This window comes from Ictidomys tridecemlineatus, chromosome 4 (assembly GCF_052094955.1).
Source record: "Ictidomys tridecemlineatus isolate mIctTri1 chromosome 4, mIctTri1.hap1, whole genome shotgun sequence".
NCBI classification, from domain to species: Eukaryota; Metazoa; Chordata; class Mammalia; order Rodentia; family Sciuridae; genus Ictidomys; species Ictidomys tridecemlineatus.
In genome coordinates this window covers 1,031,589-1,309,932 of record NC_135480.1, presented here as the reverse complement: position 1 = coordinate 1,309,932, position 278,344 = coordinate 1,031,589, and the positions used below count along the sequence as shown (strand labels likewise).

The window sequence follows — 278,344 nt, the reverse complement described above, 5'->3', positions numbered from 1 at the left end:
GTGTGTGTGTGTGTGTGTGTGTGTGTGTGCACGCAGCCTCCTGCCCGTTTGACGCCTCTATAGGCTCACCCTGTGAGAAAACACAACACCATGGGCACTACGTGGCCCACAGGGCCCAGGGCTGTCACTCGCCCTCTGCCTCTTGTGGCCCCTGTGCTCCATGGCAGCTGCCTCGCCACTGTGCGCTCAGGGAAGGGGCCACGGCAGGGCCTTCCAGGATGCCGGGCCTCTCACTGCCTCTCACGGGGGAACAGAGAGGGTGAGGCTGAGCAGCTCACCCCACAGTCCCCTCTCAATGGTCTGTAGGCCCACCTCGAGAGCACATCAGGGAAGTTCCCGTGTCTCGACCTCATGGACTGAGGTCCACCACCAACTTCTGGGCAACCCACAAATGCTAAAAACCACCACCAAGCACCTGGGTTGATCTGAGACGCAGATTCTCGATTGACTACTCGGCCTTATTAAGCTCTGTCTGTCTTCTTGGTTTAACATCCTCAGAGTCTACACCAATTTGTGCCTTGAATCTTGCCGGTAGGAATCAAGACCCTCCCAATCTTGGACAGGCTTTGACTTGTGCATTGCTGCAGGACTTATGTTGTGCTGCAGGCCTGGTGTTCAAAGGGGCTTGGTGGCAGGGCCTGTTGTAGCCCCCAGAGGAGAATCAACATGTCCACGTGTGTCAATAAGATCCCTCTGCAGATGATTGATTCCACAGAAGGGAGGGGCTGCTTCCACAAAAAGAAGCTGCAGAAGAGCTGGGGTCTTCCCTGAGTCCCCTCCTGTGTGGGAAGACCTTGCCTCCCCCTGTCCAGTACCTCACCAAGTGCAACAGACCTGGCAGCAGGAACTGCACTTGGAGGCCCCCACTGGCTGCCATCAGGACTCTGGCTTTGCACTGACCTCAGATACTCATGGCCAGTCTCCTCCTTACAAGCTCCCTAGGGTCCTAGACAGTGCATCTGACACTGCCACCTTTAGCCACGATCGTCCCCACAGCGACCACCCCACCACTCAGCCTCCAGCCGCTTTCCACTATAATCCAGCCTACTCGGCTGCCATGGGGCCTCAGATGTCTGGTCACTTCAGGTGGCCAGAGCCAGCTCACTCTCCCTCCCCCTTGCAGCTGTTGTCCCTGAGCTTGTGCCACATGCACATCAAGCCCAGGCCTCGGGACGTCATGGAGGACGTTACTGGTTCCAGTCGCTGTGGCGTTAGCAGCCAGGGAGAAGCTGTATGGATTCTGTTGAGGTTTGTATCTGGGAACGTCCACCCTAAAGCTCATGGGGTAGACAGTGTGGCCAAGGAGTGGCCCTGAGTGTTAGAGATCATCCCAGTGACCATGTCCTGGTGTCCCGTCCACGCACGGGTGGACTTGGAGGTGGGGCACGCTTCCCTCTGGTAAGACGACCGGCTGGCCTGGGCCTTGGGGTTTGAGCATGAGATGGTGTGAGTCATTCTTCTTCAATTGTCAGTTTGATTTTTGTTTGTTCTACTTATTCTAAGAAACCGGGACAGGCAAACCCATTATGCACATCTGTCCCGTTTCTCTCCTGTAAATGCCCTAAAGTCATATCAAAATGTGTATAGAGACCCTGCTTTGGAATGAGGACTCCTGTCCCTAGCTAGGGGCACCTGCTCCTGCCAAGTTCCCCTAATGGCCTCTGCCCTGGGGGCCGTCACCCCCCTTCAAGACGCAGCTCTGGAGCAGGAGTGACGCAGAGTGGGTAAGACCAGCCGCCTGGGTATCCACAAGCCTTGGCCCCAGGACCCCCAGAGACACCCCACCCACAGCGGGCACAGCCTGCGCAGGCCCCTCACAGCCTGCTTGACCCCTGGCTCCTGCTGGTTGAACGCCGACTGCAGTAAGTGCCATGCAGATGGCAGTTGTGCTGGGCTGTCCAGGAGCGATGACAGCAAAGGGCCTGCACTCCTTCGGTACTGACTGGTTTGGGACGTTCTCAGGATGTGGAACCTGAGGACAGAGGCCACTGTCCTGCTGCAAGCACCCCGAGATGTGATCACTGGGGCAGCTCTGGCTCCGTAACATGGAGCCCAAAACCTTGTAGAGTGTTTGTTTTTGATTTTTAAGCTTTATGCTAAACCTCTGCCACACCTTTGTGGGAGGCACCCCATCCTCTGTGCCCTCTGCTAATCCAGCTGTCAGAGCCGCTGTCCCTGAGACAGCAGGAAAAGCAAATGTCATCCTGCAGGATGGGGCCAGTACTGATAGGGACAGAGGCCGGCACCTAAGTCTCCCTTTTGTTTTGTTTGGTCTCACTTTGTGGCCTCAAGCCATCCTGCTGCCTCAGACTGCCAAGTAGCTGAGACCACAGGCACGTGCCACCACACCTGGCCAAGATCTTTAGATAATTGAAGAAAAGTATCAAGTCCATGCCTCATGTAAAAATCCAGCAAAAAATCCAAATGCATCCGATATCTACATTATGTTTAAAATGAAGCTATTTAATGCTTTTATAAAGTAATGCGGATTTATTTATCTAGTGTTCTACAGAAGTAAGACTCGCAGAGCTGTAACTCAAAAACATATAAGCTGTAAAAGATTGTCAAAGTCTGTCTTATTAAAATGTTGTGCATTGCAATGATCAGTCCTTAAAAATTCTGCAACCAAAGCCAAAGGGCAGGTGAAAATATTGGAAACTTGTTCACAACTCAGACAGCAGAGAAAGAGGTGAAATCCTTCGTGGCAAAGAGCTAAGAGATGTGGAAGACCACTGCTCAGGAATCACGCTGAGGACCCTGCCTTCACACTGTCACTGGGTGCCCGTCACTCTCCTGGACACCAGCGTCAGGAAGTGGGTGAGAGGTGCCCTGGACCCTCACCTAGGACTCAGGCCAGCCTTCTCTGCTGAGCACACTTACACATGACTGAATATGCACACAAAGGAACGTACAAAATCAGAAGCTGTCTGACCAAGCACACCTTAAGAGGAGCCGGCAGGTCATCCCAGTGTCATGGAGGATGAGGCTAATATGGCGCCAGCGTGGCAGATCTCAAGGCAAGCACACAGTAGCACGACTACAGCATTTTCTTGATTGTCTTATTGGCCCACAGTGAAATAAAACATGCAAGTGACGCTCCTGCAGAAAGCCACCCCTAGGTGAGTCCCAGAAAAGCCCTGCACAGAGGCCGGGAGTGTGGCCGACCCTTCCTCCCACTGGACAGCAGCAGGCCCTTCACAGACGCCCTGAATAAAGTGTTTCCCTGCTACCAGCCTGAGGTATAGACAGGTGTCACTTCCAAACTTCACGGCACTACCACCCACCAGGAGCCTCTGCAGGTTGGGGAGACCCCGCCTCTCCTCACACTCCTGGAGGGCCACCCTGGGCCTGCACCTCAGGCCCAGGCACAGATAGAGGCTGCCCCGGGGGAGATTCCAGGAGGTGAGACACCTGGGGGAGTCCTGGGCAGGAGGAAGGGGCTGAGCTTGCTCCCTAGGAGAAGTAGATCTGGGAAGGCCATGAACCGCTGATGGCATTCAGCTCTGCCAATGCCACCTGCCTGGTCCTTCTGGGCCCCAAGGCATTGGTGTCCCTGAGACAGAAACAGAATGGCCTGTGCACCACCCTTGGCGATTTCGCCCACCTGACATTCCTGAGGCTGACTCTGCATCAGCCTTTTCTTGGCCCAGTTCCTCACGTTTCCAGCCTCCGGCTGTGATGCTGCAGCCTTGGGAAATGGACTCCTCCTTAATCCAGTCCAGGAACCCCCAAGATAGCCCACCGGAAGGGCCGCTCTGGGGGTGAGCACTCTGGGAGGAAGGGCCACTCTGGGGGTCATCACTCTGAGGGTGGCGGTGGACAGGTTCCCAGACAACTTGTTCTCCTCTCAATTCCAGTTTAACCCTGAAGACGGAAAGGAGACCAGGCAGGGAGGAGGAGCGCAGAGCGGCACACCAGGCCCTGGGCGGGGCACACCCGCGGAGGGGTCCCTCTGCAGCTCCCGTGCGCGCTGAGGCCATGTTGCAGGGCGCTGGGCGGCTGCTCCAAGAGCCTGTGCCCTGCGGGGAGAGCGCGGGTCCCAGGCAAAGGGAGATGGCTGCTGTCCTGAATTCACCTGTCCGGTTCCCTCTCTGGCGGCGGGCGAGGTGCAGGTGGCGCCATCGACACCCCCTGGCTTGCGCCCTACGGGTCCCTCTGCGCTCTCCCCCAAGCCTCGCAGGCTCCTGCGAAGCAGTGGGAATTGAGGTCAGTGCCCAGCAGGAGGCTCCGCACCAGGTGGTCAGAGCTTCAGCAAGGGATGGAGGGGAGAGGAGCCATGTCATGTGGGCAGCGAACCGCACTCCATGCCCTCTGCGGTGGCACAGGTGCCCTGGCCACAGGGCCACCGCAGGAAGCGCAGTCTCATGGCGCCCGGCGGCTGCTTCTTCCTCTGTCTCTTTTTTCCCAGGACCTGGGGACGATGTCCTGGAGATGGCGGGGAGAGGCGCAGTAAAGCACCCGGTGCCAGGTCTCCCACCCTGGTGGGTAGACTCCACAAGCGAGTTGTGGTCACCCCACAAGGCATGGCCCGTGGGCTGATGGCCCAGGTTCCGGCAGAGGAGCCGCAGTGGTGGAGACAGGGTGGGTACCCAGCACTGGTCCCTACGAAGTCACATTAACAACTTCACTCTGAAGCTGACCAGCGCCACCCGACCTGTGCTGGCCAGGAGTGAGAACAGAACTGGTGGCCACAGGCCTGACCAATATTTTTCTTAAGTGGGTGATTATTGACATAATAAACTACATTCTTAGGATGTTTTGCTGCATCCGGTGATTTTGGTGAGTTGTGTTTCCAGTGCCTCCCAGGCTTCCAGCTCCCCTGCAGCCCCCCCTGGCCGCAGAGCTCAGGACCCCCACCCCTGCTACGACCCTGCACAGGGTCTGCCCTTGACCTGAGCCCTGAGGTGGGAGTCGGGGGAGGGTCTGTCTAAGCCCCTGAGGTTCTGTCATCAGGCCCCATCTGCCCGTCCACCTCCTGAGGACAGCGGTGAGTCCAGCCAGGGCCTGGCTGGGAACCCCTCATCTCCCCAAGCTAAGGGTGCTCAGTGGGTGCCAGGTGGGGCGGGGAAAGCCCTGGGCCCCTGGGCACACCTGCCTTGCAACCCTCCAGCAGCACACTCCAGCCCTGGGAGCAGGCTGCGTGTTGGGGTCTGGGGGCTTCAGGGTTCGACCTTCAGGGCTTCGGCCCCTGCTGAGAAATCATCAGCGCATGGAAGGAGAGGGTCCTAAAGCTGAAGCAGCACCTGAGTGCACAGGCCCCGCACCTCCTCCCGGCCCTGGGCCCCGTGGGGCGGGGGGGAGGGAGGCCAGGCCTCTCTGGGGCTGATGAGGAGCCAGTCCCAGCCAGGGCCTCTCCTGGGGCCTCAGTCTGTGGGGACACAGGAGTTTGGTTCCCCTCTCCCACACCTGGAAGGGACTGAGGCGTGGGGACCAGGGCCATGACCCTATGGGGGGCGTCTACAGAGGGACCCAAATGGGGGGTTTTCAGGCCAACCCAGGGGGGTTGTCAGGACAAGGAGGGGTGCCCCCTGGGGTCCTTCCGTGCTTCAGCAACTGGTAAGGATGGGCAGGGACCCAGGCTGGGGACCCTACCCCAGGAGCCGTGGGGGTCTGTGCTGGGCAGATGGGCCAGGCCTCCAGGAGGGAACTCGGCCCAGCACTGGACAGTGGTCTGAACAGAGAAGTGAGAAAACATCCAGAAAATACTTGTGGCGTTTTCAGAAACTGGACAGGGAAGGGATTCTGCAGCCAGCGGGCTGCACACAGTAAAGGGCTCCGGCAGGGCAACAGCAGCCTGGGGAGCTGAGGAGAGACGGCAGCGTCCAGTGAGCACCCCATGTGCGCGGGAGGTCAGCCGGCTCCACCTGCAGGCAGCAGCATCAGGGCCAGGGCCTTTTCTCCAGTTTTTTGTTGTTCCTGGTAAGACCACAGACAACTTCTGAAACCTAAGAAAGAATGTGAAGTGAATGTTGTCCCGGGGAAATCATCAGCACAGGGAAGAACACTGAGCAGGAACTTTCTGTCACCCTGTAGTCACATGTCATCAGCAGGTGACCTGCTGGACTCCTGACAGCACACCTGATAGCCCTGAGCTGAAGCAGCCATCAGAGAGCCCCACATAAATAAGGAAGACAAATCAAGAAACCAGAAGGTAGAGCCAGTAGGAATGTCCTCGCAAAAATAAAAGGAGAGGAGACCTGGAAAATCAGAAATAGCCACAAGGAAATGACCATGTGTCCAGTGAGGCCACCAGACAGGGGTATATAGACCCTGGCTCAGGAGGCCCCTCATCTCACTCCTCCCTCTCCACCTGCTGCTCTCACCTCCTCCACCCTCCACCTCCAGAACCATGACCTGCTGTGGCTGCTCCGGGGGCTGTGGCTCCAGCTGTGGGGGCTGTGGCTCCAGCTGTGGGGGCTGTGGCTCCAGCTGCTGCAAGCCCGTGTGCTGCTGCAAGCCCGTGTGCTGCTGTGTGCCAGCCTGTTCCTGCTCCAGCTGTGGCTCCTGTGGGGGCTGCAAGGGGGGCTGTAGCTCCTGTGGAGGCTGCAAGTCCAGCTGCTGTCAATCCAGCTGCTGCAAGCCCTGCTGCTGCCAGGAAAGCTGCTGCAAGTCCAGCTGCAAGCCCTGCTGCTGCCAGTCCAGCTGCTGCAAGCCCTGCTGCTGCCAGTCCAGCTGCTGCAAGCCCTGCTGCTGCCAGGACAGCTGCTGCAAGTCCAGCTGCTGCAAGCCCTGCTGCTGCCAGTCCAGCTGCTGCAAGTCCAGCTGCTGCAAGCCCTGTTGCTGCCAGGATAGCTGCTGCAAGTCCAGCTGCTGCAAGCCCTGTTGCTGCCAGGATAGCTGCTGCAAGTCCAGCTGCTGCAAGCCCTGCTGCTGCCAGGACAGCTGCTGCAAGTCCAGCTGCTGCAAGCCCTGTTGCTGCCAGGATAGCTGCTGCAAGTCCAGCTGCTGCAAGCCCTGCTGCTGCCAGGACAGCTGCTGCAAGTCCAGCTGCTGCAAGCCCTGCTGCTGCCAGTCCAGCTGCTGCAAGCCCTGCTGCTGCCAGGACAACTGCTGCAAGCCCTGCTGCTGTGCCCCTATTTGCTGTCAGTGCAAGATCTGAGGTTCTGGCTGCAGGTGGCAAGGGGTTGAATGTGACGAGCACCTCACACCCAAGCCATTCCTCACCATTCTGAGCCCCTCCTTTCAGAAGATGCAGTTCCAGTGATGTGGTTTCCAGATTCTGTAGGAGCAGGAGCTCTTTGTGCTGGCTCCTGCTACACTGGAATCTCCAAGCTCACTCACTTCAGGTGCAAATCATGTCCCTCCAGTGCTCCCTCAGCCAACACAGTCCCAGAGCCCATCACTGCTTTTCACCAGCAGAACTTGGATGAGCCAAGTTTCTGAGTCAACCTGGGTCACTTTCTGAGTCCACTGCCTGTGCACATCCCACGATCGGCACATCACCAGCCCTCACACACGGCCCCTGCTACCAGCCCTGGAACCTGCCTGCACAGCAGCCACCTGCCAAGGGGTGCACTGCAGCTGCAACCACTCTAAGGAAACTTACTGCTAAAGAATTCATGAATCAATACAGGGGCTGGGATGGTGGCTCAGCGGTAGGGCGGGACCTGGGTTCCATCCTCAGCACCACCTAAAAATAAAGGCATTGTGTTGTGTCCATCTACACCTAAAAATAAATGTTAAAGCAATCAATCAATCAATAAACAAACAAACACACACACCCTACTGGACTCCTGACTCCACAGTGCTTTAACACTCAGTCCATTGGGGGAGCAAAACCATCTGGGCCTGCGCAGAGGGAGCCTCCTCTGATGGGGGTGGGTCTGGGCCACTTACTGCAATCTCAGCAGGGCCACTGCTACCTGCTTTGCCGCCGTGGTCCAGTGCAGTTAGGAAAGAGCATGGAACAACTGGTAATGGTTAGAAGGAGAGAGCAATCTCCTGTGAACAGATGGAATGGGGGGAGGCAACCCAACACAGTAGGAGCAAGTGCAGGGAGAGGGTCTGACCAACCAGCAGGCACCACTCCCTGAGCAGCAACTGTGTGGAAAGCACTTCTCAAATCTAAGGGCCAGGGACTGCCCTGGGAGGAAGAGCACTTACCTAGCATGTTCCAAGCCTGGGCTCCTCCCCAGCACAGCAAAAGTTCTTGAAGACTGGGGAAATACAGGCTTTTGGATTGAACCTATGATACAACTATTTTTTTTCTCAAGCACAGATTGAGGCCAGGGACACTTAATTATGCAGCCATATCCGCCGTCCCCACCCCATCACGTCATCCCCGCCCCACCAAAACCCTTTTTTTTTTTTTTTTCATTTTTATTTTGAGGTAGCAGCTACCTAACTTGCCCAGGCTGGTCTTGAACTTGTGATCCTCAGGCCTCAGCCTCCTTGTAGCAGTAATTCACTTGCAGGTCAGCATGGGAAAAGAAAGAAAAAGAAGAAGCAGAGCAACCAAAGCAGCAGCAGAAAAAAAGTCCTTCATTGTGTACAAGCAATCTTTTTGTAGTATTTTGCACAAAGAAGGCAGCCTTCCAACATCAATAAATCAGGTCTTTCAGCTAATTAAACATAGCATACAGAAGTTTTACTTTCTAATCAGAAGTGACCCGCTTCTCATGGCTAATCTATTCTCAGCTTGGAGTATGTTGAGCTCTGCTCTTTGTTAAGAACAGATAATAAAATTTTTCTCAGTGCCCTCCTAGCCCACATGGCAGAACATCCCGTTTGCAGGCAAGTCCTCCCAAGGACAGCAGACACCTGTTTTCAAGCATGTCCGTTGTTATCTATCTATACCTTGACAGAGTATCCCGTTTGCAGGCAGACTCCATCAAGAACAGTAATAGTAACGCAGTTACATCTGATTCTCTACATCTCCCTCCTTTTGTTTTTGTAAATGAGCCTTAGCAGAAGCGATAAGAGAGGTTTCATGTTTCAGTTGCCTTTGCTTTTTCCAGCATTGGATGACTATATACAAAACAAAAATTATTACAGTGTTACCTAAAGAAGTTGACAACAAGGTAGAGAAATGACTTAAAGGATTTAAATTAGCAATACTTGAAGACAATTTTTGTAAAATGTCAGATCCTGTTAGTTCAGGTAATGTCTTACTAAAGGTGTCCATTTAACCGTCTTTTAACAGTTTCCGAGAAATCACTGGTATTATACGGCATAGGAGTCACACAAATATGAGAAGAATTCCAGTCACACTTCAGAACACTTCTGGTAGCCAAGATAGTCACTTGATCGCCAGCCAGGAAACAGTATGTTGTAAATTGATCACATCTGTAGCCAATTGAGAGTTTAAGTCCTTTTGTTGTTACCATAATAAATGAGCATCTTGATGCCATGTTCTCACGAAATTCGCAGTTTTAATATCTTGATGCAAAGCAACATTAGCTATCGCAGCAGTGGCAATTACAGAAGCAACTGCAAGGAATGAAGCTATAGCTATTCCTATTAATCGTTGAGAGCGATGTAACAAAACTTGAACAGCATTGTACAAATGAGTAACAGACAATGAATCAGAGCAAGAATGAGTCAAATTAACAGGCACCCACAATTCTGTGCGAGCTTTAACAATAACTAAAGAATAATTATTAATTTCTATTAATTCCCAATTAGTTCTATATCCACATTGAGTAAGATAACAGTCTATACATGATATTGTTCCCCAAGTTACATTCCATTCCCAGTTTCCAATCATAAGAGAATAAGGGAATTTAACACATGTAGAAAAATAAGTCAGATTATTATGTAGATGTACTTCAAAAGGAGAGGAATGGGATACATCTAACTTGAAATTTCCAGTCCATACAGTGAGTTTCCCAGATACTGTCCATAATTTCTATATATCCCCTTGAATATAGGAAAACCTTATATGCTATAACATTGGAGGGACCAAAGCATAATGTTGCATTTTAATTGTCTCATTACCCCAAGCATTTATTGTTCCATTATGTCGATGTCATCTTAAAGTACGATTTGACCAACTTACTATAAATTCAGAATGATCAGGACTCCACCCAACTATAGTGATATTTTGATATTTGACTACTGTTTTAGGGTGATGATCATGACATTTTTCCCACTTTAAATGAGTTAAAAATGTTTCAAAATATTTAGCTGAACATAAAGGAAGATGAGTTCTGACAAAACATTCTTCAGATGATAGCCATGATTGATTAACATACATACTAGAGGTATTAAATCCTCGGGAAGATATCATGACAGTAAAAACAGCACTAGGGTAACTATGATAATTAACTCCCCAACTATTATAAGAAAGAGAGTTGTTATGTGCTATAAGAGGCAAACAGAAAGAACGAGCCCCTATACACAATGGGACTCCGTCAACAGCTACAGTTATATTAGAAATATTATACACATTTTTATGGAATGGAATATCTTCAATTCCCCCACATACAGGAGGGGGGAAAATTAGTATTATTAGTACACACATGAACCTCAGGTTCTCCCCAGGAAACAATGCACACCAAAGGAGGGTTAGGAACATAGGCCCAATAAGCAAAAGAATGAGCAGAAACTATACTTACCTGGCAATTAATAACTGCAAGCATAGCTAATAAAGATTAACAGGATTTAAAGACTGATTTACCTTTTGAAGGTTTTTTTTTAGCTTCTTGAGTCAACTTTTTTATCTGTCCCCATGTTGGGGGGTTCACTGTTCTCGTTGCCATTGTAGAAGTTCTCTGCATTGCCAGCTCCTGAAATTGTCTGACAAATGGGTCACTTATTCTGCAATTTGATAAGTCTTGAAGGTACCCAGAAAGGTGTTTTACCTGTAGAAATAAGAGCAAACCCCCTTCCATGTGGTGCAACATCCTAGAAATCCATTCTTTATTTTCATCCCTGTTCCACATAGGTATTTCCAATTTGTAGAAATAATGGCTGAGATTTAAATGTAGAGAAATGTTGCTGGGCTGCAGGAACCTTGGAAGTTGACCAGACATTTAAAAAATTTAAAGTTAGTAAAGTTTTATGAAGTGTATTTTGAGGTATATAAGCCATAGCCATATCCCCCCTTTTTATTTTTAGTATATATTTTCTTAACGTATGATTTGTCCTTTCTATAATAGCTTGACCCTGACTATTACAAGGTATGCCAAATATATGTGTAATGTCATACTTTTGTAAAAATGAATGTAATTTGTGTGAGGCATATGCAGGTGCATTGTCAGTTTAAGTTCTAAAGGAATTCCCATGATAGCAAAACAAGATAATAAATGAGAAATGATTGCATCAGCTTTTTTTTTTTAAGATAAACTGTGGCCCAAGAAAATGAGTATTAGTGTCAGTAGTATGATGTACATATCTTAGTTGTCCAAATGACTGAATTATAACAACATCCATTTGTTAAAGGGCATTAGGATGGGGTCCCCTTGGATTAACACCAGGAGGACAGTAAGGAATATTAAAAGGAGCACATGATGAACAGTTATTTTGTATTTTTTATAAAGTCCTTTAGTGTTTGTATGATGTAAAGCATGTTTTAGATGAGCCTTTTGTAAGGGGAACAATAGTTAATCAATATTTTGATTTTTTTTAGTTAATGGTCCTGGCAGCGTAGAATGTGCTCTAATATGAGTAAAATATACTGAAATTTGGCCTAGTATTTTTGTTATTATTTTTACATGTAGTCAGATAGGACATAGAGTCCTATCTTAGGTAAGTAGGGCTCTTTATAAATTTAAGTAAAGTGTTGTAGTTTTAAAGTATATTATTATTTTTTTAAATATTATATTATAAATTTTATATAAATAATTGTTTAAGTTTATTTGAGTAAAAACTAACACAATATGATAACACATCTAAAACATGAAATAAAGAAAGGCTGAAAGCTTTTAGCCTTTTTTAGAAAAATAGAAAAATGTTCTTGTGTTTTATAATATTAATCTTTATGTAGATAAGGCTCTCATTAACTTAAAAAATACATTTAAATTGTACCTCAGTGTAAAAAGTAACATAAAACTTTATATATCTTATTGATAATAGGCCCAGTTATAGAACATTAAAGGATATAAATAAATCTTCAATATGTTATTTTTATAAACCTAAAATTACCATGCAACCTTTTGGAGAACACCAGCTTGATATAATTTTTTTAAAGCTTTTATCTTAATGACTTATATACCTGGAAAATATGAACACATTTAATATACAAAGAAGAGTAATAGTACCATAATTACTACTGATGTTTTTATATCAATTAAGTTTAGCTTTATAGAATATTGCAAAATAAAAGTTGTTATTTAACCATATTTGTATAATCCTTAATTTTTTCAAGATTATTTGTTCAAAAATTTACATATATAGCCAACGTACACAGACCTTCTTTATCACTTACTTAAAACTATATAGCCAACATACATAGACCTTCTTTATCATTTGCTTAAATTCTTTTATTTACTCACTTCCAGAAACATATTTTTTTAATTAAATCCATACCTAGAACCTTTTAATTTTTTTTAACCCCTTCTTTATTTACACTTTGAAGTAATCCTTGTAAATTTTTGAATTTAGGCAAATTATTCCATTTTAATAAGAGAGATTTTGTTATTTGTAGTACACAATTAATCACATTTGTTTACCATATTATGAAAATATACTGTCTAAATATTAGGGATGATAAAGAACCATTTATTTATTTATTTATATTATTTACCAACTTAAAAATTATTAATAATGTTATCTAATGTAATTTAAGGAGTTAAAAGCATTTAGTGGTATATTTAACATTTAGCATATTAACCTTGTAAATCAATCAGATATTTAACAAATATTAATAAACCAATAATCTTATGTCTAATTAATTTACTTATTTTATCAAAACATTAGGCAAGTATAATGAACCATGTTAGCCATTTTTTTTTGTTGTTGTTGTTGAAGAAAAGTCCTAGAACCAAAGCACAACAGTCATTAACATGTTAAAGACATCTTATTTTTTATCTGTTTACCCAATTTAAATTGAACCATTTAAATCAGTGAATTAAAAATATTTGGATCCATTTTTTAAAATTTTTATGAGCGCTCTTTACATATATATCAATCTTTATATCATGTACATGACATATGGACATACGCACAAACAGACATACAACATATAATACAAATGTGCACACATAACACAATAAAGGCCTTGTAGCTATTTTAAGTGAAATTTCCATTGTAATATTTAAATATTCCACAGTCGATCAAAAATAGAACTGATCAGAAAAACATTAACTTAGGTCTGTAGGGTCAAAATTATGAGCTCAAAAAATACAGAATCTAGGAAAAAGCAAGAGTCCTAGAAAAAATGACCGGCCAGTAATTAGAAAGTATCATAAAATTTATTTATATATTTTATTTCATTTTTTACAATCCCTTTTAAAATGACCTGCTTTTCCACAATTGAAACAAGTTCCTGATTTATTGGGTTTAAGGGCTCCAGCCATGGCTGCAGCAAAAACAGAAGCTTTGATGTTCAGTTCCTCCCACTCCAGCACAAGCTCTCACATATTTACTCAATGGGGCGTTTTGCCCTTTTAATGGCCCCCAAATATGCTTACGTTTAGGATTTGCATTTTCAAATGCTAATGTTTCCAATAGTACCTTTGCTATTTGATCTTGACCCATTGCCCTCATAACAAAAGTAAGCGGTCTTGCAAGAAAATCAGTGTAAGTTTCAGTAGCCCCTGGTACAGTTTTAGTAAAGGAAGGTTGTGCCTGACCAGTGGGTATCACACGTCTCTAAGCTCTTAAGAAACCTGTCGAACTTGTTGAAGATCTGGATCTGTATATAGAGCCTGTCTCTAAACTTGTTGAAGATCTGGATCTGTATATTGAGCCTGTCTCTAAACTTGTTGAAGATCTGGATCTGTATATTGAGCCTGTCTCTAAAGGCACGGTAATTACCCTCCCCCATTAACTTATCCTCCTTGGGTCCCGGGGGATTTTGAACCTCACTCTCTCCAGCTTGTTTTTGTGCCTCATCTTCCCATCAACTTCTCAATTGTAACCACTGAGATCCCTCAAAAACTGTTTTGGCTAATGCCTCCCAATCCAAAGGAATAAGTAATTTAGAAGTTCCCAAATTTTCTAACATATCTAACACAAAAGGAGACTGAGGGCCATATTGAAAGGCTGTAGCTTTTAAATCCTTTATAAACTTATATTCCATTGCAGTATAGTGAACATCAATCATAGGGAATTTTGAAGGTTTTGTTGTCTAGTTATAGGAAATAAATGTGGTGGATCAACAAAACAACCAGGAGGGGCTGCAAGATCATCATCATCATCATCATCATGTATCATAGTAAGAGGAAATGAAAAACGTTGTTGTTCTCTACCCACATCAACTCTATACTCTGTCATTGGAAAGAGAGAAACATTAGAAGGAGCAGTAGGTTTAAGAGAGGACCTTTGTTTTTTAAATTTCATATTATCCACTAAGGCCCTTTATAATTTCTTTTATATTAGAGTCACTATCTGAACTTTTTGAATCTTCCTCATCGCCCAGTTCTGATTTAGGAGAGTCATCTATAGTATCACAAATATTTTCTTTGGGCTTTGTTTTGTTAACCTTATTATCAGATTCTGATGTATTAACTTGTCTTTCACAAAGAGAGCCCTTTTTATTATTGCTGTCTAATAATTGTAATGCTTGAGTAATGGCGCTACACAATGTCCAAATCTTCAAAGAAATAACATTCCCAGCCTGATGCTGCTTATGGAGCTCTTTATGAACCAATTTCCATTCCCCTAAATTTAACTGGACCTTGGTTTGATACTGGAACCACTGACAATGACATTCTATAATTTTAAATAACTCCTTGAGTCTCTTATGAGATGTTTTCACACCTATGGAATATAATAATCCTTGTAGTAACTCCACATATTGTTCCTTTAAGGACTGGGAGTTTCCCATGTTAGTTCTGAAAGTCCCCCTAAAGTCTCTTTCAACCCAGGGTGATACCTTTCCATATTTGTTAGTTCTGAAAGTCCCCCTAAAGTTCCTTTCAACCCGGGGCGATGCCTTTCGATATTTTGTTAATCCCGAAAGTCCCCCTTTCGTTTTCTTAACCCGGGGTGCTTACCCTTTCGGTGCTGGATCCTGCCAACTACGCCAAATGTTGCAGTAATTCACTTGCAGGTCAGCATGGGAAAAGAAAGAAAAAGAAGAAGCAGAGCAACCAAAGCAGCAGCAGAAAAAAAAGTCCTTCATTGTGTACAAGCAATCTTTTTATAGTATTTTGCACAAAGAAGGCAGCCTTCCAACATCAATAAATCAGGTCTTTCAGCTAATTAAACATAGCACACAGAAGTTTTACTTTCTAATCAGAAGTGACCCGCTTCTCATGGCTAATCTATTCTCAGCTTGGAGTATGTTGAGCTCTGCTCTTTGTTAAGAACAGATAATAAAATTTTTCTCAGTGCCCTCCTAGCCCACATGGCAGAACATCCCGTTTGCAGGCAAGTCCTCCCAAGGACAGCAGACACCTGTTTTCAAGCATGTCCGCTGTTACTTATCTATACCTTGACAGAATATCCCTTTTGCAGGCAGACTCCATCAAGAACAGTAATAGTAACGCAGTTACATCTGATTCTCTACACTCCTGAGTCACTGGGATCACAGGCTTGCGCCATGGCACTCAGCTCTTCTTTTATCTCCTAGAGTTAGGATCAAAAAAAGTCAAATTCACAACAGCTCAAGTGGGATGTTGGGTACCAGGGATGGGGTGGGGGAGTTTAGGGAGATATCAGTCCAAAGAAACAAGATTTCCATGAGGAGGAAACTGGCCAAGTGCTCCATTTACCACTCAGAGTGAAGATGGTTGGTAACAATGTATCCTATGCTTGAAAATGACTGAGTCACTTCCCAGGGTTCTCACCAGGGAACTCAAAGTGAAGAACCATCCATTCAATGGCTCAAGTCCTAGGGACCTACTCAGAAGCAGGAACACCAAGCACCCTGCACACCAAGTCCTGGTCCATCCCAGCTACACACACACACACACACACACACACACACACACACACACCCCTAAGGAGCTCAGCTTGGCCACTCCACAGTGCATACATCTATGAGAACATCCTGTTATACATCACAAATGTGTCATTGTCATATGTCAGTACAAGTCACTGCAGCATGAAATGAAGAATTAAAAGGCACATCTCATAAGAAGAATAGAGGAGGACTGAGCAGGAGAAAATGAGAGGAAATTCCAGGCCATCATTCTGACATGGCACCTGCGGCACCAGTTGGGACTGTCCCAGTAGTAAAACTCCTAAGGAGGGAGAAACCTGAAACAGGGCCCCCCGCCCCTGAGCTGTCCGTTAATCCTGTCCATGTGTAATGGCGCCTCCTCGACACCATGGGGATGTGTAGGTGCGCATTGGTGAGCTGAGGTCAAACACCTCACAGGCAGAGGCGTGTCCCACAGGGTCGGCCTGGACAGGAGACACACGGGTGGCCAGCGCAGGGCACGTGAGGAGAGACGCTGGACAGAAAGAAACGGGTGTCTCAGCCTTTAAGTGAACACTGGAAAGTTTCCCAGATGTGACCCAAAAGCCTAGAATTTGAGGTGGCCATACCTGAGCTAAAAGAATCGTTCAGAACTGCGCCCGCCGGGAGGGGGGCACGTGAAGCAGCCCAGTAGGGCCAGAACTCGACCAGCCGTCTGTTTCCGCCATGAAAACGGACGTATAGAATTGTCATCCCATCAAGAAGGAACCCAAGAGTCTGTGTGCACAGTCCAGCAGAAAACCCCACTCAGGGCCCAGGGTTCAGGCCAATGAATAGAGGCATGTCATTTTCTAGGTCAGAGCCTGCTGATGGCATCAGTCCACCTCTTCCAGTTTCTGATCTGTTGTGAGGTCTGCTGTCCTAAGTACCAACTGCAGTGCATATACCCCCCTCTTGAGATGGAAGGTCATCTTGAGGTCAGAGGGGTCAGCAGGGGCTGCGGGGAGCAGAGTCTGGTTACATAGAACTCAGCTCAGAGCGACCACGGCACAGCGCCCCCTGGCAGCCCTCCTGAGAAACCCACACGGAGCAGCACCTGGGCCTTGGGAAGGTCTGCAGGGAAGGGTGCGGGCATGGCCTGCCACCTGGGGCGCTGCCAGCAGACCCTGGCCCCCTGCCGGATAAACAGGGCTCCCAGATGTCCTCCAAGTGGAGGTTCACAGCGGTTTCCTTCCTGTGAAAACAGCCTGGACCTGGGTGAGTGGAGAAAGGCAGCCTGGAGTGTCCAGCAGGGAGCCCTGGGCAGGAGGCAGAGTACGCCCTGCGGTGCCGAGGGGAAGGCCCAGCTGGGGAGCATGCCTGCACCCTGTGCACACAACCACCTGAAATACCACGAGGGCCCAGGAACCCACCTTGACAGAGGCCGCCAGCAGAGCCACTTAGAGGGGCAAGGAGCTGAGCAGAAGCCCAGGTGACCAGCTGCCTGCTGCGGGCAGTCCACATCCTGCCCAGGAGGCGGTTCCACAGGAACAGACACCTGTGCAGATCCCCAAACCCCGCACTTCCCACAGGGAGTCAGTCTCCTGTGTGCCCATCCTACCTTAGAGCTGATGAAGGGAAGACAGGTAGGGAGGGCGATGGTTGAGAGAGAATGCATCAATGATGGATTAAGAGATGACAGGTGATTGGTAGATAGGGAGGAAGGGAGGGAGGGAGGAGGCAGACAGGCCTAGGAATGTGGCTCACACTCATTCACCTAGAGTGTGTGAGGCCCTAGGTTCCATTCCCAGCAAAACAAATACGTACATCTCTAAGGACACAGTGAGAAGAGCCAAATCACCAGAGTGAATAGAAAGTCAATGCACTGACAAATTGGGTAAATTTAAATGAGTATTGGCTAAGTCACAAAATAATGTCTTGTAGGTTTTAATGATAAATACAGATGACTAAAAAACTTAAAACACGACTTTGAAATCCTGTTGGACGAAGGGTAAACAGAGATCAAGTTCTGAGCTCCCTGTGCTGTACATTTCTCTGGCAGAAAGATGTGCTTTCCTAGAAGGTCCCGGGCACTGGTTTTGGCCCTGGGGTCTAACATCTGTGGGTGCCATTAATCCTCCCACTATAGACCATCTGGTGGCCTCCAAATGCCCACACATCTGTCCCACAAGCAGAATGCACTCACTCCACCGAAGTTCCCCTGAAGTCTTCCCCCACTACAGCATTAACCCAAGGCCCCAAACTCACAGAAACAGAATTCATTAGAAAGACCCAATTTCATCTAAATGAGGTGTGGTGGGTCTCAGGACATGACCCCTCACAGGAGTCCTCTGCACCTCGGGCTTGGGGAACGACCACGCAAACCACAAATCACAGGCGGGTCAGGCATGAGACAAGGCCGACACAAACCGCTCTTCCAGCAGGAACACAAGGGCTTTCCCAGACCAAGAAACCACGGAACCCAGCAGAGCTCCCTCTGGGATTGAGCTGCAGGTGCCCCTGTGGCCCGCATCCCGGGTGCTGCCTCCACAGCCTGCCGCACTCTGGGCCTGCCTCTCTGCCCACGCAGCCCCTCTCTTTTCTTGACGGTGCCAACTGCTGCCCCCAGATCACTCGATCACCCTGTCCACTGTAGAAGTTTGGAAGTCCAACAGCGTTTCTTCCTTCTGCCTGTCTCCATCCCTTTTGTCCCAAGTTGGCAGAGATTTTGCTGATAGAACTCTCAAAAGCCACGCGGGTCTTCCATGGTATGGAGGGACCTCACCCCAGACAAGAACCCCCAGATTGCTCCTGGGCCATATCATGCCCCACCTGCTTCTGGGACGTGGTTGTGTGGGTTCGGGAGACGCTGGACTCATCTCCTCAGCAACATGGTTGGCCAGACACCCCAGGTCTGTCCCAAGCTTTCCCAGCTGTTCCAATCCCCATCTAAGTCTCTGCAGTCTAGACGGGCTGAGACCCTCCCAGATCATCAGGTGCTGGCTCCTGGGCTGGGCAGTCCTTTCCCGGAGCATCCCGCTGCTCTCACATCCCAAGGACCAGGGGAACACCAGGGTGTGCCCTGGGTTCGAGGTGTCCTCGGTCAGGTGCCCAACCCCTCACAGTTCTGCCTCCTGCACGCCCTGCAACCTGACTAAGCTGAGTGTGCTGCAAGCAGGTGACCAGGACAGCCTTGCCTGTCATCTCCAGGAGCTGCTCCCCGTTTCCTGCTGAGTCCTCCGCTATGGCACCTCGAACCTCCAGACGTCTGCCCAAAGCTTGTTCCATACAACCCAGGCTTTCTCTAGCTTGCACCTCAAAATCCCTGCGGCCCCTACCCAGCACCCAATCTCCAAACCATGCCCACATTTCTAGATCCTCCTCACAGCCAAGCTCCAAACACCAAAGCCAGCACCATCTCCTGTGGCTGCAGCTTCCCATCACAGAACCCACACAGGCCACTGTGTGCCACAAGTCCCACCTGGGTCTCAGGAGCAGAATGAGCTCAGCACGCTCCCCCTGCAGGCCCCGGGGAGGACCACTTGTGCGTGTGCGGCTGCTGGAGGGGACCGGGAATCAGCAACCCCTTGGTGAGGGATCAAGTCTCTCTGATCTTGGCATCTCCCATTCATCTCTCTCTTCTCTTTGCAGCCAGTCTCCCTCTGTCTCCCCATAAGGACACACTGAGGGGAGAGCCACAGCCAAAGGGGCCCCAGCAAACTTCCAGCTGCCAGCAAACTTCCAGCTTCCGGCTGATGATTGGCTCACAGTGGCCCCAGCAACATCTAGCTGATTGACTCCTCCACGGAGCTGCTCATTGGGCTGTTTCCCTGCCCTTTCAGACCACAGAGCTGCTTATTGGGGGACTTCTTTGGTTCCGCCCACGCAACCCAGCCAATCGGCCTCAAGGGCAGGAGAAATGGGGGAGGTGGAGAGGCTTGTGGAAGCCGGTGGTGGCAGTTGGGCTCTGAGGGTTTTCCCTGAGGAGCTGTTTTGTTTGGCGTTTGTAGTTCTAAAAATAAAGTTAGTTTCTTTTGACAAGTGGCTCCTGAATTGTGCCCAGCCAGACTGCGGCATTTGGTGGCCGCACGGGGAGCGACTGAGGGTAAGTAAACTGCCCGCCCCTGAGGGCAGGGCGAGAGGATGGGGAGCCATTCTAAGTCTCCTCTTTTGTTTTGCTTCATTTTTGTTTTAAGTTGCCTGTCCCTGGAGATGGGTGAGAGGGAAGAAAAACCGCTCACATCTGAGGAAAAACTATTTGTGTCTGAGGAACAGATAGGGAGAAATGACGGATGGACACGTCAGGAGGATGGAAAGGCTGATATAATGATTTTGTGTGGTTCCATTTTTATTGCATTCTGTCTCGGTTTGGTTTGGCATCATCTTGTTGGGTTGTATTATAGTAGAAATACAGGATCAGAAATTAGTAAAAAACAAACCGAAAGACTGTTAAGTAAACTGTTAGAGGAAGGAGGCTTCCCAGTAAAATCGAGAGCAGTCAGGGCATACGTTGATACAATACAAAAATGTAGCCCATGGCTTTTTAAGGAGGAGTTGTTAAATATATCACAATGGAACCATCATGGTGAAGATTTAAAAAGAATAGAAAAGAACAGCCCAGGGACTCTGCCAGTTGGCACATTGCCATTGTGGATGAACGTATCTGGTTTGCTTAGTCCAAAGCCTTCAATTCAGACAAAGGTAGAGGAAGGAGAAGACATATTGATTCAAGTAAAAGAGAAGGTCTCTCAAGTTAGTCAGACAGAGGAAAAGATTCAAGTAAAAGAGAAGGTCTTTCGAACTAGTCAGACAGAGGAAGAAAGTGTAAGCAGAAAAAGCCATCAGGGGAAAAGTTACAACAGGAGACTGCTAATAACACCTTTCTATCAGAGAGCGAAAGTGTCCAACCAACAGCGCCACCTCTACTGGAGACTGCTACTAACAGCACTCTATCACCAGAGGGCATAAATGTACAATCAACAGCACCACCTCCATATGCTAGGAGGCTCCCAACCCCCGCAGTTGATAGTTGGGATCCTGAGACAGGACCTCAAGTATTAACATGCCCTGTATTTGAGGTAGGAGGGCAGCAAATTTACCAGGGTTTAAATTTCAAAACAGTGAAGGAGCTAAAAGAGGCTGTAACAACCTATGGTCCTCAAACACCCTTCACTGTAAACTTGGTCGAATCCATTAACAACTTGAACATGACGCCAGCAGATTGGGCTAAAATGTGTAAAGCTGTGCTAAATGGAGGTCAATACCTGTTATGCAAGGTTGCCAATGAGGAATTTTGCAAGGAGACGGCTAAGCGAAATGCAGCAGCTGGTTATCCTCAGAGAAATCTAGATATGTTGTTAGGAAAGGACCTTATGAGGATCAGCAGCAACAAATTGCATATGATCCTGGTGAATACTCACAAATTGCTGTAGAGGCAATTAGGGCATGGAAGACTTTACAAGGACATGGAGGTTTACAAGGTCAATTATCTAAGATAATACAAGGAGCTAATGAACCTTACGCTGAATTTGTAGATAGGCTTATTCACACAGCTACCAGAATTTTTGGGAATACAGAACAAGCAATGCCATTAATAAAACAACTGGCTTATGAGCAAGCGAATCATTGGTGCAGAGATATCATTAGACGATGGAAACAGGAAGATTTAAACACCATATATTAAATTATGTAGAGACATTAATGAACAAGAGCAAGTCATGGCAGCTGCAGTACAACAGGCTTTAGATGCCAGAGACATTAATGAACAAGGGCAAATTGTGGCAGCTGCAGTAAAACAGGCTTTATATGCCAGGCCAAGAACATGCTACAATTGTCAACAAATAGGACATTTTAAAAGGAATTGCCCCATAGGAGGAGGGTTTAACAAAACTAGGTATCAAAGGAGTAGAATACCGGGTATTTGCCCACGATGCCGTAGAGGGAGACATTGGGCTAATGAATGCCGTTCTCAAACCACCATAGAGGGTACTCCATTATCAAAAAACGAACAAGGACAAGGTGTTTATCCACAATATCGGGCTCCATTGCCAAAAAATGGACAGGGGGCTCCAATGCTCCGGGGCCCCAAACCACAAATATACGGAGCACTGGAGGAACCCAGCAACCCCATCAGGGTAGTGCCCAGGACACATTGTCCATCAGATCCCTCATCAGACATACCAGAGGGAGTGCAGGGTTGGACATCTGTGCCTCCGCCAGATCAGTACTAACTCCAGAGATGGGAGTTCAAATCATTCCCACAGGGGTGAAAGGACCTCTTCCCAAAGGAACAGTAGGCTTATTATTGGGATGCAGCTCTTCTACTCTAAAAGGACTTATGATAAGTCCTGGAGTAATTGATCCCGATTATGAAGGTGAAATAAAAATTATAGCCAGTTCTCCAAAGGGTATATCAGTAATTTCACCAGGAGATAGAATGGCACAGTTATTAATAATACCAAGCCTGCATGATAAATTTTCCAGTCATGCTGTAGAAAGAGGTTCTAAGGGATTAGGCTCCACAAGTGTAGATTGGGCTATGCTTTCTTTAAATTTAGATTCTCGCCCCATGCTAAAACTAAATATTCAAGGACATGAATTTAATGGGCTACTGGATACAGGTGCAGACCTTAGCATCATCTCTCGTCAAGAATGGCCAAAACATTGGCCATTACAACAGGCCACTCAAACGTTTCGAGGCCTAGGAGTGGCAACTAATCCCCATAGAAGTGCAATGGTATTAGATTGGAAGGATCCTGAAGGATGTGAAGGAACTATACAGCCGTGTGTATTGGATCATCTTCCCGTAAATTTATGGGGACGAGATGTCTTAGATCAATTAGGTTTGACATTACAAATAATATCAATCAAAATGCACCCACTATTATGGCTAGACAAGGTTTTAGGAAAGGAAAAAGATTAGAAAAACAAGAACAAGGTATATCAGCACCAATACAAATAGATCAAGGAACAGACAGACATGGGTTGGATTTTCACAAAGGGCCACTGAGACAATAAAAATTACTTGGAAATCAGAAAGACCAGTGTGGGTTCCTCAGTGGCCCCTGACTAAAGAAAAGATACAAGCAGCCCATGACCTGGTCAAACAACAATTAGCGGAGGGACATATACAACCTTCTGTATCTCCCCATAATACTCCCATTTTTGTCATCAAAAAGAAATCTGGTAAATGGAGATTATTGCAAGATTTAAGAGCCATTAATAATGAAATGGTCATTATGGGACCTGCTCAATCGGGGATTCCTCAATTGTCTGCTTTGACAAAAACTTGGTATGTTTTAGTTATAGATATTAAAGATTGTTTTTTCTCAATTCCAATTCATCCTGAGGATAGTCCACGTTTTGTATTTACTATCCCTGCACTAAATCATGAAGGTCCTGATCAGAGATATGAATGGAAAGTACTCCCTCAAGGGATGGCTAACAGCCCAACTATGTGTCAAATTTATTTTAACAAAGTAATCCAGCCACATAGAAATCAAAATCCTGAACTACAAATATTACACTATATGGATGATGTATTGTTAGCACACAAAGCTAAAAACACATTGCTAGAATGTTATGCCACACTTACAAACTTATTAAAAAATTATAATCTAGAGATAGCAATAGATAAAGTACAATTAAATTTTCCAATTAATTATTTAGGAGTTCTATTATCCTCAACCATGGTCCGTCCACCAAAAATTCAAATACGAGTAGATCAATTCAAATCACTTAATGACTTTCAAAAGTTATTAGGAGACATAAATTGGATAAGGCCTTATCTAGGTATTCCAACAGGAGAATTGGGACCTTTATTTGATATCCTAAAAGGTCCATCAGATCCAAATTCACCCCGAATGTTAACACCTGAAGCAAGAAAGGCATTAAAAATCATTGAAACATATATGGAAAATATGCATTTAGATAGAATTGATATAAGTTTGCCTTTATTATTTATTGTACTACCAACAAAAAAATATTCCTACAGGAGTATATTGGCAAGAAGGTCCATTATTATGGATACATTTATCTTATTCTCCTAACACTATTCTTACTAGGTATCCTGAGGCTGTAGGACAATTAATACTCAAAGGAATAAAAACAACAAAGGGAGTATTTGGAATTTCTCCCAATAAAATTATTACTCCATATACTATGAATCAAATTGATGAATTAGCTAATGAGTTAAATACTTGGGCAATAATCATGTGCAAATCTAATGTTTCATTTGATAACCACTTACCATCTAATCCTTTATTGTCTTTTTGGTCATTGCATCCTGTAATTTTTCCCAAAATGACAAGAAAAACACCTATCATGAATGCTCCAAATATATTCACTAATGGGTCAAATAATGGTACAGCAACAATAGTTAACCTGATCAAACTTTTACATTTTTAGTACCCAAACAATCAGCTCAAAAGGTAGAGCTTAATGCAGTTCTACAAGCTTTTGTGATGTTCAAAGATTCTGTATTTAATTTATTTTCTGATAGTCAGTATGTAGTTAATGCTATAATATCCCTTGAAGATGCTGGTAGGATTTCCCCTTCCTCTACTGTTTTCTCTTTGTTTTCCACTATACAAAGTTTAATCTGGGACAGAAAAGATCCATTCTTTATAGGACATATCAGGGCACATACAGGATTGCCTGGAGCCCTTAGTTTGGGCAATGATTTAGCACATAAAACTACACATGACATACATATTTTCTCTAAACTAGAAGAAGCTATAAATTTTCATAAAAGGTTCCATGTCAATGCTAATACTTTACAAAAGCATTTTTAAATAACTAAGGAACAAGCTAGACAAATAATAAAACAATGTCAAAATTGTGTGACCTTTTTACCACAAGTTAATCTTGGAGTCAATCCTAGAGGATTGATACCTAACCATATTTGGCAGATAGATGTCACACACTTGCCAGAATTTGGGAAATTGAAATATTTGCATGTTACAGTTGATACTTCTTCTGGATTTTTGATGGGTTCCCTTCATGCCGGAGAAAAAACTAAAGATGTTATAGCTCTTTGCTTACAAAATTTTGCCACTGTGGGCGTTCCAAAACAGTTAAAAACAGATAATGCCCCCTGGTTATACTTCTACCTCTTTTAAACAATTTTGCTCATCATTTGGCATTACTCATATAACAGGAATCCCATACAATCCACAGGGACAAGGCATAGTTGAAAGAGCTCATCAAACTATTAAAATGTACTTATTAAAGCAAAAAGAAGGTATTGGGAAGGGGTATATATTCCCCAAAGATAAACTTAAAATAACTCTTTTTACTCTAAACTTTTTAAATTTGGATTCATCAGGATTTAGTGCTGCAGAAAGGCATATGTGTCCAAAAAATGTACATAAGCCCAAGGTACTTTGGAAAGATGTTCTAACAGGACAATGGAAAGGTCCTGACCCAGTAATTGTCTGGAGTCGGGGGTCTGTTTGTGTGTTTCCACAGGAAGAACAGCAGCCGATTTGGATTCCGGAGAGATTAACTAAAGCGATTTCTACAGACCAAAAAGAAAATGATTTGGCTCAAATCCATAACAGCTGATATCCAAAACTCCAATTTGGCTATCCTTACATCTGCGACAGAACCAGGATGCTTTTTTCAATATCTATTTTATTATTGCCCTTTCCCATATCATGAAGTTCTATTTTGTTTTTTGAGCTCATACAGACCTAGGTTAATGTTTTGCTGATCAGTTTTATTTTATTTTTTTTTACTATAGAGTTTTTAAACATTACAATGGAGATTTCACCTGTAAAAAGTTATAAGGCGTTTACTATTATGTTATGTGTTGTATGTATTATATTATGTGTGCACACTTGTGTTTTGTGTTATATGTTTGAATGTACGTATGTCCATATATCATATATGATGAGCGCTCATGAAAAAATGGAACCAAATATTTTTTTTCACGTGATTTAAATGGTTTAATTTAAATTGGGTAAATAACTGTTAAGAACTGTTTTAATATGTAAACATAAAAGGAGGTTACATGAGATAAGGTCCCCAATCATATCTGCAGGGATTCTCCCAATAAGAGCATTCCCCGGTCACATGGACTAGGGCATCTTATCCTCGGTAAGGGCAGGATCATCCTAATGTAGCACGTGAACCCCAAATAGAAAAGAGTGGAAGTCCAGACACATGTGCGGGACACTGGACATGCTGCCACCACCCACGGGCCACGGCAGGCAGCACGGGAGGCAGGTGGCCAGCACCCAGGAAGCCCAGTTAGTCAGCCTGAAATGGCATGGACAAGGAAAAGGCCAAATTTAGAAACCTACGGACATGGCTAGTACATGCAGTCAATGGGAAAGCAGGAAAAGAATACAGCAGGAGAGAACGCGCCCTGAGGAAATACCTTGCACACAGGAGGAAGTGACCAGGTGCCTGACCACCAGCAGGTACATAAAGCCCTGGCTCCGGAGACCCCACACCTCACTCCTCCCTCTCCATCCTAACCTCTCACCTCCTCCACCCTCCACCTCCAGAACCATGACCTGCTGTGGCTGCTCAGGGGGCTGTGGCTCCAGCTGTGAGGGCTGTGGCTCCAGCTGCTGCAAGCCCCTGTGCTGCTGCAAGCCCGTGTGCTGCTGTGTGCCAGCCTGTTCCTGCTCCAGCTGTGGCTCCTGTGGGGGCTGCAAGGGGGGCTGTAGCTCCTGTGGAGGCTGCAAGTCCAGCTGCCATCAGTCCAGCTGCTGCAAGCCCTGCTGCTGCCAGGACAGCTGCTGCAAGTCCAGCTGCTGCAAGCCCTGCTGCTGCCAGGACAGTTGCTGCAAGTCCAGCTGCTGCAAGCCCTGCTGCTGCAAGGACAGCTGCTGCAAGTCCAGCTGCTGCAAGCCCTGCTGCTGCCAGGACAGTTGCTGCAAGTCCAGCTGCTGCAAGCCCTGCTGCTGCCAGGATAGCTGCTGCAAGTCCAGCTGCTGCAAGCCCTGCTGCTGCCAGGACAGTTGCTGCAAGTCCAGCTGCTGCAGGCCCTGCTGCTGCCAGGACAGTTGCTGCAAGTCCAGCTGCTGCAAGCCCTGCTGCTGCCAGGACAGCTGCTGCAAGCCCTGCTGCTGCAAGTCCAGCTGCTGCAAGCCCTGCTGCTGCAAGGACAGTTGCTGCAAGTCGAGCTGCTGCAAGCCCTGCTGCTGCCAGGAGAGCTGCTGCAAGCCCTGCTGCTGCAAGTCCAGCTGCTGCAAGCCCTGCTGCTGCCAGGAAAGCTGCTGCAAGTCCAGCTGCTGCAAGCCCTGCTGCTGCCAGGACAGCTGCTGCCAGTCCAGCTGCTGCAAGCCCTGTTGCTGCCAGGACAGCTGCTGCAAGTCCAGCTGCTGCAAGCCCTGCTGCTGCCAGTCCAGCTGCTGCAAGCCCTGCTGCTGCCAGGACAGCTGCTGCAAGCCCTGCTGCTGTGCCCCTATTTGCTGTCAGTGCAAGATCTGAGGTTCTGGCTGCAAGTGGCAAGGGGTTGAATGTGACGAGCACCTCACACCAAAGCCATTCCTCACCATTCTGAGCCCCTCCTTTCAGAAGATGCAGTTCCAGTGATGTGGTTTCCAGATTCTGTAGGAGCAGGAGCTCTTTGTGCTGGCTCCTGCTACCCTGGAATCTCCAAGCTCACTCACTTCAGGTGCAAATCATGTCCCTCCAGTGCTCCCTCAGCCAACACAGTCCCAGAGCCCATCACTGCTTTTCACCAGCAGAACTTGGATGAGCCAAGTTTCTGAGTCAACCTGGGTCACTTTCTGAGTCCACTGCCTGTGCACATCCCACGATCGGCACATCACCAGCCCTCACACACGGCCCCTGCTACCAGCCCTGGAACCTGCCTGCACAGCAGCCACCTGCCAAGGGGTGCACTGCAGCTGCAACCACTCTAAGGAAACTTACTGCTAAAGAATTCATGAATCAATACAGGGGCTGGGATGGTGGCTCAGCGGTAGGGCGGGACCTGGGTTCCATCCTCAGCACCACCTAAAAATAAAGGCATTGTGTTGTGTCCATCTACACCTAAAAATAAATGTTAAAGCAATCAATCAATCAATAAACAAACAAACACACACCCCCTACTGGACTCCTGACTCCACAGTGCTTTAACACTCAGTCCATTGGGGGAGCAAAACCATCTGGGCCTGCGCGGAGGGAGCCTCCTCTGATGGGGTGGGTCTGGGCCACTTACTGCAATCTCAGCAGGGCCGTTGCTACCTGCTTTGCCGCCGTGGTCCAGTGCAGTTAGGAAAGAGCATGGAACAACTGGTAATGGTTAGAAGGAGAGAGCAATCTCCTGTGAACAGATGGAATGGGGGGAGGCAACCCAACACAGTAGGAGCAAGTGCAGGGAGAGGGTCTGACCAACCAGCAGGCACCACTCCCTGAGCAGCAACTGTGTGGAAAGCACTTCTCAAATCTAAGGGCCAGGGACTGCCCTGGGAGGAAGAGGGCTTGCCTAGCATGTTCCAAGCCTGGGCTCCTCCCCAGCACAGCAAAAGTTCTTGAAGACTGGGGAAATACAGGCTTTTGGATTGAACCTATGATACAACTATTTTTTTCTTAAGCACAGATTGAGGCCAGGGACACTTAATGATGAAGCCATATCCGCTGTCCCCACCCCATCACATCATCCCCCACGCACACCAAAACCCTTTTTTTCCTTTTTGTTTTTTGGGGTTTTTGTTTTTTTGTTTTTTTGTTTTTTCATTCTTATTTTGAGGTAGCAGCTACCTAACTTGCCCAGGCTGGTCTTGAGCTTCTGATCCTCAGGCCTCAGCCTCCTGAGTCACTGGGATCACAGGTTTGCACCATGGCACTCAGCTCTTCTTTTATCTCCTATAGTTAGGATCAAAAAAAGTCAAATTCACAACAGCTCAAGTGGGATGCTGGGTACCAGGGATGGGGTGGGGGCGTTTAGGGAGATATCAGTCCAAAGATACAAGATTTCCATGAGGAGGAAACTGGCCAAGTGCTCCATTTACCACTCAGAGTGAAGATGGTTGGTAACAATGTATCCTATGCTTGAAAATGACTGAGTCACTTCCCAGGGTTCTCACCAGGGAACTCAAAGTGAAGAACCATCCATTCAATGGCTCAAGTCCTAGGGACCTACTCAGAAGCAGGAACACCAAGCACCCTGCACACCAAGTCCTGGTCCATCCCAGCTACACACACACACACACACACACACACACACACACACCCCTAAGGAGCTCAGCTTGGCCACTCCACAGTGCATACATCTATGAGAACATCCTGTTATACATCACAAATGTGTCATTGTCATATGTCAGTACGAGTCACTGCAGCATGAAATGAAGAATTAAAAGGCACATCTCATAAGAAGAATAGAGGAGGACTGAGCAGGAGAAAATGAGAGGAAATTCCAGGCCATCATTCTGACATGGCACCTGTGGCACCAGTTGGGACTGTCCCAGTAGTAAAACTCCTAAGGAGGGAGAAACCTGAAACAGGGCCCCCCGCCCCTGAGCTGTCCGTTAATCCTGTCCATGTGTAATGGCGCCTCCTCGACACCATGGGGATGTGTAGGTGCGCATTGGTGAGCTGAGGTCAAACACCTCACAGGCAGAGGCGTGTCCCACAGGGTCGGCCTGGACAGGAGACTCACGGGTGGCCAGCGCAGGGCACGTGAGGAGAGACGCTGGACAGAAAGAAACGGGTGTCTCAGCCTTTAAGAGAACACTGGAAAGTTTCCCAGATGTGACCCAAAAGCCTAGAATTTGAGGTGGCCATACCTGAGCTAAAAGAATCGTTCAGAACTGCGCCCGCCGGGAGGGGGGCACGTGAAGCAGCCCAGTAGGGCCAGAACTCGACCAGCCGTCTGTTTCCGCCATGAAAACGGACGTATAGAATTGTCATCCCATCAAGAAGGAACCCAAGAGTCTGTGTGCACAGTCCAGCAGAAAACCCCACTCAGGGCCCAGGGTTCAGGCCAATGAATAGAGGCATGTCATTTTCTAGGTCAGAGACTGCTGATGGCATCAGTCCACCTCTTCCAGTTTCTGATCTGTTGTGAGGTCTGCTGTCCTAAGTACCAACTGCAGTGCATACACCCCCCTCTTGAGATGGAAGGTCATCTTGAGGTCAGAGGGGTCAGCAGGGGCTGCGGGGAGCAGAGTCTGGTTACATAGAACTCAGCTCAGAGCGACCACGGCACAGCGCCCCCTGGCAGCCCTCCTGAGAAACCCACACGGAGCAGCACCTGGGCCTTGGGAAGGTCTGCAGGGAAGGGTGCGGGCATGGCCTGCCACCTGGGGCGCTGCCAGCAGATCCTGGCCCCCTGCCGGATAAACAGGGCTCCCAGATGTCCTCCAAGTGGAGGTTCACAGCGGTTTCCTTCCTGTGAAAACAGCCTGGACCTGGGTGAGTGGAGAAAGGCAGCCTGGAGTGTCCAGCAGGGAGCCCTGGGCAGGAGGCAGAGTACGCCCTGCGGTGCCGAGGGGGAAGGCCCAGCTGGGGAGCATGCCTGCACCCTGTGCACACAACCACCTGAAATACCACGAGGGCCCAGGAACCCACCTTGACAGAGGCCGCCAGCAGAGCCACTTAGAGGGGCAAGGAGCTGAGCAGAAGCCCAGGTGACCAGCTGCCTGCTGTGGGCGGTCCACATCCTGCCCAGGAGGCGGTTCCACAGGTACAGACACCTGTGCAGATCCCCAAACCCTGCACTTCCCACAGGGAGTCAGTCTCCTGTGTGCCCATCCTACCTTAGAGCTGATGAAGGGAAGACAGGTAGGGAGGGCGATGGTTGAGAGAGAATGCATCAATGATGGATTAAGAGATGACAGGTGATTGGTAGATAGGGAGGAAGGGAGGGAGGGAGGAGGCAGACAGGCCTAGGAATGTGGCTCACACTCATTCACCTAGAGTGTGTGAGGCCCTAGGTTCCATTCCCAGCAAAACAAATACGTACATCTCTAAGGACACAGTGAGAAGAGCCAAATCACCAGAGTGAATAGAAAGTCAATGCAGTGACAAATTGGGTAAATTTAAATGAGTATTGGCTAAGTCACAAAATAATGTCTTGTAGGTTTTAATGATAAATACAGATGACTAAAAAACTTAAAACACGACTTTGAAATCCTGTTGGACGAAGGGTAAACAGAGATCAAGTTCTGAGCTCCCTGTGCTGTACATTTCTCTGGCAGAAAGATGTGCTTTCCTAGAAGGTCCCGGGCACTGGTTTTGGCCCTGGGGTCTAACATCTGTGGGTGCCATTAATCCTCCCACTATAGACCATCTGGTGGCCTCCAAATGCCCACACATCTGTCCCACAAGCAGAATGCACTCACTCCACCGAAGTTCCCCTGAAGTCTTCCCCCACTACAGCATTAACCCAAGGCCCCAAACTCACAGAAACAGACTCCATTAGAAAGACCCAATTTCATCTAAATGAGGTGTGGTGGGTCTCAGGACATGACCCCTCACAGGAGTCCTCTGCACCTCGGGCTTGGGGAACGACCACGCAAACCACAAATCACAGGCGGGTCAGGCATGAGACAAGGCCGACAGAAACCGCTCTTCCAGCAGGAACACAAGGGCTTTCCCAGACCAAGAAACCACGGAACCCAGCAGAGCTCCCTCTGGGATTGAGCTGCAGGTGCCCCTGTGGCCCGCATCCCGGGCGCTGCCTCCACAGCCTGCCGCACTCTGGGCCTGCCTCTCTGCCCACGCAGCCCCTCTCTTTTCTTGACGGTGCCAACTGCTGCCCCCAGATCACTCGATCACCCTGTCCACTGTAGAAGTTTGGAAGTCCAACAGCATTTCTTCCTTCTGCCTGTCTCCATCCCTTTTGTCCCAAGTTGGCAGAGATTTTGCTGATAGAACTCTCAAAAGCCACGAGGGTCTTCCATGGTATGGAGGGACCTCACCCCAGACAAGAACCCCCAGATTGCTCCTGGGCCATATAATGCCCCACCTGCTTCTGGGACGTGTTGTGTGGGTTCGGGAGACGCTGGACTCATCTCCTCAGCAACATGGTTGGCCAGACACCCCAGGTCTGTCCCAAGCTTTCCCAGCTGTTCCAATCCCCATCTAAGTCTCTGCAGTCTAGACGGGCTGAGACCCTCCCAGATCATCAGGTGCTGGCTCCTGGGCTGGGCAGTCCTTTCCCGGAGCATCCCGCTGCTCTCACATCCCAAGGACCAGGGGAACACCAGGGTGTGCCCTGGGTTTGAGGTGTCCTCGGTCAGGTGCCCAGCCCCTCACAGTTCTGCCTCCTGCACGCACTGCAACCTGACTAAGCTGAGTGTCCTGCAAGCAGGTGACCAGGACAGCCTTGCCTGTCGTCTCCAGGAGCTGCTCCCCGTTTCCTGCTGAGTCCTCCGCTATGGCACCTCGAACCTCCAGACGTCTGCCCAAAGCTTGTTCCATACAACCCAGGCTTTCTCTAGCTTGCACCTCAAAATCCCTGCAGCCCCTACCCAGCACCCAATCTCCAAACCATGCCCACATTTCTAGATCCTCCTCACAGCCAAGCTCCAAACACCAAAGCCAGCACCATCTCCTGTGGCTGCAGCTTCCCATCACAGAACCCACACAGGCCACTGTGTGCCACAAGTCCCACCTGGGTCTCAGGAGCAGAATGAGCTCAGCACGCTCCCCCTGCAGGCCCCGGGGAGGACCACTTGTGCGTGTGCGGCTGCTGGAGGGGACCGGGAATCAGCAACCCCTTGGTGAGGGATCAAGTTTCTCTGATCTTGGCATCTCCCATTCATCTCTCTCTTCTCTTTGCAGCCAATCTCCCTCTGTCTCCCCATAAGGACACACTGAGGGTCCATCTGTACTACACGAGATAAGGTCCCCAATCATATCTGCAGGGATTCTCCCAATAAGAGCTTTCCCAGGACACATGGACTAGGGCATCTTATCCTCGGTAAGGGCAGGATCATCCTAATGTAGCACGTGAACCCCAAATAGAAAAGAGTAGAAGTCCAGACACATGTGCGGGACACTGGGCATGCTGCCACCACCCACGGGCCACGGCAGGCAGCACGGGAGGCAGGTGGCCAGCACCCAGGAAGCCCAGTCAGTCAGCCTGAAATGGCATGGACAAGGAAAAGGCCAAATTTAGAAACCTACGGACATGGCTAGTACATGCAGTCAATGGGAAAGCAGGAAAAGAATACAGCAGGAGAGAACGCGCCCTGAGGAAACACCTTGCACACAGGAGGAAGTGACCAGGTGCCTGACCCCCGGCAGGTACATAAAGCCCTGGCTCAGGAGACCCCACACCTCACTCCTCCCTCTCCACCTGCTGCTCTCACCTCCTCCACCCTCCACCTCCAGAACCATGACCTGCTGTGGCTGCTCAGGGGGCTGTGGCTCCAGCTGTGGGGGCTGTGGCTCCAGCTGCTGCAAGCCCGTGTGCTGCTGCAAGCCCATGTGCTGCTGTGTGCCAGCCTGTTCCTGCTCCAGCTGTGGCTCCTGTGGGAGCTGCAAGGGGGGCTGTAGCTCCTGTGGAGGCTGCAAGTCCAGCTGCCATCAGTCCAGCTGCTGCAAGCCCTGCTGCTGCCAGGATAGCTGCTGCAAGTCCAGCTGCTGCAAGCCCTGCTGCTGCCAGGACAGCTGCTGCCAGTCCAGCTGCTGCAAGCCCTGCTGTTGCCAGTCCAGCTGTTGCAAGTCCAGCTGCTGCAAGCCCTGCTGCTGCCAGGACAGCTGCTGCAAGCCCTGTTGTTGCCAGTTCAGCTGCTGCAAGCCCTGCTGCTGCCAGGACAGCTGCTGCAAGCCCTGCTGCTCCTCAGGCTGTGGGTCCTCCTGCTGCCAGTCCAGCTGCTGCGTCCCCATTTGCTGTCAGTGCAAGATCTAAATCTCTGACTTCAGGCCTCCGGGTTTCTCAGTGTCTGGTGAAACCGTTTCTTGTCTCTGGTCAGCTCCTGTCCACTGGCCTCCCTGAGTTGACTACAACCTCTCCTGCCTTTCATCCCCTGCTCTCACCGCCCTCTCTGGTGGGCTCTGTCTCCACTTTTTCCCTCTAGAGAAGCATGTTTCTAGGTGCCGGAGAGAGGCCTTCCTCTGGGCACGTGCCTAGCTGACATGACAGCCACAGTGACCATCGCTGCCTCTTTCCGGGCTTCTCAGATGCAGGGTCCCACCCCACAGCCAGGCGAGGTTTCCGGTGCTCACTGAGGATTGTTTTAAACAACTTCTTGACCCTCAGCACCTGGGTCCTCCCAGGCCACTTCCTGCTCCTCTGACTCACTTACCTAAGAGATTTCCTTCCTTCCTGTTGCCTCCAACTTCTCCTGTTTTAAAAAAACAAAATAACAAACGAACTTCCTTTTAATAAAGCCGAAGCTGTGAAAACCAACCGTGTGCTTGGTGCAGTGCCTTCTTTCCCACCTCCTCCCTCAAGTGGCTAATCAGCAGCTCTAGGTGCGGGTAGGGGTCCATTCCAGGGGGCCTGGGGCTTTCACATAGAGTGACGCCCAGCACTTCCATCTTCCCGAGGCCCCATACACCTTCCCCGTCTCTGCTTGCAGGGTGCAGGCTCAGTGGGGCGGGTTGGCCTCCAGAACCAGCCAGGAAGGGTGCTGAACGCTGATCACTGACAGTCCATGGAGTGGGACTTTGTGTGCATGAATAACCAAGTAGCAACTTCCTCTTCCCACTCTCCTCTCTAGTCCCAGTACAGAAATGCTGGTCCTTGGAAAGACAGGGCCCTCGGAGGGTCCCAGAGCAGGCTAGGGTCAGGGGACAAGAGGAGAAAAGCCCCAGGCATGCCCACTCCCTCTGGCCACAGGTCCACATTTGGCAGATGCAAACTGAGTGTTTTAGGATGATAACAGACGAGGGCTCTCATCGGCAAAGGTCTGCAGACACTTAGGGGGTGCCCCTGGCCGCCAAAAGACTAACGTCCCGCAGGAGAGGGAAGCTGAGCACAGCACATTCTGGGGAGCCTCAGGAACGTAAAACTGCCCTGTGCCGCTGTGCCACCCAGCTGGCCTCCTTGCCACACAGCCAGCTGCTCTGGGCTGCAGCACACACTGGTCCAGAAGCAGCAGGTCACCTCTGGGTGGGCGGAGGTGGCTGAGGAGCCTGCCCGCCAGCAGAGCGAGGAGGGAGAGACTGGAAGCCCACCATAGGAGAGGCGTGGCCGGGCAGGGCTCCCAGCCACACTGGCATCCAACCCAAGTAATGCCGACCATGCAGGGACCTGGAACGCCACTCCAGAGCCAGGACTCCCAAGATGAGAGAGAGGAGCTGGGGGAGAAATAGGCGGGAACAGAGAGCAGAGGCTGGTGTCTCCACCACAGGGGGGCGGGGGCAAGCACCCTCCAGGTCCTCTGGGAGAACGTGGTGACTCCACTTGGCAGTGCCGGGAGGCTCAAGATGCCGGAAGGATCTCAGTGCCGGGGAGCACTGCTGTGCCCTGGACATGGCACCTGCCACCTCCCCACATAAAACAGGCTCGGGTGGCCCCTGCAGCAATGACGAGCGAGCCCCAGAGAGCCAGCAGCCGGGGACAGAGTTCCCCATGTCCTGCCCACTGTCAGTGTCTGCAGAGACAAAGGGACTTCCAACCCCCAATTCCAAGGAACCTCAGAAGAGGACCAGGGCTCCCCGGGAATGTTCAGGATGAACTGAGGCCCCTGGAGCAGGGAGCTTTCCACAGCGCCTCGCATCCCCCCAGAGACCTGCCTCCCAGGTCAGAACGTCGGCCTGCAGTGTCCACCAAGCTCCCGCCCAGGGACACGTGGTCCAACACTCAGAAGCAGGAGAACACCAAGTGAGGACACAGCACTCCAGGGAAGCTCAGAGAGAGGGGACAGGCCACCTGCAAAGAGTGCAAGAAGGCCGGGCGTGGGGCACACACTTGTAGTCCCAGCACCTAGGGAGGCTAAGGCAGGAGGATCGTGAGTTCAAAGCCAGCCTCAGGAACTCAGTGAGACCCTAAGCAACTTAGAGACACTCTGTCACAAAATAAAATATAATAAGAGCTGGGGATGGGGCTCAGTGGTTAAGACCCCTGCATTCAACCCTCAGTACCAAAAAATAAACAAACAAGTGGGAGAAACAGCAGAGCCAACACACCCAGTGAATCCTAGGAGCCGACAAGGTTAGGGATGCAGCAGAAAGCACCAACCAGGATGGCAGACTTAAACACACGCATTTCAGAAGTTATACCTAAAGTAAATGGGCAAAGTGCTCTGTTTTAAGAGAGCTAGATTAGGGGTGTTTTTTTTTTTAATTTATCTATATGCAAACTCAAAAGCTGCACCTAAAATATAAGGATACAAAAAGTTAAAAACAAACAGATGGAAAAATATATAACTTGCAAAAAAGCTGTATCAACAGTAGGCAAAATAGAAATGAAGGCCAAGCTGGGTATGGTGGCACTCACCTGAAATCCAGTGGCTCGGGAGGCTGAGGCAGGAGGATGGCAGCTCAAAGCCAGCCTCAGCAACTTAGCGAGGCCCTAAGCAACTTAATAAGACCCTGTTTCAAAATAAAAAATAAAATTGCTGGGGATGGGGCTCAGTGGTTAAATACCCCTGGATTCTATCCCCAGTACCCAAAACGTGGCCAAAAAAATTTTTTTTGAGAAACAAAGAGGATCACTTAAATAAGCCAGGAAGCTCTAGTTGTGTGGATTTTATGTACATAACAAAATAGCCTCAGAATACATAGAGCAAACCATGACAAACCACAGCAGGGAGAGAACAAGAATAGAACAGCGGAGTTTAATGTTCCCACCTCGGTGATTTGAATACCAACAGACAAAATAGCAGCGCAGGTCTCGAGATCTGAACTCAGAATCCACACGCAGATCCAAAATGACTTACAGAAAGTGTCCCGTCACAGCTCTGCAACACGCATTCTTTCTAAGCTCACAGAATATGCACAGAGGTTAATGGAGGCTAGCCAAGAAGACCCGGCCATGAGAAAGGCTGACACCAGGTGCAGCATGCTTGACCTCTGCACTGGAAACAAATACCACAAAGTGACCAAGTCGAGGAGCCCAAGGGCTTTGGTATGTACAGCGCCTTTCAATGATCAGCTGCTGAGAAGAAGGAGCCAAAGGTGTTGGGCGACATGCAGACTCCCATCTGCTCTTCCACACTGGACAAGGTGGGAAGGAAAGACTTCTGCTTGTTTTCTACATAGGTGTGTCGGTCAGCCGTCCCCTACTATGACAAAATGCCCGAGATGATCGACTTTCTTCTTTGCAGAGCTGGAGAGCACACTGAGGGAGACCAGGGCAAGATGGTGAGTGAGGAGGTCGGGGCAGGGCCCGAGCAAGGAGCATGGAGAGGGTCTCCTGAGGTCAACTTCCTGCTTGACAAAAGTGCCCATGGACATAAGCCAGGGACCCACTCAGACAGACACTCTGTCCTCGTGCCCCTAAGCAGGGATCCAATAGAAAAACTAGAGCACATACGGGGACAGAGAGGGCACCAATCGGTAACAGTGAGGAGACCAGGGACAGGGGAGGGGGTAAGGAAAGGAGGGAATTCCAGCCATCATAAAAAGATTAGGCAAAAACTCCCCTCCAGACTCGTGGCTCTGGGGACGCTCCCGGGTGGAGAAGTCTGTCTCTGTTGCTTTTTCAATAAACCAGCTGCTGGCTTGCTGCCTCTGTGTCCTGTTCTCCGATTCTTTGCTGAACAGAGACAATGAACTCCGTACCCGCAGACGTAACAAAACTCGATGCCTGGAGTGTTTTAGCAAGTGCTCTCCCTCCGGGTTACCTCCCAGCCCCTGGAGGCCATCAAGGGGCTTATGGGCCTGTGGCAGCACAGTACATGAGGGCGGGTGGGCATGGCCAAGGAGGCTCTTTACCTCCTGATCACCTAGAGCACAGAGCCGAGCAGGGTGGGTCCTAACAGTCCTTCAGTGCACACCACCAGTGACCCGGCCTCCTCCAGGAACCTCCTGGGGTCCCTCCACCCCCAGTGCACCACAGGCTGGCCCCATGCCTTCAGCTCAAGAGCCTTTGTGCAGGTTCAAGATCCAGATGAACCCTGAGCACAGGGTCTACCCAATACTTGCAAAAGGATCTGTCTTACTTGTGCCACACAACGCATGAACATCCAAACACGTGTGTGTGCTGAGAACTGGGGGACCTCGGTCCCCACGGAACAAATCCTGCCTAGACAGCACTTCTACTCACCTGCTTCGCAGGCACCATCATCCCCACCCACGGGCACAGACGGCCCACTTCCACAGTTACCTACACGTGTGCCCTAGTCAAGGCAAACATGGGTCTTCCCAGCACACACGCTCAGTCACCCTCACAGTGGGTACACGCCACGAGGGACTCCTTGTCCTTCACATCTGGGCGGGTGTTTCCCGAGGTCAAAACCCATGCACACGCTCAGCCTCAGCCCCGCCGTGTGGGTTCACCAAGCAGGCTACAGGGGTCGCTCTGTCTGGGACAGGGACAAACATCTTGTGCCCCTCCCTTGGCTCTCATGGGAGAGAAGGCGGAAGACCCCCCAGTGTCCTTGTTGCCGTTTCAGAGTAGCCTCTTCCCCTCCCTCATCCTCCGCTGGGTCGTCCTGTCTTCTCTGGTGGTTTGAAGGAGTTCCACACGGTCTAGACGTTGACCCATCCATGATTAGAAACAGAGCAAACACTTCCTCCTCCTTCACCGACAGCTCTTTATGTATTCACTTCATTTTTGGACTCAGATGGAACCCAGGGGTGCTTTTCATGATGTTACTGAGACAGGGTCTCACTAAGTTGCCCAGGCTGGCCTTGATCTTGTGATCCTGCTGCCTCAGCCTCCCAAGTTTTGGGTACTATTGGGTGTGGCCCGACACCTGGCTGTCCACCATGTTTTCATGTCTCTGGCTGGGGGTGCTGAAGCATATATCTGCAGCTTGCATGTGATTAAATCCAGGGGTTTTTTTTTCTAATTATTGTTTAGGCTCTGAGGATTGTGTTTAAGAATTTCTTTCCTAGCCCTCTTTTTTTAGATCTCTCACATTCGCTTTCAGATTTTAAATTCATCTGGATTTTAAAGGCTGTAAGGTAGGCAGCTAATTTTAATTTCATGCCTAGGATGAGCTATCTTCCTTATTTGTTAAAACATAAAGTTCCAAACCATGGGGCCTTCTTTGGGCTGCTCTTCCGTACTTTCATCTCTTTACCTGTTCATGTGCTAGTAGCAAGCTTTCTGATTGGCCAAGACTTTACTGCACCTTCACATCTGGCAGAGCACCCCTGTTGCTCACTAATCCTTCTTATCTCAGAAATTCACAAGTTTTTTTAAAATATTTTTTTAGTTGCCGATGGGCCTTTATTTTTATTTGTATGTGGTGCTGAGAATTGAACCCAGTGCCTTATGCAAGCTAGGCAAGCGCTCTACCACTGAGCCACAACCAGCCCAGAAATTCACAAATTTTACACATAAATTTCGATCTGTGGGAGAAATTCTAGAATCAAATCCCTCTGAAGTTTCAGTTATGATTAAAACCATTCAATACGTGGATCAATATAAAGAAACTAAACTTCTTATGATGTCAAGACTTCCCACCATGAACATGGTATTCTTTCCATTTAGCCAGTTCTCCCTTTAGGCTCCTTCTTTAAAAATCATTTTCACATTTTCTGCAGATGTCTCAGACATTCTTTATAGACCAACTCTTAGGTACAAGACTCTGTGGATCTTTTAAATAACCCTTATTTTCCATTAGGAATTCTACACTGGGTTCTTCTCTGGGGTCTGGGGCGTTAGAAATGGAACCCAGGGTCTCAAACATGCTGGGCAACTGCTCTGCCACAGAACCACCCCCAGGGTTCGTTATTTATGGTGAGGAGAAATGCTCTGTGCTATAAAAATGATTGCGCTCTCACCCCAGAATAAGCGGGAGACATGCCCAGGGGTCAAAGTCAAGAACAAAGCTGATGAGCAGTGTGAACTGATCCCACAGTCCTGCTGACAATGGCAAACCTGAGCTGAGCCAAACTCAGAGACTCACCCCAGGCCGGGCGCAGCGGTGCACACCCGTAACCCCAGCAGCTCAGGAGGCTGAGGCAGGAGGATCGCGAGTTCACAGCCAGCCTCAGCAAAAGCGAGGCAATAAGCAACCCAGTGAGACCCCGTCTCTAAATAAACTACAACATAGGGCTGGGGATGTGGCTCAGTGGTTGAGTGCCCCTGAGTTCAGTCCCCGGTACCAAAATAAAAAAGTCTTACCCCAGAGACCACAGAGTGAGGATCCATGGCCCCTGGTAAACCAGCACTTTTACCTGCAGGGAAAAGGTGAGCTGGAAAATGTCCAAAACCCAGCAAAGGAAACCTGGCTGCCTCTGCCTCTGCCTCTCTCCTGGGGGACATGTCCCCAGGAACTCATGCCTGACCTGCATCAGACGGAGTGACGTCCCTGCTGACATAGGGACACAGGACCCCCAGGAGTGGTCCCAGTCGGGAGGCTAGATGAGTCCCCTCGAGGACGGCTCCCCGCACCCAGACTTCATGGGACGGTTTCCAGGGTTCAAGCACTAAGGCACTTGAGGCCATAACCCCAAGTCAGACACCACAGGGAGCAGCAACCACCGGGGAGAGCAGCCAGCAAATGTCCACAGGGACAGAATGCACTCGAGGTGCGTGAGCCTCCCAACCTGGAACAGGTTCTCAATGCTTCATGTACCAGACCAGCGCATCGGGGAGAGGACAGAGCAGGACTGAAAATTGAAACCTCAATGCCGTCACCCAAGCAGCTTCAGCAGGAGCAAGACCAGGTGAGGGGGTGGGTAGACCCCAAGAAAAGGCCCAGGTGGCCCTGAGAGACCAAGGCGGCACTGAGAAGGTGCCTGCAGATGCAGCAGGCAGCCCTGCCTGAGGCTAAGAAGGCTAAACCAGACACTAGTGACCAGCCGCTCCGCGCTAGGCTCAGTCCCCAGAGAACCGAAGCTCTGTCCTCATGAACACCAGTGCACACGCCGGCAGCAGCCTTCTCCACACCAGCCAGCTGGAAGTGACCAACTGTCCATCAGCTGCCAAGCAGCCAGCGTGACAGAGGTCTAAACCAGGGAGGAGAGCACTGCCGGGCACTGTCACACGCGTGAACCTCATCATGGGCAGTGCAGGAGCCAGTCACAAGAGACCACATGTCACATGACCTGCTGACACAAAGGCTCAGAGATGAGCAGCCGGGTCAGGGCCGGGGTTCTAAGATTGACCGTGGGGACGGCTGCACAGTCTGATACACTAAAGCCACTCCACTGCACGCGTCAGACAGGCGGACTGTACAACCTGCGAGTTTATCTCAATAAATGTGTTTTTTTTTTTTTAAAGACACAGAATACACAGAAGCTATTCTAAAATAAGGGGAGGGGAATGAGGTGGGGGGCCTGGGGGTCCATCAAAATGAAAGAAAGATCGCAGGCCAGAGGGGGAGGGAGGAGGTGTGGGAGAAGGGAAGAACAGTGGACTGGAACTGACCTGTGTCCTCTGTGCACGTGAACACAGTACTGGGAGCCCCGCCACAGTGTGCATCCACAAGACACTGATTTTTAAAAAGTGTAAGTAAATAGCAAAAAGATCAGTAGAATAAAAGAAGGAAAGAGGGGGAAAAGGACGGAGGGGAACAGAAGAGACCTCTTAGATGGACTGAATTCAAGCCAATCATATTCCATGCACTTATGACTATGTCAGAATGAATCCTGATGTTGCGTGTAGCTAATACGAACCCATTAAAATGGGGGCAGACAGACCCAGGAACACAGAGTGGTAGCTTTGACACCTCAGAGCAGAGGGTGCTCAGGAGAGGTGAGCACAGCAAGACTCCCCCACAGCAGAGGGTTCCCGAGCCCCAGATTCAGTTGGCAGATGCAGCGGAAGAATCCAACACACACGAGCCCTCAGAGCGATCCAGGAGGGCACCGTGTCTCCAGGGGCCAGACCCACTGACCCACACGCAGAAGCACTGGAGCAGAATGAGCAGGGCACAGCTGCCAGCTCTGCAGCATGCCCTCTGAGCAGAGCCCCCTCCAGGGAAGGCCCGAGGGCTGCCTTCCTGCAGAACTGCAGGTGCCTCCTCAGAGCCAGGAGACTCGGAGGAAGGGAAGGGCCCTGGAGAAACAGGAGGATGCTTGGAGTGACTGGCCAGCACGTGGGTGAGCTTGCCAGCAGTGACCACGCAGATGGGCAGCAGTGAGCATGTGGGGTGGAAGAACAAGAGGAGGCCAAGCTGGAAAACCACCCCACCTAACGCAAGGGCTGGGCAGGTCCAGAGCAGCCTGGCCATGTGCTGCTCAGCAAGAGGACGCCAAGTTCCGGGCCACCTGGACAGCTTAGTGAGCCCTGCCTCAAAATGAAAATAAGAGGAAGAAATAGAGTTAGGGATGTACTCAGTGCTACAGTGTCCTGGGTTCAGTCCCCAGTACCAAAAAAAAAGCATATGAAATTCCAGGGGCTGTCGCTAAACAGGGAAACACAGGGATTAAGATGTAGCTCAGAGGAATGAGGCACCTGTTCATGTCCCCAGGGGTCCATCCCTCGCTCTGCAAAACAAAAAGGAGATTGGGAACATAGTCTGCAACCCTAAGTGAGTCAAAGGAAAACAGAAATGAATTTTGAAAGCTCCATGTAAGAGAAGGGAGAGGAAATGTAAAAATAGAAGAGTCAAATGGGAAGGGCAGTAAGAGCAAGTCACAAGGAAACTCAGAGGGTGGAGAACAGACACCCCAAGGATGGGCCACTCTAGAGCAGCGTCCACATGGACAGGGCTCAGGAAGAGCGGGAAGCTGGGGTTACACCACCAGCTCCTAGGGAGGGAGGCACCTGCACCCTGCAGAGTGTCCGGAGGAGCCAGCAGCACTACAGGCATCCACACAGGAGGACCGTCCAGCCAGGAGGCCTAAACGGAGGCTCCTCAAGTTCCACTAAGAAAAACCTGTAGGAATGACAAGGTTTAAATCCAGAACCACAGGAGCAGGGTTTGCTTTTGTGGTTGTTGTTTGGTTTAAATGTTTTTTATGTAGATGGACACATGCCTTTATTTTATTTTTATGTGGTGCTGAGGAGCAAACCCAGTGCCCAGGCAACTACTCTACCAACTAAGCTATGGCCCCAGCCCCAGGGGCAGTTTTAATACATTTACTATCTTTCCATTGATGAAAGCCAACAGCAGCTTGGCACTGCAGGCAGACACGGAGGGTCCCTGGAGACCTCGGCACACACACAGGGTATGGACCTCAGTGGGCCACCTGCAAACAGCCCCTGGGGCCAGCCACCTGGACAGCCGAATAATACTGAAAACAGTGCATGTCAAAACCAGGTTACCCCCTCGGCTCAGGAAGGTTCCTGCGAGTTGGCTGTACAGAAACAGACTAGAAGTTCCTGAGCCAAGTCTGTGTTGAGAACGTGGGGAAGGGACAACAGAAAAGAAGAGAAAAGGCATGGGTCGCTAAAGGTAGGAGCAGAATAGACAAAACAGTGTGTAAAACGCATAGTAGGGAGAACCAACAGAGAAAACCTGGTCTTGGAAAAGACTGGAAAAAGCAACTTCTGAAAAGCTGGTGAGCAATGGAGAAGGAGGCAACAAGGGCCTAAGATCTGAGCGGAAGGAAGAGGGACAAAAGGACCCGCAGCAGCCCTGAAGAGTGAGAGAGAGGCACAGTGAGGAGCACGGCCAACCCACCTGGGAGAGCAGGCAGGGAGACCGCGGCGACCCTGCGCGCCAGGGACCCAGCGCCTCTCAGCCGCACCGCCAGGGGGCGGTCACCAACGGCTCGGACCAGCCTCCCCAGGCCCAGGGCCGGGGGTGCCGCTCACCGTGCTGCAGCCGTGGGCCGAGCACACAGCCTGGCTGGTGGGGCCATGCAAAGCCAAAACGCGCCAAAGGATAACACATCCCACAAGCCGCAGTGGCGGAGTGCAAGGGCTCCTCACCCCTTAAAACTGTCCCCCAATTCACCACCTGACGAAAGGGAACACGGTCGGGCCATTCGAACGGCTGCAGAAACCATTCAGTCCAGTTCAACGCGGACTCCAGACACAGGAAAAGGGATCTGCACATTAGAAATGAAAGCGACCTCCCTTCGTCTAAGTGGCACTCTCAGCATGTACGACCGACCGGTCCATGTCACCCAACAGCAGAGTGTTAGAGGCATTACCTCCAAAACCAGGAGTCCAGTTGTCCACTACACCATGAAGCCCTGTCCTGATCAGAACAGTGAATCACGAAGACGAAAAGTGAACACATACTTCCAAATTTCACTAAAATGAGTGTCAGCACAGAAAATCTACAGGTGAATCATTGGAATTAAAAATAGAACTTGGCCTCGCTGGGAGGCTAAGGCAGGAGTACCTCGGGTTCAAAGCCAATCTTAGCAAAAGTGAGGCACTAAGCACCTCAGTGAGACCCCGTCTCTAAATAAAATACACAGTAGAGCTGGGATGTGGCTTAGTGGTTGAGTGCCTCTGAATTCAATCCTGAGTACCCCCCCCCCCGCAAAAATAGAACTTGGCAAGGTTGCTGAGAACAAGAAAAATACACAAAAACAATCAACAACAGTTAGAAAACACAATTTTAAAAGGTACCATTTCCAACAGCAACTGGAAAAAAACAACAAGGTGTGTGCGTAACAGTGACTCTAACCAGGAAAGCACTTAATGCAGGAAACATCAGAGTGTAAGTGTAAATACAGCCTGAAACTTTAAAATATGCTGATATGTTTAAAAAGAACATTTTTTTGTATGTATATGGACAACATGCCTTTATTTTACTTGTTTATCTTTATGTGGTGCTAAGGGTTGAACCCAGTGCCTCACACATGCTAGGCAAGTGCTCTGCACTGAGCCCCAGCCCCAGCCCATCATGTTATATGTTTCACATACATGTTCAGTATGTTTAAAATACATATGACATCCACAGATAAGAATTCAAAATCTTAAATATGACAATTCTCCCCAAATTAATCTGCAAGTTCAGCTCAGGTATAATAAACTCTGATAAAGATTCTTCCTGAAACCTGATAAGCTGAATCCACAGATACACCACCCAGGCTGTCCAGGTCACTACAGGCTGTCCTAGTTCAGGCAGCAGGATGCTAGAATAGGGACACTCTAAGAGACCTAGAGCAGACAGAAGCCAGGGGCTTGAAAAGATGGAAGAGGACAGGTCGTGGGAAAACCCACAGATGCGGCCAGATCTGTTATCCACATGGAGAAGATGAGAGATGGAAACCTTGCTTCAAAAAACAAACAAGATTCAATTCTAGGTGGTTTAAACTCCAAACTTACCAGGCAAAAGTGGTGCATGCCTATAATCCAGCTCGAGAGGCTGAAGCAACAGGGTCATAAGTTCAAGGCCAGCCACAGCAACTTAGAGAGACCCTATTTCAAAATGCAGATTGAAAAGGGCTGGGGGGCTGGGATGTGGCTCAAGCGGTAGCACGCTCGCCTAGCATGCGTGCGGCCCAGGTTCGATCCTCAGCACCACATACAAAGACGTTGTGTCTGCCAAAAACTAAAAAATAAATATTAAAATTCTCTCTCTCTCACTAAAAAAAAGAAAAAAAAGAAAAGAAAAAGAAAAGGGCTGGGGATGTGGCTTGGTGACAGAGCACCCTGGGTTCAATCCCCAGCACCACTAAATAAATAAATAAACTCCAAACTTTGAAAGCTTCACACACACACACACACACACACACACACACACACACACACGTCAATCAACTTTTTGTCACTGGGACAAAACACCTGAGAACACTAACGTGAAGGAGGAAAGCTGGCTCCGTTGTCCTGGGAGGTAAGGAACAAGAGGCAAGGAACAAGATCATGGCTGAAGGGTGTGCAGGAGGAGAGCTGCTCGGCTCTTGCAGCCAGGAAAGGGCCAAGAACAAGGCTGAGTTCCCAGAGTAGCACCCCCAGGACCCACTCCCTCCCCTGGGTCCCAGCCCCAGCTTCCCCCACCCCCAGGGGGATTAGGTGAGAGCCCCCATGAATGGACCCACGGATGAGGTCGAGCCTTCAGGATCCAGGCACTGCCCCAAGTCCCCCTCTGCACACCGCTGCCGTGGGGACCAAACCTTCACAGTGAGCCTCTGGGGGACACTTCACAGTCAACCCCCACACACACTTTATTACATTCAGATGAAAACCTGGTAAAAGGGGGAAGGAAGAGGGAGAGGGGTGGAGAAGGAGAAGGAGAGGAGGCCGAAGGCTAGGATGAGCCTGCCATCGTGCCTTATTGGTCAGAATGCAAACGTTCAAAGCACTCAGACCTCCATAGAGTCAGAGCCCAATTCTGTGTGGCCAGAGGATGTGAGGAGGAAACGAAAAGAAATGAAAAGGGACCTAGAAAATGAGATGGCAGCAGTGGCCATCCCCAGGGGTCCAGGTCAAGCCCAGGGTGAGGAGGGAGAGGACAGGCCTGGGGCCTCCTCAGCTCCTCAGCACCGGCTGGAACCCTCACCGTCACCATGGAAAGGCGCTGAGGGGCCAAGGCAGGCGCACCCACTCCAAACGCACTGGGAGCCTCCGCACAAGGCGGTGCTGCTAGAGACAGCGACAGCTCAACCAGAGATCACCTCTGTGAACAGCGCTACAGCCAGAGATCAAGATGGGCCCACAGGCACGTGGAGACCCTTCGCCAGCCATCTCAGGAGAAGCTGGCAGCAGGAGAAAGACCGCGTACCACCCATTACACAAAGGCTGAGCCTGCGAAGTGAATTGAAAGGCCATCCATGCTCAGTAGGAGCGTGAGGCCCTTGGAGTGGTAATTCCAAATCTGAATAAAAACAATCTGGTGTACAAAGGAGGCTTCATCTATGTTGTGATTATTTCCGAAAGTTGGATGTTTTCTATGGCTATATGATACATCATTCTCTGTACCCTTTGCAGATCTAAAACAGAGAAGTTTTTAATCAAATGTGACTCTTCAGGTAACAAAAATGGGCTGCACCCTGGGACCTTCCTTCTGTATGGACACAAAATTGACAAAAGAGCTGGCCCCACTGGGCACCTGACAAGCACTAAACATGGGCCATTCACAAGGGTTGCTGTTAAGAGGGACACGGGATAAAGAGGACCTAAAAATGGCACAAACAGGAACCAGGAAGTGACCAGGTGCCCAGCTTCACACCTGACCCAGGCAGGTACTTAAAGCCCAGGCTCAGGAGGCCCCACACCTCACTCCTCCCTCTCCACCTGCTGCTCTCACCTCCTCCACCCTCCACCTCCAGAACCATGACCTGCTGTGGCTGCTCAGGGGGCTGTGGCTCCAGCTGTGGGGGCTGTGGCTCCAGCTGCTGCAAGCCCGTGTGCTGCTGCAAGCCCATGTGCTGCTGCAAGCCTGTGTGCTGCTGTGTGCCAGCCTGTTCCTGCTCCAGCTGTGGCTCCTGTGGGGGCTGCAAGGGGGGCTGTGGCTCCTGTGGGGGCTGCCAGTCCAGCTGCTGCAAGCCCTGCTGCTGCCAGGACAGCTGCTGCAAGTCCAGCTGTTGCAAGCCCTGTTGCTGCCAGGACAGCTGCTGCAAGTCCAGCTGCTGCAAGCCCTGCTGCTGCCAGGACAGCTGCTGCAAGTCCAGCTGCTGCAAGCCCTGCTGCTGCCAGGACAGCTGCTGCAAGTCCAGCTGCTGCAAGTCCAGCTGCTGCAAGCCCTGCTGCTGCCAGGACAGCTGCTGCAAGTCCAGCTGCTGCAAGCCCTGCTGCTGCCAGGACAGCTGCTGCAAGTCCAGCTGCTGCAAGCCCTGTTGCTGCCAGGATAGCTGCTGCAAGTCCAGCTGCTGCAAGCCCTGCTGCTGCCAGGACAGCTGCTGCAAGCCCTGCTGCTGCCAGTCCAGCTGCTGCAAGCCCTGCTGCTGCCAGGACAGCTGCTGCAAGTCCAGCTGCTGCAAGCCCTGCTGCTGCCAGTCCAGCTGCTGCAAGCCCTGCTGCTGCCAGGACAGCTGCTGCAAGTCCAGCTGCTGCAAGCCCTGCTGCTGCCAGGACAGCTGCTGCAAGCCCTGCTGCTCTTCAGGCTGTGGGTCCTCCTGCTGCCAGTCCAGCTGCTGTGTCCCCGTGTGCTGCCAGTGCAAGATCTGATTTCTGATTTTCAACTTTGCAAGGTTCTTACCAGGTTGGTGCCATTCCTGGTCAGGAGTCAGGGATTCCCGCCCAGGCTTTCCCAGTTATTTCCTGGCACCCTCTGAGCCAGTCTTTTTCTCCACCCACAGTCCTCTCTCCTGTCCTCCCTTGCCAAACATGCACACTTCTCTCTGGACTCCTGCCGAGAAATGCCACAGGCCCTTGTCTCCAAGGAGAATGGCTTCCAGTGCCTCCTCCTCCAACCTCTGCTGACCCTCCTCACCCCTGCAGCCCGTGCCCATCCCCACCCTTCCCCATCACAGGCAGCCTGCAGCAGCAGGCGGTCCTCAGCTGCTTGCTCTACAATCTCTCCGAGTTCAGACCTCTGTCCTTAGACATCTAATAAACCCACTTACCCACACCCACTGTGTGCTCATGTCTATCTTCCCAAGGGCTGGGACATACGGGACCAAAACCTGTGACTGTACTGTGATCTCCACACGCCCTGAACCAGACCAGAGCCCTATAGGTACGGCGTGGCCCTCCATGCACTGTGGCTGTCACCGGCAGGAACACCAGTGACTGCCCAGCCCTGGCCCTCACTGCAGATCCTCCTTCGTGGGGTCGCTGTGGCCTCCTCCGCCAGGTCATCGTGGCCTCCTTCGCACTTCTGTCTTGGCCAGTTCAGGTGTGTCACACACACTAGGCACGGGGGTGGGGGGCTTATCAACAAGAGAAATGATTCCTGAGAGTCCAAGAGGGAGGTGGAGCTGAACCTGTGACTAGGGACGACGGAGGGTGTGCAGTCGGGGGGACAAATCACAGTAGTCCCCAGCTCCCCAGGGAAACTTCTGGTACCCTGTGCACCTCCCTCCTTGTCCTTGAAATTGGACCTCATTCTGCAGATTCTGGAAACCAGGCTCAGGGTGTTTGGTTATTTGAGGTGTGAGAGACGGAAGGTCAGAGAGAAGTGGGGAGGCCATGAGAAAGGCGGGTGGCCCGGAAACCAAGGGGTGCTTAGGGGCGGGCAGGGTCTTCCCCACGCCGTCCTGCCCACAGCCGTCCCCATGGCTCGGTGGACTCCAGGCCTCAGCATCCCCGCTGGTGCGAGTTCCTGCACAGGCGCACGTTCCTGCTCCCAAGGACCTCCCCAGCCACTCGCCCTCAGGCCCAGCCGCCTCAGGGCACATGAGCTTTGGCTCGGCCTGCTCCAGGTCCCAAAGGGGACAATAGGAACCTCAGGGAGGTCTCCAGAGGCAGCTGCCTGAGCATGGGCCTCATCCCCACCGGTGGTGGGGCCCACGCGCAGCAGGCCAGGGTGATCACACACTGGTGGAGGCCCTGCCGTCCAGGAGGAAGCGTCCAGTGTGTCAGACGAGGCCACAGCGCACAGACTCGTGCCCACTCTGAGAAGGTCCGGCTTTGACATGAGACTAATACGTAAGTTCAGCCACAGAGAGGAAGGTGGGAGGCCCAGCCCACACAGCTGGTGTGTTGCATGGACGACGGATGCGTCCGTGAAGGGCCTGCGGGGCTGGGCTGGGGCTACCTCTCCAGGCAGGTCTCAGCCTGTCACACAGGCCATTCCTGGCCTCACCAGGGGCCTCCTGCCTCCTGGGTCTCCTTCCCGTCTGCCCAGCACCATGAGGCTCATCTTCATGGACCACCAGCTACTACCAGCTGGACTTGTCCCAAAAGTCACAGCAGGGACATTCCCTCAAGGAGGCCCAGGTTTTCCTGATACGAGGCCAGTTAGGATTCCAAAGGAAGTAGCCAGCAGTAAAGGCCAAGGCACCCAGAGGGCTGCAGCCTCCTTGGGACAAGAGCAAGGGGAGGGGACACAGTGCCCAGCGACGTCTGCGGTGAGGCTGGGTGGTGCTCAGAAGGCGGAAGGGACCGGGCTTGGGTGGGTGAGTCTCTAGTGTTGAACTGCATGTTTGATCATCCCTTGTTTGGGGGCCACGGCCTGAATACCCTGCTCAGTGCCTGGGAATGTCCAAGGCCTGGCTGGTGCTCTAGCCTGCAGGGACCTGCAGTGACAGGCTGCAGTGACAGGCTGCAGTGAGGTCAGTCAAGGCAGAAAGGAAATAGCTGGCCTGGGGGACCCTACAGACACAGACCTGTCCAGACAGGGAGAGGAGGAAACCGGCCACCTGGGCCCGAACAGCTGGTGGTGGTGTGGGGGCTGGGGGCAGCAGAGGACTGCTCCTAAGGTGGGTGGCCACGACCAAGGGTCTCCTGTGCAGCCCCCAAACTGCCCTGCAGCCTTGCTGTCTGGGTTGGTTTCCATGGCCACGGTGCTTCCAAGCCAGTGAGATTTCCGTGATACTGACAAAACCTGGTAGACTCCCAGCACAGGGGCAGGCCCAGACCTCAGGGCTGTGGCTGCTCCCAGTGACCAGCGGTTGACGGGAAGACCCGGCCCCTGGAGCGCGATGACCAGTGTGCTATCAGGATCTGCCTCTGCAGTAGGAGCCTCCGTCCCCTTGTCAGTGCCAAGGCCCTGTGTGGAAGCCCCGTGGGGCCAGGAAGACAGATCCCGGCACCTAACAGCAGACAAAACCAGGACACAACAGATAACCCAGGCCACGTGTGGCTGTGGGAATCCCCAAGGCGCCAGTTGGTAGTTCTTGAGACCAAAATGGCCTCTAGGAAGTCAAGCACCCTCCAGTGGGGGAGGCAAGCCACCCCCACAGCCCAGCCTACACCCCAGCACCCCGATTCAACCCCCAGAAGAAGAAGCTTGGCATGGAGCTGGGCATGGCACCCTGGTGAGGCCAAGGGCCTAGACTGCTCCTCTGGATGGGACGCTCACGTGAGCACCGAGGCAGCCCAGGAAGCACCCGGAGAGCCAGCTGTGGGTGGACAGCAACTAGTATAGACTGGGGACTAAAGAATGTCCTTCCTGCAGGTACCATGGTGCAAAACTGTCATCCCAGAAACTCAAGAGGCTAGAGGACCACAAGTTTGGGGCCAGCCTCAATATTTTAGTGAGTCCGTGTCTCAAATTAAAAAATAAAAAGGGCTGAGGATGTGGCTCAGTGGTTAAGCACCCGTGGATTATATCTCCTGTACCACAGGAAGGAGGGGCAGTGGGAGAGGAAGAAGAGGGGGAGAGGGAGAAGGGAGAGAAGTGGGAGGGGGAGGGGGAGGAGGAGGAAGGGGAGGGGGAAGAGGAGGAAAGGGGAGGGGGAGAAGGGGGAGGGGGAAGGGAGAGGGAAGGGGGAAGAAGGGGAGGGGGAAGGGGGAGGAAGGGGAGGGGGAAGGGGGAGGGGGAGGAGGAGGAAGGGGGAGGGGGAGGAAGGAGAGGGGAGGGGAGGGGAGGAGGGGGGAGGGGAGGAGGGGGAGGGGGAGGAAGTGGGAGGCTATCCCTCACAGTCAGGACACAGGACAGATCTCCAGGTACAGGACCTGCTCAGCCTGCTGTCCTGGCCTCAGCTCTTGGCCCTGCTGCCTGGAGAGTCGACCTTGGACTTGGCCATCTCATTGCAGCAACAGAAGCCCCAGAAGCCGCTGCTCCTGGCCCATCTTAGATACTAGCCGCTGCCCAGAGGGACGAGGAGCATGACCCAAAGGAGCAGGGAAGTTGATTCCTAATGAGGGGGGCTTCCACCTGCGAGGACAGCAGACGCGGAGTGTGCGGGTGCACCGTCCTCCTCTAGACCATTCCCAGAGGCAGTCTCCTTGCAGATCCTGGAGGTGACCTAGACAAGCGACCAGCAGCTACTTCCAAACACCATGGCCAGACCAGCGGGGCGACTAACCTTCAAGCCTGCTTCCCCTCCCTTGTCGGGAGCAGTGACTGAACTACGGGTTTTGAACTGTCTTGCGACAGAGGCGACACCCTCTGGAGAACTCTCAGAGCAAGGTGCCAAAGAGATAGCCCCGATGCTATGGTGACACACTGTTCAACAGGTGGTTCTGTGCCAGCCACAGAGCTAGACAATTTACAACTGCTCGGGGGAGAGAGCCAGGGGTGCAAGCTTGTCATCACAATGGAGCTGGCCATACGCATGACCTTGGCTCCACTTACTTTGAGGAAACTTTCCCACAATAGCCCTTTTAATGACAGAACTTGTATAATCAACATGCTGAGCTTGCTATAGTCAGTCCTCCTCCACCAGAGGTCGGCTGAACCACCCAGCCCCACCTTTCCTCTCTTCATGTGTCATCGCCTCGTCTAGGATCTCCTTGGAATCCACTGTCCTGCAGGTCACAACACTCTCTGGCTCCAGGCCTCCCCACCTGCCTCCCCAGGGCTGTCACTTTCAAGGAGACACATGCACCAAGCCCCACTCTCTCTTTTAGGGACTGATGACTCCCGCCATTGCCATGAATGGCAATTGTAGCCCATGCAATATGACAAGGAAAAGGAATGAAAAGTTTACAAAGAAATGATAGTCAGGATTGACAGGCAGCACAACTGTCTACTGGAAAATCCAAGCAAATCTACAGGCACTCTGTCAGCACTAACAGGAGGGTCCATAGTGTCCAAATCAACAGCATTATACAGCAGGTGTCAGTAAGAATCTGTTTAATTCTTTTTTTAAAAAGCCTTTCAAAATAGGAAAAGAAATTACTAGATAAGTTTTAAAATACTTAATAAAATAAGACCTATCTAGTGAGAACCATAAAGCAATAGAAGGCCATTTTTAAAACTAAATAAATATGCCTATGTGAAAAGACTTCCTAGAGTTCTCCTCCAAACTAGTCAGTCAGTGAAGGCAACCACAAAAAGGTCCAAACGCAAAGTGCTAACAAGGGCGTTAAGAAACAGAGTCCTCATAACCCACTAGGGGTGTGTACATTAATTAGTAGCCACTTTGAGAGCAAAGCAGCAACATCTGGGGAAGCTCAGGAGGGCATATCCTGCCACCTGGCAACCCTCTTCCACGTGCATACCTCCAAGGAAGCTGGCCTGAGGCCACTTCCCAAAGGTTGATATATAAATGGCATGGCCACTCCGGAAGAGTGTGGTGGTTGCTTGCGTGTTTTGTTGTTGTTGTATTGTGCTGGGTTGTTTTGGTGTGTGGGTGAGTGTGTGTGGGTTGCTGTGCTGGGATGAACCCAGGGCCTCACAACTGGCAGTCAAGTGCTCTAGCACTGAGCTACATCCCGACTTGTTGTTTTTCATTTTGAGCCAGGGTCTTGCTAGGCTGCCCAGGCTGGCCTTGTGCTTGTGATCCTCCGGCCTCAGCCTCCAGAATTGCTGGAATTACAGGTGTGCATGGCTTTTTAAAAACTTTTTGACATTTTTTAGTAAGCCTGGATTTTTCCGGTGTTAACAGAAATATGTTAACATCTTTTTCTTTCCTTTTACTTTTAAGCTATATCTTTATATTTATCATGCTTTTTTCAAGATAGGGCCTCTACCTCTGGATCTGATGGCTATGGAGACCCTACACAAGCAAAGTCACATGGTATTATCCATTTGTGACCAGTTTATCTCACTGAGCACAAGGTGCTCAAGGCTCATCAATGTTGTGGCATGTGACAAATTGTCCTTCCTTCTTATATTAATGGACACTTGGCTTGCAAGTGGTCAGGGAGCAACGTTGCCCTTGAACTACAGAGCTCAAACGATCCTCCCTCTCGAGTAGATGGGGTCAAGAGCATGCACCACCATGCCCATCTTGGTATGCAACCCGACACCTGGCTGTTTATCCAAGAAACACAACCTGTGTTCACACAGAAACCTGCATGTGCAGGTCTAGAGTTACTTCACTCACAATAACCAAAAACTGAAGGGCACAAACGCCCTTCAGTAAGTGAACAGGGCAACTGTCCATCTGAGCCACAGACAGCATTCAGAGTGAAAGGGGAAGAGCCATAGACACCTGCAACCACCTGGGTGACCCTCGGGGCCCCAGATCTCAAAGCTCCCCTCACGACATTCTCAGGAAGGCTGCGCCACAGACTGGAGAACGGATGCACAGCTGCAGTGAAAGGGGGCAGGGGTCACAGATGCAAGGAGACGGTACCCGGGAGATGTGCCGGTGATGGAGCTGCCTGCATCTTGATTAGGATGCTGGTGCCCAGACCTGCACCTGCCTTAAAACTCACAGAACTGCACAGCTCAAAATGCCCGCCTGGTAAGGATGCCGGACTCAGAACCCTGGTGCAGCGCTACTCAGAGCGTAGGGTGCAGGGTGCTGATGTGGTGCAGCCACGTGGGAAAGCCTGGCACCTCCTGAAAAATGAAGCCTAGAATCACCACATGCTCCAGCAATTCCACTCCACATGCCAAGCCCAAGAGAAATGAAAGTGGGTATAAGAACAGATCCATGTTCACCCTGGTACACCAGACCTGCGCCAATAGGCCAACGGCGGGAACAACCCAGTGTCCAGCAATATAAAAAGGAAGGACACCACTACAGCACAAAGGAGCCTCCAGCAGGTGACGCTCAGTGAGAAGAAGTCCCTGCAGGGACACAGACACAGTTCTGCCTGTGTGAGGCCCTAGGGTCTTCAGATCACAGAGACAGAGAGAATGCGGGGTCAGGGGCTGAGGGCAGAAAGCTCATGTTGAACCGGGAAAGAGCTCCAATTCAGGAAGATGAGAAGGTTTTACAGGTGGACAGTGGTGATGGCTGTACAGCGGTGTGAACGTGCTTAATGTCCCCGAAATGCATGCTTAAAATAGCTAAGACGGTTCCTTTCATGCTGTGTGTATTTCACCACGATTTTTTAATGCCAATGAAATATCAACTTTACTATGTAATTTTTTTTTTTGGTTGACCTTGTACAGGGCCTTCTGCATGCTGGCCAAGGGCTGTACCACTGAGCAACACCTCCACATTATATAATAATGTTTTAAATTCAGGAAAAGTTTGCAAAAGTGAAAATCAAAAACCTGAATGTGCAAATTGGTCAACTTGTTAACATATGGGTTTGGACTTAGCAGGCTGTGGGGACTTGGATTCTGCAGTTTTAACAGAGCAGCTGGCCAGGGGGCTGGGAGGTATCCATCAGCCCTGCCTTGCAGCAGTGGTTTATGAGGCAAAACCTGTGCCCAAATGTTCATGAATGGCTCGACACCCAGACTACTCTCACAATAGAAAACTAGGTAGCAAGCTAACCTGAAAAAGCAAGGCTTGCTTCACCAACAAGGATGAACTGACAGATTTTTTTTTTTTTATACGAGGGATCGAACACAGGGGCACTAAACCAATGAACCATCTCCACAGCCTTTTTTATATTTTATTTTGAGACAGGCTCTCACAAGTTGCTCAGGGCCTCACTAAATGGCTGAGGTTGGCTTGAACTTACCATCCTCCTGCCTCAGCCTCCTGAGTTGCTAAGATTACAGGTGTGTGCCACCATGCCCAGTTGGAATAAATGTCAAAGCACACAAAATAAACCTACCTGCTACACGTGGAGACTTCTATATGCAATTAAACTATAAAGACATCCACAAGCCTGAGCAGTACCTGCCTCTGGAAAGGGGTGTGAGGGCAGGCTCACCTGCATCCTAACTGTTGTCTTTCTAATCTGAAAATAAAATGGAAAAATGTTGACCTTGTTCTCTATACATTTGTAAATTTCCCTGTGTCACAATAATAATGCTAGGAAAGGAAATAACCTGAAATTTGTGTATTAGATATTTGAAAGGACGCTGTGTTGTTAACAGCCAAAACATGGAAATAGTCTAATATGTGAAACAGAGAAGTGGTTCAGATGCCACTGGCCACTGTAAAGCATAACACCACACAGATGTTTGTGGTCAGGTGTGGGAAAGCAGCAATACAGAGATCTCGAAGGTGCTTTCTTGCAAGAAAGAAGCCAGACAGACAGACAGACACACAACACCATATTTCCAGTTCTGTGTACTTGGAGAACTGGCAACACTAGCCAGTGGGACAGGCCAGAGAGAGGGGGACTGATGGAAGGCCCGGGCTTGTCCTGGGAGTATTCATCTGTCAATGCCCACTCCTTGATTGCAGGTGCGGGGGGCTGGGCGGCTGTGGGGAGCTGGTGTCTAATGGAGACAGGTTCAGCTTCGCAGTACAAAGGGTAATGCAGACGGACGGTGGGGATGAGAGCCGGCTAGGCCAACGTTCTCAGTGCCACTGTGGGCTGGGAATACAGCACAGTGGCAGAGTGCCTGCCTAGCACGCACAAGTTCTGGGCTCATCCCCAGCACAACGATTTTTTAAAAACAAATGAGGTTGGGGTGCGCGGGGGAGGGGGGTGACAATCTGCTTTAACGCCTGAGATGAGCATTTCATTAATTCCTCCTTGACTTTAAAAAATATCAGGTTGGGCGACAGAACAGCCTGGATGGTTAATGTGCACGGTTACTGGAAACCATGAACCGCAAATCAGCGGAAACCCACCACTCTTCTCAGGAAAGAGATCCACCTCCTTCTCTCTCCTTCGGTGGCGGTGGCGGCCAGCCTGCACCGCGACCTGTGGGCTGCAGAGGGCGCGCGCGGGCCGCCCGGCCTCCCTGCTCCCCGCACCTGCCAGCCGGGTTCCAGCGTTGCGGCGCCGCTGCCCGCCTGACCTCCGCCCTAGCCTCGGCGCCTCCCCGGCCCACGCCAAGTACTGTCAGCCCCGCGGACTCGGAGGCAGCGACCTCAGTCCCAGTCCGGCTTGGCGCTCGCCCGCGGTAGGCACCTACAGTCGCAGTAGGCATCCCGCTCCTGGCCCAGCGGCCACAGCCTGGGCCCAGCGCAGATGCAAAGCGGTACTCCGCGAATGCTCAGCCCACCGCAGCCCCCTCCCCATCCACGCCTGCACGGAGAGGAGAAGCTGGCTGCTGTGGGCTGCTGTGGAGAGTCCCAGCTTCCCAGGCAAGGCCCTTGAGGGAGCAGTGCAAGAGGAGGGGAAAGGGACGCCCCCACACAGTGGGAACCACCTCCACCTTGCTGGTGGCAGAGTCCGAGGTTTTAACTGCTTGTTTACTCGAGAGTCCTCCATTGGGATTTTAAAAGAACCACAATCATATGGCCCTTTCCTCCTGGGGTGCCCAGGGTCTTAGGGGAAGCCGAGGTCCACATCTTTACCTTCCCAAATCTTACAGAAGGGACTCCTGGTCACCATCCACCCCTGCTTAGGCCTTGTGAGGAGTGCTGCACATGCCCGGAGGTCTTAGGAGCCAGTGGTCACTCCCAGGGCATCTGCAATTGGTGACTACATCAGCGCTGGGATGAAGAGGCTCATGCCCTATCCTGCAGCAGCCACATGGACACCTTGGAGGTGCAGTCCCCCACTAGGCTCATTCTGGCCTGGCATGGGGAGAAAGCTGGTCGGGCAGCCCCTAAGGTGAGTTCTTGACAGTGAGTACTCCACACCTGCAGATCCCAGATCCTTCAAGGCCTGCTGCTGCCCTCTCTGGAGCCTTGCAGGCACCTCCTACCATGTGGCCCCTCCAGTCTCAGCCTGAATTCCAAGGGCCCAGCTTCCCCACTTTTCAGACAAGGTCATATCTCCCACCCCCACTGATCTGGCCATGCATCCAGCTGACTTCCAGGCTCAGGGTCCACCTCCAGCCAGGGTCCAGCTTGGGGCAGGGAGAGAGGGAAGACCTGAACCTAGAGCCAAACCCAAATAGTCCAGGGGCTCCCAGGGATTCCTTCCAGGATTCTCCCTCCAGGTGTTTGTCCTGTGCTTCCTCTGAGCCAAGAACAATGCACTCCCCCCTCAGCCCCAAACACACAAAGCCTGGACTCTTCTCAGGCTGGGGAGGGAAGAGAGCCACCAGCAGGGCCTCAACACCTGCTGTGCACACAGGAGACAGGGGTGAAGGGGAAGGTCCTGCAGGCTCCTGCCCAGCACCCACCTTCTGCCCACAGGGTCCAGTTTTCATTTACCCTCTGAGCCTGTGGTCCCAGGAGGGGCTTGGCCTGTCAGTCAGCCTTCCTAAGACCCTTCACTCAACAAGCACTGGCTGAGGGCCGCCCTTCAGCTCTTCCCACCTCCCTCCAGTAAGGCACTGCCCTCCCAGCTCCAAACCCCAGGGAGACCCTAGAGGACAGGCCGGCTAGGGGCCCAGGTTGGAGAGTGATGGCCCCTATGCTCCATCCAACACCCCACTCAAGGGCAATTTTTAAATGTCTGAGGTGTCCTGTCACACTCCCCCTCCCCAAATCATTTCCTTCAAAGACTCCCAGGGCTCCTCAGCTCCCACCTACAGGGCTCTTTGTTCTAGGTCTGGGGCAGGGCACAAGGCCTGGCACAAAGAAGGTGCTCAGTAAATACTGGATGAACTTGAGTGAAGGACTCTGGGCCCACCAGGCCCCTCCTGAGCCACAGCTGTCCCTGGGGTGGCCACCTGAGACTTGCAGGTGCCTTGGAGTGGCCTCAGAACTGGCCCCCGTGTGCTTCCGGCCCAATAAGGTCCAAGGTGTCATTACCTATGTTTTGTTAGCGCTCTGGACGTGCTTATGTTCCCACAGTGGTGGGCTGGGGCTGACATTCCCCAGCCTGCCTGGGTGACATTAAGGTGGTCGTGGAGAGCTGTAGAGGGGTGAGTTTTCACTGGAAGGGTCAAAGGCTAGAGGTCATGAGTGGGGTTAGGATCAGTGCCGCCCCAAGAACGCTAGGGGGTTCTGGAAACGGCCCAACTCCAGCGTTGACGGGATTGTGACCTGAGACAAACCATGTCGCCTCTGGAGCTTCCGATTTCCACCCAAGCAAAGTGGAGATCCGGGCTCCCACCTCCAGGGGTCGCGTAGAGGGTAAACGTGCATGCTGCAGGTAAGACGCTTCGCCGGCTGGGCCGTCGTGCGCGCGCTCGCAGGCCGCACGGGGGCTGAAGAAGGCCCTCCGGTCTGCGGCTCTATGTGAACAAAAGCTGGGGACAGGAGAGAAGCCGGCTCCAGCTCCAGCCCAGGCGGGCAGGGAGAGGACTTTCGCGCCAAGGAAATGGACAGGAGGACCGCCCGCGGGTCTGTGCGCAGCAAGGCAGGGGGGTCCTGGGGCCACGCTGAGCCCTAGGCTGGAAAGGCTTCCTGGTGGTGGGGTCCCTAGTACCGCCGCCGGTCGCCCGGGCCAGGGACGGGGACGCCGCGTAGCTCCTTTAAGAGCCGGTGCCAGGTGAGCGCGGAGGGCGGTGGCGGCGAGCCCCGGCACCCCCGCCCCCGCGGCCGCCGCCTCTAATCTGCACTCGGGGCCGGGGCACGGCTGACGTCATCTGCCCTCGAGCTGCGCGTGCTGATTGGCTGCAGGTGACGTCAGGGGCTTTTTCGCTCGGCATGACCTCATCCCTGTTGGCGGCCCCGCCCTCCGCCCCGGGCCTGTCACTCGCTGCTCCCAAGGCTGCTGAGCCGGCTCCGCGGCCCCCGCCCCACCCGGACGCCGGAGCCCGAGCCCCGGCCGAGCTGAGCCGGAGCCGCCGGCCGCGCCCGCCGAGTCGCGGGCTGGGATGCGCGCCGCGAGCGCGCGTGCCCGCCCGCAGTGCGCGCTCTCCGGCTCGAGCGAGCGCTCCCCGCGGCGGCGGCGGCGGCGGCGAGGGCGGCGGCGACGCGGCCAGTGCGCCCCCCCGGCCCCTGCCCCGGCTGCGCGGCCCCCGGGCGGGCCCATGGGCGGCGCAGCCGAGCGAGCGCCCTGAGTGCGGCGCGGGTCCCGGTGCGTCCCGGCGGTGAGAGAGAACCAGGTGAGCAGGGCGCCGGGCCCGGCGGGGAGCGGGAGAACCGGTGGGGAGGGGTCGACCCAAGCGCCCGACACCCGCACAGCGTCGAGGTCTCTCGGCGGGCGCCCGGGAGGAGGCGGCCCCAGCCCGCGAGCGTAGGGCTAAGGCCCAGCCCCGGCCTCGGCTCGCCGGGTACGCTCTGCGGACCCCCGCCCGGCTCAACGCCCGGGGGCCGCTTTGCTTCTCCCCGAAATTCCTTCTTATTGGGGGGGGGACGTGAATTAAGGACCCAGATGGGTTATTTGATGCAAACGCAGAGCTGTCGGAGCCTCTACGCCGCATCCCCTTTGGGGGCCAGAATGGGAGAAGGTCGTCCTTTGCAGGTAGGAGATGTGGAGCCTGGGCCGGCCATAGGAAAAACGGTCTTTGGCTCGCAGGAAGCCTCAGGAAAGGGTTCAGTCCACATCTGCGCGGGGAGAACCTGCAGATCCTCCTCTTGGTCAGGCTGCTCCACACCGCACCTTGGGGTGCTCAGCCTATGCGGAATAAAGACCATCCTTGCCGCTGCAGAAGCAGACGCGGTGCTGGGGGAGGGGCCGGCTCAGCCAGCCTCCTAGGCCTTCTGCCCACCTGGGGAGGGGTGCAGGCCAGCTGCAGGGTGCCCACCAGCCTGGCCAGGAGAGGGAGGAGCCACAATAGACCCAGCCCCCACCAAGTCATTCCTGCTGGGAGAATTTGCTTTCTGACCTCCTGCTGCAAAGGTGCGCTGGATTTGCCTGGGAGTTGGGGGCCTTGGTGGTGCCGTGATGCGGTTGGAGGTATTCTGGGACGGAGGAAGCGGGTGGCACGCTCGGCTTAGCCCTGCGGTGCTCTGTTGTGCATTTTGGAATGGGGTGGGGTGTCACCAGGCAGGAGAGCAGCCCTCTGTGCTGCATGCCCCTGCCCGAGGGGTCTGTGTAGAAGCACAGAGGACCCCCACAGACCATGTCACACCTGCTTGCTCCCAGAGCAGCCTTTCGAATTAGGGTGGCCTGCAGTGCCTGGCTCTGCACAGGGAGGACAGAGTTCTGTGTATTTGCTCTTCAGTTGACAAGCACCTGCCCCATGGGCAGATCATGTGACCAGGAGGTAGAAGTTCATCCTTAGGTCTGACTGAAATACCTGCAGTGGGGCCTCAGGAGAGTTGCTGGGCAGTTCTCTTCCCTGCTGCCCTCAGCCTTTGGGGAGGCTACCCCTGGGAGCAGAGTTCTGTGAGCAGAGAGGCAGAGAGCCCTTCCAGTCCTCCTGGGTCAGGACTCCTCCAGGCATCTCTTCTCTTGGGCTCATGCTGATGTCTGGACCCAAAAGTTTCAACTGCATTGGAGACCCAGGAGAGAGTCTTGCTGGTCCGTGGCAGGTCTGGGGAGGCCTTGGTGGGCAGCTTAGAGAAAGCAGGGAAGGGTCCAAACTCACAGCAAGGGAGCGATGGCTCTGGTCACAAGACTTCAAGGACTGAGGCCGCCTCTGGGCTGCTTGGGACAGTGACTGAAGCCCTGCAGATCAGGGGGGCTGCAAGGGCCAGGTGGGAGTGGAGGGAAACTTCTGGCCTCCCTCTCAAAGGCCTACTTGCTGTGCCTCTCCCACCCCAGGCTGGGCCCCCTCCTGTTCCTAGGAACTGAGGTGGCTTCCATGCCACTCTCCAGTCCAGTGCTGGCTCTGCGTGGCCTTACCATTGTCCCAGCCAAAGCAGACTATGTCCCCACTTGCCCCAGGGAGCTGAGGGGAGGGAGGGGCAAGAGCACTGGACTGACCCTTGTGAGCACTGGAACCCCTGTCTCCTGGGTGACCCCTCCAATCTCCCTTCCTGGCCTTCAGAGGTGCCCCTGGTTGACAGTGAGCCAGCATCTCAGCAGCTCAGTTCTCCGTCATCAGTTCTTGTCTGAAGTTCTTGTCTGAGCAGGGGAAGGGAGACACCATCCCTGTCCTCCAGTGACTGATGGCTCTGGGAGCCATCTCTAGAGGTAGTGAGTTCCCTCTCACTAGGTGTAAGCAAGAGGTAGCTTGGTGAGTGTGCTATTAGTTGTGGCAGGCCCCAGCACTTGACTGTTGCTAGTCACTTATGCGCTCAGGCACAAGAATGCTGTGTGGAGGCCTGAGGTGTAGGAGTCAGTGTGTGAGGTCTCAGAGCTAGTACCTGGGGTACAGGTGTACTGAGATGCTCAGGGATTTTGGTATGCAGAGGGTGAGCACATGTGTGTGAATATGCACATGGGCGTGTGCACACTCTGGCACCTCATGTGTATGCACCTGCATCCCTGTGAGAGTAACTACACACGGGAAGAGTTAGATTGTAGGCCATCCAGGTTCAGCGGGTGTGCAAGGGATATGTGTCTTCCTGCATCTGCAGAGGGCAGTGTGGGGCCCAGGAGCCAGGCTGGGCTGTGAGGGAGCTGGAAGGTCATAGCCTGGGATATTGAACTTGGGGCCCCCTTTCCTCTGAGCCCTTCAGACTGTACCTGCAGGTCTTGCCCCACTAGGACTTCCTCTTGCCCACACCAGGCTCTGAAATAGCAGGGTGACGGCCGTTCTCCCACCCTGGTTCCCAGGTTCCTAGGTTCCCAGGAATGGGGTATGGGTCAGGCGTGGGGGGCTTGATGGGGTGCTGGCCTGCCTCAGTTTCCCCTGCTTGTCCTAACCCTGCTGACCTGCTCAGGGCTGACCCAACTTCTCCACTCCCCACCTACTCCTCCCAGCTCTGGACTCTGATCAGAGCATCTGGCGAAGGCCAAAGGGGAGAGCCTGTCCACCCCCCAGCATGCACCCTGGGGGCACCAGGGTGCAGAGATTTCTGCAGGAGGGTGTGCTCTGGCCAGACCTTCCCCATGCTGACAAGAAAGCCTTGGAGGAGGCAGGCGGGAGCCAGTGAACTGCAGTGCGAGGTGGATCCTGGGAATTAAGACTAGGTAGGGCAGGGTGGGGGACCGGCTTCCTCACTGGCTGGGGCCAATGCCGGCCCAGCTACAGGGCACCTGCTGTGAGGAGTGGGAGCCAGCGGGGAGGGGCGACCTGCGGCTCAGCAGAGCAGAGCAGCCTGCGCTGTGGCTGCTGTGGCAGGAGCAGCCGTTGCCTGGCACCTCTGCAGTTGCCATGGTGACGATGGAGGTGCTAAGTTGCTAATGAGTCCCCCTCGGCTGCAAATAACAATACTATAGTGGCTAACAGGGCCAAGCCTCAGCTCCCAGGGTTCCTGGGAGGCAGAGCAGGGACCAGGTACTAGGCCTTGAGCCCCCTGCCCACCTCTCCAGCTCCCACCCAGGGCCCTGCAGCCAGACTTGCCCTTGCCTGCCCTACCCCCTGGGTCAGGCCCACCACCACCCTCCTAGGCCTGCGCTGGTTGCCTGTCTTCTGAATGGGCAACTGCCCAGCCAGCTTCCTTCAGGGCTGCGTCAGGGCCAGGGCCTGTGAGTGTCCTTCTGTACTGGGCGTTCTCTGCTTCAGGTGAGAGCACTGCCCACTTGGCAGGTGAGGATGTTGAGGCTCTGGGGTGGCAAGCCTGGGGACCCCCAGCCCCCAGTGCCCTACCTCACTGTGGCCTGCTCTTGCTCTAGCCACCCAGGCCTGCACAAGCTGCTCTCTCTGGCCCAGAAGACCTGCTGGCCCTTCACCAACTTGTACAGGATTCAGGTTAGAATTGAGGAGAACTTCCCAAGACAGTTCATATAGGAATTAAATCTGTAGGCAGGGCCCCCTTCGGGAGGCAGCAATCCCCTCCGCAAGTCGGCAGGAAGCCCCTCACTCAGCAGCCAGGGACTGTCACTATTGAACTGGCCCCGGGGGACGGGGGGAGAGGCTCAGTCCTGGCCTTCCCCCAGTGGAGGAATGAGGAGAGATGGAGGCATGGGAATCAGCGAGTGGGACTCCCGGGCCCCATGCCCCTGTGCTGCCCCACTCCCACAGTTTTGTGGCTCAGCATACGGCTACCTACCTGGCCTAGTGAGGCCAGCTGCAGCAGGGCAGGAGGGGACAGGTCAGGGGCTGAGCTGCAAGTGCCCAAGGAAAGGGGTTCTGGGGGTGGCCAGGGGCAGCAGGGCTCTGTCCTGCCTCACTACATCTGTTGGTGGTGTGTCGAGGCTCCTCTGTACCCGCCTAGCTACTCTGCCCCCCTCTCTGGGATTCTGCCCACAGCCCTCACCCACTGGCCTAAGAGCTGACCCAGGGGATAGAGAGCCAGTGGCAGCTGTCACTGTGGTCCCCAGCTTTATGAAGCTGTTTGTGATGTTTTGAGGTCAGGTATGCCACTCCAGGGCCCCACGTGGCTGTGGGTTGAGGGCCCATTGAGGGGGTTGTGCCCACCTTGTCCCTCTGCTACAGGCTCTGGGGTACGCCCTGGGCTGGGACAGATAGGGTACAGTACAGACCTCCACTGAAAGGCTACCATGGCACTGGGGGGCCGGAGCCATGCGGGCCACCCAGGACCCTGGGTTCTGTCCAGCCTCCTTGTGTGTGACCTGGGTGGGTCTCACCCCCGCCCTGAGCCTCCTTTTCCCCCTCTGTAAAGCAGACTTGTCATCCCTGACACTGTGTCTGCTAAGGGGCTGTGAGGCTTGAGGGCACCTACAGAAAGGCCAGTGCTGGCCGGTGACAGGGGATATAGGACTTGACACCAAGCCTGCAGGAAGGGCTTCCGGTGTCCCCAGGTGCCCGCCACCTCTAAACACCCCTCAGCCCAAGGACATTTGGGGCCATGCTGAGGACCTCTGGTGTCTGACCTTCATGTGCAGGCTGCCTCTAAGGGGCCCTGAGACCCCAGGCCGCTGCTGCGCTGAGCACCGCCCCGCACACCCCACAGGGGCCAGGCACTCACCCCCACCCCTTTGTGCAGCAGGTAGCGTGGGCCAAACCTCAGCCTGCAGAACTGGGACAGTGCCGTCCCTGTCCTCACATCCAGGCTCCTCCTCCAGCACCCTGGCCTTCAGCATCCAGGAGCCAGAGCCAGCGAGGCAGTCCCAGCCCCTGCCCCCCACCAGGGTGGGGATTATCGGCTCAGAGAGCTGCCCTTGGAGATGAGCCTCTAGGGATTGGCCTGGTGGCACTGTGCCAGGGAAGGAGGGCAGGGGCAAGGGCAGCTAGCTGGGCAGAGGGCAGAGGGGCGAGGGCAAGCTCTGGACCCGTCTTGCTCGGGGAGGGTAGATAAGAAGAGGACACCGGGGCAGAGGTTCCAGAACAGAGGAGTGTAGCTGCAGGCCAGGGTGCAGAGGAAGGACCCTGGGGACAGTCTGGACCCTTTTTCTGGGTCCCTCTTACCCTCCTCTGCCTCCTTGTGCCTTGAGCAGCTGCTGATGCCAGGACTGGACAGTGCAGGGGCTGGACAGGGTCTCCTCTGTCCTCCACCCTGGGTGAGACTGGTGCGTCTGGGACAGAGTGCTCCAGGGTGCACGTCTGGGTTCCAGCCCCAGCCTGCCCAGGAGTCTCTGGCCACCCCCGGGGCCTGTGGCGCTGCTGACAGCCTGCCTCTCCCTCAGGTCCGGCACCATGCACTAGGGCAGTCTCCACGCCGCAAGGCCGTACCCTCCTCACTTCAGGGTCACCCTCCCCACCACACACTGCCCCACCATGGCCGGGGACCGGCTCCCGAGGAAAGTGATGGACGCCAAGAAGCTGGCCAGCCTGCTGCGAGGCGGGCCTGGGGGGCCTCTGGTCATTGACAGCCGCTCCTTTGTGGAGTACAACAGCTGGCACGTGCTGAGCTCCGTCAACATCTGCTGCTCCAAGCTGGTGAAGCGGCGGCTGCAGCAGGGCAAAGTGACCATCGCGGAGCTCATCCAGCCCGCTGTGCGCAGCCAGGTACCCTTCGCCCGTCCCCGAGAGTGTCCCCGTCACCTCTGAGTGCACAGCCTCCTCGGCCCCTGAACCCACACTGGGCTCCTCCAGCTCTCAGGCTCTCTTGCTCACCTGCCAGCCTCCTGCCTGTCTGCGTGCCCACTCAGATCACCAAGGCGGTGGGCTTGCCACACCGAGGGGTAGCCCCTCACGGGGTACAGAGAAGGACGAGAGTCACAGGGGCCTGGGGGCTGACACACACGCAGGCCCAGCCGGTGGCCACTCTGACTGCCATGAGGGCGGGAGGAGTGGTCTGGGGTCCATGCTGAGCAGTCCCTAAGGCTAGTACCCCAGTCCTTCCCTCACCCCCTGGGTCTTCAGTGAGCCAGAATTCTCTCTGTGGCCCCCCAGGAATGTCCTTGCAGGAAGGAACTGTTCATTTGGACAGTCCATTTCTCCTCAGAACCACTGAATCCAGCTACTAGGGAGGGACGCTGAGCCAGTGACCTGTGTGGGCAGCAGCAACCCCTCTACCACCTGAGGTCGGGGCAGCCTGGAGGCTGAGGGAGCATCCTGGTCACAGTTCTTCCCCACTGCGGCCGGGATGTGAGAGGAGCCGGGGGGATGGCTGCTTGACAGGAGTCCCCACTCAAGGCCAGCATGGCTCCCCCGCGGCTCCAGTGAAGGGAATCCTGTGATTAATCACCCCGTGAGGACTCCCGGCCAGAGTGCAATCCCATTGGCTGCCGATGACATCATCCAGCCAGGGTTGGTGGCTCAGCTGGCTTAAGGACTGAGTGTGCTTGGGGGGTGGGGACCTCAGCCTGTCTGAGCAACAACGCTCAACATCTGGCCCCAAGACTGGCCCGTGGGGTAGGGAGGAGGGCAGGGGTCCCCTGCAGCCTCAGTTCCTCCGTCTAGGGGCTGGAGGGGAGAGGAGTCAGGTGGACCAGCAGTCAGGGCACTCAGCCTGGACCCAGGGCACTGCACTGAAGTCCAAGAAACATGCTTCCAAGAGCCTGAGGATGGCTCAGCCACCCTGGAAGCCAGCTCAGACCTCATACGGGTGGCACAGGACTGTCACTCTCCTGTGTCTCCGACATGGGCCTGGCCACAGTGGACAGCCACTCCGTCTGTTTCCTTCATCAGGAGCCCCTCCGTCTTTCCCTGGTCTGATGCCTGTCTGCAAGGCCATGGGTGTTTGCACCTGCCCAGGTGGGGTGTGTGTGTGTGTGTCTGGGCAGGCGAAGGAGAATGTGTGAGGTTGTGGCGGCACCTGCCCACCCTCAGGGAGCCAGGTGACAGCATCCCCTCCTCTGGGCCTCTGACCCCTCACTCTTTCCCTGAACCAGAGGCAACAGGCAGTGGCAGGACACAGGGCACCTGATGGGTGCCCCTGGCGCCCTGACCTCTGCCCTCACGGCCCCCAGGTGGAGGCCACGGAACCCCAGGACGTGGTGGTCTATGACCAGAGCACACGGGACGCCAGTGTGCTGGCAGCAGACAGCTTCCTGTCCATCCTGCTCAGCAAGCTGGACGGCTGCTTCGACAGTGTGGCCATCCTCACAGGTGAGCTCGAAGGGGCCCCTGCCAGGACACCTTCTCCTCTTTCCCCCTGTCTCCTTGGCTGGGATGGGGTGTCCAAGGAGGCCAGTGTCTGCTGGGGCAGCGGGGAGGCTTCAGGACCTGTGTGACCTGGGCCTGCCACCATGGTCAGCAGGTAGAAAGGTAGACAGGAGGAAACCCCAAGGCTAGCTCTTTTAGAGCAGGGCCAGGGACCCAAGCTCTGGGTCACAGGGCAGAGGCAGAGGCCCCACCCTTGGGAATCTGTCTGAGCTAGAACTGGTCTGTACCCAGGGGGTCTCCCTGAAAGCCACAGCTGACCACAGATTGCTTAGCAACAGCCTGCTTAGCCCCCGGCACACACACACACACACGCACTCACACACATGCACACTCACAGGCAATGGTGAGAGAGATTCTGTGGGATCTCCTTCCTGGGGAGGTGGCCCAGGTCCCAGAGGAGCCAGATGGAGCTGGTGTGTCCCAGGAATGCCCACGCTCCCCCCCCGGGTCTGAGGTCTTCATCAGCATTCCTGCAACCCAACCTCTGTGCACCACAGGGTGTAGCAGGCAGGTGGAGAGTGGAGGCTCAAGACAGCACATACCCACCCTGAGGGGGACAGTGGGATGGCCAGCGAGCAACCAGGCTGGCCCTCTGGCTTTGGTACCTAGCAGGCACAGTGGCCCCCAACCCAGGCCTTGGGGACCTGCAGACCACATTAGTCAGGCTGCTGGGCAGGCCTCCTGAGGGGCATCTAGGAGGCTTGGGGTTCTGTACTGCATGCAAGGTACTTGCTATAGTCTCTCGTGTCTGAATGAGTTGACACCACCATGCAGTCACTGTGCTGGGCACCTGGCCATTGCAGCCATGTGTCCCACTTGTGATGTCTCGGGGCATCGGTGGTCTGCGCTGCCTGTGTGTGAACTGGGGACCCATAAGCACAGCACAGAGCTGCACACCCTGGAATCCAGTCCTCTTCCCCCAGGTTACCGTTGGGAGGCCAAGTCAGAGTGGAGGGAGGGAGGAGTCCTGGGCCTAACAGGAGCCCTTCTGGGTCCAGCTTGCCACCCTCGCCAGGAGTGGGAGCCATGAGGCTTTTCTGAGAGTCAGAAGTGGGTCGAGAACACACCTCCCTGACCTGCTTAGGGAGGGGGCCAGCGCTCAGAAGGGCCTGCCTCCCTGGGGGTACAGGGTGGGAGGCTGGGGTTTGCCTGGAGGGCATGGCTGATCTTGTCTGTCCCCTACCCCACTCAGCTCTCAGCTTCCACCTGCTCTTCCCATTCTGAATATCCATCCCTACAAGGTTTACGTCTGTCCCCAGTTCTCTAAGGGCCAAGCCAGGAAGGAGGCATGTCCCATCACATGAGGTGGGCTCATGGTGACACCAAGTCAGGACTCACAGGCCTTGCCCACCAGCCCTCCTCCCTAAGGTGGGCATAGCCCCTGCTCTGAGCCAGCCCTCCTCTGAGCAGAGAGAAGGAGGGGAGTGGGGAGTGGGGAGGGAGCTGCCTGCTGTGACCACCAGCAGGGGTGCCTGGTCCCTGCTCCTCTGTTGTTCACTCCGGACCCCTCCTGGGCCCCGAGGAGAGGAGTGCCAGGATGAGGAGGATGGCTCAACGGAGGGAAGGGGACGCCCTGGCAGGGCAGATCTGCAGCAAGCAGGAGCAGCACTGTTAATTCAGGGTCTGCTACTGTGACCCAGCCCCCACTCCACCGCTGCTGCAGGCTGTCCTGTCCAGCAGGGGCAGGGACAGGAGAGGGCCTAGCTCTTCAAAGCAGCGGTGTGCCCTCCCTGGAGCCAGTGCCTGCTGGAGTGTCGGTCCTACAGAAGGAGGGCAGGTAGTGTCACGATAGTGCCCCCAACCCAGCCCTTGCAGCCCAGTCCAGACACCCCAGAAGGCCCTGTACCCCCACAGGAGCTGCAGCAAGAGCCCTCCCTGAGTCCAGAGGGACTGGGAACCCTTCCGGGCTCTGTGCTCCCATGCAGGCAGCTGCGAGTCTGGGACCCTGTTCTCGGGACAGCAGGAAAGGTGAACGTGGGGTCTGTCTGGCGGCACACATGCCAGTACCTGCCCTTTGGCGTGTGTCTGAGAGTTCCTTGTGGCTAGCAGGTTGCCCTCCATGACCCCAGAGAACAGGCAGCCTTGGTGGGCTGTAGGAAGGTGTCCTTGGGAAATGGCTGGAGGCTAGGGAGGCTCCTAGGCCCCACAGAGACCCACTCACTGAAGTCTGGTGCCCCTCCCTTGCCAGAACATCCCCAAAGCCTGGACAGCTCTGAAATCCTGAAACCTGGAGACTCTTTAGAAACACCCAACTTGCCTGGCTCTGCCTGGGGGTCCTGGGAGGCTTCCCTGGGACATGGCTGAGAAGGCCACCAGGTGGCCACACCTGCCAGAACTTCCCTGCTTTGGGAGGAGACGGGGGTGGGAGGACTCTGATGGAATCCACACCCCATGCTGTGGCCTGCTCCTTCCTGTCCAGCCAGCAGTTCCTAAGGAAGGAACCACTTCTCCTCCAAAGCTAGGGCCTGAATGCTCCCAGGTCATCTCCATGCCCCCTCCAAGTCAAGCCTTCTTTGGGTGTCGAGGAAGCCCACACAGCACACATTCTGGGTGGATATTGTATCAGCTATCTGTGAGCTGGACGGGGGTGAGGCCAAAGTGCCAGACTTCTCTGTCCTCAAGAAGTGTGGAGGTCCCTGGCACCCACTCCTGAAGACCAGGGCAGGAAATAGCATGGGTATTCCCAGGCCCAAGACCCTGCCTCCACTTTCCTGCCCTTTCCCATGGGATGGGGTGGGTCTGAGCTGTTGTCTCATGTGCTAGATAATTGATTGAGGCCAGAAACAGGAACCCACTTGCTATGAAGGTTGTCTCCCAAGAAATGTGGACACCCCGGGGAATTCTAGACAGACAGGTCTCAGCTTGCCCTGTCAAGAACTGGTGGCCACTGGATGGGTGCTGCCCAGTGCCTGGTCAGACTCAGCAGTCACCCCAGCCAAGTCAGGTGTGGCCAGGTCCATTCTCCTGTCTCCCTAGTCATTCTTATCTTTGAGCTGCACAGCAATGCTGTGTGGCAGGCAGGATAAGGAAACTGAGGCCAGAGGCCTGCTCTGCCCCGTGTGGCTGAGTCAGACACACCAGGGACCCCGGCTTGAGTCTCTTCAGCCGTCAGTGAAGGGTTCCCTTCATAGTCTGGGGCCTGGGACTTGCCTGCACACGGAAGGTGGCAGGGCAGATGCTCCCTGTGCCCAGGTTTCTCCTATTGGTGGAACAGAGCTCCGACCAGAACACAGATATCCCTGCGGGCTATGCCAATCCTAGTGGGTGATGTCATGCCCGGGGCAGGGAAGGGCCCTCTAGAAGCCCTTACCTCGGAGGCCTGGCACCAGAGCCCAGGTGTGGGGCTGCCAGCCAAGTGGAGTCAGGGAGGGATGGCATCAGTGCAGCAGAGGAGACGGAAGGCCTGGCCTGGCCTGGGGCCAGCGGTGTGCTGGGACTGAGGAGGGTGCTTCTCCCCAAGCTGTGTGACCCTGGCCCTCAACAGGAGACCCTGTGGAGGTCTGAGCCAACCCTGGCCTGGACCATCGCATGCTGGGCTAGCTGGCCACCTCGACCCCACATTTATGGGCATCACAGCAGCGTCCACAGTGGGGCCCTCCCTTAATTAGTATGAGAAGGAATGTGGGCGTAGGTTCAGGCTGTAAGTGGGCGGCAGCACGCGCCCCCAGCGTGGCAGAGAGGCCGGCCAGCAGGAGACCAGGTACCTGGGCCAGAGGCTGGCTGGCTAGCTCTGTGCAGGGTCGGTGGGGTGTGGCTGAGCTGCGGCAGCGGATGCAGTGCCCAGGCTCTCTCTCCTGCCCCAGCTGGCCAGCCGGCCTGACGTGCCTCCTGTGCCTCCTCCTACAGGCGGGTTTGCCACCTTCTCCTCCTGCTTCCCTGGCCTCTGCGAGGGCAAGCCTGCCACCCTGCTGCCCATGAGCCTCTCCCAGCCCTGCCTGCCTGTGCCCAGTGTGGGCCTGACCCGCATCCTGCCTCACCTCTACCTGGGCTCTCAGAAAGACGTCCTGAATAAGGTGTGTGCACCGCTAGGGATTCTGGCTGACAAGGGAAAGAAGCAGGGGTTCTAGAGCTAACTCCTGGGGTAGCCTGGGGGAGGAAGAGGGAAGGGGCGATGGATGAATCAGGGTGGGAGAGCATGTGGTGGGGGCACGGGACAACAGAGGGCCCCAGCCCAACATAGCGGAGCAGGGCATGGGGGAGGTACCAGCAGGGCTGGGTGGAGAGGCAGGCTCCCAGCCCCTTCCATGGTGGAGCTGGAGCCCGCATGCCAAACTGCTGATGTCACTGGGCCCCTGCCAGCTCTGAAAGAATCCCGTGTTTTAAAAATGGTGACAAGGGAAAAGGGTAAAGCCACCGCCCAGGCAACCATGAAATTCCTGGGAGCCTACCGCAGACTGTGGGCGGAGCTGCAGGGAGGCCAGCGGTCCCCCAGCTCCAGCTCCAGGCCTTTGGGAGATGGGAGGGAGCTCCTAGGCCCAGCCCCTTCCACATGGCCAGAACCAGGACCAACTGGGGCTTGGGATCTAGGCTCAGGAGCACCCCAACACTCACGGCCTTCAGGCTGCAGAGAGGAAGAGCGTCTAACCCCACCAGGGGGCTCTCTTTTCTCTGCCACCTCTTCAACCCATCCTCCTTCCCCTCCAGGATCTGATGACCCAAAATGGAATAAGCTATGTCCTCAATGCCAGCAACTCCTGCCCCAAGCCAGACTTCATCTGCGAGAGCCACTTCCTGCGCATCCCCATCAATGACAACTACTGCGAGAAGCTGCTGCCCTGGCTGGACAAGTCCATCGAGTTCATTGGTGAGGCTGGGTGCTGCTGCTCCCCTCCCAGGAGGGCAAGCCGAGACAGAGGGGAGGCCAGGCACTGTGGCCACTCTGCTCAGGCAAGGGAGGGGTCCCTGAAAAGTAGCTGGGACTGTTGATACAGGTGTGGGGGGGTGCTACCAAAGGGAGGGAGGGGCCTAGCAATTTCAGCTTTCACTTGGTCCCCATGGTTCTGCTCCCAGATAAAGCCAAGCTGTCCAGCTGCCAAGTCATCGTCCACTGTCTGGCTGGCATCTCCCGCTCTGCCACCATCGCCATCGCCTATATCATGAAGACCATGGGCATGTCCTCTGATGATGCCTACAGGTATTGCACTCCTCCTGGGTTCCAGGTGCTTGAACTCAGCAACCTATGGCCCACAGCATCCCCTCCCTTCCCCTCTCCACCCACTGGCATCCGAATAGCCCAACCTCCTGCCCTGGCCAGGAAGAGGAAGTCGAAGTCCGTGGGCACACATCAGTTGATGTGTGGGACCTAGTGAGAGCCTCTCCCACTGACTACCTCTCCTTGCCCACTCCAGGTTTGTGAAGGACCGGCGCCCATCCATCTCGCCCAACTTCAACTTCCTGGGCCAGCTGCTGGAGTACGAGCGGAGCCTGAAGCTACTGGCTGCCCTGCAGGGTGATGCGACCCACCCTGGGACCCCTGAATCCCTCCCAGGCCCTGCGGCAGGGGTCCCACTGCCGCGGCTGCCACCACCTACCTCAGAGAGCGCTGCGACGGGGAACGCAGCGACTACCGCAGCCAGGGAGGGCAGCCCAAGCACCGGTGGGGAGGCCCCAGTGCCCATGGCACGGGCTACCAGCGCACTACAGCAGGGCCTCCATGGCCTACACCTCTCCTCCGACCGCCTCCAAGATACCAACCGCCTCAAGCGTTCCTTCTCGCTGGACATCAAGTCCGCCTACGCCCCCAGCCGGCGGCCAGAATGCCCGGGCCCGCCTGACCCTGGAGAGGCCCCTAAGCTCTGTAAGCTGGACAGCCCGTCGGGGGGTACGCTGGGTCTCCCCTCACCCAGCCCGGACAGCCCGGACCCAGCACCCGAGGCGCGCCCACGTCCCCGCAGGCGGCCCCGACCTCCCGCTGGCTCTCCTGCGCGCTCTCCAGCTCATGGCCTCGGCCTGAACTTTGGCGACGCGGCCAGGCAGACTCCGCGGCATGGCCTCTCAGCCCTGTCGGCTGGACTGCCCGGACCAGGCCAGCCGGCTGGCGCAGGAACCTGGGCGCCTCCCCTGGATTCCCCAGGCACTCCGTCCCCAGACGGGCCCTGGTGCTTCAGCCCCGAGGGCGCGCAGGGGGCGGGTGGCACGCGGTTCGCAGCCTTCGGCCGGGCAGGTATACCAGGACCAGGCAGTGACCTGCGGCGGCGGGAGGCCGCCCGGGCTGAGCCCCGGGAAGCGCGGACCGGCTGGCCCGATGAGCCGGCCCCCGACACGCAGTTCAAGCGGCGCAGCTGTCAGATGGAGTTCGAGGAGGGCATGGTGGAGGGGCGCGCGCGCGGCGAGGACCTGGCCGGTCTGGGCAAGCAGGCCAGCTTCTCCGGAAGCGTGGAGGTCATCGAGGTGTCTTGACCCCTCCGTGGGGTCTCCGCGCCCCTCTGCTGTCCTCAGCACTCCGGGCTCGGCCGCCAGTAGCCGGACCCAGTATAAATATATATTATATATAATGCAAAGAAAGGTAAATGGTTTTACTGCGATTTTTATCGAGAAGTAAATATTTCGATTTTTTTATTTATTTAAGCTGTTCATTCTGGCAATGATTTGGCAACAGTGCAGGGCGGGCCTCGGAGCTCTATTTTTACTGTCTGGTATTTAACTGAAACACAGTTTCTAAGCAATAGGAGGCCACCTTCAGTTGCGAGCTGGGTGCCAGGCTGGGGCCCCTTCCCGCTCCCTCCCCAGGAAACACTGCTGACCTTGCAAAGAGGCTGCCAGCTTTCATGCACTTTTTACTTAAGAAAAAGGGGAAAAAGGAGAAAAAAAAAAAAAACTTTGCCACAAACTGAGCCGCAGAACCTCCCTTTCCCCCCCTCCTGCCTCCTTTCTCCCATCTCCCTTCTCTTCTCCCTTCTTGGGCTCTGCACCAAAGCCATAAGTGGGGGAGGGGCCCTGGAAGCTGGGGCCCTCCCAGGAGGTGCCAACCCCCAGCTCCAGGTGCCAAGTCTTGCTTTGAGGAGCACCTTGCTGCCCACCACCCCATTGCTGTTCCCTGGCAGGTGTTGGTGAGCACTGGGTCCAATGGGGCTAGGGTTTTCAGAGGGGCTTAGCAAAGGGGACTCCAGGACAGGGACGGGGTTGGAAAGGGCTTCCCACTCCTGCCTGAGTCCCTCCATTCAGAGGAGGCTGCTCCCATCTCCTCTCCTTGGGGATGCCCCCTAAAGCCCCTGCCCATGGGGAACCCCAGTGAGAGACCTGGGCTCTCCGGGACTCCTGTGTCAGGCAGGAGGAGCCAGGCTAGCCAGGGCTCTGGGCCCACCTGTGAGGAGGGCATGGGTTTAGGATCTTGTTCTGGGCTCTTCTCCAACCCAACACCAGCCTCAGGCAGGTCTTGGAATTCAGGTGGACACCTGCAGGCTGAGTGGCCTTGGAAGACGGGCCTGCCTTGCACAGGGAGTTCCCACCTGCCAAACCTGCATGCTTCCAGGGGATGGGGCCTCTGACTCTGGGTGAGCCATCCCAAGGCAGAGGAAGGCCCCAGACAGGAGCAGATGCTGGAGAAATCCCCTCTTCTGCCCCCACCCCCACAGGGGCCTCTCAGGAGAGAGACCCCCAGTACACCCCTTTCCCAGGGCACTCTCCCTGTGTCTTCAAGGTGACATGCCAGCCCCACCCCCCAGGGGGCTTTTTGGCCCAGGAGGGCCAGCCTCGTGATAAAGGCAAAAGAGAAACCCCCATCACTGTCCCATACTCTCTAAGTCATAGGGACACAAGGCTTTGAGGGCAAGATACAGGTCCCTGCCCCTCAGGTGTCCTAGAGTCTAGGATTTGGCTGTCACCTTAGGAAGGGGCCAAGGGCTTGGCCAGAGGGAGGCTCACACAGGACTGGCTCCTGTAGCAGGCCTGGGTCCTGCAGCCTGCTGCCCCCAACACCCCCTCGGCCTTGTCTTTCTATTTGTTCTTCATTTGACCTACACCCTGTGTTCCTGTTGTTCCTCCTTTCAGCAAAAGTCCTGTTCCTACTCCCTCTGTCCCACCCACCCTGTCCCCCCCTAAATAAGCTATCATTGTTGTATTTGCAATCTATGGATTAGAGGTTTAAGTATTTATTATTATTGGTTAATATTATTATTATTGATTATGTAAATTTGCCTCCTGTCTGTCGTGTTGGGTTTCTGAGGTGACCCTGGGTGTGGAGGATGCACTGGCTCCCCCCTCCTCGCCCCACCCCTGCTGTCCCGGAGACAGTGGTCTGGGGCCACTGGTTGAGCCCCCAAACTCTCGGGCCGATCCCAAGGCCCCTCTCTTGCCCTCCCCAGGTGTGGCTTCTGTCCTGGGGTACATAGGGCTGGCAGCCTGTCTCTGCTCTCACTCTGTGACACTGGTCTTGGCTGCCACCTCCTGTATGCCAGGGAGGCTGGGCACGAGCTCTTCCCTGGTCCCTTTCCACCTACTGTCTGAGGTACGGAGGGGTCACTGGGTCCCATCCAAGCCTCTCCACCCATCCTACCCCACCCACCTGGCCACTGCCTGGCATTGAGATGGCCCAGAATGGACCTGGCCCCCTCCTATTATTTGCTGGAAAGTCCAGCGCAGGAGAAGCGGCCAGTCCCCCACCCAAGGCTCCTGGTCCCTGAGGACTAGGACGCCAGCCTGCTGCCCTTCAGACTCCTGCCTCCATGGGCTGCACTTTCCTGTCCCCCCTTTTGTATTTGGAAACAATGTGCTGTAATAAATCCTAAGACGGATGTTTTCCCAGAGCCTGGCTGCCTCTTTCTTCATGCAGGTGGTGGGTGGGGGTGGGGGTGGGGGTGGGGAGCAGTCTGGAAGCTCCCTGAGGCCAGGACCCTGGTGCATTGGGCCTGGAAAGGCTGCTTGCCTCTTGCTGTGTGAGCAAAGTGCTGGGGGAGGGGGCAGCTTGTCCCCTGTGGCCAGGATGGGGAGGGACTGGTCTCGGGTGCACTCTTGCCATGTATCCTTTTTTATTGTTACCTGCTAGTAAAAGTAGAAGGCTTAAAAACTCCCCTCACCCAAAGCCCCACTGTCAACATCCTGCAGAGGTCTGTACCTGTGTGTGCACATGTGTGCACAGGCTAGATAGTAGCTTTCCCATTAGAAATGGGATCTACTAAGTACCACTTGTGCATGGTACCAGGATCAAAAGGACACAGGATATCTGGTGGAAAGTGCTGCCGTGTGTCCTACCCTGTGCCCAGCCACTGGGTTCCTCTCCCTGGAGGTAGCCTGGCCTCGGCCTGCACACACGCACCCTGTCCAGAGCATCCCGGTGTGCACCAGCTGCACAGATTCCACATTGTGAGCGCAGCCCTTGGCTTGGGCTTATGGACTGTGCGGCATCACAGCCACATGGCCGTGAGCATCCTCCCATGCTCCTAAGGGTGGGCTTCCAGAGAATCTTTTCTAGGTCTCTTCACATTGGCTCAGGAGTCAGTCCAGCAGCAGCTGGAATGTAGCCAGCTCTCAGGATGCACCAACCACCACTCAAGGTGCTGTCTGGAGTTTCCAGGCGGTTCCTCAGCAGATCAGCAACTGTGAGAGGTTTGGCTGATCCGTCCAGGGACCCTTCCTTCCCACTTTGCAAGCAGATATGTACTTCAAAGCAGTGATGTGACACCGGGTCCAACACATGCAAGTGTGTCTGTATGCACATGTGTGTGAGTACATGTGTGTGTGAGTACACAGGTATGTGCAAAAGAGGAGGGGGAAGGGGTGCAGTTAGTCCTCTCCACAGGCTGCAGAAGACAGGTCCTCGAATCTTGCATCCTCAGGAGTCCTCAGAGAGGCTGAAAGCTGGGAGCATGGTCTGACTCCAGCAAGGCTATTTTTAGCTCAAGAACATCTATTTATAATCCTGACAGCCCCTAGGAGTCAATAAAACCAGGACTGGAAAAAGCTGCTGATGTCTTGGGCACACAGTGTGCCCCACCCCATGCTCTTGAGCACCTGCAGCAGCAGGGGGTGTAGTGCAGGGATCTTACAGGCTCTGGACTCTGGTGACAGTGTGAGACTCCACACAGGTGTCCGGTAGTTGCCATTTGCTGACTCAGCCAGGTTGAGGTCAACTTGACCAAGGGCAGCAGAAGAGATGGACATGCTAGGCTGGCTCCAGCTGCCCTTGACTACCATGTTGGGGATGCCCAAAGCTCCCCCAAAGCCATGACTCCTTGCTTCTACTCCTACACTTCTCTTAGTCACCTCGTGGCTTCTGGATGGGTGGGTAAAGGTAGAAGGCTGTGGGAGAGTGGGGATGAGCAGATAGGTGGATGGATGGCGGGTGGGTAGACAGGAAGCAGAGAGGATAAGTGCGTGAATGGATAGGAGGCAGGAGGATGGCTCTGGGGGATGGAGGGGAACAGCAGTGCCTTTCTGTGAGTCTGTGTGTATTGAAGCTGTGTGCTGACCCTCATTCTCCCACTGTGCTGCCAAGAGGCTCCTGGTCCTTGCACACAGATGGAACCCAGAAGATGTGCAATGAGTAAGCCACACACTAGCAGTCCTGAGGCTGGACCCACCACAGAGCCCAATTCAGCCCGCTCCAATGCCCAGAAAGAAGAGAAGGTTTGTCCCTCAGATGTCAGAGGCAAAATTGGGCTCCACTTGGTCCCTGTCCCACCGGTCCTGGGCCTGGCCTTGACCTGCTGGTCTCATTGACCCTCCAGCCCCTGCAGCCCTGCCGGAGCTTCTGTGGGTGTGTGCACCAGGCACTGCCCAGGCTCAGGACTGAAGGGTCTGGGCAGGAGAGTGTGGAGGCTGGTCCTCAGAAGGGTTTCCTGGCCTCCAACACACGTTGTGCCTGAAAAGGCTGAGAGTGCAGAGGGGGCGCTGCCGAGGACCACAGGGTGAAGAAAGGGCACAGGAAGCGCTGCACAGGGGAGGAGCCACACAGAGGCTGAGGGCCTCAGGCACAAAGCAGGGGGCTGCCAGGGAAGGCCTCAGCCAACACCCAGCAGGAGCCTAGTAAGTGTTCTTCATCCTTCCCAAACTGAATGAGAACTTGCCTGGCTTCAGAGCCTGCTGGTGTCCCCAGGTCGGCAGCAGCTGCCAAGGGGGTATTCTGAGAGGGCAGGGTCTGAATGAGCAGACTGGGAGGGGGAGCCTACTCTGGGGGAAGGGCTGAAGAAGAGGAACTCTGGAGTGGGAAGGGGCCAGAGCAAATCTCCATAAAGGACCACCATTGGGACCCCAGAGGAGGTGACAGAGCCCCGCTGGCTGCTCAGTCCAGAGACTCTCAGTGCCTTTGCAAACACCAAATGTGAAAGTCGAGTGCAGGAGGACTTTCCTGGGCAGCTCTTTGAGCAGAAGGGTTGGGAGCAGAGGGGAAGGCTTCTTCCCCTTTCCACGGGGAATCATGCAGCAATCCAGGGTCGGGCACCATTGGCATGGTAGGCAGAAGCCAGACTCAGGCTGATGCAATTGTCCGCCACAGCTATAAATAGCCAAGGAGAGCCTGAAATAGAAGTAGGGGAGAAAGATGGGAGGGGTGCTGGGGGACAGGGAGCCCCGGAGCCTGGTGGGAAGGAGATTCAGTCTGAGTGCCAGAGCCAGAGGAGGAAACAAAGCTGGGCCAAAAGCATCCTGCCCTGCCCCAGTCCATAGGGTGTTTGCACCCGGAAACTGGGAAGCAGGGCGAAGTTGGGAGCTCTGCACAGCCACACCAGAGCAGTGACTCAGAGCCCAGGCCTCCGAGCTGCTTCGTGGGTGGGGAGGGATGGGGAGCTGCACCCACCATAGCTCCCTGCCTTGGGCTCTGGGTCTCTATTGGACAGTAGCCCCTTCTCCTGATACCCACAGGACAAGCTGAAAGAGATTCCAGTGCCCCATCTCTCTCTGCCCCTTTCTAGTCAAACCCGTGCCTGGGAGACCCCCCAACATCCCTCACACTCCGTAGGGCTGGGATGGGTGGACCCTAAGTCTGCCCAGAACCCTGAAGGAAAGAGGATCTCAGATGGGGGCCTTTACCCCATCATTTGCCAGGAATCTCCCCCAGGTCAGAGGCAGAACATTGCCCACCTGTTCAAGAACACACTAAAGCTCATGGGGAACCAGCCGCACAGCAGTGCTCTGGGCCGGCATCTTTCTGATCCAGGTATTCTCTTCCCACCTTTTGCCCTCATACCTAGGGTTGAACACCTAGGTATAGGCCAGGCACCCACAGGCAGGCAATGCTGAGCACTCACAGGCAAGACCCCCATCCCAGCCAGGTAGTGCCTTCCAGAGACTTGGGAAGAACACACCCTCCCTGGGTTTCCCCACCAAGTGCCCTTCTCTGTTTTCTGCTGGTGGTCAGCCGCGAGAGGAAAGTAAGGCTTGTGGCTGGGGGGCTGATAAGAACAGGTGGATGTCCCTGATGCAGCCAATAACATCCTGTGAGCAAACCCTAACCGGACCTTCAGGGAGTAGCAGAACTTAGGGTAGGGGGACCGGGTGTGGGAGGGGGAGTTCGGGGCCCTCCCTTTCCTTGCTGGTAACTGGCAGCCCCGCCCCTTCCCGAGATCAAGGCCCAGCAGGGGAAGGGCTGTGTCAGTGGGTGGGGCTGCAGGACAGGAGGTGACATCAGCCCGGTAAGGGGTACTCAAGGCAGCGGTGGCTGGTGAGGAAGGAAAGCGCCCTGGGGTCTCCATCCCGAGAGGCCAGATCCCACCCCGCTTTTTAAAATTAATTAATTTATTCCTCTGGTCTAATCAGATATACATGACAGCAGCCCATTCCACTTCTTGTGGATAGCGGGCGCAGCCCAGGCTCACAGGGGCAGGAGGCCAGGCGCTGCAGGGCAGCGCTCACTCCGGGACAGTGCGGCGCCCTTCATCCTCAAAGTGGCTGCTCTGGCGCTTGCGCCCGGGATCCCCAGACCCAGCGAGAACAGAGCACAGGCGCGATGAGCCGCTGCGCTGCTGCAGCGGTCCTGGCTAGCGCGCCTCGGGGTCCGCGCCCCGGGAGAGCAAAACCTGCTCGGCAGGAGCTGGCGAGTGCCCCCTCCTTGCGCGCCGGGACCGCGTTCCTCCAGAAAAGGCGCGTCTCAGTCGCCGCACACAACGCCCTCGGAGCTGGCTGCGGCCGGGCACCTCGGCCACCCATACGCCGCGCTCCCTCAGTCTGGGGGCGGAGAGCAGCCCGCAGCGCCACCTGCTGCCGGAGTCCGCGCAGATCGGGGGACGGAAGGCTAGGAGGAAGACTCCGTCGGGCTTCAGATCTTCAAGTACCCCGCCGCGCGGCCCCTCCCACTCTCCTTCGGAGGCCCTCCCCTCGGCCCGCCCGCTGACTCCGATTTGCCCACACCCGCTCCTGCCCTAGCCTCCGAGTCCCTCGAAAAGGTCGGCCACACCCATGGCTTCAACTGTCAACTTTCCCACTTGTATCTGCAGCCACATTTCCTCCTTCCTAGGCCTTCGGGCTTGGAAATGCCAAGTTCATCTGGACGGCTTCACCAAGCTCCCGAGGCTGCACCTCCCACCCCTCTTCTGCAGCTGTTTACTAAAGACCTTCCTCCGTGAGAAGGTGCCCTCCCTGGCCTGCCAGCCTGGCCATGGTCCCTGCTGACCTTCCTGGCCTCAGACAGAGCCTTACTCAGAAGACCCCCAGGAAGAGCAGACACACACACCTGTCCCCTACCACGCCCCCATGCCCAGCAGAGCCTGGCATTAAGAGTTCCACCCCAGGGTACCGGTATCTCCTGGTCCCCTGGAACTGGTGGGTTAGTTAGTTTGCACAACTAACTTTTCTTTCAGAGTTCTGGAGGCCAGAAATGAGAACAAGGTGTCAGCAGGACTAATTCCCTCTAGGTTTTTGTTTGTTTTGGTTTGGGTACTGGGTTTTGATCCCAGGAGTGCTTTACCAGTAAGCTACATCCCCATTCCTTTTCATTTTTCAATTTTGAGACAGGATCTCACTAAGTTACTGAGCGTTTTGCTAAAATACAGAGGCTGTGCTTCAATTTACAATCCTTCAAGTCGCTGGGATTATAGGCGTGTGCCACTGCATCTGGCCAGGGTGGGTTCCTTCAGAGGGTTGTGAGGAAGTCTGTTCTGGACCTTGCTCCTAGCTGCTGTGGGTTACTGGTACCCTTCTTATAAGGTCACAAGTCACTTTGGATTAGGGGCCCACCCTAATTCTCCTTAGCTAGTTAAATCTTCAATAACATTAGTTCCAAATATGGTCACATTCTGAGATCCTCAGGGTAGGGTGGCACTCAGCTTTCTGTCACCACAACAAAACATCTGACAGGCTAGCTCTATAGTGTGAAGAGGGTTACTTGGCTCACAGTTCTGGGGGCTGGAAGTCCAGACAGCACAGTGCCCACCCTGGTGAGGGCCACCCCTGGGCTGCCTGTCCCCACGGCCAACAGCAAGAGCAAAGAGCACACAGGAGCTGGCGATGGATCCTGGCTACAAGTCAGAGGGCATGGGTGGGGCCAGGCTTGCCCTGTTTTTATTTTATTTATTTTTACTCTTTGTATAACAGCCCTGCCACAAGAGCAAATCAGAGAATTACCTTAATTCCTTTTGAGGTATTCCCCTGAAGATCCCCAACTCGTGCCAGATCTTAAAGGTGCACACAACCTTCTAGCCCAGCAACCCTGGGGACCAGGTTTCTAACAGCTGGGCCCTCAGGTGACACTGAAACATACCAACCAGTTAACAATTCCAAGGGCCTGAAGACACTGGTGACAGCCATTGGACCCATGGGGCCTGCCCCGTCCTGCCATGCCGGGCACAGCTTGGTGCTCCTGATCCTCTGAGCATGCTCAGGTGTCACTCCCTCCACTATGTAGATGTCCTGCTACAGGCCCTGGAACAGAGAACCTAGGAGATGCTAAAATAGCACACATGCTTGCTAAGGGGATATACCCTTGAATATTTAGGAACTTGCCACCCAGGTGACTTTGGAGGGCTCCAGTGGTCTGGGAACATGAAGACGCCTCCAAAGTGAAGGATGAGTTTTTGCACCTTGAGCATCTTAACATAAAGAAAAAGACAAGCATTTTTATGGGTGCATCAATTAGACAATTTCCTTTAACTCTGAGTGACAGAAATTGGAAAGAACAGTGATTTGACCAGATTTTTTTTCAATTAAAGTAAGTGTGGGTATGAAGTTCAGAATTGCTGTGGAAAATTCCAGAATTTCAGGGGGACCTCAAGTTCTTCCTATTTTTCTGCTCTGCTTTTGTTACCTGTCTTGTGCTCTATGATGGCTGCAAGAGCTCCAGCCATCATTTTCCTATTCTTGATAGGAAGCATGAGACTGGGCCATGGTTGGGGCTTGAGAAGAAGGATAAAAAGTATTTCCTGGAACTCATCCAATAACATCCATTTACACCTCATTGGCTACCATGACTACATGAATTGGTTGCTTAGCATGCCATTACCAAGGAAGATGAGGAGGATGTCAGAGGGGGAGAGGAAGAGATGGATAAGGCAGAAGAAAAGAGAGAAAGAAATGAATACGGGCGTTGGACAGGAATTTATGACTTTTGAGCAACGGCTGTTGAGTGTGCTGTTTATATATAATAAGCAAGACACCCAGAAATACAGGAGCTCTGAGTGTGCCCCAGACTGAAACGCTCAGCTGGAGCTGCTGTGTGAGCTGTTCTCTCCTGTGGCTCTTATGGCTGCACAGACTCAGTGGTGCCGCATGAAGATGATGGCCAACTCTAATGAGTGAGAAAGGAGGAACCCAGGGTTTTGGAGCAAAGCAGCAACCTCTTCAGAAATGAGTTAGGGTCACTGGGCTTTCAATCAGACCACCTATAAAACCATGGACTACCACATAATGCATGGTCTAAACTGCTAATGGAGGTAGGGTACTGTCCACTGTCACAGTGCATCATCCCTCAGGAAAAGATGGCCAAACTCAAGCCTGGGCACACTGCACAAGCAGGTGGGCCATGCTCCTCAATGCCCACCACACCTCACCACTGTCCACCTTCCACCTACACAAGTGACCTCATGCAGGATGATCCCTTTGGTTTGGTAATAGCCATGCACTGCATAAGGTCACCTCGCTCAGCCATAGACTGCATATTCAGTGGTTGTCCAAGATTGTAATGGAGGACTGGGGTGCAGCTCAGTGGTACAGTACTTGCCTAGCATGCAAGAGGCCCTGGGTTCCCTCCCAGCACTGGGGGGAGGGCAGTATAATGGAGCTGAAGAATTCCTAGAGCCTAGTCATGTCATAATGTCTTATATAAGGCATTACTGACGTGTTTGTGGTGATACCAGTGTGAACAAACTTGGTTAGATACCTAAGTGTTCTGTGCTACCACTGCCTGCAGTGTTCAGCAGAATAACATGCCTTACAGACTTGCAGCCCGGGAGCAAGAGCAGGTAGCCTAGTCCAAGCACACACTGATGTTCACACAAGATACACAGCCTAAGAAAGCAGTTCCCAGAACACACCCATCATTAAACTAAGCAGGACTGAATTATTATTCCCATTATATTGAAAAAGAAACTGAGGCAAGGGACATCAGACAGCTTGTCCAAGTTCCCCAATTAGTAACTGAAAGAGAGTAGCATGTCCTAGGATGACCAGTCCAGGGCAGCTGCTAAGGGAAACCAAGGCAGCCCAAAACAGGCAGAATTGTCAAAGGCTGAAACTTCTCAGGAATGATGGGCTGGGCTGCTGTGTTAGGTCAAGATGCCACTCACTGTGGCTGGATAGAAGAAGGTGGTCCTGGGGCAGGGACAGAGGAGATCTTAGCCATGGTCACATGGGCAGCTGGGAGAATGAGGTCAGCATGTATTTTGCTCTCTCACTTCCTGAGATGACCTGCATTTGATGGGTTTCCCTCCCTCACTACTCATCTCAGGTGGTAAAGGAGGAGTGGACACTTCTCAGCAACCTGGCAGTGGCCTTTAGGGAGAGTGAGCATTCTTTCAAGTATGTGTCACTTACATTATGGTGGGCAACTGGCCTGAAGTTGTCATTTGATGCCCAGTGGTTGTGTCACCCCATCACAGGACATCCCTCTGGATGAGGCTGCCAAGCTTCCTCTGTTTGGGTCTGTGCTCCTAGAAGCACTTCCCAGGGGGGAGGAGAATGGGGACTCCAGTCCTTTATAGGAGTCATTGAGCTTCTGAGGCTGGCCAGGCCCTGGGACCTGGGTGGACAGGGAAGCTTGGTTTAATGATGGGTGTGTTCTGGGAACTGAAGGTGGACAGGCAGCTGGTGGGACAGATGACCGGGCATATGAGGGACCCAGTGCTGGAGAGGAGGATCTGGGTTGATAGGGGACAGCCAAGAGCCAGGGGACAGCCAGGGGCACACTGGAAATCGATGCATACTAGGGGCCAGAGGCAAGGCAGCACAAGCCTGGCAGTCGCCCAAGAGTCTGGTGTCCGGGGCGCTAGAGGCTCAGGGTCTAGGGCTCTGGGGATTCGGGGCTCCCGCTCTCTGTCCATGGTGCTCAGGGCTATGGGCTCTCAGGGTCCAGCACAGGGTCTGGAGCACTCAGGGTCTGCGGTCAGGGTCCGGGATCTGGAGCGCCCAGGATCCGGGTCTGGGTCCGGGGTTCTCAGGGTCCGAGATCTAGGATCCCGGCGCTCGTGTCGGGGTCCGAGGCCCGGGTCCCCGGCGTCCCCGCGCGGCCGCAGGGGCAGCCGGGACTACGCGTCCCAGCAGGCCGCGCGCGTCACTTCCGGCGGAGGCGGGCGCGACGAGTGTTTACTTCCGGCCGCCGGCGGGGCTGAGGCCGAGCGAGGCGCGGGCCCCGCGCAGCCATGGACTGGCTCATGGGGTGAGTGGCGGGCTGGGCGCCGGCCTGCGGCGGGCGGGGGACGGCGGGTCGCCGGGCGGGTCCTCCGCTGCCCCGAGCCGCGTCCGCTGGCTGCGCCGGGATCCGCGGCGGGCCGGGGCCGGGGCGCGCGGCCTGGGCAGTCGTCCCGCCCCGAGGGCTCGCGGCGTCCTCTCGAGGGGCGCGGCGCCTCCGTGCGCTCCGGCGGCCCTTCCCGCGGCGGCTCTCTCCTGCGGGGCGCGCCGCGAACGGGGCTGTCGCTGTCCGAGGGCCTGGACCCTGGTGCCCAGAAGGTGGTCCAGGCCCTGGGTGGGAGGGCAGGGGCGTGCGGGCTGCCCACGGAGGGCCCAGGCCATGGAAGCGGCCCTCCCTTTCCGTGCTCATAGTCCAGTGAGGGGCAGACCGGGGGCCGAGTCGGAGTGCAGGACTCGGGGCAGCAGGCGCGGGAAGGCTTGGGGTCGGAGAGAGGCAGCCGCGCACCCCAGCCCTGCTGCCTGCTAGCAGTGCACACCTCTCTAGACCTGCTTGTCATAAGGAAATTGTGGAACTTGCAGTACAGGGTTGTGTAAAGGTGAACTGAGGCCAGCGCGCGTTTGGCATGTGGCAAAGGCTGGAAGCTGTCAGTGCAGAGAGAGGTCTTGTGCAGGCCTGTGCAGCCCACGGGCTCTGCGAGTGGAGGGCGCACTTCTGTGTTCACCCTATTCCGAATCACCCAGTTGCTTTCTGCATTTATGGGTGAGAGGCAGCCTGGCCTTTGAGCAAGTCCCTTTGGATTAGTTGAATTCACAGGGCTTGGTGGCACGAGGACAATTCCATCAGCTGGGTCACCGAGAAAGCTGCCTGTTGTAGTGTGTGATCCTTACCCTGCCTCTGCTGGTGGGTAGCAGGTGCTTTGTGCTGGAGACTCACCAGCAGACATCCTTTAGGCTGACCCTGGCTGTGCTTTGTAAACTTTGCTGTCATCATTGTGAATATCCAGACATGTCAGGTTTCTGAGGGTCTGGTTCTTGTGACTCTTCTCAAGACCTTCTGACAAGTAGCCCTCCGATAAAGGACAGCCGAGCACTCATCTCCTGCTCTGGAAAGGGGCTAGTCCAGATGCTGGAAGCAGGCTGGAAAGGCCCCTGGGAAGGGAAGGAACATTTGTTACTGCCTGGCTATAAAAATAGGGATGCAGCTCCGACAGGGCAATGTAAATTTTAAAAGAGGGATTTAGAAGGCATTGTGACTATCTTCTTTTTGTGTTTTAAATTTAGTGGATTGCAGATGGGATGTTGGGAACCATAAACTTTTTTCTTTTTTTTTTTTAACAGTCTCTGGAATAAGAAGCTCTTTTATAAGTGGTTGTGTTTCATGTCAAGTATGGTTCTTCCTTGGGAACTAGTTTTCACTTTGGTGTCCTAGGATGGTGGAGCTCAGATGGATGGCCCAAGCGTTCCTCCATTCCTTCTCCTGCTGCTCATTTCACACATTTACTGAACATCTATTATGAAAATAGGAAGATATGCAAGCTGCAGAGCAAGGGAGCCTCAGAGACCTCAGATCTTGCCACTTCTGTCTGTTGCTCACTTAATCAGGCTTCTCCCTGGATGAGAGCCAGTGAGGGGTCAGTTTGAGTGAAGAAGCACACAAGCCTCCCAGGCAGGCTTGTATGCTGATGCTGGATTTCATTTGCCATTCATCCTTTAACTAGGCGTTGGTCTGGAAAAATTGGGAAACTATTATTTTTTTTTTACTATTTTTTGATACTTTCTTAACTGAAACTATTCAGTGTGAAAGGTATTTTGGAGTACAGTTTGCATATGTTTTAAAAAGGTTTTTGTTTTAAGAAAGAGTTTCTTTGGATGAGTTCACATTGGGTTGCAAAGTGTGGACTCAGGGGAACAGCCATACTGCCTTCTGTATGACAGGTGTTAGAACCAGAGGAGTGGTCTGCAGATGAGCAGGTGAAAACCACATCTGCCCTTTTGCCAGGAGAGGCCCGCCCAGCCTGCTGAGCATCTAGCAGCCTTATCTTGTGCTCCAGCTGCTCCCAGGAAGGGAGGCCCTGCAGGGAAATGTGCTGGGGAAGCCAGGGCAGAACTCGGCGCGTTAGGACTTGGCCGGACCTGGCCAGGACGTTTCTGGAGTATTGTGAGGTGTGGCCCTGGGCCTCTCTTCCTGTACATTTCCTCTGCTTGGCGCTGCTCTGAGCTGGCTGTTGAAGTCTTGTCCAAACTCTCTTCCTTCCTTCCTTTTCTTTTCTTACAAAAAGTAATTTATAAATCAAAAGGGTTGCCACCTGTGTAGTCAGCCTTAGCTCTGTTGTAGGCTGCGAGGAAGGTGCACTGTCCAGGGGAAACTACTGAAGTCTGGGAGAGGAAGAACTCTTTCTTGCACTATTTGGTGCTTAGGGGATGCTCTGTCTCTTTTGCTGGTAGCAGCAGGCATTTGTGAACAGAAGGTACATGTGTAGTTTAAATTTTATCTAACGGAAAGCACAATACAGAGGCTCCTGAGCACCTGGGAGTCAGAGGAAGAAAAACTTCCTCCTTCCTGAGTGATGGGAGCTAACTGGCCCTCCCTTCAGGCCATCCCAGCCATGAGCCCTCACCCTCTGTGCCAGGCCTCAGGGGAGCCTTCCTGGGGCAACCCTGGCTCTTGTGGCACAGCAGGTGCCTACACAGTGGCACGCTTCTGCTGCTCTCCAGGCTGCACGTGGGGTGCTGAGGTGCCTTTGGAGCTCTCTGGTGCTGGCAAGAGGAGGTGGAACTTCGTGTCGACCATTCCGGACAGAGTGCAGTTGAAGGTGTGATTTTTACTTAGCTGACAGGTATTTGATGCGAGGCCCCAGGGCTCACGGCCTGTCTAGGGCTGCCTTCAGCAGCCCTGTGCTCTGAAGGAAGGCCTGTGTGCAGGTGGCCAGCCTGCACGCCCCTGCTTCTCTCACAGGTGCTGTTTCCAGTAGCTGACACTGACTGGACTGGCTGGAGTCTTGCTTTGTTTCAGCGGCTTCCTGGGGTATCAGTTACATGCCACAAAGTTTGGCTGTTTTAAGTGTACAATTAAATAACTTTTAGGAAAATTACAGGCTTTCGTAACCATCATCCTGGTTTAATTTTAGAGTATTGCTGTCACTCCCTGAGAACCTTCTGGTCCATTGTGTCGCCTTCTCTGCTGGAGGTGACGTTGCCTCCGGGTATTTAAGGTTTAGGCCTTTCACACTGAAGGAATCAGGATGTCTGGCTTTGACTGGTCGTGTTGTGTACCGCTTTTAAAGACCGGCTGTGTTGTGCATACCAGTGGTTTGTCCTTTTTGCTGCCACATGAGATCGCTATGTGGAGGCACACACATTATGCTCCTCCATTCACCCGTGGATGGACCTCTGGGTTGTGTCCACTCTGCAGTCATGATTGATGCTATTGTGACTCAGCCCCTCTTGGCAGTGAGCCTGGCCTCTTCCTCAGCCGGGGTCTCCTGGGTCCCAAACTCTCTGGCTGCCCTGAAGGGCTCCAAGATCAGTGCTTTCAGGTTCTCAGACTGGCAGAGGAGGGCAAGGACGTGCAACAGAAGCATGGCGGAGATAGTGAGGAGGGTGCATAAGGATTTTCCAAGGAGACACGAGGAGCGCTGTGTCCAGGAAGCAGGAATAGCCGTGCAGAAGCATGCTGGAAGAGGGCCATGCAGCCAGGCTGCCCAGCAGCCAGCCAGTCCTTTGCAAGCTGTGATCGCAGAAGCCCATCTTTCTATAGGGCTCTTGGGCTGGGTTTGCAGAGGTTTCTGTTGAGAGGATGTTGTTTTTGGATTCCCTTTAAAGAGGAGAGTGGTCACCAGTGCTGTGTGCACCAGGACACCCTCAGCAACACTTCATCTCTCTTGTGTCCTGCTTGGAGCATCCCCTAGAAGTTTCCACACCAAATGTCCTTGTAGCAGTAGGAAATGGGCATGGTGTGAGCCTGTTGGAGGTGCCACAGGAAGGCCCTGCTGTGCAGGGCTGGTAGGCAGTGGCAGCATGAACCAGTACATGCATGTCAGGCACCTGTGAGGCTGGTGTTTGCCCTTCACAGGGACTCTACCCACTACCTGCTTGGCAAGGCTTCTTCCCAGGGTCTAGGAAAGCCAATGCCCAGGACTGCCTGCCAGATCTTGCTAGCAACGTTATGCTTAGGACTCCGAATGAGGTTGTGCTTGCCTGTAAAACTGAGGCGCTTTTATAAAAACAGGAGAGGCTGTGGTCTCTGCCATGGTCATCAGGTGCAGGAGGTGGATGTTGGATGCCCCGCATTTCCTGTGTTGTCCATGCAGTGGCCATGGAAACACTCAAACCCCGCTTCCTGTGTTTGTGTAGATATTACTGTGTGGTACTGTGTGGGGTTCAACCTGAAGAGCCTGTGGAGGGTGAGCATACCCAGGCCCTTGTCTGCTCCTCTGCTGCTTCTGGTTGGCTGCTGGGGGCATGCTGGGGAGTTGCAAAGGGATGGCCTGTTTCCTGGGGGGATCCCTGTGCCCAGCCTCCTGCCGCTGCTCCAGGAGAGAAAGTGGTGCACATTATTCTTGCCTGTCTGGGTAGAGGTGCCTTCTAGTCTTTGCCTGCCTCATGTTTGTTGTTCTTTCTGCACAGGATTTATGTAGCCGGGGCACACCCGCAGTGCTCACTGCAGTTCTGTGGGACAGTGCCTGGAACACGGAAGTAGAAACAATTGAACAAAATGAAATGTGGACGCTTCAGGAGAGAAGGAGGAGGTGCTGGCAAGGCGTCCAGAGGGGTGTGGGCCCTACATCTCTGCCCTGGACCTGGCTGTGCACACGTTCCTCTCTCCTGGTTCCTTCTCTTCGGGGTTCTGTCAGAATGCACAGCTACCTGGCTGCGTGGTTTAGCCGTGGTTCCCTGTGGTCCTTGGTGGACATTTCCTGGGGCAGCAGGGATACAATTAAGTCCACATCACATGTTTGGTGCTGTGGTTGAGCTTGTAGCTGCCGGGTTGGGTGGTGGTGATTTGGGTGAGCTTGAGCGTTTGGTGTGGCAGGAGGACAGGGAGTACCCACAGAGGTGGAGCAGGGGAGGCAGCAGATCTGGAGGCAGGAGAGGAGGTCTGTACTCTACTTGTTGCCTGTGTCCTTTTCAGGGTCAGGGGTTTTTCTTAGTTCCTTCAGTAGCACCCCTTCACTTCCCACCCCACCCTGGCACAAGGAACAGCCTTGGGAGCCCTTGGGGAATCTGCACTGTGACATTCAGCTCCTTACTTGCTAGGCTGGGTCCCTAGTCTGGAAAGGCCTGTGTGCCAGGTGGCCCTGAGGAGCCAGATGCCTGAGCCTGGAGCTGCCCTGGGGGTGAGCCCAGGGGTGTAAAATTAGCTCAGGCGTAGTGTGAGCACGCTTGGCTTGTCCCTGTGGGGTCTGGCTCTCGTGGCTCTGGCCGGGTCCTCTCCTCCACAGAGGCTGCTGTTGCTGACAGAGCTGCTTCAGGTCTTCTCCCAGCCACCTGTCTTCCCACTCCACGGTCTGCTCTCTTGGGGCCATGTGTGGTAAGCTGGGTGCCAGGTGACAAGCAGTAAGTGGCATTGGAGATATGAGACTGTATAGCCAGTGTGGTTGAACTGAGTGGCCCCTGTGTCCTGTGCTGTGGTAAGCAGAGTTGAGGGGCCCGCCCAGGGGAGCTTCCCTGCTGTTGGGAGTAGGGAAGTAGGGATGGGAAAGTCCTGAGAGGTCCCCGAGGATGCCATGAGATTGCGAGAGGTGGCTGTCTGCCACCTCCCCAGGCCACTGTGAACTTGGGGACTTGTTTATATTCTGTATTTTACAGTTGAGTGTGGTCTTTACTATTTTTGATGAGTGGGTTGTCCCTAATTGAGCCAGGGGATTGCGTTCACACTGGCTCCTGTGCAGCCAGCGCTTTGCTGCACTTCCTGCTGGCTGTGGAGAGGCAGGCGTGTGGAGGGGGGGCTAGGCCGTAGACAAGAGAGCAGGGAGCCTAAGCATGGCTCTGGGGTGACAGCCAAGGTCCTGTTGGGCTCATCTCTGGCGACTGTCCTAGGAGAGTTGTGGATTGACCAGATTCATCAGTGGTGCCAGTACCCAGGCTTCTATTTACTATTTACTTTTCTTCTGGTACTGTCATTTTTCTACGGTTTTTAACTGGTGCATTATATTCATACGTAACGGTGGGGTTTATTGTCATATATTTATACATGCATACAAAAAAATGATAGAATTTGGCCAGTATCACTCCCCAGCACTCCCCCTCCCTTCTTTTCTCCACCCCCAATCCCTTTCCTCTACTGATCTCCCTTTGATTTTCATGAGACCCTCAGCCCCCACCTTTCTTTTCCTTTTTCCTCTCTAGCTTTCACATAGTAACCAGGTTTTAAAAAATGCAACATGAGCTGGGCGCAGTGGCGCATGCTTGTAATCCCAGTGGCTATGGAGGCTCTGAGACAGGAGGATTGTGAATTCAAAGCTAGCCTTATCAAGGTGAGGCAGTAAGCAAATTTTGTTTATTTGTAAATAAAATACAAAATAGGGCTGAGGATGTGGCTTAGTGGTTGAGTGCCTCTGAGTTCAATCCCTGGACCCCTTCCTGTAAAAGATGCAATATGAAATAATATGAAATATAATCAACCAACAAAGACCCCCTGATGTTAAATGGGAAATATTATAAACTTGCAATTTTATATAGTCATCTCTTGGTATCCCTGGGAGGCTTGGTCCTAGGACCCTGGAATACCAAACCTTTTAAGACTGAGTTCCTTACATAAAGGTGTTTATTCACATAGAACCTATGCAGGCCCTCCTGTGTACTTAGTCATCTCTAGGTGATTTGTCATGCCTGACACAAACTAACTGCTGTGTAAATAGCGTTGTTTAGGGAATAGTGATGTTTACATATTAGGCTGGTGAATCCAGTGGTAGATCTCCCAGGTATAAGGGCTGACAGGAAGCATGTGTTTCCCGGCCCTGTTTCTGTGCACGTGTGCAGAGCGCCGTGGGTCTGCCTCAGCTCGGCTTGTGAACTGCGACAGCCAGGGCCATGAGTCCTCCCCACATGCCCTGTTGTCTGTCATCGGCTGTGTCTTTGAAGCAGTGGTGGGTCTGGGCAGAAAGCACAATTTTACACTCTTTTTTTTCTCTCTCCAGTGCTAGGGATGGAACCCAGGCCTTGCACATGCTAGGCAAATGCTCAGGGAGCGCAAGCTGGCTCAGGGGTTCCACTCCCAAAAGTAAAACACCAGCTCCATGAGGTTGCAGGTCAGTGTGCCGCAGGGGCAGGGGCAGGGGCCAGGCCGTGGCTCTGCACACAGGTAAATCTCTAGCGTTGGCATGGCTCTGAGGCCCTGACTGGGGCCAGGGTGGGCTCCTGCTCGTCGTCGGCTCCTGCTCGTCAGCCTCCTTGGAACATGCTAACTCAGGATTCTTCTCTCAGGCTCCAGCCCCGACCCTCAGGTTGTTCCTGTGCTGCCTCCAGCAGTGGGGGGCTGGCAGGCCTGGAGGACCTTGCTCCAGTGCCTCTCCATGGGGAACTTGGGTCTGCTCCAGGCCTCTCTCCCCGTGGAGCAAGACTCTTACCCACGGAGGGTCCCCTCAGCTGGAGTAGGCTCTCCAACTCCGCTGCAGGACTCTTCACACTCTAAAGGTCACAGGGCTTGCGTAGATAGTTATGGTCAGTACTCACTGTTTTAGGAATTGAAAGTGAGGGATGGGGTTGTGGCTCAGTGATAGGGTGATTGCTGAGCACACACAGGGCACTGGACTGGGTTTGATTCTGGCACTACATGAAAACAAAATAAAGGTATTGTGTCTTTCTACAACTAAAAAAAAATTTAAGTTGAAAAAATCTCTAATTCGTTTAGAAAGGATGAGAACCCAGAATATGTTAATATTAATTTTAAAGTAAAGAGTAACTGTTTTCTGGAATACAAATAGTGAGCAGAGGAATGGCATTGTTTTTCTCAGAGCTGGATTCAGGTCAGCCTTGTTGATTCTTTTGTGGTCTTGTACCTTGTGGAGCTCTGCACAAGCTCAGGGGGCATGACGGTGAGGGACACCATGTGCTTGCGGTACTGCCCAGGGTCCCCTGTGGGCCTGGACACTGCTCGGGCACTGTCGCTCTCAGGCTCTTGGTGCTGGGCCTCCACCAGAAGAGCCTCAGTGGGTGCGCTGGAGGATGAGAGCCTCGCCTCCACAGCTTTTTGTTGGTCAAGGAATCAGAGCACCCGGATTTGGGGGCAGGAGTGGAAGGGGACAGCCTGCTTCTTGACAGGGGACTCAGGGGCAGTGGAGGTACAAGTGGGGATGCTGGGCCAGTGACAGTTCTCAGCATTCCAGGGCAGGTGAGGAGTCAGGAGAGGGTGCAGGCAGACTGATTCCTGTGCATGACAGTGTGGAGAGTAGGGTTCAGGGCCCAGGTGGGCAGCTTGTGTGCTTCCCTTGAAGTGACTGAGTTGGACCTTACTAGCAGGGTCTGGAGGGTGTGAGAGTCCTCATGGTGGGTTGAGTGTTGTGCTGGGCTGTCAGGAGGCAGTCTTAGGTACCCTTAAGCTGAGGTGGGGAGAACTCATCTCTGTTCCTGTCCATTGCTATGGTTGCCTTGATATCTACTTATTTCAGAAAGGCTGCTTACACTGGAAGTGTGGGCCCTCAGAGGGTGAAAGTGACAGCTGGACTTTAGCCCTCCACACATCATCCCAGACCCCTGAGTGTGCAAGGGCTGCCTTTCTGATATGCCTGGAGTTGCCTGGTGGGATATGGGCCTAGGCAGCCAGCACTCAGGCCTGGGTGCTCCCCTAGGGCAGCTCTGCCTTTCCTCTCCACCCTGTGAAGGGCAGTGTGCAGCCAGATGTGGGCCCCCTGCTCTGCTTTCACCCATCCTCACTGAGCTGACGGCTTCATCTCCCCTGGAGCCTGTCCCACACAGGCAGCACTGGTTCTTGAGAGCACACAAGTCATGATCACAGCACCTTGACTCTGCGCCACCTGCTCTTTTGGGGCAATTGCAGAGCTGTCTTGGCTCTTGGGTCCTCACCCCTTACAGAAGCCTGGGCTGGAGGGCCGGCCCGTTGTGTGAGTAGCTACTTTGAGCACTGCTGAGGTGGTGCCTCTTTCTAGTGGAGTTCTGTAAAGGATCTGCTTCAAGGAGATGGCCAGGCTGAGAGTGAGGGGGCTATCTGGGTTCTCACTACCTGGTCCCGTCCCTGAGTGGAGGTTGCATCTGACCCCAGTACTTGTGTGGATGCTGGAGGGCTGCTGAGGCCGACTTAAGTACCTGCTGCCCTGTGGCCCCAAGCACTGTGGCCAGGCCCTCTTACCTGGGGCCACTCTTCTACCTGTCACTCTGGGAGCTCTCCTTGTGTGCCTCACAGGACACAGTTGCACCGCATATTCAAGCGTCAGCACCCGTGGGAGCGGCACAGAAGCACCAAGGCAACTGTGGTGAGCCAAGTGTGCGTCTGCACTCGCCCCAGCCTGCCTCTCCCGGGGGCTTGCCTTATTCTTTGGTTGAGTGTTTTAGAAGGACCATCCCTCTGCCTGCCTGCAGCAGGCTGGCTTACTCCCTTCACCTGGACAACACCTGTCCCTGCCCCCACTCTGTTTGTCTGGCTGGAGGCTTTCCCACAGAAGTGTCCTGCATTGTGCTGACAGCAGTGCTGCCCTGTGCCTCCCTGTGGTGACTTTGTGCTGCCTTCAGCCTGGCCTTTCAGGCCCTCTGCAGGCAGATCTGCTTCCTCTGTCCTGCTTGGTCCTGTCAGCATGGCTCCCCAAAGGACATGCAGCCTCATGGTGCATGCCAGGCCCTTTGCCCCTTCCCAACTCCTTTGGGAGCCCTGACTGCCTCCTGACTGCCTCTTCCTCCCTGATTTCTAAGCAGGTGTGACACGTGCCTGCCCTGCCTTTAGTCTGCTCTTCTCCTGCCTTCCTTCCTTCCTTCCCTCCCTCAGCATTTTTTGAGGTCAGGTCTGTGACCAGCAGTGCAGGGCAAGGCAGTGAGGCCCATGAATGGACATCTGCTCTGAGCCCTCCTGTCCACAGTGCCCTCTGAAAGGAGGCACCTCACTTTGGAATGGGGACACATGCCCATGTTGGATGCTTGGCCCTTCCCTTAGGGGCCGGCCATCTGTCTGCCTGGGAAGCAGTGCTACCCTTTGTCCTGGCCAGTTTCTGTCAGGGTTGCTGGAGGGTGTGAGGAAGAAGTGTTTATCCTCTGCCATGTGCTTGTCTTTGCTCCTGAACTGCTTCTGCGCCTGGTCAGTTTGTGCGCCTGCAGGCTGCCCTGGGATTTTCCTCCTGCCTTGTTCTTGTCCTCCCACGACGACGTAGGCTAGTGCCACCACCATGCCACAGCCTGCAAATAACATCCAATTCACGTGCCTTCAAAGGGTGGGAGGCTGTGGGGACACTGGCGGGTCCTATTGGGTGGGGCTGGCAGCTCAGCTTGATGCCTTGACTCTGTCGAGCAGTTGTTTGGGAGGACCAGGGTGTCTGAGGGAGACTCAGTGGGCAGAGGCTTGGCTCCGGCTGGCAGCAGGTGCAGCTGTCCTCTTCAGCAGGCAGCTGCTGACCTACTCTGATGGGCTGCTGGACCGGAGGCTTTAGGTGGGTTTTGGCTTTCTCAATGCCCTTGGGCTGCCCTCAGTTCCTCTGGGAGATGGGAGGAGCTGGTGGTCACTACCCAGTACCAGCTACTCATTAACTAGAAGCTGCTAAAACAAATACGCCTCCTGGGCAAGGCTGCTCCCTACCTGGTCAGGCTGTCTCCCCATTAGGTCAGCCTGCGGGCTGAGGGGTCCAAGTGAGAGGATTCAGTGGGCAAGTCAGGCATCCAGTTTTGTGCCATCATTGGGCCCTAGGGCCAGGTGCCATCTCTGACCTCTTTGAGTGCCCACCGCACAGGGCTTGGCCTGACAGATTTGTGACTTGGGGAACTGAGATCCACTGGCTTTCAGGCTGGAAGTGTCACCTTGTCAGGGCACGGCGAGACAAGGAGATGTCTTGGAGAGAGGAGCTGGGATGGTTCCTTGTTTAGGAAGAGTTCCTGTGCCCTAGGCCCAGATCTGAAGGACTGTGCTTTCTGCACAGCCTAGACTGATCTGCTGCAGCACTGTGGGATGCCAAGAAGCTGCCGCGTCCTGGGGGTGAAGGAGGAAGGGGCCGTGCTGGCCAACAGCCTGCTCTGGCGTTTTAAGAAGTCCCACTGGCGACTCTGCACTTTGCTGTGTGGTCAAGCTGCTGTAGGGGCTGCTTATCTCTTGCATGTGTCTGCATTGCCCACAGCCTGATGGACCCTGCCGTGTTCCTTGGCTGCACCTCCCAGCAGACCCCATGGGCTTCACCAGTGAGTGAGCACTCAGCACAGGCCAGCAGTCCTAACGAGGGAGGGACACACAGGAGCGGGTGCCACCAAGCCAGGCCCTGTACAGCAGAGTGGCGGGCACTGTGGGCTCAGCAGCAGGATACCTGGTGCGCTGGCTTCATCTGGGTGAGTGCTTTTGCAACGGTGTCCGGTGGGTTGGCTGGTAAGGGTGTAGTGGTCAGGGCAGAGTCCTGCTGCTGGCCCTGGCAGGTAGCCTCCACAGCACCCCTTTTCACTGACTGCTTTCTGCCTGTGGCGCAGGAATAAGCTGTTTTCTTTGCCTGCGGAGGGTGGGGCAAGCCAGTTCCTGCAGGGCTCCCAGCACAGCACCAGCACCTGTGGCCAGGAAGGAAGGTGAGGTGGCCATTGTTACTGTTGTTGTGTTTCATGTTGATGTTTAGGACAGAAGGGAAGGTGCATAAGAGAAGTCACTAGGGCCTTCCACTGTGTCAGTACAAGAAGGGGCAATTTCCGGAAAGATGCCACCAGTCTTGGGTGGAACTGGGTCCTTTCTGGCAGCTTAGAAAGACAGATTTGCGGTGTGAGTTCCCTCGAGAGTCTGCATTGTGTCTGTGTAGACATGCCATTTCCTGGTGGTCCATGCGCTGCTGTCAGAGGGACCGGGAGAGGCCAGCCTAATGACACTCCTCCGCCCCATGCTTGGCTTCCTTGCCCTCCAGCCTGTGTGCCCCCGCTTCTCTTCCCACAGCTGCTGTGGGGACACACTCAGGACCCTCCATTGCACTTGTGGAATGCTAATGGGTATGTCTTGAGTCTTGTGCACATGACACCGGAACAGGACAAGGTCTTGTCTTGTGGGACTTGGCATTACATGTCCATCACAGAAATAGGAAGCATAGAAAAAGAACAGAAAGCAAAAAGCAAACCATCCCATTATCAGGGACAGTTATTCTGAACTTTGAGCTAAAGCTGTGTCCTACAGCTTACCGTATCCTACAGCCAGTAAGCAGTCACGGGGTGTAAGATGCTTGTGTCCCCGCCAGGAAGACTGGAGGGGAGGCCTGTCTAGTCCAGGCTATTGTGCAGCTTGCATTCCAGGAGGTGACAGTCTGGCTGCACTGGGTGGGGCCCATAGCTGCCCACCTCCAGTAGGCTCCTCCCATGCTCTGGGTTGAACAGCTCTCATGTGCATATGGCAATGTTCCAGGCTGTCCAGTTGTCCAGCCCACATTTGGGAGTCATGTGGAATGGCACACAAGCAAAGGGCTGGTAAGGGAGGTCTGCTGACAGCGCCTGCCCATCTCACATCTGCCTCTTTGTGCCCAGTGTCCTCCCTGCCCCTGCCAGCACAGCAAGGCAAATGGGATGGGACGGACTGAGGCTAGCACACAGTGGTCTAAGGCATCGCCTTGGCTGTCCCACAGATCAGGCCACAATGTTCTGTGTCCGGAGCTGTGACGTGGGTTATTGTGTCAGGTCTGGGTCTCCCTCACTGCCTCTGCTGTGTGAGCATAGTGGTCCCTGGCTGGCAGGCAGGGACTGTGCCTGCAGCCATTGCAGTACAAGCTGCATTTGCTTAGGGGAGGAGGGGGTCCTTGTAAGCTTTCACCATGTTCCTGGCCCTGCAGGCAGTGAGGGTGCTGGGCTCAGGTGTTCTGTGTACCTGCAGGTGTGGTGGGGTGTAGTGGGTTGTGGTGTAGGGCTGCTCCTGCGGTGCTGTGCTTTGGTCCTCTTGGGACAGAGGAACCACCTCTGGAGTGCCCCACCCAGCCTGGTGATTCCAGAGTCAGGTAGCCCTGCCCACAGCCACCATCTCTACATTTTTTCTGGGGCTTTGTTTTTAGCCAGTGGCCCAGGGGTGTGATCAAGAGGCACCCAAAGCTGTTCCCAGGCTTGTCAGTGCTCCCTGCTGACTCTGCTGTCTTCACAGCCAGGTCCTCCCATCCCAGATAGGTGGGAAAGGGTAGGAAGTCCTGGGCCCTTGCCCTTCTGAGTGTTGGTGTTACTTGCCAGGTGCAGTTGATGGGACGGGAGCACTGCTGTGGGTAGTTTTTCTTTCTGTCTTCTTTGTATATGTGTGTGTGCATGCTAGGCAAGTACTCTACCACTGAGTTCTATCCCCAGCCTAGCACTGCTATTTTATGTCATTTCTGATAAAAAAAAAATTATATGTTCCCTGAAATGATATTTGTAGGACTCTAGAGCAATGATCAGACCCTTTAAGATAAGGACCCTGGCCATGTCCCTGGTGAGAGAGACTAGGGTTGCACTGTGTCCTGAAGCCCTGGGCCAGCTCCTGGCTGGAGGGTCTGGTCCAGAAGCCTGTTGGTTTCCTGGGCTGACCCACCTTGTGGCCCCTTCCTCTTAGGAGAGGTGCCTAAGGCAGAGGGGATCTGTGTCCTGGTCATTGACTTGAACCCTCCACAAAGCCATCATAGAAGAGACTGAGCCTGTCATCCTCCTACTTAGCAGACCCTCTGGCAGACTCTGTTGCCTGTGGGATGAAGTCCAGAGCCGTCTCCCTCCAGCCTCACCCCATATGCTCAGCCATGCTGCAGCCTGGCTAGCCCTCTCTCGGATGTCCCTTCTTCTATTAGCTCACCCGGCCTGAGCCTTGGAACTTCCATTTGCCTACCTGATTCTGCACAAAGACCCTGCATGACTTCTCTGGCTGGCTCTTGGGTACCTCAGTTCCAGCCCCTCTGTGCCAGTAACCTTGGGACCTGGACAGATGGGGCAGGTGGAGCTTTCCAGTCACCTGAAGGAAGTTGTCTTGGTGTGCCCCTCCTCTTCTTCCCCGGGCCCTGGGGGAGGACACAGCAGCCATGCTGGCCGAGCTGCAGGGAAGTCCTCAGTAATGTCAGGGAGGGGGCTCTGTCCTGCAGCTCATCTGGCTCTAGCCCAGAGTCAGCATGAGGTGTGTGGCCCAGGAACACATCTGGGCTGATTCAGGGAGCAGAGAGCATACCACCTGTGGGCCACATGCCCCTTCACCAACTCTGAGAAACTTGCAGATTCTGGCCTAGACCTCAGTTAGTCTCAGTGTCGTGAAATTACTTGAACTGTGTTCCTTCCTGACCAAAGCAGCATTAAACTGGAAATTGACAGAGGTAGTAACTCCTTAGGCTTAGACATAAGGAGTCACATTTCTTTCTTTTAATTTTTAAAAATTTTTAGAGCGTTATAATTATACATAGTATTTGGGTTCATTTTAACAAAACAATATACATGCAAGGCATTTGATTTCAGTTCCCATTCCCCCCTTCCCTTTCCCCTCCCTCTTCTCTCCCCCATCCCCCATAGCCTTTCCTCCTGTTGATCTTCCCTTCACAGCTTTATCTATTTAAGTTTGATTGTTTTTTTATTCATATATGTGTATGCACACACACATATGTATGTATACAGGTGAAATTCTTTGGGGTACGTTCATGTAGGTGTGCGACCAGCTCTTGTTGACTCCATGCCGTCTTTCTACCTTTACCCTTGCTTCCTCCCTTCTTGTCCTCCTTCCTCTACTCCCATGATCTCTCTCAGATCTTTAAGATATCCACTCCCCTCCCTACCATCTTCTTTCCCTTATTTTACTCTGGCTTCCACATATGAAAGAGAACATTTGGCTCTTGATTTTCTGAGTTGAGTCTGGTTTATTTCTCCTAAAATATTCTCTCGATTTCCATTCATTTACCAGCAAATGCCAGTATTTTTTTCCTTTTTTTATGGCTGAGTACAACTCCACTGTGTTTATATACCACAGTTTCTTGTTCCATTCATCTGTTGTTGGCTTCTGGGTTGATTCCATAATTTGGCTCCTGTAAATTGTGCTGCTCTAAATATTGAAGTGGCTGTGTCACTATACTATGCTGATTTTAGTTCTTCTGGATAAATACTGAGGAGTGGGATAGCTGGGTTGTACGGTGGACCCATTCCTAGATTTTTGAGTAATCTCCACACTGCTTTCCATAGTGGATGTACTAATTCACATTCCTTCCCGCAAAGTATGAATGTACCTTTCCTCCCACATCCTCTTCAGCATTTATTATTGTTTGTGACTGTTAAAATGAAATCTTGGTTTTGATTTGCATTTCCCTAAATTTTTAGAGAAGTTGAACATTTTTTCATATATTTGTTGGTCATTTCTATTTCCATTTGAGAAGTTTCTACTTATTTCTTTGGCCCATTTATTAATTGGGTTATTTGTTTTTTGGCATCAAGTTTTTTGAGTTCTTTATATATTCTGAATATTAATCCCCTGTTAGAAGAGTAGCTGGCAAAGATTTTTTTTTCATTCTGTAGACTCTCTCTTTAGTCTCTTAATTGTTTCCTTTGTTGTACAGAAGCTTTTTAGTTTGATGGCTTCCTGCTTATTGATTCTTGGTTTTATTTTTTGAGCTTTAGGGGTTTTGTTGAGGAAGTCTGCACCTGTATGATAGAGTATTTGACCCTATGTTTTCTTCTAACAGTTGCATGGTTTCTGGTCTAATTCCCAAGTCTTTGATCACTTTGATTTTACTTCCATGCAAGGTAGGAGATAAGGATCTAATTTCATTCTTCTGAATGGGATATCCAGTATTCCCAGTTCCATTTGTTAAGAAGGTTGTCTTTTCTCCAGCATGCATTTTTGGCACATTTATCAAGAATCAGATGTTGTAAGTATTTGGGTTTGTCTTGGTGCCTTCTGTTCCATTGGTCTTCACATCTATTTTGATTCTAGTACCATGCTGTTTTTGCTACAGTAGCTCTGTAGTATAATTTGAGATCGAGTATTGTAATGCTTCCCTCATCGCTGTTCTTGCTCAAGATTGCTTTGGCTGTGCTGGGCCTCTTGTTATTCTTCCAAATGAATTTTAGGAGTGCTTTTTCCAGTTCTATGAAGAATGTCATTGGTATTTTGATAGGGATTTCATTGAATCTGTATACTGTTTTGGTAGTCTGGCCATTTTAATCATATTAATTCTGCCTATCCATGAGCATGGGAAGTCTTTCCATCTTCTGAGGTCTTCAATTTCTTTCTGTAGTTTCATTTTAGAGGTCACTATAGAAGCACACTTCTGAGTAACTGGTGGGACAAAGACTTAGAAAATGGCTTTCACTGAAAGATAACACAAGTATTGCAAGACTTGCCAGATGCAGATAGACCAGAGCAGTTTTGAGCCTTCAGCGTGCCTTTGACAAACCGTGTGGTGGGAGGAGGAGGGAGATGGTGCTTGGCCAGCCAGACAGGAGGGGAAGCCTCAAGGAGAGATTTGTTAGGCCAGAGGCTGATTCTGTGAAAACAGGAATTAAGTGAAAGATGTTAATGAGACTGAGAGAGAGAGAGAAGAGAGGGAGAGAGAGATGCTGACTGCAAGCCTTGATGAGCCATGCCAGGTATCTGTCGGTATTTAAAAACTCTGGATTTTAAATTTAAGCCTCACAGCATAGAAAGAAGAGCTGAACCAGTGGAACGCAATGCCAGGAGTATCCAGTATGTCCTCTAGCAAAGTCCTGTAGAAAACACTGGACTAGAAAAGAGTATTGGAAGATGTCCTCTTCGTGTTGTTCCATATTGGTTGCATGTCAGGAGGGTAACATTTTAGATCTTTGTGTTAAATAAAATACATCAAAATCAATTTCATCTTTTTTTTTTTTTTTTTTTGCTGCTGTTGCTGCTACAGCTGCTTCCCCCCCCCCCTTTTTCCTTTTTTTTTTTTTTTGGTACTGGGGATTGAACTTGGGGCACCTAACTTAACCACTGAGCCACATCCCCAGCCCTTTTTATTTTTAATTTTGAAACAGGGTCTCACTGAGTTGCTGAGGCTGGCTTTGAACTTGTGATCCTCCTGCCTTAGCTTCCCAAGCTGCTGGGATTACCAGCTTGCACCACCACACCCAACTTCTTTGACTTCTTAAATGTGGTGATTGAAAGTTTAAAATTATACCCATGGCTCACATTATGGTTTGCATCATATTTGGGGGGCAGGGATGGCACTGTTTGAGATCTTGACCCTTAGATTAAGAAAAGTTTTCTTAATTAGGACTGGAAAGTACTAACATACAGGAAAGGATGAATGGTTTGGTTTACATTGAAGTTGAACAGCTCTGGTCATCAGATGCTGCCTTTTAGAGAGAGAAGCAGCCCCTGGGGGGAGATACCCAGGCCCAGTACTCCCAGCAGCAGCCAGAGGCAGGAGCCAGTGCCTTGGGAAGTGGGAAGGGGCTTGAGCAGCCATTGAGGGGCCTTGCAGATGGCCCTGGCTGCATGGAGGGTGAGCCAGGGAAGCCTGGAGACACAAACCTCGTCCGCACATGCTGATGGCCGTCTGGTGTGGGTGGGGTGTGTGGGGAACCTTGTGGGAACAGCTGGTGCAAGGGCTGGGGAAATGGAGGGAGGAAGAGGGCCATCAGTTCCCAATCCTGCTAGCCTGAGGGTTAGCACCTCAGTGCATGTCCCTAAATGGTGGCCTAAGGGGCAGGGGCAGCGCTGCTCTCTGGAGGCCCTACTCACCTTGAGGCACACTAACAGGCCAGTGTCTGAGACCATGGGATGGCCCCTTCCTTGGCGATGGGAAGACAGTGGGACTGAGGAAGGAGAAAAGATGCTCAAGGAGCTTGGTTCAGTGCAGAGAAGGCCCTGAAGCCATAGGTAGCCCCCAGATGAATGTACCTGGACGTAACCATCACAAACCAGGCTTCTCTGGGAGAGGCTCCAGAAGCGGCCTTTGTGAGTGTGAGCGAGTCAGGACTTGCCCTTCCTCTCTGCCAGCTCAGTGGCGCCTGGCTCTGAGCTGTCCACAGGGCGGCAGTCTCCCTGCTGCCTGTTGGAGTCAGGGCTCCGCCCTGCGTTGCCAATTTTAACAGTTGTGTTGAACCCGCTTTGACTCAGAGATGGAAGTGCCGACAGCAGTTTCTAGAGCAGCCCAGCCTCTTCCTGAACTCCTGGTTTTGGTGTGATGTCTTATTATGCCCTGGAGTTCACGCCAGTCTTCGGGTTTCCCCAGCCTGGCAACAATCAGACGTACCTCACAGGTTCCAGGGCTTACCCTTCCCCAGTAGTGCCTTGTCCCTCTGACCTATATCCTATGTCTCTGTCCAGTACCAGAGTCCTTCTCTGCTCTTCTACTTGGGTGGCCAGAGGCTGCCAAGAAAGGACTCAGATTCATATCCCTACCTCTCATTCCCATCCAGCTACATGCTGGGTGTCATCCCAATGTAGTATTTGCCTGTAACAGCTCTTCTTTCTCCTGGGCTCCATGTGCTGGCCTTCCTCTGGGAAGCAAGGCCAGTTAGTGCTTGGGTTCTATGTCCCAGCGTTTCATTGGGGTTGGTGCACAGTGGATGAGTGCTCAGTGAGGATGGAGAACTACGTGGACATGGGCACTGATACCCCTGGCCTCACATGCCTTTCCCCAGTTCTGGCTGGCACCCCAGAGATGCAAAAAGAGCCCTTCCCATGTGCATAGCTTGCCTATAGCTCAGGACATCTGGTAGGAGGTTCTGCCTAGCCACTTGTTTGGAGGAGCTCCCCAGCATGTCCAGGGGAGCTGGGCAGGCTCTAGTAGCTAGACTTAGTGCACATGGCTCCTGGGTCTGGCCTTGGCAGTTGATTCCTGAGGCTGCCTTCTTCATGCATCCTTGTGAAGGAGAGGAGGGGTTGTAGAAATGGCCCTGGCAGGAACCCTCTGCAGAGGTTAAGCATGACTGGTGTCCCTGGGCACCAAAGAGACCACATTGTAAGAGGAGCTGCGGCCTGTAGCAGGCATGCTGTGCAAGAGCAGCTTGGGACCATGGCACCTCCCCACTGGCACTGCCCCTTGCCCTGCCCCTCCTGATCAGACACTTCCCTGTGGTCACCATGCTGGTGAGAGGGATGCAGACCTGCTTGGGCAGAGCAGACAAGCAATAATGCCACTCTGGCCACTTCCACCTCCCACACCCTGAGAGTCTGTCCAGTGTATGATGGGACAGGCCATGCCAGGTTCTGGCAGCAGCCGTGGCTGAAAGGGAGTCCCATCCAGAGTGCAGCGCCTGGCACAAGTCTCCCTTTACACAGTGTTCCCAGGACCCACCTCGCCTCCTGGGCCAGGCTTGGACACAGGTTTTCATTCATTCTGTTTTTCTTCTCCCTGGAAAGGGAGTGAGCAGGCGCATCTTTCACTCCCCCGAGTTGCCCCAGCCTGGAGCCTGGGCACTTGGTCCCGGCACTGTGGTCTGATGCTTGTGCATTCTGGGCTGGTCTGGAGGAAGGAAAATGGGGCTCCTCCTGGGTTTCCTCATTTCTTGATCCCTTCTCCTCTCCTGGGGTGGAGGTGGGTTATACATCTGCCCTGTCTCATCCTCCCTTCTTTAGCCAGGCACCAGACACCTGCTCCCACCTTAACCCCCCACCCTGTCCCGTGCTGAGTCCTCCAGTCCTGTCTGATGCAGGCATGTGCATAGCCAGGGGCCTCTGAGGACCCTAGTGGTTCCCTTTGTGGGAAACCTGCTGTGAGTCTGACTCTGCACAGCTTGAGTCCTGGGTGCTGTGGCCTGCCATTGTGTCAGCATCCCCTGTAGCAGAGTCCCTCCTGAGAGCAAAAGGCACAGCAAGGCGGGCAGTGCCTAGAACCTCTCTAGAAAGGTGCTCTTGGCCCACAACTCTGTGGCCGGGGCCAGCTGCCCATCTGAGCTTGAGGAGCCTTCCAGGTTTCCTGGCATCCAGAACTGCCCCAGGCTCGCTCATGGGACAGAGCTTCTGCTTGCCCGCCACCAACTTTGTCACCTGGGAGCACTGATAGCCCTGTCTATGTCCATATGGGTGCACCCATGTGTGCACCACTGCAGAGGGAGAAGCACTTCTCCCAGAATTGGCACCATCTCATTCATCCACAAGAAGCAGACTCTTTGGCTATTTCCAGAAACATGGAGGGCCTGGCCCTGGATGGTATCCTGGGTGTCTGGAGGGTGGTGACAGGAGTCTTGGAAGCACTGTTTTCTTTGTGTTGAAGTGGCTTGTGAGGAAGGAAGGAAGTGGCAGTGACCTCATCTGTGCGGCTGGCTCTGAGGACAGTGCAGGCAGGGTGGCGCCACTGGGTCTGGAGGATGTGTGACTGTGTTGGCGGTGTGAGATTCATCGCATGGTGTCCTTGGGTTCGGGAGAGCTTGTGTCAAGGTGTTCTGGCAGTGTGAGGCCCATCCCTGCCTCCTTCCTCCCTTCCAGGTGACTGCTCAGCTCTGCTTCCTCCCTCCCTGTCTCTCCGCCTCTGGCTCCCTCCCTCAGTTTGTTCCAGTGGAGACCCAGATTCAGCTCCAGGTTGCAGCTGGCCTGTGCTGCCTGTGCTGCCGCCAGGCCTCCTGAGCGGTGTGTTCTTTCCTTGTGCTTTTCTGTGGAGGAAGCCAGGTCATGCTCGTGTTTTGCCCCATTTGGACTGTGCTCTTTACCATGTTTCTGTCCCTGGACTTACAGTGGGCCTGTACTTTGACAAGACCCAGAGCCCTTCACAAGTGTGGGTACTTCCTCAGTATGAGATGGGCCACCTCTTTTGGGGACAATGTGAGTCGTTGCCCTCTGCCAGGACCATGGAGTCATTGGAACCTGCTCATGGTGGCATGACATTCTCCTTGTCTTTCTTCCTTATTAGCTGAAAGGTGTCTCTGAAAAGGAACTACTTCCTGCTGGCTGCTGGTTGACCCACAAAAATCAGGACAGGTGCTCGATCCTTTCCATTTTAGTTCACTGATCCCTGTGGTCCTCTAGAAGTACCTGATGAGCATTAGGGTGTGCATGTGCATTCATGGATTGGAGCTGTCCTGGTCAGCCAGTGAGCATGTTGTCCTGGCTAGGGCCCTGGCTTGCTGGGCCCTAGAACGGTTCTGTCATCTCTGCTATGACAGTGTGGCCCAGGTTTGTCTGTGCCCCTGCTGCCCTGTGTCTAGAACTGAGCTGTGCTGGTTGCTGGTCATGAGAAATGGTCTTAGTGTCTATGTTCCAGGTGCTGGGTGCCTGCTGCCTGGGGTGAACCACTGTTTCTAGGCCTATTTGTCAAACAGGGCTCATGGGACAGAGCTTCTGCTTGCCCAGTAAAAATATTGAGGTGCCATTCCTCATCCTCATCTTCCTCCTCTTTGGAAAAATGTCACCTCAGGCCATTTTTAAACTGAGTTAATTTTTGCTCTCGACTCTTGCGAGTTCCTCGTGTGTTTGGGTTTTGCCCCATGTATGGCTCTCAAGTCTCCCCATCCTTCTGCTCTCCTTTATGCCTGGGGCCTCAGCCTGCTTGTGCCTTCCCATTCCTCAGGTTTGGTGCTCATGTCCCCTTCCCAGAGAGGTTTCCTTGACTTTCCACTTCTGGTGGACACTCCTTCTGCCCTGGTCACCTCTCCCTGTCCCGCCCTTTTTTTGGCAGAGGCTCTACCACTGAGCGTTGTTTTTTTTTTTTTTTCCGGACAGGGTCTCACTGAGCTGTCCAGGCTGGCCTTGAACTTGCACTCCTAGTAGCTGAGATGGCAGGCATGTGTCATGGTGCCTGTCTCTCCACCTTTCCTTCACATGCTTTTCCATAGCAAGTATAAGCTGAAATCCACTGAGTTCTCCGTATGCTTTCTCTGCCCCGGGGAATGCCAGCTTTCTGGTGGCAGGACTGGATGCTTGGCCCAGGGTAGTGACATGCACTGGGACCTAGGGTGCGTTTCATGACTACCACAGCATGCCACACAGGTGCTGTACTGGGTCCTTCTCTGGTGTCTCCTGGCCCAGGCTCCCTGCTGCTGCCTGGAGTCTGTGAGGTGGCCCTGGCCAGGATGCTCCTTGCTGCCTGCATGCCAGCCTCGGCCTCAGTGCAGAGGCGCACCCACCCCAGTGCTCCTACTGGGGAAGTGGATGTCCATCACATGGGTTTTGAGTGAAGCGTGCAGCAGACAGATGGCAAGACAATGAGGCCTTGGGCCCATCATTAGACCTCCCTGAAAATGGGTACCCTGATGGGGGTGTGGGGTGATCTAAAGATGTGCTCCTGAATCAGTGAGACTTGGGAGGTGGAGGAGGGAGGTAAGCCAGAGGTGGAACTTCCCAAGACAAGTGAAGACCAAGTGTGGGGTGAGCCAGCCCTGTGCCTAGGGCCACAGGGTTCAGATGCCTCAGAAGGAGCTGAGGCAGCCACCTTCAGGGGCTCTGCTTGACCAGATTTGTATCTTCCCAGCATGTCTCCAGTACTGCTGGATCCCATAGCAGTGGAGCACACGGGCCCAGACCAGGGTGGCCTGTGCCCATGCGGGACCCACCAGGGAGAGGAGAAAACAAGGACCAGCCACTGTTCCTTTTTTGTCTGGGTGATGTAGCTGTGTGTAGGTGGGTTCCATCTCTCTAAGGGGGTGCTACTGACCACCCAGGCAGGTGTAAAGGGTAGCCACTACAGCCTGGCCACTTGAGTATGACTCCCTTTGTGTGGAGAGGCTATCCCTGCCACATTGCACTGTCGGTCAGTGAGAGAAGATGAGAAAAGGGTCACCGTGACTTGAGCAAGTGGAATGCCTCGAGAGGAGCTGGAGTGAGGTCTAGTACCATGCAGCCACTGCCACGAGGTGTTTGCACTGTGTGCCTGCATAACCTGGCTCTGGGTCTGCACCTCTGCCCCAGCAGTGGTGAAGGCCTAAGTGCTCACCTGGACTGATGGCTAGGGGATCAGCATTTCATTTCTGACTGTCCAGCAGGTACAAATGATATTGTCTTCTTTGGACTACTCTGGCCGTATTTGTTTTGACTCCCACCTGCAGTGCTGGAATTTTGTTTGAAGGTTTCCAGCAAACTGTGGCCATCCCTGCATCCCCAAACTTCCATCCCTCCTGGCTCTGTGCCTAGCATATTCTGGAATGGCATTAGGTTCCCTCCTCTGAAGGGGTACCCTGATTGTGCTCTATGGTTTACCTGAGTTCAAGGTCCCATATGTAGATAGCAACCCCATTCATAGTTTATCCACTGCTGCTCACTCACGCAGGAGCCCTGGGCTGGGGCCAGATCACTACCAGTACTGGGACCCCACGGCTGTCCACTGGAAGAGTCGGGCTTTGTGAATCACAGGCTGCTCAGTTGTCGTAGCATTTTGCACAGGGTATCCTGTCCAAGCAGTGGGAGGAAGGCAAGAGGGCCTGCACTAGCCCCTTGTCTCCAGCGTCCAGGTTTGCTGTGCCCTTCCTGTCATGTGCAGGACACACTGAGTTGCCACCCATACCCTGGGGTCTGGATTGAGAGCCCAGCTGGGTGCCAGGTCTGTGGTCCCTGGTCTCTGATACCACCTTGGAAATGGTGTGTCCGTTCTGAAACCTGGAGTCAGGACGTGAGTGTGGCCATGGCTTAGGATAGGCAATCTTCAACCTTCTGGGTTGGGGGAAGACCGTGGCCTTTGACTGCATAGGTACGTGCCATGGGAGGCTCCGCCTAGGGCCCACCTGCTGACTGGGAGTCGGGGCAGGTATGGAGCCTGCCTGCCACCTGCCCACCCGCCACATAGGCCCAAGAGTCCACCTGAGCTGGGACAGGACATCCTGCCCATGCCAACAGACTCGAGTCTGTGCTTCATGGGGCCCAACAGAGGTGCTGGATAAGGGGCTGCAGCCCAGGTTTCCTGCCATGGAGTGTGGCTTCCTCACTAGCTGCCTGCTGTGCAAGTGGAGAAGTGGTTGTGGGCGTCCGTTGGCAGTTGTATGGGACCTTGAGGGTGAGAACTAGTGGGCCCACATGGCTTCCGCTGCTCACATCACATGGTGCATCCTCTTTCTGTCCTGGGCAGAGGGTGGACTGCAGTGTATGGGACCTTCTCCTGGTCTGTCAGAAACTGCAGGAAAGAAGGAGGGAGAGAAGACAGCAGCCAGTGATTGAGGAAGCTGGAGAGCTGGATGTCCAGTGTGTGAAACGCAGACCCACTGGGCTGAGCCAGCAGAAGCCATCCGCTGCAGAACTATAGAATGAGCCCATGGTGCGTGTGGCCTGCGCCTCTGAGGAGCAGCTTGCTGGTGCTCTGGATGTAGATGTGAGAAGCAGGAGGACCCGACCTATGGACGAGTTTGAGTCAGTGGTTTGTCCTGGACACCAGGCATAGTGGGGGTCACCACCATGCAAATCAAACCTGGAGGATGTTCCACCTCCCCTGCCCACAGCCCTCCTACTTTTGGTCCTTAGGACCCTAGCTCCTGCATCTGCCCTCTAGTAAGAGAGTGGGGTCTGACATGGCGGGAGGGGACACGTCTCCTGCCCTGGAGCCAGATGGCCTCCTGTGAGGCCCCTTTGTACGAAGCGTGTCGGTCACATGGGTGGGCTGGGGATCAAGGTGTTTTGGGGAGTACCTGCACATGATAGAGTCTGAGCCAGCTGTAGGCACCAGAGGAATACAGAGCCATCTTTGGTCTACCCAGAACCTTTGGGCTGCGGAGCAACCTTGACAAGGAAGAAACACAGCTATCCAGAGTGTTGGGAGGGTGCTGGGCTCTGAAGATGGAGGAAGATGAAGTCAGGCACGCTTCCCAGCAGGTGGAGCAAGCGAGCAAAATTGGCAAGCAGGAATCCTGGAGAGCAAAGATGAGGCCAGGGGACTCGGCTGTCCTCTGCCAGTGGGCAGTCCAGAAAGAAGAGGTGCGAGGAGGGGGCACAGCAGTTCTCTAGAGTCACAGGAGGTGGCCCGCAGGTTGACTAGGCTACCCATCGTCCAGCACAGTGAAGGAAAGACACATAATCATGACATGGCAGGACACCAGGAGTGAAAAGGCATTCTGGGGGCTGGGGATGTGGCTCAAGCGGTAGCGCGCTCGCCTGGCATGCGTGCGGCCCGGGTTCGATCCTCAGCATCACATACAAACAAAGATGTTGTGTCCGCCGAATACTAGAAGAATAAATATTAAAAAAAAGAAAGAAAGAAAAAGCATTCTGAAAATTTCCATAGAGGAAAAACAAGATAGAACCAGGTCATATCTGCTTGAACAAGAGTAAGAATTCAAATTCCACCACGGAAACTGAAACAGCCTTTGACGTGCTGTCTGAGGAAGATTTCCAGCATTGACTTCAGTGGCCAATGCATGAGTTGTGAGGGTAAAATAAAAATACCTGCCTTGAGTCCCCTTCTGGAAGCTTCTGTGGAGGCCACTGTGGAGAGACAGAAGATCTAACGATGTGGAGAAGGAGGAACTCAGAGGCAGCTGGCAGCAGGGCGTGGCTTGCTGGGGTCTGCCTCTGGCCACCAGCAGTGAAGACTCTGAGATGAGACTTTTATTGTGGGATCACCCTGATAAACCATTGGGAAAATGCTAGGGGACTGTTGGAGCTTGTTTCAGAGGGAGGTCTCATCCTCGGGCACCTTGACTGGGGCTTGTCCTTGTAGCTTTAATTTTCCTGATGGTTGTGACCTGGCTCCAGGTTTCAGAAAGGCCGTGTTAAACTGTGTTCCCGTGAATACCACAGCTAGGCCTGTTGATGGCTGCCAGTGAAGTAACGGGTGCTCCCGAGGCTTTGCATCTTTCCTCTTTTTTTTTTTTAAAGAGAGAATTTTTTAATATTTATTTTTCAGTTTTCAGTGGACACAACATCTTTTATTTTATTTTTATGTGGTGCTGAGGATGGAACCCAGCGCCCCGCACATGCCAGGAGAGCCCGTTAACACTTGAGCCACATACCCAGCCCATGCATCCTTCCTCTTTACACACATAATGCGTGCCTTCAAAAGACATTTGGGGCGCTGGGGCCGGGGCTCAGTGGTGGAGCACCTGCCTAGCATGTGTGAGGCACTGGGTTCAATCCTCAGCACCACATAAGCAAATAAAGCTGTTGTGTTCATCTGTTACACACACACACACACACACACACACAGGACATTGGAGGAGAAAAAACAAGAGAAATGAAAGGAACTCACCCACACTCTTGTATTCCCTCATGAACCAGGCTCGGATGGGTGATGTGCCAGTGGGCCCAGGGGCTCCCCTGATGGGGGCAGGCTGCTGCAGCCTGGGTTGCCTCGCCTTGTCTTCCCAGCAGTCAGGCCCACTCTGGTCTTGGCAGTTTGGGGATTGGGTTGCAAAGGTGTGTGTGTGTGTGAGAGAGAGAGAGAGAGCAAGCTGCCGATTAAGATGTCATTACGGGCTGGGGATGTGGCTCAAGCGGTAGCGCGCTCGCCTGGCATGCGTGCGGCCGGGTTCGATCCTCGGCACCACATACAAAAAAAGCTGTTGTGTCCACCGAAAACTAAAAATAAATAAATATTAAAAATTCTCTCTCTCTCTTTAAAAAAAAAAAAAGATGTCATTTACACAGCCACAAAAACCCCCAGTTTCCAGACACAGTTCAGTAAGTGTGTGGGATTGTGCGAGCAACCCTGGAACATGTCCATCCCCCGTGAGTCTCTCACCTGCCCAGCACCACCTGGCAGCTCTCTGCACTCAGGGACAGCTGCTGTTCCTGTTGTGAGCCCAGGGCTCCTGTGCACACCACACCTGTCTTCTTACCCCCCTGAGCTGGCCATGAGTTGTAGGCCAGGGTAGGCTCCTCCTGCTTCAGAGCGCCACCCCTTGAGGTGGCCAGGGCAGGCTGCATGCTCTCTGGCTGTGGACACTTGAGTGTCCACTTCTCAGCTATACTGACCATAGTTCCTTCAGTCACCTGCTGGCAAATCCATTTCTCAAGAAATAGACATGTTTCCTTTTCTGGAGGGTTAACAGTGAGGAGGGGATTGCTAGGTGGCATGGTAAGTGTATGTCTGACTTTTTAGCAGACGACCAAAAGTTTTGCTAATTTTCAAGTCTATTTTAGGAAACAGGGATCAAATTTTATCTTTCAATTATAACAGCAAGCTTACTGGAATTTGGAACCAGGAAAAAAGACTACTATTGGCATTTTATTTCTAGGCCTTTTCATCTCTCTCTTCAGAATTAAACTATTATTTCCTTCTGATTACAGTGATGATGTATTTTTATGAGAAATTGCAGTAATCCATGCACATACAAAGAAAGTAAAACCTGTGTCAAATTTCATTATGCCTAGTGTGCATCATGGAAAATCCAACAAGCCATTGACCTTCAAGGAAAGCGAAGCCCACCTCCAGGCTCCCCACAGTGCCCTCCACTGTGCCCTCCAGGCCACCCGCACCCAGACCGTCCACACTGTGCTCTGTCTGGCCTGCTCCCTGTGGCCATGGGCCTTTACCTCAGCAAGGTCATCCTGTGCCTGGAGCTTCGTCCTCTCCTTCTTTATAGCCAGTCTCGGCTGCGTGTCTGTGATCAGTTGCGAAAGTTAGACTTTCCCACTGAAGGACCTTCAGTTCCTGCCTTCTGGAACATTCTGTGAGGCAGCCTTTGGGCAGGGTGCTACTACTTCTGTGCCTGCTGCTGTGGGAAGAGGTGACAGCCATCGTCTCTGGTTGTAGTGCTTTGGAGACCTCGGCCGCCTTTTCTTGTGCTCGTGGACCCTGTGGTTCTCCCTTCTGGGACCTTTTCTCCTTGCCCATTCATTACCCCTTTCCTGGGTGTGGTGGTCATTTCTCTGGTATTGATTCGCAGGTACCTTCTGTATATGAGGCACTCATTCACATGTGGGTTGCCCAGCTGCTGGCCTGGCCTGGTTCCCCAGGACCCAGCAGAAGAGAGCAGCCACACTTCCTGCTCCCACTGAGCCCACAGAACCCCAGGAGAGGGTGGGCAGATTGGCTGGAGGAATGGCAGGTGGAGATGAGGGGAGCGTTCTGGGATGAGGGCTGTTTGGAGGGTCGTGTGCACAGGTCATAGGCCTCGGTGGCCTTCCGGAGCCTGTGAACCATTAGAATGGATGGAGGCTGCTGGGGTTTAGTGTGCCTCCAAAGCTCACGGGAACTTGACCCCCAGTGTGGCAGGGCTGGGGGGTGGTCCTTAAAGAGGTGAGGGCTCTGCCCTCTGGGAGGGTTAATGGCATTATTGTAAGAGTGGGTTTGTCCTAACAGCAGCTCTGTCCCCTCCTGCTTCCTCTTGTTCTCCCTTGCCCTCATCCTTCTGCCCTGGGATGGGGAGCTCAGAGGCCCTCTCCAGGTGCTGGTGCCATGCTCCCAGCCTTCAGAACCAGAGGCTGAGTAAATCTGCTTGGTGTAAATTACCCAGCTCCTGGTGTTCTGTCATGGCAACAGAAAGTGGATCAAGATAGGCCCGGAGATTTGAGTCCAAAAGTGTCCTGAGCAAGCTTAGGCTGAGGGCTGGGGCTGGGCCAGGCTCAGTGAGGCAGCCATGCAGCTGACTTGCTATGCACTCACTGGGGTGCTGGGTCAGGCTCAGGCCCCTGGTGGGGCAGCAGATGGTGTTCTTTGGTCCCTTTTGTTTCTGTGGGTGCTTCGTGCTGAGCTTCTCTGCAAGCCCTGTCCTCTCGGTCACAGGGCCACCCGTTAGGAATCTAGAGGGTAGCTGCTGCGCCTCCTGCACTGCTTTCCCTTTGACTTTCTCTCACCCTTGGAATGTGTGGCCTGCGGGTTCTGACACCGTCCCTCCAACTTCAGAGGCAAAAGCAGCATTTCCAATTAGAGAGGACTTTGCCTTGGAGGGGCAGCTGTCTGGGCTCCCAGCTGGCTTGGCCAGCCTCCTGCCTGCTTGTCGGCCTCTTCTTCCTCTCTACAGCCTACCAGGCCTGGGGTCTACCCTGGCATGTCCCTCACCAGGCATCTACAGCAGGGCAAGGACAGTGCCAGGTGCTGACCAGTGATGTGGTTGGTATTGATCTGGGGCCTGCTCTGGCTGGTGACTCATCTTGCGGTGTCACAGCCCTGGCACACTCCTGGCTGTGGTGAGACAAACCTGTGCTTTGCAGGCGTGCACGAGAGGCTGCCCTGCCAGGGCTGTGCCTCCTGTGTTCCTGAGACCAGGCTGTAGTTCTGCAGAAGTGGCCCTGGTTTCTTCCCTGACCTGTGGCAGATGGCATTCCTAGACCCTTGACCCTCTGTGGGGAGCTCTGTGTGGAGACCTCTCCAGCCCTCTTGGCAGAACACCCTGTCCTTTCCCACTGGCGTCTCCATGAGAGGTTCTTTCATTGATTTCCAGTTTTTCTCTTAGATCACTTTCCATACGGCTGCTGTGGGAGACCCTTGTCTAGCTCATGACATGGAGGGTGGCACTGAGAGGCCTCGCAGCCCAGCCCGTGGGTGGGCCAGCTCCTGTGAGCTCTGCTCCATTGTGTTGTCCTCACAGCCTCTGCCTCCCACCCATGTGAGGCTCCAGTCCTGTGGGACTGGCCTGGGATAAATTTTGCAGCTGAGGTTTTTATACCAGTCAGGCAGGGCAGGGTGGCTTGGCAGAGCCTGCCATTGCCCTTTCCTCTGCCTGAGCAGCTTGGTGAAGCAGGGTGGTGGGGTTGATGACAGACAGGGTCACAAAGTCCCCTGCTGCCGTGGACCTGCCTCGGAGCCCTGTGAACTCCCAAGCCTAGTGAGCACTGTGCTTGTTTGACCTCCACATGTGTGACCCACCTGGGACTCTATGCAGGTGAGTGTGGGGCTCATGCTCCACCTCCCTGGCACATGGATGTGTCTCGACCATGAAAGTGAACCCCCACTCACATCTCCTTGCTCATCCTGGAAGAACCTAAGGTTATGGGAGGGAAGGGGTACTGAGGCCCCTGGACCCCGCTGCTTCTTCTGCAGTCCTCCTCTGGAGCCAGGCAAAGAAGACTAGGTAAGCTGCAATAGCTGCCTTAATAATTTGGAGTTTGACTTGACATGAACCCCAGACAGAAGGCCTGGTGTGGGGTGCTTGTGCATTTCTCTGACTTCTAAATTTGTGCTGAAATTCTGGTTCTGGCCCTGATGTGGACTGCAGCCCATCTCCCTCTGCCCATTCAGTGTTGCCAGACAGCTCTTTCTGCACAGCTTCAGCCTGCTCACCCTCACCTCAGCCAGACAGTGGGTGTCCAGCCTGGCCTTTGCAAGGCCTGGGCTTGCTGCCTAAGGATCTTCCCTGACTTCCTGCATACTGCGGCTGTGTGGTAGGAGTGTTGTACCAGTGGGCAGGGCATGCAGGGGGCTCCTGTGTGCCTGCTGTTACCTTGGGTGCCCTGGCTCATTGCCTTTCCACATTCTGCATCTGTATAGCCTGCCCAGCTCCTGGGGAGACAGCTGTGGAGGATAGGCCCCTTGCAACTTGAAAGAGAGGGTATTACTATCCCTGTCTTCCTTGGGGTCTACGTACGAGGGAAGCAGGTGTTGTGTTTCAGGTGTTGTTGGCTGCTGTGGGAGCAGTGGTGGGCTTAGGAGTAAAGTTCACGACAGTATTTTCTTCTCTGTTCCTTCCTCTCTGGCCCTCAGTGTAGGAGAGAAGGAGGTGGATGCCTCCCTTCCACATGTATCTTTCCCCTGGTGGCCAAGGGCAAAGCCTCCAGTGCCAATTGCCTGCACAGAGGGTCAGATAGTGTGCAGCAACCTGTGGACTCGGGGGCTGGGAACCTGCCCACTGCCCAGCTCTCAGCAGACATGTTTTCCTCTGGATTCAGGATGCTGAAGGACGGTTGAGTCCTCAGGTGCTGTCCATGACTCCAGCCTGGTCTTGCTTGTGTGGCAGCTCTGTTTTTTTTTTTTTTTTTTTTTGTCTCTGTGGTCCACATGGAGACCCATGTGGCATTGACTGCCTTGACGCTGGCAAGCAAAAGGGGCCTTTCTCAGGTCATCCAGGCCATTTCCATTAATGGAGTAGTGGCATTTCATCTTCAGGGCAGAGCCTGCCTGAAGTTACTGGGTGTCTGGGGAGCCTGGGGCCTGTCCCTGGCAACTTCCATTCTGTCTGAAGACAGAGCAGAGCTATTGGTTGTTGTAAAATCACCCATGTACAAAGCAATTGAGAGGGGCTGGGGCTGGGGCTCAGTGGTGGAGCACTTGCCCAGCATGTGTGAGGCACTGGGTTCGAGCCTCAGCACCACATAAAGTGAATAAACAAAATAAAGGTCCATCCTTAACTAAAATAAATAAATAAATATAAAACAATTGAGAAAGTAACAAACCCTGTAACCGTGTCCAGTGTAAATACGAAACCTCACAAATTTAGTTGTCACCCTCTTCTTGTTCATGTTTTGGAACATTCTATTTTGTGTAGGACCAAGCACACACAGGAGAGCTGTTCTCAGTGTGCCTGTCTGTGGTTCTCACCAGTGAACACACAGCACCCATGGCAGAAGACCAGCCACACCCATGACCCTTCTCAGCCCCAGAGGTGCTGGCTCTGTTGGTCCAGTGCCAGGGACTGCCTTGCCTGTTGGGGACTTTGCATGGATGCTCAGCATTGCCTCTACTCCCGTGGTCCCCAGGCTCTCCCTGGTGGCAGGTGCAGTCAGGCTTCTTGAGTGGGGTGCTCTGTGCATGTGACTTGGCTGACTTAAGAGTCATCACCTGTGTTTAGTAAGCTTGGGCACGGTAGGCCTTCTGCCTTGGCGCGTTCTGACAGACGTGTAGCCGCGTGCCCCCTCTGCAGTCACTGTGTGGCACGTCAGTCCCACGTTCCACTCCCGGTGCCACCCTTTTGCTCTCCAGCAGTGCTGTTTTGTTCCTGCTGGGATTGCAGTGAGAGGGACTGGCAGAGGACCTCCTTCTGTGTCCGTCTTCTTAGCATGCTGCAGTTGGCGTTGGTCACCGCTGTGGTTGGTGCTGTGTTTATGGAGAAGTGGTCTCTTTATGGATGAGAGGCCGTTTGTTCACCTTTCACCTGTCAAAGGACTTCAGGTGGTTTCCAGCTTTCAAGGAAGGAGAGTGAAGCTGCCAGGAGCTCTCAGGGTCCAATCTGTGTGTGTGTCTCTCTCGAACTGGAGTGGACTCAATGGGGCCACGGGGGTGTGGGAACCGTTGGCATCTTGTTCTGGGGATTGAACCGGGAGTGCTCTACCACTGAGCTGTATTCCCAGGCCTTTTTATTTATTTTGAGATGGGGTCTCATTAATTTGCCAAGACTGGCCTTGAATTTTCCATCTTCCTGCCTCAGCCTCCCGAATCTCTGGGATGACAGGCGTGGCTACCACGCCCAGCCCTTAGCAACTCTGACCTGCTGTTCCATAGCACGTGAGCCTCAACTTCTCGAACCCCGGCCCTGGTGACTGTCCCTCTTGATTCTGTGTCCAGAGTGTGAGTGCTGTCACTGAAGTTTTAACTTGTGTTTCCTGATGACTGATGATGTAAGACACCTTGTCATGTGCTTCTTAGCCATTCTTCCACCTTTGGAGAAATCTCCATTAAAAAGCTTTTGCCTACTTTTATACTGGGCTTGTAATCTTAGTCTTGACTTTGGCAGTTCTTTATCTGTTGTGGATATGTCTTTTATCAGCTATGTTTTTTGCAAATTTCTTCTAATTTGTGGTTCTTCTACTTAATGGTGTCTTGAAGCACAAATGTTCTGGGCTTCAATGAAGCCCAGCTTACCAGTTTTCCTGGCAAGGGCTGTGCTTTGGTGACTTGCTCCCCTGTGTACAGGACTGAGCTCTTAGGCTTCCTGTTCCTGGGCTGAGTCTCCTCTCCCCATGTTCCCTTTCTGCCTGTCTACAACTGTTCCTAGCACTGGGCACTTTCTACTGTGGCGGGCAGGCTTGGGAGAGCTGAAGCTGGACTGTAGCGCCCACTCATCCTGAGCTTAACATTTTAGGCATCCAGTTGTTTCATGGGCTCTGCTTTGGGGTTTTCTGCATCCATGCTCTGAAACTTCCTCTTTTTACCCTCTTGGACCTTGATGCTTTAGCAATGGAAGCATGTTGAGCTGCAAGAAGCCACATTGGGGCCTCTTTCTGAATATGTGGATCTGGGGCTCACCCAGCCATTTGGAAACTGTCTGTTGTGCCAGTTTAACAAAAATGAAAGGAGAGCAGTCCAATGGAGGTTGGTCTTTGAGGCTGGCAGTAATGAGCCCTCTTCTGGGAAGGCTGTCAGTGGCCTGGACACTCGTGTGGGTGAAGAGCTGAAGTCAGGAGCACACTGGAGCACTGGAAGTGGGCCATCAGAGTGTCTCAGCTCCTCTGCTCAGCCACCCACTCATCCCCTGCATTCCCAGGATTGCTGTAGGTGCTGGGAATGCTGAGAAGGAAGCAGACTTCTGGTAGGGTGATGGGGCGGGGCCAGCAGCACACAGAAGCTCCTTTGCAGGTGGCTGTGTTGTGAAGAGAAGTGCGGAAGGCACCGGCCAGCATGTCAGCAGATCCTCCAGGCCCAGGCAGGGAGGCCTGCATGCTACCACTTGCCCAGGCCTTGGGGTCTCGGGCTGAGGAGGCAGGGAAAGAGCATTAGAAAGAACAAACAACACACAGTGGGCACAGAGAATACATTATCCCCACAAACACACACAGCTTAGCAGTGTGCTGGCCCATAAGTGTCCACACAAGGCTGAGCAGTGGAGATACTGTTCTGGGAGGCTTATTGGTGAGAAAAATTACAAATTGGGGTGGATTACGAGCTGGAGAACGCCTTACCCACTTGTTGAGGTTCCTTTCTGTTCATGCACTGTTTGTGGTGTCTCCCGCTGTGCCCCATGCTGATGATGAGGACCTTGGCGGCATTGGGGCCTGCTTGTTGTGGACCTTTCTCACCACCTCTCCGTCATGTGTACTGTGTGCTGTCAGCATCTGGAGAGTCAGGAGGAGCCACTGAGACGGTAAACAGAAGGGCACTGTGCATGTAATTCTGATGTGTAGATGTCCCATGCCTTGGCTTCTCCTAGGTGCCAGCATCATGCCAGCTGCTACCTATTTAAAATGAAAAAAAGGATTATGGCCCTGTCTCCCAGGGTCTGCAATCCAAGACCTCAGGGGTCTAGAGCCCTCCAGCTCTGGGAGTCTGTCTTGGCTAGGTCTGGAAGCACCGTTGACAGTGCCCGATTGAGCATCTGTTAGCAATAACCAGGCAGGTCGAGGGCTGTAGGTATAGGCTGCCCTGGGGCTTGCTCTTCTGTGTGCCCCTGTGCCTTCTTTGGGGGCAGGCCTTGGTCAGATGCTGGGCAGACCTCTCGTTTGCCCTGTTTGGTTCCTTTCTGGGAGTCTTTCTTGTTTTGTGTTTTGGTGGTGCTGGGGATTGAACTCAGGGTCTTGTTCATGTAAGGCAACCTCCCTACCAACTGAGCTATATCCCCAGCCCCTTTTCTGGGAGTCTTGCTGAGTCCTCTCCTGGCTCTCCTAGCTTCAGAAGCCACTTGGGACCCGGAACAACATTCACAGACATGCATGTCTGTTTCTGAAATGCATGTTTGTGTTTCTTTGAGTGAAGAAACAAGAGGAGAACAGCTTCAAAACTCAAATTAAAGTCTAGCTGCCCTCCGCCGTCTTTCAGTTGTTTTTGATGCATTTCTCCTGCCAGGCTGGGCTTGAGAGGAAGGCAGCCTGAGTGTGAGTGCCACGCTCCCCTCACTGCCAGGGGTTCTGTGCGAGGCCCACTCCCGGCTCAGGTTGGGGACCAGAGCATCTGTGGCAGACAGTCACTTGCTGCCCAGCACATGCAGGGTCCCAGGGAGCCAACTTCTTTGCTTCTCCTGGCGTGTCAGCCCATGGTCCACATAGTCATCAGACTGGAGAAGCCACTTGGTGTTGCACCTGATCCTCACACCCAGGGCATACTCATCCTGCCTGCTCTCACTGAGCTGCTGTGGGGCTGGCATGTGGTCAAGGAGCAGGGTTTGGGTCTGGCCCAGGTACTGTGCAGACAACACCCCTTGGCCCAGTGAGGGTGGACGCTCCATGGCCTGCAGGATAGGGGCCAGGAGGTGTTCTGGGGTCCCAGGTTGCTGCTGTGGTCATCCTGGACCAGTTCTCTGCTGCCTCCACCCCTCTGCACTCTCAGGCTGCCTGTGCTTCCTAACGGGAGCTGTGGGACAGAATTCACAGCGGAGTGTCCTGTTACTGCCCAGGGTCCTTCAGTGCCATCTGTTCACAGCCCCGGGGGCAACTGGATGAATAGGTACTGGGAGCCTCAGGCTGTGGAGCACCCTGTGTATAGGTGCTGTTTGGGGCCTCTGAGGCCAGGTGGGCTTCGGAAAGCTGCCTTCCCTCTGACTGGAAGGGCACAGCCCATCGTGGTGATGGCTGGCCTCCTGGGCAACTGAGAAAGGGCCATGGGGTCCTCTGGGGTTGAGCAGCAAAAGACTTTGCCCACCTCCACCTGCTGCCCTCTGGATCCTGGGTGCCCAGGTGCGCTAGGCGAACTCCTCCCTCCAGGAACGCCTGCTCCCAGCAGTGGGCGGTGCTCTTCTCCACCCAGCTGTCTGACTACTCTGACTCTTGATAACTCAGGAAGGCAGGGAGAGCTTCCCGTGCTGAGCTGGGGTCAGTGGTCACCCTGGAGTTCTTCCTGAGAGCACTCTTCCCAGCCATGCGGCCTGCGAGGAGCAGCTCCTACAGCCTGGCTAGGTGCGTTCCTCATGAGGCCAGCCTTCTACCCCTTCCAGTGCCAGCTAGGAGCTCGGGGCCTGTGGGTGCAGTACTAATTGGAATATAGGCAAGGTTAGTGGATTTGGCTGGCATGTCATTGGGGGGCACATGGGCTTTGTGTCAGTGACAGCAGGGCTCTGAAGTGGCTACTTTGACACATGGTCTGGGCTTCTTGGGTTGGGTAGCTCTGGTGTCCTGGGAGCTTGTCCAGTGGTACAGGCCACATAGAGTTGGGTGGTGGTGCTCCTGGGTGAGGGCTGCTTAGGCACCAGCCATCCTGGAAGCTGCACTGGGGCTACCTGAGGAGAGGAACCCCAAACCTGAGGAAGGAGCAGTCTGGGAGCGTCAGTCTGCTGCCTGGTGACTGAGGGGCTGCCCATCTCCAACTCTAGGAGGGCTAGGGTTGAGGTGTAGGCTTAATGCTTCCCCATGGAGGTGAGCAGGCATCACGTGTGGTGAGCATCTCCAGTGTGGTCATGAAGGCCACCTAAGTGGGGCGGTCAGGAACTTGACTCCAGCTCTGTCAGGCTCATGTCTAAGTATCTGCAGATCCAGCTGCCTATCTGTCCACCACCCCAAACTGCTGTCCTACCTTCTAGTACCTTTCCTGCCCCCTGGCCTATGTGATCTCAGATCTCCTAATAAGTCCTGCCAGGGGCTTCCCATGTTCTTGGATGTGGTCCAGACCTCACCTGGCCCTGCCCACACCACTCTCCAGGTGGACCAGGCTCTCTAGGTTCCTCCTGTGTTCCATACCCCCCTTCTAGCTGTGCACAGAGCCCACCTCTTCCCAGCCTGAGCCCACCCCTCAGGGCTCTCCGGCCCCCAGTCCTGCCTCGCCTTCCTCTTCCCACAGCCTGAAGTGGTTGACATCACCGTTGAGCCCTGGCATTACCAGTCCTAGGTTGTGGTTGTGGTGGGCTCTCAGTGAGGAGAGGGCACAGAGGGTGGAGGGCCGAGTGGCCCCCGCATGGCATTCCACTGCAGCCACGCGAGGCTCCCAGGGCAGACCAGGCGTGGAGTGGCTCTGGCCCGGTGCCCAACTCAAGCTGTGGGGAGCCCTGGCAGCCATATGCTCTTCTTGGTACACTGGTACACTCAGGGTGCCAGGGGCTGCTGGTGGTCCCACCTGTGGGGCACCCTTGGCCTGGCCACGCTAGTGCTGTCTGTGGCAGGTGCCTGTCTGGGAATGTGTCAGTGGCTTTCCAAGTTAAAGGCCTGTAAAGCCTGAGGCTGTGCCTGGTCAGTGCAAGGCTATCACTCCCCCCCCCCCCAGTGGCTAGCAGGTCACTCCTTAGATTGGGGGTCTGCAGGACCCTGGGAGGCTCCTTCAGTAGATGGGAACTGACCCTGGGCCTGATAGGCAGGCCTTCCCCTCTGGGAGTGCCCCCATTCATGGTATTGGGGGCTAGAGGAAAGTGGGGCTATGGACTGGGCCTTCCTTGCCTAGGGCTGAATGGGCCCCAGTTGGCCTGGCTGTGTGCAGCCTGTGTCTTGCTGGGCCTGAGGACAGCCCGGCAGCAGAGCCCTAGAGCCTGTTTTCCAATTGGTTCCATCACAAAGGCATGTTCATGTCTCTCCCCCTGGCCTGCTTCTCTTCTTCAACAAGCACCTCTTTGGTGCCACTATGGGGTGAAACACAACACGTGGCACCAGTCCTGGCAGTGAAGTCCGAGAAAGCTGCCAAGGCAGGCCCAAGGCCCTCCCTCCTGGGGCTCTCGGTGCAGCAGGGCAGCCTTGTAGCAGGTGAGATCCCGCTTTACAGACCTTCCCCTGTCCCTGTGTCTTGCTGCAGCCATGGGAGCCATGCCCAGTCCCAAGGGGACCAGAGGTGTGTGCTTCTGAAGGTCAACTTTCCCCACATGCCAGAATGGCCACTCAGAGTGTGGTCTGCATGGGAAGTTTGAGCCCCTGGTGAGCCCGTGGCAGTAGGTCCACAGAGGTCACTGCTTGGAGGAAGGCCTGCCCTCCCCTGTGTTCCTGGTCTTGGCCAACCTGTAATTAGAGTCTGCAGCTCCTGGCTTGACCATCTCGGCCTCGGAGGCACCTATGGCACTGCCCTACGTGCCATTAGGGAACCAAAGGGACAGAATATGGGATTGGTTCAGGCCCTGTAGGACTGGGGAAGATGTTGAAAGTGGGAAGACAGGTTTTGGTTCACTTGATTGTGGTTTGACTTTCTCATCACCCACCCATAACTTTGTGCTTAAAGGGCTAATTTCTGGCCTTGATACTAATTTCCTGTTTTGAGTGCTGGGAGTACCATGGGCATGAGAGCCCTTCCTAGAGCTCTCCATCCTAACAGGACAACATGCCAGTCTGTGGAGTGGAGGGTGAAGGGCAGGATGGGGTGGAGGTCCCCTGGGGGATTGCTTCTGAGCCAGAGACCTGCAGGACTGAGCCACAGGTTGTGGGATATTACAGAGGTAGGGACCTAAAGGGCAGTTGAGGCCACTGATAGGACTTGAGCTTATTCTCTGCAAGATCTGGGGGCCATGGAGGATTCTGAGCAGAAGGATGGGATTGATTAAGTGCAAGGATCATGCCCACAACCCTGAAGAGAGGAAGGAGGGGAACCTTCCTACTGCACTGATGACTGAGAGCTCACAGGTGCCTGGCTCAGGGACATGGGGGAGAGATTGATCCTGGTGTGCTTTGTTGACCGTACCATCAGGGTCCCTCAATTGTTGGGATGTGGAGCCCATGAAAGGCACCAGGGAGGACTCCTGAGCAACTGGGAGGACAGAGCAGGTCTCTGGTCTGGAGGGGATGGCCACATGTGAGCAGCCAGTGGATACCTCGCAGGGCATCATGGGGGTCACGTAGGGGCTCAGTGAGGAGGGCCTATGGAATGGCTTTTCTTTTAAATCTCCACTGGGTTTCCTTGATATTCAGCGAACATCCCATGTGGACCTCCAGGGTGTCCTGGTCTTCCAGGTGGCTCTGCTCTCCTTAGCAGCTCTCTACGCTGCAGGTGGTACTTGGCTGAAGACTTGGTGGGTTCTTGGCAGCTCACTCTCAGGAGAAGAGAAGGCCCTGAGACCTCTAGCACTGTGCCCTCCCCAGACCTCCAGTTTGTCTCCCAGCTCGGGCACACTGGACTCCATGGGGTATCCCTGCTGTGCAGGCTCCATCAGGCAGGAGATGGGGTACAGGGGACACCGTGTGGTTCCTTTTTGTGGGGGCCATTGTCCCTTGTTGTCTGATGTTCATCAAGGGTCTTGAGGACCGTCATTTCACATTTTACCCACTGGAATGGAGTGCTGTTTCAGGTGGAAGATTAATCCTGGTCCCTGTGGCTCCAATGGCCGCAAATGGGCCACTCTTTTTTTTTTTTTTTGAGAGAAAGAGAGAGAGAATATCTTTTTTATAGATGGACACAACACAATGCCTTTATTTTTATGTGGTGCTGAGAATCGAACCCGGGTCCCGCCCTGCTAGGCCAGCGCTCTACCGCTGAGCCATGATCCCAGCCCCAGTGGCCACTCTTTTGTTCCATTGAAAGGTGTGTTCACTCCATAACTGCTCGATTCACTAAGCTGTTCTTGTCACTCACTTGGTTTGGAATCTGCCTCCATCCCTGTCCCACCCAAGTTCTAGTCACACCTGGCCCTTTAGCCCTGAGACGGCAAGGCCAGGTACCTTGCAGGTGGGGTGCCACAGATATTACTCGCCTTCTGTGACATGTGAACGTGGGCTGGGGCCTCCTCGGACCAGTTTCCCTTTACTCCCTCCGAGGTAATCCCATGTAGAGGTGTTGGAGTCCTTGCTGTGCAGCTGCACCCAGTTTTGTGCCCACAGACCATGCTGCTGGAGCTACTGGGCCAGGCTGGCTCCTTTGTTGCTCCTCGAGCAGGCCTGCACCACTGCCTAGGAGCAAGACTCAAGCCAGAGCTGTCCTTTCCAGGCCCCGCTGATGCCAGGTGGGAGGGAGGCGGGGACCCACACAGGCTGGGTGGAGACACACAGCTTGACCTCGGGATCTTTACAGTTGATCACATCCTTCTTGCCTGGAGGTTACACGTGATTCTGTAGGCATTGCCACAGTCATCGGCAGTCATGATCTAGACTTTCTCTTAAAAATGGACGGGAGGTGCGGCGAACTCTCACTTCAAGTGCTCTGTTGGCCCTCCTGCCAGATCTTCAGACCATTTGCATTCTTATCTTCCTGGGTGCCAGGGAAGTGGAACCTGCTCCTTGTCACCTGAGTGCCCCTCATGCCCCAGGCTTCACACCCAGCAAGAGCTCCTGGGAGAGGGAAGAAGGGAAGCTTCCCGAGAACATTGACAGCTTTCTGAGGGCTCGCTGGACAGTAGGCAGGGAGCTGGTCAGGCTGGCTTGGACTTGCTGTTGTAGCTTGTTATTCCACTCAAGGTCAGGTATGCCCAGCCTTCCTGGACACCAGCTGCTGCGTGCTAAGCAACACAGAGAAAGCCTGTCCTCTGTGGACAGAAAGCTGTGGTGTGCTCGTGAGGGCTGTCTGGGCCAGCTGCCCTTTGCATGGGTTTTGGTCCTGCTGTTCCTAGCTGCCTGGTTTCCAGGGGGTAGGGGAAGAAGAGTCACTAGGGGTTTCTACAGAGGGTCATGGGTGCTGTGGTGGTCACCATCACCCCTCCTCCTGGAGTCTGGTTGGCCATAGACACCCGGGCCTCTGCAGAGAATGGATACTGTTACTGGTTGGTGGCTGTGTCCCCAAAACCAGGCATGGGACTGGGAGCCACCCAGGGCAAGCTGTGTGCACACTCAGGAGAGTGGTAGCCCTGAGGTGCTGTGCCACAGCCATCATTGGGAATAGGCCATGTCTGCACTGCGGCCCCGTCATAGTGCTCACCTGGCTGCCTCTGGGTGCCCCACGCGTCTGCCTTGGGGTGGGACTCTGAGTCACCCAGCTTTGGTAGCTCTGGCTATTAAGGGAAATTGCCACTGAGGATGAGCCAGGAGAGGGTGGTCAGGGAGGCCTCTCTGAAGGGGCTCTTGCTGAGTGTTCCCTCCATGGGGGCAGGTGATGGTGTGTGCCATTTTCGGGGCATGCCTAGCACCTTTGCTGGTTCTCCCCACCCACGTTGTTTTGAAATTTGAGATTCTAGTTGTGCCTGGCTTCCTTGGTACGCATCTCCACTTGTGTGTGGAGGCAGAGGTGCTTTTCCTCGCTGAAGTGGCACTTCCTGATGGACCTGGGGTATCCAACACGGTCCACATGTCTGCAGTTTCCTGACTCTTGCAGTGTGTTCAGACAAGGTTCATGCACTGCAGCCGGTTGATGGGCTTTGGGAATCTGTTTTTTAGCGTTACATTTTCAAGTAATTATAAACTCACAAGAACTTGCATCAGCCCAGAGAACCCAGCACCTCCTCAGCTAGCCCCCTGAGGTCCCAGCATCGTGCCAACTGGAGTGGAGTATCGGACTAGCAGGTGAGGTTGGCATGGTGGTGTTGGCCAGGCTGCGGGCTTTGTCCCTTGCAGTCTCAGTCCACAGTCTCTGCCCTGCTCTTGTCTTTTCTGCATTTGCTTTGTGGGAAGACCAGCTTGCCTTGCCTGTGGGAACCCAGCCTGTCCCTGCTGGTGGGTGCCCGGATCTGATGCATCGTTGATGTCCAGGTTCTTTTCTGGAGGCAGGGCAGCTCCCTGGGTGATGGTGTCCTCCCAGCAGGAGTATGTGAACATCTGGTGACTTCTGTGGCATTTACAGCTTCTGTTGTCCTCTGCCTGAAACCTTTCTCATTATTCTCATTAGGCCACTGGTGCCATCACTAAGGCTGACCCCTGGCTGTGATACCTATAAGCTCCAACCCTGATCACCTTCCAGAGGCTGTACCTGCTATGCCATTACACCTGGGCTTTGGGCTTCAGCGTAGGAAATCAGGGGTCAGGGCCAATGTCATTCTGTGGCAGTAGTTTCTCAAGCAAAGCACGCCAAGGCCTCTGGAAAGTGTGGTTTCCTCTGCCTAGTTGAGTGGTCTGTTTGTCAAAGGTCTAAATAAAATACAAAAATGGGCTGGGGATGTGGCTCAGTAGTTAAGCATCTCTGGATTCAATCCTTGGTTACACCCTGCCGAGGCGCCCCCCCCCCCCCCCCCCCCGCTGCCCAAAAGAATTTTTTTCCCAAGAGTTGGTATTCATGGAGACTGGACTCCACTGTCCAGTGGTTTGACAGTATGGGTTACTGGCGTTTGATGTGTGGCTTTTCAAGCCTGCTCTCTCCCCTTCCTTTATGTAGACTTCTAGTTTTTAAACGCTTGGCATTGAGGACAAAGGATGACAGTCACAGGTTGCAAGCCTTGCTCTGTGATTCTCGTGACTGGGTTCTCCTGCAACCATGCCTGGGAGATACAGGTGTCCCTTCACCCCCAAAGCCTCTGAGAACCTTCAGCTTGGCCTGGGGTCTTCCTGCCCTGCTCTCTGGAGGGGTGGCCTGTGCTGGAGGCCCTGCTCTTGCTGCTGGTGCCTCCAGTCCACATGATGTCTGTGGGGTTGAGCCATGGAGTGTGCTGTCCAAGTGGTGGTCACCCTGTGAAGTATCACAGCCTGTCCAGCCATCCCCGGCCTCAGACTTCTGGGGTGCTTTATTTCTGGTGCTGTGTGGTTAGTGCTGTGAGTCTCTGTAGATGGATGTTTCCTTTCTCTGGTAGGTGCTTAGCCTTGGAGTCTCTGGTTTGCAGAGGCATGTTTAACTTTAAAAGAGGCTTCCAGCTAGATCCCAAAATAGTCGTGCCATGTCCTGCTCCTGCCAGCACTGTGTGAGCGCTGTGGTTGCTCTGCCTCTCGCTGAGGTCAGGTATTCCAGGTCTGTTTGGCTCCTGCTGTCCTGTAAGCCTCCAGTGGCATCTCATGGCGGGGGAGGGGAACTTGCGTTTCCCCAATACCCAACTGCAGAGCACTCCAACTCTGCCAGTGTCTTTGTAAGTGTCTTTTTGATCTTTTGTCCTTGAAATTGGGCTTTTTATCATTGAGTTGTGGACTGCTTTACGTAGTCTAGATAGAACTTGTTAGATACATACCATTTGTGGCTTGCCCGTGAGTGTTTTTAAGTGTTGGAGTAAGGCTGTTTATTTGCTTATTTATTTGTGGTGCTGGGGGTAGAGCACAGGCCTCGGCATGCTGGTCAAGGGCTCTCCCCTGACCTATATCCCAGCTCTTGCCTATTCATTTTTTAATGGTGATTTGAATAGAAATGTGTGTGTGTAAATCTTAGTGAAGTGTACCCCACCCATGTTTTCTTTGTGGTCAGTGCTGTTGAAACTCCACAAGACTTCACCCACTCTGAGCTGCAACACGGGCTCCGGCCCGTGTGTGTGTGTAAGGCAGGGCTGGAGGGTGTTGGTTAGGCCTGGTGGTACTCAGTTTTCTCAGCACTCTTATTAAAAAAAGACACTTTCTCTTCCGATGGAGTGATTCCACCCTCTGTTAGAGTCCAGTTCAGCACACAAGTGTGATCTGTTCTGAAGCGATATTCTGCTAATCCATCTGTGTTGGTGTCAGTAGCACAGGGTTTTTGATGTGATAGTCGTAGATGGGTCTTAAAATGGGTGTGAGACCTTCTGTGTGGCTTCCCTTTGCTAGAATTGTTGATTACTCTGGGTCCATTTACATTTCCATGTGTACTGCAGAATCCTGTTAATTTCTAAAAAATTTAAAATAAATTGTGTTGGATTTTGGTAGGGTTGTGCTGAGTCTGTTGGATTAGGAAAATTGACATCTTAACAATATTGAGTCTTCCAATCTGTGACAATGGTATTTTTGTTTATTACTTAGGTCTTTAATTTCTGTGTTGCTTTGTACTTTCAATGAGAGCTTTGTACAGTTTTTGTTGAAATTGCTCTTATATTAGAAAGTTCAGTTGTAAATAAGAATCTTGTAAGCTTTCTTCTGTTTGCTGCTGCTAGGAGCCCCTGGCCTGGCTTCCTGTGGGTTAGCTAAATGTCCTGGGCAGCTCCAGCAGGTGCATGTGCAAGGGGGCAGGAGCCTTGCCTGACCCAAGGGAGTTCCCGCCTTTCAGCCGGGCCTTTGGTGTCTGCTTGGAGTTTTTGTGGGTGCCCTTTGTCAGTGGAGAGCATTCCCTCCTGTTCCTGGCTTGCCAGAGGTTGACGCTGAGTATTTTGCCACGCAGTCCTTCTGCACCTTGTTCTATTTATTTTTGATAGAACTGGGATGATCCTGTTTTGTTTTCTCTTCCATTACTGTGGTGAGTCACACAGGCTGACTCCAGACGTGGCCCAGCTCGTGCCACAGCGTGGTTCTGGTGTGTTGGCAGTGAGCTTGTGGGTGTCCTGTGGTGGGGTCTGCACCTCTGTCCTGAAGCTGCTGCTCTGCAGCTGTCTTGCGATACCTGCCTTTGCCCAGAGGTCATGCTGGTCCTCTCCTTCCTGAGAGCGTGTGTCCCTTCCTGATGCACTTGGCAGGCTTTGTTCGGCAGACCCTACACCTGGCTTCTTCACTCCAGGAAGCTTTTTAGCCTAAGGTTGGCCCTTCTACTCCTTCGCATGTGGTCTGGTTACTCAGCCTGTGAGGGGCCTCTCTGCATCCCACTTCCTGTCAGCCTCTGATTACCTGTGGTGCCTGTTACCCTCTTACTGCCTGTAGGGCCCTAGTCCTGTCCCCTTGAACATCTGATGTGGGAGTTCATGTTGGGTCCCAGCCCTCCCTCTTGCTCCACTTCTCTCGCTGGGACATTGGCTTTGCAGCGGTCAGGGCTGACTTTGAATGTAATTCTTCATCATTGCTTTGAGGATTTCTACCCTTTGTTTCCTCTCACTTACTTTGTATTTGATGTGCATATTTTCCTCAGCAGTGGCTGCTGCTGCTATTTATTTTTTGAACTGAGAACTGAACTCAGGACTTCTCACATGCCAGACAAGTGCTCTACCACTAAGTTAAATTCCCCAGCCCTTTTAAATTTTATTTTGAAATAGTTCTTACTAAGTTGCCGAGGCTGGCCTTGAACTTGCCATCCTCCTGCCTCAGCCTCCTGAGTTGCTGGGTGACAGGTGACCACAACACCGTACTTACTTTAGCTTCTCATGGTGGCCATGTTGGTCATTAGTTTTAAGCCTGTACTTCAAATATAAACTGGAATATCTCCTACACACTGGAACAGCTGACCTCTCTTGTGCCTGTGGGCACTTGCTGCCTCCACAGTTCTCAAGCCCACCTCTTGTTTTACACCATCATTGGAAAGCATGTGGCTCTCCCAGATAGCTCTTCCTGGGGTGGGGGTGGGGGTAGGGTTGAAATGACCCTTGCAGTGATGGGCCCGAGCTGGGGACGTCAAGGTGAACCTCTGGCTTAACACACAGTAGATGCAGGTATTCACTCAGAGGGAGGTTCAGCAGTAGGTGTGTGTACACACATGTGTACACACACACACACACACACACACACACACACACACACACGGCTACATGCTGTGGTGAGAGTGCCTGGAAACCACACCCCAGCGCAACTCACACACCATGATGGGATCTCAGTTTTTAATATTCTGCAGTAAAGGAACCAGGACTCCTTCAAGAAGGGGCTGATGTCAGGGCTGGGGCAGGGAGCATCCAGGATGAGCCTGAGCTTCCTGTACTGCCAGAGGGTGAGGAAGGGCCCACACCACACTCACAGTCTGGGGCTCGGGGACCCGCTGGAGAGCTCCCGGGCCTTGCATCCCAGTGAGTGCAAGACCAACACCTGTGCCTCCACCTGCAGCCAGTTTCTATGTGGGGAGAACTCCAAGGGAGTCAGCCGTGAGGTGTGACTCCCACCCTTACCTGTGGCTCTCCAGTGCCACCTCCTTCCCAGAAGGGGAAAGTCGCTTTACAATGGAAACCTAACAGACTGACCTCAGCCAGGTCAGGGGCAGCGTCTCAGTGCTGAGAAGTGTTGACAGTGGGGACCCTGCATGGGGGTAACGAGAAGGGCACTTTTTCTCTGGGGTTCTCCCCAAAACCACAGCCTCAGTCTAGCTCTGAGAAAATGCCAGGCAAATTCAACTCAGAGGTTCCCCGTGGTGCCCTTGACCAGTCCTCCTCAAAACTGCTCAGGTCATCAATAAAAAATAAACTCTCATAACTAAGAGGAGCCTCAGGAGGCAGGACCACATGTCAGGTGGGTCCTGGGACAGAAAAGGGTCCAGAGGGAAATGGAGGGAATGTGAGTCAGCTGTGGGCTTAGCTAGTAACAATGTCTCAACATTGACTTTAGCTAGTAACAATGTATCCATGTTGACTTTCTTCATTTTAAAAAATGCACAATGGCGGTATAAGGGGTTACCTGGAGGTTCTGTCCTCTATCTTTACAAATTTTCTGCAAATCTAAATCTGTTCTGAAACTATAAGCTCATTACAAATAAAATACTTGCACATATGCAAGCTCATGGCTCTGTGTGTCCTGCCCTACCCGTGTTAATCCAGCCTGCTCTTGTCCACCCTGATCTGTGCTCTCTGCTTCCAACATGCTCCTTGGCTGGCTTTGCCTTGAGGGTGCTGGGACTACACCTTTTCTAGGGGGAAAGGCCAGACCACACCAGTGCCTGCGCAGCCCCGCCTGGCCAAGTGTTCTCATCTTCTCGTCTGGGCCCTCTGGTTATCCAGTTTTTAGTCTTCTGGTTGCCCCAACTTGGGTGGGCATAGCTCCTGCTCTCTGCACTGCAAGGAAGAAACAGGGACCCTCTGGCAGCACCTGTGCACCCTGGCTGCTGCTCTCAGGAGCTGCCGTGGCATTCCTGAGACTCACTGGGCTGTACCTTGCACTTTGGGGTCCCATGCCCCTCGCCCTGTGTTGTCTGTAGTCTGTAGCTTGGCTTTGGATGGATGTCCCTCACCCATGCCTTGTGTCTCCCCCTCTCACCATCACCCTCATGGCAGCTTCTGCTGTTCACCAGCCAGTGTGCCTCAGTCACCCTCCCAACCTGAGCCCGCCTCAGGCAGTCTTATGTCCTCCCTCCTCCACGTAGACTTTGCTCTCTGCCAGCTCCAAGTCCATATCATGCTCCTCCTGGTCTCCCATCTTCCAGCCCCTTTTGCCATATGTGTGTGTCCCCCTGTTGCCTGTCTACTGTCCCCTCACAGCTACTGGTGCTGCCTTGGCAAACAGACTGGCACAAGTGTGGCTCCACAGGACCCAGGGTGCCCACACTAGGACAGAGGGAGCACTCCTCAGTGGATGGTGCATAGCTCTGTGCCCTCCCAGGTGCTTTTGTTGCTGCTGGTGGCCTGGCTGGGAGAGTGGAACCGTGGCCTGGGAACAGCTGCCACGTGATGGAGAAGGGAGCCAGCCCGGGAAGTCCTCCTCGCGGTTCCTGCAGAGTGCGAGGCTGGGTCTGCGTGTGGCCCTGCACTTGCTCTGGTAGAAATGCAGGACCACTGGATCAGAGCCCTCCTGGCTGTTGGGTGTGAGCCTGCCTCCCTCACCTCCCTCTGCTGCTTCCCAGGTGGCTCTGCATGCCTTCAGCCTGACACCACCTGCCATCTGCCCCAGAGGGGCTCTGCCCATTGGGAGGCTGGGGCAGGGTGTCGGGGTTCACCAGGTGGAGCTCCTGTGAGCTCCTGTGGGCCATACTGTTGCTGCCTGGGGCCCAGTCTGAGAATGAGTGGGAGAGTTGTTCCTGGGGTGTGATTTTCAGCACTTGGCTGTTTCTATATGCAGACTAGCCGTAAAGAAGGCCCTGGCCACACAATTTCTCAAGCCTTGGTAGGAAAGCATCCTGGACATTTTTGTAGATTCTAGCCCTTGGTGGTGGTGGTCATGGCTGACCATCCATTGTTGCAGGAGTAGCCCCTGCCCAGAGCCAGGTCAGTGCCCTCCAGACACCTCAGGAGCCAGTCTGTCTGACCCAGAGACCCTTGCCCTAGCACCCACCATACCTAGAGTGAGGGTCTCATGTTCACTCTGCAGATGCCTGTCTGTCCCTGGCTTGAGTCTTGCTGAACCAAGCCAAGAAACCAGCAGGAGGGTCCCCACCTGCGTGCTGGTTTCTTGGCTTGGCTCAGTGGGCAGTGGGGAGGCTAGGGCTGCATCAACCTTAGGTAGCATTGGAGGGCCCTTACTGTGACTGGGTACTGCCCTGTCCCCTCCTCTGGCCTTGCTTGGCTCCGCCTTGCCAGCCAGCTCTGCATACTTTGAAAAGGCAATTCAGGCCCTCCCTGTTTCCCATTTGGCTAGCCCTGGCAGCCTTTTACTCTGTTGAGGGAACAACTGTTTGTTTCTGCAGGCCTCCTCATTGGCCCAGAGCGAGGGCGGAGGGCACTTCCGAGGGAGGGAGCCTGGAGCAACAGGCCTGGGCCCTATTTTTCCTCCCAGCTCCGGCTCTCCTTCATCATGCTCAGAGATCACTGCAGTCTCCCCACAGACCGAGCTCTGCTCAGCCAGCCCCCCAAAACTGGACTCCGCTGCAAAATGGTACTTCAGGCAGTCAGCAGAGTGCTCAGGTAATCGCCTTCCCACAGAGGTCCATCTGGGGCCGCTGGCCTGGCCTCAGCTGCCTCCAGGCAAAGCAGCTGCGAGCCCCTGTGCTGTCCCAAAGGTGGGATGGCCAAGGACCAGAGCAGCCTACCCAGTAAGGTTCCCCTTAACTGCCTGTGCTTCCTGCTGCCCTGCAGGTAGCCGGAGGGATCTTGCCCTAGTGCCCGCCATACTGGCTCAGTCTCTCAGGGCTTATGGCATCTGACTCCTGCCTGGTCCCCTCCAGATGTTTCTGGACAGCAGGTGCCTCTCACCACCAGCAGGTGTGTCTAGCCTGTTGTTGCTTCCAGTGACTGGGCCCTGGGCAGGGACTTCGGCTGTCTGAAGCAGAAGTGACCCCACAGCCTGTCCTTGAGTGTCCTGGTCCAGAGAAGTGATATGGGGCACCCCGGGAGTCTGGTGGGAAGTTGGCTACTGAAGGAGTTATTGCCAGAAGTGTTGTTTCTGACATTTTTCTGACCTCCGACCAGCCTGGTGTGTGGGTGTACATGTGTATTAGTTAGTGTATGAGTGTGTTGGTGTGAGTTCCGCACCTGGCTGCAGGTTCTAGGATGTGTCAGGTTTCCTTCCCAGGTTTGCCTGTTGTCTCAATAGGTCATCGTTTAAAATGAAAGCAGACGCCTTTTGATTCCAGGGTGGGTTTCATTGTAACCAGTGAAACAGGGCTCAGGGCCCCGGTGAGGCTCTGAGGGGACTGTGCCTGCTGGTGGTGTCTATCAGGTGGTAGCGAGAGTTCTCAGCACGTGGCTCCTGTGTCCAGCTGTCTGCAGGCACCGCTGACTCTTTTCTTGGCCTCAACCTGACCACCTGTCCATCATTGCAGGGAGGGCTTCACAGTGGGAGTAAGTGGAAGGCAGAGAGTGAGCTGTCTGATTTTAATGTGAAAATGTGAGGTTTTGGAAATGTTTGGGCAAGTTGGTGACATAGCTAGTTCCAATCTGGATTAGTGGCTGACATCAGTGGCATTTGGAAGACTGCACACGGATGTCCACAGGTGTATAGTGGGAGCAGATGCTAGGTGAGAGCCAGGGAAGATGGAGCCGCTTCATCTTCCTCATAGCCACCTGGGAAGTCATGGCAGAGGGGACTTCACTGGGGGAAGTCTCCTTGAAAGGGGGCGACTTAGCCAGGCCCTACCCAGGAGCCTCCTTAATAGGCAGGGGTGTGGCAGTGCTGTGCACTTGAGCACTGTGGCTTCGTGGGCCACAGGGGGCACCTGACTCTCCCGGACACATTGGCTGAGGTATCTGGGCATTTCCAGTGGATGGGTCTCTTTCTGTGTCCAGACCTAATAGGCTACTAGAAGCGCACCTGCCTGGGGTACCAGCCTGCCTGCTGGAAGAGAGCTCATGGTCCCTTTTGCAGGTGCAGGTGCAGGGAGGAATTGGATGGGCCAGGAGGACCTCTGAGGCAGTGGTGGGGGGTGTTGGGCCTGCAGCAATAATGTTCAGGTGTGGGGGGGCACCTCCTGGTTAGAAACATAGTTTACAGACCCCACTGAGACCCGGGGAAGCTGGGTAGAGAATGGGCACCCTTCCCCTGGGTGTCTGTTGGGCTATCAGGAGGAGCCTGAGAGTGGTTGGCTCCTTACAGGAGGGATGGTCTACCTGGCCTGATGGTAGGGAAGGCCACCTCAGGGCCTCACCTTGCACTTGTCTGTGGGGAGTGCAAGACTCTGAGATGGCACACACTATGCCCTCCTCTTGTCATCCTCTGGCAGTAGTGTTTCTTGGACTGAGCTCCAGAACTTGCACTCCCCAACCTTCTGCACCCACCTCTGCCCCCACAACATTGAGCTGTGTGGGTCGGGACAAGCAGCAGGTTTGGTAAGGCAAGCACCCTTCCCACTTTCCCTCCAGCTGCTAGAGCCCACCCCTGCCCAGTTCCTGCTTTTTTTTTTTTTTTTTTTTTTTAAAATATCCAGTTCCGGTGGGAGAGGAGACAGGTTCGCTAGTGCTATTTATTATTTTTTTTTTAAGAGAGAGTGAGAGAGGAGAGAGAGAGAGAGAATTTTTAATATTTATTTTTTAGTTCTCGGCGGACACAACATCTTTGTTGGTATGTGGTGCTGAGGATCGAACCCGGGCCGCAGGCATGCCAGGCGAGCGCGCTACCGCTTGAGCCACATCCCCAGCCCCCAGTTCCTGCTTTTTTGAAGTACCCCGTAAGGGACCTGCTTGACCTGATCTCTGCGATCCCTAGGCCTCCAACCTCCTGGGTTGCTGCCACCCCCTCGGGGCCTCCACCCTCTCGGGTTCCCACACCCACTCCCTAGATCCACCCGTGCTTATCTCTCAGAGAACCTTAATGTCCCAACACTGTGCCGTCAGAGGCTGAGGAAGACCGAGTGTGGTGCTCAGAATGGGGACTTACGTTGAGTCTGCAGGTGGCCCAGCTCCAGGCCAGAGGGGGAGTTTCAGACTAGCACTTTGGGCACCATGCTGCTCCAGCACCCACCCGTGCCCCATGCCACTCCAGCTGCACTGGCTCTGTGCCTGGCCCCTGCCTGTCACACAGACGCCGTGAAGATTCGTTTTGTTGTTAGAACCTGCCAGCTCCTGCTGCTCCTTGGCCAGTGGGTGTGCCAGTGAGGGTGCCCCATAGTGGCAGCAGTACATGCCAGGTGCAGGAAGGCTGGGCGTACAGCACGGGCGAGTGGCTGGCAAGAATTGGGGTGATGTTTGTTGGGGTCTTAGAGGACCAGGAGAGGTTGCTGTGTGGGCTGGTGCTGCAGGTGGGGCGTCCAGACCCTGGTGTCGTGGAGGACAAGCAGTGATGAAGGCAGGTGTGTGGGAAGCAGGAAGAAGGTGACTCTGGCAGGGCTGGGGCATATTTAAAGAGGGTGGCACCTGACCAGAGGGCCCAACCTCAGCCCACCGCGGAGTGGGAGAGTCTCCTATCTGCCAAGACCACCCAGGAGAACAGAGGCTCTGGGCAGAGCACCCAGGACTAGGTCAGAGGAACCTGGCTAACCCCAGGGAAGGAAGGCAGGTTGGGCCTGGGCATGCTTGACTGTCCTGTGGAGGCCCCGCCATCCGTACTTGCAGATTCCTTCCTCAGGCTGAGTCTGGGCCCTATGTGTCCCCTTGGTCCTGTCCTATGGAACCAAGTGAGCCCTGTGATGAGGATCTAGAGAAGCTTGGGCTGGCAGGAGAGTTGTGTACTGGGCTCTGGGCATCTCTGGCCGGTCTTGGGTAATGGGGACCATGAAACTGAGAAGAGCTTCAGACGTGGTATTGCACTGGCCTGTTTGGTCTGGAAGGGCAGGTTCCAGTGGAAGTAAGCCAGTGCCAGTGCCCAGCACAGGCCTGCCTGCTGCTCTCCAGCCACAGCCCACAGCCTCTGTGGCCCCTCACAGGTGGCCAGGTCCTTCAGGCAGGCACTGCCCTTGCCTGAGCCCTCTGAGAACCCAGGTAGAGGCTGGCCTTGGTTCTGGGGCCTGTCCCAGCCTTTGTAACAGCGTGAGGTGTGAGCACAGGATGTTGTCCATAGGGCAGCCTCCCCGAGGGGTCCCCAGAGGGACATCTGAAGCCCTGAAACCTTGAAGCCCTGGTTCCTTCTGCCTAGTCGCCCATCCCACTCCCTACAGCTCACAGGGGACAGTTCTTAAGCCACAAAACAAGGAGATTGGTGGCAGCCTGGCCCCACTGCAGCCCACCTGGCCTTGCAGTTGTGGTCCCCTGATGGGAGCTGGGCTCAGCATGTGTCACTGGCCCAAGTGGGACTAGCCTGCAGAGCAAGGTGTGTAGGAGATGAAGGTCATTTGGTGACAGTGCGGGCTGGCCCCTGGGTCCTGCAGAGAATCCACCCTGCTGGCATGAGGCTGGGCTCACGTGCCCAGCATTGTACTCTAGGCTGGTTTCAGCTTTTTGATTGCTGCATGAACTCAGCTCATGCTGGTGGTCAAAGAGCGGGGATCAAAGAGTTATTGGGGATAGGGAGTGGAAGTGTCCTGAGGATCTCTGCAGAGCACCTCCTGGACTTGTCCTGGTCAGCAGCTCCGGGAAGGACTGGAAGCTGACTGTGTCAGGGCAGAGCTGTGGGGCCCAGAAGCTCTTGCCAGGAACTTTGAGGTGGCCTCACTGTGTGTAGTGCATTCACACTTGTGCCTCAGCCCAGCAGACCCCTGAGTGCACTCTCAGAGCTTGCTGTGTGTCAGGAGCCCCAGGGCCCCGTCCTGTCCCCTGCCTGGCTCTGGCCACTCCCAGCTCTGCCCTGGAGGCCAAGCTCAGTTGCCTTTTAAGGCGAAGATCTGCCGTGAGAAGCCAAAAGGAAAACATTTCCCTGGCATTCAGGGAACATTTTTCTTTCCTCTTTCTCTTAAGTAAACCATCAGCAATATTTCAAAATACAAGGGAAAAAAATAGGACCTGGTCAGAGAGTTACAAAGACCTTTCACCTCCCATGTGGCCTCCCAGGACCACATGCCCTGCTTGGTCGGAATGCTGTGTCCTCGGGATGGGCGGGAAGGCAGGTGCCCAGCCCGTGCCCGGCCTGACTTCTGTGCTACATCTCTTCGTGAACAGCTAGGGGCAGCAGCTGGCTGTCTACCTCAGGAGAAGCCAGGGTCAGGTTGGTGCCTTCTTTCCTTTCAGGGGCACCAGCAACCCAGAGAGGCATGCTAGGGACGGAGGCCAGGACCACCTTCACCACCCTGCCACTCCATGGTGGTCACGTATTAGCACACTGTTCTTCCCCCAGGGCAGCCCAGGGCTCCCCGCACCCCCACCCCACCCCACCCCACCCCATGGAGCAGGTGGTTCTTCCAAAGAGGCACCTTCTGGGACCAGCCCCTTCTGGCAGGGTCTGCACCTCCCCTTACTTCTCTGGCCTACTTTGGCCCCTGATCAGCACCTGTGCTCCTTGCAGCAGGTGGCGTCACTGGGGGAAGGGCAAACTGGGTGCTTACCCTTATCCCTTCATCTCTTCAATGGAGCCTCGGCACCTCCCTTTTTTTGGTCACAAGACTTCATGACAAAATTAACTAACGCTGTTTTTTCACAATCCTGTGTACCATTGAAGAATTCAGTTGTTCAGATGAGAACCTGAGGCCAGGCTGGAGGGGTTCCCTGCAGGCTCTCAGGCTTCGCTCCCAGGAGCCCCACTGGGAGCCTTAAGATGTCAGAGAGCCTCATGCAGATACTGCCAGCAGTTACAGCCTGGTCCCTTGCTGCCACCACCGAGGTCCTTGGAGGCCACTGGGAACCACTCCTGCCTGCCATGGCTTGATGTTAGGCGGCGCCTGCTCAGAAGGCCTTATCTCCTCGATGCAGGGCGAGGCTGGTGGGCCAGCTGGAGCATCTGCAGGGCCCTTCAGCAGCCACCTTGGGGAGAGCAGTATGGAAGCTTCAAGTAAAAGCTCTTTGCTCCGAGTCACATTTTTGCCCAGGCCGACTTTGCCACATGACAGAGAGAGACTCTATCAGAGGAGTCTCCTGGCTGGCCTTAGAGGCTGAGAACTTGGGCCAGGTGTTCCCAGCCAATAGGGCACTCTGGGAGGAGCACCCCATCTCAGTGCTTCTTAGAAGCTTGTGGGTGGAAAAGCCTCTCGTGTGCAGGCTCAGTGCTGCCACAGCGTTTACTGGAGCAGCTGGTCTGGAGGAGGTGACCATCTGCAGGACCTGAGCATGCTCTGCATGGTGGCTTAGATGCTGAAGTTTACTTAGTTCAAATGAAAGCAAGATACTTTTAAGATATATTTATTCATTTAAAAATAGCCATAGGATATGGCTCAGTGGTAGAGCACTCACCTAGCACATGTGAGGCCCTGGGTTTGATCCTCAGCACTGCATAAAGATAAATAAATACAGGTATTGTATCCATCTACAACTGAAAAAAAATATTTTAAAAAATTAAAATGGCCATAACAAGCCTACTGTGTGTTAACATAGCAGCACATTTTCATTAAGAAAAAAAAAAAATCTTTTTCATGGGAGAAGCTTAGGAGTCTCTGGGGGTCCTGGAGAGGCCGGGCTCCCACACCACCTCTATCTTACCTTGACCTGTGGACACCGTACATGTGCCTCTCCGGGGACTTGGTGCAGGTTGCAGGTGGGAGTGTCCTAGCTGGGCACACCAGAGACACTAAGGTTAGAGAGGCTGTCTCCTGTGCATGCTGTCCAGCAGCCACCTGGAGATTGTGACTGGAAGGAATGACAATGCTGACACTGTCTGTCCAAGCCCATTTTGCGCTCTTGGGGTGCCCAGCAGCAGGGTTTCTATTACATAGGGTAAGGTTGCCCTACCCCTGAGGCATGTACCCTCTGAAATCTCAAAATGAGTACACAGTGAGACTCAGTGTGGCTACAGGGGGACACAGGCTCAGTGAGTGTGGTCCCAGGGGACACAGGTATAGTGAGGTTGACTGTAGAGGGACACAGATACCCCAAGGGTGCACAGTGAGGCTGCACAGGATAGTGTAGGGTTGTGGTCACAGCCCCAGAAAGGCAACCAGTGCTCACGTGGCTACCACTTGCCTGCCCTGGGCTCTAGTCTCCAACCAATCAGAGGTCTGGTGCCCCTGTAAGCCAGGCCAGAGCTCCCTGAGGATGGGGGCCAGGGCAGGTACATGTAGGACACTTCCCACCTGTAGTCATGGCCTCCAATCCTGCCGGCTCTGGCAGAGGGTTGGGTCCCTCTGCAGGTAGGTTTAGGTGTTGGCAGCCTCCCCACTGCCTGTGTCTGCATGAGGCCCTGGTGGTCTGGTCCAGGGGGGCATGCGGTGACCACACTGCCCTCTTTCTGTTGGCAGGAAGTCTAAAGCAAAGCCCAACGGCAAGAAGCCTGCCGCAGAGGAGAAGAAGGTGTACCTGGAGCCAGAGCACACCAAGTCTAGAATCACCGACTTCGCCTTCAAGGAGCTTGTGGTGCTGCCCCGGGAGATCGACCTCAATGAGTGGCTGGCCAGCAACAGTGCGTGCAGGCCAGTGGGGAGGGCCACAGTGGTGGGGAGGGCATCTCCTCTCCCGCTCCATGGGCATCCTGGAGTGTGCCCAAGCAGGTCTCAGCAGTCCACCTGCTGGGGAGGCTGTGGGAGGGTGGGGCCCTGCACAGCCTGAGCTCCCTGGCTGAGCCATGCACACATGAGCTGGAAGCAGGGGCGTGTTCTCACCCGTCCTTTCCATCTCTTCCAGCAACGACATTTTTCCACCACATCAACCTGCAGTATAGCACAATCTCGGAGTTCTGCACAGGAGAGACGTGTCAGACAATGGCCGTGTGTAACACGTGAGTGATGGCCTGGCACAGCCCCTCCCGGGGGCACAGGGTGGGTGTTGCTGCCTTTTCACCCAGGCTCCTGGCTTCTCAGACTTGATCCACAACCTGGAGCCTTTGCAGAGTCTCAGGCTGAGCCTTCTTCCACACCATCCTGTCCCTAAGGAGCCTCTGGCCTGGACTTGAGGGGCCCTGTTGGAGCACAGGAGGTGCCCGCAGCTACTGAGGCTAACAGGCAGGGAGAGTTTGAAAGGGATCACCCAGATATGGCTCCCTGGGGCTGTGGAGACTGCGAGGGCTCCTCCTCAGAGCTTTCCGTGTCCTGAGACGGGCGCCAGGGCTGGAGTGAGCAGGCTGGGTTGGTTGGGCCTGGGACACCCTCTTGGTGGCTTTCAGACAGCCCCATGCTGGCTGCCCTTTTCTGCCCTCTTCGGGAAGCACGTATGTGTTCAGCTCCACAGCAGGCGGATGTCCCTGAGGCCCTCGCCTGCACGGGGTGCTTTGCTGGGGTAGGAGTGGCCAGAGCCAGAAGGCCCCTCTGCAGGCTTCAGCTTGGGGCTGGTGCAGTGAAGAGGTTCAGGGTCTTGTTCTGTTTTGTTGTGTTCTTTTTAGACATACATGACAGGAGAGTGTGTGTTCTGACACGGAGACATGGAGTGTGACTTATTCTAATTCGGATCCCATTCCTGTGGTTGTATGTGATGTGGAGTTTCTCTGGTCGTGTACTCGTATATGAGCACAGGAAAGTGATGGCCAGTTCATTCTACTATCTTTCCTATTCCCATTCCCCCTTCCCTTCATTTACTTGTCTAATCCCACGAACTTCTATCTGCCCCCTTACTGTGGGTTAGCACAAATATCAGAGTATCCAAATATCAGAGAGAACATTTGGCCTTTGGATTTTTGGGATTGGCATATTTCACTTAGAATGATAATCTCCAGTTCCACCCATTTACTGGCAAATGCCATGATTCATTCTTCTTTATGGCTGAGTAGTATTCCGTCGTGTATAAATACCACAGTTTCTTTACCCATTCATCTGTTGAAGGGCACCTAGGTTGGTTCCGTAGCTTAGCTCTTGTGAATTGGCTGATTTAAAGTCCTTTGGGCACATTCTGAGGAGTGGTATAGCCAAGTCAAGTAGTGGTTCTAATGTCTCCTGGTCATCAGGATGCTGCAGCTCAGGACAGGTGCCGACACACGTGAGCGTGTGTGCATGCACGCCATCCTGAAAGTCCTCCTGCCTAAGGATACAGCTTTCTAGGCTCCTGTCACAGGAAGTAGTCCCTATCAAAGCTGAGCTCTCTCTTGGGAACCCACCAGAAGCCTCTGCATGGCAGGTGGTAGGTGTTCCCAGGCCTCAGCTTGCTGGGCCTGCTTACGTGGCACTGGTGGGTGTAGGCAGCATACGGCTCTCCACCCCGTTTGCCCAGGAGAGTCAGGTGTTGCAGCTGGCGTCACTTGGGGAAGATGGCACAGCTCCACACAGTCTGCTGAGAGTGGGCTTGGCACAGGTGGGGCAGAGCTGGCCTCTGAGGGACCATCCCCGTGACAGAACCTGACAGCCATGAAGGCAGCACTTGAAAGTGTGTGTCCAGCCAGGCGGTGCCCTAGGTGCCCTGGTGCCCTGTGCAGGCTAACTCAGCACCTCCCAGCTTCTCTGCACCCTCATACCCTTTGTATGGGATTTGATTTTATCAAGCCTCTTGAAAGCATGTAGGGTTTAGTGTTGGGTTGACCGGCATCTAGGCCTGCATTCCACCATGTCCAGTGTGCCTTGGAAAGCCAGGGCAGCCGAAGCTCTCCTCCCTGTTCTTTTTTTTTTTTTTTTTTAATTTTTTAAAATATCTTTACTTATTTTTATGTGGTGCTGAGGATTGAACCCAGTGCCTCACATGTGCAAAGCAGGTGCTCTACCGCTGAGCTACAGTCCTAGTCCCTCCTCCCTGTTCTGTGTGAAACCTCCTCTATGGGTTTGTTGTTTATTAATTAATGTTCCTGCAATCCCTTCCTACGGACGTTTTAAGACCAAGGAATGGAAACTTAAAAGGAAAAGGGAGGTTGGTCAAGGATCCACAGAGCCCCTTGCTGTCCTCTAGGCCAGCAGTTATGCTTGGGTCATGGGAGGGCCTAGGCCAGGTTGGGGCAGCTCATTATCCTATTGGCACCTGTCCCACAAAAGGCTTGTTGGGATCCAAGGGGCAGGAGAGAAAGTGGACTTACCATGTGCAGAGGTCATGACTCAGGTTCCCACAGACAGACCTCTGGCTTCAAGGAGCAGGGTGAGCCCCACAGGACTGACCTGTGAAGCAGTGTGCTGGCCCAGAGGAGAGGATGGTGCAGTGCCATGGGCCTGGGGAGCTGGGTGGGGGGGCTCCATACATCACCAGTGTGAAGGGGAGAAGGGCCACCCTGAAGTCCACATCCCTGACACGCCCTGTGGGAACAAAAGCAGAGTGGGAAGGAAGCATGGGCACATGGTGGCCGCACACTTGCCTGATGAGGTCTCTCCGTCTGGCTGCTGTGACGGATGCTCAAACGGACAGCTTCTGAACACACAGATGTTTGTTCTTCACAGCTTTGGGGCCGGAATTCCAGGTCAAGGGACAGAGATCTGGCATATGGTGAGGGCATCTTGGTTCATAGGTGGTACCTTTTTGTGAGGTGCTCTGGGCCTTTTATTTTATAAGAGCACAGGTCCCCTTGCAGGGGCCTGATCTCCTCCCAGAGGCCCATCTCCTAACACTGTTAGGTTGGGGTGAGGCTTCAGCACGTTTGGGGGACACACACATTCAGACTACAGCATCACTGTGTCTGTCTGGTGCTGGGGATTGAACCAAGGGTACTCTCCCATGGAGCCTTGTCCCCAGTGGTTTTTATTTCTTGTTTTGAGACAGGGTTTCACTGAAGTTGCTGAGGGCCTAAGTCACTGAGACTGGCTCAGAACTTGCGCTCCTCCTGCCTCAGCCTCCTGAGTTGCTGGGATTACAGGCCTGTGCCATTGTGCCTGGCCACAGCATCACTTTAAGTGTGGTGACATCGGGACAAGCCAAGGAGATACCACCCAGATAGCAGCCGAAGTGGCTGTGTTTGAGCCAGCAGAGACAGCAAGGCCGCCGCTGGGGCGACGGTCGCGTGCTAGAGAACGGTCAGCTCCTCGAGCAGAAAGGATGGGCTGGGCACTAAGCCTGCAGAGCCGCAGCAGAGGCCAGAGGCCAGAGGCCGCCCGTGCGGGGGTCTCAGCTGCTGGAGCGCAGAGTGCAGCAGTGGTTGAGGACACTCCAGCCAGGGCAGCGTCATGTTCACAGGGAGCCATCAAAATAGATGATGTCCTTCCCACGGGAGAGCCCTTGACATGTCCTGAAGAGTCTAGTAATGCTAAGGAAGGTGTCCACACGCAGTGTAGGGAAACTGGAAATCAGTAACAGGAGACAGGAAAATCCACGGACACTGGAAGTCAGGCAGGAAGTCTCCAGGGAAATTAGAAGCTATTTGAATTGAACACAAAATACTAGGATTTGTGGGACACAGCCACATCAAGGCCGAGAGGGACATTTATAGGACTCCGTGTTTATTTCAGAAAGAGAAGGAAGATCTCAAATTGATAAGTTTCAATCCTAAAAACTAGAAAAAGAGCAAAAGCAACCCAAATTGAGCAGAGGAAAAGAAAGAAGAGCAGAAATCACCAGAATTGACTCAGGAAAACAACAGGGAAAATCAATGAAACCAAAATGTGGTTCTGGGAAAGGTCAGTAGAATTGATATGCCCCTGGCAAGGAAGATGAGAGAGGCGAATGCTGGGTAGGAGGGACAAGTGGCGCTGTCACTGCAAAGACCCTGGAAGATAGTAGGAGACATTGCAAAACATCTTCTGTGCATGAGTCATACATCTCCTAAGATAAGCAAGAAAAGAAGAGACAAAAGGTCCACATTTGTGCAGAACACAATTGTGAAAACCTCAGGGTTCAAGCAAAAAATAAATCCAGTAAGGTCAACAGGCAAACCAAACAAACAGTTCTATGTGCTAGCAATGTGCAGTTGGAACCTAAATCAAGCAGTAACACCCACAGTAGCTCCCAAAACAGTGCCATTCTGAGGTATGAACTTGGCATCTGCAGGGTCTGTGCCTGTGGGGTACACTGCAGAAGCAGATCTCAGGTGGCCTGCATGGGTGGAGGGACTTGCTCGTGCGCCAGCATGCGAGGGTGCCAGCTGCCCTCCACATAGGCCTTTCAGGTTAGTGCAGCCCTATTCTGTGGCTTTGGTCCAGCTAACTCTGAAATGTGCATGGATGGCACAGTAACTACAACAGCTGTGATTCCAAAACTAGAGTGAAGCTGGTGAAGTCCCCAGTGTTAGGATTTACTGCAAAACCACACAGTTAAGACAGAGTGGTGTTGGCCAAGGGACAGATACTCAGCGCAGGGTTAGAGCAGAGTGCAGAAGGCACTTGCACTGGCCTGTACTGACAGTATGCCAAGTAAATTCAGCAGCAGGGGGAGAAAGGAACAGAGCACCACCTGGACCTTGCACGCTCCTCAGAGAACACTGGGCACTTAGGAGAGTTTCAGAGGAAGGTGTAAGAGAGCTCATAGACTTGACAGCAGAGCACCATCCGCTGGTGGACAACCCCATACCAGGGACTTCATGAAGAACCTGGACTTCTGCTCCTAGAGAGAGAAGAAACTACAGGGTGGGAGAGCCTCGTGTACAAGTGCGATCGGGAGCCACCCACTGCTGGGGGACAGAGTCCCTAGCCTAACAAGAGGTCCCAGTGCTTGGGAACACGGCCCATGACATTTCGGGCAGAGGGCTCAGGCACAGCTCACCACCGCCAGAAGCAGCCAGAGAGGTCCACTCAGAGCCAGGACGAGGTCCTGCCACGTATGCAGCACACCTCTGCACGCCAAGTGCTCGGAGGACGCACAGCACAAGGGGTCGAGCTGTGCCGCCGTCCGCACAGTGGCTTGGCAGGTGCTCACGGTTGAAGCACATACTGATTGTGACCGGTGACTCCTTCCTGGGTATCTGCCCTAGAGAAGGGGAAGCCTGTGTCCACACAGACCCACCGCAGGCGTGTCTGCAGCAGCAGGGTCCTCAAGTGCCCTGACCTGGGAGGTCGCCCCCAGCTGGCAAGTGGATGAACAGGCTGTGGGCCACACACATGGGGACCCATCTCAGCAGTGACAACCCCAATCTGTCCCCATGACTGGTGTGGAGTGAGAAGCCTGTGTGATTCCTTCCCTGGCCCTTGCTCCCAGAGTGGCCCCCAGGGCAGCCGTGTGCTTTGAGGGCAGCACGGGCTCCCGTGTGGAGTGTGAGTGCCGTGAGGCCCACTGTGGCTGCCGTGAGGCCCACTGTGGCTGCATGAGTGGGCTGTGCACTGGCGGGTCCTTGTTGCAGGCCCTGGCCTACTGGGGCTAGCAGTCACAGGAGGACTGGCCACCCATGTCTGGCTGGGGAGGTGCTTGGGTGGGTGCCCAGGGTTCAGGCCACTGACGGGAGACCCACTGGCTCTGTGGGAAGGGTGTAGCTTTGAGCAGTGGGAGCAGGACACTGCCAAGGTGTGGGCCTCCTGGCAGATCCCAGGTCCCAGGCTGCCTCCCAGCAGGGGTGCACGTCCACGTAACAGAGAGACAACCCACGTCACTGCAGACAGTGGGCTTCCCGCTTGTGCGTTCAGTCAGGCTGGGCTTGGCTCTTTCTGTGGCCAGGAAGGCGTCCTGACTGGCCTCTGTCCCACAGGCAGTACTGCTGGCATGACGAGCGGGGCAAGAAGGTGAAGTGCACGGCGCCGCAGTACGTGGACTTCGTCATGAGCTCCGTGCAGAAGCTGGTGACTGACGAGGACGTCTTCCCCACGAAATACGGTGCGTCTCCCGGTGCTGCTCCTGGGGCTGGGGGCTGGGGGCAGGCTGGGCAGCCGCTGTGGGGCCTGCCCCTTTCGTCACGAGGGACCTGGGCTGTGGATGAGGCAGCGCCCATGGCAGAAAGGCTTGAGCACACCTCCACACTCGGGACCTGGGGCCCTGACGCCCTGACGGGCCCTTCTTGGGCCCCAAGAAGGACTTGGAAATGATCCCGAGCTGCGGAGGGAGCGCCTGGTAGCAGGAAGTGCCATGCACTGGCCACTCGCTGCAGCCTGGCCCACGTAGACAGCCCTGGAGAGCCTGTCAGGGTGGCATGGGGGCAGCACCCTCCACTCCAGACACACGCGAGTTTCAGGGAGGGCGCGGGACGGAGTGTCCTTTGAGCTCCTGTCACTTCTGCTGTCTGGTGTCCAGGCCAGGAAATGGCGGCAGGTGCGTGTGCTCCAGGCTGGACGGGCCACCTGGATGCAGAAGCTTGGCCTCTTGCAGGCCTGTGACACCCAGCCTCCCCCTAGGCAGAGAATTCCCCAGCTCCTTCGAGTCCCTGGTGAAGAAGATCTGCAAGTACCTGTTCCACGTGCTGGGCCACATCTACTGGGCCCACTTCAAGGAGACCCTGGCGCTTGAGCTGCACGGACACTTGAACACACTGTACGTCCACTTCATCCTCTTCGCCAGGGAGTTCAACCTGCTCGACCCCAAAGAGACCGCCGTGCTGGACGACCTCACCGAGGTGCTGTGCAGCAGCCCCAGTGGGGGCGGTGGGGGTGGGGACGGGGCCAGCAGTGGGGCCCCCGGGGCACAGAACCACGTGAAGGAGAGATGAGCCCCAAGGGCTGGACAGGGGTGCACATGTGCAAAGAGACAACCGTGGGTCTGCGTGTGCGCACACGTGCCCAGACACGCTGGTGGTGAGCTCTGAGGCCAGGCCGCCCGAGTGTGGGCTCCACAGACGCTGCTGCTGGGCCGCGCACTTCCTGCTCCCCTGTTGGATGGATAAGTGCCGTGGGTAGCGGAGAGCCTTTGGATTCATTCACGCATTCAACAAGCATTTATTGGACTGAGGGCTGAGTCTTCTGCAGGGTGTTCCTCCCTTGGGTCTTCCCGTGCGGCCCCGCCCTCCCCTCGCCCCTCCTTGGGGGACTCCACTGCTTGGAAAGAAACACCTTGTGGTAGGTGGATCCCCCTCCATGGGGGCTTGGCTTGCATACCTGAGTTTCTGCTCTGTTTGGGGGTGGGGCTCACTTTTACAGAGACCCCTCCCCGCCCCCCACCCATGGCCTTGCTGGGATCCTGGCTGTGGATGGCTCTGAGTCAGCCAGCTATGGGAGGCCTGGGGCGATCTGCAAGGGCTCCTACCTGCTGCTTGCTCCCGTCACCCCTTCCTGCTGCCTCCCTGATGCAGGGAGGGCCTGCCATGTGCAGGTACCAGGGCGGAGCCACAACAGGGCTCAGGCCCTGCTTGGAGATGCAGCTGTCAGCAGAAGGCAGAGATCCGCTTCAGTTCATCTGTGCAGTCCTAATAAAAAGAATCCTCTCAGGTCAGAGCCTAGTGTGTCCTCAGCCTGGTCGCTCCTCCCTCCCAGTGGGCAGCCCTGTCTTTGTCCTGGAGCAGTGTCAGGTTGCCGGGACCACATCACCTCCTGTGTCATCCTCATGCAGGGACAGGTACCCTCTCGTGACTGCAGTTGTCTCAAGGATTCCTGGCCAGCCTGCGCCGTGGGCTCTGCTGCAGGGGCCATTCCTGTCTGGGGCTGTGAGCTCAGGGCTTAGGGAAGAAGTGGGGCCAGGGGCCTGAGCTACAGCCTGGAGCTGGTCTGGAAACTGAGTTGGGGAGGGAGAGAGCCAGGGCAGGGACAGGGCCTGGCCAGCACAGGACCTCAGGCCCACCCCAGTGGCAGGGTGCTATGCCTGGTGACTGAGGATAGTGCCCTGGAGGTGGATTCCTAGAAGGTTCAGTCTCCACAGATACCCCAAAATTGCTGGCCCCCTGGGTCCTGGAAGGCCTCCAGCCTAGCCTGTGTGGCATGCCTGTGTCTGATAGGCCCTTTCTCTACTTGCTCTGTACCGTGGCCAGCCCCGGAGAAGAACTGGAGGCCAGAGCCCCTTCCCTCTCTGCTTCCCATGGGGTCTTCTCAGCTCCATCTGGGCCAGTCCCACCTGTCTGCTTTCTGAACCTGGATAGCAGCTTCCTTGTTGCTTTCTGGGGACAGCCTCTCCTTCTCCCATCCTTGAGAGCTACCCGCAACCTGATAGCCCCAAATTTCCCCAGAAAGTCCAGGGGCACCCCAGGGTCTTCACATCCTGGCCCCACTGCCTCCTCATATGGGTCCTGCCCTGTAATTTTGACTATCAGCTGCATGGACGGTCAGCTGGGGTCACTTTAGACTCCCTAGTGCCTGGACTTTCAACCCAAGCCTGCTGACTCAGTGCCAGGGATGGAGCCCACTGGGCTGTCCAAGCCTCACACCCTGGGTGATACTCATCATGTCTCCTGTCATAGAACTTGACAGCTGGGGTAGCACCTGCAGTGGCTGAGGGTGCCACAGGACCTCCAGGAGAGGGATGGCAAGAGGAGGGAGGAGGCTGGCCTAGCAGGAATGTCCTCTAGTCAGCTCCCAGGTCACGGAGCATGGGGAGCTGGGCTCTGGAATGAGCTCTGCAGGGAGCACATCTGGCCTGCAGCCTGGGTCAGTGTGTTTAGGAACATGGCCTGGCTGCCCAGTGGGGGCTGGTGGAGGTAGAGGAGCCTGTGGGTGGGGAACGTCTGGGCTCTGTGATTGTCTAGGGTGGGGCTGGAGCTGCAGGATGGGGCCTGGAAGGAAGGGGTGACACATCTCCACCAGCATCACAGGACAGCCACAGGCAAGTGTCCAGGATGCATCTTGTCCTGATACTCAGTAGGGTGCTATAGGACTCCTGGCCACATGCCCACCTGGGAGGGGATGGGCAGCTGGATGAAGGCTAGAGCCAGCCCTTTGGAGGATGTTTCCTGCCGCCTCTGAGGGTGACAGGGCAATGCAGTGTGCACCCTGCCTCCTGGATGGCTTCTGGCTGCAAGACCTGCCATGTCCTGTCCAAAACCTGGGCCCTTGAGGAAGCCTTTCTGCCTCTGCCGCAGCTTCCCTGCTTGCAGGAAGGTGGCTGCACACAGCTCCCTCAGTTCTCCCTACATTGAAGAAGCCCAGACTGAATCCCAGCAGGTACCCACAGGTTCTCTCTCATCTGTCCTGGCAGGTGGAACAATTTTTTCCCGAGTCTACGTCATGATTGCTAGAACCTGCGACTCCATAGTGCTTCTGTGGCAAAGCGAGTGAAAGCTTCAGGCTGAAGCTGGGAGACCTGAGTTATCCCAGTGTGCCGAGGTCATCCCTGAGCATCCTTACACGTAAAATAGGTCCTTACTTGAAATAAAGAGCCAAGACGGGGAAGGGGCACAGCTCAGCGTCTCTGGAAGCTGGGAAGGGGAGATGAGCTGTCCCCACAAGCCTCCAGAAGGAACCAGCCATGCCAATTTTAAACCCCAATTTTAGCCTGATGAGACTCGTTTTGTATTCTGGCTTGCAGAACTAAAAGGTAACAAATTTGTCTTCTTTGAAGTCACTAAACTTGTGGCATCCACAATTGCAGAAAACGAAGGCAGTTTCTGGTCCCAGGAGTGAGGCGCTACTAGAACAGACCCCTAGAACTGCAGAAGCGTCTTTGGAATTGGGCAGTAGGCAGAGATGGGAAGACTTCCGCGGGGCATGATAAAGCCCAGAGTCGCTGGGCAAATGGTTGGCAGAGTCAGGGAGGTGACAGAGAAGGGCCAGTTCATCTCTGAGGGAACTTAGAGTTGCTGAGATCATCCTCTGAGCAGAAATAGCAGTGTTTGAGGTGCTGTTGGGAGGGCCAGGAGCAAGGAAGCTGTCGTGGGGAAGGCGCGGCTGAGCCGTCCTTTCTTGCTGAGGAGAGCAGGACCCGCACACAGCTAGCTTGGGCATTCAGTAGATGGACTGGTGGCGGCAGCAAGGTCCCATCTTGCCGCTCATGCAGTTGAGGAGGAAGGAGAGCCCTTGAGTAGCAGGGAGCTCGCAGCAGCCTAGCCAAATCGCAGAGGAGATTGTCCAAGGAAGGGCTGAGGGTGCAGCAGATGAGCTTTTGCTAGTACTTCAGGAAGGTCAGAGGGCTCTTGAAGATACAAAGTGGGTGGCTAATAGACACCTTTGGTCGTCTAAGCAGAAGTCAAAATAGAGAAAAGGTGGTCTGCAGGGGCCTGTGGAAAGCCCCTGGTCTCCTGGCGTGAATCCACATGGTCGAGGTAGAGACCCATGAGGTTCTGAGAAAGTGCTGTCCTCAGAAACCTTGCCTGCTGGACCCGAGAGGAGGAGACGGGGTGAGATAAAAGCCTGTTGGGCCCCCAGAGTTCTGCAGCCAGGAAGTGGCGAAGGAAAGCAGACCTGCTGCTTTTCATTAAGAGAAAGCTGGGCTAGTGGGTGTCACGGCACACACTGGTGATCCTAGCCACTTAGGTGTCCGCTGTAGGAGGCCACCCTGGACAACTTAGGAATCAGAAAGGGCTGGGGTGCGGCTCAGTGGTAGAGCACCCCTGAGTTCACTCCCCAGTGCAGGGGAACAGGGAGACTGGGGGTCAGAGGGCAGGGTGTGAATGTAGGGGCAGAGCCATGAGCCACAGGGACCTGTACAGCTGCTTGGGCTCTGCCCTGCCTCTGTGGCTAGAAAGCACACAGAGAGACTTTGCCCAGGAAGGACCACACCCAGAGTGTCACCCACCTCATGTGCAAACAGGGGCTAGTCAGTAGACCTGAGCAAGTAAAATGACGTCTCTCACCCCAACGTGCTTGGGTCCCAGTGCCTGGATCCCACCAATGTCCTTGACACAGCTGGGGTTTTAAAGTATAGATGGGTGAGCACTATGAAGTACTGGCCTGGCGTGGAGATGGACCAGGCCCTGTGTGACCAGAGGCCTTAACATGAAGCGGCAGCAGAGGCAGAGCCGGGAGCTGAAGACAGCCGCGTGCAGCACAGCCTGCTCTCCTGCTCTGAAGGTGGACAGGGGCCCTGACCCAAGGGGCGCAGGGAGGCCTCAGGCTAGAAAGGCTGGGTGGTGGAGCCTTCCTTGAGCCCCAGAAGAAACAAAGCCCTGCCGGAACCTTGATTTTGGCTCTGTGAGATCACTTCAGTGAGCCCTACCAGTTCTTGACTCCAAAACCACAAGAGAAGAAGTTTATGTTCTAAACTACTGTTGGGGGTAACTTGTTATAGCAGCGATAGGAATCTAATCCCTCTGTAAAATGGGCCACGAGGCACTCCCAGGGTCTGTTTTGAAGGCCTTTAATAAGACGATCCATCAAAGGAGGAGCCATAGTGCTCCTGGGTGTGTGACTACCATGAACTCCATGTCCCGGCGCAGGCTGGTGCTGGGCTTCTGGGTGGGGACTCCTCTCCCTGCTCCTCAGCCCACCCTGTCCCCTCCTCAGGCATTGCTGCCTGATGTCCTCCATGGTCTTCTCTCCACCGACCCTCCTCTTTCTGGCTTCCTGCTGACCTCCCTCTATCCCTTGGCAGATGATACCAAAAGAAGCTTGGGTGGTGACAGGAAGTGTGTGCGTGTGTTGGGGGAGGTTGTCCAGGGAAGGGAAAGTGTTAAGGGCGAGGAGAGAAGACTGAGAAGAGGGTGGGGAGGGGGCAAGACGGGAGGCAGAGTTGCCAGTGAGGCCCGGGCGCCTCTGGTGATGAACTCCCTGGCATAGGATGGGTGGCCGGGCAGCTGGCCCGTGGAGCACTGAGGATCCACCCTCTCTCAAGCTCCTAGGCCTCATGACGCCAGGGACTCTGTACTCAGGAGGCCAACTTAAAGTGGGGACTGAAGCTGGGACAGGCTCCCTGTGAGCAGAGGCCTGTGGGTGCTCAGCGTCTCCTCCCTGAGTTCACCTCACCCTACGTCAGCTCCTGCCGCACTCAGCCCCGGCAGGCACGAGTCAGCCATCCCCACTGTCCACCTGTAGAGCCACTGCTAGCTGACTGGGAACCCAGCACTCGGGCCAGGCCGTGGTAGGCACACACCCAAATGCACCCGAGAACTAGGGATTGGGAACCCCACCCAAGTCCTGATTTTAATTTCTTCATAGGAATAACATTGAGGATCATTGGCTTTATGCTAAGTCTAAAGTGCTCAGGACAGTGTCTGACACATAGGAAACCTTTTGTATCTATTTTATTTTTTTATATAAATACAGTTTGGGGATGAGCTTGCTTTGGCTTCTGTTAGCTGAAACCAAGAGAGCTTGGTGGGAGAAGTGAGACTGAAGGGCAAGGCCCCTTCCTGAGCCACGCACAGGGGCAGCAGGTGTGCAGATGGGAAGCGGCAGGTCTTTTCAGTCGATTGGTTTCCTTCTGGGACTCAATCCAGGGCACATTAAGCAAACCGTAGACTTCTGTGTGCAGTGGGTCTGTGTGGTCAGCTCTCAGAAAAGCACCGTAGGACCACAGGCCAAGATTTCCTACCCACGACCTGCAACCTGGCACCTCCAGAGCCAGCCAACTCTGCACCTTGCTCGATGGTGGCACCCAGTTCCTTCCTGGAACCTCTCTTAAAGCTCACATTAACTGAGATAATGTGCTACGCGTCACAGCAATAGAGTCTGTCCCCTGGCTGCTCTCAGTGTCTTCTGGAAACCATCTCCCTTGAGGACATAGTGACATCCAGGATGGGGATGACCCCAGCTTCACCTCAGCACTCTTCTTCTGGACTTTGAGCTCAGAGCTAAGCCAGAAAAACATGGTGCTCTCAGGCTTTCTTCCTTCTTCAAGATGGTATACCAGCCAGATGCTGAACTTTAGAATAGGGCCTCAACCGTGCCATCCCGCCCCAGTAGATACATGGCAATATCTGGGAGAACTTTTGGTTGTCACAGCAGAAGTGGAAGACAGTTTCTGGTAGGTATTGGGCAGAGGCCAGGAATGCTTCAGAGCCCCCCAGAGCTTCCACAGAGCACCGGATGACCCCACCACAGTCAGCCAGCCCCCAGTGTTGGCACAGGTGATGGAGCCCTTCTCTAGAGATGGCAGGGTAAAGGCTGGGCACTGCCTCTAGGCCGCGCTGCAGCCACGCCTGGAAATGGTGGCTTTGTGGACATGGTGTTCTCTGCTCAGAACCCTGATGGAGATTGCCCCATCTGCCTTCAGGCTGTGGGGGACTCCTAGGCCCTCCCAAACATGGGGCCTGCTGTCTTCTGGCCCTGGGAACAGGATCCACCCTTTATGCTCTCACAGCAGAAGGGCAGCCAGGCTGTGGGTGACATGGTGCCATGGCCTGCGACCCTCCACAGTGGGTGTGACTGAGACCATCCTTCAGCAACCTTGGACCCTTACTTCTGGGCCAGGTCAGTGTCCAGCCTGCACTCTTCCCGAGTAAGGAACAGGAAGGCTCATTCTCAGGAGAAAGCCCAGGTGCTGGGTGACCCTGTGCAGGTCTCAGGGTGCTAGTGGAGCTGCAGGGATGAGGTGAGGACAGTGCTCCTGTTCCCTGCTGCCCTGTCCACAGCAGAGCTCCATGCCAGCCCTGTCCCTAAATGTGGTACTGTCTCAGACCAGGGCAGTCTGGGGAGATGACGCAACATGTGACTGACCATGGCTGCCTGGACCCCTGTGCAGGGGTTGTTCTCAGCTGGGCAGAGCCAACACAGGCTCACACCGGGATGAGAGCCACCTCGGGGCGTCTCTGCCTTTCCTGAACCCACCCCCCGGATGAAGACCTTGCATCAAGTGTGGATGGAGACCTTGCATCAATTGTCTTTTCGGAAGGAATTTATTGTTCTGGAACTGAAGTTGCTCACAGTCATCTGACAGGGGGTACACTGGATGGGGACGTCCGCGTGAGTCCGCGTGTGTCTGGAGTACAAAGAGGAAGGCCAAGGAGAGGTATTGCTTTCGGCACCCTCTGTCACCCGGAGAAGCCCCCCCCCCCCGCCTCCCGCCGCTGTGCCGCGTGGCTCTGTCTCCTGGACAAGCCCCCGCTCAGGCTGTGCTGCGTGGCTCTTGCTGTTACAGGTGTTTGGTTTTGTTTTATGCCTGGAATCCCAGCCTGTGGTGGAGTTTCAATGTAACAGAAGCATTAAAATCTACACAAGGGGCCGGCAGGGGAGACACCACAGCAAAGGCATGCATCGGGCCTGCCCCCGCCTCCTGCGCCGCCCCGCGTCTGGTGCCAGCCTCGGGGGCCAGGCCGGCTGGACAGAAGGGACGTGAACGGAAGCCGGAGGCAGGGTGGAGCAAGGCGGGTCTGCGGTGGACAGTGGACAGCAGGCAGCGGGCAGGGTGGCCAGGCCCCTCACCTCACCACGTACAGGAGAAACACACTGCAGAGGCACACGCCACTGACTTTGTCTTTTTTTTTTTTTAAAGCTTTTTTTTTTTAATTTTAATAAAAAAAATGCCCCGAGGTGGGCCTGCCATCCCGTGTGTCAGTGGGGTGCCAGCCCAGGGCCCTCTTTCTACCCCTTCACCCTCAGACGCTAAACCAAGGTCACCCAGCCTGGCCTGGCCAGAGGGGCAGAGGTGTGGGTCACAGGGCGGTCTCAGCCGCCCTGCTTAGGACCACACCCAGCCCCAAGCCCCCCAACAGAGCTGGTGCTGCTTCTAAGCAGCAATAAAGCCACCTGGGGCAGAGCTACCCGCGCAGTTCTTTAAATATATATATGTATATGTATATAGAAATAACCAAGAGCAAGGAACCAAAACACAGAATCTCAGCCCTGCCCCCGCGGTCCCCCCACCCCCACACCCTTTTCCAAAAACAACCAAGAAAAAAAAGTTTATAAAAATATCTTGCAGGAATTCTTTAAAGTTTACAGTAGCTTGCCAGCGCGCATCTACCGGCCAGCCCCCTGCCCCCAGCCCCCAACGGCTGTGTCCTCAGAGGGCACCTTGGCTCCGGACCCACCCTGCCCGAGACAGACAGACAGACGGACGGACGGACGGATGGCAGGGACAGACAGCAGGAGGACATGCCGCCACCCCTTCCCTGAACAGAGAACAGAGAAATAAGGAAACTCAATAAATTAAAATAGCAAATAAATAATACTGGTCTCAGCCCAGCCCCACAGCCTGGCCAACCCCGGGAGCTCCGGCGCCCACAGGGTCTGTTCCACTCAGCCAGGGAGGACCTTCAAAGCCAGGTGTGCCCGCGGCCCCCAGTGAGGCAGTGGAGAAATGGATGCAGACGAGACAGGAGGTGGCCCTGGAGAGGCCGAGGTTCGGAGGAGAGGAGACGGCCGGGAGGCCTCCAGGAGCGGCTTCACCTGCCACGGCCCCTGCCCCGGAGACGGCAGGGCAGGCTGTCCCTGCCGCAGGTCTGCTGGGCTGGAGGAGGCATCCGGAGCCGGGCCCTCCTCCCGCGGGCCATGCGGAGCTGCACGGGGGCCAGGGGCGGTGGACGTGCGCTGGCCTTGCCGCCTGCCCGGCAGCAGCAGGAGGAGGGAGGGCGGTCCGCAGCAGCTGCCTTCGGTCAGCCAGTGTCCGCGCGGAGCAGAGGGTGGCCTCCTGGAGGTGGCATGTTAGCTTTTCGGGATAATTCCTGGTATCAGAGCGGAAACAAGCGACGTCGTCAGAGACAGGCAGAGACAATGACCGCGAGAGAGAAAAGAGAGCGAGCGGCGCCCCGCCCGCACGCCGCGGCCCCGCGCTCTCCTTTGCTCCCAGGCTTGGAGGCAACGTCTGGGCGGGCGGCTGGCCCGGGTCCACACTAGGCGGTGGCGGTGGGCACCGCGGTCAGCGCTGTTCTGGGGAGGGACTAGTGTCTAAGGCTGCTCGCAGCGGGCGGCGGGCGGCCCCATCCCGGCCGTGTCCTTGCCCATGGGGTGCTCGGCGTCCCCTCCAGGGCCAGCGGCCGCGGAGTCGCCGAGGGGGCCGTGGGCACTCCGCTTGGCGGGCGTGCTGGGGGCTTGGGCCGCCTGCCCGTTCTTCTCGTCTGAAAAAAGTTGTTTAATTACGTCAAAGAAGTTACTCAATGGGCTGCCTGGGTACACAGAACAGAGACAAAAAAAAAAAAAAGAAAAGAAAAAGAAAGGGGTGGGGGAGAAAGAAGAAGGGAGGGAAGGAGAGAGAACAAACAAACAAATGAACGGAGAGGCCTTGAGGAGGAAGAAAAGCCCAAGGAGGTGTCTGAGAGGCGGGCGGGCAGGCCGGCAGGGCTGCAGCAAGCAGGCGGCAGGCGGGAGGCTCTGGCACCCAGAGGGGCCGCAGAGCCCTGGGAACCCCTCCTCTCCCCTCCCAGCCTGGGGCCATGTGGGCTGGCGGACCCCGTTCTGGAAATAGTGGTGTAAAGGCCAGGGCCCACTAGGAACCCCAAGATTGAGCAGGACCCTGAGGTCAGCAGCTGCCCCCTGCAGGAGCCTGCACAAGGGTGGGGAGGCTGCAGCCAGCACCCAAGGACTCAGCAAGGGAATGTGCCTCCCGAGAGGCCTGGAGCCAGCCCCTGGCCAGCGTGGACATTCAGCAGCAGACAGACAGATGGACGGATGGGTGGACAGGCATGGAGGGCATAGGCAGGCAGGCAGGGGTCTGGGGACAGACAGCTAGGCCAGGTTCCTGGTCCCAGAAAGCAGGAAGAATGGGCAGAAACAGGGTGACCACCCCTCTGGAGGCCTGTGCTCACTGCCCAGGCACGCCATTGGGGCACCTCAACTCTACTTCCTAACCTGACCTCCATCTAAGCCCAGAGCCCTGCAGGCCTCCTCCTCACCCTGCCAGGCCCAGCCGGTGGACAGAATCCATTCTGACTCCAGGCCAGCACCTGTACCTTGGACCCTCACCAACTTCAGGTATGGGGACCCCTCCCTTCCTGCTCCAAGCCTTGGGGTCCCTCCTGTGCCTGCCCTGGTCCTTGGGATGGACAGGGGCTGCGCAGGGAGGGGAGTGAGTGATGGATACTGCTCCTGGCAGAAGATGGGGGCCACGGGGCAGGGAGACTGGGTGGTCGGGTGCCTGTGCATTCACAGAGCCTCCAAGAAGCCTCAGGAGCACAGGGCAGCACTGGCCAGGTGGGCTGTGGGGTGAGCAGTGGGGCCAAGGCTAAGGTGCAGGTGAGCGTGAGGGATTCTTACCACATTTGGAAAGCTGCCCCGTCATCATTTCCATACAGTTAGTGGTGTCTGGAGCACAGAATGGAGAGAGGAGGGAGGGAGAGAGTGAAAAAGGCTGCCCACTCCTACCTGACCGGCCGGCCACCTGCAGCCTCTGGCAGGGCCCAGAGGGGTTGGGCCCAGATGGGTGGGGCCAGGAGTGGGCAGGGCCCAGACAGGGAAGATCTAGGACCAGGCGGTGCTGGGAGTGGGCAGGGGCACAGGGCTAGGCCCTGAGGGCAGGGCTTAGAGCAAGGACAGAGTTGAGCTAGTGGCAGGGGTCAGGGCAGGAATCGCCTGCCTGCAGTGGGGCGGGAGCCAGGTGGCAGTGGAAGATCCCCAGCAGCCAGAGCCAGAAGGCAGGACGTAGCCCTGTCCTGGGGTCTGCCTGACTCCTCTGTCCCCTGCCTGACTTAGGACAGACAGACTGCTCTGGCATGGTTTACACTGGCCCCTGTGCATCTTCACTCTGCCACTCAGGCACTGCATGGGGTGGCTCCCACTCACCCCTCAACTTGTCTTGGCCCCCCCTTCCTTGGCCTTCTCCCGCCCTCTGCTGAACCTGGGAGTGTCCTGCTGGCAGGGGCCAAGGCTGGGGTGGTAGCAGAGCCCTGGGGTGGGAACTGTCCCTCCAAGCCCTCCCTGGGGCCTGCAGACAGATGGACATGTTCATGTGGTCTGCTCACTAGGGGCCTCTCAGCCTCCCCACCCCCACCCTGGGCTGGGTTCCCTGTCAGAGTGGCCACCAGGGTTCTGGAGGACAGGAGGTCCTGAGGAGCTGCGCTTGTCCCTTCTGTGAGGGACAAGCTCTGGAGCTAAGTCACTGAAGTATGGAGGAGGACGCCAGGAAGGGCTGGGAGGCAGGAGGCCCATGGCAGGCAACAGTGGGACAGGCTGAAGTCCCTGGTCCACAAGGGGACAGACAGGGTCCAGAGTGAGCACCAATAGTCTGAAGAGCAGCGCTCAACAAAGGCTAGGGCTGGAGGCTGGGGCTCTGCTCGTGGGGATGCCAGGAACAGAGAAGGACCTCAGCAGCTGAGTGGCCCCAACCTGGGCTTCATCTGCCCCCAGACACTCCCACCCTTCCAGAGCCGACGCAGCCTGTCGTCCTCAGCTCAGTCACCTGGCACTGCCTGCTGCGTCCAGCCTCTGTTTCCCTCTGCTCTACGGTGGGGCCTGGCCCTTAGGAGGCACAGGCTGCTCAGGTCGACTGCACGTCCCCCTGCCCCAAAACAGTGCCTGCCTGGGCACCTGGCCCACCCTGCTTCCTGCCCACTGCACTGGCTGGCTCCCAGGAGTGGGGGCTCCCTGGAGTCTGGGCCAGGGCTAGGGCTGTCACCGTGGGGTGACGAGGTGCATGTTGGAGGCACATCCACAGATGATGGGAGGAAGATGGAATGAGATGGGGGCAGGGTTAAACAGGACCTCCAGGACCCCACACACGCACAGAAGTGATGGACAGGCCCCAGCTGTGGAGACAGCAGGCTGGGAAAAGGGCCCAGTGAGACCCAGCTGGCTTGGGGCTCAGAGAGGCTGGGCTTGGGCTGTTTTGTGTCTCCAAAGCCCCAGCCCCCTTGCATGACTCACCATGACCCCATGCATACACTCAGCAAACCCTTGGCTAACAGACAGCCATGCACGTGCCCAGGTCCTGCCTCCTGGGGCCCACACGCGTGTGCCATGCACAGGGCCAGGTGTGCAGCTGTTGCCTCTCCCCACCAGATGCCAGTGGCCTGGATGCCCCTGCTGGCCAGGGCCTAGCAGCCCTCCCCTGAGTACCCTGCTCTGCGGCCAGGTCCCTGTGCTGCTCAAGGCAGGGCTTCAGGTAGTCAGGAGCTGCAGGGAGATGGGGAGCCCCAGCCCTCTTAGGGTGCTGTGGCAGGGAGCCCCAAGGGGCAAGGCCTGGGTCTCTACTCCCAGAGCCTGCTCAGGTTGCCCCAGTGTCCAGCTGCCTGGGTGCTGGGCCCGCTGGCCTGTCCAGGGCCAGAACAGACGAGGGGGCCTAGGGTGCCCCTCTCAAGGCCAGCCTGGCTCTTGCCAGGCCCTGCCCGCAGCCCCTCCCCACCCCGGCAGCAGGCCGGACACCTTACCTGCCAGCGTCAGAGGCTACTCTCGTAGCTGGTGGCCACCTTCTGGCCCTTAAGCCCAGCACCCCAGCTTAGTCCTGGCACTGGCGGGGGGGGTTCTACAGTGGACAAGAGGCACCTTTCAGTGTGCTGCCGCCCGCTGTGCCCGGGGAGGGGCCCTGCTTCCTGAGCGGTGCAGCCACAGCTTGGGGCAGGGAGGCCGTGCTGGGCCCTCACACCTCCCATCCACACAGCGCCACTGGCCACACCCACTCGCTAGCCACAGGTGCCCTAGCTGAGCCTCCGCCTCACCTGACAGGTGCTGGGCAGACGGCTGGTCATGGGTGCTCAGCAGCTGGGCCTGGATGGTCTCCACCACCCTCTTGAAGCGGCGGCTGGGACCTGGGGGAGATGGGGGTCATATCCCTGTGCCGCACAGCCATCCAAAGCTGCCCCCGGCCACAGGCTCACCTGAGAGCAGGGTGAAGGTGACAGAGTAGATGCCGTTCTCCTTCTGGGCCTCACCACCCTCCGTGTAGGTGATGTCCACCTGGAACTTGACCGGCTTCTGGAACACGGCCGGGCCCCCCGTCGCCTTGTACTCAGCCCGGAAGCTCGTCTGGGAGATGACGCTGTGGCTGAGGCTGGGGATCTGAAGAGCACACAACGCAGCATGAGCGTAGCCGGCCCTCCTGGGAGGCAGCCTGGGAGGCAGCCCTGCAGCTCTGCCCGGCTCAACCCAGAGAATCCAGGCCGCAGGCCCCATGCTCCTGAATCTGTTTCCAGATCTGTGAGGCAGGCGTGGTGCAGGCAAGACTAACAGAGTCACTGTCCCCAGCCCCCGCCTGTCAGGAGCATGTAAACTGTGGCCCTGGGGTCTGTGGGAAGGGCCTGCGGGGAGGACCAGGAGAACCCCTGCAGCCTGAGGCTGGGGAGCAGGAGCTAAGGGGAGCATCAGAGCACCCCACTAAGGGTGCAGTCTGTGTCCCCTGCCCTGAGTCTTCCGGAGCCCAGGCACACAGAGGCTGAGTCCTCCCCAGCTCAGTCAGATCCCCAGTGCTGAGCAGCATGGGCAGAGCCATGGCAGACAGGCCGCACCAGCACATGGCCTCTGGCCAGCACTGGGAAGGGACCAGGGCCCTGGCTCTGGCTGACGCTGGGCTGGCGACCCAGGAGCAGCATGCAGGGATGTGGAAGATGGGGCTGGGAAGGGGACAGGCCCAGGCCTGAGAGCAGTGAGGGACTGCAAGAGAACAGGTGTCTTCTGCAGCCTGAAACCCAACTGCTCTCCCAGGCTGGGCATCCCTGGCAGGGTTTGGAGCCATCTCTGGGCACCAGGGGAAGTCCTTAGGTGTAGACACACAGGTAGTAAGGCTTGAGGGTCCCTCGGGCAGTGTGTCCAGTGGGGAAGAGCCACCCTGGGGGGGGCATCCTCAGTGTGGATGACCACAGTACAGGATGATTCTCCTGGGCCCAGTGCCAGCATATTGTGGACCAGGATGGACTAGGGTGGGGGTATGAGCTAAGAAGGCCTCAGACAGGCCTGGCCTAGCACAAGGCAGTCTCAAGACAGGACACAGGCCAGGACAGGATGTCAGCAGGGACAGAAGCCCCCTGAAGGGACCGAGAGCTCACATCCTGGCTAAAACAATATCTCTACTCAAGTCTTTGAGGATCCTTCTGCTCTTCAGAACCCAAAAGATGAGACACCCATTCAAGGCCCCAAGCCTGGCCCCCCCTCACAGGGACCACTGGGTTCCATGGGCAAGGTAGGGGCTGTGTGAGGCCTACAAACCAATGGGTGAGGAGAGGGGCACAGGAAACAGGTGTCCACAGAAGGTCAGCAGGAACCAACACAGGTCCCTCAAGCTCACAGCCTCCCTTGAGCTGTGTGGCCACCTGCATTCACCCTCAGCCTCTAGCCCATCCCTCCACAGCCAGCCCAGAGCAGCCCCCCACCCCTGCTGCAGGCCAAGGGCCCCCAGCAGTGCTTCTCCAAGAAGGAAAGCATGTGGGCAAGAGGGCACCAGGGCTTGTTCTGGGCCCCAGCGGCCTGCCTGCATAGGCTGGACCCAGGTGTGTGTGAGCGGGGGCAGCCCGCCAGGCCCTGCCTTGGCCTCACCGATAAGAAGGCATGCACAATGTCAGCCTTGATGGAGCTCAGGGGCTTGTCCTTGATGACGAGGAAGATCTGCTCCTCCTTCTCCAGGTTGATGAAGTTCCCGAACCAGGACTTCTTGGCCAGCCTGGGGACAGAGGCTGTGATGACTGGCAGGCCCACCACCGGCCCCCAATGCTGGCCCCGTCTCACCCCTAATTTACCCACTCCCAACACCACTATGTGGCCAAAACCCATAACCATCTCCCCAAACTCAGCCCCAAACCTTAACCTGACCCCCACACTAACCCTAACCTAGCCCAAGCCTGTGGTCCCAACCCTCTCCAAATGTACTAACTCCACCTCCTACCCTGAACCTGCTCTCAGAGGCCCTGCTGGTCTCAGCTGCACATGCTGGACACCAGCCAGGCAGGCAGGGGTGGGAGCTAGAAGGGAGCCCCAGCCCTGCCCTTCTCTCAGGTCCCTGGGTTTGGGGTAGTCTGCTGTGCCCGTCCTGGCAGAAGTACCCCCAACCTGGTGTACAGGCAGGCATGGGAGAGAAGCTGCGGACAGCAGGGCCACGGGCCCCTTTCATCTGGTAGGTGTCCTAGGGATGATGGCTGCTGGCTCTGTCTGGGAGACCAGGCCCCACAGGTAGATCCTGTTCTCCCAGACCTGGTCCAGGGCCAGTGTGATCTACACCTGGCCATGGGATTCACCTTACCACAGCCTTATTTCCTCAGACTGACCCAGCACCGGATGCCGCTGGCCTGCCAGCACCCACTGCTGCCCAGCGGGCCTCAGCTGCCTGACAGGCAGGCCCGGGCCCACATGGGCCCCTGCCACCCCAGGTCATCCTGCTCCTCATCCTCACTGCATGAGGCCACCCATCCCCTTTCCACTCTTTCCTAAGTCACAGATACCATCTGCAGTGTAGCCCCTGCCCGGACAGGAGCTGGATGCCAGTGTGTTGGGCAGACACTGCCAGCCTCAGTTGCATCCATAGGGGGCTACTGCCCCTGGGAATGGGAACCAGGGGTATATGGCAGACGTGCAGGTGGCACCTCTGAGTGAGGGCAAACGGCTCAGCCTCTTGCCACCTTGCTGGCAGTCTCCCCACCGAAGCCCTGGGGACCCAGCCTGCCCACCACCACAGGGCTGGGAGGGGCTCCTCCCCAGGGCCCTCAGACACCACCACAGTGCCCAGTGGAGCGCATCCAGGCTCCCGCCCTGGAAGCCAGGAGTTGCTGAGCTGGCAGGGACCTCTCCCCAGTGACCACCAGCCTGCACACCGGCAGCCGTAGGGCAAACACATCTAGTGCACCCACACAGGCTGGGGTGGCAATGCAGAGGCCGGTGGCAGGAGGGAGGTACCCCCATGCCACTGCCAGCATCTGGACCCAGGGCAGAGAGGGGGAGCAGCAAGGGCAGGAGGACCTGCGCGGGCAGCACCCACCCTGGGCTGGCCTGAGGCTCAGCATGACTTTTGAGCGCAAGGTTCCCACCCAGCCCCTTCGTGCTCCTGCTGCCCAAAGTCCTCTTGTTTGAAGCTCTCTAAGTAAGCTCTCGGCCTGACCATGCCCAGTACCCACGTCAGGGCCTGAAGACCAGGGGCACTCAGGGCCTCCTACGGAGCAGACGGGAAGACACAGATGGGTTTCTGAAGCCCCTCCTTCAAGGAAGACAGAGAATAACAACTGAGGTCTTGGACTTTGGGTTCTGTGGTGTGGCATCTGGCACAGAGGGTCCCCTGTCTAAAAGAAGCCCAATGACCAGAGGGGCCCGAGTGGGCTGGGGTGGTTCTGCTGGAGCTCTAATGTTTTCATGGCTGGGCCATATCGTCCAGCCTGGGCGTGGACACCAGTGTCTGGGGATGAGAAGAGCACTTAGGTCAGTGAACTCAGGGAAACAGACGACCCCTCAGGAAGGGGGCCTTGCTTGACAGGCTTCCCAAGAGGAGAGAATTCTCCAGTCTTCACAAGGAAGCGGGTCACACTGTGGGCAATCAAGGGAGCCTGTCCTCGTGTTGTCTCTGGAAGCCACCAACAACCTGGGCTGGCGGCAGCCAGGGAGCAAGTCCTCAGAACGAAGGAGGTGATGGCGTCTTGAGCCTGGGGCCACTGCATCTGCTCAGGCCCTTGGGAGGGGATGAGGCTCCGAGGGCCCCCACCAGCGAGAGAGGAAGCGGGTTGGTGCTTTCTTCCAACTTTTCCAAAACACAGAAGACTTGCAAGTCTGAGGCTGACAGCTTTTGACAGCAGCCCAACTGACAGCAGAACCAAATAGGGTTCCCAGGCACCCGCTGGCCACCGTGCCTCCACCACGACGTGACAGAAAGTCCACGGCTCCCCTGCATATGCCGCTCCCAGAGGGTTTAGCACAGAGCAGGCTGCCTCCCGGGGTTCTTACTGAGCACCAATGGCAGGATAGGTCTTTCCCCTCGCTCTGACAAGGCTGTCCCCACCACCACTGTAGGCAGAGGCCACAAGACCCCCACCAGGCTGTGCTCTGCAGCAGCACTGCACAAGGGTCACGCAGCACTTCCACACATGTACATCAGCAGTGGCCAGAGAGCTGACCAGTAGAGGCCACTGTGAAGGACAAAGAGAGGGTTGGACGCTCACAGGCGTCACCATGGGATGTGCCATACAGGCACCTGGTGTCTGCAGGGTGGCCATGGCTCTGCCTGCCTGGGTGTCCTTTCCTCAAGTTCAGCATTCAAGAGGGCCAGGGCCAGATCTCACTCTGCCCACTCCATCGTCACCAAGCCTCTGCCAAGGCCATGTCCCCAAGCTCCTACCAAGCCTGCTAGGTCCTCCATGTTGCTGCTGGGCCCTGCATCCTGCAGCTGTCCCTCCTCAGCAAAGCCCGACTCCCTGAGACCCAACTGTCCCTACGATCTCCCAGGCCCTGGGAAGCACAGTGCACCCCCTGCACACCTCACCCAGTGGGGCCCAAGGTGAGACTCAGCAGCCCCAGTCGGTCCCTGTCTGCAGTGGGACCAGGGGAACAAGCAGGGCCGCCTCAAGAAGGACCCCACCTGCCCTTTGGAAGAGTCTCCCAAGTCCCTCCCCAGCTGGTCTGGTGTCCAGGTGCCAGGAGACCTCCAGGACCCACTTACTCTGGGGAGGACTCCGGGGTCAGGTTGGACATCTCCTCGGGTGTGGGAACTGCACACAAGGGAAGAAGAAGGAGAGGCTCAGCCCCTGCCCCAGCTCCCCCATCAACCCCACCAGCCCTCAGCCTGCAGGGAGCTGTCCAGCCTCTGGTGCTGAAGTCGAGCTGTGTCTCCTTCAGCCTCCAACCAGCCCAGACCCAGCTGGTCACCCAGCACTGTGCAGGGCCTGTGCACTGCCCACCACCTGTGGCAGCCGACCCTCTTCCCTGGGCTCAGGCAGCTCGAGCTGACAGCTGGCGATGCCGACACCCAGAGGTGCTGGCCCAGCCTGTGTGAGGTGAGCCTCGGGCAATGTGGCTGCTGCCACAGCTTCTCGTAGAACAGCCCCCAAGAAGGTGGCGGATACAGGGTACAGTGGGGAGCATGAGGGGAGGAGCTGGGATGGGGCGAGGGCAGACTTGAGAGGGCACCAAGGCTGCAGAGCAGCCCCCAGACCCTGCCATCTGTCTGTAGGCAACTCCAATAGGGCTGGGCAGGCCCTGGAGCTGTCCCCTGCCCTGGCCGGTGCTGGCTCTGACCTTGAAGTTTCCGGCGGTGGAAGCGGGGAGAGCCCAGGAAGCTGTTCTTGATGGAGTTGAGCCGTGTCCGCCAGGGCACCCCTCCAACACTTGGGCTGGATGGCGGTGTGGGGTTGGGCGTGCCGGCTGGGCTCTCCTTTGGCGTGTGGACAGGCGTCCCCTTGGGGGTAGGGAGGGGACTGCCCCTCGGCGAGGGGTGAGGGGTCACCTGTATGGTGGGGACAGATTTGGTGTTCGGTTCAGTCCCAGCGGGAGGGAGCCGGGCAGGGGGTGGCAGGGCCAGGGGGCCTGGGGGCAAGGCCAGCGGGGGGCTGAGGCTGGCGACAGGAGGCTGGGCCTGGGTGCAGGCGGGGAGTGGACTGGACGTGGTGCCCTGTAGTGGCTTGTCGGTGAGCTTGGCCTTGCACGGCAAGGTCTGGGTCTTGGGGTTGGGCCGTGGGGCGGCCTGTGGAGGGAGGACGGGTCCAGGCCGCGAGGTGCTCCGGCAAGCTTCAGGCTCCAGGGAGGTGGCCAGGGGACAGGCCGTGGAGGGGAGCTCGGGGGGAGGGGGGGGCAGGATGGACTTTCTAATGGGCTACGAGGGAGCAGAGAACAAGCGGGCAGGGTGACCATGCAGCCGCCCACATGCCCCACCCGCCCCATGCAACCCAGCATCAGAGCATCAAACAGGACCCCAAGCAGGACGGACGGGCAGCCAGGGAGGGTTGGCCACAAAAGAAAACGGAATGACGAGAAAACAAACAACACAAACAGAAGAACGTGCAGTTAGCAAGAGCAGCAGCCACAAGGCAGCCTGAGTCCCGGCCTGTGCCCACCCCCGCCCTGCGCACGCGGGACGGCAGACCCACAGCTGAGGTCAGGATGGCTAGTCACTCACCCGGGGACTGCTGAGTGGACTCGTGGACAGGCCCGAGGAGGCACCACTGATGGACCGAGACCTGGGGGTGGCAAAGGACAAAAGAGTGACTCGGCCAGGAGGGGCTCCTGCTCCTCTCCCCAGGTGGACACCAAGAGGCCTGGAGACCCAGCCCAGAGCCCCGGGCCTTGGGGCCTGGTTCACACCTGCCAACCCTAAGAGGTCCCTGGATGCACAGCTGTGCCTAGGATCGCCCTGCTGGCCTCACCCATCGGCACCCAGTGTGCAGCTGGGGTCCTTGGGGCTCCTCCCCACACACAGGAGCCACCAGCAGCCCAGGCCTGGCACAGGATGTGGTGCCCAGAGGGCCTCAGCAAGGTCTGCAGGCCCCTGGTAGATGGCAGAACGAGGGGCAAGGTGCAGGCTTGCTGTGAACTGGGTCCAGCCCCATCCTTGCCAAGCCTCCTGTTGGGTCCACTCCTCTGCTGCCTGAGCACGGACCCCAAGGCTGAGCTGTCACAGTGACGGGTGTGTGGACCACCAGCTGGGCACTAGCCCAGCCCTCCACATCCACAAATGTCCACCAGAGACGCCTGCGGCCAGCCCAGAGCCCCCCTCCTGCACCATCACTGCCCCACTTGGCTGAAGACTGGCCAGGCACAGCAGAGAGCCCATGTGTCCACCACCACAGGTGAGCAGCTGCCTGAGGGCAGGCACAGGCCTTGGCCCCACCACACCAAAAGAGAGGACAAGCAAAGGCCATCTCACCCCTGGGCAGCAGCACCTGCCGTCCTTAGAGGAGGGAAACGGGGGCAGGGGTGGCAGCCACAGGAGAGAAGAGGACAGGAAAAAGTAAAAGACCATCCCACACTGCCCCCAGTGTGCCCACTGTGGCCAGCCCGGCTGCAAAGGGCCTCCCGGCCCATACCGAGGACTGGCTCCTGGGCTCAGGAGCTACTGAGGGCACCAGTACCCTGGCCACCCTGGCCCTTGCCTGGCTCTCAGCTGGCCCCCGGGCACCTGTGGGAAGGGCCCCATGGCAGCAACCTGCAGGTCTCCCCACCTGACTGCCAAGGGAGAGGGAGGCAGCGAGACCCTCTGCCAGGAGCCTGCCTGGGCCAGCACTGGGCAAAGCCCAGGGGCAGAGAGGGAGCCCGGCCCCGAGGAGGTGTCCAGGGAGAGGGGGTGCCCCGGGGGCAGCAGCCACGAGCAAGCAAGATCAGGGCCCGGCTCCCCAGGCCAGCCAGGAGCTTGCCACCTGGCGCAAGGAGAGCAGAGGAGCTGCGGCAGGGCCGGGGCTGAGCAGGCCTCCTGCCTGGCCCCCGGTCACTGAGCTACAACTGGCACGGCAGGAAAGGCGCGGTCCTGAGGACAGTGGAGGGGGTGCAGGGGGAGGGAGGGGCCAGGGCACAGGCAGGCTCCACAGGGACGAGGCCCAAGGGGCCAGAGCTCTGGGAGGCAGCTCTGCAGGCAGTGCCCCCACCCAGGGTGTCAGCCACCACCTGCCAGCACAGGGGAACGGGGTGGCTGATCCCAGCCCTTATGGGCAGCAGGGCCACAGCAGCCAGTGCCAGCCAGGCCCACTGGACCAAGGCCAAGGGCCAGCAAAAGGGAGGCCTCCCTGCTGCCACGTGGGGCTCCTAGGGTGGGGAGCATAGTGGTGCCTCCCACCCTGGGCCTGTGTACGCACCGTTTGCGGTTCTTCCCCCCGGGCTGGCCATCAGCCTTGCCCCAGCAAACCCACCCCTCCTGGGCCACAGCACAGCTGGCCATGCTCCTTCCTTGGCTGGCTGGACATTCCATTCCCAGAGAGCAGGGGTGAGGAAGCGCCTGCAGCCCAGCCCCGCCCCGCCTCCAGGCCCTGCCTGTGCCTGCCTGGCCAGGCAGGGGCTGTGTGTCTGGGGCTGGGAGGGCGGACGGACGGGCAGGGTGTGTACCTGTCTTCTTTGCTGAATTGGGGATGGGCTTCAGCGATATCCAGGCTTTTACTGAACATTGCTTTACTACAGCAGGAACAAAGCGAGAAAACAGAGTTACTGCCGCGGCCACACGCACGCAGGTCACTGCCAGGCCCGTCTGCCGCCCGGGCCACACGGGCGAGACCTCCACACAGCTCTGAGGTAGGGCATGACCTGACAACCCCAGACCAGCACACAGAGACGGCGAGAGAGGACGGGGCAGGAGCCACAGCAAGCCTGCCTGAGCAATCTGCTGGGCAGGGTGGCCAGGCCTCGGAGGATGCCCAGCCCCCACCCCAGCCCCAGGACCCCTCCAGTCCTGGACAGTGGCCCCTGCGGCCCAGTGCCAAGAGGCCAAGCCAGAAGCTAAAGCAGGCTAGGTGTGCCAGGCCAAGAGGCCTCTGAGACCCTGGGGCAGTCCCACCCCACAGCAGCCAGGCCTGGGGGTGGGGGCAGGAGTTCAGGCCATGCAGGGTGGGAAGGGCTCAGGTTGGCCCCCAGCCTGCCCTGCAAGGCCCAGGGAAGGTGATGGCCACCAGAGCAGAAGGCATGCGCTCGGGCTGCTGGGAGGGTCCTGCAAGGAGCAGCATGCCTACAGCAAGCAGGACACCAGAGGAGACCCTGGGTGAAAGCGTGTCAAGGGGGACCCTGGCTGCCCCAGGCTGGCAGCTGGTGAACTGGAAGGAGGACCCTGAGGGCTGGCACCCTGGGGTCAAAGGTCCAGCCAGCCCTGATCCCTGGTGAGGGCCTGGGGCCAGCACTGAGGTCTGGCAGTTTATCCTGATGGCCACCCAGCTGCCTTGTGTTTCCACAGTTTCTGGCAAGCTCCTTGGTGAGGCCCTTGGCACCCCACTGCCCACTAGAGAGAGGGGGCAGTGGGGTGCTGGCCCAGACCCCAAGGCTGAACAATGACAGCCAGGGCTGATGGGACTCCAGGCCCATGTCTGTCCCACACAACTAGGACTCCCACCTGGGGAGGGGAGACTGGAGACCCCTGCTCAGAGGCCACACCTAGCACCTCCTACAGCTCCGTCCCACCCAGGCAATGCAGGTTCTGGGCACCCCTTCTCCCTCCAGGGGTCCTACGGGACACACACCCACTCAGCACTCTCCCAGATTCCACATCCCTGGCCACGACACTGCCACTGGTCACCCACAGAGGGTCAAACATCAATGAGGGACAAGCCTTCTGGACTGGCAGCTTTCAACATGGCTTGATCACAGGACAGGACAGACCAGCCCAGCCCAGCACAGCACAGCTCAGCCCAGTTCAACCCAGCTCAGCCCAGTTCAGTCCAGTTCAGCACAGCTCAGCACAGCCCAGACCAGCCCAGACCAGCTCAGCCCAGCCCAGCTCAGCTCAGCCTAGCCCAGCTCAGTCCAGTTCTGCTCTGCTCAGCCCAGCTCAGCCCAGCTTAGCCCAGCCCTGCTCTGCTCTGCTCTGCTCTGCTCAGCCCTGCTCAGCCCAGCCCAACCCAGCCCAGCTCTGCTCAGCCCAGCCCAGCTCAGCCTAGCCCAGCTCAGTCTAGTTCTGCTCTGCTCAGCCCAGCCCAGCTCTGCTCAGCCCAGCCCAGCTCAGCCTAGCTCAGCTCAGTCCAGTTCTGCTCTGCTCAGCCCAGCTCAGCCCAGCCCAGCCCAGCCCAGCCCAGCTCTGTTCAGCCCAGCTCAGCACAGCCCTGCTCTGCTCAGCCCAGCCCAGTTCAACCCAGCCCAGCTCAGCCCAGTTCTGCTCTACTCAGCCCAGCCCAGCCCAGCCCAGCCCTGCTCAGCCCAGCCCTGCTCAGCCCAGCTCAGCACAGCCCTGCTCTGCTCAGCCCTGCTCAGCCCAGCCCTGCTCTGCTCAGCCCTGCTCAGCCCAGCCCTGCTCTGCTCAGCCCAGCTCAGCCCAGCCCAGCCCTTCTCAGCCCAGCTCAGCCCAGTTCTGCTCTACTCAGCCCAGCCCAGCCCAGCCCAGCCCTGCTCAGCCCAGCTCAGCACAGCCCTGCTCTGCTCAGCCCTGCTCAGCCCAGCCCTGCTCTGCTCTGCTCTGCTCTGCTCAGCCCAGCCCAGCTCAGCCCAGCTCTGCTCAGCCCAGCCCAGCTCAGCCCAGCTCAGCACAGCCCTGCTCTGCTCAGCCCTGCTCAGCCCAGCCCTGCTCTGCTCTGCTCTGCTCTGCTCTGCTCAGCCCAGCCCAGCTCAGCCCAGCTCAGCCCAGCCCTGCTCTGCTCAGCCCTGCTCAGCCCAGCCCAGCCCTGCTCTGCTCTGCTCTGCTCTGCTCAGCCCAGCCCAGCCCAGCTCTGCTCAGCCCAGCCCAGCTCAGCCCAGCTCAGCCCAGCCCTGCTCTGCTCAGCCCAGCTCAGCCCAGCCCAGCCCTTCTCAGCCCAGCTCAGCCCAGCTCTGCTCTGCTCAGCCCAACTTAGCCCAGCCCTGTTCTCCTCTGCTCAGCTTAGTCCAGCCCAGTCCAGCTTAGCCCGGTTCAAATCAACTCAGCTCAGTCAGCCAAGTCAGCCCAGCCCAGCTCAGCTCTGCCTGGTCCAGCCCAGTTCAGCTGAGCCCATCTCAGCCCAGTTCAGATCAGTCCAGCACAGCTTAGTCCAGTCCAGCCTAGCACAGCTCAGCCCAGTGAAGCCCACCCAGCTCAGCTCAGCCCAGCCCCTCAGCCCAGTCCAGCCCAGCTCAGCCCAGCCAAGCTGAGTCCAGCTCAGCTCAGCCTAGCTCAGCCCAGCATAGCCTAGTCCATTTCAGTCCAGCTCAGCCTGTGCGGTCCTGCTAGCAACCCCAGCACCGTGCAGTTCTGATCAGCCAGTGGCCTGGGCCCAGATCTCAGGACCAGTGGGAAGAGACGAGGCCAGATCTAGAGCAGCCTAGGAGGGTGCTGCCTTGGTGTGACACCCTAGGGCAGGCACGCACCTCTGGCCATGCTGGGCCATCTCAATGGCTCGCCGCGCAGGCACCGGGGAGCCGCCATCTGTCACGCTGAGCACCTCCATGGACTTGCGCTCGGGCCGCCGCTTGCCGTGCCGGTTCAACATCGGGGAGTCCACACGCTTCCGGGGAGGGTCTGTGTGCAGACAGGGGTCAGCCCTGGCTGCCAGCAGGCCCCAGGACTCAGCATGGGCTGGAGGCCTCATACCTATCTCATTCCTGGGGGGTAGGTCCTCGTCCTCATGGCTGGGGTACCGTTCTTTCCGGTCCAGGAGGAGGAAATAAATCATTTTTTCCTGGTTCTCCCTGTTTTAGGCGAGAGGCACCAGGAGGGTTGGCTCCCAAACACTCCTGGACAGTGTGCCTGCCCGTGGTCCAGGAGGACTCTGCCTCTGGCTGCCTTCCCCAAAGCTGCCAGAGCTGGAGCGTGGAGCCCATGGCCAAGCCAGCCCCTCCTGCCCACCCAGGACATACTCCTCAGAGAGCAGGTCCTGCAGCAGCTTGTTGCGGTCTCGGAAGCAGCCCAGGGAGTGCATGCTGTCCAGCACGTCGGGGTCGATATCCTCCAGGCTGGGCAGTGAACGGATCTGCACCTTTCGGGGGATGGGCTGCTCTGGCTCAGGCTCATTTTTGCCTCCTCTGTGGACAACACAGCACCAGGGGTCACTCACTCCAGCTAGCCCGAGGCTACTCCACCCACCCTAAGGTGGCCAGGAGGGTGGGAGGCCCGCCCTCATCTGGGCCCCTGAGTCCTGTTGCTGTCTCTATGACCAACCCCTGCAGGCCTCCTGCCACACCAGCACAGGACAGCTGACAGCAAGGCTGGGGCAGCCCACGCTGGCCAGTGCCCTCCCCCCTCCTCACAGGCCCTCCAGGCCACAGCAACAGGCAAAGCGGGCGTTAGTGGTCAGAGAAGCTACTTACATATACCATATGTGTTTCTGAATGTGCTCTAGCTACAAGGAAAGAGAGAAAGGGAGTTAGTACGGGGGCGCCCACGTTAGGAGGCAGGGAGAGCAGGAGCGGGGAGGCAGGGCGGGGCCCAGGCCAGCACCCTTGCCCTGCCTCCCCAGGTGCAGACGGAGTGCAACCAGGGGAGGGGGCTGGGAGGGTGGGGCAGGGGCAGGGCCTGGGAGGAGGGAGGTAGAGGAGCCAGCAGAGCACTCCAGGCAACTGCCCAGGCCAGGTTCTCCTGGATTCCCAGGGCAGAGAGGGAAAGCAGCCCAAGCCAGGAGGGCCAGGTGGCAGGGAGGGCTGGTGGTGTGGTCAGGAGGCCAGGCAGCCCCACTACAGCCCTTCTCCACAGATTCAGTGACAGCTTGCTCGGGGGAGAGACAGCTCCTCCTCCTGGAAAGCCAGCCCAGAGGGCACTTGCTCCTCTCCATGGGCAATGGCCGTCCTGCCAGGAAGGCCCCCGCCTGATGCAGCCACCTTCGGGGAAGGCCTCACTCTGCCCAGGGGCTTCCCCAGGACACCAGAGGCAGGACAGCAGTTAGGGAGATGCCCAGCGTGGTCACCAGCATTTCCCTGTCACACAGGCACAGGCCTGCCACCCACCTGAGCACTTGGGCATGCCCACGCACACCTAGGCAAAACGGCTCTGACACACATCTGTGCACACACCCACCTCTGTATAATCCCACACCTGGGCACACAGCCGAGCACACATCCCTGCACAGGCTCTCTCATATCTGTACACGCACACTCTGATACACACTCATACACCCGAGCACACTCATCTGGCATGTGTTCTCCCATCCTATGCACAAGGACCCTGGCTCACACTGACCTACACCTGGCACACACACCCTGAACGTGCACACCCCGGCACACACTAACCCACACATGGCATCTGGCACACACTGACCACACCTGGCACACACACCCTGAACGTGCACACCCCTGGCACACTCCCACACCTGTGCACACACACTTGCATGCACTCTTTCACAACTGGGCACACCCACCCCTGGCACATGCTGTCCCACACCTGTGCACACTCACTCCCACCCCTGAGCACACATGCTCCTGGCACACAATCCTGGAACAGTCACTCCCACACCTGTGCACACACCCATGGTACATGCTCTTCCACACCTGGGCACACAAACCCTGACACACCTGACCCACACCTGGCATACCACCCCTGGCACACACTCTCCCCCACCTGTGCACATACCCTGGCAGACGCTTTCCCACACCTGGGCACACAAAACCTGGCACACCTGACCCACACATGGCACCCGGCACACTAACTCCCACAGCTGGCTCACACACTCCTGGCACACTCACTCCCACCCCTGGCACACATGCCCAAGCGTCCACACACCTGGGCACATCACTAGTCCCCAGAGCACATGCCCAAGCACTGGTGCGGTCACCCATGCACCCTGAGGAGCCCAGTCCCCTGGTGACTCCTCGGCCCAGCAGACCACCGGCAAGGGGCGGGGGCTGCGCAGGGGCGGGCCCCCAGGCGAGGTCCGGGAGGGCAGGACGCACCGTGAGGCGCCGCGCCGCGTCCACCTCGATCATGCCGCGCAGCAGACTCTGGCAGTCGGGCGGGATGAAGTGCGGCATGTGGAACACCCCGCGCTTGACCTTCTCCAGCAGCTGCCGCAGGTTGTCGTCGTCGAAGGGCAGCGCCCCCTGTGGGCAGGCAGGCTCGGTCACGGCGGCCCGCGGGCACGGGGCGGGGCGGGGGCGGGGCGGGCGCTCACCACCAGCAGGGCGAAGAGGATCACGCCGCAGCTCCACACGTCCGCCTTGCGGCCATCGTACTTCTCCCCCTGCGGGCGGGCGGAGGGCAGCGGGTCGGCGGGGGCAGGGCTGGGGTGGCGCGGGCCAGGCCCGGCCGGGCGGAGGCGCTCCAACCTACCCACCGGCCCCTTCCACCACCGGCTGCAGCGCGAACTTACCCGGATCACCTCCGGGCAGGCATAGTGGGGGGATCTGAGGACAAAAGTGGTGGGTCAGCGAGCGGAGGCCACGACCGGCAGTCCAGGCCCCGCCCCGCCCAGAGGCATTCCCCTCCAGCCCGGGCCTGGGAGGACGCCCAGCGGGCCCCTGGCTCCCAAGGAGGCTCCCACGACCTAAATCCCCACATGCTCTGCGGGAGCCGAGGCCTGGAGCCCAGAACCACTACCCATCCGTCTCCCTCCCCACCGCAGACAGAGACGCTGGGGCACCACTCACCCGCAGCTGGTCTCCAGGAGGCTGTCCCCCACCTGCAGGGACGCCATGCCGAAGTCTGCGATCCGGATGTTGTTCTTCTCGTCCAGCAGCAGGTTCTCTGGCTTCAGGTCCCTGTGGCTGGGGAGGGAGGCCCGGGCTTGGCTCGCCAAGGTCCCACACCCTCCACTGGGCTTCACAGACAGCGCTTGACCAACTGCAGCCCTCCCTCAAACCCCCATCCTGAGCTGGACCAACGGTGGCCAACGCCAACCCGCGTGCCTGAGAGAAGGGGAGGTATCCTGGCCCAGCGTGCTGGGGTCCCGGCAGTGGCTCTGAGCGCCCTGGGAAGTGCCCCAGGGAGCTGTGTGGACACTGGCCTCGGGCTGGGGCCGCACCATATGGAGTGACTGTGGCAGAAGTCCAGCGCGGAGATGATCTGCCGGAAGAACTTGCGGGCCTCCTTGGGGGTCAGCCTCCCCTTCTTCACCAGGTAGTCGAACAGCTCCCCCCCGGACACGTGTTCTAGCACCAGGTATCTGCAGGACAGGGGGCATCAGCAGCCGCACTGCCACATCCTGGCACGCACACCCTGGCCCTCTTGCGCAAGCCTAGGGAGCCCAGGGTCTGGGTGGAGGACAGGCTGGGTCTCTGGTGGACCTGAAGCAGTGCAGGTGGGCTGGGCTCTGAGGGGGTGGTGCACTGGCGATGCCCTGTCCCACCCTTCACACCTTGGTGGCCCCCATGCAGTGGGGAGGGTTGCTCAGTGCTGCCCCAGGGGTGGGGCCATGGACCAGCAGCTGCTGTGTAGAGGGGGCAGGGCTGAGGTCATGGGATGCCTGAGGAGACAGGGATCAGTGAGGGGGCACCAGGTTCAGCAGGTGGCCAGCACTGCCTCCCCATGGAGGGGGCTGTCCCATGCTCCTCCAAGCATGGCCGGACTTCAGCATCCAAACAGAACTTGCTCAGACTGGCACAGCTTGACGCTCCTCTCCCTGCTCAGGCACTTAGCCACAGGGTAGAGCCCTAGGGGCTGGCTTCTCCATGGGGGCAGCAGGGGCCACGGCAGAGTGAACTCTGGTGTTTGGTGACCTCAGGGGAGCAGCTGCAGTCCTACTCAGACTGGGGAGGGGCTCAGAACATGCTGTGTGGAGGTCCTTGAGGTGGGGCCTGGGTGTAACTTCAGGGACATGGGGCAGGTGAACAGATGGGGACAGCACAGAAGCGGGAGACACCCCCAAGTGGGTATGGGGCAGTGGCACCCAGGACAGGCTCAGCCTTGCGGCAGGAGGACCTGTCTGCACTGAGAAAGCGGACGTGTGGGCACTGGGTGAGACTCTGGGCAGGAAGGCTGGTCTGGGGAGTTTGCAGCATGCGGGGCAGGGCCCAAGCCCTGGCCACATGGTGCTCCGCAGGGCCTCAGAACAGTGACCCAGGTGAGGTTGGGACTCCCTGGGAGCACACCTGGCTTCTCTGGCCTCCCCCTGGGCTCCTCTTTCCCTGTCCTCTGTCTCCAGCCAGGCGGTGTCCCACCTGCTCTCCCCCGCCCTTCTCCCTGCTGGGAAGCCTCTCCAGAGTTGCCTTCCCATGCAGGCACCCGGCTCAGGCTTCCATCGGAGCCCAGCAGAGGTGGGAGCCAGGAGTCCTGTGCCACAAGGACGTGAGCCTGGCCTGCCCCAACCCTGCCTGTGCCCCCACCTGCCCCCACCCTGGTAGGTCAGAGAGGGCAGAAGGACGAGGTGCAGCTGTCACCCCTGCTGGGCCCCTTGGCAGCCCCCCACACGGGTGAGAGGTCCAGGTGCACTCTGCCACAGCTTCCAGGTCTGTGGTGACAGACTCCACCCACTCTACCCCATCCTTGACTGAGAGGGGCCCTTAGCTCTCCTGCCACCACGTAAACACTCAAGAGTTGGCCAGCAGTGCACTGTCCCCATCAGAGATGAGGAAATGGGGTCGAGAGAGCTCAGCAGCTTGCCCAGGACAGCATGATACTGCGTCTGCAGCAAGCCCTGGAGAGGTGGGCAGTGGGGAGGGGCTCCAGGCTTCAGGACATCCAGCACCCTTCTGCATGCACCCCTTACCTGGCCCAGACCAGCACACGGAGCTCTGCAGGCAAGCTCAGTGAGGCCAGGCATGGTCTATGCAGTGGACAGGGGAGCTGGGAGTCCCACCTAGGTATGCCAGGGTGAGAGGCTTTGTGGCCACCATGGTGGTGACAAAGGTCAGCCAGCTAGGGACCCCAGGTCCCTTGAGGGAGACTGGTAGGTGGAAGGCCCAGTGGGGGTAGGGAGCTGTGGCCACCCTGGCAGAGGAACCACAAGGCTCAAGGGCCACTGTTAGGATGGTCCAAGTGCTCCTGCCCAACCCCTGCCCCTTTTCCAGGAAGTTTGTCCCAACCCCACAATGGCCTCAAGTTGATGGTTCTATAAGTCCCATGGGTCTGGTTGAGAAGCAATGGCCTCTGTGGCCTGAGACAAGGCTCTTCCACTGCCCACCAGAACACCCACAGAGAGATCACAGAGGGTGTGGCAAGAGCCTGTGCTGCCAGCCACATGGCCTCTCCACAACCCATCCAGCCCACACTGCAGCCAGCACCCCATCACACAGCGCTCCAATCCAGCCAGCACTGCACTACACCCCAGCACTGCACTCCAGCCTACTACTCCACTCCAGCCTGAGCTCCAGTCCAGCCGGCACTCCACTCCAGCCCATCACTCCACTCCAGCCAGCTCTGTACTCCAGCCAGCACTGCACTTCACCACAGCACTGCACTCCAGCCAGCACTCCACTGCACCCGAGATCCAGGCCAGCCAGCACTGCACTCCAGCCAGCACTTCACTCCAGCCCAGCACTGCACTGTGCCACATCACTGAACTCCAGCCAGCACTGCACTCCAGCCCAACACTCCACTCCAGCCAGCTCTGTACTCCAGCCCAATACTCCACTCCAGCCAGCTCTGCACTCCAGCCCAACACTCCACTCCAGCCAGCTCTGCACTCCAGCCAGCACTGCACTCCACCACAGCACTGCACTCCAGCCAGCACTCCACTGCACCTGAGATCCAGGCCAGCCAGCACTGCACTCCAGCCAGCACTGCACTCCAGCCCAACACTCCACTCCAGCCAGTTCTGTACTCCAGCCCAATACTCCACTCTAGCCAGCTCTGCACTCCAGCCCAACACTCCACTCCAGCCAGCTCTGTACTCCAGCCAGCACTCCACTGCACCTGAGATCCAGGCCAGCCAGCACTGCACTCCAGCCAGCACTGCACTCCAGCCCAACACTCCACTCCAGCCAGTTCTGTACTCCAGCCCAATACTCCACTCCAGCCAGCTCTGCACTCCAGCCCAACACTCCACTCCAGCCAGCTCTGTACTCCAGCCAGCACTGCACTGCACCTGAGATCCAGGCCAGCCAGCACTGCACTCCAGCCAGCACTGCACTCCAGCCCAACACTCCACTCCAGCCAGTTCTGTACTCCAGCCCAATACTCCACTCCAGCCAGCTCTGCACTCCAGCCCAACACTCCACTCCAGCCAGCTCTGCACTCCAGCCAGCACTGCACTCCACCACAGCACTGCACTCCAGCCAGCACTCCACTGCACCTGAGATCCAGGCCAGCCAGCACTGCACTCCAGCCAGCACTGCACTCCAGCCCAACACTCCACTCCAGCCAGTTCTGTACTCCAGCCCAATACTCCACTCTAGCCAGCTCTGCACTCCAGCCCAACACTCCACTCCAGCCAGCTCTGTACTCCAGCCAGCACTCCACTGCACCTGAGATCCAGGCCAGCCAGCACTGCACTCCAGCCAGCACTGCACTCCAGCCCAACACTCCACTCCAGCCAGTTCTGTACTCCAGCCCAATACTCCACTCCAGCCAGCTCTGCACTCCAGCCCAACACTCCACTCCAGCCAGCTCTGTACTCCAGCCAGCACTGCACTGCACCTGAGATCCAGGCCAGCCAGCACTGCACTCCAGCCAGCACTGCACTCCAGCCCAACACTCCACTCCAGCCAGTTCTGTACTCCAGCCCAATACTCCACTCCAGCCAGCTCTGCACTCCAGCCCAACACTCCACTCCAGCCAGCTCTGCACTCCAGCCAGCACTGCACTCCACCACAGCACTGCACTCCAGCCAGCACTCCACTGCACCTGAGATCCAGGCCAGCCAGCACTGCACTCCAGCCAGCACTGCACTCCAGCCCAGCACTGCACTGTGCCACATCACTGCACTCCAGCCAGCACTCCACTGCACCTGAGATCCAGGCCAGCCAGCACTGCACTCCACCACAGCACTCCACTCCAGCCAGCTCTGCACTCCAGCCCAACACTCCACTCCAGCCAGCTCTGTACTCCAGCCCAATACTCCACTCCAGCCAGCTCTGTACTCCAGCCAGCACTGCACTCAACCACAACACTGCACTCCAGCCCAACACTCCACTCCAGCCCAGCACTGCACTCCAGCCCTGCACTGCACTCCAGCCAGCACTCCACTCCAGCCCGACACTCCACTAGAGCACAACACTCCACTCCAACCAGCACTGCACTCCAGCCAGCACTGCACTCCACCACAGCACTGCACTCCAGCCAGCACTACACTCCAGACCTGCACTGCATTCCAGCCTGAGCTCCACTCTAGCCAGCACTGCATTCCATTCAGCATTGCACTCCAGCCCGAGGCCCAGTCCAGCCAGTGATCCACTCAAGCTCAGCACTCCACTCCAGCCAGCACTGCACTCCAGCCCATCACTCCATTCCAGGGAGCCTCTGTACTCCAGCCAGCACTGCACTCAACCACAACACTGCACTCCAGCCTAACACTCCAGTCCAGCCCTGCACTGCACTCCAGCCAGCACTCTAATCCAGCCCCACACTCCACTAGAGCACAACACTCCACTCCAACCAGCACTGCACTCTAGCCAGCACTGCACTCCAACACAGCACTGCACTCTAGCAAGCACTACACTCCAGACTTGCACTGCATTCCAGCCTGAGCTCCACTCTAGCCAGCACTGTACTCCACCTCATCACAGCACTCCAGCCCGAGGTCCAGTCCAGCCAGCACTCCACTCAAGCCCAGCACTCCACTCCAGCCAGCACTGCACTCCATCACAGCACTGCACTCCAGCCAGCTCTGTACTCCAGCCAGCACTGAATTCAACTAAAACACTGCACTCCAGTCCAACACTCCACTGCACTCCAGACCTGCACAGCCTTCCAGCCCAGCACTGCACTCCAGCCAGCACTCAACTCCAGCCAACTCTGTAATCCAGCCAGCACTGCACTCAACCACAGCACTACACTCCAGCCAGCAAGGCACTCCAGCCCAGCAGTGCACTCAACAACAGCATGGCACTCCAGCCAGCACGGCACTGCAGCCTAGCATGGCACTCCAGACAGCACTGCACTCCAGCCAGCACTGCACTCCAGCCAGCACTGCACTCCAGCCAGAACTGCACTCCACCAAATCACTGCACTCCACCACAGCACTGCATTCCAGCCAGCACTACACTTCAGCCCTGGACTCCACTCCAACGAGCAATGCAGTCCAGCCCAGCACTCACTCTGGCCCTGCACTTCACTCCAGTCAAAACTCCACTCCAGCACAAAACTCCACTCCAACCAGCACTGCACTCCAGCCAAACACTCCACTCAAGCCCAACACTGCACTCCAGCCAGCACTGCATTCCAGCCAGCACTACACTACACTCAGGACTACACTCCACCCAGCACTACACTCTAGCCCAACACTCCACTCCAGCCAACACTCCACTCCAGCAAAACCCTCCACTCCAGCCAGCACTCTACTCCAGCCCAACACTCCACTCCAGCCCAGCACTCCAGCCCAGCACTGCACTCCAAACCAGAACTCCACTCCAGCCCAGCACTCCAGCCCAGCACTGCACTCCACTACAACCCAATACCCCACTCCACCAGCACTCCACTCCACCAGCACTCCACTCCACCAGCACTCCATTCCAGCCCAACACTGCACTCCAGCCAGCACTCAACTTCAGCCCAGCACTCCACTCCAGCCCAACACTGCACTCCAGCTTAGCAGTCCACTCCAGCCAGCACTCCAGCCCAGCATTGCACTCCACTACAGCCCAGCACTCCACTCCACAGCAGCCCAGCACTCCACTCCACCAGCACTCCACTCCACCAGCACTCCACTCCACCAGCACGCCACTCCAGCCCAACATTCCACTCCAGCCAGCACTCCACTCCAGCCCAGCACTCCACTCCAGCCCAGCACTCCACTCCAGCCCAGCACTGCACTCCAGCCAGCACTCCACTCCAGCCCAGTACTCCTCTCCAGCCCAGCACTCCAGCCCAGCACTCAACTCCAGCCCAGCACTCCACTCCAGCCCAGTACTCCTCTCCAGCCCAGCACTCCAGCCCAGCAATACCTACAAATATTTTTTGTTCTCATAGACGTCATGCAGCTTCAGGACATGTGGGTGTTCGATGAGTTTCAGGATGGCGATCTCGCGCTCCACCTGCCAAGTGGACGATTATCAGGCCACCTTCAAAGCCAGGGCTTGACCAGCAGCTCTCCTCACCAGAGCACTGCCTGTCCACTCACTATCTGACCTTGCTTTGGGGGTAGTAGACTAGGGAAAAGGGTGCCCTTGGCCTGGTCCCCACTGCATGTGGCTATGACTTGCTCCAGGCGAGCCTGGGGTGAGCAGCCAGGACAGACCTACCTGGGCAGCTGTAGCCTGGGCAGGGCTGCAGGTGGGTGTGCAGCCACCTGTGTGCAAGCTCATGTATACATATGCAGCACAGCAGGCTGTGAGAAGAATGTCCTGGCTTCCCCCACCCCTTCACGGGGAGCCCAGAGCCTGTCCCAGGGCCCAGGGAGGTCAGAAGTGGCCCCTGAGAGCATGATGGACAGAGGACACCACAGGCCTGCTTTTGAGAGGCAGGCAGGGCCTCACCCTCCTCTACATCTGCTCTGCCCTACGGAAGCTGGCAGAGAGGAGTCACCCAGGCAGGAGGGTGGCAGCCCAGTGCCCCTCATTGCACCTGCCCCTGGCTCTTCTCCCCCCGTGGTGCCAGGCCTCCTCCCCACGCTTTGGCCTCCTGCCATTGGGCTCTTTGCTTCCCACTCACATGTCCCAGATTCAGCACTCATCCTGAGCCCCACTTGAGCTGGGTGCTGCCTTTGCCCTGGCCCCCCTGAGCCTCAGCTGCACCCCACGGCAGGGTCAGAGGTCAGCTCCCAACCCCTCAAGTCTCCAGTCCACCCAAGCTGCTGTCCTGCCCCTTATAGCTGTGCAACTCTCCGCCGGGTGCTTGGTTTTCCCAATCCAGTGTCTGAACCCATCCCTGCCTCCAGCAGCCACGCATCCTGAAAACTATAACATCAACAGTCCCTAAATCCCCCTGGGTCTCGGTCACTTTCATCCTGGCCATTGCTCCCAACCCTAACCTAAGCCCTGTCCTTGTCACCTGTCTTGGCTCCCATCACCAGGCCTGGTCCAGGCCTGCTCTGCCCTGCAGAGATGCCCCCAGGCCCTGTGCCCCTGCGTGGCCAGAACAACAGACACCTTGGAGGATGAGGGATTGAACAAGGACACCATCAGAGCTGTCCAGCACCCAGGCGGGGGCTCGGCCTCAGCCCTGCTGAAGGGGACATTCTTTTGGCCATTGTAGCAACCCCAGCCCGTCCCATAACCATATGGTGGAAACAGGGTCTTGGGACCTCTGACCCACCAAAGTCAGGCCTCATAATGCCCCAAGGATTCAGTAGCCCACAGAGGGGCTAGACAGACCCCAGGAGCCTTCTACCCACGGAGCTGCACTAGTCCCAGTGACCAGACTCCAGCACATGAGCCCTGCCCCCAGCCTGGTCTTGATGTGGGGAGGGGCCCCTCAGGGACGGGGTCTCCTCTGTTCTAACTGGGGAAACAGGTGCAGTAGGTGGGAACACGAGGGAGGTCTGTCTGCTAGGGGCCTGTCCTTCAGGCCAGGGAAGCCACTTGCTGTGGCCAGGAGGAGTGGGCAGAGGAGAAGAGGAGGTCCTGGGGCGCCTGTCCCCATCCAGAGGGACTGCAGAGGCCCCGCCCCACCCCACCCAGCCAGCTCACCTTCATCAGCACAGACTCGCTCAGCTTCTCACGGTTGACGATTTTGATGGCGACTTTCTGGCACGTGACACAGTGGATTCCCAGCTTCACAAGGCCTGCAGGAGAGAGAGGACCAGGCTCAGCCACTCAGGGCTACGCGGCACCCTGCACCTGGCCAGCAGGGACGCACCACTCCCACTGGGGCTCCTCGCTTAGGGTCTGCACTCTGTCCCTCCCTCCCAGAGCACCCGAGCCTGCTGGGCTCCACGGCCACCGTCTGCCCAGAGGTCCCTCAGTTACTGGCAGAACAGCTCCATGGAAAGGTGGCACGCTGCCCCCCAAAGCCCACCCCTCCCTAAGCCTTGGTCACAGTGAGCCCTCATCCTTCCACAGGAGGAGGCCATCCCAGTTGGGAGCCCACAGACCTGTGCCTGAGGCCACATCACTCTTGCCCCAGGACACCAGGACAGGCCCAGGCCCACTCCCCAGGCAGCTCCACCCAGCCTCCTGTGGCCCAAGACCCTCCTCCCTGGAGCCCTGGGGACGGGTGCTCAAGCCACCTCCACTCATCATGTCCATGGAGCCCTGGTCTCCCACCCCACCCTGCCATGTCAACTGCCCAGCTGCCCCCGGCCAGGTAGGGTCTTTCCCCAGCTCCCTAGCCCGTGGGCAGGCTGGCGTGTGCACACGTGTGTGCTGCTTTTCCTGTTTGTAAGAGCCCTTTGTCTCAGGTGGGAAATCAAGCTTTTGTGTGTCGCATGGTTTGGAAACATTCCCCTGGCCCTGGCCCTGGCCTCAGCTTGTCCTCTGGAGCCCAGATCTTCACCGCCGATCACATCCTGCAGGACAGGCTCTATGCCGGTGAGTCTGGCATCACAGTCCCTGCCTCTGGTACTGATGGTGGCCCTGCTTTCTGCAGGTCATCAGCTCCCACGGATCCCTGGGAACCCTGCCACCTCCCCTAGTCTGTGTCCCAGCCTGGGCACAGGTGCCTCCTCCAGGCCTGGTCCAGAGGTCCCAAGATAGGCTGACACTTCCCTGGCCAGCCTGCGGGGAGCAGGGCCAGGGGACCCTGGGTGTCTGCAAGCTTCCCTAGGCAGGAGCAGCCGCTGCCCTCCGCGGGGTGTGCTCCGAGGAACGCCAGCCCAGGCCTGGTGCAGGCTCTCGGGGCCTCGCCAGCTGCTCAGATGGGAGCAGAGCCCAGCAGGAACAGCGTCCACAGCTCTGCCCATCCATCGTTCAGAGCCACCTTGGCAAGCGCCGCAGCTGACCCAGGGCTGGCAGTGGCTCCTCCGCACAGCAGTCAGGACAGGGGTGCCCCCCACACTGGGAGCTCTCCCCAACAGACACGAGACTCTCTGCACGTGGCCAGGGTGCAGCAGGTCAAACAAGGCCCAGCAGGTCCCCACATGAGCTGGAGGCCCAGGAGACCCAGGGAGCAGCCAGGAGGTACACCAGCCCCACACAGGAGAGGCTCCTGCAGTCGCCAGGCCACACCTCGGAGCACCGCCCAGACAGAGACAAGGCCAGGCACAAGGGCCACAAGAAGTGGGAGATGGGCTCAGCTCCCAGAACTTCCTGTCCCATCAGGCCAAACCCTGAGACCCCAAAGACACAACGCAGCCCTGTGTTCCCCGGATCTAATGAGAGCAGGACCAGTGAGACGGGAGGGGCAGACAGCAGACCGTCCCAGGGCAGGAGGGTGCAGCCTCGGCCTGGCTCTGCGCAGCTCAGGGAGAACGGACGTGAATGTCCCAAAGGGGACGAGTCTTGCCTTCACAGCACAGCAGCCAAGGTCCCAGCAGCCCTGAAGACACAGCGTTACAAACATGATACCAGGGACCACAGGTGGACACTGCTGGCTGACCTCAGGGGAGATGCTGGTCTCAGAGCTCAGGGCCCCATACAGGGACAGCACACATACTGACGCATGCATGTACACACGCATGCATGAACACGTACACACACATACACATACTTGTACATGCATCACACGTCTGCACTCATGCACACACGTGCACACGCCTACACATGTGCACACACACCCACATGCATGGGCAACCTCAGATGACGGGGCTACATGATGTGTGTGGGAAACGCGGTCCTGCTTCAGGAAACAGGAAGTGGGCGTGGACGGCAGAGCACCTGACAGCAGCCAAGGACCAAAGTCCCAGAAGTCGGACATAAAAAGGGTGCAGCCACTGTCCCCCCACCAGTTGTGCCCCCAAGATCTGCTGGGCATGGCCTGGGCTCCACCCCGCCTCCAGGAGGGGAGATCCTGGCATCAAGGGTCCAGCTGGGAGGACCAAGGGCCACCCAAAGGAGAGGCTCCTGGCAGGCGCAAGGCCTTCCTCCAGGGCTCCTGTGGGCACAGGCAGTCCAGCCCAGTGACAACAGGCACAGAAGCCACCACTGCTCAGACACTCCGGCCTGAGGACGCGCCCCGTGTAGGGAAGCCACGCTGGTGTCCTTGATCCCTGCCTCTCTCTCCGTCTCCACCTCCTTTCACTAGTTTCCCTCTGACCACAACGTCCTTCCCTACTACCGAGAACCTGCCCACTCTGTAAAGCCCAGCAGGCAGGTGCCCCTCCTTGGTGCCCTCGGGAGAGAATCAGCCCCATGTCCTACTCTCCCACAGCCCCAGGGGCCCCGAGGGCTGGGTGTCTGGGTGCCCAGGTGCTCGGCCACCTCCCTGGTGGCAGAGTGGCGAGCGTGCCCTCGGGAGCTCTCCAGTCCTCAGGTCCAAGCCCTGCAGCCCCTGGGACTGTGGGCCGGGCGGCTACCGGGGGAAGCCCAGGACCATCCTGGATCGCCCAGCCCTCCCACTCGCTGGGGCTTATTTTCCAATTGTGACTTTATCTCTAATTACTGTCTTTACACACCAGGCTAGCTCAAGACCAAAGTGCACGTGTCACAGATAATGGCATGGGTGGGACCCAAGCCGAGGAACCTCCAGCTCCCACCGCCGTCTGCGGGAGGCAGGGGCAGGGGGGGCGCAGGGCTGCTGGAGCCCACGGCAGTGAAGGGCTGCCGGCATCCTGGGCCCTGGGGCCACAGTGAGGACCTGGGCCCCGTGGGGCTGTCCCACCGCAGGCACTGGGAGCTCCTGACCTCGGGGCAGGTCCTGCCCAGACCCCGTCCTGCTGCTCCTTGGTGTGAGTGGGGTCCCCCCCGGCACGTGACAGTGCGGCAACGGGTTCCTGGAGGGTGGGGAGGCAGTGGACACGTGGGCCCTAGGCTGCGGCACAAGCCACCTGACACCAAGGCACCTGCAGGCCAGAGGACCCATCTCAAAGTGGCCAGCAGGCAGGGGACGCAGCGCCTGGGCCCATCCTGTGGTCCTCCTCAGTGAGTCCTGGCCCCGGCCAGCTGCCCTCACTGCATCCCAAGTGGGTCATGAGGCTGCAGGACTCTGGGACCAGCTCGAGGCCACACACCTCTCATGACATCCCTGTGTCCGATCCCCTGTTGGTCTCCCCACACTGGCCTAAGCATTGGGAGATGGACGCTGGAGAGCACTGTGGCTAGAGATCCATCTGCCCCTCTATCACCACCCTGTCCTCAGGGACTGGGCCTCACAGGTAGACACAGGGTGCAGGCCTTCAATGCCTGTCCCCTGAGATTCATGACACTGCACATAGTGGCCCTTACGACACAAGCCCGGCTGCTGCCCTGCATGGCCCTGACCGCTGGGGGTCTTGTAGTGATATTTGGGGTGCCAAGCATGGGCTATACAAAGGAACTTTGTCTTAGCAACTATCTAGATGGCTGTCACCCTAAGCCCTGTCCCCAGGAGCCCAGAGCCAGTAGAAGGAAGAGGTGGCCTCCAGGTGGGCTTCCGGAGGAGCAAGTGGTGGTGGAGACCCTCCCCCTACTTCAGGCCCTACTCTCACAGCATCCCCGTCCCTTGCTGGCCCTCCCCAGCCATGATATGCCCCCCCAGCAGTGGACTCAGCTCTCCAGTGCCTGAGAAGTTGCTAGGTGGAGGGTCGACGGGCACCCAGCCTCCTCCATGCCCCCTGTTGGTGCACTGCAGCAGGTGCCAGCCCCAGGGTCACTGAGTCACCAGCCTGGAGGGCCACCTGGAGCTGGGTATGAGAGAGGGTATGAGTTCAGAGAGTGGCCTGGGGTGGGCCCCTCTGGCCACAGGCCCCGCAAGGGGGTGTGGCGGGAGTGAGTGGTGGGCTACAGCATGCGGAAGACCTCCCCTCTCAGTGTGTCTGAGATGCCTCAGCTGCAGGGAGAGGCGGGGCTCTGCCACCAGGACCCACAGGGTGCTGTCCTTGGTGCTGGACCTGGCCCTTGCCCCCCAGGAGAGCCTGGTCTCTGGCAGCCCTGGGGCAGGCCTTGACTTGGCCCGGCGGGGCCGCTGTGGGCACAGAGACACAGCAGCAGCCTCCTGCAGTTCCTGGGGAGTGAGGCTCCTCGCAGGCAGGAGCGTCCGAGCGCCCAGGCCTGAGTCAGCGGACAAGCCACCCCCGTCAGCCTGCAGAGCCAGGGCAGGCCAGGCCCTGCCACCTCAGGAGGGCTGCTGGGAGGCCAGTGCTCCAGGGAGCGCTCCAGCGCCCTGGGCCCCCTTCACCACTGCCCTGCTCTGGAATCAAGTGGATGTCATCCTGAACCGGGCCCTTCAGGTGGCCCAGCTTCTGGGTGGCCGCCGCAGTGCGGTGACCCACTTCCTCAGCCTGCTCTCTGTGGGCAGCAGTTGGTGTGAAGACGCAGCGGCTCCCGTCTGCCTGGAGTGACGATGCGCAGCCTGGCCGGCACAGCTCTCCACCCAGGGGTCAGCACCATGCTGGCACCTGGAGACTCACCATGATGACTGCAACCTCAGGCACCGGGAGACAGGTCCCAGGGCGTGTCGGGGCCAGACACACGTGGGCACCTGGGAAACTGAGTCCCGCCCAGCAGGGCAGGCAGGCACTCTGCCCGGGCTGTGTCGCCCAGGGCGGACGCACAGGATCCTGCCAGAGCCCATTGGCCACCGCCCTTGGAGGTCCTGATGGAGCTTCACAGCCCCACCAGAAGGCCAGCTCTGAGCAGCCTCACAGTGGCCTCAGCTGGACACTCAGGCCACAGTCCCAATACACACACCACAACCCCACACCCGGGCAGGGGCCAGCTGGGTCCACGTGGGCTTCCAGGAAAAGCTGACCCTGGAGAGGAGGCCTGGAGAGGCAGGTCCTCACACCTGGGTGCTTTTGGCCATGTGACCTTTGGCTTTCACAGTCTGGGAACGCCAGACCCCCTCCCTGCCCAGGCATCCAGTTTCCAGGCCATGGCTGCTGGTCCCAGCCTACAGTGACCAGACTGCTGTACAGGCCCAGCAAGGCTGGGGATGGGGTGTGCAGGACACACGGGACAGCGGTTCCACACTGACCCGCACACAGGGAACCCACAACCAGGTGCGCAGGGTGCAGGAAGAGATGGAGATTCCTTAGGCTGCGCACGCCGGGGGAGCCCAACCTAACCCTGCAGGAGCAGGAGGCGGCACCACACAGACGGTGGCCGCCCACCAGCGTGCCAGGGAGGGCTGGCGTCTCTGGGGAGACGGCTGTTCACGCTCCGAAAAGGAACCTCTCAAATTAAATTAATTAAGCCCTGAAATATTTCACTTGCCGGCAGCCGCTGGGCTGTCTCTGCTGTGCCCCAGCCCAGCACCCAAACACGGGGAGTCGGCTGCTGCACCTCGCAGACCCAACCCACAGCTTGTGCCTGAAGGGAGGCCCGTCCCAGGGGAGGGAGGACTCCTGCACGACCCCCCTATCCCAGTACCCACCCCAGGTCCCTTCCCAGGCAGAGCAGACCCCCCTGCAGCCCAGGGAGGATGGGGAGCAGGAGCCTGGTTCCCCCGACCTCCGGGAGTGGGCCCTTGGGTGCCCCCCAGCCACAGGGCTCTCCTAACACTCTACCCTGCTGTGGTGTATTGGACAAGAACCCCCACGTCCGAAGTCCTCGTCACCCCACACTGACCCCTCCTCCTCCAGGAGGGGCCTGGGATTGCTCCCAAGAAGAGAACCCAGCCAGGGGGTCCCAGGTGGGACCAGCCAAGCCAGGGGCCCTCCTCCACCCCAAGGCAGCCCACAGGGGCTCAGAGCTGTTCTTGTCCCCAGCTGCCCCATGACTCTTCTGCTCTGCACTCAAATAAAAGATAGGATAGAAGCCACTGATCAGCCCGGGCGGAGGCCCCCCACCCCTGTGCACACAGACACCCCGCTCCCCACGGGATGCTGGGTGCCCAGTCCTCCAGGCTGGGCTGCCCCAGGAGGAATGGCCCTGGGCTAATGGAGCCCGGGGGTGCTTCTGAGGCTGGCTTCAGGGCCGAGGAGTCGGGCAGGGAGGGACTGCTCCCCAGAGGCCTGCTGACCCAGGGATGGAAGAGGGTGTGGAGCAGCAGTTCTGGGTACAGAGGGCACCCTGGCTGCCAGGGCACTGCCAGAAACGCAGGCTGGATCCTGGGCAGGCTGGCTCTCAGGTCTGCCCCTGCGGACCCCACCTCTGGTTAGAAGAGGCAGCCGGCAGTGATGGAGACCGTCCGCCTTCAGAGCCCTCTGAAAAGCTTGCTCCGGGGCTGGCTGTCTCCAGGGACCGGGGACGCTGAGCATGTCTGGGTCAGGGAAGGGGGTCAGGGAAGGGGGCCAGGGACGGGGGCCAGGGTGGGCCCCAGAGTCGGGTGCTGAAACAGAGGGAGCAATCACTGAGTTTGAACTCGAGATCCTCGGGGTTGCACCTCCTCAGACCTGGACAGAGACCACCCAGGACCAGGTCCAGCCGAGCAGGGGCAGGGGTGCCCTGGGCAACCCGGCCTCACTGCAACACCCCGACCCACTCCTGGCCCCTCAGCACATGACAGACAGCTCCAGGCAGAGGTCACACACCGCAGACCCAGGTGAGAACACCTTGCTCCTTATCAGAACCACACGGGGCCTCCTCCCCGAAAAGTGCCCCATGACCGGCACGGGAGGAGCTGTGCCTGGGAGGGGAAGTCCAGGGAGAGAGCACTGAGCAGGCCTCGGGCAGCTCCCCACACCCCCACAAGACTCGAAGGAGCAGCAGGAGAAAACCAGAAAGGGCCTGGGAACAACGGTGAGTGCTGGGAAAGAAACCATGCACAAAGATGAAAAGACGCAACGCCCCTGACGGGAGAGGACAGAGACGCCAGGACAGACGGCCAACCAGAGAGCCCAGCTCGCGACAAGGGAGGAGCCCCAGGGGGCGACACCGGGGCCCGGGGGGACGCCCTGGGCAGCGCACTCAGCGGCTCAGCAGACCCAGAGTTCTCCTGGTGACACTCAAGCCCGTGCCCACTCCTGGGAGATGAGTCCCTCCTGGGCTCCCTCCCCTAGACGCCTGGCCCAGCCAGGTGAGGGGCCGCCAGGCCTGACCCAGCAAAGTCCTGCAAAGATCCAGTGACCAGCCTGACGGGGGCAGTCCTGCCCGCCCGTTCTCAGCAGGAAGGCAGCCATGGGGCCTGTCTTGGGGGCACAGCAGAGCAAGACACAGCTGCCCGGGGAAGCTGGGGAGGGGCTCGGGGCATCGCTAGTTGGAGGAAAGGTGGAGAAGGGCCTTCAGATGGGCTCACAGCAGAGTGGACCCCACAGCAGGGGAAGGGGAGCCAGGAGCACGTAGGGGGCCGACTCGCACCACCCCTGTCCCCACCAGGGGAGCACCAGGTGCCAGCCATACCCAAGGAGGGAGGAGGCACGCCCAAGAGGGGACCCCGGCCCAGCAGAGGACCGCTCGGGCAAACTGAAGTCCACTCCTGGAAGGGCACCGTAGGCAGGTACAGAGGTCCCGCGGGGAGATGGGAGGGTCTTGCTCCAAAGGGCTGACCCTGTGGCCGTGGCAGCAGAGCCCATGGGGTGCGTCACCCCAGCCGCCGGCTCAGCCTGCAGGGCCAAGCCCTCGCCCAGGATCTTGAGTCTTTCCAGTGACTTGGAAATCACTGAGGGTAGGGGCTGGGCTGGGGCTCAGTGCAGAGCACTCACCCAGCACATGTGAGGCCCTGGGTTCCATCCTCAGCACCACAGAGAAATAAGAAAATAAAATAAAGGTTAAAAAACACAATAGCATTTTTTTAAAAAAAAACAATAAAGCTTTAAAAGATCACTGAGGACACTAGTAGAGATCTGTTTGTGTGGTGAGGTCTGCCGATGTTTATTGTGTTAGAAATTAAAACAAACTTCACAAATACTTGTTCACTGACAAACAGTAAAGCTGTTCCACACACCAGGATGTGAGTGCGACTTTATTAACCGCCCTGACCCGTGGGGGTCAGGGAGAAGGACAGCCTCCCGTCCTCACGCCACTCGGAGACGGCGTCTCCCATGGTGTCACACAGTACCCAGTCGGACCCCGGAAGGGTCTCAGGGACCCCAGGGACCCCTGGCCTAGGACTGCGGCTGCCCACCTTCCTACCTTCTGGGGACAGTTTGAAGTGGGGGCACTTGATCAAATCAGCCAAGGGACCCCCCGTGCTTCTCCCCAGGGTGAGGGCACCCCTTAACCTCTCACGGACCACTCCAGTGCTCCTGGAGCCAGGCACTTCCAACAGAAGCTCCTCCCAGCCCGGGGCCCAGCTGACCCAGGGTCCCCTATGGGCAGCCTGCAGGCCTGCAGGAGGGGGCAGAGGGGTAGCCCCACCCAGCCCAGCCCACCCCGGGCTGTGGTCCTCAGTGGGGCCTGAGGTCAGCCCCACACCCCTGGCCCTCAGCCCCGAGAGCAGGTGGAAGTCCATGGGCAGCTGCCTCAGGGGCATGGGGCTGGCAGGACTCACACCAGACCTGGAGCCAGGGCCCAGTTCACCCAGCTGGCTGGCCCAGAGACAGGTCAAAGACCAGCTGGCCCCGGGCCACCTGTCCGCCCTGGGAAGGCCACACCCACCCACACCTGGGCACCTCCTGGGCAACACAGAGGGAGGGAGGGAATGGGTGGGGGTCTCAGCCCTGGGAAGGCCACACCCACCCACACCTGGGCGCCTCCTGGGCAACACAGAGGGAGGGAGGGAATGGGTGGGGGTCTCTGCCCTGGGAAGGCCACACCCACCCACACCTGGGAGCCTCCTGGGCAACACAGAGGGAGGGAGGGAATGGGTGGGGGTCTCCGCCCTGGGAAGGCCACACCCACCCACACCTGGGCGCCTCCTGGGAATGGGTGGGGGTCTCCGCCCTGGGAAGGCCACACCCACCCACACCTGGGCGCCTCCTGGGAAACCCAGAGGGAGGGAGGGAATGGGTGGGGGTCCCCCCCCAGGGCAGCTGCAGGGGCCAAGCTGAGAGCCACTCCAGCTCCAACTGCCCAGCCCTGGCCCCTGTTGGTGGGCAGGGGCAGGGGAGAGGGCCGGGCTCCTGGCCCACCTCTCACAGGGGCAAGAAGTCCTATCCCTGCTGACCCAGCTGGTTCCCACAGGAAGGCCAGGCCTGAGGACAGGGTGACACTTGCCTGCAAACCCTGTGGCCAGAGGCCCTCACTGCTGGACGGAGCGACTCAGACACAAGGCCTCTGCTGCTCTTGCCCTCAGGAGCCCCTGGCCTACCAAGAGGGGTCAATGGCCCCCCAGGGTCCCCTACAGGCCCAGGATGGGGAAGCCCCCAGGTCGAGGCCCCTCTTGGTGGCTCCAGCAAGGGCTACAGAGGGAGGTGACGGAACGGGGACCTGGGCTGACCAGGTGGGTGCTGGGTGGGCACACACTGCCGGAAGGGGCCAGCTGGGAGGTTAACAGGCTGATGGTGGGGACACTATCCAAGATGGACCCCAGGGCCCACAGGGGTACCCCAGGGGCAGCTGGGGCCAGAGTTGCTGGCTGGGGCCTGAGCCCAGGAGCCCCATGAGGTGCAGAGCCCAGGAGCCCCATGAGGTGCAGAGCCCCATGAGGTGCAGCCCCTGCCCTCTACCCTCCCAGAAAGGCCTGCCTGGGCCAGGACCATCCCACTCCCAGGCCTGCCACGGGCAGACAGGGAAGGGGGCGTGATGGGCACCAGGGAGGGACTGCCAGGCAGCCTCATCTGCTGCCCCCTGCCCTGCCAGGAACTGGCATCCCAAGGGGGCCCCTAGCCACCCCAACTATGGGGATCAGGAGCCACACTGCACCCTGGGCCCCAGAGCCCGGCCAGCTGGGGTGCCAAGGCCACCCTGGGCAGGTGGGCAGGGTTGCATCTGGGCTGGCGGCTGCTGTCCCTGGTTCCCAGATACAGCCCCTCCCACCACCTGACCCCCCAGTGCTTTCTAAGGGGGCCCCTGCCTCACGCCCGGCAGGGCCCCACCCCAGAGCCCCCACCCCACTGTCCCCCCGAGCACCCAGGAAGCAGGGCTGGAAAACTGCAAGCTGTGCTCCTTGGGGAGGGGTCTCCCCACGTCAGGACGGTGGTCAAGTCTGTCCCTCGGCACTGTGGCCAGGCCTCGCCCCTAGGGAGGCAGTGCCACTTCAGGCCTCATGCAGGTGCCCGCCCTCCCAGGGTGGTCAGGGGCCCGAGCAGCCGGCCTCCGTGGAGCACCTGTGCAGGTGGGGTTCCCACGGCCCCCGTGGGGCGATGGCTTGGGCCCGCTGCCGGCCAGGCTCAGCCCCGCTCTCCACAGAACACTGCTGACTCATGCAAGGTCACGGCAGGCAGTGAGTGTCCTGCAGGGCTGGACCCAGGTGGGCTCCTGTATGCAGCCCTGCCCACCTGCTGGGTCAGGCCTGGGAGCTCTCCTTAGAGCAGGGAAAGGGGCCACTGTCGGCCGGGACTCCACAGAGAAGGTGGTCCCCCACCCCAAGGAGGTCTCCGGGGTCGGTAGTCATGTGGGATGAGGCTCGAGTCCCAGAACACCTTCTCCCCAGCTCCAGGGTGGAGGGGGCGGGCCATGCCCCCTGCCCAGCTCCCAGCCTGCTGGGGCCCTGACCCTTGGGCTGTCCAGCTGGGGACAGAGCCCCTTCCAGTCTGCAACTCCAGCCCCGGAGCCAGGCTGGCAGACCCGAGGAAGGAGGCTCAGGCCTACACCTAAGCCCACCCTCCCGTCCTGGGAGGCAGATCTGTGGCCCTGGGAGAAGCCTCTGCACTGAAGGTCAGAGAGCCCCATCTCTGAAAGATCCCGCTGGTCTCTAAACCCCAGCAGACTCCTACCAAGCCTCCCCCTCCTCTTTCCTGACAAACCTCCATCTGTTGCCATGGTGACCGGAGCAGAACCGGCAGGCAGCATCCACAGATCCCTGCCCCCACCCCTTCCTTCCATTCCCCTCAGCTGGGCCCCAGCTCAGACCCCCCAGCCCACCCCACTCCAGCCCAGGTCAGCCCCAGCCCTGGACTCTGAGGCCTGTGAACACCTGGCTTTGCTGCCCACTCACCCACAACACCCAGCTGGTGCCATGCCCACTGCACGGGATGCCCCACTTCTAGGCCAAAGGGGGGGCACCTGAGGAGGCCCACAGCCCAGCTTGAGCAGGCAGGGTGGGGAGGGACGTCCTGGCGGGGATCTGTGGGTGCTGCCCAAGTACATGTCCAGCCCCCTCAGAGGGGGGCGCCTAGCTCCTTCACCCACCCCATGTCAACTCCAGGCCCAAGACCAGAAAGAGGCAGAGCCCCGAGGACTGCCAGGAGCCAGCAGCACCCCAGCTCAGTCAGCCAGTCAGCTCAGAGCCCCCCCCCCCACCGCGCCCCCGCCAGAGGCGCCTGCTCAGGGCTCTTTTTGTGCTGTGAACTGCTGTGTGGTCAGGATGGCCCAGCGCCCGCTCCGCAGCTGTCTTGCGGTCCTCTGGGGCAGAGCTGACGCACAAGAGCTGCATGAACTTCAAGTGCTCCTTTGGTCTCCGCCTAAGCACGCTCCTGTGAAAGGCCACCCCAACAGGAGGCCAACGCACTGTGGCCCCCTTGTCCTGTGTCCTGCACAGCCCCTCCCTCAGGCCCACACTGCCTTCTCCAGCTTCGGGGCAGGAGACACGTGGTGCACACTCTAGCCCCTGGGACGCCACACGGACCCCAAGACAGATGGTGGCTGTAGGCTCCAAACACCCCCAAACAGAATGGCAGCTCTGAGTGGACTGGGAAAGAGGGCTCTGACCAGCCAATTAGAACCCCACAACACGCCAGCTGTTTCCAAATGAGCTGGGGGTGACAGGCGATTCCCAGTAAGATGCAGGTGACTAAGCACCTGCAATAAAGGGTGTCATGGTCCTGCCCAAGAATCCAACCCACACCAGGGAGACCTGTCCCAGGCACCAGGAGCCCCACAAGCTCAGGGCACGGTCCTGGGAGGGAGGAAACAGGGGCAGCCACTGTGGGGCCTGCCCCTTTCGTCACGAGGGACCTGGCTGTGGAGTGAGGCAGCCCCCATGGCAGGGCTCGGCCCAGAAAGGCTTGTGCACACCTCCACATGCAGGATCTGGGGCCCTGACAGCCCAAGAAGGACTTGGAAATGATCCCGAGCTGCGGAGGGAGCGCCTGGTAGCAGGAAGTGCCATGCACTGGCCACTCGCTGCAGCCTGGCCCACGTAGACAGCCTGTCAGGGTGGCATGGGGGCAGCCCACACAACGGCCAGCACCCTCCACTCCAGACACACGCGAGTTTCAGGGAGGGCTCGGGACGGAGTGTCCCTTGAGCTCCTGCCACTTCTGCTGTCTGGTGTCTGGGTCAGGAAATGGCGGCAGGTGCGTGTGCTCCAGGCTGGCTGGGCTACCTGGTTGCAGAAGGCTGCCCCGTGCTGCCCAGGCCATGAGCAGGTCATCCTGGGTCCCCCAGGTTGGCAAGAGAGCAAGAAGGATGCAGCCTGGGTCCTTGGGGGAGCAGAGGGTCTGGAGGCAGAGGAGACATGGGGTTCCAAGAGCTGGACTCTGGAGTGACCAGCCAGGGGCCTCAGCCTCCCCCAGATCCACCACCAGCACATCAGGATGGGGGGCTTCACACCTGCTGCTAGGATGTGGAGGGGCTGTCAGCCAGTAGGATGGGGTCCCCTTCCCTCCTAGGCAGTCACTCAGCCCCTGCCAGCACAGGTTGGCATGGCAACCACAGAGGCAGCTGGACCAACCTCGATCTGATGCGACAGAAGCCGACCCTCCCCAGCCAGAGTCCCCGTAGGTGTCCACCGACCACAGGTGTCCACCTCCCACACGGCCCGGGCCTCAGAAGTACTGCAGCAAGGGTGGGTGTTCTAGGAGACCCTGAGAGCTATGCAGCCTCCTCCGAGGCAGGCCCTGCTCAGCACAGGGCCACCCCGTCCCACGGCCCCCCAGGCAGGCAGGCCCTGAGAGCCTTCCCTGGCCCCCTTCCCTGGGGCCACCAGTGCGGTGAAGCCATCAATTTAAGGTTGTGTGGGGCACGGAGAGGCAAACAGCCCCCCTACCATGTCCCTGTTCTGTGCCCCTGGCCGGGGAGGGAGCCTCGGCCCGAGCCCCACACACACTGGAACTGCATTCTTGTAGAGAACCCTCCTGGAAGCGGGTGGGACCCCTACTCCAGCCCCCAGAGTGCCACGTTAGATTTTGACTAACTGGTTTCTGCGACTCAGGATTGTAAAATCAGCCCAGTGAGATCACTTGCTGAACCCGCTCTCAGAAATGCCACGGGGCTGCTGTCGGGGCTGCTGTCCTAGTGGGAGGCCTCCCTCCCCTCCCTACAGCACAGACCTGGGGTCTACTGACAAGGCCACGGGCCAGCCCACCTGCAGAGTGGCAGCCGGGGACCCCAGAAAGAGAAGTCTTTGGGAGGATGCTGACTTTCTGTGAAGGCACATGCAGGGTGGGGGCAGGGAGGTCAGCGTGGGCCAAGAGATGAGCAGAGTGTGGGAGGGAGGAAAGGCAGGGCCTCTGGCTGGGGGTCAGACATCTGGAGGACCCAGTGCACTCCATGGGGGGGGGCCCAGAGTGACATGACCAGAGGAGACCCAGCCACCGGCGATCCCTGCACAGTGCTGTCCAGATCCTGGGAATGGCAAGAAAGCTGTGCTGGACAGAGTGCAGGGGCTGGGGGCTGGGGAGTTCAGCAGGCCTGTCTGGGACAGCTGGGGGCAGAGGAGGAGAGGTGGCAGGGCAGCTCAGCAGATCCCCTCCCCCAAACGCCACAGCAGAGCCCCAGGGCCCAGGCTGCTCCCTCCTGCCCTGCTCCACAGGCCCCACCCCTCAGGGGCCCCAGGGATGGGTGATGGGGTTGCCATGGTGACGAGGTTGGGGATGCCTTCCTTGGGAAGCCCCAGGGAGCCTCCGCCTGTCATCCCACACACAGGCAGACACAGGCACCCAGACCTGCACACACGCACGTGACTTGTGCACGCACAGACCTGTGCACCCCCACACCAACCCACATACATGCTCATGACACAGACACAGGCACACACCCTCGAGCCCCAGCCCTAGGCTGCAGACTCCGGCCTCCTCCATCTCTGGCCTCAAGCCTCTTTACAAGCTGCTGGCTGGGGTCCTGCCGTCCTCCCTCCAGGCCCTGTGACAGCCCAGCCATGGGCCCACCCTCCCAGAAGCACAGCTGGCCAAGGGTCTGCTTGCCAGAGCAGAGCTGCCCCTGGCCCACCTGCTCCCTCTCACCTGCCCGACCTCCCCATGCTGAGGGCTCAGTTCCCCTCGGGGATGTCCTCCACTGGTGTGTGGGCCCAGCAGGACCCAGTATCACTGAGTGGTCAGTGAAGGCACTTCCTGGGTCCAGGGACACCTCTGGTCCCCAGTGCTGAGGCAGGCATGAGGAGTGGGGCCCAGAGGGCCAGGAAGGCCCAGCTCCCACAGCTCAGTGCTGAGTCCCAGACCTGCCACTGGGTGGGCAGGGTGCCCCTGGCCCTCCCTGCTGGAGCCTGGGTCCAACCCACACGGGAATGACCTTTTTGTCGGGATGCACCCTCCTGGAGATGAGTGGGAACCCCCACCCCAACACCCCTGGTGCCAGGTGGTCACATTAGATTTCTACTAAACAGAGCTGCCCTGCCCACCTAAGTCATCTGCCAGGTCACTTAGCCAGAGCTTACTGCATGCCCCCTCCCTGCCAGGCCCCTGCAGGAGGACTCAGGGAGCTCAGAGCCTGGGGTGCAGGGGTAGGGACCTGGTGAAGCCCAGCAAGCTGAGAGGTGGGCCTGGCACAGGCAGGGGCCACAGGGAGGCCGGGCCACACTTTCCAGGGACACCTCTAGGGTCTAACCCAGACGTGAGGGTGCTGTGTGCTGGGGGGCAGTGCAGGAGCTCCAAGTTCTGCCCTGGTGGGGAGGACTGCGGCGGCTGGCCATTGCCCCGGGGCCAACCACTCCCACGCCCTCTGCAGCAGGGGCAACCTCCCGGGGCCCAGACGCCACCCCCAGACAGACCCGCCACCCAGACAACCAGACACACACACACCCCACCCGCCACACCAGGGAGGGAATCACGCAGGGCCCTGCAGTCACCCACTGCGACAGGGACGGAAGCACTGGCCCAGCCCCCGCAGCGTGAGTGCCTGCTGTCCCCCAGGAGCAGCCTGCGCGGTAATCTCCAGTGTGGGGTAATAATAGAATCTGCTTAGTGGGCAGCAGGCAGGAAGGACAGGGAGAGGAGAAAGGCAGAGCCTGCTGGCCCACGCCCTGGTGCTCCCAAATAACAACATCTGTCCCCAAGGGCCACAGCGCCAGGGGCTGCACCAGAACCTGGGCAGGGCGTCTGCCTTACCCCATCCCTCTCGGGGCTGGTGCTGGGGCTGGTGGCCTCTGTCAATCCGGGCTCCCTGCCATTCCTCACTGCACTCTCCTCCAGGGGCCAGGACATGAGGTCAGAGGGCCCCACACTGTGCCATCAGCACCCAGGTCTGCACCCGGCCGGCAGTCAGGCTGGCACTGGATCCTGGCACGCCAGCTCCTACAAAGTCCAAAACCCTGGGAGGGGTGTTCCTGGGGAGGGGACATGACAGGGAACAAGGGTCAGGAAAGGGAGGCATGGGGAATGGGGGCAGAGGACAGGGGCAACATGAGAAGCAAGGCCCATGGGAGAAGTCAGCCCTGGCGCCCTGGGTCCCATCCCTCGGAGGCCTCGGGGTGCTGGAGGCTGGGGGTTGAGGCCAGCTGCAGAAGGGCACCACACAGGCAGTTCCAGGGTGGCCAGGGCAGGGCCGCGGGGGGTCTCTGTGGGACTGCGAGGGGCACTGGCTCCAGATGCCTCCTCCAGAACCCATGAATCCTGCTTGTACTCCCTGGGCCTAGCCTGGAGGGGTGTACAGAGGGGCCCCACCCCATGCCCCAGGAAGGGAGCCAGGCATCTGTCACTGCCCCCATGCCACTGGGCATGGCACTAGAATACTCACACCAGGATAGGACCCTCTCTAAAGAAGCCCAGACACACCCAGACGCAAGGTGCTTGAGGACCTCGCAGGTGAGCAGCTAAACCCAGGTCAGGAACAGGAACCCAGCAAAACCCACCTCCCGCCCCAGCCACCAGCCACCCACCACACAGCCATGCTCAGCCCGGCCTGCAGGCCACCCCAGGTAGATGAGGCACCTAGAAACTCTCCGGTCATGCTCAGCCTGGCCGGATGGGCACAAGCTCAGTTTATGAAGCCACGAAGCCGTGAACCACCAGGAGGGCCACCTTTCCCCAGGCCACACTATCAGAGCCGGACACTGCCCTGCCACTGTGGTACCCATGATCATGCCCCAGGCATCCAGGGCTTCAGTGCCCAGGTCCAGCTCAGCTGATGCCGCATCCACTGGGCCTGGGCTCCATATGGGGAGAGGACAGGCCAGGGCCTCAACACACACACATGGCCTGAGACCACTAGAGCTTCATGTCAAATCTGTTCTGGGTTCGCCAGCCACCACCCCCAGGGTGGAAAAGGCTCAGTCTCCAGGCCCAAGAAGACAGGCATCCAGTGGTAAGTCCCTGAGGCCCAGCAGGAATCAGCTGGAACAGTGATAGGGGAGCATGCCTGTGGCCACTGGTCACTCTGGAAGAGGCCTGCCTCCCCAGAAGGACTCTCTCAAAGACAAGAGAATGTCTCTCAGAATCAGTGCCACTTGTGAGATTCACAGGGGCTCCTGTAGCAGACAGGCAGCCACATTCGGCCCGGGCAGCACAGACAGGCCTGGAGTCCAGCAGTGCCCACTGGGCTCAGGGCCAGCGTCCCACAGGAGAAGGCCCAGGGCCAGCATCCACCAGCAGGAGACCAGCATAGAGGGAGCTGTGGGCAGTCCCCTGCCTACCCCCGCTCTCTGGGAAGTGGTGGCCCCCTCAGTCCAGGACTCACGGCTGTGTCCATCCACAGATATACTTGTCACACGGTGGCACTTGCCAGGGGAGCTTCTGTCTGTACTGCTGTGGTGAGGTGTGAATCCCTGGGATTTGGTTTAGAGCTCACAGACCTCCAATCCGAGCCGCCCTGGCAGCTGGCTCGGTGCTGATCCCCCTCTGGGAGCCAGGCCCCAGGGCCTCTCTTCCTTCTCAGCTCCTCCTGCCTTCAGCCCATGTTCTCTCCCCAGGCCAGCCCAGGAGGGCAGGAGGGGCTCCCTGAGTCCAGGCCAATCCCAGTGTCCCAGCCCAGAGGGCCTGGGGCACAGCCTTGAGGGATGCCTGGGTTGGCCTGTGGCCTGGGGGCGGGCACCTGGCACCTCTCACCTCTCGCCTCCCAGCCGGTGGGACAGCTGAGCAGCCTAGGGCCCAGCCTGCAGTGGCCTCTCCTCTACAAGCCCCTGTCTACCCCAGGGCCATCCCACACTCCTGCATGTCATCCACTCATCGGCCATCCAGAGCACAGAAAAAGGGCACCCAGGAGGCTGCACCAGGTGACAGACTGTGTCACTCCCCGCCTCCGGGCGCCCACACCCCAGGCCATCGTCCCTGTCAGAGTCACCCAGAGGGGTCTGCTGCAGCAGCCCACGAGAATCAACCACAGGTGGGGGCCGTTCTCCACCAGTGACAGACCAGCCTGCAGAAGAGAATGGACACACCTGATGGCCACAGAAGGCCCAGCGCACACCAGGGCCTCGGCTGCAGAGAACCTGAGGCCCACAGCTGGGGGCAGACCTGGGACTCAGCAGGCAGCAGAGCCCCTGAGCTCCCTCCAGCTGGAGCTGGGGTCTAGGGACCAGCACCTGCCGGCAGCCCCTTCACAGAGCAGGCGCTGTGGATTTCAGCACAGTCCTGCTGGACAGCTCCCGGCAAGCAGCAAGTTGGGCCTGGAAACCAAGGAGAGTGGATGGGGATGGGTGGAGGGCCACCTGAGCTGCCCGTCACCCAGGAGGCTCAGTGCAATGGGTGCAGGGGTCAAGGACCATGTGGTGCCAACTGTCCACATCCTCCAGGGACATGCCCCCACCCCAGGGGCCTATTCTTGAACAGTGGCCTATTCTTCCAGGCTGCCTCAGACCTGATCAGCAGACTGTAAAATGCACACCTGCACCAAGCATGAGCCCTGACTGACAGGTGAGAGCACAACCCATTTCCTGGCACAGCCCCGACCTCAGACCGGAACCCAGGTGCCCAGGCAGCAGGTGTGACAGGTGGGTATCACATGTGTGAGTACACATGGAGGCCACAGGTCAGGCGTGTTGGCAAAGCAGCTCCAGAGACAGCAGCTGGGACAGGTATCTTGCAGTCACTCAGCTCCGCGTCCACCCTGTCACTGTGCATCTGCTGGACATGTGTCCCCCACAGTGGCCCTCAGAGGCCTGGAAGGTGGACTGAGCGAAAGCCCCTATCCCAGAGGCTGAGGCTGCCCTGGAGCCAGGAGCCTGAGGGAACAAGGGGCTGTGGCAGGACCCAGCGTCCAGCCAGTCAGGCCTGGGGAGCTGACGCTGAGAGGTCCAGCACCAGGAGGAGTCTGGGAGGAAGACTCCCTCAGACCTGCCTGCAGTCCAGCCTGTGCAGACACCCCTGCGGGCCCGGGGCCACTCCTGCATCCTCACCTGTCCCCTCCCCAGAGGAGGGACGGGGGGCCTGGGGCGGCACTGGGCTTTCGGGGGCGGCAATTCCCACTCCCAGCAGCAGAACTAAATGGGCCCTGCTCCTCCTGTGTGACATCCACTCCTGCTGAGATGGCACCCACATGCCCGGCCTGCAGTGAACATTCTGGAACGTGGGAGCCACTGTCCCCAGGCAGACTCAAGTCCACACTTGCTGTCCCCACCCTGGCCTGGTGCTGGGGCGTCACGAACAATGGTGACAGACTCAAGGTGGCGCCCCAGCTGGGGGTCAGGAGCTGAGTAAGAGGAGGCAGACAGGCCATCAGCTCCCCTGAGCCTCCAGGTGAGGCCCTGACCAGTATCCGCATCAACCATGGGCTTGTCAGGAATGCAGACCACCAGGCCCACCCAGAGCCCAGCCTTGGTGACACAGGGCAAAGGACCCCTGAGAACAGGCCCCACCCAGGGCCCAGTGGGCCCTGGCCATGGCCTGGGGGAGAGCTCAGACCCCTGCTGTCCCCTGGATAGCAGATGCAGAATGGCCAGCAGAGGAGGTCCAGGCCTCAGGGGACAGTCCTTCAAAGTTAAACCGCTGCACCAGACTGGACTTCCGCTGGTATTTAGAAATCAGCATGAGTTTCCAGGGTGACAAAGACACCGCCACCTAAGAGCCTGCCTTCTCAAGCCAGACACCAGGACACTTGGCAAACCCTGCCTGGGTCGCGCTTCAGATAATGGGCCTGCGGTGTGAAGCAGAACTGGCTCTCCATCCTGCAGCCAAGGCCGGAGCCTGCTGGGTTCCAGAGAGCCTCTCCACATCCCTGTCAGGAAATGTCAGGACCGGGGTGAGCCCAGGGCTGGAACACAGTCCCCACAAAAGCCCCAGCCAACCCCACAGAAGTCCCAGGAACCACAGAGCTGAGGGTCAGCAGCCCCAGGTGTGAAGGCTGGGAGCTGAAGGGCCACAGTGGACCTGCTGCTCTGATGCCTGCAGGCACAAGGTAGGGGCTAGGGTGGGTGAGGCCACTCCAGGGGTCACCATGGCCACACGTGGCCAAGGGACAGGGACAGAACAAATCCCTTCACCAGCCCAGGGCCTGTGAGGCAGGGGGACAGCAGCTGCCAGCCAGAGCCCTGAGGGACTGTGCTGGACAGGCATCTCCTCGGCTGGGCACAGCTGGCCGGCTAGCTTTGCCACAATCCTCATCATCCCTCCCTGCTCGCTGCCCCACAGATGAAAATCCCCTCAGCTGAGGGGGTGAACAGGCACAATGACCATCTGTCCTCGTTTCTCCTGCTGCATCCCAGGCCGCTCGAGCTGCACGCCTCCAATCCCCAAGGAGCCACTGGCCACAGCACCAGGCCAGGCCCCCACTCAGCCCGTGCAAGGACGTCCTCAGGTATCATTTCTGTGTCTCGCCCAGGCCAGCTCACAGGGGGGAAGCCAAGGCGTGAAGACGAGCGATCCCCACCTGCAGGCTGGGCTCCCACCCAAGCACCTGGAGCTGGCCCTTCCCTCGGGCTCTGCCCATGACTAGACCTCGGGGCCCAGACAGGCGGGACGGGGCTGCCCAGCTCCAGGCTGGCTGGAGGGGCCCTGGTACCATGGGAGGACTGCAGGGTGGTGCCAGCAGCCCCCTGAAGCCCCCTGCAAGCCCCGAGGAGGAGCAGTCCACAGCAGGGACTAGGGACTCTCAGCCCAGCCTCGGGCTCAGGGCCTCAGGAAAGCGCAGGGCACATGGAAGCCTGCGGCTCTCAATGGCCAGGGACTCCTGGGCCCCTAGGTGAGTCCCGCCTCAGGGCCAGGCTTGCTCCCATGTACTCCCTGCCCACCAAAGGCCTCCAGGCTCGGCCAGCCCTGTGGAGCTGCAGGCCCTGCTGGGTGCCCAGCAGGAGGGGCATTTGAAGACCAGGAGGAGGGCAGGGCTATCTGAGCAGGGACCTGCTCCTGCTGCGGAGCTCAGGTCTCTGAGACAAAGTGAGTTAAGAACCCAGGCTGCCTCTCACCCCTGGTGCCACCAGCCAGCAGCAGTGCCAAGACCCCTGCTGGGGCACCTCTGGCCAGCACCTCTCCTGGGGCAGACGGGATACCTTGACACCTCTGGCCCATGGGAGAAAACTCTCAGACCCAGGGCAGGAAGGTCGCCTGCTCAGGAAACAGCTAGGCAGGGCCCAGGTGAGCCTCCGGCCAGCGTAGCCACCTGGTAGTCACCCAGCAAATTAGCCCTGCTCCGGCCATAGGTCCCTAAAGCTGGCCTCAGTTACCCACAGTCATGTGGTGTGACCCAGAAGTCCTTCTCCCTGGACACGGGGAGTCCACCCCAGCCCCTGCCCTGGCTTGTCCACCCAGGCAAGACGCTGCCCAGCAGCCTGGGTCCCCTGGGCTTCCCGGCCACGCACGCCATCCCTCCGAGACCACATTCCTGACCATGCAGGCTTTCCCTGCAAACCGCCCACAGCTCTGAGCCTTACTGACGTGCAGCTGCCCCCGCCTACATCACTGGCCACGCAGCAGCTGTCCAGGCTGCCCTACCGTCTCTGCCTGAGGGCCAGGAAGACCAACCCTGCCCTTCAGGACCCCTGTGGCCAGCCTCAGCTCAGAGTGGGAGGCAATGAGGTGAGTTCCCCGAGGCCCTCCATCCTGATGCAGGCCAGGAACTCCGGCCCCCAGGAGCCCTCCAGAGGATCCCAGGACTCCCAACCTGGCCCTGTCCCCCATCCCCACCAGCCCAGAACTGTCGGCTCAACCCTGGCCAGGCCCACAAGGATGCTGTGGCCACCCATGGAAAGTGGATCTGTTCCCACAGACCAGGACCCTGGGGCAGGTAGGACCTGATCTTAGCCTGAGGACAAGAGCCACCAGGCTCTACACACATCCACCTACGAGACCCCCATGCCCTGCCGGGGAGGTGCCGTCACCACCCTGGCTCAGGGAGGAATTCTGGACCCAACCTCCGGCCAGGACACCAGAGGCCACAGAAAGAAGAGGTTTCTCTTTAAAGCCTGCACGGGGGACACTGTCCTACAGGCGGGGCTTGACTCCCAGCTGCTGGGCTCCGGAACACTGGCCCCTCAGAAGTGGTGGAACAAGGCCTGGACGGAGCAGGCTGGGCTCTGAGAGGCGGCCAGCCTGGCACAATCTCTGCTTTGTCCCTGGAGCCTCGGTCCCAGCCCAGCCTCCATCCTGTGCAGAGCCCAGGTCAGCCTAACCAGCCGGCTTTCCTGGGGTGAGGCCCTGGGAGGCCTGCGGGCAGCTTGGCCACCTTGGGCTGGAACCTGGGCCTAGAGCCAAGCACACAGAAGCCTACCCCTGACCCCACCACCTGCAGGCACCAGGACGTTCTGGCACCTTCAACTCCCTGCAGAGTACAGGACAACAGGAGAGACGGCCAGCAGCCCCTGACAGATGCCCCAGCTGCCCACTACCACACGACAGTTGTGCCTGGGAGCCTCACAAAAGTTCCACGGGAACCCATTCCACAGATCGGGGTCCTGAGGCTCAAAGCCCCTCTGCTGCCTGGTGGCCAGAGCCCAGGAGGACCATGCACAGACGCCAGGCCAGTGAGACAGAACCACCCACCAAGCCGCAGTGACCCCAGGGTGCAGCCTCACTGTCCCCAGGTACCGTCCAAGGAGAGTCACCAGGTCTCAACTGCTCCTGTGGAGCACTAGCCACAGACTTCCCAGCCACTGGGGCTGCACTCAGTGTTGCCCGTCTGCTGCGAAGAGAAGGAGCCAAGCCAGGGCAGGGCCCGTGGCCAGCAGAGGACACTGTTGCTGCCTGCCCACCCTGCACTCAGGGCACTCCAATAACACTAGGAGAGAAACCAGGACAGACAGTAGGGCACCGGGCCCACCCCACTGGGGCCCACACTCAGGAGCAGGCCAGGGCCAGCTGCAGGACAAGCAGCAGGCAGCCCTAGTGCCCTGAAGTACAGTCCTTGCTGGCCTTGAGGTGGCTGCTTGGAGAGAGGAGCCGGCCACATGGGTAGATCAGGAGTCCACACACCAGTGACAACCAGCATAACATGTGGCCACCCTGTGAGCACTCCGGGCAGGCAGGGAAGGGGCAGGACGCAGGAGCCTGCTGGCACCTGCGCAGTGGCACCTCAGTGGTCCCAGCCGGGCTCCCCCTGAGCCTAGGTGAGGATCTGTCAGAAACAGACTCCCCAGGGGGCTGGTGAAGGGCGGCCAAGCTTCACATGGCAGGGAGGGCCAGCCAGGCAGCGGTGTAGGCCATGTGCGCGACAGTCTAGACCAGCCCCACCTGGGCGACGTCAGGGCAGAGACCAGCCACAGCCCACCCTGGAACAGCAGCCCTGCAGGGGCCTGCCCCACCAGTGTCCTCACGGGGTCAGGCAGAGCCTACTCAGCCAGCACTTCAGGACACACCTCAGTGTGGGCACCCGGGCCAGGGCTTCTGCCCAGCATGCCTTTCCAGCACAAGTGGTCCCTGTCCCTGCAGGCGCCCCACCTTGCCAGTGACAGTGCAGCAGACCATACAGGTGCCTCGGTGGGTCGGACCCTCTGGGCCTAGCTGTCCCCTTGGGACAGTCCTCACAGATCAGCTCCCAACCTGGAATGGGCACTGAGGCAGGGTCTGCACTGCTGGAGGAGGGCTGGGGTGGCACCTGGGCTGTCTGGGCGGACACCCGAGCAGGAGAGAGGCCAGGTGGGACAGCTGCCCACCCCAACCCTCAGCTGTGACCTGTCCTGTGTGGGCAGCCCTCTCCCAGGCTCTCCTCCCTCCAGGAACACTGCCCTTGCTGGCAGACTGGGTTCCGAGGCCCAGTTCCCTGGTGGGCACAGCCGGTCAGACAGCAGGGTCTGATGTGGGGGAGGGGACCGCACCATCACCTGTGAGACTCGCAGAAGGCCCACCTGCTGGCATGGTGACCACCAGACACAACTTGTGTCCCCAGAATGGAGTTCTGTCACCTATACCACCACAGAGGTCACCAGGTCCCGTGCACTCAGCCACACGTCCCTTGGGCCTCAGCACCACACAGCCCCTCAGGTGGGTCCCTCCCTGCCTTTGCTCCACTTCCCCAAACCCACATGGTCCCCTTTGTGTCTTCCTCAGCTCTGCCGCTTTCTCCCCTCCAGGGGGCACCTGCAACTTCCAGGGACACCCTCAGTTCTGCCACCGTCCCCTCACACCAGGCTCACCCTCGCCCCCCTCCGTCTGTCACCTGCCCCCATCTAACTGGCTTCACCACCCTGGATCCCTCTCCAGGCCACCAACTGCCAGAGAGTTCCACTTGGGAAGAGAGGTCCCAGGTCCCCTCACCCACCAGCTGTGACCGAAGCTGGGAAAGCTGGAGGCAGGTGAGTTGGACGGCAGGGACTTGGTGGGTAGCCCTTCATGTCCATTCCCAGTCCTGGGCATGGCTGACCCTTCCCTGAGAGCCCTGTCACTACCTCCTCCCCTCCCCTGCTTCTGGATGAAGGGACTCTAGGCACAATGGGGTTCCAAAAACAGCCAGGGCCCACAGTCCCCTCCCTCCTCCCACAGGGTCCTCCCGGGTCCTCCTGGGCTACCAAAGCCGAGCTCTGGTTTGGGCAGGAAGGTGCCTGCTGTTGGCCACTGAGCCCGCAGGATGAGGGCCGTGCAATGCTCCCTCCAGGACCTAGGCAGGTGCTGCCTAGGCTTGCAGGGTCTCCCACTCCCGCCAGTACCATGATGGCGGGGACTGTGTTCTGGTGTCCCTGCAGGGGCCCAGCCCCATCAGTGACTGAACAAGAGTTTCAGAGCCCTCACTGGTGGATTCCCCCTGCCAGCCCAGCAACAACTGCCCCAGGTCCCAGCACCAGTCCTCAGGACCACAAGGTCCCCAGGCGGTGGTAGACAGAGGCAGAGGCCACACTCTCCCCTGAGGTCTCCCTGCAGGAAGTCTGTCCCCCTCTGGAGTCCAGGGCAGGTCTGGAACACAGCAACTCTGCCCAGCACGCACGCACACACACACACACACACACAGGGCCCACATCCATGAAGATGACCCCTCACAGAAGACAAGTGCTGTGGTGGACTTCCTGGCTACACCTCTACACTGTGGCCACCAGAACTCTGGATCAGGCTGCCTTCTCCGTTCTGCACACACCTTTCACAGCCATGGCTGCTAGTGGGAAGAACCTCCCAACTTAACTGTAGGGCAGTATAACCCAGTGGGGAGCAGAGAGACTAGCCCCTGCCCCCAGGGGCCGGCGGCACTGCACACAGCCCACGCTGTCATCAGGTGCGTACAGAGGGTGTCTCGTGATGACATTTTATTGGTATGATAATTAGACCATTTCCCTGCCTCCTGCGCTAGGCTGCCCTGGGCCCTTCCTTCGCCAAGGATGTCACAGACTAGTTGTCCTTCCCTGGAAAGGTGCCTCTCCGGACTCAGCTGAACCACAGCTGTCTGTGCTTCCTCCTCAAGCCCAGGCTGCAGCCCTGGGCCGGGCGCTGGGACTCAGCGAGAGGAGGCAGATCCTCGCAGCCCAGACCCTTCCTGCCTCTGCTACATCACGCTGCCGCCCTCCCCAGGAGCACAGGCTGGCCCACTTTCTTCCCAGACACAACTGCCTAGCTCTGCGTCCTGTGGCCCTGGGGTGCTGGCAGAGGGACTCCTGGGCCCCACTCTTGTGGGCAACCTCCTGCTATCCTCCATCCTTGGGCTCTGGGGAACTTTCCAAAAAGGAAAGAAGTGGTCAGTGCCAATTAAACCTTTGGGCCACCAGAGATAGGCTGGTCCTGGGAGAAGAAAGAAAATGGCTGAGTCCCAGCCTCCCACAAAGAGGACTGTGTGAACGCGCCTGGCTGACCAGATGAGGGGGCTGGCCAAGCCCAACCAGGCCTGGAAAGTTAGCCAAATGCAAGGGGAGCTGTGCACACTGCTAGCCCAGGGTTGGGCCTTGCAGGGATCTAACCTGTCACGGGAAAAACAACCAAGACCAGCCAGAAAGTCCCCTCCTCTGTAGACTCTGGGTCTGCTCCAGGGGCCAGACCTGGATACTGATCCAGGCCCAGTAACAGTCACCCTCTTCCTCCCCTAGGGAGCACAGTGTCGCATACACGGAGGCCTGAGGTTGGGAGAAGAGGAAGGCGCTGTCCAGCTCTCTGACGGGTCCTTGCTCTCTCCCACCCCCTCCGCGAACCGAGGTCCGGGACTGGCCAGTGGGGCTCCGGCGGCCAGGACCGCCGGGGTCGCGCGGCCGGGGCGCAGCTGCTCCAGCAGCACGCCTATTAGCGCGGCGCAGCAGACGGCAGATGGGCTCCCGCTCGGCCCCCTCCTCTCGCTGCACAATGGGCCCCAGCGCTCGGGTGCACAATGCGGCCCGGCCCGCGCACCTGCAGCGGGGCCGCCGGGCGCTGCCAGGCCGTGTTTTGCGCCCCACCGCGGTGCGCCCCGGGCCGTGCCGCGTGTCCTTGGGCCGCGCCCGGCCGACCGCAGCCGCTCGGCCTGCCGGGCTCCGCGGAGGAACCCAGGCGCAGGGCTGACGGGGGCGCACGAGCCGCCCATTGTTCGCGGCCGCCGGCCCGGGCCGGGCCTGCAGCATCACGACTAGGCAGCTTTCCCCGGCCCCGCCCGGCGGGTCCGCACGGCCTCCCCGGAGGTGCGCCCGCCCGCCAGCCCGCCTGACCCGCGTCCCGGGCCACTCGCGCCCCTAGATCGCCCGCGTCCTCTCGCGCCGCGCCCGGCACCCCTCGCCCGCCCGGCCCGCGCCCCCAGCGCCGGCGCGCACGCACCTGTCTGACCCTTGCCCAGCGTCTTCTCCAGCCGGTAGGGCCCCACATACTGCGCGTGCTGCGCCCCGCCGCCGTCCTTCCCCGTCGATGTCATCGCTCCCGGGCCCCGCGCCGGCGAGTGGGCGCCCGGGCGCGGGCAGGGAGGGGCCGGCCAGCCGTGCGTCCGCGTCCGCTGAGTGCCGTCCGCGCTGACCCGGCCGGCGGCGCCCCCGGGAGGGCCGCACTGCTTTGCGCCCCCGCCGCGCCCCGCCGCGCCCCGCCGCCCCCCGCGCTGCTCGCGCCGCTCGCGCCGCGCCCGTCTGAGGCCCGGCCGGGGTGATGCCTCCGCCTCGTCGAGAGGACAGGGCGGGCGGGGGGAACCAGGCTTCCGCCGCCGCCGCCGCCGCCGCCGCCGAGGCCCGCGCCCCGCGCCCCGCGCCCCCAGCGCACGCCCGTCCGCGGCCGCGCTGCCGAGCCGAGCCGAGCTGAGCCGCGCAGCCGAGCCGAGCCCAGCCGAGCAGCCGAGCCCAGCCGAGCCACGCCGCCGAACTGAGCCTCTCTGCCGAGCCGAGCCGAGTAGCCGAGTCGAGCCGAGCAGAGCCGAGTCTGATCGAGTGCTGCGGGATGTAGTGACCACGGCTAATGGTGCCCGCAGCAGCCAATCAGAATCACTGCCCAATCAGCGCCTGCACCAACTGCTCGCCCGCCTCCGCCTGGGCTGAGGGCGGCTGGAACAGTTAAGCTGAGGACCAGGCGGGGTTGGGGCGGGGACCGGGTGGAGCCAGGCCAGGCCAGGGCACCTCCAACCCGCCGCCCAGCCTCGTACTCTGGCTGTGCACAGACGGCCCTTGAGGCACAGCCCCAGATCGTGCTGGCAGCGGGCCCGTGGGGAGTGGGAGCAGGTGGCTGCTTTGGCTCGGGTTTCCGAAGGAGTTCCGCGCTCCCGGCCAGGCTCCTGCATGCACGCTCCTCGCCAGGGTCCTGCATGCAGAACAGAGTTGCTGCAAGCCGGCAGGGATGTTGCATGTAGGTTGGGTGCAGGGTTCTGCACTCGGTGGTCTTGCTGCAGGGACGCTGCATGTAGATTGGGGTGCTGCATATAGGCCAGGTTCTGAGCTCTGGTGGGGTTGCTGTACACGGCGGAAGTGCTGCATGCAGGTTGGGGTGCAGAGTCACCGCACTTAGTCCTGGGTTGTGTGTGGAGTGGGGTGTTGCATTCAAGTCAAGACTGCTGTACACTGCGATGCCCAGCCCTGACCTTGCTCCTCCAGAGGCAGTGCCTGGAAGCTATCCTCACCGCGGCTCCTATTCACACGGAGTGGTGACCAGGACCGCCAGGCCAAGGAGCTCACCCAGTGTCACACAGCAGCGGGATGCACTTGAAGTCCTAGACTTTTGCTTTGAAGCTTTCTCTCTTCAGGTTGAGCTGTAGGCTGGAGTAGGAGAGCATCTAAGTTCCAGAGAAGCCTGGGGAAAGCTTGTGGACAGCAGGCTGATCCAAAGAGGCAGCCAGACCTGAAGGGATTCTCTTCTTGCAGAAAAGCACCTGGGTTTCCTGAAGTACAGCAGAAGGTGGTAGGAGAGAACTGAGGGCAGCTTAGGGGTCCCTGGACCCTGTGGACCTCCAGGGGAACTGCACTGACCACCATAGTGCCATCCAAAGCACATTCCTGAGTGCTGACATTTTACCGGCAGATCTTTCTACTGCATGCCCTCTCTGCTGATGGCCAGCTGCCCACATGCTCCTGCCCACCCCTGGGGTTTACATGAGTGGACCTTGAAAGGCTCAGTTCTTCCCAGGGCTCCTTGGAGAGACCAATGGATAGTAGAATACTCTGGGCTATTACATTTCCAGCCCAGAAAGAGAGGCCACCCTGAACAACTGTCCCCTGCACAGGCCTGTCCTGTCCATATCTTGCATGTCTTTGGAGGTTGTGGATTAAAGTCATCAGGTGTCAAATGTTAGGTTCTCAGGATGAGCAACGGGCCCTTCCAGTGAGGGCAGTGGTGACTTTTAGGTGAATAATAAAGAGTGCATGGGACTTTGGACTGAAGAAATTGTCCAGCAGTGAGGTAGACAGGTCATCTGGTGGAAGTGGCAGGAGTGCAGGAGACCAGGAGAGAATGTCGGTGATCCATAAACCGGGCAGTGGTCTTGGTGGTGGCCTCCCAGGAGGTCAGTAGCTTCCCCCTGCCAACTGGTGCTGTTGAAGTCACTTGGCTTCCTCAGCCTACAAACTCATTTTCTTGTGCTCTCAGCAGTATTTGGCCTGTTGAACATTCTCATCTGGTCACCAAGATTCTTTCCTTCCAGACCCCACTTCCTCCCTATTCCTACCCCACCCCAGCTCCCTGGCTCCCTTCTCCCCACTTGGCCACTCCTCAGTTTTTTCTTTGCTTGTGCAGCCTGCACCCTAGTCTCCAGGGCTCAGCTGGGGCTCTTCCTGCCCCTCTGTGTCTGCCTTAAGCCTTCAGCCTTGGTGTAATGCCTGACCACAAGTCACCACTGCCAGCATTGCCCAGGTCCAGGGCTGTGTGGAGTCAGCTCCCAACTGAACCTGTCCTGTTGTATCTGTTGCAAATTAACCCCTTCACGACAGACACTATGTCCTTGTCTGGAGCTGTGGATCGGCAGCCTCGGGGGAGGCTGGAGCACAGGTAACATGCAGCTGTGGGGACCCCTCCATGCCAGTGCGGACCTGAGGCAAACCAGACCAAGGCAAGCCAGGCGTGCCTGCCTATTGCAGCACAGCAGCCTGGCCCAGGTCAACGTGGATGCCCACGTTGCAGAGTAGTGCCGCTCTGAACCCCCAAGCCTCCACAACCGCAGGGCTTCAATCTCCCACTTCTGGACCAAAGGCAAGAAAACAGAAGTAGGGCCACTTGAATGGGAGTTCTTACTCAAGGACTGACCAATAGTATTTGGACTTTTCCAAACCCTCATTAGCATAAATTTGGGCCAATAGTGTTGACCCCTAGGCTAGCCCATTCAAGGGGCAATCCCTGTGGGAGTCCCCTCATGCACCTGCAAGAATTCTGCTGCTATTCTTCACTCCTGAATAAATCCCACTCTTTCACTCTTGCCTTCCATTTCCCCATGAATTGCATTCTACAGATTTGTGATTCAACAACCCAGAAAGTTGGTGTGCGCTTCTGGGGTCTATTGCAACACTGGGGGGGGGCACCATTTAGAGGGGCAGCACTGAGAGCTGTAACACATCACTCCGTACTATTAGGGAAGAATTCAGCTAGGTCAGCTACAGCCCTCAGAGCTGACACCAATAGGCATCCCTTGCTGTGATTAGCTGCTTTCTTGCCTGCAGAATCCTGTAGTTTACACAGACCCCACCCACCAGCAGAAGCACAGAATCCAATTTTATCTCAGACTCTGGTTTCAAAAGTATAACCCCTTGTGCACAGGCTCTGTCAGCCTGGCCCATTGGGTCCGGTTCAGAGATGTCTGGGAAGGAACATACTTGGGGGAGAGCAACTAAGAGGCACTTGTGACTGTGGATGCCACAGTTCTTGGTGGCTTTCTCAATCACCTTGTGGGGACAGGAGCCAGGAGGGGTCCAGTGCTACTGAGCAAGAAGACATGGACTGGTGTTCAAAATTGCTACGTCCCTTGAGGAAAGTCCTGATGAGAGAGAGACTCATTGGTGGGTCAACACTCCATCACACGAGCACTGTCAGAACACAGAGTGGACAGAGGCTTCCCAATGGCATGAAACCTTTGTGCCAAAACCACACACGGCAGGACAAGAGAAGAACCCTGTGAGCCTGCACACCCAAACCCTTGACAACACGCCAGCACAGGATTCCAGCATGGTATGGGAAAGTGCACGTGACCCCGGGACTCTTTCCAGGAGGGCTGAGGCAAGTCAGTTACTCTTCCAGAACCAATGGATATAATTCACCCGTTGGCAAACCAGAACAGAAAAAGACACAGGACCATGTGTTGGGGTGGGGGGGAGCTATCAGTGACAGTTGGACACAGTGGCACACACCTGTATACCTGGTGGTTCAGGAAGCTGAGTCAGGAGGATCACAAGTTCAAAGCCAGCCTCAGCAACTTAGAGAGGCCCAACGAAGTTTAGTCTGACCCTGTCTCAAAATAGAAAATCTAAAAACAAAGGGCTGGGTATTTTTTTTATGATTTTTTTTTTAAAGAGAGAGGTGGGGGGGATTTTAATATTTATTTTTTAGTTTTTGGCGGACACAACGTCTTTGTTTGTATGTGGTGCTGAGGATCGAACCCGGACCGCACGCATGCCAGGCCAGCGCGCTACCGCTTGAGCCACATCCCCAGCCCAGGGCTGGGGATTTGGCTCAGTGGTTAAATGCCCCTGGGTTCAACCCCTGGTACAAAAAGGGAAAAAAAAAAAAGGAAAAAGAAAAAGTCTCAGTGAACTTGGGATAGAAGCTGACAAAGAATGACTGCCCAGGACAACGTGAACCTCAAATGGTGAGAGGGGCTCTCCCCCCGCATCAGAAAGACAGGGAGAACATGCACTGCACTGCTCCATTTGAACACGGACAGAGGACACAGCCAGTGTATTTGGCAAGGAAAAGGTCCCAACCTTTGGAAGGGAAATGTGAAGTGATCTCTAATTGCATGTTTCATTATTGTCGGTAGAAAATGTTAAGCTACAAAGTGCTGTTAAAACTAATTGAGTGATTTTACCAAAGCCACAGAATAAAAAGCCCCCCAATCAATTCTATTCCTTTGTACTAACAATGGACAGTTAGCACTTGAAATTTTAAAACAGTGCCATTTACAAATAGAATTTTTACAACATTGAACACTTAGGGGCAGATTTAAGATACATGAGACTCAGAAAACTACAAAATACCACTGAGAGAGACACAACAAGACCTAATGAAGAGAGACTTATACCATGTTCATGGATTACAAGACAGTATTGTTGTCTCCAAAATAATCTGTAGATCTCTCAGGTAAACCCCACAGGCTAGGTTTGGTTTATGTCTTTTTTGTTTTATAAGCTGACAGGTTGATTCTAATTTATAAAGAAATTCAGAGGACCTAAAAAAGCCCACACCATCTTAAAGAAGAGCAGAGCTCACACTGTCAGAGTTGAGTCCTATTATAATGCTAAAGCAATCCAGACAGTATGGATGGCCTAAAGACATCTGTAGATAGACCAAAGAATGAGATGAGAATCCAAAAATAAAGTCTTACACTTATGGCAATTGGTTTTCAACAAAGGTGCAAAGATAATCCCATGGAGAAAGGATATTCATTTAACGAAAGTTACTGGAACAAATAGACATCCACATGAGAGGAAAGAACTTCCAACCTTACCTTGCAATATACAAATATTATTTTAACTAAATTAGCAAGTGTGTAAAAGTACCAAGTAGAAGTCAGCCTACATATAAGAGCTCTAACTATAAAGCTTCTAGAAGAAAACAGGTGAGAATTTTTGTGTCCTTTTTATTGCTTGGATAAAATTTTTAAAAAACACAAACTGTAAAATAAAACAAGAATAATAAATTGGACATTAGCAAAATTTTAAAAAAATATGCTTCAAAGACACTGTGAAGAAAATTAAAAACCGCAGATTGAAAGAAAATGTTTGCAAAACACATCTCTGATAGGAGACCTGTATCCACAATATATAAAGAGCTCTTACAACTCAAAAATAAGATGACTGGACCAAAAAAAAAATGGATAAAACCCTTCAAATACAAATGGCAAATAAGCACACAAAAAATGCGCAGCTTGACTAATTGTCTGAAGCAGGAAGGGAAATGTGCAAGGCAGCACTCACACCAGTGAGTGACTAGAGCTCACAAGGGAGGCACAGGCTGTGCTGGAGAGGGTGTGGCATGCCCTGGACTCCTGCACGTGGTGGACAGCAGCATGAAAGGCACAGCCACTCGGAGCCAGTTGACTACCTTGTCATCAAGTGAATGTGCACTTCCACTACGACCCAGCAATCCCAGGAGAAATGGGAACCGCCGTGCACAGGAAACTGAGGTTTTATTTGTAACAGCCCATACTTAGAAACAATCCAACTGTCCTTTGGTGGGTGGAGAATAGACACCCCGTGGGGTTTTCCACAGGTGCCCCTTATCAGTGAGAACAATTTCACCTTGACTCCTGCTTGCTGAATTTTTTTTTTATCATGAAAAGGAATTGGATTTTTTAAAATATATTTTTAGTTGTTGACAGACCTTTATTTTATTTATTTATATCCATGTGGTGCTGAGAATGGAACCCAGTGCCTCACACATGCTAGGCCAGAGCTCCTCCACTGAGCCACAACTCCTGCCCCAGAAAGGTCTTGGATTTTGTGAGAAGTCTTTCTGTGTTGACTGAGATGATCGTGTGCCTTTTGCTACTTTATCTTTAGACGTGGGGGATTGCATTAATTGGTTTTCAGATTTAAACTCACCTGGCATTCCTGGGTAATCCTACTTGGCCATGGGGTGTAAGCTTTTTTGTATGTTGCCAGATGCTGTTTGCTAAGGCATTGCTGGGCCTTTTGCACCCATCATCGAAAGGGATACTGATCTATAGTTTCTCGTCTCTGATATCCCGTTCTGGTTTTGGTATCAGGGTGGTCTGGCCTCATGGAATGAGTTGGGAAGTGCCCTTCCCCTTTCGTTTCTTGGAAGAGTCTGTAAAGGATTGATATTCCTATTTAAGTGTCTGTTGGAAGTCTACAGCGAAGCCACCGGGCGCGTGTGTGCCCTGGTGGAAAGTTCCATAATTACCAGTTCAGCCTCCTGACTTGTTATGATTGTTATGTGTGTGGTATTGGAGACCAGACCGGGGTCTCATGCCTGCCAGGCAGGTGCTCTGGCACGGAGCCCCTCCACAGACCTCTAGAGTCTCTCTGCTTCTTTTTGAGCCAGGTTTGGTGGCCTGTGTCTTTCCAGGGCTTGTCCCTGGTGGCGAAGACAGTTGTCCCCTTCCCAGTTAGAGGGCTTTGCGGTACGGCTTTATCTTTGGCCTCTTCTGAGCTGAGCCCAGCTCTGAGGGTCCTCTGGGGAGGGACTCAGGTCCCATCCCTCCGCTGCAGACACCTCCGTGGGGCCCATTTCTGTCGGGACAGAGGCCAAGCTGGGCCCTCACAGGACACCAGCACTCGCTCAGCAAACGTGCGTGACGTGCACGTCTTCCCTGGTCATGGAATGCTCCTTTGCAGCGTTGTCTTGGTGGCTTCCATGGACGTGGCCCTCTGAAACCATAGTATGGTCTTAGTTGCTTTCTGTTGCTATCACAGAATGCCTGGGTGCTTACAAAGGGAAGAGTTTTATTCAGCTCGCCAATCTGGAGGCTGGAAGTGTAGAGGAACCCATGGGCGATGCTGCGACTGGGGGCGTGGAGACGAGAGGGCAGAGTGGGAGAGGCTGGGAAGGCGCCCCTGCACCTGAGGGCTCTTTGGGCCTGCTCCCCTGCTCAGCGGCCGGAACGTCCTGTGTTCTGGAGATCATCTCCCTTTCCCATTGGCTTCCTGGGTGTGTCACTCGCCACCCACAAAGCCATGGCCATGCACAAGGGAAACCTCTACCTGTCATTGTGGAAATGAAACCCATGCAGGTGCCCAAGCCCTGCCCACCTGGGGGACTGCACTCTCTCTCTCCCCAGTGGCCCTGTCACCACTTCCCTGAGGGCCAGCCTCCCCACCTGAGCTAGGTTTGGGGGAGTCAGGAGAAGCGGAACTTGGAGCAGGGGCCAGGACCCACCCACCCTGCAGGCCGGTCCCTGGCGCTCCAGGCTGCTCAGGGGGGCTGCAGCAGTTCTCGACCCCTCCACCTGAGGTCAGGCTGTCCCAAGCCCTGGGCCTCAGTGCCAGGGACCATTCCTCTGCTCCTCCCACCCCCTAGCTTCCCACCTGCCCAGGGAGGGGCCCCTGCAGCCCCAGGCATGTGGGGAAGAGCTGGGAAGGAACCAGGAGCCAGGAGAGCCTTGAGTCTGTGCCAGCAGCTCTGCCTCTGGTCAGTGAGGGCCGTCCTGGGCCAGACGGGGCCTGGTCACCCCAAGGCCAGGGTCATAGCCCCGGGGCAGAGACGGCAGCCCTGGACACAGGTGACTTTCGGGTACTTCTAAGGTGAGATCCCTTAAGGAATTCCTTGGTGGCTTGGTGAGAGGGGCTGGGGGCCCGGTCTGCCGTGCAGGCTCCGGCTGGAGGCCGCTGTGGGCACAGTGGGGAAGGCCGAGCTCTGGCTGGCTCTGCCATCCCTCTTCTTATTCCCTTAGCATCTGAACGTGGCTGGATCTCACACCTGGAATTGCTAAAAGTGGTGTTTTATGTCTATCTTACCACAATTTTAAAATGTTTAAAAACAGGCTGGAGAAAAAAATAAGAATCACACCCTTAAAACCAGGGCTTTGTCTCCATGCCCCCTCTGCCTGGTGGGACCTAGGGTGTGCAGGGAGCCCAGAGCCCGACAGCCAGGGTGCCCCAAGGCCGGCGCACAGTGCTGGGGCCGGGGCAGAGAATAGGTGTGCTGTTTCTGAAGGGCCCCTAGAGCAGGGGAGAAAACTCCGCTCTCCCTGTGCCCCCTGCCGATTCGTGCACGCTGGGGTGAACCAGAGGGAGGACAGGCTGGGGCCAGGGCCGACCTGGGGAAGGAGGGAAGCAAGTGCTGCTGATGCGGGCACCGCCATGGGGGGGCGCAGGACTTTGCCTTCCCGCCACTCTTTCTGCAGCAAGCCAGGAAGAGTCCACCCAGAAAGGAAGTGTCCCAGCGATGGGCAGAACACCCGCGTGGTCTTCCAGTGATCGATGGCAGGAATATCAGGAAGGAATGGTGTCCGGCTCCGGTGAGTTGTGGCTTAATATCGTGAATTTTTAGCCTGTCTTTGTATTTACTGCTTAACGAGCGGGCTGTGAGGCTGTGGTGAGGTCCCAGCCGCCAGGGAGAGGAGCCTCTGCCCGGTTCCCGGCCGTCTGCTCCTGTCTGTAATGAGAACGTTTATTTATGACTTCAATTTGGTTTTTATTGTCATTCCTGTTTGCTTTTCAGAATTAGGAGAAGTACATCAAGCACTCTTCCCGCCCCCACGCACAGAGCAGATCTTTCCTCAGATGCGAGGGAGGAAAAGCCTCTCATAATCATGTTGAATGTTAATAATTAAAGTTAAACGGCTCAATGGATTGAGTCTCTATTTCTTGAAAGCCACCTGCTTCATCACAGGGTGACCCTGCGTGTCAGTTCTCCGTACCTAAATGACTGGTGAAGTTCAGTTCCGGCAAACTTGGCATTTCCCAGGAAACTTGGACTTAATAAGGGTTTCCTTCTGGGTTTCCCAGGACCCTTCAATACCACAACCCTCGCTTGGTCTTGACCTGACATGTTTCCCAAGAGATGCGTGAGGGTGAGGGGCTGTCGGCGGTTGTCATGGTTACTGGAACTGCAACCTGCCGTCCATCTCCCATTCACCCAGCTCCCTGGAGAGACTTTAGTCCTGTCCCACCACCCCACACCGGGATCCTTGATCTGCAGCCCTTCTGGGAAGAAGCCATGTAGCCCATCCTCCTGCCCCGACCCCCACACCCAGGAGGGGGATCTGGGGCCACACCTGTAGCCCACAGCCAGCTCCTCAGCAGCCCTTTTTTTTCCCTCAGAAAGCAACTGGCCTTGTAAAGACCAAGTTGTGGGCATGGGTCAGGGTTAGGCTCCTTTTGTGGCTCCTAAAGGCAAAGCCTTCTGTGGCTGGTGCAGCTCTAAGCCCTTGTAAAATCCCTAAGGTGGTTAAGCTGAGGCCATTCGGGTGGCCCTCATCCGCATGGCTGGGGGCCGGTAAGAAGAGGAGAACAGGACACAGGGAGGAGAGAGGCTGTGGGAGGAGCCAGCCCCCAGCAGTGTACCCTGAGCCTGCCTTCCTCAGGAGAGGGACAATGACTGTGACTGAAGCCTCTGGCTGTGGTGCTCTGTGAGGGCTACAAGGCCCCACCCCAGCCTCCACCCGGGCCTCCACCTGGCCCACGTGAACACACAGAGGCTCATGAAGCCTCCTGCACAGTTTGTAGGGCCCAGGCCCTGGCCTAGGGCTGTGGGGGTGGGTGCTGACCCCAGACTGTCCCCATAGCCCCATCACAGAACCAGCACACTGTCCCTTGCAGAGGTGCCTCCCCTGGAGCAGGACCTTCCTGGCCGTGTGCAAAGTGGCCGCGGGCTGGTTCAAGCCTGTTCCTAAAAGGTCTTTTTGTGCCATTGCTGTGGGAACAGGTCTTGGTGACCTCTTCAGGTGGGACGCAGCTGTCCTCGGAGCCTAATGCAACACTACCAGCCTGCACCCACGCTCCTGGTGCACATCGCCAGCCTCCAGAGCGTGACCACAGAGGCTCCTGTCCCTTTCCACCTTCATCCCATCCCGTGAGAGGGTGAAGGGAACCAGGAGTCCCCATCCTGGCTCTAGGGGACAGCGGAGCTCATCCACCATCTGGACACACCCCGGGCAGGTTCAGCCTTTCCGCCTGTTTGCCCTCCCAGAGGGTTTCCAGCTCCAGTGCCTGGGAGGAGGAAGAGGAGTGTGACTTCCCAAGACAGAGCAGAAAGAAAAGTAGAGCATTTTGTTTTCTTTAGAATGCTGCAGACACAGAGAAACTGTCTTTTCCTGCTCGTGGGTGCCCAGCTTGGAGCCCAGGCAGCGCTGCAGGTGGTCACCTGGTGGAACAGCGGTACCCCACGCACAGCGCGGCTGTGCACACAGGGAGCCCTGGAATTGCTGGGAGTTGCTGGGGAAGGCCAGCGACAGGGACCCATGCAGGAGGCTGGGGGCCGCCTGCTGCCTTCCTTCCCCACCGTGCGGCTGACGCAGAGACTCTCCCTGCCCATGGGTCTCCACGCCTCCCACTCTCCACCCAACTTGCAGAGACTCCAGCAGATGGGCCTCTGGCCAATGGGCACTGTGACGGGGCTGGGGCCACGGGTGACTGGGGACAGTGCTGCACCTGCTCTCCTCTGGACGCTGGCAGAGCAGAGGGGTGGGCAGCACAGCCCACGACAGCAAAAGCAACCTTTTCTTTTTAAACCGTGGTCTTAAAAAGCAATCTCCCCTAAAATCAGAGTCTAGCTCCTGGGCAGCAGGAGGGGCCCCACAAGGGGAGAGGCATGGGATTCGGGACCTCAGGTCTAAGGGCTGGGACGTCCAGGCGGAGGGCATAGCAGTACAGGGCCTCCAGTGGGGGCTTTGGGGGACACGCAGGCTGGGAGGTGGGACGGGGACTGGGGGGCAGCTATGGTGCCCCAGCTGTGGGCGCTCACTGCCTGGCTGCTCCAGGAGGTGTCCCTGAAGGTGCTCCGCAAGGAGAGCATGTGCTTTGCAGGGACACGGCCCGGTGTCACAGCACCCACTGCAGACTCAGGTGACTTCCATCACAGTTTGGCTCACTTTGAGGTTGATAAGGTCACCCAAACCAAGAGGCATGGAGAGTCGGCCACCACTGACCGAGGACCTGGCTGAGCAGGCTTTCCTGCGGCCGTGAGGACTCCTGCTCCCAGGGCTTTCGTGGGTAAGAAGGAACAGGCAGGGAGGCCAGGGCTGTCAGCAGCCATCAGGGAGTAGCCACTTCTGGCCCCTCTGGAACCCGAGCCTGGGGACCCTGCAGCCGGCTCTCTCCCACACCCACAGACCCCCAGGGAGCGGGCGACAGCCCCATTCACACAACCCCAGAGCTCCTTCCCTGCCGGTGCCCAGAGAGTCCCTCTGTCCCCTTCTGCTCTGTTGGGTTGCTGCTTCTAGCTTCTTTTGGAAGAGACTCTGTTCCTCTCCGTGGGGCCCAGGGGAGGACACAGGCATGTGCTGGGGTCAGGCCTCCATTAACGTGTGCCCATGCCGGACACCTGTCCTGGACAGGCGTGTGTGTGGCAGAAACAAGCCTGGGCTCCACCAGATGGGGGTGCGTGACATCTGAAGCCCTGGAGAGATCAGGTGGGGCACTGAGGTGGTGCACCCTGCTCCTCAACACTCTCCTCAGAGACAGGAACACTGCCCACCGGGCACTGGGCTGGATGCCTTTGAGCCGCCCAGTCCAGGGTAGGCGCTGGCCCCCTGCTGCTCCCATGAGGGCAGCCCCTCCCCCAGAGCCTGAGGGGACCTGGCTGAGCCTCAGGAAGGAAGTGGAAACGGCCTCTGGGTCATGAATCCCTACAGCCCCCCTGGGTTTTGCACCAAGGGGGCTCCCCAAAAAGGATACCCCTGCAAAGAATTCGGACGGGATTTTGTGCCCACAAGAGCAGTTGTTCCTGCTACACACCTGCATTGTGAGCAGATGTGGTCAGGAGACCTGTGGAACCTGAAGTTCAGGTAGACAAGGAAGACTCTGTTAGTGAACGCGTAGCCCCGCAGTGTTCAGGGTATGTGACCTGAGAACTGGCCATGTCTCATCTGACACCCAGGGTAAGGGGATTCTTCCACCCGGCCTGGACGCAGGTGCACGAGGCCAGTCACCCACACAGAGCGGTGCCAGGGAGGCTGGGCAGGTAGAGGTGGCGGGAGGCCTGTTCTCCCTGAATGTACCCTGAGGTCCCCCTCTGCTCTCATGCCAGGGTCTGCCCAGGGAAGTGGTCTCCAGGCAGCTGACAGTCACACATGGAGCCCTGGGCAGGGGCAAGGCCTGGTCTCAGGAGTCTCCTCCCCTCTCACCTCAGGGTCTGGCCATGCCCTGGAGCTCAGGCCAGGTGCCAGGGGAGCAGAGGGCTGTGAAGGACTGTCCTGTCCCGTCTAGTCCTGTCCTGTCCTGTCTCAAAGAGCCTGCGTCCTGAAGGGGGGCAGGGACCAGGTGTCTTCCCTTCAGTTCTGAAGAGGGTCTGGAGTGTGTCACTGGCCAGCTTGGGGACCCCAGGGGCACTGCAGAAGCCGCCCTGCTGCCCACCTCACCAGCTGGGTGCAACCCGCCCTGGGTCCAGCTGGAGATGCTCCACTCCAGGGCTGAACTCTCAAAGCCCACGGCTGGGACTCAACTCAGAGAAGCGCCCCTTCCTGGAGAAGGCAGCACCTTGCCTGAGGCTGTGGTCGCTGCAGCAGTGCCCCCCCTCACCCCACCACAGGACGGGGTTCTGACTTGCAAACAGGAAGGAATGGCGGCAGCAGCCCCGAGCCTGGCACCCGTGCTTTGGGGCCCTGGGGAACTGTCCTGATCAGAAGCCTGGGGGCCAATTTCATGGAAAAAGCAGGATGTCACCTGAGGAAGTAGAGACTCTGGATTAAGGGACCTGAGCTCTCAAGTGCATCTGTGCAGATTAGAAACAGGACAGGTCAGGTGGGCCGGTCAGCTCAGAGAAGGAAATCCCAGCCCTAGAAGCTGCTGCCCTCTCCTGCCCTGCTCAGCCCTGCAGGAGGACACTGCCCCAGGGTCAGGTTCCACTGAGGGCATGCAGAGAATGGGCTTGGATGGGGCCTTTCTCCAGGCTGTCCCCGAGGGCCCTGCCCAGCAGAGAGCAGCCTCAAGGCCTGGCTCACAGAGCTCTCAACAGGTGGGCGGCACTGGGCTGGCACTGGGCTGGCACTGGGGAAGCACTGGCCTCTTCTCCGACAAGTCTTGCTGGGCAGCATTAACCGTCCTGCCCCATGTCAGGAGGGCCTGGTCTCAGGACCGGGGTGCGTGGGCTCCTGCTGCCTCAGCTCCTTGGTGTCTCAGGCAGGATGCCCCATGCATTCAGGGTGATCAAGAGGAACCCAGACCTGGATGAGCCCCACTGTCCACCCTTCCTACTCCTCCTCAGGATGCAGGGGCCGGAAGTGCTCCTGGGAGCAGCATCAGGAGAGTAGGGCTGGTCACTGAGCCTGGGGAGGGCTCCTGGACTGAGCTGAAGCCTGGGCTCTCTGGTGCCAGAGGTGCCTTCCTGGGTGAACCACCCTTCCTCAACACTCTTCCTTGTTTCTGAACTCTTCTGCACACACTCTGGGACTTATTTTGCACTTATGTCATCTGTCAAATTGCATTTGAGGGGTCCCTGCTGCTTCCCTAACTTGAGAATGAACCCCACGGCACAGGGATCTGTCACCCTCAACACAGGGACCAGCCACTGTGGGTCTAATAGCAATGAGTGAGCAGAGCTCTGGGTTTTCTCAAACAGCTTTTCCTGTATCTTCTCACTCTTCAAAACAGCCCTGAGAGATGAGTATGGGTTCCCGAGGGCACAGGCTGAGGGTCACACGGGGCCCAGGAGCACATTGCTGCCTGCGGGGAGCCCAGGGCTGAGGCACACAGGCCGGGAGGAGAGCCCAGCAATAAGGGAGGTGGCAGACAGGGTGGCTTCATGGTGGGCAGCTTCTGACAGGAGCAAGAAGCTCTGTACAGATGGCAGCAGAGCACAGGAGGGCAGCCTGGGGCATGGAGAATCCAGAGTCCTCAGGCAGGAGGGGAAGGAGCTGGTACAGCTCCCAGAGCTGTGCAGAAGGGCTGGAGCATGAGCCACGATGGACAGAGGGCCTGGCTGTTGTGTTTCCTGGTTACCTCCCCTGGCCTGGCCTCTCGCCTCCATCCAGAGCACTCACAGCACAGCAAGACGTCAGTCCTTCCAGCACGTGGACATGCTCCTGTGAACCTCAGCACCGTGTGTTTTTGTGCATGACCTGCTTGACTCCTGGAGAGGGGCGTTCTGACGGGGTTCCTGCGAGCAGCTGATCATGGGGAGATCCACACTCCCATAGGGTTCTGATTTCCTCTTGCTTCACTGTCAACTGAGGGAAGAGGGTTCTGAGATCAACTTCAAACAGGGATTTGTTGGCTTCTGCATTGAGTTCTTACATCCACAGGCAGTGAAATGCAAACCTTTTCAGAGGAGACAGCCTAACCAGCCACCAACACCTGGACTCCAGCCCGCCGCCCGGCAATGGCCTCTTCACTCCACCACCAGGACTCCCTCTCCCTGCTCTCCAGTTCCACAGGAGTGAACTCAAAACTGTGCTGGCCTTATGACTGACGGGACGGTGCCTCCACCATGCTTCCACAATGCAGGCCTAGCCGAAGTCCTCACCAGGGCTGCAAAACCCCGGTCACCATGGAGATCCACTCAGACAAAATTAACTGTCCACCTTGTAGTAAAACACACACGATTCCCGGCTTGGCCACATTCGGTGCACAGTCCGGGGGCTCAGGCACTTTCACACTGGGTGCAGCCGTCACCACCTTCACCTCCAGACGTCCTCATCACCCTCACAGCAACCTGTGCACCAAATGTGGACTCCCTCCCTCCCTGTCTCTGTGGGGCTTGTTAATGAACCCAGGTTCAGCCCAGAGCAGAGAGCAGAGCAGAGGGAGCTCTGCTCACAAACCAGCTTGTCCCTCCTGGGTGGGGGCTGAGACATAGGGTGGGAGAGACGAGGGGCAGGGATGGGCTCATAAAGGGATGAGGCCAAGGTCTCCCAGGACCTCCGTGCCACCTCCTCTGGATCCTTCCTGGTTGGGTGTTTCTGGTTGTGGTGGCTGGTGGGCATCTTTAACCATAAAGCTGGCGGTGGTAAGGAGCCCAGGCAAGTGTGGGTCAGGTTAACCTGCAGCCTAGCTTTGCACAGAACATTTCTCAAGTGGTCAACCAACATACAACATGCAGAGCTGGGGGGACTCAGACCCGAAGTTCAGGCAGTAAAGGGGACAGACACAATGTGAAGGCAGAGATGGCTTCCTGTCCCACTCCAGCCACTTTTCTGACCTGGCAGGTTCTAGTAGAGAGCCCGTGCCTTCAGCAGAAGTGGATTTCAGGTCCCCCAAATGTAGCCTCAGCTACCACCATCGTGACCCATATGTCAGAGCCATCTACAGCAACGCTGGGGTGGGTCATACTGTGTGGGCCAGCCGTGAGACCTCCCGCTGGCACTCAAGTCAATGAACAAGGAGACAGGACTTCCTCGGGAACAGTTCGTTGATGGGGACCTCATCTGAGTGGACTCAGGCAACACTTGGACTTTGTGACTGGCTTATTTGGCTGACCATAGCGTCCTGTGGTCCGTCTGTATTGTAGCGTGTTGTTCAACTCCAGGGCTCCACCTGGCCTCCAGTCCAGGTGCCTACACTGCCTGGCGATGGCCTCATGCTAACTGATCCCAGAGACAGAGGGGGCAGGGCATGGCGGAGAGGGCCTGCACGCTTTACCACTCACACACTCCTCCTGGGGGCCGGGGGCAGTGGAGGACCACCCTGCGCCCACAAGCCGGGCAGTGTGGGGTAGGGTGCTCGCCCTGCACAGGGGTGTCTTCGGCTGGTTCATGAGCACATTCTCCCACTTCACAACCAGGTCGCGCTGCTGTGATCCTCACCTAGAGGCCAGCTGCCCTCCGTGTCCTTCCTGTGGCGCTGCCTGGGCCAGGAGCTCTCCCACACATGTGTCAGAGCCTCATTCCCTCAGGAGGGAGACATGCCACTGTGTGGATGGGCCACTTTGCTCTTCCAACAGGGATGACTGGTCGCCAGCTCGGAGCTCCTGCCACTGCTCACTGCCAGGTGGCTTCTGGCCACATCCTTCCGAACCGTTGCATGTGCAGCTGGGAAATGCCAGTGCACTATTGAAGAGCCCTGCCCAAGGGCGGGTGAGTGACCCAGGGCGGCTGACCCACTTCAGGGACTCAGGTGAGATAGCCACAGACTGGGGACTCCATAGAGACACAACTGTTCTCTCCCAGGTCCTCGTCTGGAAGTCTGCAGGTAGGCAGGGCCTTCTTCCTCCCAGTCCCCTGGGGGTGGTGGGCTCCTCCCAGGTACCCCTGGACTTGTGGCCACATCCCTCCTCTGGGCCTGACTCTTCTGCCTCTTATGAGGACACCGTCAGAGGACGTAGCCCCCCAATCCAGAATGACTCATCCTTCACTTAATTACCTTGGCAAATACACTTTTTCTTTTCACACAAGGCCCCGTTCACAGGTTCTGGGGATGAGGACACAGACAGGTCCCTGTCCCTCAAGGAGAGTATATGAAGGAAGGGCCTGAGCTCCAGAGCTGGAGCCCAAACCCAGCAGCACCTGAGGCGCCCCGCCCTTTCGCAAAGGGGAGGAATGAGCCGGGCCCCAGCGGTCAGGCCAGGCCACTCAAGAGGACTGGGGAGGTGGTGTCTGGGGGACTACACTCAGGAACGCTCTGGCCAGGCTCCAGCAGGGGAGGTGAGCCACTGGCTGCACTTTCTCCTATTTACTGAGCCGGGTGGGTTGTGCAAGAGCAGACCTCGGATCAAAGTCCAGCAAGTCTTCCTGCAGACCATGGGCTGAGATGCTCAGACTCAGACCCAGGAGGAGGTACCCAGCAGCCAGGGCAGGAAGGGACTCCAGATCCATGGAGCCGTCTGTGGCCACAGATTGAGGTCCAGGAACACAGGGCCTGTGAGACCCCGGCTCCTCTGCAGACACAGAGTCTGGAAGGGAACCTCTCCCCTAGGACTGCTCCTGGATCCTGAGGCCAGACCCACCACAAGGACCCTGTCATGGTCATCCTGGAACAGTCCCAGCACTGCTGGGCCCCTGAGGCCTCTGGCAGTGGAATGGACAGGCAAAGGGTCAGCTGTGTCCTGCCTTGGGGTCTGGGGTGTGAGTGGAAGAGGGGTCTGCAGAGTGCAGGCCAAGAGGATGTTCTGGGGGCTCACGGGGAGGCTGGAGAATTGACGGGCAGGCTGGAGACCAGGTGGGAGATGGCAGGCCAAAGCCCACACCCAGAGTGCTCAGGGGCCCCTACAGGGCAGGCCACGGGGGCTTGGGGTAGGTGACTAACTAAAAGACTCACCCACTTGACCTCTGGTCATGTCCCATGGTCACCACTGGGCCCCGTCTGCCCCTCGGGCCTTCAGGGTAGAAGCCACAGCCTGGCATATAGAGGACACTGCAGAGGAACAAAGGAAACAGAGGCAGCAGCTGGACGCCGACTGTCTCCATGTCAGGGCAGACAGAGCAGGTGGGGCCTCAGAGGTGGGGCTTTGTGCTGCTGGCCTGGGGACTGCCACAAATCATCCATCAAAATGAATGTCTCTCATCTGAATTCTAATTAGACAGGGGACCAGGGGGCCTTCTCTGGGACTGCCGTGAGCTTCGAGCTGTCCAGCCAGGGTCACAAAGCCCCTTGGGGCCAGGCACAGAAATAGGCTGTCCCCCAGGGAACTGAGTGTGCAGGTCTCGACGGTCTTTCTGAGGACCCCCTTGAATTGCGCCTCCTGCAACGGGAAGAGCCACAAACTGCCGCCATCTGCTGGCCGAGCATGACCTCCTGGGACACTGGAGGGTGCTCCCTGCAGCGCGATGGGGGGCTTTCCCTGGGGGGCTCAGTGCAGAGACAGCCCCGCTAGGCCTGAGAAGCAAGCATTTCCTTTGCCACCAGCTGGCCTTGATGTGTGAGTTCAGACTCTCTCACTGGGAGGTGGATGCACGTCACCCAGCAACCCAGACAGACACCCTCCAGTGCTCACCAGGACTCCCAGCTGGCTGCACATGCTTGCCACTCTATCTTGGTTTTCATCTGTTCAGAACGTGTGTAGAGAGGAGGGTGCTGGCGCTTGGGCCTCCACCCCCTCAGTACCTGGGAGGAGCAGGAGGCAGCTGGTGTACCTGGAAGGCCAGCAGAGACTCCGGAGCAGGCCCCTGCAGCTGCGGCAGGGATCTGGAACCTTACGGCAAAGGAACATCTAACTGACCAATAGGCAGAAACACAGAATCAAGTCAGATCACCTGCTTGGCCACCAGCAATCACTGGGTGAGCGGGCAAGTGCGAGGGAGAAGTCCTGGGCCACTCTTAGCTCTCTTCCCTGTAGGGAGAGGGGCAGGTGGAGGACACCCTGCAGAGGCAGGAGGGAAAGCACAAGAGCTGGGCGGAGAGGCAGCTGGAGCTGCCACCTGGAAGTTAATGGCATTTATTAGTAACTGTCCTAACACTGGTGGCAGCTCACATCCTGAGGACAGCGGCTCTTGTACTTCTAATTAATCCTGAGTGTACGTCCACATCACAAGAGCCATTCCTAGTCACGTTTCAGAGACAAAGAAATGAAACTTACAGAGTCCTGGAACCACAGAGGGCATCCCCGAATGCAGTGGCTTCCGAGTCCACATTCTGCATCCACCACTCAACCACTACAGAAAAAGACCCTTGGAAAAAAGTTGTGACTGTACTGAACACGTGCAGACGGTCCCGATCCCCTCCCTACACAAGGCAGTTTACCAGCTGTGACGGGGCCCTCACCCTGTGTTAGGTGTGGAGGGTAATCTAGAGTGACTTACAGTACTGGCAAGGACGTGTGCAGGGTGTATGCTAATACTACACTGTTTGATCTAAAGAACGGATTCCAGTATTCTCAGGGGTCCTGGAACTGATCACCCATGAATACAGACAGTCAGTTGCATAAGGCAAGTCTCATTTTCTCCATAAAAGACCTGATTTTGAAGTCCAGTCAACTTGAACAGCCTAGCCCTGGAGAGCCACATGAAACCGGCAGCAGGCGTCTAACCCCGCCATACCCATCTAGAAATGCTGTTTTCTCCCCATTGTCTTTCCAGGGGAGACTTTGGCTCAGACTCCAGGTGTCCACTCCTCCCTCTTGAGGTCATCGTGGTTTTCGGAGCACCTGCTGGGGGCCGGTCTGTACAGCTTGCAGCCCAGCATGGTCAGAGCTGAGTTCCAGAAGGGTCCTGTCCTTTCCTTCCAAATGGCAGCTGGTCATCCCTGTGGCAATATTAAAAGCCCCATCTTTTCCTTTACCTGGCAATGTCCCTCCACAGATGTCTGGCCTCTGACTTGGCTGTCCCTGCACCAAGTGGTATAGTTGCAGATTTTAGGGTGTTCTCACATCTGCAAGGTCCAGCCCTCCAGAGATTTCTTCCCAGCTGTTGGTACAGAAGTGTTTTGCCATGAGAATTTTGTCTGGAACGTGCCCGCTGCCAGGACTCGGCAAGCTGGGTCTTCACTGAGCTCACCTTGAACTCCTAGATCAATGCAGAAGAGCCAGGTCAGCAAAGGCTGGGTCCCACTGCCCACAAGCAGGAGTGCCTTTCCGTTTGCTGTGCACCTTCCTGCATCTGTTGGGTGCATTAAGGAGGCCCCACAAGACTCATGCAGTGTTCTCCCAATAGCAGCCTCTGACATCTTTAGGGCTGTCTTCTAAGCAATCGAAGCCAAATTGGTGAGTTCTGATGCTGGTGCCTAAAAGAAGATCTCCGTGGAGTGCTGAGCCAGGAGGTCCAGCTGGAGTCTGAGCTCCTCCTCCTCCTCCTCCAAATGATCCTGAAATCACCTTCTAGGGATCATGCACAGCTCCACCCGCACCCACAGGAGGACCCCCACCTTCGCCTATGTTTGGGGGGACCCCATGCCACAGCCAGCATCCAGTGAGGGCTACTATGAGATGGCAGCCCCGGCTACGCTCACCCCACATCAGAGGTGGAAAAGGTGGGAAGTGCACCCCTGGAGATTCACAAAGCACAAAGCACAGGACCTCGAGACCAAAGGACCTCAGAGGTATCATCAGAGATTCAGGAGGGGCGGCCATGACCCTCTGAGGCCAACTGAGGCTGGAGGATCACAAGTTCCAGGAGCCTGGACAATTTAGCAAAACAAAATATCAAAAGGGCTGGGATGTAGCTTAGTGGCAGAGCAGCCCTGGTGAAGAATTTTCATCAGCAAAGTTCACCAGGAAAACAGAGAATCATACGGATATGGTCTCTGCCGATGCAGAAAAGTATTTAATACAATCCAACATTCATTCATGATTAAAAGAAAAAAAACCCTAGAAAGACCAATAGAGGAAGGAGAAAGGGAGGAAAGGGGATAGCAGGGGGTGAAAATGAGTAAATCAAGTTTCAGCATACATTGTCAAAATGAACCCAACTATTAGTCCTAACTATAATGCATTAATAAAGAGGGGACCCCTGGCAAAGCAGGAATGGAAGGGAGCTGCCTCAGCCCAGTGCCCGTGAGCCTGTCCCTGAGCGGGGGCTGCCTGGAGCCTCTACTCAGTGCTGGGTGCTGTGGAAAGGGGGAAGAGAAGGCGGAGGGAAGCAGGAGTCGACTGCGTGCTGTGCCCGAGCACATGGAAATCCAAGTCTAAGCCCAGGGCCAGGGACCGTGCCTGTTGGAGATGGGAAATAATATGTAATAGGGTTAAAGTGGGGTCACCAGGGTGGTCCTAATCCACCCATGATCCCCTCTGGGATGACCATCAGGACACAGAGGACCACATGAGGACACAGGGAGAAGACTCTGCCTGCCAGCATGCTACACCTTGATCCTGGACTTCAGCCCCAGGACCCAGGACAGTGAACTTCTGTTGTTGAAGCCACCAGGATCTGATGCTTTGTGGCAGTAGGCCTGAGAACACTACTAATGTGCTCATGGCAAAGTCAATATATAGGGACAGAGTTTCCGTTTGGAGAGATGAGAACACTCTGGCGGAGTTTCTGGGGATGCAGAGCAGGGCGAGTGTGCCTAGTGCCCCTGCACTGTGCACTGAGACGGGGTGGGGGTGGGTGGGAGGGGACAACAGCATCAGGGCATCTGGCTTCCTCCGCATACACATAGGGCTCAGTAAACTGCCAAGTGGACCTGGCAAAGTGGTGCAGCGAATTTCGAGGGTTGCGATCCTCAGCACTACATAAAAATAAATAAAATAAAGGTATTGTGTCCATCTACAAGTAAAAAATTTAAAAAAAAAGAGAGAATTCCACATTGCCTTGGACATGATCGATTCATCAAGATTTTCAAATTGATTGGCATGAGCTCACGTGAAGGCTTGTCTTCTAACTTTCAAAATGTCTCTAGTGGGTTGGGGTATAGCTCAAAGGTAGTGTGATTGCCTAGCAGGCATGAAACCCTGGGTTTCATCCCACGAACTTCACACACACAAAGTCTTTAGTATCCTATCTGTCATTTCCTCCCCTCTTCTGTACAGTTGTTGGCTTTGCCTTTTTTATTTACTTATTTTCTTTCCTTTTTTGTACTGAGGATTGAAGTGAAGCCTGCTTTACCACTGAGCCACAACCCCTGTCCTTTTCATTTTTTATTTTCAGAAAGGGTCTCTTTAAGTTGCTTAGCGCCTTGCTGAGTGGCTGAGGTTGGCCTCAAGCTGGCAATTCTCCTGCCTCAGCCTCTTGAGTCTCTGTGAGAGATAGAAAAGTCTGGTAGTTCATTTCAAAATCTACTCGTCAGCCTTAATTGGTCCTTCCCTTTTGCCCACCCTAATTCTAAATTTAGCCCATCTGGAGCTTCTCCAATCAGAGTGAAGGGCAGCGCAGCCGCTGGGTTAGAGATATAAGCAGGCAGACGGCTCGCCCAGGCCCACCTGCCAGCCAGGTTGGTAGCAGCCCTTCCGCCGGGAGGAAAGGTCTGCCTTGCCCCCACTTTCCAGCAGCGTCTGACTTCTGGCAGCACCTCCGGATCTCTGTCAGCTGGGACTACAGGTCTGCACCGCTGTGCCCTGCGACTTGTAGAATTCTACTTTGCCTTTATTAATTCTTTTCTGATGGGGTGCGTTGTGTGGATCCACCCTAATTGGCTTCTCATCTCTTTCATTTTATGACACAAGGCTTTATTCTGCCCCCCAGACCTGGGACTTCGTTGGGGGCTTGTTTTCTAAGCAGTTTGCAATCCAAGTCCTCATCTCCCCCTACAAGGAATCACCTCAGTCACTGTCCACTTCTTCTGCGCGGCTGCCTTCCTCCCTACGCTGCTGCGGGCTTCCAGGGACAAGGTGTGCTCCCTGCACCGGGGCCGCCAGGTGGTGGCAGAGTTGCTCTCCTGCGGGGGCGGCCGGCGCAGCAGCTGGCTAGAAGGAGGGGGTGGGGTTCTCACGAGTGTATCAACAACTTGTTTGTAATGCAGTGGATCAGGTCAGTGGGGATGGGAGAAACCCTGCGGAGTGGAAGGTGGTGAGCCCCGGGGAACCTAAGACCCATTCCACTGTCCCCAAAGCTGTGCTGTCCCACTGGCTCGCTCCAGAGTGCCCAAATGCAGCACTGTGGGTACGATGCAGAGAGAGTGAACACAGAGGCGTCTAACAAGGCTGACCTCCTCTCCAGGAAAGCATTTTCTGGAGGAATTTTTAAACTGGTTTTATTTTTAAATTTATTTGCCACGCTTTTTTATTGGTGCGTTATAATCATACATAATAGTGGGATTCGTTTTACCTACGAGTACCTGCGCATGACGTTTCGTCCAGCACCGCCCCTTTCCCTGCCCTCCCCCCTCTCCTGTTTTCCTGAGATAAGCCCACCCCATCCCCTTTCCCCCTTTTTCAGAAGAATGTTCCGAAAAATGCCGCCTTACTGCCACAGACGCACAGAGTTCCAAGTCTAATCTACGTGGTTCACATTCTACCCAACAGGTCTGAAGTCCACGAAGCACCCGCCAAGGCTGATGCAGCATCGCCCAGCGCCACCTCTGCAGACTGAGCCAGAGGTCCCCAGCGGCGTGCAAGAGATGCCATCCCGCAAGCACCCGAGCGGGCTGCCGTGCACGCACGTGCAACAGGAAGCATAGAAGTTCTGAGTCCCATCGCCTTTGTTTTTGCTAGGATTTGCTCACTTTCGAGTCAGCCTCCTTCCTTTTTTAGTGATGCAGCGTTCGCAGCAGCTCAGAGGCCCTGGGGACTTGGCCAGCAGGAGCTGCTGCAGCGGGAGCCATGGGACCGTGGGCACTCTGGACGACCTAGCACTTGCTGGCTTCCCGCTTCTCACCACGGAGAACACAGAGTCCCAATCGGGAACAGTGTTTTTGATATATATATATATATATATATATATATATTTAAGTCTGCCCAGAGACTAAAAATAAGGGAAAGGCAAGAAAGTGTAAGGAGACAGCTGGTGTGGAGCAGCCCCTGCGTGTCAGAGGGGACTCCTAGACAGAAGCACATCAGCTTCTCAACCATGCCACAATTGAGGCAGGGGTCCCAAGGAAGCCAGAGCAGGAAGCAGGGTGCAGCCAGGTGTCCGGGACCTTGGGTACTTCTGAGGAGGACAGAGCTGGGAATATCGTGCCCAGAGAGAAGCTGCAGAAACAGGTCCATTGGGAAGAAGGCCACTCTGTGGGCTGCGTGTCTGGCCCACGGTGAGGCTGGGTGTGAGAACTAGGCCAGGACCTTCAGGGTCTGAGGAACCCAGGTGGAAGGAGATATCCAAGAGTATCCAGTGCCCAGCTGGTGCCTTCCTGCTGAGTTACCTCCCACCCACAGGGCCAGCCACCCCCCATCTTCACGTCTGAGTGATCTGCACTGCGGTGGCTTCTGGAGCAGCAAGCTGACCGTGGTCAGAGCCATGGTTGATTTGGGCTGATTTTGGTTCACAGGGTGTGTTTCCAAGCCTTCCCTATCAGAGGGAGAAGTGATGAGGGAATAAGAAGGTTGCTCCATGCCCCCTGGATTTGGAGCCCTGGGCCCAGGCCAGAGGAACGGACAGCAGGCAGTGGCTGGGGCTGGCCAGGGTGCCAGCACTGGCATGATCTTGAGGCAGGAGGGCACAGCCTTAACACGGGTGGAAGACTGATGGACGCCGGGAAGGACATGGTTGGGCAGGGCACCACTGTCCATGCCACCCAGCCCGACCTCACAGGGTGCGCTGGCCATTCACAACTGGGCAGGGACACACGGGCCAGCTCCACCTGGAGGAGACCTAAGCACACTGATTGAAGCACAAGGCCAGGCTTTGTTACACAGGACATTTGTTCTCAGACTGTGTTGTTCTCAGAGCCTCCAACATCTCTGAATTAGTTAGCACCTCAGAAAGGAAGAGCTGGTGCTTTCCTGAGCTCTGTGACAGGAATTCTGGGTTCCAGCAGATGCTCTTGTGTGCACAGACTCCCTGATGTGACTATCACCAGCCAACAGCTGCATACTAGGTGTCTGGGTACCTCTTTGGACACACCTGTAACACTCCACTGGGGGCTCCAAGCAAGAACAGAGCTCTGCTTTACCCTCATCCTGCAGAATCCATCTCTCCTGCAGATTCACTCCCCACTCACTGCCCACAAGAGCACGGGTGAGTTGCTGCCCCCCAGCCCCAGTTTCTCACCTGTGGCATATAGCTGTTGGCTCTCCTAAAGAGCCCAGGGGGTTGGACAGTCCCCACTCAGAGCCCAGCAGGTGAGCATCACCAATGCTGGCTGTATGCTTGGGGTGCCCTTGTGGGGCCCACGTTCAGCCCACACTCAGCTAATGGTACCTGATCCTGCCAGCCTCCACAGCAGCCACCCTTGGTGCTGTGGGAAGACACGTCCCAGGGATGTGTAACAGCGGTAACGTGGTGGCAGGCCAGGGCTGGGTCTTCATAGAAGAACAGGAACTTTCCAGGAGAAGAGCATCGGGGCATGTTCATCAGTTCAGTAGTTCCTAGGAAGGGACCAGAACCTCACACCAGGGACAGCGGTCAGCTCAGCGTGGATCAGAAACCTCAACCTAGGACCTCAGCTACAAAACACTTGGAAGAAAATACAGGAGTAAACTTTGTGACCTTGAGTTTCTTGGATATGACACCCCAAAGCAAAGCAAAAAAAAAAGGAAAAACAGGTAAACTAGACTTCATCTATATTAAAATATTTCACCAGGTGCCAAGACTACCCCTGTGATCCCAGGGACTTGGGAGGCTGGGGTGGGAGGAAGGCAAGTCCAAGGCCAGCCTTGGCAACTTAGCAAGACCCTGTCTCAAAATAAAATAAGAAAAAGGGCTGGGATGTGGCTCAGTGTTGGAGCACCCTGGGTTCAATCCTTAGGATTGCCCAAATAAAATAAATAAATAAAAATAAAAAATAAAGGGAGGTTATAGAAAGAACTGATAGAACTCAACAACGATAAGACAAACAACCCAGTTAAAAATGGCACAGTGCCACATGATTGTGATCCCTGCGACTCCAAAGGCTAAGGCAGGAGGACTTTGAGTTCAAAGACAGCCTCAGCAATTTGGGGAGGCCCTAAGCAACTTAAGGAGACCCTGTCTCAAAATAAAACATAAAACGGGCTGGAGATGTGGCTCAGTAGTTAATGCCCCTGGGGTTCAATCCCCAGTCCCAAAACAAAAACAACAAGGCAAAGGATATGAACAGGTATTTCTCCAAAGAAGATAAGTGAATACCCAGTAAGCCCCTGAAAGGGAGTCTGACATCACCCATCAAAAAATGTAAATCCAAACCCCATTAGGTGTTCCCTTAAGCCCACTAGGATGGCCATAATAGTAACTTTTTTTGTGTGTGTGCTAGGGGTGCTTGACCTAGGGGTGCTTAACCACTGAGAAACAGCCTGAGCCCATTTAATGTTTCAATTTGCAATAGGGTCCCACTAAGTTCCTGAGGCCAGCTTTGAATTTGCGATCCTTCTGCCTTAGCCTCCTGGGATACTGGGATTATAGGCCTGAGCCACCAAGCCCAGTTCATAATAGTAAGTTATTCATTTATGTATTTATTGAAAATTGAAGCCAGCAAGTGTTGGGGAGGACGTGGGGAAACGGAGCCCTCCCCCTGGGCCTAGGAAGTGGCACAGCTGCTGCGGACCAGTCAGCAGTTGTTCGAATGCTGGGTACAGAGCCGCCATGTGCCTGAGCAGTTCTCTCCTAGGACATGCCCAAGAGGAATGAGAACCCATGTCCACGTAAAAGCTGGTCCACAAATGTTCATAGCAGTCTTATTCACAACATCCCAATGTGACAATGACCTAAGTGTCCAGCGGCTGCGGGAGAATGTGTCACACCCCTGTGATCGAGGGTTGTTTGTCCCTGAGGAGGAGTGAGACGCGATTGAAAACAGGGTCTAGGGGCTGGGGATGTGGCTCAAGCGGTAGCGCGCTCGCCTGACATACGTGCGGCCTGGGTTCGATCCTCAGCACCACATACAAACAAAAATGTATTGTCCACCGAAAACTAAAAAATAAATATTAAAAGTTCTCTCTCTCTCTCTCTCTCTCTCTCTCTCTCTCTAAAACAACAACAACAACAAAAAAAAACCCTCCACATTTCTGTTTTAAAAAAAGAAAACAGGGTCTAGATGTTCACATCAGTAGCATCCACAGTAGCCAAGACATGGAAGCCATCCATGCATCCTGGTGGGTCAGCTGATAAACACTGGAGTCCACCCACACCATGGGATGTCACTAGGCCCTCAGCAGGAAGGACATTCTGACACCTGCTCCAACACGGGGACCCTCCAGGACATTGCCGAGATTAGCAGACACAGAGGAGTCTGATTCCACTGACGTGAAATGTCCAGAACAGGCCCATCCCCAGAGACAGGGGGCAGTTGAGCAGAGAGGTGGCTGGGTGGCAAGTGGCAGCTGGGGGTGCAGGGCTTCTTTGGGGTCATGAAAGTGTGCAAGAATATATTGTGAGTATGCTGGAGCCACCAACGTGCACCTCCATGGGCGGGTGGTGTGTGGATTACAAGAGTGGAGCTCCAGGGGCCTGGAGGAGGGACAGAAGGGACCCAGAGCCTGGAGCACCCAGGCTGGGCTGGCTCTGGGCCACGCAGGGGAGAGAGGAGCTGGCAGGTGCACTGGGGGCCACACACGGAGTCTGAGGAGGAGACGGTGGTGGACCCTCTGTGTCTTTCCTTCCCTTCTTCTCTTGATCCCAAAGCTCATGCAGCTATCTGGCCAGGGCTACGCTGCCCAGTACCCCTCTCCTGTGTCCCAGCTAAGGGAGCCCAGAATTAGGGTGTGTGAGAGAGGGAGCCAGGACAGTTGGAGTGACACTGAACTCAGTACCAGCAGGTGACCGCAGTGAAGTCTCAGGTGACAAAGGGAACTAGTGGCTGCCTTCAGCAGACTCAGCAGTGTTCCCAGAAAGTGCTGCTTCCAATGCAAACACGTGTGCTTCATGCCTGCGGGATCACTTGTGGGCGTGGGAGACGAGAAGAGGGTGGCCCTGGGCGGACCTGAGTCCAGTGGCAGAGGAGAAGGCTGTGAGAAGACTTGGGTGAGACTGGAGCGTTGTGACCACAAGACAAGGACATCCTGGCGGCCTCAGCCCCAGGATGGAGGGCTGTGGGTGTCTGCTGTCCTGAGGCAGGGCCTGTGCCTGCACCTGCAGTCCTGCCTCGCTGGAGGACAGGCTGTTTCTGCACCTGCCTGCTCACCCCCTCCTTGGGATCATGTGCTCTAAGCAGCCCTGACATTGGCTTCCACCTGCGTCTACCCTGGGGGCTGCTCCTTGTGGCTTTGGAGACCACCAATTCACAGGAAACCTGCCATATCCCCAGGAGACAGCCCGGCAGGGACCCAGGTTTGGGGATGGCTCAAGAGTCTCCCACTGCACTGTTGGGACTGGGAGATGGGTCTAGTGGTGGTGGCAGCTCACTGTCGCTTTTGTTTGTTTGTTTGTTTAATATTTACTATTATTTTTTTTAAGGTGACACGATATCTTTATTTTATTTTTATGTGGTGCTGAGGATTGAACCCAGTGCCTCATGCAGTGGTAGGTGAGCACTCTACCACTGAGCCACAACCCGAGCCCCTCTCACTGTGGCTTTAATGCATTTCCTATCTTGGTGGCCAAGTGTCCTTCCAACCCTTCGGAGCATTCCAGTTGGGTGGTTGCTTTTCTTATTTGTCGCATTCCATGACTAAACACTCGGGGTCACTCCAGGTGAACTGGGCTGGCATGAAATCATCACACAGAGACAGAGAAACACCTTTTTCTTTGGGTCCTGTAACAGCTCCTCTGACCTTCGGGGTCCGTGGAAAAGAGAGAGAACCCTTTTATTGAGGAGAAGCCATTCAAATGAGGCCAGGGGTAGGATTACAAAGGAACAGGTGAGTGTAGCTCAACCCCTCTGGGTGCCACCTACTCCTAGGGCCTCGCCTTGTTATCCCAGCCAAGCAGAGCCCAAGTCGCGAGTCACAGCACTTCCAGCGCCAGACTACAGTGATCTTCCAGATCCCCGTGGTGCATCAGGACTTAAAGGTGTGTGCATTTGGAGTGGCTCCCACACTTATTAAGTTTGAAGATATTCAGATCTGTTCTGCACAATGTTCCTTCAACTGATGTGTGATTTGCAAATATTCTCTTAGTCTATTGCTTATCATTTTCTTAACTGTGTCTTCAGGAGTAAAAGTTATTAAATTCAAATAAGTACAATCTCATAAAAATCACATTGGGAGCTGGGCGTGGTGACCCACACCTGTCATCCCAGAAGCTTGAGAGGCTGAGGCAGGACGATTGCAAGTTCAAAGCCAGCCTCAGCAACTCAGGAAGGCCTTAAATAACTCATGGAGACTCCATCTCTAAGTAAAATATTGAAAGGGCTGAGGATGAGGGGGCTGGGATTGTGGCTCAATGGTTAAGGCCCCTGGGTTCAATCCCTGGTACCAAAAAAAAAAAAAAGGGCTGTTGTATCTAAGAAATTCTCACTCAGCTCCAAGTTAACAAGATGTTCTCATTTCTTTCAGGAAGTTGTGTGTTTATACATTTCACACTTATGTCCACCGGTAATCCTTAACTTGTCCATTGACACACTGTGTTGGCCAAGGCTACTGTTCTGCACGTGATACCCAGGTATTCCAGCACCTTTTGCTGAAAAGACCATCCTTTCTCTGCAGAAAGTCTTGGCACCTTTGTCCAGAATGAATTAACATGGAATTACTCACCACAGCCAAGAGACAGAAGCAGGCCAAGTGGCTGGACAGATGGCTGGACAGACAGACGCAGCCCATCTGCACAGTGGAGTATTACTCAGCCATTCAGGAAGGAAGTTCTGACATGGGTCACCTTGAGGACACTGTGCTCAGTGAGACAAGCCAGTCAAATGAGGCAAGGGGTAGGATTACAAAGGAACAGATGAGTGTAGCTCAACCCTTCTGGGTGTCCCCAGAGGAGTCACAGACGTAGAAACAGGGAGTAAAGTGGCTGATGCAGCCAGTAGGCTGGGGCTGGTGCTTATGGGAGGGGGTTCCAGCTTTGCAAAGTGCATTCATTTAAAACTACAGAAATGCACACTTGAAGGGGATCAAAGTTGATGTTATTCCCTTTTGACCACAAATCAGTATGTTTAAAAACTAATCAGCCACTGAGTGTGACTCTGGTCTGACTGTGCGTTCTGTTCCGTTGATCTGTGTTCAGTCTGCCCTGGTGGCGGCAGTACCACAGTGGCCTCATCACCAGGCCTCTATGGTACGTCTTGTCATCAGGTACTGAAACTTCCAATTTTGACCTTCTTTTTTCACAACTCTTCTGGATCCAACCTCCCTCCCTCTCTGTTACCAGGCTGCCCTTGAGCTCCTGGGCTCACGTCCCCACAGCACAGAGACTACAGAATGCACCACTGTGCCTCTGGATTTTTCTGTCTGTTGCATTTCCATATTAATTCAATTCCTTGTGAGGAGGAGCTTGCTGGGGTTTCAGTAGGATTATGTGTATCCATATATCAATTAGGGGAGATCAACTTTTTAAAAAAAGCGTGTCTTTCCACTTTTTGTGTATTCTTTAATTTCTCTCAGCAACATTTTGTAATTTTCACTGTGCAAGTCTTGAACATTTTGGTCAGATTTACCCCCCCAAGTATTTATTTATGCATTTAACATGTTTGTTAAAAGAAACATCAATTCACAAAGTTAAAATACTCAAACTTATCAACTGCTAAAATATAAACTCAGGTACTTTTGGCTTCTTAAGTTCTATAAGACAACATATTTTGGGGTTTATTAAATGTGTTTTTATAAATTGTTGGTAAATGAAAAGTCAATTTAAGATGGCTTTGTTTCTGGGTCTTTACCAAAAATAGATGATCAAGGGTTAGAATTCTACTTACATGTGTTGTTCTACATGCCAGGAATAACATAACAAAACCAATCTAGTTTTGATTAAAAAAAAACTAGAGAGAAAAAGTATTTTATTTCATTGACAAAAAGTCATTTTATATACATTCATAAATTTTCAGGAATGTTTCAAATTGTAAACTTAAAAGGTCAACAGCTAGGATTAAAAATGTAGGGGCTGGTGGGGCTGGGGCTGTGGCTCAGCGGTAAAGTGCGCCCCTGGCACTTGTGAGGCCCTGGGTTTGATCCTCAGCACCACATAGAAATAAATACACAAGTAAAGGTATTGTGTCCAACTACAACTAGAAAATAAATATTTTTTAAAAATGTAGGGGCTGGGGCTGTAGCTCAGTGGTAAAGTAATTGCCTCTCATATGTGAGGCACTGGGTTTGATCCTCAGCACCACATAAAAATAAATAAAGATACTGTATGTTCATCTACAAATAAATATTTTTTTAAATGTAAAAAGTTGTAGATAAGAAAATATATTTTCTTTATAAGGAAAAATGTTTCTGAAAGATATCTGGTATGGTAAAGTAATTATTTTATCCTATAGTTCAAAATAAGAAAGTGAGACAGGACAAAGCTACTTTTCTGCAAACAAATTACAGAGTGTCTAAGTAAATTACAAAAAGTTTGTAAAAGGTATATCTCAAAATTTTTTCATGTGATTAAGTTGCATGTCCTCAGTACAGACAGTTGAAGTTAAGGAATTTTCTAAGGTCACCTTTTAATGTACCAATATAAAACAAAGTCTAATTCTCTCTCTGTGCTTAAAAAGGACAAGATTTTTTTAAAAAAAAATGTTAAGATTTTATTTACAAAGCTTTTTGGTTGTACAGAAAGTAAAAACGCTGTTACAATCTCGGTGTAACTGTTAGCTGCGGACAGTTGACTCACCAATCACAGCTACCCATGCTACAGCAAGAGTCTTACACAAAAAACCTAACAATGCTCACAATTTTGTTGGGGCAAACTCCCCAAGCTGGCGGTGGATTACAAGAGGGACTAAAAAGAGGAAGGCGGAATGTCACAGGAACTCTTCTTTGGCCCTTTGGTAGGTGGGCATCCTGGGGTTTGTATCACAGCTACCTTTTTTTTTTTCTTTTCTTTTTTAAACAGCTATCAAATCCATGAGCAGTCCAACCAAGACTGAACAGTTCCGTTTTGCGGTTTTTCTGGGTCTTAATCATCTTCTTCTTAATCATCTGTTTCTCTCTTCCTCTTTTCAACTTTCTCACTTTCTTCCCCTTCTTCATCCTCATCCTCGTCTTCCTCATCTTCATCTACTTCTGCATCATGCCCAAATTCTTCTTCCTCCCTGCTGACCCCCATCTTCCTCATCGTCTTCCTCAAACTCTTCCTCCTCACCATCCTCATCCTCCTCATCTTCTTCATCTTCTCCTTCTTCCTCCTCCTCTTCTTCATCCTCACCATCCACCTCTGCATCTGCGTCAGGGGGCTTCCCCGTCTTCTGCATCATAGCCGTCCAGGTCGGTCAGCTGGGGCAGGAGTCCGAACACACTCTCGGTAACCATTCAGATCAGTGACTTCACAGTTAAACAGATCCAGGCTCTTCAGACAATCCAACTTTTTCAAAGGTTCCAAGGTGCTGATGTCTTTCAGTTTATTTCCACTTGAATTTAGATGTGTGAGATTGGGAAGTCTTTCTGCTAACATATCCAGACCTCCATAGAGCTCAGCTTTTTCAATTTAGTAGCTTGGGGAGATTTGAAACTGAAATCAAGTCTACATTTATTAAACTGAGGGAAAAGGACAAGATTTTTAAAAACATTGATCTGATCTTGTTTATCAAGATAACTTCTTGTATCTATTAGGTTTTATGAACTAGGGTTCATACCTATTTTAAATTTTTAAAATGATTGTTTTGTAGCTCTGGTTAAAGAAACAACTGTTATTTTAGGATATTACAATACATCTGTCATTCTAGACTTATGTGACTAAAGACATGTATACAAATAAAAAACAAAGTATGTTTGCCTCAGCTTTGTCTAAGTGTTATGTAAAAGCTTGTAAAATGGAAGCTATGTATGTTTAATATAGGCATGGTAATGAATGAAGGCTCTTTGATACATTGTATCTGACATGAAAGGACCACATTGACATTTAAAAACCTGGCTTATATCTGTTTTCTTTAACTACATAAATGTTTTATTATTATATAAATGAGATGCATGTATATATTAGATAATGTCCATTTCTGATATCTCACCTGAGTTAAGGCTCTGCCTCTCACCTTACTCCATGTTAGTATGGCTCCAAAACAGGCCAGAATTAAGCTTATTTAAGATTGTGTTCAAAAGATAGATTTTTTTTGTTATAAAGATTACTGTGATTTCAAAGTAAATAAGGGATATAATGCAAACCAAGGAAAGGTTTGAGTAGATTATAAAAGGTCTTTAAGATTATAAGAGAGTTGCAAAAAAAACAAAATATGAAAAGGATTTTATATGTGATGCATTCATAAATTGGTCTTTGTAGACGTGAAATAGATATCAATATACCTAAGCACTATTATCAATACCAGGTCTCTTGGTTTGAAGCTATTACATGAACTAAATCCTCGTACTACTTTATAATTGTTGCCTGTTAGTATTTTAGAAAATTACTTCTTCTAATGGACCAACCTGAGTTGATTTAAGACAATAAACCATCGGCATCAGAACAGATAGAAAGTAATGCTGACTTTTAGTACTAAAACTGTCCCTAATTAATGAAAGAGAGTGACTATGAAATTACAGATATTGAAATTAAAACCCACTACTCCTACCTCAAAATGATGAAATGGCCTCTCCAAAACTTGGAGATCAAAGTCAAGGAAGTAAAAGGGCCAAGGAAAAGCAGCCAATATTTTGGCCCCTGCCGACTAAGGTCAGCTGGAGCTCAGGGGATGGTGGAACTTTTCTGAGGGCCCTGAACCTGAGGAGGCACTGGACCCCTTCATCAGGGTGAGTGTGGAGACCCTAGAGAACAGGAAGCCAGACAGTGCATATTTTGCAAAGAAGAGGAGTATTGGAGGAGGAAGTATCCCTGATACTTCTGAAGGAAGCCCTGTGTGGTCGGCAGATGGCATGACTGGTCGAGGAAAGCTGAAGGAGCCAAGAGTCTTCTCAAAGGTCCCCAAGAGCGATCCCTGGTAAACCGCTGCTGATTCCTAACAGTAGATGAGAACAGGGTCAACTTTTGACCAACTTGGCCTCAAATACCTGGCAGGAGAATTATAAGCAAAGCACAGCCATACATGAGCATTAAAAAAAAATAACAACATGGTTCTTTCAATGTAACCTGACATGTACACTTGTGTCATTCCCCCCAAAAGTAAGTTAAACTGGGAGGCTAAAAAAAGGGGGGGACTCTTATACAGGAGTGTCTGAAAACTACCACAAAAGATGCCAGTGTGCTAGGCTTGTTCTGAGTCAGTTTGAGACCTACAGTGTTTTCCTAACTCCCAAATAGGAGAGCACAATATGATTTTCACTGGTGTAATTATTTAGCTCTGATATTTGTCTCCTGGATTGCTCTAAAAGATGTAATGTGGTGCATGAAAGCTCTAGCTAACTTTACCAAGAGAGTCCTAAGTGACATAACTAAAGGGACCCTTCTGCTAACACAGAGGTAAGGCCAATGAGAAAGCTATTTTACAAAAATCAGATGGCATTCCATAGCTCAAGGGGAACCTGTGCCACTACAAAAATTTAGAGTTGCACATATGTCTTTAACAGCTTCGTTGATGTTTCTGAAGCCTTAATTGGCCTGCGCTCACTAGTATAAACACTGTGTCAGGCCACACTTTTTAACAAGTTACTATGCTCATGGTCTTTAGACTAACACTGATTAGTTTTTTTATTTTTAACTATGACAATATCTTTATTTTTATGTGGTGCTGAGGCTCGAACCCAGTACTCATGCATGGTAGACGACACTCTGCCTCTGAGCCACAACCCCAGCCCCAACAGTGATTGTTTTTGTGCTATTTGTTTGCAAAAAATAATGCTTTGCTGTCTTGCTTATTGTTGTATTGGCATGATCCTCATCCTAAGTAGACCATGTCCAGTCACCTGCCAACTCTCACCATGGACCTCTGTATTGCCCTGATGCACGAGTCTCCTGAAGATTCTGTTACCTCTAGATGGTCATGGAGATGCTATCTACCATGGAAGTACCACCTCACTTATCTGGGGGCCCATTAGAAAGGACTCTGTACAAAGACCCTGACTGTTCTTCCCTTTTCAACACCCGCTTTCAGCCTAAAAAAGTTAGAGTGGTCATTACCCAAATTCCCTCACAGCAATTAGGGTTACTGCTACAGATGTGGGGGGGGGTAATGATGTCAGGAGGAAGAGAGAGGCTGGGAGAATAGGGAGGTGGGCCCCTGGGTATCTTCCTGGGCAGTAGAACACACACAGCACTGAAGATAGTTGGTAAGAAACTTTTAAAATCAGGACCTATGTGACTGGGGGTGAGGTGGATGGGTCCATGCCTCTCCAAAGAAGGGGAAATGACTGATTGATCTTTTCATATCAACATTTGGACTAAAGCTGTATGAATACATTGTGTCACTGAATGCCTTACCCAGGATTGGGCATGGGGCTGACTTCTTTAAACTTATAGATCTATATAAACCCCTAGACAGTAGCCTCTCTTTAGTATCCTTCTCTGGGGACCCCATCCTCTTTGGGAGCACTGCTTTCTATTACTCTAGTAAAGCCTGTGACTTTGCTCTTACCCTTGTGTCCATTGATTTAAATTTTTTTAAATTGTTGATAGACCTTTATTTTATTTATATATTTATATGTGGTGCTGAGAATTGAACCCAGTGCCTCACACATGCCAGGCAAGTGAACTACCGCTGGGCCCCAGTCCCAGCCCCACGTGTCCATGGATTTTATTCTTCAAATTAATGAAATAAAGAACACAACCTCACTCTTCATGCTATACTGTAGTCCTGTGTGGAGTGCAGAGAAGATGGGCCCAGGCATGAGGGAGATAAAGAAGGGCCTTAGCAGCCAGGGCAAGATCGCAAGTAGGGAGGTTGGGGGCAGGGCCAGAGCAAATGAGCATGGAGAGAGTTTTCTGATGAGGTCAACTTCCTGCTTGACAAAAATGCTCGTGGACATAAGCAGGGGACCCAATCAGACAGATACTTCTGTACTCATGCCCCTAAGTCGGGGATCAAATACAAAAACTAAAACAGATGCATTGTCAGAGAGGGCACCAATCAATAATAGTGAGGAGACCATGGACAGGGGAGGAGGTAAGGAAAGGAGGAAATTCCAGAGACCATAAAAAGAACAAGCCAAGACTTCCCCACCACATTCCTGGCTCTGGGGCCTCTTCTCTTTGGAGAAGTTTGTCTCTGTGACTTTTGCAATAAACCAGCTGCTTGTTTGCTATCTCTGTATCCTGTTCTTCAATTATTTGCTGAACTGAGACAATGAGCTCAGCACCCCTAGATGAGTAATAGGCTGGGAGGTCCAAGGCTGGTCTTCCCTGGCAGAATCTTGGGGAGGGCTGAGAGGCCACAATTGGAGGGATGATACCCTCTGGGGAGCTATGCAGAACACAGGGTGGCCACTTGGGTTCTCTCAGCTCTTCCACTCACCTGCAAACCTGTGCCCCTCATTACAGGGCTGGGACCTTCTCGGAAACTGAGGTAGCGTGAACACCCCCATTCTTGCAATCAGTTCAGAAGATTTTGAACATGTCCTGTGAGTAACCAGCACGAATTGTTAAAGGGCCATGAAGGTGGAAAAGGAACACTCTCAAGGGAGAGTGGGTCCTCTCACAGAGGAGAGGGACAGTGTGCTCCAGTTTTATTGGGGGTCCAGGAGAAGTTTCCAAAAAGTCCTGTCCAGGTCAACCTCTTAACTTTTGACTGACAGCAGGATGACATCAGACTTTCAAGGCCCTGTGGCCAGGACAACTTTAGGTCACTTTGGCCCATGCTGACCAGTTCTAATTGGAACCTGTTCTTACAGATTTTTTGGTTAGAGGGAATTATCCTTAGCCTCCTGAGTACCAGGATCTATTCTGTGGAAAGGGTCACAAAAGCCTCTCCTTCAGGGTAACTCAGGTTCCTCTTTTTGACATTATCTTGGGCCCGCATTTCTCCTGCAGACAGCAGGTCCTTTGCTGTGTCCACACAGGCTGTGTCCACTGTAGCCAGGCAGGGCTGGGAGTAAATCGCTTCTTGGAAAGGAAAGATGCGGTTCAGTACAGTCTACAGAACCCTTCCCCAGCCTCAAGCGCCTACCGCTCTGGTCTGCCTGGCCCCCACCACCCCTAGGCCTGGGCCGGTCTCCCCTGGGTCCACTTCTTTAGCGTTCCCACGTAAATACTCTACCTCCAAGGGATTCTGAGTGAATTAGGACTGCAGGGACAGCTGCCCATGGTTTGTTCCCAATCTTAAACAATCCTCTCCAGCGCATCAGAAACTGCCAGGGGAGATGGTATCTCCAGACCCCAGCTTGTAGCCTGACCTGCCGGAACTGAGGAGTTCCCTACGCCGCTGCAGTGTGGGCATGCGCAGAAGGCAGGCGAGGGGGAGCCATTCGCCGGGCGGCCGGGGCGGGAGAGAGCCACGGCGCAGGCGCCTTCCAGCGGCCGGTCCCGGCCCCCCTGAACCTGGACCGCGCGTGCGCGGCGAAGCCGGAAGGGGCGGTGCCTGCGCTGCGCCTGCGCAGTGAGCGCGCCGGGGCGGGGCACGGCGGCCGTCACCTGACGGACGGCGGCGGCCTGGGGAACAACCGTCGGCACGCAGGCTCCGGCGGGGCGGAAGAGCTTATCCTGCGCGTCACTGTCGGGTCGGCGAGGTGTGGGGGGCCGCCGAACCACCATGGCAACCACCGTCAGCACGCAGCGCGGGCCGGTGAGGCCACCGGAGAGGGCCGGGCGGGGGCGGCAACCTCAAGCAACGGCCTCGGGCCGCTTCTTCCGTCAGCGGCGCGGGCGGCCCGGCGCCGGCTTTCCTCGGTCGTGGCGCGCGCCCGCCGTGCTGCGCGGAAGCTCGGGGTGGGGCTGGACCCACTCGCGGGCTGGGCGCGTGGTAGCCGGAGCTGGCGCCTTCAGGACCCCCAGCCGGGCGGGCCCCGGATGCGGCAGTTCCCTCACCCCTCCACACACAGCGAGGGCAGTGGGGACCGTTTTCTGGGCCCAGCTAGTGGTCACCTTTCCAAGTCGGTTTCTTCCTTTGCAAATGAGAGTGGGATCAGGGAAGCTGGAAGATGGAAGACCCTTCCTGCTGCAATTGTCTCTGGAGCCCTGTCTTGGTTTCCGAAGTGATGCTGTGTCCTCTGGAGAGCTGGCCGGTCCATCCCCTGGAGTGCAGAACTGAGTCTAGAGAAGCTGGGTTTACAGGTCCCACCCCCACAGCTGGGTGTTGACAGTGTTGTCAGAGAGCAGACTCTCTGCTGCAGACTTTTTCTGAGGTCTTTGATGTGAACCTCCCGACATACTTGTCACACTTGGTGTGGGAGCTTTCCAGAGTCAGTACGGAGAGTCAGGGTTGCCTCCCTTGCTCACTGTTTCCATGTCTTCGTCCAGAGCCACCCTAGGGAACAACAGCAGGTCATGTTGGCAGTTTTCTCATTTCTACCTGGCTTGCTCAACAGAGATGTGGGCTTTCCCCTGTACTTTCCCCTGTCCATATCCTCCACTGAAGCAAGTGACCAGCAGGACAGCCCCTCCATTGCTGTGTGGTCTGGGAGTGTCCTGACCTCCTGTAAACTCAGTCTGGGGTGGGACTGAGTTCGAGTTAGTACACTGTGCAGTCTGTCTGGAATGAAGTGAACAACCAATGTTATTCTTCACCATTACTGACGGGAACTGTCTCTGTTGCTGTGACCATGTGAACTGGAGTAATGTACATACTGATGAGTTATTGGGAATGCAGGCAGTGGATCTGTGGTGTCCAGTGCTGTGGCTTGGTCCAGTTTTCTACTTGTTCAGTGTTCTGGGGGATCACATGGTTCCCTATCTATATTACATGTAGACAAAGCAAGTGTTTAGGGGCACCCTAATGACTTGCAAGCATGCAGTAACATTGGGTCTGGGCTATAAGGCGGCATTATTAGTGAACTGGAGTCTTGGACTCTACTTGGGGTACATGGTGACTAAAATATTCAGCAGTGTGAATGATCATGACATTCAGAGCACCCATGGCTCAGTGAACCACAGGTGTGTAGCACTGGAACAGGTGGCTCTAAGTGGTGACTCGGACGATCCAGGCCTCAATTCAGGAGTTAGGTGCTGTGAAATTTGCTCCCCAGCCTGGGTATGTAAGTCTCATTGAGGCAGTATATCCAACTTGAGTCTTGAAAGGGAAACAGAAGCATGGAGTGGACCAGGAGGGGAGCCACTGGAAACAGGAAGTTCTGGAAATGGAGAAGGGAGTATGTTGTTTGGCCATGAGCAAGCTGTCTTATAGATGGAAGACTGAAATGACCCTTGAGCCTTATCTGGTCAGTGACAGTGTTTCTGTGAGTTTGGTGGACACATGCTCTCTGCAGCTTCACCCTTTCCAGCAGCTGCTGCTGCTAGCTGACCTGCCCATAGCCCCTGCTGCAACAGTGACTAGGATCCAGTAAAATTCTTACTTTTGCCAGGATGTATTGATGTTTATTACATCCCTACTTTTTCTGTTACAAGAAACGGAGTTATGGAGATGTGAAGATTAACAGGGTGCTGGCTTTCCAAACAGAACCTGTGATACAGTGAGTGTGTGTGGTCAATCCTGGAATCTGGCAGGCAGCCTCCTGCGTGTCAGCCCCTGGTGGGGTTTAGGTCATGGTTCAGGTCTTCCAGCCTGAGAGCCTGAACTTGTCCTTGGGCAGCTGACTCTGGCTGACTACCGCTTCCTGTGGGTGGGGATGGAATTCCCATGCAGAATCCTGTGGGCTATAAAGGGGCAGAGGACAATCTGAAAGGGAATGGGAGGGCCGTTTGTCCCTTCTTTGAGCTAGGGATGGTGAAGGGAGGACATGTATGTACCTAGCATCCTACAGGTCTGAAGGAAGGAGTCTTTGCTTCTGTTAGCAGAACCAGTGCAGTTCTTGCTTCAGGAGAAGCAGCACGTACATCTTCAGGGTAGTTTTTCTTGAATAGCCACTAAGGGATGCCACACCCTGTATTGCATCTGCCTTACTTTTGAAAAATGCTGCTGTTTTGGAATGACTACCTTTCTTCTGCTTAGTTCTATTAGAAAGTTCCAAAGGGGTTCCAACAAGAAGTGACAGAGGGTCCTGTTTCTCTGTGGGTGTGTGGGTATGTAGGCAGGAGACCTGTTTAAGGCTGGCTGGCATTCATGTCAGGAGTGGTCAGTGTGTGGGGTCATCTGCTTCTGGTTCCTTGTCCTGCTTTTAGAGATGCTAGTTGATCAGTGGCCATCTCTTCCCTTATCTCTGGGTGTCTCTCGGATGGTCCCTGGTGGCACAGGCCTGTCCAGGGTTATGTTGGTCTCTGACTTCATTGATGACTCTTGCTAAGCTTGTGGCTTCATTAGGGATGGCAAGGGGTGGTGTTCAAAAATGGTCTTCTATTCTTCATTTGTGAACTAGTCTGTAACGATAAGCCTTGCCATCAGCCAGAGCTGTCTGTCTGTCTTGAAGGAGCGTGTGTCAGGGCAGGCAAAGTTAATTGCCTAGTCTTTCCCCTTATTGTAGGGATAGAGGAAGGGGTTTTCTTTTGAGGTTTGTATTGGCTGTCTCTTTTCTTGAGTGTACCAAGAGCCCATGGTTTTCAAGCCTTCTGTGCCTGAGTCTTTGGCTCTCATCCCTAGCTACATGTTTATGGTCAGGTCCTGAGCAGGCTGAGTGGTGCTTACCAGCTGGGTCATTGGCTCGGGTCTCTGGCTGCTGTGAACATCTGTTTGGGAATCTGAGGCCAGGTTAATTGTACATGCATACTTAGCATTGCTGAGCCTCCAATAAGTGGGGCTGTGGCCAGGAAGTGGTGGCCTCTCTGACCTTTTACCTTTGCTCATTTGTCTGATACTAGGATGGCTACTTTGCTTTCCTTCTAGGGAGTGTTTATTTGTTTGTTTTTCTTTGATTTACAGTTTACTCAAAATCTATGTTTAAGATATATCCATCATCAATAGCAAACAGGCACATTCTTTTTTCTTTTTTACAGTACTGGGGATAGAACCGAGGGCCTTATGCATGTTAGACAAGTGCTCTACCACTGAACTGCATCCCCAGCCCACAGCTGCATTCTTAAAAAGCCAAATATCTAGGTCCAGTGTGTTAGTGCAAACCTATAGTCCCAGTGACTCAGGAGGCTGAGGTAGGAGGATTGCAGGTTCGAGGCCAGCTTCAGCAACTTAGTGAGACCCTGTCTCAAAAATAAAAAGGGCTGGGGATATAGTTCAGTGGTAGAGCGTTACTGGGTTCAATCTCCAGTAACCTCTTATGTAACAATAAAAACTCTTAGTTTTTTTTTTTAATATTTATTTTTTAGTTTTCAGTGGACACAACATCTTTATTTTTTATTTTTATGTGGTACTGAGGATTGAACCCAGCGCCCCGTGCATGCCAGGCGAGTGCGCTACCATTTGAGCCACATCCCCAGCCCAAAAACTCTTAGTTTTTATTGTTACATGTACGTGTTTGTGTGTGTGTGTGTGTATATATTTATATATGATTATATATATGAGTATATATACATGTTTTTAACACTTTTGTACTTTATTTTATTTGTTCCTTTTTGATTTATTATACATAGGTTTAAAAACATTCAGTTCATTACTAAATTCTGTGCTGGTTTGGAAAATACATAATGTGTTTTGTTCTCTTAAGTGGTTACCCTAGAAATGTTAACATGCAGATGAAGCTCTGAAGTCAATCATCATAGTTGCTTTTCCTGTCAGTGCCAAGACCTCAGTGCAGCCTTGGATGAGTTCTTCCTAACCTTGGTGCTGTATATGCTCTGTGTTATAGTTCCTGCATTCTTTTTGACCCTCCCACAGGGAGCAACAGCATTTTTATGCAGTCAGTGCTTGTTGAGATTTGCTGAAATATATGCTGCTCTCTTTACCTTTGCTTAAAGTTCCTCTTTTAGATCTTAATTCCTAAGGACCCATGCTGCTGTGTGTGGTATTGCGGTTGGTATTTGCTTCTCCTCTTGGTATGTTGAAAGTCAGCTTGCTGTCTTCCTCCTGCCTTTCAAACCTCTGCCTGGCCTCTCTTGAGAGTCATTGCTTCTTTTTTGCCCGTTGAAATTTTGGACATGTAAATTATTTGAGACTTTAAATACAGCAACAACTCTCAGTCTTTGATCTGGTCACCATTCACAAAATTGTTTTCAGGGCTTAAGACAGGATGGGTGGAGTTGGTGTGTTGGCAGTGCCTGCCCCAGGCCTGGTCTGGGGACTACTGTGGACTAGTGAACTTGCTGGGTGTCTGTGGTTCAGTTTTCATTTCTCAGAAACTTGGCTTTTACTGTGGCCAAATCCCTAACTATCTTTGCTTTGACACCAGCTAGACAGTAGAGCTAGGTATACGATGGTTTATGGGGCTGGGGACCTGCAAGAGGCAGGGAGGCAGCATGGCTATGGAACTGGTAGGAGGGACAGCAGCAGCTTGTCTTGTATTCAGAGATCCCCAGTGGGCTCTGGCTCTGGAAGGCTGCACCCAGGGGCAGTAGCCCTTGGCTCTGACTCAGCCATCACAGAAGCTCCAACACCACATTCACCTGGCCAGTTTCTCCCTCACTCCCTTGGAGGTCTTCTTAGTGCCATGGCTTTATGTGTGCTGGTGATGGTGCCTGTCCTCTCCTACCTCTTTCCTAAACTCAGAACCTGTAGTCCAGAAGCTCTCTGCTTTCCTCTGGAATGTTTTAGACATGCAGGTGGGCAAATCCTCCCTTCATGTTGCTTAGGACAAAAGCCTTGGGACCACCTTGTCTCCTTCATCTGCCAGGAAATCTCATGGGCTCTGCCTTTCAAGCACACCCAGGAGTGGATTCAAACACTCTCTCCACTGGTTCACTGCTCTGTACTCAGTGGCTAGGCACAAGGCAGTGCCAGGTGTGAGGCCCAGCATGTCCCTTCTGCCCACCCTCTTTTCCATCAGGGACCCAGGGGTCTCTTTGTCATGTTAGGAAGATAGAGCACCTCATTCCTTTTCAGGGCTTGTAGGTTTATGTCAGGCAGATGCTCCTGGCTGGGAGAACCAGCCATGCTGGCACCCCAGGATGACTGTTCCTTTTCCCAAGCAAAGAGGCAGCAAGCATACCTGCGCTCATACACCTGTAAGCAAGCATTTTCTCAGGACTGGTCCTTGGAAGTGGAATTTTGGAGTTTTTACAAAGGGCTTTAAAATCATTTGTTAGTGTTGAACTCAGTTTACTTATTTTGAAACTTTAAGCAAAACCATATTAAAAAGACCCATTTTGTGTCTGATATCAAGTTTAATCATTTTCTTTTTACATTCCCACATCTTTGAGCAGGATAAAGCATATATTTTCATGTGGCCAAACATCTCTGTCATAATATGGCAAAAATATGTTTTAGGATTAGCACTGAATTTTAAAAATACATTTGAAATACATGATTATTCATGACATTCTCCAGAACTGCCACTAATTTGAGGGAATTTGCGTCAGCACCTGGACCCACCCATGAATTGTGAAGCATTAACTTATTTTGTTAGCAGTGGTAGCTTTTTAAGGTATAGAAATGTGTCCTCATTTGGACGGATTCATTCTAAATTGAGAAACCAGCAGGAACTTGCACCAGCAGGCAAGCTTGTCTTTCTTCTGTGGACAGCGTGTTGGTTGCATAACCAGTTTGCTTGTTGTTTGGCAATGGCTGACACCCCTCCCCTCTCTTTCTTTAGGTTGTTTAATTTTTTTTTCTAATAAGCTGATTTGGGAATAATTTTGTATTTAAAGAAAAACTCCAGAGATGGTAGAGAGTACCCCGTGACCCTCATCTAGTTCACTTACTATCAGTGAGCCTATCACTGTGAGCAGAGCTGGCTTTGGTCCTCGCCTGTCAGCTCCACACTCTGCTTGCTCCCTGAATCTGTTGGGGGTCCCTACCCTGTACTCATATGTGACTGCTACCTCTCCTCTAATCTGTGAGTTTCAGGCTTCTCTTGTTTTGGGGGGGATCTTGGTGGTTGGAGAAGGCAGACTGGGCAGAGTTCTGCAGTATGTCCCTAGTGTGAGACATGGTCACTTGGCCTAGGCAGAGTGGGTGGCTTTCTCCATTGTAAACAGACTTTGCTCCCCTTCCCCTGCCTAGTCATTCAGACTCTCCTTGTTACCCTTTCCTGTTTGTAACCTTAAGATGAAAGAAAACCTTTTGAAAAGTAACAGTATAGTTGCTCTTTAGATATACTTTTACCCCATTGAAAAGCAGTCCCATTCTGTAGCAAAAACCTAGAAGAATACAGTAAAAAGGAATCCCACTGCCTGGAGGTCCCTTTCCTAAGAAGGGGATAGACAAGAGATTGATGAAGAAGAGACTCTTCCTGACTCCCTGTGAGCAGCTTTTCCTGACTCCCATTTTTGCAGCAGCTGCCAGGACCACCCACACACACTGACCAGTGCTGGGATACCTGCTGACCTGTCTGCCTGCACTGGGTGTGTTCCCAGGAGGTGCAGATGTTTTTGACAGCAACCCTAGAGCCATATACTATAGCTCTAAAGTATTGTATTGTCTCATCTCCTCTCTTTCTCTTGCTCTCCTCTCCTCTCCTCTCCTCTCCTCTCCTCTCCTCTCCTCTCCTCTCCCTCCTTTCCTCTCTTCTTTCCTTGCTATACTGGGCATAGAACCCTGGAGCTATACCACTGAGCTACATTCCCAGTTCTCAGTCCATTTTATTTTTTATTTTGAGACAGGATCTCACAAAGTTGCCCAGGTTGGGGTACAGACATGCATCACTATGCTTGTTCAATTATGTGTTTGTTTCTGCAAAATAATCTATTCATAGTGAGTAGACAAAGCTGGTGACAGAGCTTGCAGATGCAGGCTGTGTGTGAGGACCACAAGACATGGGCATATGTGGTCCAGATGCCTGGGAGACTGAGCCCTGAGCCCCTGTGGGATTTGTCAGCATTTCCCATGTGCCGGCAAGAACAGGCTCTTGGTGTCTCCTGCCACGGGACCTTTCTCAAGGCTCTGCCCAGACTCGTTGTAACCTGTGCAACACACCATGAGAGGGTCCCAGGAGAGGTTGCCGCACGTCTGGGGAGCTGCAGCTATCTCCTGGCAACGGCCTCAACGGTGGCATCCCCTTCCAGCAGGAGCTTCTGTGAGGGTGAGGTCCCTCCTGGCCTCAGCCTGTGCTAGAGCTTAGAGGTGTGGAGGATGTGTGCTCTCCTCAGCAGGAGCTCCTCCTCCGGTTGGGTGGGGTTGCTCAGACACTCCTGATGAAGACAGCCTTGCCCTCCCATTGTTCTGGACCTCTGACTGGTTTATCTTCTCTGGAAACCCAGAGATGGGGAGTCAGGCAAGGAGTTTTTCTTTAAATACAAAATTATTCCCAAATCAGCTTATTAGAAAAAAAAAAATTAAACTTAACCTAACTTAACCTTTCATGACCAGAGCCATTGGGGAGAGGTGCTTCCCGGGCATGTCAGGAGTTCAGCCACATGCAGAACTTTCTGGAAGCCTGCCTGGCATATGTCAGTGGAAGCCCACAACAAACAAGCATGAGTGACTGGTTTGCACAGTGGAGACTTTGGTGTTGTGTCACCTGGGCCACTGAGTGCTCCTTGTAGCAGTTTTCAGTTAACATGCTTGGCTGTGCTTGCTTCTGTGACCCTCAGGCTTCTTTTAAGCATGATCCTGGCCAGCAGGACCACCATAGGCAACACTGATGCTGGCAGGTGGCTGGACCCACTAGGGCTCGAGCTCCTCCTCCATCAGCCAGGCCTGCCTGCCTTCCCTCCTGCAGGAATTTTGGGGGCTGGCAGGCTTCCTCAGCACTTCTTGCCCATGATACTTTAGAAGGTGCCCCAGCTATGCATAGGAAAAGCAGTGTCATACCTCAGGTGGCCCACCTTGCTGTAGGCATACACTTCCTAGGAGGCTTGTGCTTACTCCAGGGCTGCCCTGGCCAAACTTTGTTCCTGGGCCCTCTCACTGTAAGACCTCAGACAGGTGGACCAATTCCAGTGCTGGCTTTCTGTGAAGCCACTGGTGCCTGGCTCTGGACATACACACTTGGGTCCTCAGTGTCTAGTGGATCTTGACCTCTTCTTGCCTTAGGTATCTCAGCCAGAGCTACCTCTAGGAGTCTGTTCCTGCTGACTCTTGCTTTGGTCTCCTCTGTTTTTCTTGTAAACTCTGATATTCTTGGAGCCCTTTAGATCTTGGAAAATCCCTGCTCTGGAGTGTAAGTCTTCCTGTCCTCCGGCCTTCCCTCTCCCACTTGTCCTCAAAGCTGGGCAAGTGGGTCAACAGGGTTAGGCGAAAGGCCAAAACAGAGCAGTGAGGCCTTCTGAATCTGTGTGCCTCTTGTTATCCTCTAGGCCTCTTTTGAATTTGAACTGTTTCAAGTAGAAATACTTGAAGTTTATCAGACAAAGTGTTTTTCAAATAACTTTAGATCCAGGTTCTAATTTCATCTCATTTGTTTGACCCAGTGACTTGCAGTACACAGGCCTTGTTTTTAGTTGTGGTGCAAGGAAATGTGGATCATGCAGTGTGGGAGACTCCGAGAAACCATCTAGTAAGCCTTTTTTGAGAATGAGAACTCGGTTTTAGTGGCTAAAACATGTTCTAAGCTTTCCTTAGCTGTGATATGTTTTTGAGAACTTTCTGAGCAGGGAAGCCTTGGAAAGGATCAGGCCAGAAACATTGGTTCCCTGGCTCTCATTTGTAGATGGAGAAACTGAGGCTGAGCACAAGCTGGTGCTTGGTCAGGAACTGGGGAGGGAGGCTGGACGCTGGTCCCAGCATGTAGGGGGAGTGCTGTGGGGTTCCTTGATGCCCTGCTCTGATTCATAGGCCTGTGACATGCATTCTGTCTTTTCTCCTTGCCCAAAGGTATATATCGGTGAGCTCCCACAGGACTTCCTCCGCATCACGCCCACGCAGCAGCAGCAGCAGATTCAACTGGACGCCCAGGCAGCCCAGCAGCTGCAGTATGGAGGGGCAGTGGGCACTGTGGGCCGCCTCAGCATCACTGTGGTGCAGGTGGGTGCCAGGGCTCTCTATTCGTGGGCACCTGGCATGGGTAGGGGAGGACAAGAGGTAGGCCATACTCAGGTGGGGGGATGTGGATTTTGGCCTTTATACCTTTTTTCCCATGTAGACAAATGAATTTTTCTGGTTCCAGCTTATCCTGAAATACCTATCTAGTGTGGGAAAAAAACACATATGAAAATTATTGATGATTTTCCAGGGTTCTGTCTAAATTAATTGAAATAATTTACTGAGTGTTGGTGGGTGTCTGCTCCATACCAATACTACTCCTTCATGTGGAGAGCCTGGTCCTCAGGGCAGCAGGGGGAAACTGGCATTGCCCGTGGCCCCACCAGCATGTGCCACGTGGGCGGCTCCCTCACCTGGCCCTGCCCTGCTGCCCTGCAGTCAGTGGCACCTGCTCAGCCCTACAGCTCCATGCTGACAAATAGTATATGTCTCTGGATTGCTCAAAGGACTTTCGTATGAAAGCTAAAGTACACTGTTGGGCTGAAGCTCATTATGACTACCCAGGGTGTCCTACAGAGCCAGGAGGAAAATGGAGAGGTAGGACTATAGGAAGGCCATCAGATAACATGTAGCCCAGCTGGGATGCTTGACTGTTCTGGGTGCTCAGCTAGTCTGCTGTTAGGGTGTTCATAGCCAGCCTCCTTTCCTCATAACTCATCTCAAACGTTTGCTCAGGTATGTGTTTCTAAAATAGCATGCTGCTTCCCACTGCCTTGAGGAAGTTCCTGGCCCACCTGTAGCTGGTGCATCTTGAGCACTGCTGTCTGGTAGGGCAGGGTGGCTGCAGGTGCCCTGCCTCACAGTGCAAGCACCAGAGCTGGCTGAGCCTCAGAGGTGTCCACTGCCCCTGGCCCTCCTCCCTCCCTCCAGAGTCCTGGAGCCCTCTGCAGCAGCCTGTCTGCACCCCATGCACCAGCTTGCCTAGGGCTGTGTCATCAGGGGCGCTGCTGAGGAGCACTTCTGGTCCTCCTGGTATCCTTCTCTGCCCCCCTACCTTTTTTTTTTTTTTTTTTTAATAGAATTTAACCTTTATTTTGTGTATTTTTTTTAATTTGGTGCCAGGGATTGAACCCAGTGTCTCACCTATGCTAGGCAACGCTGTTCCACAAACTACAACCCCGGTCCTCCTCTTCCCTTTTGATAGACAGACCTCCTTCTCTCAGCTTTTGGGAGGCCGCTCAGGCTGCTCAGAGTCCCTGTTGGATTCTCATCTCCTGGGACCCCCAGGGGTCATGTCGGTAGCCTTCCTCCTCCCAGCCATTCACTCAGGGCAAGTAGCTCCAGTAGCCCATGTAGATCCTGACCACAGCTGGATTCCTCGGTACAGATCAGGGCCCTGACTTCTCTGGTGTCTAGTGGTCATTTTAGATACAACAAACCCCAGTGAAACTCACGTGTCCAACCTTGCCTTCTCCTCTGTCTTAGTAGGTGTCACTCTCCCATCTCCCCAGTCCTATCTTCTAGAAGTGGAGGCCAAAGGATTTTTCTCCATCTCTTGCCCCCTGCTCCCTGCCCCTCAGTGAGCCCCTGCACCCACCTTCTGTCCCAACCTAGCCTCGGGGGCCTTGACAGAGTGGGCTCACTTCCAGTACTGATCTTTCTCTCGCACACTGGGAAGGGAGACCAGCCACACTTGGTAGAATGCATGCTAGGTGTGAGGGAAAGAGGTCTCTTGCTGGCCCCAGGAGAACAGTGGGGTTGAACAAATGGTGAGGAAGGAGAGTTGCAGTTCACTTGAGGATGGTTTAGAGGTAAGTGGATACCCTGGGGAGGGCAAGCCTGTCCTGACGGAGGTGAGCTGGGCTCAGAGGTACCTTTAGTGGTGTCCTTGGCACAAGCTCTGTGGTGGCATCGGATCAAGGAAGAAAGTGTGTGGGCAGGTCGGGAGAGTCTGCAGGCAGCGAGGAAAGGCTTTTGTTGGTGTTTCAGAGGGGAAAGAAAGAAACGAAGTGGCTGGAAAGGGCAGGCAGGTGACAGGTTTTTCTGTGGTTTGCAGTGCTTTTCAAAAGTTGGCCTTATTGAGAATATCAACATTAGAATACATTCATTTTGGCTTTGTGCACTTGAGTGAGTTTTGATGAGTATAAGCAATACTGAAAACTTCCCCAGCACCTCACACTGTTCTCTCTATCCCTTTAGCATTCAGCACCCCCACCCACCCCGAACTGTGGTTGGAGCTAGCGCCCCTGGAGTGGCAGTGTCTGGCTGTGTTTGCTGCAGTGTGTAGTCTACCCTCTCCCACCCTTGTGTGGCTGCACCACCATTGTTTGTTCACCCACTTGGAGAACACAAGGTTGTTTCCAGTTTTTGGCAATAGGGCTGAAGCTTCCCTGAACGTGTTTGTGGGTGGCTCTGTGTGAACCAAAGTCTGCACTTTAGTTTACCAGAGTGGGGCATGTGGCAGGTTCCCTAGTAGCTATGCCATCTTGTTTTGCTGCCCACAGCACATAGAGCTCCAGTGGCCCCACCTCTTGTCAGCATGGGGCTTGGTCAGACATTGTCTTGTTTTTTGTTCCATTGTAGCCATTCTAATAGGTTTGTAGTAGTCTCTGTGGTGGTTGGAGTTTTATTTTGCATCCCTCTGATGGCTTGTGATATTAACTGTTCTTTACTGTGCTGCCTGTATTTATTCACTATCAATATCTCTTCAGATCTTTTGCTCATTTTTTTCTAGAGTTGTGTGTCTTGGTGAGAGTTTCCATGTTCTGGATACAAGTGCTTTATCACATGTGATATTTGCAAATATTTCCTTCCTGTCTTGTATGGTCCTGAAGTTTCTTTCTAAGAATGGGTATTCATAATTCTGATGAAGTCCTGTTTTTAAGATTTTTTTCTGCTCTTTTGCTGGTTCTACCTAAGAGATTTTTTTTTGCCTAATGCAGTGCTCTGATTTTTTCCTGCTTTGTGGTAGAGGTTTTATAGCTTTGGAAACCTTGATGCATTTTGAGTTCCTATTTGCTATACAGTGATTTGTTTGTCAGCATCTCGTCCCATTCACAGTTTTGCTTGTGTTGTTCCCTGTAGCACACTCACTCCAGCCGAGCAGACCATCTGGCCTGAAGTAAGGGACTTGTGGTCTGTGATTCAGAGACCAGTAACACAGGAAAGACCATTTCTTGTCCCTGTGAGCTGGTACCATAGTAGAACAGGGTTCAGGTTGCTCCTCGCACTCCCATTCGTGAAGGGAAGAGTCAGGAGCCCCAGGCAGCCCTGGCCACAGTGTCCTGAAACCTGTGCAGCAGGTGTCACCAGGTTCTGGGGCTTTGGGTTGGCTCATTCCTTTCAGGGCATCTTTCCTTTCATTTTCTCCCTTCACCCCTTTTGAGGAGGATATTGGAGTGTACCTTGCAGGTAGGCATCTTAGGTTCAGCATGGCCTTGAGTACTTTGTCACAGTTGGACAAGCCCATCAGTAGTTCCTGCTCCTGGCACCCTGGGAACAAGTCACAGCTAAGCTCAGGTGAGCTCCGGTGGCTGAAGTTCACGCCAGCAAAACGCCTCAGTGGGACGTTGACAGCCCTCGCTTTTCCTGTGGCAGTGGGGTGGTGGGCACTCATCTTGCTGAACTTGGCTCATTTCAGGCAAAGTTGGCTAAGAATTACGGCATGACGCGCATGGACCCCTACTGCCGCCTGCGCCTGGGCTATGCAGTGTACGAGACACCCACGGCCCACAATGGTGCCAAGAATCCTCGCTGGAACAAGGTCATCCAGTGCACAGTGCCCCCAGGCGTGGACTCGCTCTACCTTGAAATTTTTGATGAGGTGAGCAACAACCATGGTCAACACAGGCCACCCACTGGCTTTAGGCTGCTTTGTACACTTGATAGTAGGTGGCTGTGCCACAGGCCTCGACTCTCCCCAGGTTTTCAGCTCCTTTGACAGCAACTATTTGGAAACTTCACCAGTGACACAAACACTGGCCACTTTATGGACAGCTCTTCATGAGGAGGTTGAGTTTTAAGCTGGTTAGATTCCATTGCCTGTGGTAGTAACCGTATTCTTACTGATACAAGGCACGGAGCCCACCAGCATTATCCCTCAAGTGCCCCCTGACCAGGTCAGTAGCCAGGTGTGCAGCATTCTTGAGGGCCAGTCAGGAAGTTCAGATGGCTATAGGAGGTTCCTTTGAGGTTTGGCTCAGGCCACATGTGTCTCAAAAGCTGGGGCTTCAGGGTGAGGGCCAGGAGGAGCCTCCCCTTACCCTCTTCCCTCTGCCTCTTTCTCCAGTCTTTTCTCCTCTTATTCCTTCCTGCCCACTGCTTTCTTTGGCTCACAGAGGAGCACAGGGGAAACAGAATGGGTCCGAGTGGCAGCTTAGCATTCTCCTCTGGTCTTGTGCTTGCAAGAGTGCAGAAATGGCATCTGGTGGAGCAGGGTTTGGGCCATTAGAGACTAGGGAGGAGCAGTAGGCATCTGGGCATAGCAGGAGAAAGACAGCGGCACTGGGGATTCTCCCTTTTCTGCAGAGAGCTTGGTCTATCCTGTCTTGATGACTAGGCAGGAGGTACAGAGAGCTGGGCCTTGGGCCTCTCAGATAATCATGGAGGGCTGACATCCAACTGGACAGGGTGCTCCATCAGGAAGGCTGGGAGGGATTCTGTCTTACTGGTGAGATCTGCATCTGATGCAGCCTGGTCCAAGGGGCACGTAGCAGCAAGAGCTCTGGTTTCTATGACATGGATCACATGGGCCTTGATGGGGTCTCCTCTTGTCCTCAGCGAGCCTTCTCCATGGACGACCGCATTGCCTGGACACACATCACAATCCCTGAGTCCCTGAAGCAGGGCCAGGTGGAGGACGAATGGTACAGCCTGAGCGGGAGGCAGGGAGACGACAAGGAAGGCATGATCAACCTGGTCATGTCCTACACGGTGAGCATGCCCACTGGTCAGTCTACAGAGGGAGCATCCTGCCCTAGGGGACCTCTGCTGTCCCTGTAGGCCCTGGTTTGTGCCTTGGGGTCGCACCATGCAAGTGATGTGATGCAGCCAGCCCAGGCCTCAGATTCTGGGGCCTGTGGGTCCTTCCCCAGGAGGCAGTGACTGACCATGAAGTGGTGAGGTGCTGGGGAGAGAGACCGTAGGTAGCTTGGGTGCCTCAAGGATGGAGCAGAAGCCTGGCTCTGGAGCAGTGGGCCCAGCATGTTGGGCCCCCTGGCTCCTGCCCACTCCCATCCTCAGGGCCACTGTGGCTCCTGTAATCCTTGGACTAGGGTCTGGATTCTTAGACTTCCCCATCTTTTTTGTGTCACCCAGGGCTTTTTCCTTTTTGTTTTAAACTTACTGGGAAAGTTTTAAGCTATGAGAGTGGAGAGGACCATGGTCAGCCCATATGTGTGATGAGGTGGCATAGCAGTGACACCTTCTGGTCTCCTGCCTTTACTGCTAGATGTTCACATCTTTAACAGGCCTTTTCATGAGCATAGAACCATTGTTTACCTAACCAATTCAGGTGCTTTGGTTTGTTTTTGTGGGTTTTTTTTGTTGTTGTTGTTGTTGTTTTTGGTACTAGGGATTGAAACCAGGGGCATTTAACCACTGAGCCACATCCCCAACCCTTTAAATATTTTAGAGTCAGGGTCTTGCTAGACTTGTTTAGGGCATCACTAAGTTGCTGAGGCTGGCTTTGAACTTGCCACCCTCCTTCCTAAGTCTCCCAAGTTGCTGGGATTATGGGCGTGCGCCCCCATACCTGGCTCATATTTTGTTTTGAATTGAACTCCAGGACTGTTGAGAGAAGCTGCTAGGGTAGGTATGAGCTCTCAAAAACAGACCCTAAAATCACACTTAGATGTGCCTTCTTAAGCCTGTGCTCCCCACTTCACCCTGTAACCTGGTGCTGCAGGTCTGTAGTACCTCCTGCCCAAGCCCCTCACCCTGTGCTCTCTCAGCCCAGGAGAGCTGGTGTGTTGGTGTGAGCAGGCACAATGGCTGAGGCCACAGCACCCACACTGGGACTCCACTTTCTTGGGTCTTGTGTCAGGGTTCTGGTGAGACTGGAAGTAAAGAAGCTTTGACATGTGGTGTAGTCCTTCTTCCCTGACCCCTGATTGTCTTCGGTGTGTTTCAGTCGCTGCCGGCTGCCATGATGATGCCACCCCAGCCTGTGGTCCTGATGCCAACTGTGTACCAGCAGGGTGTTGGCTACGTACCCATAGCAGGTTTGTGTGCTGCTTCTCCTTTAGTCAAAGGCCCTGGGGCAGAGAGTAGGAAAGAGGAGGGAGGGACCCTAGAGCATGCATATGGGGCTTGGGCTAGTGTAGAACTGTGAGGGTGGTGGCCTTGCAGACAGACCTTTTGAAGCAGAGTTCAGGGTTGCCTTGGAACTTACTATGTGTGTGTAGGAAGCAGTTTGTGTTTTCCCTAATTGTTTGTGCATAGAAGGAATGTTGAAAGTTTTGGAGATGTGGAAATGAGATCTCTCAGTGCCTGGTGTGGGAGACACTGTGGTAGGCAGCTTCTGCTGGTGAAGCACATCCTGCCTTTCAGCATCCTGTCTGCTGCCTGCTCGCCTATACGAGTTAGCCATCATGGTGGCAGTCACATCAGCTGGAAGGCACCTTTGTGTGCCTGTTTTTGAGTTTTCATGGTAGCCTTTGGTTACCTTCCATCTGGGGCCATGATAGCACCTGGTGCCTAACTGGCCCTTGTTCTAGAATAGCCATGAAACTGGGCAAGGTGGACAGGGTGACAGCTGTTTTCCAGTGTCAGCCACTAGGCTTTTCATGTCCCAGGGATGCTGCAACTAGGGCCACAGGTGGGAGGTGGGAGGGAACTAAAACACAGAAATCATTCTAAGAGGAAAGACAACAGGACAGATCGTAGTCATCCTGGTTCTTTGCCACAGTCCAGAGAGTTTAGATCTGAGCAGAGAGTGGGGAGTTCCACTGCCCTGAAGGGGCAAAGGCCAGAGACTGCGGCAGTGGGAGTGGAGACTCTGGGGCAGGGGCCATGTGAGAGAGTCCTGGGTTTGTAAGACACCCAGTGGTGGGTGCCTAGGGTGCTGCTCCAGGCTGGTGTAGGACAGAGCAATTTGGGGCACTTGGGATCTTGCCCAGTCAGAGCAGAGGGGCTCGTCAGACCCTACATGTGCTGAAGCCAGCCCTGACAAGAGTGGGTAGAGCTTAGGGGCTTCAACCTTGATGAAGTTGTTTATGAGAACCTAGGGCAACGGTCTTTAGAGCCCAGGGCAGGACTCTTGCAGTGTCGGGAATGTCTGCCAAGACCAGAGCATGAGGCTGACAGAGTTGCCCAGGGTGATCCAGAAGCTTTAAAGCAGCCATGGTCATCAAGAGCTCAAGGAGAGAACCTTGGCAAGTGGACAGAGAGGGTGTCTCAGCAGGGAACCTCGTCTTCTCAAGAGACCCAGATGGAAGTTTGGTACCTGTCAGACTCAGCATCAGGGCCCTGAGGTCTGGAGGGCTCTGTCCTTGGAGCATTGACTTGGGCTGCCACCGTGTTCTATCCAGCGCATCATATCCTGTTTATGTGAAATTTCTGTCGTCCAGCTATCCTGAGTTGAAGGGTCTGGGACAGGAGCAGGGACTTGTAGGGAACACAGGCTTTTCATGTCCCAGGGATGCTGCAACTAGGGCCACAGGTGGGAGGTGGGAGGGAACTAAAACATAGAAATCTGTTCTTTCAATTTCTGAGGCCAGAAGTCCAGAACAGGCTGTGGCAAGACCACTCTGTTCAGAGGCCCCTGGTGGGCAGGCGCGGGGGGTGGGGGGTCCCTCCTGCCTCTCCCAGCTTCTGGGCCCATAGCTCTGTCACTCCAGTGCTGCCTCCCTTGCATGGGCCTCACCACCTCCCCGCCTTTTGGGGTGTCTTCTCCTGTCTTGAACAAGGGCTCAGCCTGCTCCAGCACAGCCTCATCTTAGTTCAGGTACATCTGGAAAGACCCTGTTTCCAAACATGGCCCCCTTATTTACAGCACTAGGAGTCAGGACCTGAACATCTTCTGTGGGGACACTATTGTGTCTGCTTTAGTTACCATCACCAGAACATATTTGGTTAATAGGAAATCAACTTCTGGATAAAAGAAAAGCTATTGACCTGTTTATCTTTCTGCTTCCTATCCTTTATTCTTTTTGCAAATGTGTTTAAAGTTTGCTGTAAAATGTTTATTTTAGGAAAGGCTATGTTTCTTTATAAACAGAGACTTTGAACTTTACTTTTGACATATGCTTTTAGATTTTGAAATACTGTCTTATAGAAAAGTTAAAAAATAGAAAAAAAGAACGTTTTGCCAGAATCTTTGGAGACTATAGCCTCCTGGTGCCCACCTTTGCCCCCACGCGAGTGTGCATCTCCTGTAAGTAAAGATTCCCATTGCTCAGGACAGCATCCATGCTGGGGTCTGCCACAGAGCAAGCAGATGGTGCCGTCTGTTGATGAGACCCCACCAGACATCTCAGGGCAACATCCAGGCCCTGGGCTGAGACTTTTGGGTGTGTCTAGGACCTTGTGGCAGGCCCTGTGACACCACCATCTGCCCCAGGGCTGTGCCGCCCCTCGCCCACCACCGCTGTGGGTATGCCCAGCTTCTGCCCTGGAAGGCTGCCCTCCCTCTTCATTGCTGCTTAGTCCTCCATGCTTGTGTGGATGGGAGATGAGGTAACTACCTTTGCACATGGGTGGACTGAGCCTGGACACCCTCCTGGTGTCTGCTCGTGGTCACCGCTGCTGCCTGGTTGTCGTGAGTCTGAGCTGTCCCCTGACTTAGCTGTAGCCGTGTGGGCCTGGTTGGTTTTGCTCCTGGGCTGCAGTCTGTTACTGTACTGTCATTCAATGACTCCAGGTTTGGCTGTAGTCTGGACACTCTGTCCTTTTGATGTGTTCCACCTTCTCTGAGTACTTCACCACTGGAAGGACCCAGCTCGTATGTATTCCCTCCCTCTATCCTGGAGTTAGCTGCTTCTCCTAGGTTCTGGAAGTTTTGGTCCATTCTTAGTTAACTTGGTAGTGTTGGCTGGTGCTGAAGTGCCCTGTCCTGATAGAAGTTGATGCCTAGTGTCCCCTGAGTCAGATCATTCCTGAATGTTTGTGATGGCAACACTGTCTCTCCTGAGCTGGCACTTGCTGGGTGAGGGAGGGTGCCATCCACTACAGTCACCCAGAGTCTCAGGCTGATCAGGTGGGAGCAGCAGCACTTACATCAGGGTTTTCTTTTCTCCAAAGTCAACTGTCAGAAGTGCATATTTTCCAGTGCATTCCTACTCCTCTCCTGCCTTGAAAATACAAAGCTGTATATTCAGTTCATTTGATGTTTGTCTGTCACTGTTTTAGCTCTAAGCTTGTGCTGTAAAGTCTCTGTTGTGAAGAACTCATGTCCATGACTCTGGGTGAGGTGCACACATGCACATGCCATGCTGTACATGTTAAGAGAGTCAGGGCATACGTTGATGCAATACAAAAATGTAGCCCATGGCTTTTTAAGGAGGAGTTGCTGAATATATCACAATGGGACCATCATGGTGAAGATTTAAGGGACAGGGAAAAGAAAAACCCAGGAACTCTGCCAGTTGGCACAATGCCATTGTGGATGATGATACGATTTTGTTTGCCTAGTCCAAACTTTTCAGTTCAGATTATGGTAGAAGACATATTAGATCAGAAAAAAGGGGAGGCCTCTTCAGATAGTCAGAAAGGGGAAGAAAGTTTAGAGAGAAAAAGCCATCAGGGGAAAAGTTACAACAGGAGGCTGCTACTAACACCTTTCTATCACCAGAGGGCGTAAGTGTCCAACCAACAGCTCCGCCTATGGGGCCCTCAATCCCCATAGTTGATAGATGGGATCCTGAGACAGGACCTCAAAGATTAGCATGCCTTGTATTTGAACAGGCAGGAGGGTAGCGAATTCACCATGTTTTAGATTTCCAAACAGTGAAGCAGCTAAAAGAGGCTGTAACAACCTATGGTCCTCAAGCACCCTTCACTGTAAGCTTGGTCGAATCCATTAACAACTTGAACATGACGCCAGCAGATTGGACTAGTATGTGTAAAGCTGTGCTAAACGGAGGACAATACCTGTTATGGAAGGTTGCCAATGAGGAATTTTGCAAGGAGACGGCTAGGTGAAATGCAGCAGCTGGTTATCCTCAGAGAAATCTAGATATGTTGTTAGGAAAGAGACCTTAAGAGGATGAGCAGCAACAAATTGCACATGATCCTGGTATATACGAACAAATTGCTGCAGATGCAGTGAGGGCATGGAAGACTTTACAAGGACATGGAGATTTATAAGGTCAATTATCTAAGGTAGTACAAGGAGCTAATGAACCTTACGCTGAATTTGTAGATAGGCTTATTCAAACAGCTACCAGAGTTTTTGGGGATACAGAGCAAGCAATGCCATTAATTAAACAGCTAGCCTTTGAGCAAGCAAACAGATGGTGCAAGGAGGCCATTAGACCATGGAAACATGAAGATTTAAACACATATATTAAGTTATGTAGAGACATTAATGAACAAGGGCAAGTTTTGGCAGCTGCAGTACAACAGGCTTTAGATGCCAGGCCAAAAACATGCTACAATTGTGGACAAACAGGACATTTTAAAAGGAGTTGCCCCATAGGAGGAGGGTTTAACAAAACTAGGTATCAAAGAAGTAGAATACCGGGTATTTGCCAATGATGCCGTAGAGGGAGACATTGGGCTAATGAATGCCGTTCTCAAACCACCATAGAGGGTACTCCATTATCAAAAAATGGACAAGGACCAGGTGTTTACCCACGATATCATGGAGAAAAGCATTGGGCTTCATTGCCAAAAAAAACGGACAGGGGGGCCCAATCTCCGGGGCCCACAACCACAAATATACGGGGCAATGGAGGAACCCAGCAACACCATCAGGGTAGTGCCCAGGACACATTATCCATTAGATCCCTCATCAGACAAACCAGAGTGAGCGCAGGGTTGGACATCTGCGCCTCTGCCAGAGCAGTACTAACTCCAGAGACGGGAGTTCAAATCATTCCCACAGGAGTAAAAGGACCTCTTCCCCTAGGAACAGTAGGCTTATTATTGGGACACAGTTCTTCCACTCTAAAAGGACTTAATGATAAGTCCCGGGGTAATTGATCCTGATTATGAAGGTGAGATAAAAATTATAGCTAGTTCTCCAAGAGGTATATCAGTAATTTCACCAGGAGATAGAATAGCACAGTTACTAATAATACCCAGCCTGCATGATAAATTTTCCAGTCGTGCTGTACAAAGAGGTTCCAGGGGATTAGGGGCCACAGGTGTAGATTGGGCTATGCTATCTTTAAATTTAGATTCTCGCCCAATGCTAAAACTAAATATTCAAGGACATGAATTTAATGGGCTAATGGATACAGGTGCAGACCTTAGCATCATATCTCGTCAAGAATGGCCAAAACATTGGCCATTACAACAAGGCACTCAAACACTTTGAGGCCTAGGAGTGGTGACTAATCCCCATAGAAGTGCAATGGTATTAGATTGGAAGGATCCTGAAGGATGTGAAGGAACTATACAGCCATATGTATTGGATCATCTTCCTATAAATTTATGGGGAAGAGATGTCCTAGATCATTTAGGTTTGACATTAACAAATAACATCAATCCTAATGCGCCCACTACTAGGGCTAGACAAGGTTTTAGGAAAGAAAAAAGATTAGGAAAACAAGAACAAGGTATAGCAGCACCAAGTCAAATAGATTAAGGAATAAATAGACATGGATTGGGTTTTCAGAAGGGGACACTGAGACAATAAAAATTACTTGGAAATCAGAAAGACCAGTATGGGTTCCTCAGTGGCCCCTGACTAAAGAAAAGATACAAGTAGCCCATGACCTGGTCAAACAACAGTTAGCGGAAGGACATATATAACCTTCCGTATCTCCCCATAATACTCCCATTTTTGTCATCAAAAAGAAATCTGGTAAATGGAGATTATTGCAAGATTTAAGAGCCATTAATAATGAGATGGTTATTATGGGACCTGCTCAATCGGGGATTCCCCAATTGTCTGCTTTGCCAAAAACCTGGTATGTTTTAGCTATAGATATTAAAGATTGTTTTTTTTTTTCAATTCCAATTCATCCTGAGGATAGTCCACGTTTTGTATTTACTATCCCTGCACTGAATCATGAAGGTCCTGATCAGAGATATGAATGGAAAGTACTCCCTCAAGGGATGGCTAACAGCCCAACTATGTGTCAAATTTATGTTAACAAAGCAATCCAGCCACTTAGAAATCAAAATCCTGAACAACAAATATTTCACTATATGGATGATTTATTATTAGCACATAAAGATAAAAACACATTGCTAGAATGTTATGCCACACTTACAAACTTATTAAAAAATTATAATCCAGAAATAGCAATAGATAAAGTACAATTAAATTTTCCAATTAAATTATTTAGAAGTTCTATTATCCTCAACCATGGTCCGTCCACCAAAAATTCAAATGCGAGTAGATCAACTCAAATCACTTAACGACTTTCAAAAGTTATTAGGAGACATAAATTGGATAAGGCCTTATCTAGGCATACCAACTGGAGAGTTGGACCTTTATTTGATATCCTAAAAGGTCCATCAGATCCAAATTCACCCCGCATGTTAACGCCTAAAGCAAGAAAGGCATTAAAAATCATTGAAACATATATGAAAAATATGCATTTGGATAGAATTGATATGTTTGCCTTTATTATTTATTGTACTACCAACAAAAAATATTCCTACAGGAGTATTTTGGCAAAAATGCCATGCGTCATTCCAACTCGGCTATGGCTCTCAGCATGTGTGCACACTCTCGGGCCAGTGATGAGACACAGCCCTGCAGGAAGCAGAGCGGGAATGGGGAGGCCGACTTCTCAGCCAGCCCTGGCTACCTGTCATCCCTCACCTGCCGTGTACACAGGGGGTGGTGCACAGCTGCCTTTGTGTGCTGATGGACCCAGCCCTGAAGTCCCCTCTTGGTGTCTGTGCTTGAGGCTCTGAAGTCAGAATTACCACTGCTGCCTTTCCAGACCATGGGAGGAAAGCCACGGACCCTTCTACCTGTTCTTTGGAAGGAACCAACCACTTCACTGGTTAAAAGACCGGGGTGTCCCATGACTTGCAGACTGTGAGCCCATCAGAACTGGGTTGTCCCCTTTAGGTTCTTTTCCCTCTGCATTTCCTGGAAGTGTAGACGCCACAGCACTGAAGAGAGGTGATGGTGGAAAAGGGAAATGTGATCAGAGCTTTCTGCCGTCAGTTATAGCCTGAAGATACGAGTTTATGTGTGTGTGCTTTTTAAATACAGGAGCATTTTGATTCCCAGATTAGTTTCCTTCAGATTCAGATAGCTAACTGATATGATTGATCACATGGTTCTAGTGGGGCTTTTAACCTGGTTTTGAGAGCCTTCTTAAGGTGGAGTGCTGGAAGATGTGTGCTGTGGAACTCCTTCCTTGGGGATACACAGTGGATCGAGAGAGCCAGTTTGGTGGATCTGAGTGGGAAGAGGAGGAGCTGCTGCTTGGCCACCTGCCCATGTGTACAAGTTGGGGAGAAAAGGTGAAAAGGTGACCATGCCCCTAACCTTGGGAGCCCCTGGCAACTGCTTGTCCTCGGCTTCAGACTGCATGCCCCATTAATTGATACAGAGGGGCTCCATGAGGTTGTGAGCCACTGAGGGGCAGGCAGCAGCCACCCATGTGCTATTTTGGGGAAAAATGACCTTTTATAACTTTCCTACTCCTCTGTGTTGCTTTTCTGCTTCCTTTTTCCATGTGGTGTGGAGAAAGTTGAGTGGAAAGTTATTTTTAGGTGTCTCGCTAGCTGGGCCTCTGACACCCCTGGGTGTGAACACAGGGTTTGGGTCCCTGCCCTGGCTAGCGCTAGCAGGCCTCCCAGTGTGGCAGTTTCTGTTTCCTCCTGTGCCTCATTTCACCATAGGCCTGGAGTGCTCTGATCTAGGCAGGTGAGCAGAGATGCTCCCGCTGTTCCCTGCAGCTCAGTCTCTTATCCTCGTGGCTGGCATCCTTGGGCTTCCCTGGGGCTGCTAGCTACCAGTATTGATGCTCCCAATACAGCACAAAAGCAGAGCTGAGCCTGCATCCACTTTTTCCCCTCTCATCTGTTCCTGGGGCAGGTGAGGGAGGAATCTAGAAGAAACAGTACCTGGCAGCTTCAATGTGAGCAGCCAGCTCTGAGGCCACGCCCTGTTTTGGTGAGTCTAGCAGGTGCTGCACAGATGCCCATCACTGTCTTCTGCACACATGTTCACAGTATCAGAGGACTTGAAGCCAAGTGGCACATGCTACATAAATGATTTGTTCCATTTAGAGTGAGCATTTTTCTTTTTCTTTTCTTTCCTTTCCTTTTTTTTTTTTTTTTTTTGAGTACTGGGGATTGAACTCAGGGGTGCTTGACCACTGAGCCCCATCATCAACCCTATTTTGTATTTTATTTAGAGAAGGGGTCTCATTGAGTTTCTTAGCACCTTGCCATTGCTGGAGGATTTGGTTTTTATTAACTTGTAAGTTGTTGCTTAGAATTCTTTTCCTTTTGGCTGCTACTCTGTGTTTCTGACTCCACCAACTAGAAAGCTCAAGACATAACATCATTCCATAGATTACATAGTATTTTGTCTGGGCATGCTCCATTGTGTTGGACGGCTAACAAGCCTTGAGCTCACAAAGCAGTCCTGGAGCTGGGTGGCCCTACCCCAGGTGCTCTGCAGGCTTCATTCTGCACCATGTCTCCTATGCAGGGGGACCTCGGAGGCCGTGGCATGGGTGTTGCGTGCCCTGTGTATTTGGGCGTCTCGTGAGGTCATGGTGGGCTACAAGTGACGTGAGTTGGTGTGCCTTTGCCTCTGCCTGTGTTTTCTGCATGCTCGTGCATTAAGCACCAGCTCTTTTTGATCAAAACACTGCTGCGTTTGCTCTTCTCAACTTTGTGTTTGTGAGTAGAGAATCGGACTTTGCTGAAATGTGCCTACCACAGGTCCCCACGGTGTGTCTATTGTAGCTAAGTGAGGCAGGTCCTGCCCTGTCCAACAGTGCTGATTTGTATCAATGCGCCAGGGGAAATGGCTGGCTCGAGGCCCTTCCTCCTCTCCTGTGGCTCCCTACCTGCACTGCCTGAGCCACAGTGGACCTTGTTTGTGTACCACCAAGGACCGAAGGCTTTTGTCCATTCTTTCCCCACAGCATCCCCAGCTAGACCCCAAAAATCTGCTCTCACGATTTACCAAGTGTCTGTTAGACACATCCACAGTCCATCATGGTGACAGGTTAAATGTAGGTCAAGTGTGTAGGGTCCACCCTGGAGGAGGGAGGAGCATGTCATCTCAGGCTCATTCTGTTCATTGTAGCTTGATCCCTGAGGTGCCACAGGCTTTTGAGTTGCTGTGCCACCTCACATGTCCTGATTCACGAGAGCAGGTGACAATAAACTGGGCTTCTCGGAGCCTGTCTCGCTGTGATACAGTCAGCCTGGAGGGTTGCAGGGAGATGTATAGCTGGCTGCATTTACATGGGCTTCCTCGTGCTTCTGTAGTCGCCCAAGTGAGGCCACGCGGGCCCCTCCAGTGCCTGAGCCAGGCAACATCCAGTCTGTGCTCTGTGAGCCTTGTGTCATCCTCACCTGGCCAAGTGTGGTTTTTGCTTGCTTTCTTAAACAGCAAGATCTCCATTTTCATTTCTGTTTTTATTGTTGTATACGGTACTGGGGAGTGAACTGAGGGGTGCTCAACCACTGAGCTGTGTCCCTAGCCCCCTTTCTTTTTTTGGTCCAGGGATTGAACTCAGGGGCACTTGGTCACTGAGCCACATCCCAGCCCTATTTTGTATTTTATTTAGAGACGGGGTCTCACTGAGTTGCCCTTGTCATTGCTGAGGCTGGCTTTGAACTCAAGATCCTCTGTCTCAGCTTCTGTAGCCTCTGGGATTATAGGCATGCGCCACCGCCCTTGGCTCCATAGCCCTTTTTACATTTTTATTTTGAGACACGGCCTTTCTGAGTTCCTGAGGCTGGCCTCGAACTTGCCATCTTCCCACCTCAACTTCCAGAGTGGCTGGGATGACAGGTGTGCACTACCACACCCTGCTGTGGTTTCCTCCCTTCTTGTTATGGAAGCTGAACAGCTCCAGGTGTCTCAGATCAGCTAGGCAGGTGTGTGGTGTGAAGGAGAGCATGTGCCGAGGGCTGTGGGAGTGGCGGTTTTCTGCGACCCTTCTCTGCTGGTAGGCTGGCTGGTTGGGCAAGAGTGCTGGGGGTGGAGACATGCAGTCATGCAGCCCAGTTCCACCCATTAGCACCTCTTAGTGCCATGTGGCCTTTTCTGCCTCAGAATGTGGCCTTTAGGGTCTTCTGAATTTATCTGGGAAAGGAAAGCTGTGTCCTAAAATTCAGTTTGTTCCCTGGAATCTGGTTGGGAGGCTTGTTCACACTTTTAAAGCTTAAAGAATTGATGACGTTGTGACCCCTTGTAACTTTAGAGAGAAATTCAAAGGGAACTGTCGTCGTTAGTCACCCAGCCCTTCCAGTGCTTCCTGCAGGCTGCGCTGTCCTGTCTTAGACAGCAGGGCTGAGCTCAGTGGTCCCTGAGCCTCCGTGGCAGACTCTGCCTCCCATCGTGGGCCTGAGGCTAGGTGACAGCTGCTGTAGGCACCGTGGCAGAGCCGCCCTGAAGGCACTCGTGAGCATTTGCTTGGTGGGTTTGGTCCTGGGGTCAATGTGTGGTCTTGCTGGCTGTTGAAGGCTTGCCCTGCTGTTCTCCCTCATTAATAATGTCCTTGCCCTACTGCAGAGGGCGTCCTTGAGACACCTGATGAGGGCATGTGCTCATTTCCAAGCCGAGACCTGTGTCGGGGCCTCTGTCAGGCAGGATTCTCGTCTGGAGTGGGAGTCCCTGAGGTATTGGGGGATCAGAATGTGTGGTCACCTCTAATTGTGCGGTAACTTCATGTGAGATTTGGGACATCTGACTTGGGTTTTGTGCATAAAGAAAACAAATTATCTAGCCCAGCTTGCCTGTGGTAGGTGTGAGAGGCCACTGGGTCTGTGGGTATGCCTGCAGATCAGTGTTCAAGGAGATCTGAGATTACCTGTCCCCTCAGGAGCCAAGCAAGTGTGTTGTTTTTTCTTAAGCAGAAATGGACACCACACTTCTGTGACACTGATGTTCTTCCACACTCAATTTTCTGCTTTCAGGAATGCCTGCTGTCTGCAGCCCTGGCATGGTGCCCGTGGCCATGCCTGCACCAGCTGTGACCGCTCAGCCCCGTTGCAGCGAGGAGGACCTGAAGGCCATCCAGGACATGTTCCCCAACATGGACAGGGAGGTGATCCGCTCTGTGCTGGAAGCCCAGAGAGGGAACAAGGACGCAGCCATCAACTCCCTGCTGCAGATGGGTGAAGAGTCCTAGACCCGCCTGTTTTTCATGGCCTCTTGCCACCAGCCCTTTGGACTTGGTGACCCAGGGTTTCCCAGGGTCACCATCCCAACAAGATTCCTATGAAGACCACCCACATACCCATTCCTTGGTCGTCTTTGCTGACCCTCCCCACCGTTCTTGAGATGCATGTGGGTTTTCAGTTCCCGGCAGTCCTGTTGACTGTTGGTGGGGGTAGAGCAGCTCCCTCCTCATCTCGGGTTGGGGGTGACGGGCAGCTGTGTCACTACACAGACCCATGCTCCTTTTGCTTGAGGACCTGTGTCTCCCCTTCTCACACTGTTCTGGAAAGCATTCTTACAGAAAGCAGCTGCCTCTGCCAGGGTGTTAGAAATTGCTGAGTGTCTACTGTGCCCTTCGCCTGCTGGAGGCTGATCTCTGACTCTGTGGTTGCTATGCCAGGGCTTCTCTTCCTCCTGGTAGGCCCTCACCACTGAGCCTGATGTTGGGGAGGGAAGTGAGTGCAGCACTGCTTTTGCTCCTATGTGTTCCGGTCCCTGGCTGCTGCTGACGTGACATAGGCGAATGCTGTGCACCAGGACTGTAGTCCAGTGGGTGGCAGAAGTGGAAACCCAGCTGGGGTCAGTGTTTGGAGACCTCTTAGGCTGGAGCTGCACTTGTCTGTCATGCAGCCCCCTGGAGTGTGGCGGGACCCATGTTCTGCTGAGCATTGCTGTGGGGGCCAACTGGGTGACATGTGGTGGTAGGCCCGACTCAGGTCGCCAGTGATGCACTTTAAACTGTGTGCCGAGAAGCCAGACTGCGGTGTTGCCTTTTGCGTTGAATTGCAGTTGCTTTTGCTTCTCTCAAGTGTTTGCACCTAGCCTTTGGCTGTGAGATACAGGTGTGAAGGTGAATCCTATCAGTTCACACTTACCTGAAACATTTAGATGGAGGAAGTACTTAAGATTCAACCTCTGTCCCTCTATAAATTAGATTTGGAGGTTCACTAGAGGACAGTGCATTCTGCCACCTGCGGGTGCTTTGTTTATAGTGTTTACTTCCGTAACCCTGAGGCAGCTTGGTGGTACCGGGGCAGGAGGAGGTACCCCTTTGATAAGGCTTTGAATTGCAGGGTAGAGAAGATCCATGTGCTTTTGATAGACTCTACCACTTGCTTCAACACGCCAGCCGCTGGAATTCTCCACCCCAGGCTGCGGTGGGCCTGTGAGGGGGGCGTGGTGGGCAGCACAGGACTTTCCAGACAGCTGGCTCAGTGTTCTCAGCAGGTTGGGCATGGGGCTCGCTGGCTTGCAGCACCCACCTCCAGGGCCTAGGTATGATTGCAGCTCCTGGGTCCTGTCATAATTTTGCTGTCTGTCTAATGCATGTGTTGTTGCTGGGCATGTCCTAGGGAGAGCGTCACAGAACCAGCCCCAGAGCTGCCACCACAGCACCTATGGAGGCAGCTCTCGTGGGTTGGCATTCATGTGAGGAGAGTGGCAGTTTTAAGATGACTTTGAACTTCCTGTGGTTTCTTCCTTTTCTTTTTCATGAACACTTTATTTTTTTAATAGGCCAAAAAAAGACCACATTTTCTTAGGCGATTAGTTAAGTAGGACTTCTTCCATTCACTGTGTGTCATCTTCTGTTGGGAGTCCCGGGCAGTGGGAGGTGTCGTGCTCTCAGTTCTTGTTCACTCCACCACGTTGCAACCTGTGTCCAGTATTGGTAAAAGGTTGCCATACTTGGAAGGAGTGTTTTGACCCAGCTCAAAGGCAGAGGTCAGGGCAGACGCACACGGGCTCCTTCCTGCCTGAGGGCAAGCTCTTGCTGGGTCTGGCCGCTCCTGTCCCTGTGTTTGAGGATGCAGGCTATGGCAAGCCACACCCAGTGTTCAGTGAGGCTGGTCTGCCCTGTCAGCCCCACTGTGCGCTAGAGCTTGTGCCTTCTGGCTTCCACCTCGCCCTCTGTGTGATGAGAAGGACTTTGTGTAGTTTGATTACGCCGCATCCTCTCAAGGCCGTCTCTTCCCTTAATGGACTCTCTGCCGTTGGCTGAAACCTGCTGTGCAGGTGTTGGTGGGGTTGTCTCAGAACTGTGTGTCCCTGGATATTTGCTGTGTGTGGGGGAATCCATATCCAGATTTTTCTTTGACTGTAAAATATATTTTTACTTTTCAGTCTTCTTATTTAATAAACGGTCCATACAAAAATAGAGAAATAAAGTCCCCTAAGGGAAAGTTTACCATCTTCATTCTCGAGTGTTTTTTAACGAGGCTCCTGGTGTGCAGTGGTGATGACCCGGTCAGAATCGGCAGATGCACTCAGTAATAGCAACTTGCTTCAGGGTTGTAAGGATGAAAACCGAAAGTGAGGGAGGCAGAACGTAAAGGCCTGGCCTTTTTGTTGTTCCCACTAGAGGTAGGAGAATTGGAGCTCTGGCTCTAAGGTGGCCATAGGCATGGATTGCAGTTGTTACTGGCTCCCTGTTGTCAAGCACCTCTCTTATTTTTTGTGATTTCTTTCTTCCAGACTACTTTGACTTGGTAGTGTGCCAGAATTGGGTACCACCACTTATTTCTTGGGGGTCTGATGTGACTCCCTGCTCAGGGACAGTGCGCCTCAGACGGTGACTAGACTAGTTAAGGAACCAGCTGTTCACCTGGGAGCAATGGGGCAGAGCCCCTCATGACAGAATACCTAAAATTCCAGGGGGAAAAGCTCAAATACACTTTTCTGAGTGTAGAGCTGGGCCCACAGGAAAGTGGGGAAGTCCCCAAGGTGGGGGTGAGGTGTGTATGGAACCATCGAGGGCTGAGAGGAGGGCCTGGTCTCCATTGGCTGCATTTTCTTCAGGATGTGTCACAGTGCCAGCACTGGGAGACACTCCATTGGCTTCCCTTTGGGGACGGGCACAGAGATCTGATGCCTTGAAATATATAGGGCATGAGCTGGTGACAGGCCTGGATCAGGATCAGACCTCATTCAAGCCAGGACATTGGAGAGGAGGCAATAGTCTCCTAGTGTATGGAACCTCATCCCTAGTGTATGGAAACACCCACCTGTGGGCACACAGAGACAGGAAGGAAAGGGGCTTGCCAGGGCATTGGAAGTTCATGACCCAGTCCTCCCTACTGACTTGGAGTTTGGTCCATGCTCCTGTGCAGCTCAGGAAGCCTCTGTGAGATCCACGGGTGTCCCCACAGGGTGGTAGAAGCAAAAGCACGTCTTCCTATAGGAACATGTGGTTGACATGGGCTGCCAAACATGCACTTACCAGTTTGAGAGCACTGGAGGCGTCTTCCACAAGGAAGCAGCAAGCAGTCAGACCCTTGGGCTTTGGGCATTCAGGGTTCCCTCTGGGTGATGTGTGCCAGGTTCCCTGACCTTCATAGACTAAGGTGCAATGTGAACAAGAAGGGATTGTTAAAGCACACAGCATGGGAAGAACCCGAGAACGCTCTGCAGACGTGGGTCCTCTGGCGGGCAGCATAGAGGAGAGACACGTGGACAGGTTGAGAGGTAGGAGATGAGACCTGGCCTCTGAATGGATGCTGGGGTCAGTGAGGGACTCAGGGTCTGAAAGGACAGAGGCCAAGAATATTTTGGGTCTAATGAGATAATAATAGTCACAGTGAACAGAGCATGACTATGTGAACAATGTAAACCTTAATGTTTAAGGTGGGATAAAGTAATTTTAATACTTGGCAACAATGCAAAAGAGGGACATGTTGGGTAATTGGAGGGACAGTAGGTTCTCCTCATGTTTTATTTATTTATGTAATTAGTGTGATGCTGGGGATTGAACCCAGGGCCTCAGTGCATGCAAGGCAAGCATCTACCAACTGAGCTATAGCCCGAGTCCTCTCCTTGTGTTTTAAAGGAGAGAAGAGATGATTAACTTCAGCCTGGGCCACGGACTCTGACCTCTGGGTTTGGGTTGTCAGCTCAGGCTCTGGCTTGCAGGCCAGTGCACTTGCAGTGTGGTGGTTTCAGGTCCCACTTGGCCTTCCTGCTGTGGTTTCTTTTACTGAACAGGTACAGCAGTCTTTGGGTTGGTGCTGACTACTGAGTATCCCAATTGTGTGGGAAATGAGGTAGGTCTGTTATGAGGTGGACAAAAGGGCAGACTTGGGCCAGGACTCCTAGCATCTGACCCCACACAGCCTTACCTAGCAGAGGTCACAGTGGTGCCATGGGAAGGCCCAGGTTCCCAACACCTTGGATGACTGCGAGGGCCCTTATAATAAGGGAACCCACCTCTCCGTTACCAGTGACTTGGAAGTGGGTGGAGGGGTCAGGGCCTTCCATGAGGGGACTGATGTCAGCCTGCACTCTCCTGTTCTTGCTCTGTGTATTGTTCTTGTTAGCTACCTCTGGGACCTCTGGCATTGAGGTGCTGCCACCTTGCTCTGCTCTCAGGTTCCTCTTACCTCTGCTGCTGTTGAGGGAGCCTGATTCTGTGGCAGATATTGCACCTTCAGTACCCCCTGCAGAGGACAGCTCCTCCTGGTTGGCCTCCTCCTCACTGCCTTTGTAGGTGAGGCATCTTTCCCAGGCCCTGTCTGGCTCCTTCCCTCATACCCAGGAGGTCCCCATTCCTCAGCCCAGCTGTGCTTGGGCCTGAGTTCCTGAACTATTACAAGGAGCAGAGGTGTGGGTAGACTTGCAGTGCCAGCAGTGCTCTGCCAGGTATCTGCCTCCAACAAGGTGGGGCTCCTTCATGGAGTCTGAGCAAGGGGGCAGCTCTATCAAGCAACCAGTGAGGCTGTATCAGTAGGCTCTGCATGTCTGGGGGCCCTCATTTTCAGGGGCCTCTAGGTGATATCCCAACCCTGGGTCTCAGGGTCCCACTCTTTCCATCAGGGCCTGGCATCAGCAGAGGATACGCAGTGGTGCATGCATTTTCACCTCCTGCCCTCTTGAACTTGAGTTCTGGACCAGCACTCAGTACCTTCCAGCTGCTGGAGATGGTCTGGCTTTAAATATGCCAGAGGTCTGGCTTTCATACCAGGCCTTCACCTGCGTTGACAGATAAGAGCCTGTTGTCTTTTTCTCCAACCTCAGTGGTGTGTGACCCCAGCCCACCAGCTCCTGGGTCGTATTTGTCACCTCTTGTGCCAAGGCATTTGGGCTAGCAGCTTATCTCATGCCTGCACCCCCACTCGGAACAGGGGAGCATCTCAGGCTCTGTAGGAGGCCTATGTTGCCCTCTGGCTGGGACAACAGATCCTACCCAGAGTCCCATTACTACTGGTTGCTCACCAGAACTGCTTCTGGTGCTGTAGGTCTTGGATACAGTTCTGCAGAAGCAGACTGTCAGAAGACCCTTAGTGTGTAATTTTTTAAGGACGTACTCTCAGGGGAATGCAAGGAGGGAGGGAGTGGGGTGCTGACAGAAAGGGCAGCTTCAGGGGAGGCCTTAACCAGCCAGGTTTTCCTGTAGTCCCGTCTTAGTCACTTTGGCTTAACGTCTCCCAAGGGAGGCAGTTTCAGGCACTTGAGCACAGCCCTTCAGAGAGATGCCAGGTGTGAGCTGGGGCAGAAAAGTACAGGCCCTGGGAGGTGGTGCAGAACAGGAAGGGGCCTGAGGTGGGCAGCAGAGCTAGGCAGGGCTGTGGCCGACTGGAGTGGATTCCCCTGGAGGGTCTGTTCAGTCCCTGTGTTTGAGTCATTTGAAATAGTTCTCTGAGCCCAGGAGGGACCTGTGATCTTCAGGCCTTTCCAGACCCCTCCAACCCCACCTGCCAGGGCAGCCTCTCTACTTGAATCTCGAGATTGAGTGAGTTTGAGGGATGCTTGTTTTTGTTTGTTTGTTTGTTTGTTTGTTTTTTGCAAAGAATCTCTTGTGTTTCT

The 278,344-nt window shown here is 55.1% G+C and overlaps 8 protein-coding genes, 1 long non-coding RNA gene and 1 pseudogene across 40 annotated transcripts; 8 read left to right on the top strand and 2 right to left on the bottom strand.

Annotated features, from left to right (window-relative positions):
• The first annotated feature begins 6,349 nt into the window (after positions 1 to 6,349).
• Positions 6,350 to 7,215, top strand: LOC144376931 (uncharacterized). Its single transcript, XM_078045310.1, has one exon. It carries the CDS (start codon positions 6,350 to 6,352, stop codon positions 7,097 to 7,099), a length of 750 nt encoding a protein of 249 aa, XP_077901436.1. The 3' UTR covers positions 7,100 to 7,215.
• A 19,246-nt stretch (positions 7,216 to 26,461) lies between these two features.
• On the top strand, positions 26,462 to 27,388 carry LOC144377463 (uncharacterized). Its single transcript, XM_078048868.1, has one exon. The coding sequence runs from the start codon at positions 26,462 to 26,464 to the stop codon at positions 27,386 to 27,388; it is 927 nt and encodes a 308-aa protein (XP_077904994.1).
• Positions 27,389 to 47,099: 19,711 nt separating this feature from the next.
• On the top strand, positions 47,100 to 47,933 carry LOC144377462 (uncharacterized). Its single transcript, XM_078048867.1, has one exon. The coding sequence runs from the start codon at positions 47,100 to 47,102 to the stop codon at positions 47,931 to 47,933; it is 834 nt and encodes a 277-aa protein (XP_077904993.1).
• A 9,038-nt stretch (positions 47,934 to 56,971) lies between these two features.
• On the top strand, positions 56,972 to 75,659 carry Dusp8 (dual specificity phosphatase 8). Of its 2 annotated transcripts, none has more exons than XM_040283931.2 (7): positions 56,972 to 57,182; positions 64,992 to 65,313; positions 66,720 to 66,858; positions 70,762 to 70,928; positions 71,560 to 71,719; positions 71,926 to 72,049; positions 72,264 to 75,659. In XM_040283931.2, the coding sequence occupies exons 2-7, from the start codon at positions 65,083 to 65,085 to the stop codon at positions 73,312 to 73,314; spliced, it is 1,872 nt and encodes a 623-aa protein (XP_040139865.1). In that variant the 5' UTR covers positions 56,972 to 57,182; positions 64,992 to 65,082; the 3' UTR covers positions 73,315 to 75,659. The 2 variants fall into 2 exon arrangements, with proteins under 2 accessions (XP_040139865.1, XP_077901435.1); XM_078045309.1 differs by lacking the exon at positions 56,972 to 57,182 and adding an exon at positions 59,372 to 59,514.
• An 8,898-nt stretch (positions 75,660 to 84,557) lies between these two features.
• Mob2 (MOB kinase activator 2) lies at positions 84,558 to 147,329 on the top strand. Of its 3 annotated transcripts, none has more exons than XM_078045307.1 (5): positions 84,558 to 84,652; positions 139,449 to 139,609; positions 139,831 to 139,924; positions 145,658 to 145,782; positions 146,298 to 147,329. In XM_078045307.1, the coding sequence occupies exons 1-5, from the start codon at positions 84,636 to 84,638 to the stop codon at positions 146,606 to 146,608; spliced, it is 708 nt and encodes a 235-aa protein (XP_077901433.1). In that variant the 5' UTR covers positions 84,558 to 84,635; the 3' UTR covers positions 146,609 to 147,329. The 3 variants fall into 3 exon arrangements, with proteins under 3 accessions (XP_077901433.1, XP_040139863.1, XP_021576208.1); XM_040283929.2 differs by lacking the exon at positions 84,558 to 84,652 and adding an exon at positions 132,481 to 132,663 and having other exon boundaries at positions 146,302 to 146,485; XM_021720533.3 differs by lacking the exon at positions 84,558 to 84,652 and adding an exon at positions 132,486 to 132,663.
• On the top strand, positions 88,624 to 98,169 carry LOC144376930 (uncharacterized). Its single transcript, XR_013437282.1, has 3 exons — positions 88,624 to 94,055; positions 95,895 to 96,099; positions 96,235 to 98,169. It is a non-coding gene; the product is annotated as an uncharacterized LOC144376930 (long non-coding RNA).
• A 6,244-nt stretch (positions 147,330 to 153,573) lies between the features above and the next one.
• On the bottom strand, positions 153,574 to 208,505 carry Brsk2 (BR serine/threonine kinase 2). Of its 25 annotated transcripts, none has more exons than XR_013437275.1 (23): positions 208,292 to 208,504; positions 181,749 to 181,843; positions 180,070 to 180,155; positions 174,050 to 174,190; positions 173,676 to 173,792; positions 173,399 to 173,432; positions 173,201 to 173,269; positions 172,983 to 173,129; positions 171,408 to 171,439; positions 170,958 to 171,122; positions 170,692 to 170,789; positions 170,469 to 170,619; positions 167,559 to 167,624; positions 166,390 to 166,413; positions 165,643 to 165,703; positions 164,766 to 165,339; positions 164,191 to 164,239; positions 161,094 to 161,217; positions 159,443 to 159,623; positions 159,284 to 159,373; positions 158,996 to 159,090; positions 156,888 to 156,935; positions 153,574 to 155,359 (listed from the first exon to the last, which is right to left on the bottom strand). XR_013437275.1 is itself a non-coding variant. In XM_078045287.1 (22 exons), the coding sequence occupies exons 1-22, from the start codon at positions 208,383 to 208,385 to the stop codon at positions 155,583 to 155,585; spliced, it is 2,664 nt and encodes an 887-aa protein (XP_077901413.1). In that variant the 5' UTR covers positions 208,386 to 208,505; the 3' UTR covers positions 153,574 to 155,582. The 25 variants fall into 25 exon arrangements, 20 of the variants coding, with proteins under 20 accessions (XP_077901413.1, XP_077901415.1, XP_077901417.1 ...); XR_013437276.1 differs by lacking the exon at positions 153,574 to 155,359 and adding an exon at positions 155,666 to 155,752; XR_013437277.1 differs by lacking the exon at positions 153,574 to 155,359 and adding an exon at positions 155,782 to 155,800.
• On the top strand, positions 201,727 to 217,401 carry LOC144376929 (uncharacterized). 3 transcript variants are annotated; one of them, XR_013437280.1, is made up of 7 exons: positions 201,727 to 201,959; positions 203,019 to 203,758; positions 203,889 to 204,180; positions 205,482 to 205,576; positions 205,796 to 205,887; positions 216,954 to 217,067; positions 217,271 to 217,401. XR_013437280.1 is itself a non-coding variant. In XM_078045308.1 (5 exons), the coding sequence occupies exons 1-4, from the start codon at positions 201,794 to 201,796 to the stop codon at positions 217,024 to 217,026; spliced, it is 489 nt and encodes a 162-aa protein (XP_077901434.1). In that variant the 5' UTR covers positions 201,779 to 201,793; the 3' UTR covers positions 217,027 to 217,067; positions 217,271 to 217,401. The 3 variants fall into 3 exon arrangements, 1 of the variants encoding a protein (XP_077901434.1); XM_078045308.1 differs by lacking the exons at positions 203,889 to 204,180; positions 205,482 to 205,576 and having other exon boundaries at positions 201,779 to 201,959; positions 203,019 to 203,176; XR_013437281.1 differs by lacking the exons at positions 201,727 to 201,959; positions 203,019 to 203,758; positions 203,889 to 204,180; positions 205,482 to 205,576; positions 205,796 to 205,887 and adding an exon at positions 216,026 to 216,351.
• Positions 217,402 to 239,731: 22,330 nt separating this feature from the next.
• On the bottom strand, positions 239,732 to 245,665 carry LOC101968797 (acidic leucine-rich nuclear phosphoprotein 32 family member B pseudogene; annotated as a pseudogene). The gene is made up of 3 exons (XR_013437274.1): positions 245,308 to 245,665; positions 244,567 to 244,670; positions 239,732 to 242,118 (listed from the first exon to the last, which is right to left on the bottom strand). The product of XR_013437274.1 is annotated as an acidic leucine-rich nuclear phosphoprotein 32 family member B pseudogene (transcript).
• Positions 245,648 to 274,742, top strand: Tollip (toll interacting protein). Of its 2 annotated transcripts, XM_005340757.5 has the most exons (6): positions 245,648 to 245,832; positions 254,959 to 255,108; positions 258,707 to 258,889; positions 259,846 to 259,998; positions 261,197 to 261,287; positions 272,305 to 274,742. In XM_005340757.5, exons 1-6 carry the CDS (start codon positions 245,800 to 245,802, stop codon positions 272,517 to 272,519), a joined length of 825 nt encoding a protein of 274 aa, XP_005340814.1. In that variant the 5' UTR covers positions 245,648 to 245,799; the 3' UTR covers positions 272,520 to 274,742. The 2 variants fall into 2 exon arrangements, with proteins under 2 accessions (XP_005340814.1, XP_077901411.1); XM_078045285.1 differs by lacking the exons at positions 245,648 to 245,832; positions 254,959 to 255,108 and adding an exon at positions 258,432 to 258,585.
• The last annotated feature ends 3,602 nt before the right edge of the window (positions 274,743 to 278,344 follow it).

What these genes read in the sequence shown, in the direction of transcription:
- LOC144376931 (XM_078045310.1), top strand. Translation starts at nt 6,350, where the DNA reads ATGACCTGCTGTGGCTGCTCCGGGGGCTGTGGCTCCAGCTGTGGGGGC.
- LOC144377463 (XM_078048868.1), top strand. Translation starts at nt 26,462, where the DNA reads ATGACCTGCTGTGGCTGCTCAGGGGGCTGTGGCTCCAGCTGTGAGGGC.
- LOC144377462 (XM_078048867.1), top strand. Translation starts at nt 47,100, where the DNA reads ATGACCTGCTGTGGCTGCTCAGGGGGCTGTGGCTCCAGCTGTGGGGGC.
- Dusp8 (XM_040283931.2), top strand. Translation starts at nt 65,083, where the DNA reads ATGGCCGGGGACCGGCTCCCGAGGAAAGTGATGGACGCCAAGAAGCTG. An exon ending in AGAAAGACGTCCTGAATAAG is followed by an intron (nt 70,929 to 71,559) that starts GTGTGTGCACCG and finishes CTTCCCCTCCAG; the next exon opens with GATCTGATGACCCAAAATGG. An exon ending in TCCTCTGATGATGCCTACAG is followed by an intron (nt 72,050 to 72,263) that starts GTATTGCACTCC and finishes TGCCCACTCCAG; the next exon opens with GTTTGTGAAGGACCGGCGCC.
- Mob2 (XM_021720533.3), top strand. Translation starts at nt 132,554, where the DNA reads ATGCTCAGAGATCACTGCAGTCTCCCCACAGACCGAGCTCTGCTCAGC. An exon ending in ACAATGGCCGTGTGTAACAC is followed by an intron (nt 139,925 to 145,657) that starts GTGAGTGATGGC and finishes TCTGTCCCACAG; the next exon opens with GCAGTACTGCTGGCATGACG. An exon ending in CGTCTTCCCCACGAAATACG is followed by an intron (nt 145,783 to 146,297) that starts GTGCGTCTCCCG and finishes GCCTCCCCCTAG; the next exon opens with GCAGAGAATTCCCCAGCTCC.
- LOC144376929 (XM_078045308.1), top strand. Translation starts at nt 201,794, where the DNA reads ATGAAAATCCCCTCAGCTGAGGGGGTGAACAGGCACAATGACCATCTG. An exon ending in CCGTGCAAGGACGTCCTCAG is followed by an intron (nt 201,960 to 203,018) that starts GTATCATTTCTG and finishes AACCGCCCACAG; the next exon opens with CTCTGAGCCTTACTGACGTG. An exon ending in TCAGAGTGGGAGGCAATGAG is followed by an intron (nt 203,177 to 205,795) that starts GTGAGTTCCCCG and finishes ATCCCTCTCCAG; the next exon opens with GCCACCAACTGCCAGAGAGT.
- Brsk2 (XM_078045287.1), bottom strand. Translation starts at nt 208,385, where the DNA reads ATGACATCGACGGGGAAGGACGGCGGCGGGGCGCAGCACGCGCAGTAT. An exon ending in CCTGCCCGGAGGTGATCCGG is followed by an intron (nt 173,270 to 173,398) that starts GTAAGTTCGCGC and finishes GCCCGCCCGCAG; the next exon opens with GGGGAGAAGTACGATGGCCG. An exon ending in GGGGCAGCTTTCCAAATGTG is followed by an intron (nt 155,801 to 156,887) that starts GTAAGAATCCCT and finishes CTGTGTACCCAG; the next exon opens with GCAGCCCATTGAGTAACTTC.
- Tollip (XM_005340757.5), top strand. Translation starts at nt 245,800, where the DNA reads ATGGCAACCACCGTCAGCACGCAGCGCGGGCCG. An exon ending in TCAGCACGCAGCGCGGGCCG is followed by an intron (nt 245,833 to 254,958) that starts GTGAGGCCACCG and finishes CCTTGCCCAAAG; the next exon opens with GTATATATCGGTGAGCTCCC. An exon ending in TGGCTACGTACCCATAGCAG is followed by an intron (nt 261,288 to 272,304) that starts GTTTGTGTGCTG and finishes TTCTGCTTTCAG; the next exon opens with GAATGCCTGCTGTCTGCAGC.